Source organism: Bubalus kerabau, chromosome 14, assembly GCF_029407905.1.
Source record: "Bubalus kerabau isolate K-KA32 ecotype Philippines breed swamp buffalo chromosome 14, PCC_UOA_SB_1v2, whole genome shotgun sequence".
Classification (NCBI taxonomy): Eukaryota; Metazoa; Chordata; class Mammalia; order Artiodactyla; family Bovidae; genus Bubalus; species Bubalus kerabau.
Window position 1 is genome coordinate 3,200,464 of NC_073637.1, and position 268,662 is coordinate 3,469,125.

At 59.0% G+C, this 268,662-nt stretch overlaps 16 protein-coding genes and 1 non-coding gene across 42 annotated transcripts; 11 read left to right on the forward strand and 6 right to left on the reverse strand.

The window, feature by feature from the left end:
- The first annotated feature begins 9,908 nt into the window (after nucleotides 1-9,908).
- Nucleotides 9,909-11,889, forward strand: CCDC166 (coiled-coil domain containing 166). Its single transcript, XM_055545592.1, has 2 exons — nucleotides 9,909-10,568; nucleotides 10,662-11,889. The coding sequence occupies exons 1-2, from the start codon at nucleotides 10,128-10,130 to the stop codon at nucleotides 11,562-11,564; spliced, it is 1,344 nt and encodes a 447-aa protein (XP_055401567.1). The 5' UTR covers nucleotides 9,909-10,127; the 3' UTR covers nucleotides 11,565-11,889.
- An 8,714-nt stretch (nucleotides 11,890-20,603) lies between these two features.
- ZNF623 (zinc finger protein 623) lies at nucleotides 20,604-31,087 on the reverse strand. The gene is made up of 2 exons (XM_055545609.1): nucleotides 30,797-31,087; nucleotides 20,604-24,466 (listed from the first exon to the last, which is right to left on the reverse strand). The coding sequence occupies exon 2, from the start codon at nucleotides 24,376-24,378 to the stop codon at nucleotides 22,894-22,896; it is 1,485 nt and encodes a 494-aa protein (XP_055401584.1). The 5' UTR covers nucleotides 24,379-24,466; nucleotides 30,797-31,087; the 3' UTR covers nucleotides 20,604-22,893.
- A 6,221-nt stretch (nucleotides 31,088-37,308) lies between these two features.
- On the forward strand, nucleotides 37,309-41,591 carry LOC129626511 (zinc finger protein 485-like). 2 transcript variants are annotated; one of them, XM_055545615.1, is made up of 4 exons: nucleotides 37,309-37,860; nucleotides 38,030-38,156; nucleotides 38,560-38,673; nucleotides 40,116-41,591. In XM_055545615.1, the coding sequence occupies exons 1-4, from the start codon at nucleotides 37,627-37,629 to the stop codon at nucleotides 40,853-40,855; spliced, it is 1,215 nt and encodes a 404-aa protein (XP_055401590.1). In that variant the 5' UTR covers nucleotides 37,309-37,626; the 3' UTR covers nucleotides 40,856-41,591. The 2 variants fall into 2 exon arrangements, with proteins under 2 accessions (XP_055401590.1, XP_055401591.1); XM_055545616.1 differs by having other exon boundaries at nucleotides 37,309-37,659.
- Nucleotides 41,592-44,844: 3,253 nt separating this feature from the next.
- Nucleotides 44,845-49,747, forward strand: GFUS (GDP-L-fucose synthase). 4 transcript variants are annotated; one of them, XM_055545623.1, is made up of 11 exons: nucleotides 44,845-44,963; nucleotides 45,886-46,042; nucleotides 46,380-46,494; nucleotides 47,542-47,670; nucleotides 47,749-47,822; nucleotides 48,011-48,144; nucleotides 48,247-48,311; nucleotides 48,611-48,677; nucleotides 48,818-48,897; nucleotides 49,107-49,206; nucleotides 49,420-49,747. In XM_055545623.1, exons 2-11 carry the CDS (start codon nucleotides 45,897-45,899, stop codon nucleotides 49,473-49,475), a joined length of 966 nt encoding a protein of 321 aa, XP_055401598.1. In that variant the 5' UTR covers nucleotides 44,845-44,963; nucleotides 45,886-45,896; the 3' UTR covers nucleotides 49,476-49,747. The 4 variants fall into 4 exon arrangements, with proteins under 4 accessions (XP_055401598.1, XP_055401600.1, XP_055401601.1 ...); XM_055545624.1 differs by having other exon boundaries at nucleotides 44,871-44,962; nucleotides 45,877-46,042; XM_055545625.1 differs by lacking the exon at nucleotides 47,542-47,670.
- A 2,447-nt stretch (nucleotides 49,748-52,194) lies between these two features.
- PYCR3 (pyrroline-5-carboxylate reductase 3) lies at nucleotides 52,195-59,359 on the forward strand. Of its 2 annotated transcripts, none has more exons than XM_055545628.1 (6): nucleotides 52,195-52,315; nucleotides 57,039-57,103; nucleotides 57,490-57,669; nucleotides 57,875-58,087; nucleotides 58,381-58,473; nucleotides 58,633-59,359. In XM_055545628.1, the coding sequence occupies exons 1-6, from the start codon at nucleotides 52,219-52,221 to the stop codon at nucleotides 58,918-58,920; spliced, it is 936 nt and encodes a 311-aa protein (XP_055401603.1). In that variant the 5' UTR covers nucleotides 52,195-52,218; the 3' UTR covers nucleotides 58,921-59,359. The 2 variants fall into 2 exon arrangements, with proteins under 2 accessions (XP_055401603.1, XP_055401602.1); XM_055545627.1 differs by lacking the exon at nucleotides 52,195-52,315 and adding an exon at nucleotides 56,684-56,822.
- A 306-nt stretch (nucleotides 59,360-59,665) lies between these two features.
- TIGD5 (tigger transposable element derived 5) lies at nucleotides 59,666-64,060 on the reverse strand. Its single transcript, XM_055545598.1, has one exon. The coding sequence runs from the start codon at nucleotides 63,960-63,962 to the stop codon at nucleotides 62,034-62,036; it is 1,929 nt and encodes a 642-aa protein (XP_055401573.1). The 5' UTR covers nucleotides 63,963-64,060; the 3' UTR covers nucleotides 59,666-62,033.
- A 230-nt stretch (nucleotides 64,061-64,290) lies between these two features.
- On the forward strand, nucleotides 64,291-76,883 carry EEF1D (eukaryotic translation elongation factor 1 delta). 3 transcript variants are annotated; one of them, XM_055545597.1, is made up of 8 exons: nucleotides 64,291-64,480; nucleotides 72,602-72,722; nucleotides 72,828-72,899; nucleotides 75,716-75,815; nucleotides 75,892-75,992; nucleotides 76,146-76,364; nucleotides 76,480-76,674; nucleotides 76,789-76,883. In XM_055545597.1, exons 2-8 carry the CDS (start codon nucleotides 72,606-72,608, stop codon nucleotides 76,825-76,827), a joined length of 843 nt encoding a protein of 280 aa, XP_055401572.1. In that variant the 5' UTR covers nucleotides 64,291-64,480; nucleotides 72,602-72,605; the 3' UTR covers nucleotides 76,828-76,883. The 3 variants fall into 3 exon arrangements, with proteins under 3 accessions (XP_055401572.1, XP_055401571.1, XP_055401570.1); XM_055545596.1 differs by lacking the exon at nucleotides 64,291-64,480 and adding an exon at nucleotides 65,312-65,330; XM_055545595.1 differs by lacking the exon at nucleotides 64,291-64,480 and adding an exon at nucleotides 69,766-70,847.
- A 1,119-nt stretch (nucleotides 76,884-78,002) lies between these two features.
- On the forward strand, nucleotides 78,003-82,549 carry NAPRT (nicotinate phosphoribosyltransferase). 8 transcript variants are annotated; one of them, XM_055545603.1, is made up of 13 exons: nucleotides 78,003-78,247; nucleotides 78,322-78,449; nucleotides 78,529-78,611; nucleotides 78,822-78,952; nucleotides 79,044-79,159; nucleotides 79,409-79,605; nucleotides 79,688-79,828; nucleotides 80,083-80,167; nucleotides 80,260-80,340; nucleotides 80,423-80,525; nucleotides 80,630-80,769; nucleotides 80,911-81,021; nucleotides 81,103-82,547. In XM_055545603.1, the coding sequence occupies exons 1-13, from the start codon at nucleotides 78,022-78,024 to the stop codon at nucleotides 81,163-81,165; spliced, it is 1,605 nt and encodes a 534-aa protein (XP_055401578.1). In that variant the 5' UTR covers nucleotides 78,003-78,021; the 3' UTR covers nucleotides 81,166-82,547. The 8 variants fall into 8 exon arrangements, with proteins under 8 accessions (XP_055401578.1, XP_055401576.1, XP_055401579.1 ...); XM_055545601.1 differs by having other exon boundaries at nucleotides 80,615-80,769; nucleotides 81,103-82,546; XM_055545604.1 differs by having other exon boundaries at nucleotides 80,914-81,021; nucleotides 81,103-82,545.
- A 178-nt stretch (nucleotides 82,550-82,727) lies between these two features.
- Nucleotides 82,728-87,610, forward strand: MROH6 (maestro heat like repeat family member 6). The gene is made up of 14 exons (XM_055545599.1): nucleotides 82,728-83,231; nucleotides 83,367-83,519; nucleotides 83,629-83,783; nucleotides 84,310-84,427; nucleotides 84,622-84,806; nucleotides 84,892-85,029; nucleotides 85,131-85,245; nucleotides 85,354-85,497; nucleotides 85,572-85,745; nucleotides 85,919-86,086; nucleotides 86,294-86,413; nucleotides 86,615-86,717; nucleotides 86,830-86,895; nucleotides 87,076-87,610. Exons 1-14 carry the CDS (start codon nucleotides 82,983-82,985, stop codon nucleotides 87,321-87,323), a joined length of 2,136 nt encoding a protein of 711 aa, XP_055401574.1. The 5' UTR covers nucleotides 82,728-82,982; the 3' UTR covers nucleotides 87,324-87,610.
- A 3,713-nt stretch (nucleotides 87,611-91,323) lies between these two features.
- Nucleotides 91,324-96,444, reverse strand: GSDMD (gasdermin D). 5 transcript variants are annotated; one of them, XM_055545613.1, is made up of 11 exons: nucleotides 96,309-96,444; nucleotides 95,111-95,366; nucleotides 94,746-94,938; nucleotides 94,018-94,186; nucleotides 93,775-93,877; nucleotides 93,463-93,516; nucleotides 92,918-93,013; nucleotides 92,736-92,794; nucleotides 91,978-92,119; nucleotides 91,812-91,885; nucleotides 91,324-91,691 (listed from the first exon to the last, which is right to left on the reverse strand). In XM_055545613.1, the coding sequence occupies exons 2-11, from the start codon at nucleotides 95,322-95,324 to the stop codon at nucleotides 91,452-91,454; spliced, it is 1,344 nt and encodes a 447-aa protein (XP_055401588.1). In that variant the 5' UTR covers nucleotides 95,325-95,366; nucleotides 96,309-96,444; the 3' UTR covers nucleotides 91,324-91,451. The 5 variants fall into 5 exon arrangements, with proteins under 5 accessions (XP_055401588.1, XP_055401585.1, XP_055401586.1 ...); XM_055545610.1 differs by having other exon boundaries at nucleotides 92,619-92,794; XM_055545611.1 differs by having other exon boundaries at nucleotides 92,619-92,794; nucleotides 95,111-95,328; nucleotides 96,309-96,432.
- A 7,847-nt stretch (nucleotides 96,445-104,291) lies between these two features.
- ZC3H3 (zinc finger CCCH-type containing 3) lies at nucleotides 104,292-167,567 on the forward strand. The gene is made up of 12 exons (XM_055545593.1): nucleotides 104,292-104,483; nucleotides 106,273-107,605; nucleotides 108,641-108,837; nucleotides 129,868-130,021; nucleotides 151,270-151,454; nucleotides 155,568-155,610; nucleotides 155,685-155,846; nucleotides 155,937-156,006; nucleotides 157,738-157,869; nucleotides 164,758-164,942; nucleotides 165,467-165,816; nucleotides 167,176-167,567. The coding sequence occupies exons 1-12, from the start codon at nucleotides 104,396-104,398 to the stop codon at nucleotides 167,205-167,207; spliced, it is 2,931 nt and encodes a 976-aa protein (XP_055401568.1). The 5' UTR covers nucleotides 104,292-104,395; the 3' UTR covers nucleotides 167,208-167,567.
- Nucleotides 167,568-174,999: 7,432 nt separating this feature from the next.
- MAFA (MAF bZIP transcription factor A) lies at nucleotides 175,000-178,018 on the forward strand. Its single transcript, XM_055545620.1, has one exon. The coding sequence runs from the start codon at nucleotides 175,405-175,407 to the stop codon at nucleotides 176,461-176,463; it is 1,059 nt and encodes a 352-aa protein (XP_055401595.1). The 5' UTR covers nucleotides 175,000-175,404; the 3' UTR covers nucleotides 176,464-178,018.
- A 32,524-nt stretch (nucleotides 178,019-210,542) lies between these two features.
- RHPN1 (rhophilin Rho GTPase binding protein 1) lies at nucleotides 210,543-219,727 on the reverse strand. The gene is given in 16 exon segments (XM_055545594.1): nucleotides 210,543-210,764; nucleotides 210,766-210,906; nucleotides 211,241-211,402; nucleotides 211,487-211,633; nucleotides 211,839-211,915; nucleotides 212,210-212,404; nucleotides 212,631-212,735; nucleotides 212,816-212,972; nucleotides 213,324-213,517; nucleotides 213,703-213,869; nucleotides 213,961-214,085; nucleotides 214,371-214,448; nucleotides 214,997-215,072; nucleotides 215,470-215,598; nucleotides 216,617-216,732; nucleotides 219,558-219,727. Coding segments are annotated over 16 exon segments (2,106 nt in total). The 5' UTR covers nucleotides 219,639-219,727; the 3' UTR covers nucleotides 210,543-210,608.
- A 17,488-nt stretch (nucleotides 219,728-237,215) lies between these two features.
- LOC129626519 (uncharacterized) lies at nucleotides 237,216-243,858 on the forward strand. 8 transcript variants are annotated; one of them, XR_008701985.1, is made up of 3 exons: nucleotides 237,216-237,351; nucleotides 242,162-242,273; nucleotides 242,926-243,262. XR_008701985.1 is itself a non-coding variant. In XM_055545629.1 (3 exons), exons 1-3 carry the CDS (start codon nucleotides 240,569-240,571, stop codon nucleotides 242,933-242,935), a joined length of 609 nt encoding a protein of 202 aa, XP_055401604.1. In that variant the 5' UTR covers nucleotides 238,143-240,568; the 3' UTR covers nucleotides 242,936-243,858. The 8 variants fall into 8 exon arrangements, 2 of the variants coding, with proteins under 2 accessions (XP_055401604.1, XP_055401605.1); XR_008701987.1 differs by lacking the exon at nucleotides 237,216-237,351 and adding an exon at nucleotides 237,445-237,482; XM_055545629.1 differs by lacking the exon at nucleotides 237,216-237,351 and adding an exon at nucleotides 238,143-240,999 and having other exon boundaries at nucleotides 242,162-242,329; nucleotides 242,926-243,858.
- On the reverse strand, nucleotides 237,874-237,945 carry TRNAC-ACA (transfer RNA cysteine (anticodon ACA)). Its single transcript has one exon. It is a non-coding gene; the product is annotated as a tRNA-Cys (tRNA).
- Nucleotides 243,859-245,342: 1,484 nt separating the features above from the next.
- LOC129626516 (DNA topoisomerase I, mitochondrial-like) lies at nucleotides 245,343-254,806 on the forward strand. Its single transcript, XM_055545621.1, is given in 15 exon segments — nucleotides 245,343-245,486; nucleotides 246,272-246,410; nucleotides 247,588-247,617; nucleotides 247,620-247,755; nucleotides 248,661-248,807; nucleotides 249,075-249,148; nucleotides 249,151-249,215; nucleotides 249,417-249,593; nucleotides 251,283-251,316; nucleotides 251,319-251,350; nucleotides 251,569-251,734; nucleotides 252,147-252,274; nucleotides 252,698-252,792; nucleotides 254,175-254,324; nucleotides 254,707-254,806. Coding segments are annotated over 15 exon segments (1,602 nt in total). The 5' UTR covers nucleotides 245,343-245,357.
- A 4,544-nt stretch (nucleotides 254,807-259,350) lies between these two features.
- On the reverse strand, nucleotides 259,351-268,030 carry ZNF696 (zinc finger protein 696). The gene is made up of 4 exons (XM_055545617.1): nucleotides 267,515-268,030; nucleotides 265,883-265,986; nucleotides 264,844-264,950; nucleotides 259,351-263,381 (listed from the first exon to the last, which is right to left on the reverse strand). The coding sequence occupies exons 2-4, from the start codon at nucleotides 265,888-265,890 to the stop codon at nucleotides 262,330-262,332; spliced, it is 1,167 nt and encodes a 388-aa protein (XP_055401592.1). The 5' UTR covers nucleotides 265,891-265,986; nucleotides 267,515-268,030; the 3' UTR covers nucleotides 259,351-262,329.
- Between the last annotated feature and the right edge of the window lie 632 nt (nucleotides 268,031-268,662).

Below are 268,662 nucleotides of genomic sequence, written 5' to 3' on the forward strand. Positions count from 1 at the left end.
CAAGCACAAAACAAGAGGGGTGGGGGGTGGGGGTGGTAAGCTGAACAGTCCAGATTTCATATAGGCAGAGGACACCTTTAATGCTGAGCAGCCAGGGTGGACATCAGAACATTCAGGAGAAACCCCAGACGGGTCATGGCCTCAGTGAAGCGACTGAACTAGCTCTCGACTAAAGGCTGTTCCTCACCCATCATGACTGTGGAGAGCAAGCCTCAAAGGGAACAAGATGACACAGGCTGTTTAGTTTAACAGGCTGCCAAGGATGTCAATACTCTTTAAAGGGAAACAGGAACAAAACAATACTCAGTAGCATAAAATTCACAATATCCAGCACCCAATAAATAGTTATTAGACTTACCCAATTAAAATTATGGATAGGGGCTTCCCTGGTGGCTTGGTGGTAAAGAATCTCCCTGCAAATGCAGGAGACATGGGTTTGATCCCTGGTCTGGGAAGATCCCACATGCCTTGGAGCAACCAAGTCTGCGTGCTACAACTAGTGAGCCTGAGCTCAGGGAGCCCAGGAACCGCAACTGCTGAAGTGCTCCACAACAGAAGAAGCCACTGCAGCGAGAAGCCAGTACACTGCAGCTAGAGAGTAGCCCCCGCTGTCTGCAACTAGAGAAAGCCCTCATGCAGCAATGAAGACCCAGCACAGTCAAAGACAGATAAATAAAACTGAAACCAAACCAAACCAGAAAACTATGGACAAAGACTTGAATAGACCCATCTTCAAAGAAAATGTACCAATGGCCAGCACCGCAGGAAAAGACACTCAACGTCATTAACTATCAGGGAAACACAGTCATGACACGTGGGGTCACACTTGCCCACTAGGATGACTGCAAAATGAAACAAAAGAAGTCTTGGCAAGGATGGAGAAAAATCAGAACTCTCATAAGGTGCTGGTGGGATGTAAAACAGTGCAGTTCCTGTGGAAAACTGTTTGGCAATTCCTCAATAAGTTAAAGATAGAATTCCCATAGGATCCAGCAGCTCCACTTCTGGGTATAAGTGTGCACGTGCGTGCTCAGTTGCTCAGTCGTGTCCAATTCTTAGCTTGCCAGGCTCCTCTATCCGTGGAATTTTCCAGGCAAGAACACCAGAGTGGGTTGCCATTTCCTACCGCAGGGGATCTTCCTGACCCAGGGATTGAACCAACATCTCTTGCATCTCCTGCATTGGCAGGCAGATTCTTTACCATTGCACCACCTGAGAAACCTCTGAGTATATATCCAAAATAATTGAAGACAGATATTCAAACAAATACTTGTACATGAGTTTTTGCAACAGCCTAGTCACAAAAGCCAAAAGGTAGAAACAACCCAAATATCCATCAACTGATGAATGGATAAAGAAAAGTATATCTATACAGACAATGGAATATAATTCATCCATAAAAAGGATTTAAGTAATGGTATATGGTATAATGTGGAAACAGTGCTAAGTGAAATAAGTCAGATACAAAAGGCCACATATTTAATGATTTTCACTTGAAGGAAATACTCAGAATATGTAACTCGATAAACACAAAAGGGCTTCCCTGATGGCTCAGTTGGTAAAGAACCTGCCTGTAATGCAGGAGATCTGGGTTCGATCCCTGGGTTGGGAAGATCCCCTGGAAAAAGGAATGGCAACCCACTCCAGTATTCTTGCTTGGAGAATTCCATGGACAGAAGAGTCTGTCAGGCTACAGTCCATGGGGTCAGAAAAGAGTTGGACATGACTGAGTATGGATGCATTTTAAAAAGCTATTATAAATATGCTCCTGGATATATAGAAAACATGCATAAGTAGAAAAAAAAAATGATCAGTGAATTCAAAGTCCCAGCTACCCAAACTGAAACCACAGAGGGAAAAAAAAAGAGTAATGACTTGTGGGATAGTGTCAACCAAAAGGGGCGTGCAATACGTATGTTTGAGAACGTAATGGCTGAAATTTTTGCAAATTTAAAGAAAAAATGATATATTCACAGATTCAGGAAATTAAATGAAACCCAACTAGGAAAAACACAAAGAAGTCATAACTAAATTGCTGAAAAGCAGTGATAAAGAAACAATTTTTAAAATAACCAAAGAAATTTATGTGCAGAGGAACAAAAAAATAAGCATGACTTCAGAGTTTTTATCAGAAAAAAAATTCAAGCCAGAAGAAAAAGCAATGACGTTATTAATATACTCAAAGGGGAAAAAAGCCAATCTAGAGTCCTTGAACCAATCCCTAAAAGTCCAGCATATAGAAAGCATGGGTTTCCCTGGAGGCTCAAATGGTAAAGAATCTGCCTGCAGTGCAGGAGACTCAGGTTTGATTCCTGGGTCAGGAAGATCCCCTGGAGAAGAAAATGGCAACCCACTCCAGTATCCTTGCCTGGAGAATCCCATGGGCAGAGGAGAAGAGCCTGGCAGGCTACAGTCTCTTGGGTCACAGAGTTGGACACGACTGATGGAATAACACACAGAAAGCATATACAATAGGTTACGAATGAGAAGCTGGCTATAGTTAAAGCAGAACTCAGTGCTAAAAAATTAGAAGAGTAAGTTCAGGGCTGCCACACAGACATGGTAACTCTTCAGGCTGGAAATGAGCTGAATCTGGTAGGAAACATGGTCTCAGGAAGCCACAGGGGCCTCCTGTGGAAAAGCCCCCGCCAATGGAGATGGCCGACATAAATCATTAAATGACTTGGGCATTGATGGGAAATGTATGCAATTAAATGTTCTATTATATTTAAAATGGTTTCATATTATTGACATCTTATAATCAAGAAAACTGATACAGACCATAGAAAATAAAGATGCAATTCAAGAACTAAAAGAGGAATTACTAGTATCAGGAGTGAAAGACTATACTCCTACCAAACCCTTCAAGCATTGACCAGAAAATAAGGGTTTATTGTCAACAACCTCCCACCAAGATACTTGATAACTTAGATGAAATTAAAAATTCACTGAATGAGTGGGAATATTCCCCAGATATAACCAGTAATAAAGCGAAAAGCTCTATGCCTACAAGGACAGAGAAGAGCAGGAAAAGAAGGACTGACAACCACTTGGATAGGCTGAAAGGGATGAGAGCTGGACTCACTGCGGAGGGGTTGAGGTGGGGAGTGAGGCCGTGAGCCGGGCAGGAGGCACAGCCAGGCGCTCCCCAGCGGTGGGCAGCAGGAGCAGCAAGTGGACGCAGGAGCCTAGTGAACTCACCAACAAGGCAGGACCAGGGGTGGGGTGTGGAGCAGCCCCACACAGCTGCGGAGGGCAGTGGGCACCGCTGGCCCCTGGCCAGCAGCCCAGCCCCTCTTCTCCCTGCCTCCTCCCCGGAACCCGCACCAAAGGCAGTCTCAGCCCTGCCGTTCTGCCAGAAAGAACACGGCCATTAAGCAGAAGCAGCCCCAAATCAGTGAATTTCAGCAAAAAAGAATTCTGCAGCATGAACTTCATTACATTCACTTAATTATTAAATCAGTTTTTCAGTGGTCATTTGACTCATCCACTTGCTCTTTTTAAATCTGCTATTACGTGTTTTCTCTTGGAGCTGTTATTTCCACCCAGTCCATTTTCCCCTTGTTTAAATATCCTTGCAGATATAAATTTTGTCAAGAAGTTTTTATTTTCTCATCAAGTGTCAGTTGACAGTTTTATTGCATGCAGTTGTAGCTTCAGGTTTGTTCTGAGTGCATTATTGATTTAGGGTATTTATTATGCATTCAAGAAAAAGTGGACTGTGCATTGAACTTTTAGCTGACCCATGGGGGAAATCACGTGAAGTTTGAAGGGCCTTATCCAGGAAACCCACACTTGGGGGGAGTGAGCACGTGGCAGGTCAAACCCCCAGGTTGAGATGATTTGGCCTGAAGTTCCTGCTTCATGGTCACCAGCCTCACCTTCTGGAGACCAGACTCACGGGGAGCCCTTCCCGCGGCACAGTGTCACAGTCCATGTGGGCCCCACCCTTCCCTGTGAGTCACAGTCCAGGTTCGGGGCCCCACCCTTCCTGCCCATCAGTGTCCAAGTCTGAGTAGATATCAGCTGCGTCCCCATCCACATTATGGTGGAGCCCACTGCCCATCCTGTCCCCAGAGCAGCCCTGAGCCTGCAGCAAGAGGACCTGCTGTGCTCCCCAGCACCTGGGGCTCCAAACTGGGCTCTCCTCTCCCACTCCCAGCGAGGGCTATGGACGCAGGTACCCCAGGTCACCCCAGGCAGCTGCCTGGGCCTCTCCTAGGAGGGCGCCTTTGGGTTGTAGATGGACTTGTTTCTAGATCATGTGTCCAGACTCAAACAGGGGACGCCCCTCCTGACTGTCTTTCAGGGGTGTCTCTGACCCAGCCTGTGGAGGTGGGTGCTGGCACCGCCAGCGGAGCCTGCGCGGGGCTCTGGACTCTGGGCATCCTTCTGTTTGTCATTCTCTTCCTCACAAACAGAGGTAGGTGAGCACCCCTGGGGGGGCACGCAGACCAACCTGGATCATACCCCGAGCTCCCTGGCCTGGCCACTCAGGGAGGACCAAGGACCAAGCCACAGGCCCTGGGCTCCAACGAGGCCTCTTCCCAAAGCTGTGACCCACTGACCCTGAGCAGGCCAGGGCCCTGGGTCACCACAGCAGCACTGCCACAGGGCCCTGACCCACCCTCGCATGCTCCGTATGCACATGTGCGCAGCCAGGGCTCCTGCCGGCTCCCGCCCGTGTGGCTCCTGGGAATTGGGTGACGTGCAGCATTGTCCCTCACAGCTGTGTGTCCCTCACGGCCTGTATGTCTGGGGAGGGCTCTTCCTTCACGGGCGGCCGCGGCTGTGGGAGCTGACCCACATCGTGGCCTGGATCTTGTCCTTCCAGCTGAGGCTGACCATGAGCCTGGTGTGGGTCTGGCACCGGTTCCAAGGTACTTGGCTGTCGGGGAAGGCCGCTTGAGGAAGGTGGCCAGCCCAGGGCCAGCTCAGGTTGAGGGTGGGGCAGGGCAGGGCGGCAGGCAGCCCCAAACGGGGATCTAGGGAAGATGACAGACTTGGGGGCCTGCCCAGGATGAGAGAACAGCCAGGTCCGGGGTCTCCAGGGCTTGACCTCAGCCAGAGGACGCACTGGATAGACAGGCTCTCCTGGACCTCTCTCACTGAGGTCCTGCCCATCCTCCCCTTCACCATGGTGATCGCCATCCGTGCTGTGCTTCTGATCAAGGGACAAGGTACCAGGGTGGGGCTGGGGCATCCCTCCTGCCAGGCCCCCTTCATCTGACCTCTGCCAGAGAGGTAGTGCACACAGTGGGAAGAGCCCACTAAGGCCCCAGTCACAGACCCAGTGCTTTCAGGAGTCCTCACTCTGTGCCTGTTTTTCCATCTGTGAAATGGGAGCAGGAAGTGCTTACCCGCGGGTCAGACACACAGCCCAAGCCCGTTGGTACTCCAGAGAAGGGGCGCTCACCCCAAGTCTCCAGAGCCAGGAGGGAGGGCTCCAAGGCAGAAGGAACAGCAAGCCAGGGCAGGAAGGTGTGCCCTCTGGTGGCTTGGCCGGGTAGGGGCAGGGGCTCAGCGAAAAGAGCGGTATCCTAGGAACAAGCCGGATGGGACACTGTGCTGCGGCCTACAGGGTCCAGGGCGGGCTCGAGCCCGCCGGGACGGAGGTAGGGGGGCGGCCTTGGGAGAAGTTGAGCAGACTGCCAGCGCCCCTTCCTTCCAGTGTCTTTCCAGCTCAGGGTCCCGGTTAAGAGGTGAGTGACCCCTCCAGACGCTCCCCAGCCTGGGTCTTGGCCCCTGGAAGGACAGAGACCCCATGCCACCACGAAGGGAGGGTGGAAGACCCCAAGGGTGGGGAGATGGATCAGGAGTAACACTTGGCTTTGAATCTGGGCCCTTGGAGGTGAGTTCCGTTTCCAGTGGGCGGCGGGGGGGGACCTGGACACTAGTCACCCCTTTCTCAGCACAATTAGAGAAAACCCCCTGAGGTCTGCAGTGGGGGCGTCTCAGCCCGCCTCCAGGCCCGGCACGCCCCTCTTCCCCGGGAGAGGGGCCGCTCCCGGGAACACCCACAGGCCCCGTGGCCTTCGGCGCGGAGCGAGCCCGAGGAAGCCAAGGAGACAATTCCGACCCTAATTGCCGCGGGTCAGAGTCGAGGTCCAGGCCGGGCGGCCGGCTCCGCTGCGAGCGCCGAGTCGGACGCTTCCGGCTGGGAGGGGGCGGGCCGGGCGGGTGGGGCGGAGCCGGGAGGGAGCCGATCCCGGATTGGGCGGGCTCTGCCCGTGATCGCCGCAGGACCCGGTCAGGGGCCGGAGTCGGGCCATGGGGGCGGGGGGCGGGGCGGACTTCCCTGGGGCTCCGCCTTCGAGGCCCTCGGGATTGCGTCATCCGGAATTGCAGCGCCTGGGAGAAGTCTCCAGGAACCCAGAGAACCAGCAAGAGGAAACGCTCGCCACCCATCTTCGGGAAAGAGGCGTTTATGAGCTTTAACGCGAGGACAAATCGCCGAGAAACCTGCGAGGCCCGGACGACTTTAAAAACCTCTGCTCATCGGGTGCCTCACTTCGAAACAGAAATTAAAAGGCCAAGGTCTACCTAGACACTCCCGCGCAGATGTGTGCGGGGCAGGAGCCCGGGAGGGGGGACGGTGCGGTGTGGCCTGGGAGGGCAAGGGATCTGAGACCGCGGAGGACCGGCCCAGCCCGGTCTTCAGAGCAGGTCCCTACCTCGCAGTTTGGTTCAGTTCAGTTCAGTTCACTTGCTCAGTCGTGTCCGACTCTTGGTGACCCCATGGACTGCAGCACGCCAGGCTTCCTTGTCCATTACCAACTCCCGGAGCTTACTCAAACTCATGTCCATCGAGTTGGTGATGCCATCCAACCATCCATCCTCTGTTATCCCCTTCTCCTCCTGCCTTCAATCTTTCCCAGTATCAGGGTCTTTTCCAATGAGTCAGTTCTTCGCATCAGATGGCCAGGGTACTGGAGTTTCAGCTTCAGCATCAGTCCTTCCAATGAATATTCAGGACTGATCTCCTTTAGGATGGACTGGTTGGATCTCCTTGCAGTCCAAGGGGCTCTCAAGAGTCTTCTCCAACACCACAGTTTAAAAGCATCAATTCTTTGCATTCAGCTTTCTTTATTTATTCAACTTTTTTTTCTTTATTTATTCAACACTCACATCCATACATAACTGGAAAAACCATACCTTTGACTATACAGGCCTTTGTCGGCAAAGTGGTGTCCCTGCTTTTTAATATGCTGTCTAGGTTGGTCATAGCTTTTCTTCTAAGGAGTAAGCGTCTTTTAATTTCATGGCTGCAGTCATCATCTGCAGTGATTTTGGAGCCCCAAAGATAAAGTCTGTCACTGTTTCCATTGTTTCCCCATTTATTTGCCATGAAGTGATGGGGCTGGATGCCATGATCGTAGTTTTCTGAATGTTGAGTTTTAAGCCAGCTTTTTCACTCTCCTCTTTCACTTTCACCAAGAGGTTCTTTAGTTCTTCCTCGCTTTCTGCCATAAGGGTGGTGTTATCTGCATATCTGAGGTTATTGATATTTCTCCCACCAATCTTGATTCCAGCTTGTGCTTCATCCAGCCCGGAATTTTGCATGATGCACTCTGCATAGAAGTTAAATAAGCCGGGTGACAATATACAGCCCTGACGTACTCCTTCACCTATTTGGAACCAGTCTGTTGTTCCATGTCCAGTTCTAACTGCTGCTTCTTGACCTGCATACAGATTTCTCAGGAGGCAGGTAAGGTGGTCTGGTATTCCCATCTCTTGAAGAATTTTCCAGAGTTTGTTGTGATCCACACAGTCAAGGGCTTTGGCTTAGTCAATAAAGCAGAAGCAGATGTTTTTCTGGAACCCTTTTGCTTTTTCAATGATCCAACAGACGTTGGCAATTTGATCTCTGTTTCCTCTGCCTTTTCTAAATCCAGCTTGAACATGTGGAAGGTCTCTTTTCACGTACTGCTGAAGCCTGGCTTGGAGAATTCTGAGCATTACTTTGCTAGCATGTGAGATGACTGCAAGTGTGTGGTAGTTTGAAAATTCTTTGGCATTGCCTTTCTTTGGGATTGGAATGAAAACTGACCTTTTCCAGTCCTGTGGCCACTGCTGAGTTTTCCAAATTTTCTGGCATATTGAGTGCAGCACTTTCACAGCATCATCTCTGCATATTTGAAATAGCTCAACTGGCATTCCATCACCTCCACTAGCTTTGTTCAGGGCGATGCTTCCTAAGGCCCACTTGACTTTGAATTCCAGGATGTCTGGCTCTAGGTCAGTGATCACACACATCCACAACTGGGTATTGTTTTCTTTTTGGCTCCGTCTCTTCTTTCTGGAGTTATTTCTCCACTCTTCTCCAGTAGCATACCTACGACCCTAGGGAGTTCATTTTTCAGTGTTTTATCATTTTGCCTTTTCATTACTGTTCATGGGGTTCTCAAGGCAAGAATACTGAAGTCGTTTGCCATTCCCTTCTCCAGTGGACCATGTTTTGTCAGAACTCTCCACCATGACCTGTCTGTCTTGGGTGGCCCTACACAGCATGGCTCACAGCTTCATTGAGTTAGACAAGGTTTGGTCCATGTGATCAGGAATCTGTTTTGCCATCAGTCAAATGGTGACAGTGGCCCCAGGCAGGCCCCAGGGTGATGCGGTGGAGAGCGTTGTTGGCTGCCTCTGGAGGCAGAGAGACCCTGGTCAGGATTGCCAGGCTTGGAGAAGGGGTACCAAATGGGCCTGGTGAAGCCCCCACTGCAGGGTCATGGCTGATTCTTGCCCTGTTCTACTTAGGCTTTCCCCAGTTTTCTGTAAGAAGCCCAGATCATTTAAGGCCAACACTCAGATGCTGTTTTAGGAGTTTACAAGTCAGTATTTCTTTAAATTTTTTTTAACATGAAGATAATGGAAATTCCGCATTGTTAAAAGTTTGTCACTTTAACTTATAAACTACATTTTCATAAGGAGGACAATGCTTCAAGTGTGTTCCTAATTTTAAGAAGTTCTGCCCCACCTTTGGTGCACGTGTAACTAACTAGAGCAAGTCCAGCCATTGGAGCAAAGTGCTGGGTTCTGAAGTCAATCTCCTAAGGTTTGTTGGAGGCAAGCCTTCCTACACATGTGGTTTCCTAAACTGTGCTCCTCACAACATTACAAGTCATCAGTTCTTGAACCTGTCCCTGTGGCAGCCTATGTGGACACACCAGGACAGAAACCCAACGATGTGAAGGCAGGGCAGAATGGGTAGAGATTTAAGTTACTTGTCAAAAGCATCAGACAGGATGGGAGGCCTGTCCAGCCACTCCAGCTGGCTGGGAAGACCAAGCGCAGGTCGGTGGGTTGAGCTGAACAGATGCCGCATGGGCCTGCTGAGGAGAGGAAATCCCAGAGAAAAGCTCTCCTGACCAGGGGATGGCATCCGTATGGGGTTGGCCTTCCCAGCAGTCCTAACTCCTAGAGGGCTCCAGAGAGGAAGAAGGAATCACGAAGTGCTTCGAGGAAAACTGGGTCTCGGAGTGATGAAAAGTTGTGAAGAAGCGTCCTGTACTGACAAGATATACGGAGATTTCGTGTGTGGCAGGGTGTGGTGGGGGAGGCCAAGAAATTGGCGAAACCTCTCCTCATATGGCGGCCATTGGCACAGGGGCAAAAGGGTCGTCTGGACGTGGAGAGTGGGGTCTACTTCGGCTGCTGCTGGGTCTGCTAGATTCAGAAGCAAGCCCAGTGTGGTCCTCTGGGGAAAGCCGAAGTCCTGCCAGTCTGGACTCCGATCTCTGCAGGGCAGACACACGGGCCATCACACACCGACTTCGAGTGAGGGAGTTGGGGGGAATGGAGAAAGCGGGGAGGTGGCGGGGGAGGGGGCGCTGCGCAAGCAACAGGACTGGAGTTGGGGAGGGCGACTAAGTTCTGTTTCCATGGAGACCGTTCCGGCTGAGCGACAACACTACTAAAGGTGGACGAACCCCGACTGTCAGCCAAGGTCCGGAAGGAGCCCACTAGTAAAGGTTGGCGACAATACCCTGACCCCTGGTTGACCCCAAACTCCTGACTCTGCCTCCCGCAGCTTCGTGACGCTGAGACGCGTCCAACCTCGCCAGAACATTCGGGCTTGGGGTAGGGGCAAGAGCTGAGTTAGAGGAGCGGGCTGGGGGCCCTGACCCATGGCGCCCAAGAAGAAGCGCGGGCCGGGCGCCGGGCGCCGGGGGGGCGCGGCGGGAGAGGGCGCCGAGCCACCGCTGTCGGAGCGCGCTCAGTACCTGCAGCGCGAGCACAAGTTACTCTCTGAGGAACTGGAGGCCTGTAAGCAGCGCGTCGACCAAGTGCTGCGGGAGAATGACTTCCTGGACAGCGAGGCGCCGCGCCTGCGCGAGGAGAACCGGATCTACGCGAGCTACGCCAGCACGCGCGCGCAGCGCTACGCCAACGCCATCGTTAGGTTGGAAGAGCAGAACCGCGAGAGCCTGTCGCAGATCCACTGGCAGCGCGCAGAGCTGGCGTCAATCTACCGCGGGCGTGAGGACGGGGTGCGCGCGCAGCTGCTGGAGATGGAGGCGCGCGCGGCGCACATGACGCAGCAGGTGCAGGAGCTGCAGCCCTACAAGGCCAGTGCACGCGCGCCCGCGGGCGGGCTGGGCGGGTGCCGGGCGAGGTGGGTGCGCGCCGCGGACCGGCGCTGACCCGCGCCCCGGCCGCAGGAGCTGCAGCTGGAGCAGCTGGCCCGGATCCGGGCGCTGGAGCGCGAGCTGCTGCATATGCGTGTGGAGCACACGCAGCTGCTCCACCGCGTGAAGCGGCGCTTCCTGGAGGACAAGGCAGCGTTTGAGCGCGAGGCGCGCCAGAGCGTGCAGTCGCTGGCGCGGCACGCGGAGCGGGAGGCGGCGCGCGCGCTCTTGGCGCACACCCAGGCCATCAGAGTGGACAATGGTCGCCTGCGGCAGGAGCTGCTGCGGCTGCTCCGCCGGGCCCAGGTGCTGCAGGACACGCGGCGCCAGTTGCTGGAGCAGCGCGAGCAGCTGCGGCGCGAGCATGAGGACACGCGGGACCTGGCGTGCGTGCACGGCTGGCTGCGCCGAGGCCCTGAGGGCCCGCCGCTTTGGGAACCATCGCCAGCCGCTTCTGATCCCGAGTCTTTTCCCTCCAAAACCCCGTCGAACGCGACCTTCCGGGTCCCATCAGTCCCAGCCTCCCACAACCCGTCTCAGGTCTTATGCCGCGCGGATTCTTGGACCCCGTCCCTGCCCTCAAAGGTCTCAGTTCCCAGGGTCCCGTCACTGGTCCCATCGCGTGTTGGCTCCAGGGTCCTTTCTCTGGCCCCTTCGAAGGCCAGTTTACGAGTCCCATCCCACGTGGGCTCCAGGGTCCAGTCCTTGTCGCGCCCAGGCTCCCGAATCCCATCCCTGACCCCATCTGGCCCGGGCTCCGGGGTCGCGTCCTTGACAAGGGACTCTCAATTCTCTTCGCGGTCCTCACTGCGTGCCGCCTCACAGAACACCATCCTCTCTGGGAAGCTCGTCCCCAGGTCGAACTCTTATCCTCTCCCAGTCGAAGGAGACGGCGACCGTGATGCTGCAGATGAAGCCGCCTCCGGGAGAGCCTGACCCTACCTCAAGGAAGGCTAGTGAGGCCAGAAGGTGGCGGGGAAAGGGGCTGTCCAGGAGGCGGGTTTGGTGAATGGATTATGAATAAAGGCGTGACTCCCTCCACCACTCTCCGCTCTGGCACCGCCTGCTTCGCTGTCCAGCGTTTCCGGCCAGTGCAGCGGCCACTCATTATGGCTTCCAGTTTCCAACCTGCAAGGCTGGTCGTTCTCTGCCTTGTGTGTCTGCCGGGACTCCACAGCTGGTTGCATTGGCAGGGGCAGAGGGAGATGACCACGCCACCGTCTTGCCCACAGGTCTGATAGTCTGGTGGCAGACATGGACATCGGGGGCGTGGACAGGTAGTATGAGAGCATGGAGGGAGTCTGGCAGGCCGGGGAGGCGCTGGTGGAGGGTCTCAGGCCCTCAGGAGCCATCGAAAGGGCTGGGCTTTGTTCCGGTGCCAAAGGGAGTCACGGGAGTTTTTATGTTTAACCTACTGAGTTTTGTGTTTCTTGTCCTGCTGGGCGGCTTTTGGAATCTCAGTTTTCTGACCAGGGATTGAATATTGAACCTGGGCTCCGGCAGCACCCAGTCCTAATCACTGGGGAATTCCAGGGATAATTTTTAATTTTGATTTCTCTGTTGGACCCAGTGCGTGGAGGCCAGTTAGTACGGTGTCCATCACGTGTGGTTTGCGTTCCTCAAGGCTGTATCCGGGAGGTAAGTGTGGGGGAGACCAGGCCCCACGCACCCTCAGCGCTAGCCGAAGGGGTAGGGGTTTCACGCCAAGCGCAGAGCAAGGTTTCACGGGGTCGGAAGAACGGACCGGCGAGGTGGCCACAGCGAGAGCGGCCAAAGGGCTCCTGGGCGTGGAGACCCCGAGGGTCTCCCGGGTCTCCACAGGTGGACGTGTCACCGTTACCAGCGGACCTGGGCCCTTTGGAGAAAGTTCAGACCGCAGCTTTCAATCTGGGCCCCACCCCCACACCCCGACGTCGCCGTTGGAAATTTAGTTAAATATTCTGGTTCTAGGTTGAAAATCCTCAGAGGCGCCTGGCAGCAGCAAACACAAATTCTCTGGGAAAAGTTTGTTTGAAATCCAGGACAGCCAAGTTCTCAGAACTGATTTCAATTTTAAAGGGGCTCTTTATAGATTTGGGAAAGGAAGTAAAACAAATTGAGTCCATGGCAACAAAGTTGCTCCCAGAGAGAGACCTGTCAGAAGGTCGGAGTAGCAAAGTGAAGGGTTCTGATTGGCAAAAACGCAACAATTTCAGCATCAAAAAGGAGGTACTGAATCGAAACACATCAAATACATAAAATACATGAACTTAAAATGCAATAATCTAGCATTCTAAAAATTGCTAAATTGCAAATTCCCTGATGGTCCAGTGGTTAGGACTCTGCTATCACTGCAGGGAACCTGGGTTCAATCCCTGGACTGGGGACTAGGATCCCACAAGCTGTGTGGAGGGGCCAAGTGAATAAATAATAAATTTGGTAAACAAAGAATCACATATCCAGTCTGCCTTTCCCATATGACCTGAATGTCAGGATAAACAAATTGTTGGTGAAGGAAAAGTACATACAGCACTCCACTTAATATAGGTGTAGAAAAAATACTCAATCAGGATGGTTGCTAAAGTCTATGGGTGGAATTTGATGAGGATAAGTGAGTCTAGCTGATCCCTGAATCCATGAGTGACCCTGACTTTACTAAGAGTGAGATATGAAGTTCTGGTGTGAAACAGTAGCATCCACACCAAGCAACCTATACAGCGTTAGAAATGACATTCATATAATCCAGCTTCTAGTTGTAACTACCAGGATACAAAATACAGGGGCCAGAGGAATGTGTTAAAAGGCAAAGTAGGGATGCAGTCATTCAAATCCTCTATAGGACTTTTTTTTTTTTTTTTTTTTCAAAAATGACTCTGCTTTTTTGCCAAAAATGAATAGCAAAGAATTTTTTAAAAGTATAGAGGGGAAATTGTTAACAAGTAACAGAGACTCAGGGCTTCTCTGGTGGCTCAGTGGTAAAGAACCTGCTTGCCAATGCAAGAGATGAAGGAGACACAGGTTAAATTCCTGGGTTGGAAGATCCCCTGAAGAAGGAAATGCAACCCACTCCAGTATTCTTGCCTGGGAAATCCCATGGACAGAGGAGCCTGGCGGGTTACAGTCCATAGGGTAGCAAAGAGTCAGGCACAACTTTGTGACTAAACAACAACAGAGACTTAAGACACATTTGCATTAAATGGGACTTGTGGACCTTGCTCAAGCCTTTGCTTTAATTTGTGGTGTTAAATCAATAGTGTTTTGGTAACCAGGAAGCTAACGGACAGCAGCGTAGTCCACAGTCCTCTTCCCAGCACTGACACTTCACGACCCTCCTGCCTGGACACCTCGGGTCCTCAGGACCTCTAGCCCGCTGGTTTCCGTGAAGCAGCTCCCTGAGAGACGGCTCTGAGTAGGCACTTGTCTACTTCTTTGTAGTTCTGCTTTGTTATTTTATGTGTGTTGAAGCAATTATGAGTTGCATATGCATGTAGAACTACTGGCTGTTCTCTGTGTGTTGACTCTGTCATCAGTCTGCAGTGTTCACTGCTGCCCACAGCCTGACAGTAATATGGGGGCTCCAGCTTTTGGGGGGGAGTTGTCTTGCACCCCCTTTCTACCAGCATCAGTTTTATATTTTAGATGTGTCCCTAGAATCAGTATATATGGTTCTTGTATCTTATTATTTTTAATATTTACTTATTTATCTGTTTCTGACTGCATCAGGCCTTAGTTGTGGTGCATGGGCTCAGTTGCTCCTCAGCATGTAGGATCTCAACTTCCCAACCAGGGATTGAACCCGCATCCCTCTTATTCTTGTATTTTAAAATACAGTCTGACAGTCTCAGTCTTTTAAGTTCAGTAAACCAATGTAAAAATATTGGTTTTACATTGGTTTACTTGCAGTGTTAATAGAAGTATTCTTTTTTATCAGTTAATTTTATACTTTCTGTATTTCTCCCTTTGTGTTTCAGCTGCACCCTCCTCACTCTGATTTCATTTGTTTCTCTGCTTGTGTGACAGTCACACTCTTCTCATTTAGTGGTCACCTGAGAAGTGTTAATGCACATTTAAACTCATAATTCATGGAGATATCTTGACTGTCCTCCCAACCCTTGGAATGCTTTAGATATCCATCACACCCTTGTGACTTAGAACCTGCTGATAACAGGATTTTAGTTCTCCCTCCCCAGTGACTCATGCCTGCTCCACAATGGAAGGGAATTTAGGAGTGGGGTGGGTGCCAGCATCATTAAGGAAACCACTGGGTGTCCTGTGTCCCCTCTGCCATACAAAAGACTCAGACGTTCCAGAGAGCAAGCCACAGGCTACCACCAAATGGTGGCCAAGACCATCCATTTATGGCTGAAAGCCAACAGCTTAGCCAGATACCTGACTGGATGATTGGGGATCAGACCCCACCCTGATGCCTCCCCAGGAGATGGGACCAGGACAGACAGCCCACACCCCCACAGCACTGCACACATGGATATTCTTGGGTATTTCCCCCCAAAGCAGATTCTTCCATCAGGGCTTCATTATCCTTCACCAAGTCTTGAGAATAAGCCACAAGCTCCCCCAAACCATGCAGACCTGATCTGCTCAGATCCAACTTCTGCCCTCAGATCTGTTCAGAATTACCCTCCTCAGGATCCCAAAGTCTCTGGCCACAGTGAGTCCTTGTGTCTTTCCCAGATGAAGCAGGGAGACCTGCTTCAGATATTCATCAAGCTCTTCCTGATGATGCAGGAAAGGACAGTTTCCAAGACACCTTAAGAAAAAGGCCAGCAGGAGGAAGATGCCTAGTTCCCCACGCATGGGATGAAAGAATGAGGTCACACTACAGATCCTACAGATGTGAAGAGTAGTGTTACTTCTGCTCTGACTAACTCTGTGCAAACAAGTTCAGCAACTCAGATGAAATGAACAAATTCCCTTATAAACATAATTTTATGAACCGACAAAAGAAGAAACCTTGTCACAGAAAAAATACCAGACTGAGCTGATTCACTAATGAACTCTACCAAACCCTCAAGGAAGAATATACCAGTCTTAGAATCCTGTAGGAGAATAAGGGAAAGCAAACCCTTTCCAGCTTGTGTTATGAAGCCAGCAAAGCCTTGACCTGATAAAGACATCACAAGAAACATACAAAAATACTTTTTCATAAGCAGACACAGAAGTCCTTAACAAAACATTAGGAAGCCCAGTACAGCCATTTACTAAAAGAACTCTGTATCACGTCCAAGTGGAGTTTATCCCAAGAACACAAGGTTGGTTTTATCTCCAGTCCCTGGAGTGAGGGACTCCAGCGCTGGAAGGGTTCAAGAAATTCCAGGCTGATGAACACCTGGTGATTCAGGAGAGTAGAGTGTTTGGAGAGACCATGGAATGTCTGGGCTGTTTCCCCATACTTTCCCTATGTGTCTTCCATCGGGCTACTCTGATCCTTATCCTTTGATCATAAACCATGATCCAGTGAGTTAAATGTTTCTCTGAGTTCTGTGAACCATTCTAGCAAACTAATCAAACCCACAGCCTTTGCTGTGGTAACCTCCAGATCTATAGCCAGTCAGAAGCACAAGTGACAACCTGGACTTAAGTTTGGTATCTCAAGTGTGGGGAGAGAGGCAGCCTTCTGGGACTGAACCCTCAACTTGTGGTATCTGACATCATCTCCAGATAGAGTGTGTCACAATTCAGTTAGTTGCTTGGTGGTTTGGGAAAAAAACACACATTCGACATAGGAATATATTTAACAAATCATCTACTCCCAAAACTACAAACTTTAAGATGGAAACAAATGGAACGATGTCCCCTGCTTATGGGTATTATAAATTCTCCCTAAACTGATCTAGAAATTCAACACCACTCCAAGTGAAACCACAGCAGGGTTTTTTTGGTTTTGTTTTGCAGAAATCAACAGGTTGGTAATAAAATTTACATGGAAAAGCAAACGACATCGAATAACCCATCTTGAAGAACAAAGTTGGAAGACTTACACTCCCCTTGATTCTAAGACTAACTACAGTAATTAAGACAGTGTACTACTGGCACAGACATAAATATATAGATCAATGCAACAGCAGAGAGTGCAGAAATAGACTCACCCATACAATTAGGTGGGTTGGTTCGTTTGTTTTTGGTAGTGCCAGGTCGCTTGCGGGATCTTAGTTCTCTGACCAAGGAATGAACCCGGATCTTCAGCAGTGAAACAGTGGAAGCTTAACCACCTGACTGCCAGGGAATCCCCCAGTTAAGTGTGTTTTATGACAAGGGCATCAATGTAATTCATACCATACCCCAAAATAATTCAAGATCGATGTTGGACCAAAATGTGAAAGATGAAACTATAATGCTTCTAGAAGAAAAAAAGCTGAAGAATCTTTTCCTAACCTTCAGAAAGATCCCATGGTTTTACAGAAAGACAGGGCCTTTTGTGATGACTACACCTCAGAAAGGTGCTCCCTGCGGTGAGCAGATCGCACGGCAGCAGGGCAGCGCGGGGCAAGGGGAGACAAGGAGACGGCCACTGGCCACTGAGGTGGTCGAGTGGAGGGATGAACGGGGGCCCGGGCGGAGACATGGAGGGTGGAAACGGAGAGGGCAAAACTCAAGGCGATTCCTGAGTTACAGCGCCAGTCATCTCGGCCGATGGACTAGGCAGGAGCACGCGGCTCCCACCTGCGAAGGTGTCCTGAGCGAGGGTATTTTTTGGTACTAAGCAGGCAGCGGGGCACAGCAGCTCCCACCGGAGCGGTCCAGGTTGAATTCACAGAAGTGGAAGCTGCCCAAAACACGGACGCGGCCGCCCAGGGAGCGGGCAGCCGGAAGCGGAAACAGGCTCGGGCCTGATAAGGGTCGGGGCCAGCGCCCGGAGGAGCGTCAGCCCGGCGGCCGCACCTTAACCGACCGGCGAGTACCCGCAGGTAAACCCACCTGGGACCTCCACAAGGTAGGCCAGACGGGAGCGGCCATGACGCACACGACCCAGCGGAAGTGCTTGTCCCGCCGCCGGAAGCGGCGCTTCCGCTCCTCTAGGAGTTTGTCTTGGTGGCGGTGTTGTCCGGAGCCAACCGGATCCTGTCCAACGTCCAGGGCTGCGAGAAGAATGGAAACACGGCACGTCAAAATCTGCGGAATGCAGCTAGAGCGATGTTTAGAGGGATGTTACTGGGTTTAAATATTTACATCAGAAAAGAAGAAAGGTCTAAAACTAATTACCTAACATTCCACCTTTTGTGAGTGTGTGTGTGTGTTTATTTTTGGCTGTAGTGAGTCTTCCTTGCTGGGAGGCTTTCTGTATTTGAGGAGAGTTGGGGGCTACCCTCTAGCTGTGAGCGGGCTTCTCATTGCCATGGCTTCTCCAGTTGCAAAGCACAGGCTCTAGGGTACAGCTGGCTTCTGTAGTTATGGGCTCCAGAGCCAGGCTCAGCTGCCTCATAGCATGTGGGATCTTAGACCAAGGATTGACTCCATGTCCCTTGCATTGGCAGATGAATTCTCAACCACTGGGCCACCAGAGGAGCCCCCAAAATCCTTCACTTCAGTTGCTCGGTCGTGTCCGACTCTGCGACCCCATGGATGCCAGGCTTCCCTGTCCGTCACCAACTCCCAGAACTTGCTCAAACTCATGTCCATCAAGTCAGTGATGCCATCCAACCATCTCATCCTCTGTCGTCCCCTTCTCCTGCCTTCAATCTTTCCCAGCATCAGGGTCTTTTCTAATGGTTAATTCCTCGCATTTGGTGGCCAAAGTATTGGAGCTTCAGCATCAGTCCTTCCAATGAATATTCAGGACTGATTTCCTTTACCATTGACTGGTTGGATCTCCTTGCTGACCAAGGGACTCTCAAGAGTCTTCTCCAACACCACAATTCAGAAGCATCAATTTTTTGTGCTCGGCTTTTTTTATGGTCCAACTCTCACATCCATACACGACTACTGGAAAACTCACAGCTTTGACTAGGTGCACCTTTGTCAGCAAAAGTAATGGTTCTGCTTTTCAGGTTGGCCATAGCTTTTCTTCCAAGGAGCAAGCGTCTTTTAATTTTGTGGCTGCAGTCACCATCTGCAGTGATTTTGGAGCCCCCCCGCCCCCGCCCCAAAACAAAGTCTGTCATTGTTTCCATTGTTTCCCATCTATTTGCCATGAAGTGATGGGACCAGATGCCGTGATCTTAGTTTCCTGAATCTTGAGTTTTAAGCCAACTTTTCCACTCTCTTCTTTCACTTTCACCAAGAGGCTTTTCAGTTCCTCTTCACTTTCTACCACAAGGGTAGTGTCATCTGCATATCCGAGGTTATTAATATTCCTCCTGGCAATCTTCATCCCAGCTTGTGCTTCATCCAGCCCAGCATTTTGGGTGATGTACTCTGCATAGAAGTTAAATAAGCAGGGTGACAAGATACAGCCTGGGTGTACTCCTTCCCCAGTTTGGAACCAGTCCATTGTTCCATGTCTGGTTCTAACTGCTGCTTCTTGACCTGCATACAGATTTCTCAGAAGGCAGGTAAGGTGGTTACCTTACCTGCCTTCTGAGAAATCTGTATGCAGATATTCCCATCTCTTGAAGAATTTCCCACAGTTTGTTGTGATCCACACAGTCAAAGGCTTTAGTGTAGTAAATAAAGCAGATGTTTTTCTGGAACTCTCTTGCCTTTTCGATGATCCAACGATGATGGCAATTTGATCTGTTTCCTCTTCCTTTTCTAAATCCAGCTTGAACATGTGGAAGGTCTCTTTTCATATACTGTTGAAGCCTGGGTTGGAGAATTTTGAGCATTACTTTGCTAGTGTGTGAGATGAGTGCAGTTGTGCAGTAGTTTGAACATTCTTTGACACTGCCTTTCTTTGGGATTGGAATGAAAACTGACCTTTTCCAGTCCTGTGGCCACTGCTGCATTTTCCAAATTTGCTGGCATATTGAGCACAGCACTTTCACAGCATCATCTTTTAGGATATGAAATAGTTCAGCTGGAATTCCATCACCTCCACTAGCTTTTTTCATAGTGATGCTTCCTAAGGCCCACTTGACTTTGCATTCCAGGATGTCTGGCTCTAGGTGAGTGATCACACCATCATGGTTATCTGGTCTTTTCTTTAAGGTCTTTTTTTGGTATAGTTCTGTGTATTCTTGCCACCTCTTCTTAGTATGTTCTGCTTCTGTTATGTCCATACCAGTTGTCCTGTATTGTGTCCATCTTTGCATGAAACATTCCCTTGGAATCTAATTTTCCTGAAGAGACCTCTATTTTCTCCCAGTCTATTGTTTTCCTCTATTTGTTTGCATTGATCACAAAGGAAGACTTATATCCTTTTGCTGTTCTTTGGAACTCTGCATTCAGATGGATATATCTTTCCTTTTCTCCTTTGCCTTTCACTTCTCTTCCTTTATTATTTGTAAGGCCTCCTCAACCATTTTAACTTTTTTTTATTTTTTGCCAAAATCCTTTTAAGTAGATAAAACAAACCACCCAGTTTTAAAATGGGCAAAAGATGACATGGATTCTCCATATGATCATTCAGTGTGCACGTGCGTGCTCAGTCGTGTTACTCTTTGCAACCCCATGGACTGTAGCTTGCTTGACTCTTCTGTCCATGGGATTCTCCCAGCAAGAGTAATGGAGTGGGTTGCCATTTCCTCCTCCAGGGATCCCAGGGATTGAACCCAGGGATGTACCCAGTGGCTCCTGCACTGGCAAGCAGATTCACTACTGCTGAGCCACCGGTGGAGTCCCATCCTTCAGTAGGCAAATACAAATTAGAAGCATAGAGAGACCCATATGTCACTGGAGTGGATTAGATTTTAGAAGTGTCACCATACTACATGTTGACAAGGATGTGGACCAGCTGAACCCTGACAGTGGCAAGAGAGGCCATAACCATGATGAACTTTTTGGCAATTTCTTATAAAATTAAAACTCATGTATCTTATAATCCAGCAATTAAGTTCCTAGACATTTACCCAAGTGAAATAAAGAGGCAAGTCCAAATACTTTTACACAAATGCTGATAACTGTTTTATTCATAACAGCCAAAACTGGAAACCCAAATTTCTACCAACAGATGAATAATAAATGATGTTCACCTTCACCCATACAATGGAACACTACTGACAAACAGCTCTAGAAACACAGAGCTACTTGGTTTAGTCTTTAAAACATGGCAAAGTGGAAGAAGTCAGACACACAGGATTACATGCCATATGAATCCATTTATGTGAAGTCCTGCAACAGGCAGAATGAATACATACTAACAAAGTGTTTACTTGGGCCTGAAGTGGGACCTGGGGAAGGGCAAAATGGAACATTTTTTGGGTGACAGAAGTGTTGTTTTTCTTGTGATGATGGTTACACATGTATATGGATTTGCCAAAATTCTGTACACTTAAAATGGGTGTGTTACTATATGGCAACTAGACCTCAACCAAAGTTGGTTTAAATGGTCTGGTAATATGTTTCTATACCATTTGAAACATCTGTTACGGGTGAGTTTTCCAACAATGGAGTACTATATGCTCTTTACCCACTCAAGGCTTCTAGAGTTGCTGGAATTTAAGAACTCAAGATACGCCCTCATGGGCAGTACATTCTGACAGCATTTCAAAACCGGTTCATGTTCAGATAAAAGAAATCCAGATGCAACAACTAACAGTTCTGCTAGACAATTATCCACTGTGATATAACTCACCTGCTTTAGATCAGAGAGGGATCCTCCAGGCCTCCTGTTTCTCCAGAGTCCCTCCCAGACCACCCTCTTCTCTAGGTGACAAGTGTCTACTTGTCCAGTTCACTGTCACCTCCTCCTTGAAGCCGCCTTACATCTCCACACCAAACTAGCTGCCTCCTGACCTACACCCCTGCACAATTGGAAACATACTTCAATCCCAACACTGAACTCAGCCTGCCATGACCTTTTTGCCTGCCCCATCAGACTATGGATCACTTCAGGACAGATGGTATCTAATTCACCTTGGTTTCCAAGTATTTAGCACTGGTCCTTTGATCAATACATTTTCAAATCAGTGACAAAGTGAGCTGGAGAACAGGGAGAGGGGGAAGAAGTTGGGCTCAATCATGGAATTATTAGGACAGAAGAAAGTCATGAAGTGTATCAGGACTGTGTGCCCTCTGAGTGAATTAGAGATACACAGAATACTAGGTGAAGATGAGCGCCTCCCCACCCCCACCCCCGCAGCCCCCCAAGCGAGTGGACAGTCATTCACAGACAAACTCTGAAGGCAAAACATACAAGAGGCCAGTCTCACTCTGGCTACTGCCTGCAAGTGTCGAAGGCATTATGAACAGAGACGTCAGCAGGGCCAAGAGGAGGTATTTCCAGTAGACCAGCAGACTACACTGTCACAAAACAAAAAAGCAATGACAAAAAAAAAAAAAAAAATTTTTTTTAATGTTTTAAGTAACAGTGTAGAGAGGACAAAGCAAGAGAAGTGCCAAGTGCACACTTGGCTGTGCTTTTTATTGCCCTGCTCCAGATACTAGGGACACACAAATCAGTGAGATACACTCACGGTCCTTAACAACGAGAGAGCACACACAACAATCAGAGCAAGCACACTAATAAGAGGCAAATGGCCACTGAGGATCAGAAGCAGCAGAGGGGTAGCGGGCTGAGCCCAACACACAGCTTGGGCTGGGTCTTGATTCATGATGGGTCATGAGCCAGATGAGAGGGAGCACTTGGGCCTCGGCTGGGAGGCAGGAGCACCCGGATGAGGGGGCATGTCTAGCAGTTGGTGCTACCTCTGTGACCTGGAGTCAACTGGGGGCAGATGAGCCTCCAGGAAGCCTTTGGATGCAGGGCGGGGAGTTCGGAATTTCTCCTAAGGACCACAGAGAACCAAGTTGTGGTTTTAGGTAAGAAAGTATCTTTCTCTAGCTTGCCTTTCTGACAGATCAAAAATGGCTGAGGAACACTCTTTTAAAGTTATAAAATTAGATACATAACTCTGCTTTAAAAGGGATTTAACTCAAGGGTGAATTGTTATTGTGCAGTGGAATAGAATCTTCCTCTCCTGAGGCCAAGCTCCTCCCTCCCACGCCCACAGCTCTCCCATAACTGGTCCAGCTCCATGTCAGCTGTCCAATTGTGTGGCTCTTCTGCAAGCATGTTCTCCCAGTGGAGGACAGCAGGCCCCACTGCGGCCAAGTGAGAGGTGGCAGCCCTGCCCATCCATGACCCTGGAAAATGCTGACTCCTCCAAAGCCTCATGAGTCAGGGCCCCTGCCACTTGTTTCCAGCATCACTAAGTGAGCCAGAGGATAATTAGAAGTCTGTGTGCCCCCCCAGGCCTCCACACGTCTCCCCCAAGTGTACGGCTGTCTGACTCAAGGGAAGGCCCTCCTGGGGAGCCTCCTGACTGCTTTTAAAGTCTGGGGGTGGGGTGAACTCTTTCCCATACTGACTACACTCGTAGAGTTTCTCCTCAGTGTGGATCTTCTGGTGCTGAAGGAAGTTTGACCTCTGAATGAAGCCTTTCCCACAATAACTGCACACGTAGGGTTTCTCTCCAGTGTGAATAATCTGGTGCAGGAGGAGCTTGGAGCTCTGAATAAAGGCTTTCCCGCAGTCCTTGCACTCGAAGGGCCTGTCCCCAGAGTGGATCTTCTGGTGCTCAGTGAGGTGTGCTTTCTGGAGAAAGGCTTTCCCACACTCCTTGCACTCGTACACCCTCTCCCCGGTGTGGATCTTCTGGTGTCGAATAAGGTAGGAACTCAGGAAGAAGGCCTTCCCACACTCGTTGCACTCATAGAGCTTCTCCCCGGTGTGGATCCTCTGGTGCTGCGTGAAGTTGGACGTCTGGCTGAAGCGCTTCCCACACTCGTTACAGACGTATGGCCGCTCCCCGGTGTGAATGCGCTGGTGCTGGATGAGCTTCGAGCTCCGGATGAAGGCCTTGCCGCACTCGTTGCATTCAAAGGGCCGCTCCCCGGTGTGGATCCTCTGGTGCTCGATGAGGTCTGAGCGGTGGCGGAAGGCCTTGCCACAGTCCTGGCACTCGTACTGCCTCACCTCCGTGTGGACCTGGAAGTGCCGGATGAGGCTGGAGCTCCGGATGAAGGCCTTGCCGCACTCATTGCACTCATAAGGCCGCTCCCCTGTGTGGATCCTCTGGTGCCGGATGAGCAATGAGCTCTGGCTGAAGCCCTTCCCGCACTCCTTGCACTCAAAGGGCCTCTCGCGGGTGTGGACCCGCTGGTGGCGGATCAGGTCTGAGCTGTGACAGAATGCTTTCCCACACTGAGTGCACTTGAAGGGCCTTTCTCCCGTGTGTACTTTCTGATGCTCCAGGAGATCCGTGTAGAGAACGAAGTCCTTGCCACACGCATTACACACGTACAGCCTCTCCCCACCATGAGCATGCCGATGCTCCACCAGGTGGGAGCTCTGGCTGAAGCCTTTCCCGCACTCGTCACACCTGTGAGCTTTCTCCCCAGCATTAGAAGCTTGATGTCTGACCAGGCCCGGGTTGAACGGGAAGCTGCCACAGGCCTCGTGCTGGGGGGCCTCCCCCTCGATCAACTCTCTCTGAAGCAGGAGGAGGTCTGGGCTCAGGAGAGGGCTCCCCTCAGACTTACTCCCTGCCTGTGCTGCCTCTGCCGTTTGGATCTTCCAGTGGGTGACTGTCACCTGCTGGAAAACCCCTTCCTGTGAGGTGCAGCTCCGCAGGCTCTGTGCATCCAGGTTTCCTAAAAGCCTCCCGAGTCTGGGGTCAGGGCCCCTCGCAGACGTGGGGGCGGTGAGCTCCATCACTGGGAGGGCTTCAGACACTGCCTTCTGCAGATTCCCACACCCAGAAACCCAGGTTCCGAGTCCCCTTCTGGTCACCAGTCAGCATCTGAAATAAAGCAGAGTAAGATCATCTTTCCCCTTCATTACGAGATGGGAATCTGCTGGAGCAGATGGGGTGAACTGTGCACCTGGAGCAGCAGAGAGATGTGCCCCCTGCCCATAGCCCCACTCAGCACAGCGCTTGGCTCAGCCTGCTGGCCTCTCCACTGGTGTAGGGGGCTCCACCACCAACACCAGTTTCAGGGGACAGATGAGCTGATGGGCAGGGATGGGTCTGGACTCCACTCAAAGTCAAGACATGTTTCCTAAGAAACACAGAAAGACTGCTCCAACCCCCACTCAGCCGCCTTCTGCCCAGCTGAGACGCTGGATGGGTGAGACTCACACGAGCTCTGGCCTGTTAACCCCACTCCCCTGCCCTTTCCTTCCTCCACCACGTGTGCCCTCTAGCCCTCCCCTCGGGGCAAAGCTCCACCTGCTTCCTGATGGGTGTCCCAGAACATCCATCAGCAGAAGAGAGGGCCAACTGAGGTGTCCTCCAGCAAGGAGGGCAACCCTGCACCAGAGCACAGGTGGACCTCCTGGGGTGACACTGAGCTCAAGAGCTCAGTGTGTGATCCTACTTCCGCAGAGTTCAGACCCGGACAAAGCTGGCCATGGTGGGAAATTCGAGTCACGGATGGTCTTTAGGAAGAAGATGGTGATTGCGAGTGCAGGGGGGCCACGCTGCTCAGGTGTGTCTGCCATGGAAAAAAGCCTGTGCTTAGGGAACCTCAAACCATTTCTGGGACGTGCCTTCAGCTCTGGAATTCTTGCCCCAGCAGAAAATTTCTCCTTCAGCAGGAATTTGCCGAGGGGATGCCCTCTCTACTGCCAGCTTTCCACCGCTACAACCCATCTGCCATCTCACAGGGCAGCAGGTCGGAGACCATCCTGGCCTGAGTGAGCCCCTGCAAAGGGTTGCACACAGTGTCAGCCAGGCTCAGGAAAGCTCTAGAAGCTTGGGAAAACTTTGTCTCCACCTCACTCAGGTTGTTCGCAGAACATGGTTCCCTGTGGTCATGGAACGGCCCCTTGGAAGCACGCGCACCTTCCAGGCAGGAGCAGCTCAGACGCCCTCTCCTTCTCTTCTGCAACCAGCTGCACAAACCCTGCTTTCCAAGGGTTCCTGATGAGCCCCACCTTTTGTCAAATGACCGAAAGAGTCCTCCCTTGTGTCAGGAGGAGCGCAGAACCCTGCCTGCCACACCCCAGCAAGGGCCTGGCCTATGACAGAGCCCAGAGTGCCCTGGTCTCCATGTGGGGCAACTCTGAAGGGTCGTCCAGCTCCCTGCTACCCCATCCCACCTTGCTCACAGGTGCTTCCCCAAGTGCTCCCTCCTCAGCTGACCCCAGTTCCTGGGAGCTCTGCCCAAGATGACCCCACAGGACCACTTCTCTCCCCATATCTGCACCACTGGGAAGCTGTCCAACTGCTGTGCAGCCCCAGAGATGCCCCCAAATCCCCAAGGGCAAGGATGTGCCCCTGAGGACAGAGCTAGGTGGTGGGGAGCTGCTGGGGGCAGGAGGGCTCCCCAGGTTCCTCCCAACAGGCTGCTTTCCTTCTCAAGCCAACAGCTCGCATCTAGTGCACAGTCTCCCTGGACTCCTCTGCTCGCCTTTCTAACCATACCATTCCCATCACCCGGAGGCCCCCCTCTAAGGGGAACTGTCTCTTATTATAATTCTGCAGTTTTCAATTTCACTTCAATGGAATCATATGGTTGTTTTGTGTCTGCTGTTTATTCAATAGGCACCCACTTTTTATAGAGCTAGAATTCACACATCATAAAATCCACCATTTTAAAGCACACAATTCAGTGCTTCTTAGCATATTTCTAAGGTTGTAGAACCTTCCACACTAATTTGAGCATCGCCAAGACCCCCCCCCCAGATGTCTGCTGACGCTGAGCACCACGCCAGGGAGGCCGCCTGTGTTGCATGGACCTCAGCTCAGGCAGCCTTCACCACATGAACAGAACGCCGTGTCCTTTCCACGATTCTGCCCTCCACCCCAAGGGGCTGGCAGCTCAGGGCTGGGCACGGTCCTGTGCTTGTCTTCTGGCCGACAGAGGTCCTCATTCCCGCTGAGCCCTGGGACTCCTTCGTTTCAGTGGCTACAGCTCAGGCCACCCTTGGAGACTCCCGGGAACTGCTGATGCTGTGGACCAGTGACTGCCTGCATTCAGGGCTCCTCCCCTTCCTGAATGGACACATTCACGTGGTCATCTGCTCTTGCTGGGAGAGGAGGCAGCATCTGGGGAGGCCGGAACCTGTCAAGTTTAGACTGTGGCCGTGTGGACACGCACTGGTGCCGACAGAAGGCCACAGGCCAGGGATCCTGGCTCCATCTGGAGGCAGCAACTGAGCACAGCCTAGCATGGGGGCCAGAGGGCCAGCTGGTCAGCTACGGCAGACATGAGGCTGCCCAGTGTCCCTGCTTCGAGTGACAGAAATCCCTCTAGAAATTTCAGTGGACACAGAGCCAGCAGCAAACTACCACATTCCCTGAAGTCCCCTGATGTCGGGGGTGACCTGTGACTGATTCCAGCACGCCACCCTCTCGCCCAGCCAGCGGGACATGTATGAGGCCACACTGCAGGCTCCTGGGGGGCAGGACCCTCCCTATGCCTCTGAGATGGGATACCAGAAACCAAGTTTCCTGTCGGGAACACTAGTTTTGAATCTCCGTTACAGCAAGAGGAACCCACGCTTAAATAATGCTGTTAGACAACCTGACTATTCAGATGCAATACTCCCTGTGATGATGAAGACACTGAACCAACAGCGGACAGTAAGAGTGAAAAGCTGCACGTCTACTCGAGGCGTTTCTCTCCATGTGAGGTTTGCAACACAGCTTCCTGGAGCAGTGGCCCTCTTGGGCGCCCTGTGACACAGCATTTCTGACCACTGCCCGGTGACATTCACTGACACTGTTCTTCTGAGTTAAAGACCCACTAACTTGATTTAAATCTTTCTCCTGCTTACAGAAATTATTTTAGTTATTTTTTCAAGGCATAAGGGTAAACTATGCTAGTTGAGAAAAACTTTGACTAAAAATAAAATTATTCTTAATCCCAGTACTCAGATTACACATTGATGTTTTCCTCTAGTGTTTTTTCCTACACCAATGTATTATGAAATGAGGACCACACTCCTCAGTCTCATATCCTATTTTACTTCACTTTTATACTGTCCATTCTGAGCAATTACAGACATAAGACCCACACTGTAAGAACACTTCAAGTGGTAAACAAAAACAAGGATAATCCCCAACAATTCCAGAGACCACTGCAAGCTGTTCAGTTTATACACATTCATCCAGGCTTCTGCTTAAACAAAAAACGACACATTTACTTCCATGCACGCCATCTGTAGGTATAAACACAGGTTCGCATATACCTGTCCATCTGTACACCCTCCCCCGACTTCTAACACATCCCCGTATCCTTCAAGTTCATTCACACGGGGACCTGGCACTCCGAGGCCCCACTACGCTTCAGATGTCGGAGGTGCCTCTGGTGTCATGAAGAACGACATTCCCTGAAGTACTCAGCCCACCTCCCTTCCCCAGACTGGGGGAAGGAGTTAGCCAAATAAAAGGTCTGGGAGAATAACTAGGCACATAGCACCCAGCCTCTTCCACCGGGGCGCAGGTCCTGCTGCTCTGGGCCAGAAGTGCAGTGCTGTGGAGAGGCTGAGGTGATCCAGCGCCTCCTGTGGGCAGGCAGGACACAGCCTAACCGGCACTTGGCCTAGAGGTCCAGCATCACTCCAACCAAGGCTTGCACAAGTAGCGAGCTGAACTTTCGCTCTTCATGGGCCTCACTGGTGAAGATTTGGGAGGACAGGAGGGGTTCTATTGATGAGCGACCCTCAACCCCAACCAGGCACTGCTGAACCGGCCTGCACAGTCTCAGGCACAGCTCCAAACCTTGTGCGGCAGCCATGACCTTGATTATTTACTCTATTTTACAGAGGCTGAGAAAGTAAATTACCCTAGGCTGCTAAGCCAGTCAGTGGCAGAGCTTAGGTTCAGAGTCAGGCCTGTCTGCCTCCAGAGTCCATTCTCAAAGATGTTTTTCCCTCCCCAAGTGTGATGTTGCTGTTACAGGGTATTTTGCTTAGAGCAGCTGGGATTGGTATTCTAAAAGTAAGCTTATATGTTAAATCTTGGTTTTTTTTTAATCCAAAAAAAGGGACTATATTCGGTTTTTTGTTTTGGAGGTGATATTTCCTGATTTTTTGTTGTTGTTTAAAAGGACTGTTATACCACCTGAAAACAGGCTTGCGTCTATTTATAAGAATATAGCTTTAAAATGTGTGCCTTTTCGTGATTTTCATAACTTTAACTTTTCAGGAAGTTTTTAAAATTAAATATACCTTGCTTTGAATAAACATTTATCTGAATATCAGCAATCTTTCAGTTTCTCCTTAACGCCTTTTTTCCCCTATGAATTCAAATAAAGTTAAATTGATACTTTTTCATTTAAAGAAACCTGAATGAAATAAGCAAACGAAGTAAAAATATATCAGACTGCTGGTTCCATAATGTCTGGGGCTAACATGGCCCTCCCTTCTGTTAGAACTTGCTGGACAAAATATAACACAACATTGTTGATGTTGAGATGGGGCGAGCCTCAGAGCTGGGAGTGAAGCCTATGTGGCTCTGAGACGGGAGTGGGCAGTGCCCACTGCAGGGGCGGGAAGCTGTTTGCACATGCGCACTAGTAAAGGGGTGTTATAAGCCTTGGGCTTGCAAGTTACCAGCGTGGCTGTCTGCCGCTTACAGTCTAAACAAAGGAAGCAGGTAGGTGTGCAGAGCTCCACCCTTGGGAGCAGCAGGAAAAGGATAGTAAAAGGGCACCCAAGGAAGACACAGACTGGAGCTGCAGGGGAATCTGCACCCCTGCGCGGCCCAAGTGTCACCACCCTGCATTCCTGCCACCACAGCCACGGCGGGGACCGAGTGCCCGGCACGTGCTTTTCTTATTTCCTGTGTTCACCACACAATCATCCATGAGGTTCGGGGAGGTGACTGGCTTACAGCTGAGCCAGCTGCTAGCTGCGGTCTCCTCCCCCCACCACCCCACAGCCATCTGAGTTTTGCTCCCAGGGCTCTGCCCAGATGGCAATGGTCTTCTCCTTTCCTGAGCAGTTCAGTGTCCTTTCACCGGTCATATTCCACAACCCAAGGCAGCACTGGACGTGCCTGACAGCTCCCTGAACTGCTTCAAGGCCCTGCCCTGTTCTGGGTCAGCTGCTTCTCTGAGCACCTCTTCCATTACCAGCTTGTGAACGCGGTCTGGGCTTTCTCAGCTCCGCCGTGCAAGCCTTACCATTCCTAAGGCCTTTGCAGGAAAAACCCATCCCCATCTCTCCAGGAGACACTGGAGCTAGGAAGTCAGGCTTGTGAAAAGACATAGCAACCTCGCCCCGCTCCGCCCCATTTCTCTGGTATCTTCCACATGAGTGATGCTGTAGCTATTGCCATTATTAAGATACCGTTATTGTTACATCTAACGAAAGTCCCACCTCCGTGGACAGGACCAAGTCCTGTCATTCCCTGGGACTGGAGCTCAGGGGAAAGACGTGCTCCAGAGAGGGCACTGCGGCCTGATTAAGAGCATGAGCTCTACAGACAAACTGCCCGAGTTCAAACGGGGCCTCCAGCTAACACTCCCGGGAACACAGAGAGGCATGCTACTCAGGCCCGGAGGCTCACATGACTACGATGCAGCCACTGCATGAGGGGTAAGACGTCCAAGGCACCAGCAGAGACGGCCTCCAGGACTGATACGACTCGAGAAAAGAACGGCGCCGCCCATCATCTGGAGGGGATTCTCTTCTTCACCTCTACCCGACCAGGGCAGCGGTGCCGGCTCTGCACCTCCTCCAGCACAGGCAGGTTCGAGGCGCCGGTCACTCTCCCAGCATCCTCTGTAGAGCTCCCTCGGGCTCCAGGCAGAGGCCGGCTGGCTTGCAACAAAAGAGCGGCACTACCCGCACCGTGCCCCTCACCTACCCCCAGGCCACCCCAGAACCACGACACAGACGCCGAAGCTGGGGGCTCTACGCCTGGGATGTGTGGCCCCTGGAGCCAGGGAAAGGAACCAAGAGAGTGGAATTTACCCGCACGACGTTCCCTGGGGAGAGAAGCTGCGGTCCCCGGGCCGGACCGCAGTCCTGCGGGGGCGGCCGTGACGGCTGCTGGGAGCCGGGCTCACCGAACCCGAGGCTCCGGGACCCCAGTGCGGGGCCGGCCGCGCTGAGCCCTCCCGTCCACCCGACCAAAGGACCCTGCCGCCCCGCTCGGGTCCCGGAACGCGCCACTCACCCGGCGCCCAACGGCGAGAGGACTCCGGCACCCCGCACGCGGACTGCCAGGCGTCCGCCCCGCAGACCGGCCGACAAAGCCTGCACAGGAGCCCTCACGCCTCGGCCGGAAACCGGCCCGAGGGCCCGCCCGGAGAGCTTCCGGTGCCGCTCTAGGCGCTCCAGGGCCGGCCTGCCTCTCTGTGGTGCGCACTTCCGGCCGGGTGCCGCAGGCAGGGACCCAAGTCGAGGGCCAGGCGAGACTTCACCTCCCACGTCCCCGCAGCCCTGAGCGCTGCCTACCCCCAAGAGTTAATTGGCTTCCAGTTAGCTGTAAATCCCGACGTTAAAAATGTCGGCAGGCGGAGCTCCCTGCGCCCATCGCCGCGGAGCCCCAGAGCGTGCGCCCGCCCTCCACCTTCGGGCTTGGTCAGAGCGCCGCTCCTCTGAGAGTCGAGGTCTGGCGTGGCGCGGCCGCCGACGGCTTTCTCCTGCTTCCCGCAGCGGGCAGCGATTCCCGAGACTTCCCGCGTCTTCCCTTCCCTCTTCAGCCACGAGAAGTGCCCTCTGACTTAGTCCTTTTACAGCCCAGGGACTAAAGCTGTAGAAGCCAGGTCACTTGAGGTCACACAGCTAGTGAGTGGCTAGGCCGATCGCCTCTAGGGCCACGTTCCTGCCCCCGCTATGCTGTTGGTCCTGTGGGCGCAAGGGTGGCCTCTGGGGACAGTCGTGGGAAATGCCATCTATCCCACTCCCCCACCCCACCTCCCGGGTGGAACAGCAGGCATCCAATTAACCGTCAACTGGAGTTTGGGAACAGCAGCATTCTCAAGCGGAATAAGATGCCAGGAGCAAGCAAGGGAGTCATTGTAACAATAAGCCGTGCCAAAGAGGGGCACTGGGCCCTGAGGAACTGCTCCTGACCAGTCCCCGCCCCCCCGCCCCAACACACCGCTCCCTCCACACACACCCCTCTGCACAACAGGGAAAGCTTCTTGGAGGAGGGAGGGGGGTCTTTTATGGAGGCGTGAGAGGATTGTCTCTTAACAAAACATGGACAAGATCTGTATGCTGCAAATTAAAAGATGCTGGTGAAAGAGATCAAAGAATTAAATAAATATGTTCATGGATTGGAAGACTCAACATAGTAGAAATGTTAATTTTCCATAAGTTAATCTAAAGGTCTAATGCAATTCCTATCAAAATTCCAGAAAGATTTTTAGTAGACATAGATAAGCTTATTCTAAAGTGTATATGTACAGGCTATGCCCTAGAATAGCTTAAAGCATTCTTGAAGAATAAAATGGGAGGACTACCACCTAATATTAAGATCTATAATACTGCTTAATCATGACAGTGTGGCATTGGTGAGGGAACAGATACCTAGGTCTCTGGAGCAGAATAAAGAACCAGGCACAGATCCACACCAATATATCCAGCGGACTTTTAGCAAAAGTGCAAAAGCAACTCGATGGAGATTTCAGTTAATAATATATCCGTGTTGGCTCATCAATTGTTAAAAAATGTAAAACAGTTAACCTTGGAATTTTTTTTGTTAAACTTTTGTCAATATTAATAAACAACAGTCCCGCTCAAACACCTGTTAGTGGTGCAAAGTTCAGACAGATTTCATTTTCTCCTTAGGACCAAGATTTGCTCTCTATTTGAGAATCATGCTCTGTTTTGCTTAACTCTTCTGATTCTTCCTGGAAGCTCAGACGGTAAAGCGTCTGCCTACAATGTGGGAGACCTGGGTTCAATCCCTGTGTCAGGAAGATCCCCTGGAGAAGTAAATGGCAATCCACTCCAGTATTCTTGCCTGGAAAATCCCATGGACTGAGGATCCTGGTAGGCTACATTCCATGGGGTCACAAAGAGTTGGACATGACTGAGCGACTTCACTTTCACTTTCTGATTCTTCTAGAATCTAACCTAATCTACTTTCTTTAAAGTGCTTAGCATCCCCATCACAAGTCCAAGGGCAGCTACAAGGTCAAATGTGATAAGTTTTCCCAAGATGTTTCATCTTTGGGTAGATCCAGAAAGTCTTGCATATGATCTTTTAATTGTACCAGAGAATGTCTTCGTGATCACAATTGAGGTCAGGTCTCCCGGTTATGTGATACAAAACACAAAAAATGCTTCTAAATTTTTGGCCAAAATTCTGGCTCCTACACAACTTTAACTTCTCTAATCATGTCAGTGCCAGTAGTATCTACTTGCCCTTGGTAATTTTTAAAATCAATGCCTAAAATGGTAAGGTTGTTTTTTTTCCCCAGTCATTTCCTTAAGTCAAATGAATGTTTCATCTAGACTTACATCCATACAAATTCAAGAGAAGTATGAATCAATACTACAAAATGTTCCTCAGCTACTATTGCAAGTACTGCACTGGTTCCTGAGTATTCCTGGAGTTATAGATTGGAACAGGAAGAAAAGCAAGAAAATTTTGACCCATTAGTTACTTTACCTTTTTTCATACCTGAGTGCCTCCACTGCTCAATTTGCCCTGCAACCCACAGATCTTGTGGTCTTCAAAAAATTCTGTTAAAGGGATGAAATGACAAGCTGCGGACTGGGAGGAAATATTTGCAAATCACATATCTGACAAAGAATTTGTATCTGGAATATATGAGGAATTCACTAAACCATAAGAAAATGAAAATTTTAATTAGAACATGGATAAAAGATTTAAACAGAAACATCATCAAAAAACAATATACAGATAACCAAAAAAAGCACATGAAAAGATATTCAACATCTTTAGTGATAAGGGAAAATGCAAATTAAATTCCTAATGGGATAACTATCAGAATGCATCTCTCAGAATGGCTAAAATTAAATAAAAATAGTGACAACACTAAATTCGGGTAAAGGAGTGCATCACTCCTGCCATGCTGGTGGGAATATAAAGAAGAACTCTGGAAAAGAATTAGGTAGTTTCTTGCAAAGTTAAACATAAACTTGTCACATGATCCAGCAATTGCATTACTGAGTATCTATCCTACAAAAAAAAAAAAGTATGTTCACAGTAAGGTCTGCATATAAATATAGCAGCTTTATTCACAACTGCCAAATGTCCTTCAACAGTTGAATGAACAAACAAACCCAGGTCCAGCCTCATGGGGGGATAAAAGTCTGCAACCAAAAGGAACTCAATTCTAGTGCCACATGGGCAAATTACAGGGCATTATCCTGAATGGTAAAGTCGATCTTAAAATGTGATGACACCATAGTAATAGAGACCCAGGGTGATCTCCAGGAGTTACAGTCCTAGGGTGATGTGACTATACAGAAGTAGCACAAAGGCATTTCTTTGTCACCATGGAGCAATGTTGTGTCCTGATTGTGATGGTGGTTACAAGACTCCACAGGTGTTACAAAAAATATACCCCTACTCCCAAGATTGCTGGGAGAAATATCAATAACCTCAGATACACAAATGACACCATCCTTATGGCAGAAACCAAAAAAGAACTAGAGTCTCTTGATCAAAGTGAAAGAGGAGAGTGAAAAAGTTGGCTTAAAGTTCAACATTCGGAAAACTAAGATCATGGCATCTGGTCCCATCAATTCATGGCAAATAGATGGGGAAACAGTGATAACAGTTTATTTTGGGAGGCTCCAAAATCACTGCAGATGGTGACTGCAGCCATGAAATTAAAAGATGCTTACTCCTTGGAAGAAAAGTTATGACCAACCTAGACAGCATATTAAAAAGCAGAGACATTACTTTGCCAACAAATGTTTGTCTAGTCAAGGCTATGGTTTTTCCAGTAGTCGTGTATGGATATGAGAGTTGGACTATAAAGAAAGCTGAGTGCCAAATAATTGGTGCTTTTGAACTGTGGTGTTGGAGAAGACTCTTGAGAGTCCCTTGGACTGCAAGGAGATCCAACCAGTCCATCCTAAAGGGAATCAGTCCTGAATATTCATTGGAAGGACTGATGCTGAAGCTGAAACTCCAATACTTTGGCCACCTGACGAGAAGAACTGACTCATTTGAAAAGACCCTGATGCTGGGAAAGATTGAAGGTGGGAGAAGGGGACGACAAAGGATGAGATGGTTGGATGGTATCACCAACTCAATGGACATGAGTTTGAGTGAACTCCAGGAGTTGGTGATAGACAGGGAGGCCTGCTGTGCTGCAGTCCATGGGGTTGCAAAGAGTGGGACATGACTGAGCGACTGAACTAACTCCCAAAATAAAGAGTGCATGCAAGACTGATGAAATCAGGTAAGGTCTGTACATGAATTAATACCATCATCCATTTCCTGGTTTTGATAATGTAAGATGTTTTATTGGGAAACACTGAGTGAAGAGAACATGGGACCTCTCTGTAGTATTTTGCAACTTCCTGTGAATTTAAAGTTATTTCAAAATATAAAGCTGAAGTTAAAAAACCAAAACATTAGTTATAGTTAATGAGTATAAAGTTGTAAAATAAAACTTGATAAATGAAAAATGCCAATATCATGACTATTTTTAAAAATACATTTGAAAAAAAATTGTACCGCGAGCCTTCATATACACAGTATTTAGTTTCTACTATTACTGTTTTGTTATATTTCTTTATCATGTGTTTATTCCCTGAATATTCATTAGAAGAACTGATGTTGAAGCTGAAGCTCCAATATGTTGGCCACCTGATGCTAAGAGTTGAGTCACTGGAAAACACCCTGATGCTGGGAAAGATTGAAGGCAGGAGGAGAAGGGGGTGACAGAGGATGAGGTGGTTGGATGGCATCAACGACTCAGTGGACATGAGTTCGAGCAAACTCCAGGAGATAGTGAAGGACAGAAAAGCCTGGCGTGCTGCAGTCCATGGGGTCAAGAGTTAGATGTGATTTAGCGACTGAACAACAACAACAAATTACTGTTTTGCTATCTTTCTTGATCATGTATTTATTCAGCTGCCTATCTATTCTGTCTACTCATTCATCTTATTTTTTTGGTGCATTTCAAAGTAAGTTGCAGATATTAGTGCAGTCCACTCCTAATTCAGCATGCAAATCACCAACTAGACTTTAAAATGTTTACAGGAGACATATTTTAGGTAAAACTTAGTGAAATACATGTCTTACATGTCCCTTGTATGAATTTTGACTTTGACATATGCAGACACTTGTGTTACTCAAACCTGTATATAGAGAAGGACTGTCATCATCACCCCAGACAAATTTCAAGGCTCTGCGTAGCCAGTGCCTCCCCCCTGCCCCCGGACTCTTAGAGACACAACACTTCTCTCAGTATTTTTACCATAGATTGGTTTTCTCTGCTCTTGAATTTTAAAGCTGAAATGCTGAAATTTAACTCTTTGAAAATACAATTGTCATTAAATATGCTTATAAAAATAAAATATTTGCAGTTCGAGGTTCAATGTCCATCTAATTGCCATGATAAAAAAATCAGTACAGGCAACCAATGTCTAGATTGATAAATATACACGGTTGAAAGGAACGTGAATCACTTGATAGTGCAAAGTGTGCAAACACTGTGAATGCTATGGGGTGTGTGAGGAGCTCTGAAGCCACAGCCTGCAGCAGGAAGATGTGACAGTCTGCACTCCTTTCAGTGTTGAGGCTTTTAAGCCTCACCTCTCACTCTTCCCTTTGCCCCACATCTGGATAAGCGGATGAGAAGGCCCAGGTGCTCCCTCCAAGTCCCTGCCTGCAGGTGGGAATACCCTGGCTTACCTTCTGACCACCATCAAACCCCAATCCTGTCTCCTTTGCCTGCTTTTTCAAGCCATTTTCAGCGGGCTGCCTTGCCGCCCCCAGAAAAGCCTCCTCATGTAAGTAGTAAATGTTTTGCTACATTCTTGGTGTGTGTATGGCACCATAAGTCCACATTGCAATCAAATCTGGGGTGGGATCTATCCCGTCCTGCAGCGTGATTGCCATAGAAGAATCAAGAGTAACGATCGTCCTCGCTACTACTAGCTGCGCTTCCTTATGCTGGACCAACTGCCTGCGAAGGATATAGTCAGTCATCTGTCTCCTCTCACCTGAGCAGCACGTCCGCTGCTCCAAACCTCCTTATACCTGGAAGCAGGACTTTTCCAACACCGGCTGGTCACAACCACAAACCTTCCTGGTATCTGGACCAGGTGCCTCTTTCTTTTACTTTTTCTTTCTTTTCTTTTCCTCCCTCCCTCCCTTCTTTCCTGACAGAGTTGTGCCAGCGCCAAGCCCAGATCCTGGGAGGCAGACGTGCGCGTGTGACAAGCAGGCCCTCTGGCATCGGCCAGGCAGTGGAGAAGGTGCGGACCGTCCTAGGAACGGGAGGGTGCTAAAGTCTGCTCTCCATAGAGTCTCCAGGAAAGCTTACTCAAGTTGACTCCGAAGTACATTCAGACCCACGGAACTAGAACTTCAGCTGCAACAGCCCGTGATCTCTGCGTTCAGCAAGCGTCGCAGGTGTCCCAGGGCCGGAGCCCGAGGAGGCGGGGCGTGGGGCGGGGCCGAGGGCCGCAGTGGGCGGAGCCTGTGGAGACAAAGCGGGGCGGGACCGAGCGGGGAGCTTCGGGGAGCGGAGCGGACCCGGAGCTACAGCCTCGCCGCAGGCGGGCGGGATAGGGTGTGAGCCGGATTCTCCCGTCTGCCTGTGCGACGCCCACCCAGCTACCCTGCTCTATTATGGTTGACCAGCGCGCCCGGGTGCTCACCTTAACGCAGAGCCTCTGCGTCCTCGCGAGGCCTCTGTCCCGGCCGGCTTGCGAGCTGGAGCCGCTGCAGGGCTGGGGCTGGGTCCGGAGCCCCAGGCCCGCCGCCGTCCCCAGCCTTCACTCCTGTCTGCAGGCTGCCCTGCCTCCGCCGCTGCCCTCGCCGCGGGGGAACGGGGAGCCGGCATGGCGGGCAGCCCCCCTGCCGCCTGGCCCCAGGTGAGCGCGCCTGACCCCGGGACCTGGGCTCCTCGCCTCCCAGAAGATCTTTCCTCGGAGCCCGCTTCACCTGGGACCCTGAGTCCCAGGTCCTCTCCAGGACGGGGCCTCACAGGGGCTTCCCTTGCCCCTCCGCGTTGTTCCCCAGGGCGTTCCGGAGGCTGCGGAAGGACACTCATCAGGAAAGGCGGTACTGAGCAGGTTGGGGTATGGATAGGTTGGGTTGACGGTTGTCATTACGGGTTCCCTGGCAAGCAGGGCACCTTGAGATGGAGTCCAGGGGTCCCACATGCCTGCTGGTGAGCCATCTGCTTCCTCTGCCTTGAATCCTGATGTGCTGACTCCATGGGCAGAACCAGTGTTGTTTCAGGGCCTCCTGACTTTTGGGGACGTGGCTGTGCACTTCACCCAGGAAGAAGGGGCGCGTCTGGACGCTGGGCAGAGGACCCTGTATAGAGACGTGATGCTGGAGACTTACAGGAACCTGGTCTCTCTGGGTGAGGTGATTCAGCCGCAGCCCTTCACTCCTCCCCACCCCCAGCCCTACTCAGAGCTAAGGTGGGATCCCGGAGGGGCCAGGCTGGTTGTGACTCTGGGACCAGAGGTGGGACATTCTGCTCCCAGGTGACAGGTGGGGTTTCTGGACCCATCCCGGGGGCAGGGCCTCTGCCAGCACTTTGCTGCCTGGAGACTAGAGGTGTCCAGGTCTCTCACAGAGGCAGGCCTCTGTTGAGTTCTCATCCCTGCCCTGCTCCCCACCCAACTCAACCTCCTGGGGAGACTCCATGTTTCAGAGCCTGCATCGTAGGGCCAGCTAACCCCCAAGTCCCAGACTGCCTCTGGAGTGGGAAGCCAAGCGTGCCCTAGCACTTCACCCGTTTCCTCTCTCCTCTGGGGCAGGAGTTCCAGGATCCAAGCCAGATCTGATCTCCCAACTGGAGCAAGGAAGGGAGCCCTGGGGCTCAGACCTGCTGGGGGCCCAGGAAGCAGAGACTGCGGGAAATGCCATCATGGGTGAGTGAGGGGAGCCACAGGCCTCCGGTTGTTCAGTATTTGCACTCACCATACACAGCCAGTGTTGTGAACAGCCGGATAGAAAGACAGTCACACAGTCATAAAGTGCACTTTTGTTGGCTTGTCCCTTGGTGTCCTTACCCAGGCACATGGACACCCATCAGTTGAAAACAGGCAGCCAGTTAGCGGTGAAGGGGTAAAGACTGTGATTGTTGCCCTTCCCCTTCATTGAAGATTGAGGACAATTTTCTGGGAGTCCAGCACCGTGCCAGATGCTTAACAAATTGTGCCTCACTTTCTCCCCCAACAGCCCCATGGGATGAGTTATCAGTTAGAACCCTCAGTTACAAGGAACTGAAAACCCAACCAAACCAGCCAGAGCTGGGGGGAGGCTCTTGGCTCAAGTTGTGAAAATTGGGGCTGGTTCTCAGCATCGTGGGTCTCAGGTTCCAAATAACGCCCTTGGCATAAGTTTGAGATCCAGAACACTTAACATCAGTCAAGCCAGACATCCCACCTCCCAGAACTGCTGCTGGCCACGGGTAGCAGTGGCCCCTGGTGACCTTGGCACGATCTGGAAGTGTCTGCCCACCTACCCTTAAACAGGAACATCTGTTCTCACAGCATCACTTCTGACACCAAATATAGGGAGCTCCTCATACCACCCAGTTCTTCACCTCTCTGCACACCCACTGGGTGTCCTGCAGTCCAGCTCTGACACCTCATCCCTGCACTGGACGCCTGTGGACGTCTGAGCAGCAAGGGCATCATCCCAGAAACCCTTCCTGAGGGTCAGTTCCAGTCCTTTGGGTTTCCTGAGTGTAGAGCCTTAGAGTTTCAGGTATAGATGGGTATTTGGAAGGCAGTAATTTTTGGAAGCAGGCAAGAGAAAGCAGGAAGAGAGAGAGGAGAGAAAAGTCAGTAGAGAGCTGCCACTGCCAGCGTGTAGAGCACCACAGCTCCAGGACCATGACCACTGAGAGGTTGCAGGAGGCATCTGGGATTGTCCATGAGAGTGAGGGAGGGGGACACTTGTCCTTGGTCCCTGCCCCCGGGGCGGTACCTGTCTGCAGCCTGGGCTGGAAGTGCAGACCTCGGCTAAGACAGAGGCATGCGTGTCCCAGAGGATGCTGGCAGGCGGAGCTCTCAGAGCTGTCTGCTGCAGCAGGGCCAGAATCCCAGGGAGGCGGGGGCTTGGTGTACGGTGCTTGTAGCGTCAGCTACAGACTTCAACTAGAAAAAGGTGGCAAGAAAAAGTTGGGACATGTGAGGGGAAGGTCCATGAAAGAGGTGGGCACATGCGCACAGCCAGTGAGCCTGGACTCACCCTTGAGACACCTCGTGGAGAGGGCCAGCAGGTGGTTGATACTTGCAGGCACAGAGTGGGGGCCCAGGTGGACCTTCTCAAACAGGGTAACACGTGGGCCCTTTCTCTGTTTCAGATTCCACCCAGGGGTCTTTGTGTAAACATGTGACTGCAAGGGTGAAAATGACTCTAGCTGCAGAGCCTCCAGGAGGAGCATCTGGAAGCTTCTTCGGGGGTGAGCCTCCAAAAGCAGTCTGCAAAGAAGCTGCTCTGCAGGAGGGCAGGCTAGGGAGCCTGGAGAACTTCCTTATCAAGGAGAGACCATCACATGGAACCTTCTGGACCATCTCCAAAGGAGAAGGGGCCCAGAAAGGCGGTAAATGGGGACCCGAGCTTTTCTGTAGCCGCGAGACAAACGCTAAAGGGCAGGCAGCCCACACGTGTGAAACGTGCGCCAAGACCTTCCGATACCTCTCGCGTCTGGTGAGACACCGGGCCACGCACAGCGGCGAGAAGCCGCACGCGTGCGGGGAGTGCGGCCGCGCGTTCAGCCAGCGCTCGCACCTGGTGCAGCACCGCAGCGCGCACGCTGGCCAGAAGCCGCACACCTGCGGGCAGTGCGGCCGCGCCTTCACACGTCTCTCCACGCTGCACCGCCACCAGCGCGTCCACAGTGGCGAGAAGCCTTTCGGGTGCCAGTGGTGCGGGAAGCCCTTCAGTTACAGCACTCTCCTCGCCCAGCACCAGCGGATCCACACCCGAGAGAGGCCGTTCCGGTGCTCAAAGTGCGGGAAGAGCTTCATCTGGAAGTCCAGCTTTCGGACTCATCAGAAATCGCACCTGTGCAGCCAGGCGGCGTGGATCTCTGTAAGTTAAGTAGACGCTGGCAGGGGGAGCTTAGGGCTGGCTGCTGCTGCAAGGAGGGCCCCAGAAGGATGTCCTCAGCACGTGGCGCCGCGCAGAGCGAGACCAGCACGAGGGACTGGATTGTTTCTGCACCGGAGATCGACGTGTGCATTTCAGGTCCTTCCCACAACAAGGGGTAGCCCAGGCCTGCCTGCCCCAGCCACCACGACCTGGTAGCCTGCTGGATTCAGTGTAGCTGTGAGACGTCTGTGGACAAATTGATGCTTTGAAAGTTACTATTTTCAGGTGCATCCAGATTTTATTTCTGAAATTTAAAATGTAGGTCTTCGGTTTATTTGCATCATAGGTGGGTTCTAAATGCCTTTGAAATCCAGATGGGCTACCGAACTTTTGGATAATCAATCTTCCATCACACAGCAGCCCTGAGCACCAGGAGAAGATCATGTAACTCTGGTCATTGTTTGGTCCTGGCTGGTTGTTTTCAGATGCTGATTTGTTGAGCAGGATGTGAGTGTTCCATTTTGGGCAGCTCAGCCCTTGCTGTTGGCCCTGTGGATTTGCTTGCTCAGCTTCACCCTGCTGCATGCCAGCTCTGCTTGAGTCAGGCCATATGAAACATTAAGAGCGTGCATGTCACTTGGACTGTTCTTTTTTCTAGCCAGTTCTTCCATAGAGAATATGTTTGCATAGTATGAATGTTTTCTATACAATAATAACATTAAAAATTTAAAACACATGGTGGAAATAGAGAAAACAGATATAAAAGAAGCCAGTGGTCACGAAACACAGGATATCTATAGGAAGGTTAGTTGGCAAACACTGCCCAAGCATCAGGGGGCGGGCAGGGGAAGGCTGTGCCTTTGTGACCATCCACTGAACTCTTGGCATTCCTTTCACTGTTTAGAGGCTGAGTGTCACATGTCTAGTGAAACTAAACGTGCTCAGCCATTTTCCTGTAGGCAGATTAACTTAATTACAGAAGCAATACATGATCATTTGAGGAAATGTATAGATATATAAACATAAAGTAAAACATGGGACTTCCTTGACAGTCCAGTGGTTAAGACTGCAGGCTTCCATTGTAGGGGGTATGGGTTTGATCCCTGGTCAGGGAACTAAGATCCCACATTATGTGCAGTGCAGCCAAAATAAAATAGAGAAAAATATAACCGGAAGTTTTATTTTGACTCAAAGGAACCTGGTAAACTGACAATGAAAAAGGGGGATTTGGGTGTTACCCACAGCGTTTCACCCAGACCATCTAGATTCAAAGCTGTAGCAGAAGAAAACCTTCCTGAACGAAAGGAGTGCCTGGTCTTGACACTGAAAGACCTGATCGTGAGCGAAAGAAAAAACAGAACATGAAGTTTCATGAAATGACTGGACCACAAACGCCCAGGAAAAAGAAGCTCACCAACAGGAAAAAAATAAGCTTGCCCCAGACTTTAATTAACAAAGACTGCAGCTCTTTCCATATTTATTTCCTTTATGTGGCACCATATTTTATTTATTTGACTGTGCCTTGGAGAGTGTAGGATCTTAGTTCCCTGAGCCCCCTGTAGTGGAAGTCCAGAGTCTTAACCACTGGGCTGCCAGGGAAGTCCTAGAGTCAAATTTTAAAGCTTATTTTCTTTCTTTTCCCTTTACCTCTTTCTTCCTAGGGTGTGATAGCAATAGTTAAATTCAAATTAAGTTCATTAGATGCAAAAAATATGATGGAGTCTTGTCAGAGATCAAGAAGACATGGCTCAGAAACGCTGGATGAAACAGGACACATTAATGAAGAGGCTCTGATGATGTTCCTTTGGGGGGGAGGAGGGACCAGCTTCAGAGCTATATAATAATTACATGTTGGAATGTATGGACGGAAGCTTTGAAACTGCTTTTTGAGAAAATGTACTGATGTGGATATTGAGTCGTCAATGGGTGGATTGTAATGAACATATCTTGTTTCAGCCCATCCTGAGTCCATCCCTTTCTTTCTGTAAAAGTGCCTCCCCTTCTGTTTGCAGCACTTCCCAGGATCCATTGTAGGAAGTCACAGTGGTGCTGCCAGTCTGGGTGCCTTGTTTTTCTTTTTCTTGCCCAGTCACTCAGGCCAGAACTTCCAGTACAATTTTGAGCAGAAGTGGCAAAAGTGAACATTCTTGTTTAATTTCTTACCTTTTAAGGGGAAAGCTTTTAGTTTTCATTCATTGAGTATGACATAGTTCTTCAGTCGTTCAGTTGTGTCCAACTCTTTGCGACCCCATGGACTGCAGCACATCAGGCTTCCCTGTACTTCACCATCTTCCAGAGCTTGCTCAAACTTATGTCCATCGAGTCGGTGATGCCATCCAACCATCTCATCCTCTGTCGTCCCCTTCTCCTCCTGACTTCAGTGTTTCCCAGCATCAGGGTCTTTTCCAATGAGTCGGTTCTTTGCATCAGGTGGCCAGGGTATTGGAGTTTCAGCATCAGTCCTTCCAATGAATATTCAGGAATGATTTCTTTTGGGATGTTAAAGGAGTGTGATGTTAGCTGTGGATTTTTCATAAATGCCCTTGATTAAGTTGAGGAAGTTCTCTTCTGTTCCTGGTTTGTTGAGTGTTCTTATCATGAAAGGGTGTTAGACTTTATCAAATGCTTTATCTGCCTCAGCTGAGATCATTTTTTTCTTTGTTCTATGAATGTGGTGTATTTGATTCTTTTTTTTTAATTGAACCATCCCTTGCATTGCAGAAATAAATCCCACTTAGTCATGTGTATAATCCTTTTACTATGCTGCTGGATTTAGTTTACAGTTGCTTTTATTCCAGCTCTTTACTTCCATTGATGAAAACTCTATTCACCATACTTACAGTGCCCTAGACAGAAACGCAAACTATGTATATAACAAATACATATATGTATATATAGATAGGTAGATATAGATGTATTTTGAAGGACTGACTTACATGACTGTGGGGCTGGCAAGTCTTAAGTCTGTAGGACAGGCTGGCAGGCTAGAACTCTTAGGCAGGAACTCTCCAGTCTTGAAGTAGAATGTCTTCTCCTTCAGTGAAACTTCAATTTTGCTCTTAAGGCTTCTCAACTGAATGGATGTGCTCACTCAGTTGTGTCCGGCTTTTTGCGACCCCCCAGACTGTAGCCTACCAGGCTCCTCTGTCCGTGAGATTTCCTATGCAAGAATACTGGAGTGGGTTGCCATTTCCTACTCTAGGGGATCTTCCCGACTCAGGAATCAAAACTGTGCCTCCTAAATTGGCAGGTGGATTCTTTACCACTATGCCACCTGGGAAGCCTCCTGAATGAATGAGACCCACATTATCAAGGAAAGTCTAGTTTTCTTCAAGTCACCTGATCTAAGATGCTACTGTCTATGAAGTATCTTCACTGGCAGCATCTAGATTTGTGTGTGAATCACTGCGTGCTACAGCCTCGCCAAGTTGACACATAACCAGTTGACACCAACCATCACCAGGCCTTGTACCTAACTTCCTCCCTTAGCTTGCCTAGCCAATGAAGCAGGAATCCTCTTAATTCTTCCAACTTGATGTTGCTTCAGTCAGTAAACTTCTGAGTCCTTATTACCTGAACTACAGCAGTGGCCCCCAAGCGATCTCCTGCTATTAATAATCTCGTGAAATGTGTTTGTCATTTTAATGTATTTATTAAAGTATATTTTTATATAGTGTCCCGAATGCAGTAACTGTTGCAGTTGCTTCTCACAAATGCAGTTTTTACCCTAGGAAAGCACCGAGCAGCTGCAGCTCCTCCGTTTTCAGAATATTCTTTGGCCCTGCCGCTACTCCTCCGTCCAGAGCTTGCGGGGGCTTTCGGAGATACGCAGCCTCGCGTCCTCTCCCACCGCCCCAACGCCGGCACCATCTGGGTTAGAGGCTAGCAGTGATCGGCCTAGGGGAGGCGGAGCCGACGGGAACTACATTTCCCAGGCTACTGCGCGGCCCTGGACTTCATGTCCCAGCAGCGCCCGGGGCGGCCCTCGAGGACTCCACTTCCCAGAGTGCCCCGGGAGGGCCGACCTGGTCCTGCCCACTCCACCTGGCCCCGGCGCGCGGCTGGGCACTCAGCCGGCGCCGGAAGCGACTCTGCGGGCAGGTGGGGTAAGGCGCAGGTAAGAAGGCGAGGGGCGCTGAGGGGACCTGGGGGGGGGGTGGGGCGTGGCATGGCGATCTGGGGTCTGGACCTTGGGTGCCCCGTGACAATCAGAAATGCCTGCAGGGTGCCGGGAACTGGGGGCGTGGGAGGGACCAGGAAGCACGGAAGGGGGCCCAACTGCACTGTGCGAGTGGGCTCAGAGGTGGGTCCAGGGGTGGAGGGCTTGGGAAGCGCCTGGGGAAACGTAGGAGGGGCCCGGCCGCGGTAGCGTCTACCCCAGGGCCTGCTGCTACACTGCCCGTGCCATCAGGAGCAGCAGAATGTCCGGGAAGGGCCCCCTCTGGTCCGGGCTGCCCGCCGGGCTCTGCATCGGGGAGTTCAAAGTCCTCCGGTAGCTGCCCGAGCAGATTTCCAGCCCCCAGGATAGGTTCCTACGAGGTGGTGGCGCCCTGAGGCCTGTCCATTTCTCCAGGTAGCCAGAAGCTCTGCCTGCCCAGAAGGAACCAAGCTTTCCAAGGCTAGCTGGAGTGGGCACTGGGCTGCAAACACAGGCGCCGCCCCTTCCCGCAGTCAGTAGCATATGGACTTTGGCCAGAAAGCCCCAGACCCAAGGTTGGCTGCCTCCTTTCTTGTGAGCCAGAGAGGAGCCAAATGTTCTCTTTCTTGGCCCAGTGGGGGTCAGGGTTGGGCCCGCAGGGCAGAGCCTGGTTCTCTGGGCTGAGTGGTAGGCACAGGGCTCCCTGGGGAACAGAGCTGAGAGGAGCGGATGGCTCAGGCTAGCTGGGTCTGCCTGGTCCCCAGCAGGCAGTCTCCCTGGCCTGGTGACCTCATACTGTGCCCCAGTGCTGGGGCAGTGACTCTGGGCTGGGGCAGCTCAGGGGAGTGGGGTCCTGTGGGATGGGACCAATGGCTCAGCCTCACACCATTCGGCCCTACAGGTGTAGCCACCATGGATGATCCTCGGGGGACCAGGCGGATCCTAGTGACTGGGGGCTCAGGGCTGGTGGGCAGAGCCATCCAGAAGGTGGTAGAAGATGGGGCCAAGCTGCCCGGAGAGGACTGGGTGTTTGTCTCCTCCAAGGATGCCGATCTCACGTGAGTCCGCCCATCCCTGGAGCACCCCCTACTGTGCCCTCTCCAGACTGAGTGCTCCGGGCCAGCCCTGTCCCTGGCGGGGCCTTGCATCCGGACCCTCCCTGCCAGGTGGCTGGCCTGGCCAGGGTGTGCACAGCTTTGCTCCTGGGCAAACTTCCTCCTTTCTCTTCCTGGAAGCCCACACTCTCCTACCAGCCAGGGCCTGGCCTGGCCACTTTCCCTTTTGGCAGCCCCTCCCGCCTTTGGCCCTGCCTGGCTCCTGCCCCCAGTGCCTTGAGCCAAGGCGCTCATTCCCTTGGGCTTCCAAGCAGCCCCTGATGGCCTGGCTTCTCCACAGGGATGCTGCACAGACCCGAGCGCTGTTTCAACAGGTCCAGCCCACACACGTCATCCATCTTGCTGCAATGGTGGGGGGCCTGTTCCGGAATATCAAATACAATTTGGACTTCTGGGTAAGGGAGAGCCCCAGTGAGCACTGGGAGCCAGGATCCTGGATTTTGGGGTCTTTTTGGCCAGCTTCCCAACTTCTTGTTCTGGCCTCACGAAGCTCCTGAGGGTCAGGGCTTGGCCCAGCAAGGGGGGCAGCCCCGAGGGCCCCCAGTGCCCTACACTTGGGCTGTGGGCAGAGGGGCACACAGGTAGGCTGGGGGACATTTGGCCCAATAGGGAAAGCCCAAGAGGTAAATGGGGTTTGGGTGAGCTGAGAGAAGCCAGCATTTGCCGTGTGACCCTGCCCCACCTGCTTCTTGCCTCCTGGGCCTCCAGATGCCCCTGCTCCCAGGAGGTCCAGCTGCACTGAGCCTGGGGTGCACCCTGGGTTGTTGAGGTGTAAGCTGGGCTCTCCCAGGGCCCTGCCCCTGCCAGGCTTTGCCCCTGAGGGCTGTCCCTGTCTCTGCCACTGGCCTTGGTGTGGTTCAGCCCTGCTTTGGGCCTGGGATGGTGGAAGCTTAGACCAGATTCTGCACGGGGCGTCTGTCCTCCTCGTCTCAGTGACAGCCTTCCCAGGAGGCTGCCTGACCACCACCTCTCCCCTCTCCCCAGACCACCCAAATGCCCCGGCCAGCTCATGTCCTCGGAGAGGGAAGTGAGGCCCGAGGAGGGATGTGGCTGGCCAAGGCTTCACTGCTACTGAGCAGTAGAGCCAGGGGTGAGCTCCTGGGTTAGGGGTGTGGAAGGGCCCCATCTTCCCTTCCTGCCTCAGGGCCAGATTGGGCCCCCTGGGCTCCTGCACCACCTCAGCAGCCCCAGAGGGTGGGGCTCAGCCCTGAGTTTGGGGTGTAGCCCTCTCCTCCGAGGTCCTCCCGCAGCCTCAGGGGAGGCAGGCCTAGATCCTCCTGCAGTCCTGGGGGTGGGCCCTAGGAGTAGTTGGAACTCAGGCTCAGATGCGGCCTCCAGGGTGCTTCCCACTTCAGTCCCTGGAGGAGCAGGTGAGGCTTTGGACCGTGCCTGGAGGGGTCTGATCCCTGCTTCCCACCGCCCCCACCCCCTCCGCCCCGCAGAGGAAAAACGTACACATCAATGATAATGTGCTACACTCGGCCTTCGAGGTGGGCGTGCACAAGGTGGTCTCCTGCCTGTCCACTTGCATCTTCCCAGACAAGACCACCTACCCTATCGATGAGACCATGGTGAGGGGAGGAGCCTGGGCAGGGTGGGGCCTGGCCTGGGGGCGGGGTTGAGAAGCAGCGGGTCCTCTGCTCCCCCAGATTCACAACGGGCCGCCGCACAGCAGCAATTTTGGCTACTCTTACGCCAAGAGGATGATCGACGTGCAGAACAGGTCCTCCTCCTGCGCCCCCTGGGCGGAGACCAGTCAAGGCTGGGGAAGGGGGCCCGGGTGCCCCGCGGTGGGTGGGCCCAGGGGGCAGCCCGGCAGGGCTCCCAGACCTCGGCTGGGGTGTGGGACTCGGGGTGGGGCGGGCCAGTGGCCCCAGGGTGAGGGCCAGAGGGGACGCTGTGCTGCCGCAGGGCCTACTTCCAGCAGCATGGCTGCACCTTCACCGCTGTCATCCCCACCAACGTCTTCGGGCCCCACGACAACTTCAGTATCGAGGATGGCCACGTACTGCCTGGCCTCATCCACAAGGTGCACCTGGCCAAGAGTGAGTGCCCGCTGCCCACGGGGGCCCCTGGGGCGCAGCCCGGGGAGAGGGGACGGCTGATGCTGCCACAGCCCCTCTGACACCTGCCCTCCTGACCCACAGGCAGCGGCTCAGCCTTGACGGTGTGGGGCACGGGGAGGCCCCGGAGGCAGTTCATCTACTCACTGGTCGGTGCCGCAGAGGGGCACGGCTGTCCCCTAGAACGTCTCCTGGGGCCGCTGAGCTGGCTGTGGGCAGGCGGGAGGGAGCCTGGGAAAGGGTGGGGGTCCAGGCTGCCCCCATCCTCGCTGGGGCCCTGTAGGTTCCTGTCCCTGAGAGAGTCGCTGGGGTAGCTCTGAGCTCATCTGGAGGGAGTTGGGGCACAGCTGGCCGGCCACTGCCCAAAGGGAGGGACCTGGGCTGGAGAGGGGACGTGCGCCTGTGGGCTGTCACTGGTGGCCTCTGACCCCAGATGTCTGACCGGCAGGACCTGGCCCGGCTCTTTATCTGGGCCCTGCGGGAGTACGATGAGGTGGAGCCCATCATCCTGTCAGGTGGGCGCCCAGCAGCTCCACCCCATCCCCACCAGCCGGGCGGGACCCTGTCTGTCCCCGGAGCCGCCGAGCAGGGAGGGGGCTTCTGGGGGCCGGGCAGCGGGGGCCTGACCTGGCCTTTGGCCCCTGGCTCCCCACAGTGGGCGAGGAGGACGAGGTGTCTGTCCAGGAGGCAGCTGAGGCCGTGGTGGAGGCCATGGACTTCCACGGGGAGGTCACCGTATCTTTTGGTTGGAGGCTGGGGTGCCTCGGGCCTCCCTGCAGAAGACTGTGCCCTGGTGCCCCCATGGCACTCACCCTGGCGGCCAGGGGGTGGGGGCACTGCTGCTCTGCCCTGGAGGCTCTTCCTGGGAAAGCTGGGCCAGGCTCAAGGGCAGGTGGGTGGCAGCGGGGCTTCCCCTCGTGCTGAGGCCTTGACCAGGTGCCCAGTTTGATACAACCAAGTCAGATGGGCAGTTTAAGAAGACGGCCAGTAATGCCAAGCTGCGGGCCTACCTGCCTGACTTCCGGTTCACGCCCTTCAAGCAGGGTGAGCCTCCCACCCTGTTCCTCAGGGCCTTCTGGCCTCTCCTGGGGGCCACCACTGCCCCTGCCCAGGCCTCAGCTTCCCCATGCCAGTTGGGGGGAACGCTCCACGGGTTTGGCCTCCGTGCCCTCACTGAAGAGGCAGGACTCCCTGGGTCCCCATCCTCCTTCCGGGGAGGTCAGGACCGCCCTGGCCCTCACCTGCCCGCTTCTGCAGCTGTGAAGGAGACCTGTGCCTGGTTCACCGACAACTACGAGCAGGCCCGGAAGTGAAGCCTGTGGCCGGAGCTGGTCCACCTTCTCCCCAGTGCCCAGCCCGCAGCGCCCAGCAGCAGCCACTCTCAGAACCTGCCAGGAGCCGGGGGCACCACCTGCCCTCCTGATGCTGGCCTCTGCTCCACTCCGTCTGCCGAGGCAGGCCTCAGTGACTGTCTGGTGGGGCCTCTGTCCACATCAGGGAAGCCAAGCCCAGCACTCTGCTCCCCAACTCCATCCCTGAGTGTCCGCTTCCAATCCCTGGGAGCCAATAAAGAGCATTTTCACAGGCCTGTGCGCCAGCCACCCCCATCCCCACCCCAGCACTGCCTCCTGAGCCCGGCCAGCCCCCAAGAGCTGCTGGGCCATGGTGACCAACTGTCCCTGGGGCAGAAGGGTGGCAGTGGGCGGAGTCACAGAGAAGTGGTGAGTGGGCAGGTGGCTGTCAGCTGGTGGGGACAAAGTGCCAGGCACCTGCAGTGGTCCCAGTGTGGTGGCCAGAGCCAGCCTCTCCACACGGCCACATGCGGGCCTGGGTAACCACACTCCCCAGGGTTCCCCTGCTTCCTCCCAGGACTTTGGGGAAAGAGGCCGGGTCTGGGTTTGGATAGGCCAGGCAGGCACAGAGGGATCTGAGAAGAGTGTCAGTCTGCTGGTTCAGGCTCCCCTGGGGCCCCAGCAGAGAGGAGCCCTACCTGGCCCTTCAGCTCCCTAGCCCTCATGTGGCAGCTTGGGTGCTGGGGCCCAGCCTGTCCTTCTCCCAAGGACAGTGACAGGTTTCATGCAGGAGTGGGCCTGGCAGGCAGGGAGGTGAGTGGCACCTTCCTCAACAGGAAGATCTAGATGGGTTGACCCACTGGCACCCTGGCCATTCAGGCAGTGCTGCGGGTGCCCAGCCTCCAGGCTGGAGCGGGACTGCCTCCCTCAGCACCCAGGCACCTTCCCTGGCTCTGGGATCCCCCTCTTCTCAGATCCCCTCTTCATGAGTGTGGAGCAGTGACTGTTGTGCCCACACAGTCATGACATCTTTTGTTTATGCTAGGCACAGTCCCGACCTCTGCGCCCCATCCGGCTGAGCACACCCTGCGTTTGTCACCACCCCATTACTCTCCCTGCTAGTGTCAGTGCCTCCCTATCTTCTCGGTCTCTGTCCAGATGGTTATTCCTCTCTGAGGCCCACCCCACCAGCCTGCTTCTCCAGAAGTTCCTCCCCTCCCTCACCCACAGGACTCAGAGCTCCAGGACCAGGTCCGCCTTCATGGTGTATCCCCTGGGTGCCAACCATTTGTTAATGAAGGGTCTGCTGGTTAAGGGAGATGGGCACCTGAGATGGCTCTTGGATCAGCCCAGTGAGAAAGGGGGCAAGAGCAGAAAGGCCCGGACGTGCCTGGGAGGACACCAACAGTGGTTGTGTGTCCTGAGCTGTCCCTTCCGGGGTGTGTGTATCATAGAGGGGCAGGTCTGCAGGTAGGGCTTTGGCTGTCCATTCTGCTGCTGTGAGGGCTTCATTCCCAGCACCAGAGCAGGGGCTTCTCACTGAAGGGACAGTGTTGAGTGAGTGAGGGACTCTCACCGTTGAAGAACTTTTTAGTTGCTAAGTCATGTCTCACTCTTTTTGTGACCCCATGGAGCCCGCGAGGCTCCTCTATCCATGGGATTTCCCAGGCAAGAATACTGGAGTGGGTTGCCATTTCCTCCTCCAGGGTATCTTGCCAACCCTGAGATTGAACCTGCATCTCCTGTGTTGCAGGAAGATTCTTTCCACTGAGCCACCTGGTAAGCCCACTGAAGAATTTAGAACGTGCTAAAGCAGAGTTTAAAGAAAATAACAAAACGTTTTTAAAATGCAATCTTAAAAACTGCAGTCTTAGCTTATTTTTCCTAGGTCAATCAAATTACAAGCACACCCCACACCCACCCTCCCCCTCTCAGTCTCAAATGTGCTTCCTGTCCCTAGCCACACACACTCTTCCTTAGGACCAACTAGAGAGGCCAGGTCTCTCCTGGGGGCCTAAACCTCAGGAAGGTCTCCCCTGCCTCCCTACATAGCTCCCTGAGAGGCTCTCAGAAACCAAAACCCAGGCTGGCCTGAGGAGCTTCTTTAACAGCAAAGCCGCAGACCGCTGCTCCCACGTTTCACTGGCTGCGTCAATTTTATGCTGTCACTCGGACCCACTACAACTTGGGGGAAAGCTGACCACAAGCCCGGAATAGGCAGCCCTGTCCTCCACACCCGACTGGTCACAGGCTCCAAACAGAACCAGCGCGAGCTGTTCCCACCCAGAAACCGGCCCGAGGCCGGCCGAGTCCCACTCGATAGCTCCTGATCTGTGCCAGTGCTAAGCGGGAGTCCGGATTCTGGCTGCCAGGAGTTTCATCAGAATCTGCTCAGCCGCCCCTTCCTGGAAGCTCAGCTGGCCGGTGTGTCCATCAGTGCTTTCCCATTGGCCCCGCGAGGGACCCCATCTCACAGCAGCCTCCACCCTTTCCGACCCTTCGCTTGTAAATGGACCCTCTCAAGTTGCTACTTGCGAAATTCACACACCAGTGGAGCACCCAGGTACAGCAGCCGGCCTGTGTATCAGAGGCTTTGCGCGGCGTCCCGCCCCGCCCCTCGCACCGCCCCGCCCCCCGCACGGAAACCCCGGGCGAGGGCGGAGCGTGAGGTCTCCGCAGCCAGTGGACGAGCTCAGTGAGGCCCTCGCAGCCCATTGGCGCAGCTGAGTGCGGGGGGTGGGGCGGGGCGCGGCGCGGCGGCGTGATGGCGGCGGCGGTGGAGGAGTCCGGCTGCAGGCGAGTGGGCTTCGTGGGCGCGGGCCGCATGGCGGAGGCCATCGCGCAGGGCCTCATCCAAGCAGGTGGGACGCCACGGGCGTAGGGCGCTTGGGGACCCCGGGCTCGGGGCCAGCGGGCGTCCGAGACCGGCCTGAGGTGGGAGGGGAGGGCTTACCTGTCCCGTGCCTACCTGCCCCGCGGATCCCAGAGCAGCGCGGCGCCCTAGACACAGGGGCCCCAGGGTGGAGCTCGCCAGCGGGCGTGGGCCGGGACGGCTCGCGGACTCTGCCTTTCCGGACTCTCTTTCCTCTGGGAGCGCGGCTGGAGGGGATATAGTGGAGAGGCTCAGAGCCAGCCGTCCGCACGGTAACCGCGAGGAGGTCGGAATTGGGATGCGCTGTTAGAAAGCATCACTACGAACAAAGCTAGTGGAGGTGATGGAATTCCAGTTGAGCTATTTCAAATCCTGAAAGATGACTCTGTGAAAGTGCTGCACTCAATATGCCAGCAAATTTGGAAAACTCAGCAGTGGCCACAGGACTGGAAAAGGTCAGTTGTCATTCCAATCCCCAAAAAAGGCAATGCCAAAGAATGCTCAAACTACCGCACAATTGCACTCATCTCACACGCTAGTGAAGTAACGCTCAAAATTCTCCAAGCCAGGCTTCAGCAGTATGTGAACCGTGAACTTCCAGATGTTCAAGCTGGTTTTAGAAAAGGCAGAGGAACCAGAGATCAAATTGCCAACATCCGCTGGATCATGGAAAAAGCAAGAGAGTTCCAGAAAAACATCTATTTCTGCTTTATTGACTATGCCAAAGGCTTTGACTGTGTGGATCACAATAAACTGTGGAAAATTCTTAGAGATGGGAATACCAGACCACCTTACCTGCCTCTTGAGAAATCTATATGAAAGAGTTAGAACTGGACATGGAACAACAGACTGGTTCCGAATAGGAAAAGGAGTACATCAGGGTTGTATATTGTCACCCTGCTTATTTAATTTATATGCAGAGTACATCATGAGAAACGCTGGGCTGGAAGAAGCACAAGCTGGAATCAAGATTGCCGGGAGAAATATCAATAACCTCAGATATGCAGATGACACCACCCTTATGGCAGAAAGTGAAGAGGAACTAAAAAGCCTCTTGATGAAAGTGAAAGAGGAGAGTGAAAAAGTTGGCTTAAAGCTCAGCATTCAGAAAACTAAGATCATGGCATCTGGCCCCATCACTTCATGGGAAATAGATGGAGAAACAATGGAAACAGTGACAGACTTTATTTTTTGGGGCTCCAGAATCACTGCAGATGGTGATTGCAGCCAGGAAATTAGAAGACACTCCTTGGAAGGAACGTAACCTAGATAGCATATTAAAAAGCAGAGATATTACTTTGCCAACAAAGGTCCATCTAGTCAAGGCTATGGTTTTTCCAGTGGTCATTTATGGATGTGAGAGTTGAACTGTGAAGAAAGCTGAGCGCCGAAGAATTGATGCTTTTGAACTGTGGTGCTGGAGAAAACTCTTGAGATTCCCTTGGACTGCAAGGAGATCCAACCAGTCCATCCTAAAGGAGACCAGTCCTGGGTGTTCATTGGAAGGACTGATGCTGAGGCTGAAACTCCAATACTTTGGCCACCTCATATGAAGAGTTGACTCATTGGAAAAGACCCTTATGCTGGGAGGGATTGGGGGCAGGAGGAGAAGGGGACGACAGAGATGGCTGGATGGCATCACCGAATCGATGCACGTGAGTTTGGGTGAACTCCGGGAGTTGGTGATGGACAGGGAGGCCTGGTGTGCTGCGATTCATGGGGTCACAAAGAGTCGGACACGACTGAGCTACTGAACTGAACTGAACTGAACTGTGAGTGCATCAGTTCAGTTGTGTCTGACTCTTTGCAACCCCGTGGACTGCAGCACACCAGGCTTCCCTGTCTATCACCAACTCCCGGAGCTTTCTCAAACTCATGTCCATCGAGTCGGTGATGCCATCCAACCATCTCACCCTCTGTCGTCCCCTTCTCCCACCTTCAATCTTTCCCAGCGTCAGGGTCTTTCCCATTGAGTCAGTTCTTCGTTATCAGGTGGCCAAAATATTGGAGTTTCAGCCTCAGCATCAGTCCTTCCAATGAATATTCAGGACTGATTTCCTTTAGGATGGACTGGTTTAATCTCCTTGCAGTCCAGGGGACTCTCAAGAGTCTTCTCCAACACCACAGTTCGAAAACATCACTTTTTGGGCACTCAGCTTTCTTTTTAGCCCGACCCTCACATCCATACATGACTACTGGAAAAACCATAGCTTTGACTAGATGGACCTTTGTTGGGAAAGTAATGTCTCTGCGTTTTAATATGCTGTCTAGGTTGGTCATAGCTTTTCTTTCAGACAACAAATGTCTTTTAATTTTATGGCTGCAGTCACCATATGCAGTGATTTTGGAGCCCAAGAAAATAAAGTCTGTCACTGTTTCCATTGTTTCTCCATCTATTTGCCATGAAGTGATGGGACCAGATGCCATGATCTTCATTTTCTGAATGTTGAGTTTTAAGCCAACTTTTTCACTCTCCTCTTTCACTTTCATCAAGAGGCTTTTTAGTTCTTCTTTGCTTTTTGCTCTAAAGGTGGTGTCATCTGCATATCTGAGGTTATTGGTATTTCTCCCGGCAATCTTGATTCCAGTTTGTGCTTCTTCCAGCCCAGTGTTTCTCATGATGTACTCTGCATATAAGTTAAATAAGCAGGGTGACAATATACAGCCTTGACGTACTCCTTTTCCTATTTGGAACCAGTCTGTTGTTCCATGTCCAGTTTTAACTGTTGCTTCTTCACCTGCATACAGATTTCTCAGGAGGCAGGTCAGGTGTTCTGGTATTGCACTATGAGTGCATAAAGTAACATATACGCCAAGTTTGGAAGATTCAGCACACAAACAGAAAGTAATGTATCTTAGTAATTTTTAATATTGATTACCTGTTGGAAGGATACATTTTGGCTACCTTAGGTTAAATTAAATGTATTATAATTAAACTTGTTATTTCCTGATTGTTTAATATGACTACTAGAAGTTGTAAAGTGACATATATGGGTTGAGCGATGTTTCTCTTGGACGTCCTAGCTTAGAGTGAGATCTTGTGCCTCTGTCAAGTTGTGCCCGCTCTGAGCCTACAACTCTTTTGATTTGTTTGCCAGCGGCACTCTTGGCGTCCGGCACTGCACATCTGGAGCCAGATCATCTTCTATCCTTCATATTGTAGGGTGTTTAGCTCCCTTCCGTGGCTTCTTCCCATGAGAGGTCAGTAACATCCCCAGATGTGAGAGCCAAAACGTCCCCAGACCCTGCCAGTGTTGGGGGCAGGCAAAATCATTGGTTGAGAAGATCATGGCATCTGGTCCCATCACTTCATGGCAAAAGGATGGGGAAACAATGGAAACAATGACAGACTTTATTTTTGGGGGCTCCAGAATCACAGCAGATGGTGACTGCAGCCATGAAATTAAAAGACGCTTACTCCTTGGGAGAAAAGTTATGACCAACCTAGACAGCATATTAAAACACAGAGACACTACTTTCCCAACAAAGGTCGATGTAGTCAAAGCTATGGTTTTTCCAGTAGTCGTATATGGATGTGAGAGTTGGACTATAAAGAGAGTTGAGCACCAAAGAATGGATGCTTTTGAACTGTGGTTTTGGAGAAGACTCTTCAGAGTCCCTTGGACTGCAAGGAGATCTAACCTGTCCATCCTAAAGGAAATTAGTCCTGAATATTCATTGGAAGGACTGATGCTAAAGCTGAAACTGCAATACTTTGGCCACCTGATGTGAAGAACCTCCTTGGAAAAGACCCTGATGCTGGGAAAGATTGAAGGCAGGAGGAGAAGGGGATGACAGAAGATGAGATGGTTGGATGGCATCACCGACTCGATGGACATGAGTTTGAGCAAGGCCCAGGAGTTGGTGATGGACAGGGAAGCCTGGCCTGCTGCAGTCCATGGGGTTGCAGAGTCGGACGTGACTAAGCTACTGAGATGAACTACAGCAGGAATGGTGGTGCTGTCCTGATCGTGCTCCACAGTATTTAGGGTCTTTATGTGGTGATTATGGACTAGCTTTTTGCCTTTAGCGGTATGTCAAGGTCTAGAGAGATGAAAATCATCAGAAAGCAGTTTATTGCAGGCCTCAGTTGTTTACTTGTGAAACTTGGAGTGTTACCTGCTACCCCCAGCTCCATAGAGTTCGTGTTGACACAGTGCAGGCAACGCACGGTGGCTGCCACCATCTGTCCAGGTTGTGGGGTGCATTTCTGCCTTCTTGTTAGACCTTGTAGAAATCTGACCTGTAGAGTATTCTGCCAACCAGGCATTCTCTGCTTGGATGTCCCAGCACAGACACACCCATAAACACACCCTCTTCCCAGGGTTCACCCTCACCCCACACCCTCCCTTCCTGGGCCTCCGTACCCACCATGCCCCCTCCCCAGCCTTCCCATTCCCAGAGGCAGCAGTCCCTGGGATCCGTGTCCTCACAAGACAAGGCGAACTCCTGGTCCCTGTGTCCAGCAACGCGTCTGGACTCGGCGGCAGCAGCAGGTAGGTGGCGATGACTGCCGGGTAGAATCAAGTGAGGCTGGTGGTCTGGTCTGGTCCCGGCCGAGTGGAGCTGCCCCGCTGAGCTCCTGGCTTCCTCAAGAGGCTCAGGATGGCCCAGGTGTAGCTGAGCCTCAGAGACTTGCAGACCTGGCTGGCTCACTCCACCACCCCGCCTTCCTCACTGACACCCCGGCTCTTCTTTGCCTTTCCCTCCAGGAAAAGTGGAAGCTGAGCACGTGCTGGCCAGCGCGCCCTCCGACAGGAACCTCTGCCGTTTCCGGGTGAGCCGGGCAGCTCCCAGGTGGCTCTTGGCTCTTGTCCCTCAGACACTCCTTGGGGCCAGGGAAGTGCTGATTACTTGGTTAAAGTTTTGAGATGGCCTGGGCTGGGGAAGGGGAGGTCAAAGGCCAGAAGGAATGTCAAGGTCATGGAGCACCAGGGTGGGGTAAAGGGGTGTGCATGCTGGGTGGGCAGGAACGTCATGGGCACTCACGGGCTCAGAGGGCTTGAGGCTGTGCTGCCGTGAGGGCCCACCTGAGGTCGGGTCCTGAGCAGGGACAGGTGGTTTGGCCCCTGGGAGTAGAGCCGTCCACAGCGGGGGCCGGTGGCGGGGCTGCAGTCTGGAGAATGCCCACTGACAGTCCTGGCCCTGGCATCCCTGCTGCAGGCCATGGGCTGCCAGACCACCCACTCCAACCTGGAGGTGCTGCATAGCTGCTCCCTCGTCTTCTTTGCCACCAAGCCCCACATCCTGCCGGCCGTGCTGGTGGAGGTTGCTCCTGCCGTCACTGCTGAGCACATCTTGGTGTCTGTGGCCGCCGGGGTGTCCCTAAGCACCCTGGAGAAGGTGAGCGGCCCTTGAAGGTGCGGTGGGGCTGAGATGCTGATCCCAAGCTGGGCTCTGCTGACCAGACTCGACTTCCCACCCCAGCCATCCCAGACCGGCTGTAGCCAAGGCCTGGCCCTTCCGGAAGCCAGCATGGGTGGGTTGGGGAGCAGAGTCTCTCCGCCGGCTGGCAGAGGCCTCACTGACCGCAGCCTCTCTCTGGCAGCTGCTGCCCCCGATGGCTCGGGTGCTCAGGGTCTCACCCAACCTGCCCTGCATCGTCCAGGAGGGTGCCATGGTGATGGCGCGGGGCTGCTGCGCTGGGAGCTATGAGGCCCAGCTCCTGCGGTCCCTGCTGGAGGCCTGTGGGCAGTGCGAGGAGGTGCCCGAGGCCCAGGTGGACGTCCATACCGGCCTCAGCGGCAGCGGCGTAGCCTTTGTGAGTGTGGTGGGCAGCCCTCCCTCCACAAAGTGGGGCTTTTCCAAGCCCCAGCAATAGCCCCTGCCCCCAGGGATCCGCCTGTGGTCCTCAGCTGCCCCTGTGTGCCCACCCCCTGTCAGTGCCTTCCTGGGCATTTGAGGCCGGCCCCTTGGCAGACCACTGGGCTCTGGCCTTGGCTCTGGTGGCTGGTGCCCTGGGCCTTGTTCTAAAGGTGCCCAGCCTTCTTTAGGCTGGGTGCCGAGTCCCAGGGAGGGCTAGCTTTGACTCCCGTCCCACCCCCACTGCTACAGGTGTGTGCCTTCTCCGAGGCCTTGGCCGAAGGTGCCATCAAAATGGGCATGCCCAGTGGCCTGGCCCACCGCATTGCTGCCCAGACCCTGCTGGTGAGACCCTGCTGCATGGCCCGGGGAGTGTGTGGAAGGGGAGGGTCAGCATGGGGAGGCAGCCAGCCAGCCTGTGCTGAGACGGGGTGCTGGGGGGGTGAGCTGCAGACGGGCTGCCAGCACCGCCCCTTCCCCCTTAACCCCAATGCCTCTACCCAGGGGACGGCCAAGGTGCTTCTACAGAAGGGGCAGCACCCAGCTCAGCTGCGGACTGACGTGTGCACGCCGGGCGGCACCACCATCTACGGGCTCCATGTGCTGGAGCAAGGCGGGCTGCGGGCCACGGCCATGAGCGCCGTGGAGGCTGCCACCTGCCGGGCCAGGGAGCTCAGCAGGAACCCCTCCCCCGTGGTGGCTCAGGTCCCCTCTGTCCTGCAAGCCCTGCAGGGAGAAGGGGCCCTGGCCCACAGGGAACACAGCAGAGTGTGGCCCGTTCCTAGACCCTAAGCTCCTGGCAAGGGCAGGGAAAGCTGGCCCTGATGACCCTTCCCTGGGTCAGGAGCCCTGGAGGGTCCTGTGGCCTGGCCTCTGCAGGATTTGGTTCTGAACATGTCCGTGAAGGGACCAACAGGCCAGGAAAGCCAGAAACGTGGAGCCTTTGTTGGGGGACTGCCCCATCCCATGCAGGCCCAAGTGCTGGAGCCCCTTCCTGCCACCTGCCAGCTGCGGGGCATCTGTGAACAGGGCTGATGCACCACCGGCCGCCTGCACTCTGCCGCCTGGCCTCAAGCCCCTCCCTAAGTTCCAGCCTCAGTGTCCCACTGGCCCTCAGCCAGGCACTGCTTGTCTGACCCCAGCCCTTGTACTAGTTAGAAGAGTCAGCCAGAGTCCATTTCTTCACCTTTTTTTTTAAACCTTTAAAATGGAAATAAAGATGTGTCCTATAGCATGGAGTGATCAATGTTTCACTGGAGGTGGATAAAATGAAATCCCTGTGCCTGGAAGGCCATCAGCAAGGCCCTGGGCTCAGACTTGAGCAGGTGGTGCAGACGGGGCTCCCCTCCGTTTCCCATCACCCCCCCTCAGCAATGTGTCTGCCAACAAAGTCCCTGGGCCCAGGCTGGAGCCCTGCCCTGAGGTGGTCAGTCTGCATGAGGCGCCTGTGGGCCCACTGCTGTTCCTCCCTGCTTCTCAGATGGTGTTCTGGAGCCACGTGCTGGATGCAGTTACAAAAGTAAGACTGGGACAGAGCTTGTGTGAAGTGGGCATATTCAGCCTTTATTATAAAGTGAGGCTGGCTGTGAAAAGACCCCTTGACAGAGCAAGCACCCCATAGCCCACTCCAGCCTTCCTGCCCCCGAGATCCTGACCTGCTCTCAGGCCCACAGGCTCGGGGCCAACCCCACACTGGCAAGGCCCCTTCCTCACCGCAGGCTCCAGGGCTCCATCCGTGGTACGGCTGTCACCTGGGGGCTTGTTACCCGGTGTGTGGCCCCTCAGGCAAGGCTGGCCTCACATGTGTGGGTTCGCTCTCCCGACCCCCTTGGTGGGCTGGTATCAGCAGAAGCCACGGGCAGCGCTTTCTGCCCACCGCCGAGCCTGCCAGGCCAGCCCTGAGGCTGCTGGCTTGAAAGTTGTGACCCTCGCAGCCTTAAGGTTTCAGCAGATGATGGTGAACAGGAGCAGAGAGCCTGGCGGCTGAGATGCCATGGGCCCAGCGGTAACCACAGCAAGGCACTTTGGCCGTTCTCCCCACAGTTCAGAGCTGAGCCCCGGGAGCTGGGCCTGCACTCTAGGGAGGAGGACTTCAGAGACCCTTGCGTGAGGTGTCCCCAGCCCCACCCTCGACAGGGCCCTGGCTCTTCAAGGCCCAGACCAGCCTGCGCTGTGCCTCGTTCCTGCGCTGCCATCTGGGGCCAGGCACTGGCCAGAGCTGCCTTCTGGGGTGCAGCCTCAGTGCCCCAGAGGGGATGAGGCAGGAGGCTCTGTCCCGACACCCAGTTCTCAACATCAACCGCAGCCCCCCCTGCCCAGACCCTGGGGACAGAGGATCAGAGGTGAGACTGGGAACCTGGCGAGAGGGGTGGCACCGAGGACACCACCAGAGACCACCTGGCCCGGCACCCACCCGGGCTCCAGGTCCGCCCCTTGCAGGGCCCTGCAGGGCAGAGGTCCCGCAGGCGGGCCATGGTGAAACGGCACGCTCACCTGGGCCCCTGGCGGTGTGACACGCAAGACATCCTGAGGCCAGAGGCGCGGGCCGGGTGCAGGCCTGCTGCAGCTGCTAGTGGAGCAAGGGCAGCAGGTGAGGTGGAGGCTTTGGCCAGGGCTGGTGTCCACGCCTCCCTTCTCGCCTGGAATCCTCCGCACCATCCATCAGCTTTCAGGTCTGACACATACACGTACACGTGTGGGTGTTTTGACTAGAGGTGGTTCCAAGGAAGAGCTGACGTCCTCGCTCCGGGGGCACCCTCGTGGCCCTGCCACCATGCACGGTCCTTCCCTCCCATGAACACATCACCTGGGTATAGCTTCCACAGCCCAGGGCCACCAGGAGGCAGGGGCAGGTGAAGAGGAGTGCAGAGCACCGAGGCAGGCAGCAGCACCTCAAATCCAGCCCTCCCTGGGGCTCTGGGCATCTCTGCCGGGCAGCTCCTGGGAGACCTGGGTGTCTCAGTCTCAGGTCCCCAACAGGGTCCTGAATCTAGAGCTGAGTGGAGCAGCAGAACAGTGTGGGAGCTGGAGGGTCACACGGAGCCCTCGCCACCTCCTTTCAAGCTGTGCCACCCAGAAGCCTAATTCACGGCCTGTGGGAAGCAGCTCCTCGGCTACGCCCCTGGCAGTGCCAGGAGTGGGGCAGCCTCGGAGGGGAGCTAAGGCACTGAGGGTTGTCCTGGAAGTGGCTGGCGGTGCCACAGGGCTGCTCTGAGAAGACGGCATGGCTCTGCGTCATGAGGCTGGTGGGGTGCGGGGCAGGGGCCCAGGTCTAGTGCTCGTCAACCCCACGGAATAAGAGAGCTGTTTAGCATTTCCTTAAGAAAGATAAAAAACACATGGACAGAAACCTACAACCCTGGCTGCACCCAGAACCTCAAAGCCCCATCCTTCTTTCCCAGCCCCCCGAGCATCTGCCCTGGGTGCCTGAAGAGTACCTGGAAAAAAGTTAATGCGCCAAACCAAAGATGAGTGGTGTGCTTCCCACTGGGACGACCACAGGGCTGTGGTTCATGGGGACCGGCCGCCGGGCCCTTGTCCAGGGCAAGTGCTCGGCCACGGGCGCTGGGGGGACAGGAACGTGGCTGGGGGCAGCCCCATGGGGGCCAGAGAGAGAACACGCTCTGCTAAGCGCTGTGGCGTGTGCCAGGTCTGTGTGGGAGGTAGCCTGGCTGAGGAGGAGGGGCAGCTGCGGCCTCTCCTCCAGCTACCCCCGCACCAAACAGGGTGCCATGAGGGGCCAGCCCTTTACCAACAGGGCTCCCTCGGGCCAGGCCGGGATCCCTGTCAACCTCTGAGCCTTGGAGGTGGGCCACCCCAGGGGAGGCAAGGCAAGACGGGGTCTCTGTCCCCCACTCCAAGTGCCTCAGGAGGAAGGCCACCGGGGGCTGCAGGGGCGGGCTTGCTCACAGCCCATCATCGGGAACCGTGGGTGAGGGCCCGATGCCCCCCAGCCTCCGGGCTGTGCTGATGAGCGAGCGCAGCTGCACCAGCTTCAGCGGCCCCACCTCCCGGGGGTCCTGGGTCTCCAGCCACCGCAGCGCTGTCTCCAGACCCCGAACGGCCTCCCCAGCAGTGGGGATGGCCTCCTCCTCCTCCTCTGCTCCTCCTGCCACTGCTGAGGGTAGGCTGGCAGGGAGCAGGGGGCCCCCAGGGACCAGCACGGGAGGCCGGCTGGGGCCCCAGTCCTCTCTGCCACCGTCCGGCAGCCCCCCATCATCGTCCAGGTGCAGCCACTCGGCCACCTCCTCAGGAGCCAGGCGCTTGTAGGCCAGGGCTGCCAGGTGCGTGAGGTCGCTGAGCACCCTGCTGTGCTCCGCGGCCTCCTCGGCCTGGCCAGCAGGCTGCCCGGCGCGCTCCTCCACCGGCCGGGGCTCGAAGGCAGCCCGCAAGCCCAGCAGCCAGCAGCGCTCAATGCTGCCCGCCTGCACCAGGTCCCAGGAGAGGCCGGCCAGGTACAGCATGTCCTTGAGCATGAAGCTGCGCATGAAGTCCAGCGGGGACCCCCCGGCGCAGGACACGGCTAGCCGCAGCAGCTCCCGCTTGTACAGCTGCTTAAACGCGGCCACCACCCCCTGCTCCAGGGGGGCGGGTATGTGCGCCCGGCCGCTGCCCCTGCACAGGAACAGCACCCGCACAGCCCCGTCGGGGGTCTGCAGCTCCTCCGGGGGACCGGTGGGCTCGGGCCGGCACCTCCTGCGGGTCTCCTCGCTCTCCTCCAGGGCAAGCATCCTGGCCTCAGAGCTGGGGCAGGGCGGGTGGGCCACCAGCAGCACGGCCTTCTGCTGCAGGCAGCTGCGGCGCAGGTAGCGCCTAACACCGGGGACGAACTCCTCGAAGAACCAGCCGCGCAGCAGCGGCCGGCTGAGCCAGGCGTCGGGGCTGTAGCGGTAGGAGGCAGGGAACTTATCCTGGTTGTGGTGGCGCAGGCTTGGTGGGTCTGGCAGCTGCCCGATGACCAGCGGCTTCAGCTTGTGGCTGCCGGTCAGGTTAGCGGCCAGCAGGACCGTCACCCTGTCGCCCCGCCAGCGGCGGCCGCAGCCCCCCGCACCCACAGGCGCAGCCTGCTCTGGGAGCAGCTTCCAGTAGAGGCCCGTGACGTTGGCGTTGTAGATCTGCTCGTCGCCGTAGCCGCCCTCGGCGGGGGCCGGGGTACTCGCGGCGCGGTCGGGCAGGGGCCCGGCGCGGGTGGGCTGCGCGGGCTCCTGTTTGACGGGCGGGCCAGGCGCGGGGCCGGCGGCCACGGGCTCGGCCTCGCCGTAGATGCGCTGGCTGGAGATGCCGTGGCGCTTCTGCCAGCGCCAGAACCAGCCGTGGCTGGCCTTGAAGGTGCATTCGGGCCCGTAGATCTGGCGCGCGAAGGCCTCGGCCTGCGCCTGGATAAGCGGCCCCGACAGCGGCACGCCGTGCTGGCGCAGCGCCAGGAACCACGAGTAGACGGCGCGGTCGATCTCCTCCTCGTTGGCCAGCCGCATCTTCTTGCGCTGCGTGCCCACCTCGCCGCCCAGCTGCTCCAGGAACCAGCGCAGCTTGGGCTCGTCCTTGAGCCAGCCGCGCAGCGTGCCGCCGGGCACGCCGAAGTCGCGGCAGACGCTGGCCTGCCTCTCGCCGCCCTTGACGCGCTCGATGGCCTGCAGCTTATCCTTGATGGAGTAGGCCTTGCGGAAGGCCATCTTCACGGCGACGCGGGGCCGCGGCCCGGGCGCGGGGGGCGGCGGCCGCGCGGCGGGGACCGGGGCGGGGGCGGGAGGCCGCGGCGGTTGCATGGGGCGTCCAGGCGGGGGTCGGCGACAGCGGCGCGGGGCCGGGACGGCCGGGGGTCCCGCAGAGTACATGGCTGCTGCGGCGACCGCGACGACAGCGGGGGCGCGGGAGCCGGAGCCATACGCCCGCCGGGCCGGCCGCGCTGGGCGGGCGCCGGGGGCGGGGCCGGCCGGGCCCTCCCCTTTGTCTCGCCCGCGGGGCGCGCGCAAGCGCGCTAGGCCCCCGTCCCCGCCCCGCCCCGCGCGTCACTGGCCCCCGCCCGCCGAGTCCACCCGAGCTGCAGCGGAGGGGGACGGGGGTGGGGGGGCGGGGCCGGCGCCGTGCCCAGTGGTTTGCTCCAGCTCCTCCCGGAAAGGGCGAGCTCCGCGGGGGTCTCCCACTCGCTTCCGCCCTCGCTCCCACGGGGAGCGTCGCGCGGAGGGCCTGGGCCGCGCGGCAGGGTGTGCGCGCGGGCCGCGTCCCCTGCGTCCCGGCGCGTGGTAGAGCCTGCCGCTTCACTTCCCGTGCGCGGACCGCGTGGCCCTCCCTTTCCTCTGCCGTCGCACGCCGCTGATCCTTCCTCGTTGGTCGCCGCGTCCTTGGCTGGCGTGTGAGTACCGCGGCTCGTGCCGCATGGCCCCCGGGCCCAGGGGAGGGGCGGCCCGCGCTGCGCTGGCGGGGGCCAGGCCGCAGTGCCGCGGAGTCCGCGGCGCGGGGCCTGCTGCGGGCTGGTGGCCGCGCGGAGGGGCGGGGCGCGCGGGCCACGTGCCCGCCGGACCCCTGCGGCTGCCCCGGCGGGAGGGCGGCGGCGGGGATGCCGGGGCCGCTCTGCCCCCCGCCTCGGTGGGTGACATGGATGTTTGCCCAGCTGTGGCCCGGGCCTGTAGCTTCCAGTTTGTCCGGGTTTGTTGAGCAGCTGACTGATGCACGCTGGCTCTGGGCCTGGGAACCAGGCGCGGGCCCAAGCTCCGTCAAGCTGTCTCAGAGCGTGGACAGTACACGGACGCGGGGAAGCGTAAGGACGTGATTGCTGGGTGACTGAAACACCGCGTTCCCTGAGAGGGATGAAGGGGCTAGGTTGGTCCAGGTAGTGGGCAGTGTCGCTGGAACGAAGAAGGGAGAGGCTTGTACTGGAGCCAAGTAGGATGGGGACCCGTTGGAGGCGTCCTCAGGTTTGCAGAGCAAAGTGCCTCCGAGAGCCAGAAAGCCGTTTGTGTGGGTGGTCCTAGTTCGTCAGGAGAGCAAGTTGACTCTGGAGAGTGAAGGAGTGGGCCGGGCCTGGGGCCGGGGAGGCCCCGGGTCTTGTTTCAGAAGCAGCTCTGACACTCCCAGCTCCTCTGAGAGGCCTCAGCCAGTAAGTGGGCTGAGCTCGCGGTGACTGCGTCCTTCATGAGACCACTCTCCCCAGCTCCAGACGCAGACTACAAGGAGCAGGTGCCCTGGGCCAGCGCCTCAGGAAGGTCAGTCCTGGGCCAGCGCCGGGGGTCCCCTCCAGCTCCTCACCTTGGAGCGCGGCCGCTGTGGGCTTCACTGGAGCCTGGGTGGGTTGGCGCTATCCCCTGGCAGAGCCCCTTGAAGGGCTTGACCCTGGTCTCTGTCCTGGGGAGCTGGGTGAGGCCGCAGGGCTCAGCACAGCTTATCTCCAGTGTGCCTTGGTGTCAGGTTTCCAGGGGCTGCAGGCAAGAAGTGAGCTCTGGCCCTGTGCCCATGTTTTAAGATGACATGTGTGATTTCAAGGTGGACAGCAGTGTGACATTTGTGTGAAGGACTGGTGTCAAAGTGAGACGTGGAGTCCCAGGCCCTCACCTACTAACCCGGGACGTGTCTCCCCCCTCCAGCTCCCCAGCTGTGTGAGGGGTCACAGGTGCCTGGTGCATGCTGCTGGAGCCGCCCCGGGGGAGGGGCGCAGGACCCGGCGGCCCGGGTAGATTGACGGGGCACCAGAGACAGGGCAGAAATAGCACCATGGCTGTGGCATTGCAGTGTAGACAGGGTGCTGGCCAGGGAGGGGTGCCGTGGACAGCCATAGCGTGGGGCCTGAGTCTTGGGGTGCAGGCATCCCCCCCTGGACTGTCCAGGAGTCAGGTGGGAAAGCATCTGAGGAGGGACTTGGGGCTGTGGCAGTCACCCCTAGGGAAGGGCAGGGGGCATCATGGCCCTGCAGTTGCCCCGGGGCATAGCTGCCCTCACTCTCCCTCCTGGACCCTGTACAGAGGGTGCTCTGTCCGGCAGCTCTCCGTCAGGCCATACCAGCCAAGGGCCCTGTTTGCACACACCTCACCCCGATTCCCACTTCCTGCGGAACGTGGGCGGAGCGCTTTGACCCCCGGGTGGATGACCTGGGAGCCCCTCTGTGTGTGGCTGCGATGGGGCCCTGTGAGCCCTGGGTTATCTGGAAACCTCCTTTCACCCAGGGGCTTGTGGGCCCCCCACCATGGTGTCCTCACCTTCAGGACCCTGCAGCCAGAGTGTTCTGGGCGGGGCCGCTGCGGGGTCCCTCTGGCACTGCAGGACCGCCCTCCCGCTGGGCGGAGCCCCAGCTTGGCCCTGCTTTGGAGACGGTCCGCTGGGCAGAGCCGGGGGTACTCATTCCCCGGGCCTGGGCTTGGGGGCAGGGGTGAGCTGCTTCACTGCCTTGACCCCAGGGCCTGGCAGCCCTCGCAGCCCCTCTCGTGCAGGAGGTCTCGACCGGCCTCAGTGGCCAGCAGCCTGCCCTTGGCCCTGCAGGCGAGTCAGCGGTCCAGCTGTCATGAGATACCCTGGCGCCCCACCCTCCAGCGTCCCTGTCCAGACACCGGCTTGACCAGCTGGCCTGCACCGTGTGGTCGGCCTTGCCGGGGTGGCTGGCCTGTGTGGTCCTCCTCCTCCCAGAGCCTTGTGGCACGCCCCCTGAGGTTCCTGGTGTACCCCACGTGCTGCTGACCTCATGCTGGCGCTCTAGTGCTGGCCACAGCATGGCATGAACTGCGGGGGATGGCAGGGGCCTGGGGGCAGGGCTGGCAGGGGCCTGGGGGCAGGGCTGGCCGGGTCCTTGGCTCCTGGGCTGCCGCCCCTTGCCGGCTCAGGGCCGGGCGCCCCATCCATCCTTTTGTCCCCAAGAGGCCTGCGGGGACAGTGGCACCCTGCCCACATGGGCTTTTGCCCCTGCCCCAACAGTGGCCCCGAGGGAGAGGCCTTGTCCAGCATGGGCACTGGGCCTGGGTGCCCATGTAGGGCCCTCCAGTGGGGTCCTTGTCACCTTGCACTTGGTCCAGAGGCCTGGACCCTATGGAGTGGGGGATCCCCACCCCGCTCCCCATGGACAGTGGGGTACTGGAGGTGCTGGCTCATGCCCAGGCGGGCTCAGGGCAGAGCCCAGCTGGGGCCTTGGTGCTGTGGGGGCTCCGGCCCCAGGAACCCCAGGACCAGCCCATTTTGAGTGACGATGGAGCAGCACTGCCCCCAAGCATGGACTTGGCCACCCCTGGGATTTGGGCGGGTTGGAAGCGGGAAGAGAAGGGAACGACAGAGGATGAGATGGCTGGATGGCATCACTGACTCAACGGACATGAGTTTGGGTAAACTCCGGGAGTTGGTGATGGACAGGAAGGCCTGGCGCGCTGCGGTCCATGAGGTCGCAGAGAGTTGGACACGACTGAGTGACTGAACTGAACTGAACAGGGATTTGGGGGTGAGCTCTGGCTGTCTTTCTCCTCCAAACTTGCCTCCACGCCGCCTCACCAAGCAGCTTCAGCAAAGGCCCCCAGCCTGCTCAGGCCACCCTGTCAGACCACCTCTAACCTTGCTGCTTTCTCTTCATGCTGTCCTAGGAGACCAAAGGGAAAGTAAGTACCCTCCTGCCCCAGGCGTCTGGGCACTGCAGCCCAGCCCCCATGCCTGCTGCATCCTGACACCTCTGGGGCCCCTGACCTCATCTGGAGTGGAGGCTGGGCCTGGGGGTTAGCCTCTGCTCTGTCCCAGGCCGAGCCAGCCCCAGCCCTGGCAGTGGGGGGTACCCGAGGAGGGATCAGCCTGCGTTCCTCCACCTGTGGGAAGGCAGGGCGCCACCACCAACCTGGCCAGCCTGGCTCTCAGGCATGTTCATAAACGGCTCCCTTGCCCGGAGCAGTGGCTCAGAGGGCTCCAGGTGGAGCCTGACCTGGTGTGAGGAGCTATGTGTCTAGGCCGCTAGGTTCAGGCAGGGCTTCAGCCTGGTGGGCAAGGCTGCTGTGTGAGGGTCTGTAGGGGAGGGCAGACAGGCCCAGCCTGGTAGGCCTGCAGCCCCTGGGGACAGTGGGTGATGTCACAATGCCCCTGCCCCCTGGGCACCCGGCTCTGCCCCCCAGCACTGCCTCTGCCGTCATCCTGGCCTCGGTAAGTGCCACTGCCGCCTGGGGGAGGCTCAAGGGGGCAGCCAGGGACCCTTTTAAGCCTGGGGCCCCCCACCCCTCAGAGTACAGGGGTCTCCCTGATGTCCTGGGCAGGTCGGGACTTAGCCTGTGCATTGCAGGGTAATTGGAATCGGGTTTTGGTTGCGGGGGGTGGTGTTAGGAAAGGGCTGTAGATGCTGCAGGGAGCGGCAGGGAGGGTGTGCCATCAGGGCGACAGTCTGCCTCCCCCTGGGGCCTCATCCTAGGTGAGGGCTCCACAGACCACACGGTGGCGGCAGGGGACATGGGACATTCTGGGGGACAGCTGCCCAGCCCCTGGCCCAGTTGGCCTGGTGCCTCTGCTTCCAGCACAGGGTTCAGAGTAGGATCTGAGGGGCATGGAGACCTTGACCAGTCCAGCCCCACTCGAGAACTGGCCGGTCTGGTATGGGCTTGGGGCCCCTGGTACAGCCCAAGAGCAGGCTGGCTTCCTGGGCGGGGTGCTTCTGGTGGTGGGGGGTGCTGTAGCATTTTGGGCTGCCTGGGCGGGGTCCAGTCTTTGTGGAACCTGATGCCCCAGAGCAGAACGGGGGACCCCACGCCAGCAGCAGGATCGGGCTGCAGCAGCAGCTTGTGCAGAGGCCATGGCGGGAGGTGCGGAGCCCCGAGTCCACCTCCCAGTGTTCTGGTGACAGAGCCCCTTAACCAAAAGGTGCTGAAGCGCAGGGACAGGACTCAGGTTCCCGCGCGGCCCGTCGAGGTGCACCCATGGTGGGGCTGATTGCCCATTGCTCTGGAGACGGGGTGGCCAGGTTCTGCCTGGGCCACTGGGGACCTTCCCTTTTAGATAGTGATTCCCTGCTGTGTCCCCGGATTTGGCCTCCACGGGGGTGAGCTCGCACCCTCTGCTCCTGGCTGCCCTTTGTCCCCGACCTTCCAGTTCCCCTTTGGAACAGGGCCTGCTCAGGATGGCAGTGTGGCCATGCGGGTGGGGGACTCAGGTCAGGCGGGGTGTGCCGTGTGGGGTCAACCTCTGAGACCACCAAGTCATTTCCGTAGAACGGAAGCCCTGGTGCCTTAGGGGGTTTGGCCAGGCCTAGTGAAAGCACAGGATGTCCAGTTAAAATTTCAGATGAACAGCAACTCACTTTTCAGTGGGAGTCTCAACAGTTTCATGGGACAGACTTATTCTCAAGATCATTTGCTGTCGACGTCAAAGTCAGATTAGCTGAGTGTGTCCTGTGTTTTACCTGGTGGCCATTTTGGGGGTTCACAGGAAAGGTTTCCATTACCAAAGAGGTTTGGAAAGTGTTCTCTGGACCTCTTGGAGAGAGCCTGGGTACTTGTTGGATGAGACAAGTTTTGCAGTTAGGATGATACACACGCACACGTGCCCCTCCGCCCCCGCCACGGCCCCGCACATGCGTGTTGAATGCCTTCCGAGCTCCTTGTGCATGCTGCCCCAGGGCACCCCATTTGGGAGGCCGAGCGGGGAGGGCCAACTGGGAGGGGCTGTGTTGCAACTGCCCTCTTGTGCTTGCTTTTTAACGCTGCACGCAAGATGAGGAGCTTGAAGTCCTCCTGCGCCCTGGAGACCGTCTGGGAGGACAAGCAGAAGTATGGGGAAGCCGAGCGGAGGTTCTATGAGCACGAGGCCACGAGAGCCGCCGCCCAGCAGCTCCTGGCCGAGACGCTGGCTGTGAATGGGCCAGGTCAGGAGGACGAGGCGGACAGCGGCGGCAGGAACGAGACCGGGAACAACCTCGACGGGAAGAAACCGCTGCAGAAAAAGAGGAAGCGCTCCCCAAAGGGCTGGCTCGGCCAGGCGGACCTGGCCCTCGTGGGCCTCTCGGCCGACCATGTCTGGCTGGACAAGCCGCTTTTCGACCAGGCGGAGAGCTTGTACCGCCAGAGGCTAGCTGACGCGGCCGCCCAGGCAGCTCAGCATCCCGCCCTGGCACCTGGGGCCCCCTGCACCCACGGGAGCCAGGTGGCCTGCCACCATGTGACCTGGGGCATCTGGGTCAACAAGTCGTCCTTCGACCAGGCTGAGCGGGCATTTGTGGAGTGGTCTCAGGCCCTGCTGCTGGCCACAGAGGGGAGTGGTGCACCGGGGGCTCCCGACACGGGCCAGCGGGCGGCCGCCCTCGATCTGCACCTTGTCCGCCAGCCTGGTCCACCAGCCAATGGCCAGCCGCCACTGGGTAGCCTGCAGGCGCTGGTGCGGGAGGTGTGGCTGGAGAAACCCCGCTACGATGCAGCCGAGAGGGGCTTCTATGAGGCCCTGTTTGACGGCCATCCCCCCGGGAAGGTGCGCCTGCAGGAGCGAGCCAGCCAGGCGGAGGGTGCCCGGCGGGGCCGCAGAGACCGGAGGGGCCGTAACGCTGCGGGAAGCAAGCGGCTTGGGCCGCGGCGGGCCAACGGGGAGGCCCCCTGTGCCCTGCCCTACTGGTACTTCCTACACAAGGACGCCGAGGCCCCCTGGCTCAGCAAGCCCAGCTACGACAGCGCGGAGTGCCGCCACCACGCGGCCGAGGCCCTGCGCATGGCCTGGCGTCTCGAAGCTGCGTCCCTGGCTCACCGACCCTGTGCCCGGCCGGGCCCATCCATGTCCAGCCTGAGACCCAAGTAGGAGAAGCGTGCCAGCTGGGCGCCTGGGCTTCCCAGGCCAGCATGCAACCCCTCCCTGCTCCCACCCTGGCAGGGCTCATCCCAAGACTACCGGCCCGGCCAAGCGGGCTACCCAAGCGGCTCTCCAGGGAGAGGGCTCTGCCCTGGGCACTGCCGCCTCTGGGCTCCACCTGGGGGGCACTGCATCCTGGTCACCCCCACGGGGTCGGGGTGGGCCCAAATGTGGCCTGTGCGGTGTTTCCCCTCTGGCCGGGCAGCTTGGAGAGTCCTCCCTGACGGTCACAGGTGGGGGCGGGGGCGTGCAATGGTGGGTCCTCGTCTCTGAGCCCCACTGGGCTCAGCCCCCCACCCATTCTGCCGTCTCCCCGCCTCCCTCATCTGAAGCCACCTGAGATGAGGTGGGCGTCTCCGGTGCTCCGCCTGAGTCTGAAAGACACCCACTGGACAAGGCCGACTTGCCTCCTGCCTGTGGATCCAGGGGTCTGGCCCCAGAGTGATTTTGTGCAGTACCAGCTGATCTCTGGGGGCCAGGGCCTGGCCGAGGAAGGGGTCTGCTAGCCTGCGGGGCTTAGGCACATAGGCAGAGACGGGTGGACCCCAGGCAGCCTGGAGGCGCAACAGTAGGGAGAGGGCCTGGGGTGCAGAGGGCCAGCAGGTATGTGGAGAGAGCTCCCTGGATCCCAGACTCTGGCAGGAGCCCCTCTGCCTCTCAGAGGGCGTGGACATGCTGGTTTGATAGGGTCTTGGCCTTGGTGTGGGGTCTGTTGTGGTCAGATGTTCCCCAGAAGGCTGGAGGCAAGGTGTGGGTCTAAAACAGTCTTCACGGTGCCTCTCGGGGAGGGTTGGGGGGGGTCTCAGGGTCCCGCCCCTCTCGTCACCGAGGTCTGGTGGTGGGCCAGGGATCTGCAGCAAAGAGTGTTGGCAGGATCGGGTCCTGTTCTGTTGCACTGGCTGAGGGACGGGCAGCCCTGAGCAGTGGACTTTGCTTATGGAGTCTGGGCCGTGGCCCAGGTCTGGCGGCTCCCCTGCCTTGTGGAGTGGTGGAGAAGCTGCTGGCTGCAGCCTTGAACGCGGCTGGATCCGGCTCACAGGCCCACCTGGAGCAGCCGGACTCACACTTATGGGTCTCGGGGTGTTAGAGAGTGTTTGTTTTCTCTCTTGGTTGTCCCACTGTAGTAGTTAAATGCATTACTTACTAGTGGACAGATAAGAATCTTGTTACACATCACTGACACTTATGTGAGAAACAGTTTTTCTATAACAAATATTCAGTGAAGTAGGTTGGCCTTATTTTGTATTTTTGCAAATCTTGTGTGTGGCTTAATAGGAGACAGCTGGATTCCTAAACCTGCTGTGCATTCAGTGTGTGGGTGTGTATTGTCTGACCAATCCAGCCTTGAACAGATACATGGTGGGCAAAGGGAGGACCTTGGTGACCCCCAGAGGTCCCTGGCCATGCTTTGAGAGTCGCTGGTCTTAGGGACTGGCATGGAGACCACTGGCCTTAGCCCTGAAAGGAGTCCATAAAGCAGGCTTGGGGTTAGAGGGGTCCCAGGCTTGTTGTGGCCCACACTGAGAACCTCTGGTGCCCTGTTCTGGGACCTGGAGCCCTTGCCACCCAGGACTGGACAGCTTGCCCTGCTCCCTTGGGGTCCAGGCCGTCGGAAGGGCACGCGTGCGGGCAGGTCCTGGGGCCTTGGCGTGGGCAGCCTCTCCTCCCGGTGGGTCTTAGTCTCTCTTCTCTTCAACAGAAAAATGGCCACAAACTTCCTCGTGCATGAGAAGATCTGGTTTGACAAGTTCAAATACGATGATGCAGAAAGAAAGTTCTACGAGCAGATGAACGGGCCCGTAGCTGGCTCCTCACGCCAGGTAGGGGCTGCTGCACTTGGGCCTTGGGGTAGCTGAGGTTTGCTTATTTGTAGAAAAAATTTTAATTGAAAAACGACAGACAGGTTCTCTCTGCACTGTCTGCAGGAGAATGGTGCCAGTGTGATCCTCCGTGACATCGCGAGAGCCAGAGAAAACATCCAGAAGTCTCTGGCTGGAGTGAGTACTGCCCTCACACCAGGTGGCCTTTCTGGCATTTCCCCCAGCACGGCCTTCAGGGCACCTTGGGGTGAGGCATGCAGGGCTGCCCACCGCACCGCCCACGGCCTCGCGGAGCTGGCGGTCACCCGGCGCTGCCTGCCTTGTGGTGGCTGCTCCTGCCGCCCCAGGCCTGCAGCTGCCTGCGTCCTGGCTCCTGCCCTGCTTCCTCCTGCCTGTCAGCTGTGGCTGTCCCCGGAGGGGTGGGTCACGGTGTCGTCATGGTCGTTCAGGCAGTCAGTTGTGTCTGGCTCTTTGCGACCCTGTGGACTTCAGCATGCCAGGCCTCCCTGTCCTTCACCATTTCCCGGAGCTTGCTCGAGCTCATGTCCATTGAGTCAGTGATGCCATCCAACCATCTCATCCTCTGTTGTCCCCTTCTCCCGCCTTCAGTCTTTCCCAGCGTGAAGCTTTCACAGGGTGTGAAGCTACCATCTTGATTGGAGGCCCAGAGAGGGGCCTGCAGCCCAGCGTGGCCTCCCGGCCCACTTGAGGTCAGGAATGGGGCACGGCCCCATCCAGCTCTGTCCCTAGCCTGGCTGGGGCATGGCCCTCGGGGATGGCAATCCTGCTGCTCACCCGCTCAGGGCCGCAGGGTAGTGTCCGGCCTCGGCCTCACTGTCCACAGAGCTGTGTTGCTCCTGGAGACTCCAGGAGAGAACCCACCTTCCTGCCTTTTCCAGCATTGAGAAGCTGCCCACATGCCTTGGCCTGTGGCTTCCAGCCAGCGGTGTCGGGACTCTGACCCCCGTTTCCATCTCGTTTCTCTCCATCTCTCCTGCCTTTCCCTGATGGGGCCCTTTGTGACGACACCGGGCCGTCCCGCTCCTCAGACCCTCTGCCCTGGGGTCACTCTTCCACAGGGTCAGGGGACTTCAAGCTGGCTCTGTAATGACAAAGCATCATGCACCAGGTGACCGAAACAACACAAACTTGTTTTGACGGTCTGGAGGGTCAGTCGGAGCGGAAGGTGTGGATGGGGTGGGTTCCTTCTGAGGCTCTCAGGAGAGGCCTCAGCGTGTTGGTGGCTGTCTTCTTGTGTCTTTCCATCTTCTTTCTGTGAACAAATCTCTGCTGGCAAGGACACCAGTCACTGGGTTGGGACCCCTCTCATGACCCCGTTGCAACTGATCACCCCTGTGAGGACCCCACTGTTGACAGTGTCCCCCACCCTGAAACCCTGTGGTGGGGCCTCCAGCCGCCCGGAAAGGGTGCCGGCCCAGCGCTGGGCTTGGGTTGGGGCAGACAGGCCCAGCACACACCAGGGCTCCAGAGGTTCCTGGGGGCTGGTGCCAGCCAGGCTGCAGGCAGGGACACGGACTTCCGGGTGCAGAATCTCGGGTGGCACTGCCCGCACCCCGCCGTCGTGGAATGGCCGCCTCACTGAGCCCATGGCTTCCTCCTCGGTCAGGGTGGGAGGCTAGGCCCGGGCCTGGAGGCCGTAGGGCGGCCTGTTGCTCGCCCTGCGCTGAGCGGCGGTGTGCTTGTGGCCCGGGGCCCGCGCCCTGGGGCCTGTCAGTGCTGTCGCCAGGGCTGTGCTGGGAGGCTCTCAGGCCCAGGCGGCAGGCACAGCAGGGCCTCGAGGCTCCAGGACCTGTGTGATCTGCTTTGTGGCACGGATCCTCCAGGAGGCAGGGCCTGGCCTGGGCGTGGAGCCCTGGAGGGAGGTGGGCTTCCGAGGAGCAGGTGGTTCTGGATCACGTCCCCAAGCCAGGGGGCCTGTGGACCCTCCTCGTGGGAATGGCCGAGCGAGCTGAGCTGCGAGCCGGAGGCGGAGATGTGCCGAGGGTGGTCAGCCATGGGGGCCGGGGCGGCCAGCCACTGACTCGAGTAGGAAGGTGGGGGTGGTTGGGGTAGATTCCTGGGCTGACATGAGGGGAGGGGGCGTCCGGGGGCTGGTCGCGGCCCCTTCCCGTCACCAGGCTCCACTGGCCAGCTCTGCTGGTGGTTCTCTGTGTGGTGGGAGTGATGGCCTGTGGGACATGGCGTCAACCCAACACTGCCCGCTGGCCCTGGAACAGGGGGCCAGCGTCTGTCAGCCTCTGGGGGTGTGCAGGGCATGGAGGAGCCATGTGGCTTCCGAATGGTGCTTGGTGGCAGGCCCAATGCCTCAGGTTTCTCGTGACTGGATGCTGGAGGCAGGCAGCAGCCATCTGAAAACAGCCAGGCGCCTGTCCTGGGAGCCGTTCCTTTGGGGTGCAGGGTGCACGTGACCGCATGCTGGCTCCTGGTGTTTAGCTCTGGCTCGAGCCAAGGCGCCCTGTGGGTGAGCTCCCTGGGCAGTGCCACCTGGGGTAGATGACAGGGGCTCCCCTTCAGGGAGGAGCACAGCAGGCCGGCAGCTGGGCTGGGTCGCTGCATCACTGGAGCTTTGCAAGGCGGGCAGCCGTGTGGCCTGGGGAGGCAGGGCCGGGCTGCTGCTCCTGCACTGCCTGCTCGTCCTCCCACCCACAGCGGGCCCTCCCCTGCTGTCCCCTGCTCAAGGCTGTGCTGCCTGGTCGCCCTGCCCTGGGTCTGGCCGCCCCTGGAGCTGTGAGTCTTTGGCCTCCTCCCTCCACCCCCACAGGCAGCTGAGGCTCTTCGCTGCTTCCGTGTTGGGGCTGCCCGAGCCCCTGGCTTCCTGGGCTGAGTTCCCACTTGGCTATGGTGCCACCTTGGCCTGGAGCTCGCATGGCTTCCCCCTAGGCTGAACTCGGGGCTCTGCTTCAGCACAGCTGTGAACGGGGGACCCCAAGGGGCAGGCAAAGCTGTGAGCCCCACCTCCTTCTGCCTTGCAGAGCTCAGGCCCCGGGGCCTCCAGCGGGCCCAGTGGAGACCACAGTGAGCTGGTCACCCGGATTGCCAGCCTGGAAGTGGAGAACCAGAGCCTGCGAGGGGGTGAGGCCCTGGGCTGATGGGGTGGGGGTCCCTCCCTGGGCCTCACCGTTCAACCAGCATCCCTGTACCCCCACAGTGGTTCAGGATCTGCAGCAGGCTGTCTCCAAGCTGGAGGCACGGCTGAGCGCCCTGGAGAAGAGCTCGCCTGCCCACCGGGCCACCACTCCACAGACCCAGGTGAGGGCCCACCCGCACCAGGGACCCCCGGCCTGGCGCTGAGGAGCAGGGGGGCCCTCTGCGGGCCGACCCAGGCACAGAGTGAGGGGCAGGGGCCTGGGGTCCTGCCTTCGTGGGTCTCAGCCTCCACACCCGCTCCCCCCACCACGGCAGCACGTGTCTCCCATGCGCCAAGTGGAGCCACCCAGCAGGAAGGCGGCCACTGCCACGGAGGACGATGAGGATGACGACATTGACCTGTTCGGTAGCGACGAGGAGGAGGACAAAGAGGCTACCCGGCTGCGGGAGGAGAGGCTGCGGCAGTACGCAGAGAAGAAGGCCAAGAAGCCTGCCCTGGTGGCCAAGTCCTCCATCCTCCTGGATGTGAAGCCTGTGAGTGGCTCACCTCTGACCTTCCCCTACCCTCCCCATGCCTGGGGCCCTGGAGGGGTCAGCGACGGGCAGGGCAAGTGTAAACTCGGCCTGTGCTCCTTCCCTCTCGCCTCAGTGGGATGACGAGACGGACATGGCCCAACTGGAGGCCTGTGTGCGCTCCGTCCAGCTGGACGGGTTGGTCTGGGGGAGCTCCAAGCTGGTGCCTGTGGGCTACGGCATCCGCAAACTGCAGATCCAGTGTGTGGTGGAGGATGACAAGGTGGGGACAGACCAGCTGGAAGAGGAGATCACCAAGTTCGAGGAGCACGTGAGTGAGGGGGCACACTCGGGGGTGCAGGGGTGTCCCACATGAACCCCTCGCCAGGTATGTGGGACTTTGGGAAAGAAGGCCCTGTGTGACCACCAGCCTCCCTCCCTGCAGGTGCAGAGCGTCGACATTGCTGCTTTCAACAAGATCTGAGCCCTGGCCTGAGCCTGTGTGGCCTTGCAGCCAATAAAGACAGATTCCAGCTCTCTGGCTCTTGTCTGTCCTGGTCTGGGCCCTGTGGGTGGGTGCATTCAGGGAGCGTGCTGGGCCTGTGTCCCTGGTGTGGCCATGTGGGCCCACCCCTCTACCTGCCCCTCCCATCCCCTTCTCACTTAGCTCTCAGTTGCAAGTGCCATGCCCAGGTCGAGCCCTAACACATGCATTGTCTCCTCCACTGAGGGGGGGATACCTGGTCCCCCATCATCTCCACTCTGCTTCCTCTTTTTGAGTTATCCCCATGGGTATGAAAGTGCCAGCCTGGAACCATCCAGGGAAGAGGTCCCAGTGGCCGTCCTGGCCCTGCTCTTGTGACCTTGTGCTCTTGTTTCACCTGTGGGAAACGCTGCGCGCATCTGTCCATGTCTAGGAAGGAGGTGGGCTTTCTTCCCTTAACCCTGTCCCTCTCCCTCCAGCTCTGGAAGGGCATCCGCCACACACACACTTACTGGAGAGAGACCTGGGCCCCTGACAGGCCCCAGGACACACTACCCCATGGAGCTGTGCCCCCGCCCACCTGTGGCCCCCTGGCCCACCTGTGGCCCCCTTCACTCTCTGGTCTGGGCAGGATTGTGTCACTAGTGGTCCCTCCCTGGATCCGGTGTGACTGGTGAGGAAGAGTGAGTTGTTGAGGCCTCCAAGGCCCCTTAGGATTCCTGTGGGGCTTAGAGTGCAGGACCGGAGAGCCTTCTGTGCCAGCTGGTAGACAAGCAGCCCCTTACTTGGGTTGGCACCACGTTCCTCCCAGGACAGTGTGGGTTTGCTGCGGTGTGGTGGTGGCCCTGAGCTGCCCTACCCACGCCCGCAGTGGCTCTGCGGGAGGGGATGTGGAGTTTGCATTGCCCTCTTTTACCGTCGGTACGCTGCATGGAACCGCGGGCGGCAGGGGACAAGACAGACCGTGCCCCACGGGGCCGACCAGGGCGAGCAGACGCCCAGCTCGAGCCGCGTCCAGCTGAAAGAACGGCTCCCCAGCGTCTGAAGGCCGGCGGCTCGCCCCGTGGGTTCTGGTTGCCAGGAGAGGCACTCGCGCCCCGGTGTCCCAACTTCCCAGCTCCAACCCGCTGGCGGGGCGGGCCCTGGCGAGCGCCGACGTCAAACGGGCAGGCGGGGCGGCCAGAGTCCGGGGCGATGGCGGCGGAGCAGGACCCCGAGGGGCGCGCGGCGGCGCGGCCGCTGCTCACCGACCTGTACCAAGCCACCATGGCGCTGGGCTACTGGCGCGCAGGCCGCGCGCAGGACCAGGCCGAGTTCGAGCTCTTCTTCCGCCAGTGCCCGTTCGGCGGAGCCTTCGCCTTGGCCGCGGGGCTGCGCGACTGCGTGCGTTTCCTGCGTGCCTTCCGCCTGCGGGACGCAGGTAGGCCTTGGCCCGGCGAGCCCCCACCCGCGCGCCCCCGAGCCCCTGCCCGCCACGGCCTCTGTCGCCCCCAGATGTGCAGTTCCTGGCTTCGGCGCTGCCCCCAGACACAGACCCCGCGTTCTTTGAGCACCTTCGTGCCCTCGACTGCTCTGGTGTGACGGTGCGGGCCCTGCCCGAGGGCTCCCTCGCCTTCCCCGGCGTGAGTGCGGAGGGTGGGACGCGGTGGCTGGGGGCGGCGAACGGGACAGGGCGGCACCGAGTGACAGCCCGCCTCGCAGGTGCCGCTACTGCAGGTGTCCGGGCCGCTCCTGGTGGTGCAGCTGCTGGAGACGCCGCTCCTCTGCCTGGTCAGCTACGCCAGGTGGGGCCCGGGGTGGGGCCCGAGGCCGAAGGCCGGATCCTGCGAGTGGGAGGGGCCTTCCCGGCAGGCCTGTGGGGCGTGGCCCAGCGGGGGCGGGGTGGGGGTGGAGCGCTGGCCCGCACCCGCTCCCTCTTCGCAGGGTCTCGAGAGAGGCCGGGCAGAGTAGCTTCCTGGCCGTCACTCCGGTACCCTACTCCCCTGCTCCCACAGCCTCATCGCCACAAATGCCGCGCGCCTTCGCCTGATCGCAGGGCCCGACAAGCGGCTGCTGGAGATGGGGCTTCGGCGTGCTCAGGGCCCCGACGGGGGTCTTACTGCTTCTACCTACAGCTACCTGGGCGGTGAGGGCCAGGAGACGGAAGGGAGGAGGAGTCTAGCCCCGAGACCTCCCCCCTTCAATGTCTGAAGTACCCCAACTTTACCCTGATCTAGGCTTCGATGCCAGCAGCAACGTTCTCGCAGGACAGCTGCGGGGCGTGCCGGTGGCTGGGACCCTGGCGCACTCCTTTGTCACTTCCTTTTCAGGCAGTGAGGTGCCCCCTGACCCGGTCAGTACCCCTGTCCCCCTAGCTGCATTCCAGAGGGCAGACCCCCAGGGCGATCCCTTCCCCAGAAGGAGGGGACGCCAGCCCCTGCTCAGCCCTCAGGCAGGTACCACGCCTGGCCCATCCAAGCCACCCTGGGCTGGTGTCAGTGTGGTGCTGGCAGACGGGTGCTTAGACTGTCTACTGGTGCTAGCCAGCCGCCCCCCACCACCACCACACTCTGGGTCTTCCGTCCTTTACCCCTCTCCATAGATGTTGGCTCCAGCGGCTGGTCAGGGCTCCCAGGTGGATCTGGCTGCCAGTGTGGAGATGTGGCTGGAGCGTGTGTGTGGCCACCTGGGGCTGGGTGTGCAAGAGCCGCATCGGGGAGAGCGGGCAGCCTTTGTGGCCTATGCCCTGGCCTTTCCCCGGGGCTTCCAGGGCCTGCTGGACACCTACAGTGTGCGGAGGTGAGGCCCAGCCATCCCCCGGGATAGTCTCAGCAGAGAAGCTGCAGGCCCCCCATGCTGACCCTCCTGTCCCCGTCCCCAGGAGCGGGCTCCCCAACTTCCTGGCTGTAGCCCTGGCCCTGCAGGAGCTGGGCTACCAGGCAGTGGGCGTGAGGCTGGACAGTGGCGATCTGCTTCAGCAGGCTCGGGAGATCCGCGGGGTCTTCCAGACAGCTGCAGCCCAGTGAGTCCCTGGGAGGGGCTTTGTCTGCTGAGAGACCCCCTCCAGCTCAGGGGTATTGAGAGGGGAAGCAGGAGGGAGGCTCTCTGATGCTACCCAAGTCGCAATGCTGCAGTGGGCGAGGAGGCTGTGCTGGGCTCACTCAGGGGCCTGTAGGCACGAAGGCTTGAGCCAGACCAGCAGATGTTAGAGGGCGGCTGGACAGGTGAGGGGGAGCCACGGGAGTCAGGAACATCCGAAGGGCTGCCCCACTACAGGTTCGGGGTGCCCTGGCTGCAGTCAGTCCCCATCGCTGTCAGCAACAACATTGACGAGGAGGAGCTGGCCCGGCTGGCCCAGAAGGTGGGTGGGGCAGGGGCAGGCCAGAGGGTGGCGTGGGGGCCCTGGGCCTGCACGTGCTGGCCGAGCTCAGTGCCCACCCACTCACCTTCCAGGGCAGTGAGGTGAACGTCATTGGCATCGGCACTAGTGTGGTCACCTGCCCTCGCCAGCCTTCCCTGGGCTGTGTCTACAAGGTGGGGCACAGTGCAAGTGGGCTGGGGGTGGACCAGGGGTCTGGGAAGAAGGTCCAGCTAGCCCAGCACCCTGTCCCCGCAGCTGGTGTCTGTGGGAGGCCAGCCGCGGATGAAGCTGACCGAGGACCCCGAGAAGCAGACATTGCCTGGGAGCAAGGCTGCCTTCCGGCTCCTGGGCTCTGATGGTGAGGCCCCCTTCACCCTCCTCGGTTCGGTTCCGAGCCCCAGGCCCCTCACGTTATTCTTGGCGCCCCTCACGTGCACACACACACAGGATCTCTGCTGTTAGATGTGCTGCAGTTGGCAGAGGAGCCACCTCCCCAGGCTGGCCAGGAGCTGAGAGTGTGGCCTCGAGGGGCCCGGGAGTTCCGTACTGTGAGGCCGGCCCACGTGGAGCCGCTGCTGCGACTCTGGGTCCAGCAGGGACAGGTGACCACCCCTACCTACCCCCCAAATCTGCACCTTCAACCCAGACCAAGGGCCCCGACGGGGGTCTTACTGCTTCTACCTACAGCTACCTGTAGGTAGATACCTCTGATATCTGTCCTTGAGCCCCTTCCCGCCTCCCAGCAGCTGTGTGAGCCACTGCCATCCCTGGCTGAATCCAGAGCCTTTGCCCAGCAGTCCCTGCACCGTCTGAGCCCCGCCCACAGGCGGCTGGAGCAGCCGGCACTGTACCAGGTGCGCGCGGGGCCCCGCCCTCAACCTGGCCTGTGCTGTCTGCCCCCATGGCCCCATCACCCCCGTGTCTCCCTGCTGCAGGTCGCGCTGTCTGAGAAGCTCCAGGCCCTGGTGGACAGACTGAGTGCCAGAGGAGCCCTCTGACAACCTGTGCTGGGAGCTGCCTGAAATTAACATGAGTCATTCACTGTCCCCACTTGTCATGTGTCATTTCTTCATCTAGTCTGCCACTCGCTGGACCCTCAGGGCTTCCTGGGGTGGACTGGAGTCAGGAATTAGTGAGAGGGTTTATGCTCCCAGGGGAGACCCCAGGCTGGCCAGGGTTCTGGAGGTAGCCCCATGCTGAGGTCTGAGGTCAGCTAAGGCTTGTGGGAGGGTGTCCGAGGCTTGAGGAGCTGGACTCTAGGGGCAGATGGGGGCAGGGCAGGGCTATAGGGAAAGGGGGGCGGTCCTTGTGCTCAGCTAAGAGCTGGGGGAGTGGCTGGGAGACCTCTCCATGAAGCTGGAGGCGGGAGCCACAGGGTGGGGTTGAAGCGCCAACTGGAGGGGCTCTGGGATTCCCCCTGGGAAGGCTCTCTGGGATACCTCCACCTCCCCAAGGGGAGGCCTGGGTGTCCCCTAACGCTGCTGCTGCCAGGCTCCATGGGCCCCTGTGCCCCTGGGCTCCGCCCATCTGGCTCCCTCTTGGCTCTGGCGTGTCACAGTGTGGACCAAGCCTCGGTCGTGGGGACCCAGCTGCTGCCCCCAAAGTGCCAGGAAAGGCTTGGAGCCGTGGGGCCTGCCTGACTAGAGCCAAGGAGGAAGTTAGGGAGCAGGGGCCCGCCCTGGGAACCCGGCAAGTCCTGGCCGCCCAGCCTCTGTGCAGCAGGCTTGTCAGGTCTCCACCCACTTCCGCTCCAGGAGAGAGGGTCGAGGCTCTCCGGGACACGGGGGCCAAGGCCTCGGCCTCTTGTCCAGGTGGTGGGCAGCTTGAGGAACCAGCAAGGGCGCGGGGAAACGCTGACTGTCCAGGGGACGGCCCCGGGGCTCTCCCGCCTGCTCAGGTGTTTGGCAGGACCAGCTCTTCTGGCTCCCCCAGCCCGGGCTGGGCAGTGGCCACTGTGTTGCTGGGTGAGGGTGACAGTGGGGATTTGGGACAAAGGCTCGGTCAGGCCTCCCGGGGAGAGGGGGGCTTGGAGAGAGATACACACACCCCTGCCAGCACACACACAACAGAACACGCCCAGGTCCAAGGCACCCTCATGTCACCACTTCTGAGCTTTGCACTCTGGTGCCAGGACCCAGCCCCTCCCCCAGTGACCCATCCAGTGACGTTAGTCACCTGTGAGGGCACCAGAGGCACCAGGCAGCTCCTCTTCTGCTGGCCCACCCCCAGGGCTGCTCTGAGTTCAGAGGGGGCGGCAACTCTCCGACCGTCCCCTTCCCGGAGGTCCGGTCGGGTGGGAACACAGAGAGGACAGCCCAGCCCCAGCCCCAGGCCCAGCGTGGGACTCGACTGCCTTTCAGGGCTAAGTCAGGCGAGGTCTTGGCTCAGGGCTGGGCCAGACCCTCAGAGCTGTGCACACTTGCCAGGATTCCCTGCCCAGTGGGGTTGGAGGTCAGGTCAAGGGCTCGCCTCCCTGCCACCACCCCCTTATACTCCCTGCCCTGGCAGATCCTCTGACCCCCAGGGACCTTGCTTGGCCCTTTCCTAGGGCCTGGTGGGCAGAACCGGACCCCAGACACTCAGGCTGCAGGCAGCCTGGGCAGGAGGGCCCTCCCAAAGCCCCTGGCGGGTACCACACCTGGAGACACCTCTGTATGGCTCACCACCTCCAACCCCCCCACACACACACACACGAGCGCGCCACCACGCCTGTCCCTGGTCCCGCCTGCCTGGGCCCTGCTTCTAGGTCAGGCCTGGGCACGACTTCCTGGGAGGACCAGTGACAGGTGCTACAAGCTCGGCGTGTGCCGCGGCCATGGCTGGGGGCGTGTGGGGCCCGGCCCGCGGGGCCCCTATGGGGGCCCTGACCCTGACAGCCCTGGCCGAAGCTATCCGGGCCAGCCGGGGGCAGCCCATGGGACCCCCTGCCCCAGGCCCTCAGCCCCAGCCTGAGCTTGAACCTGCAGTGGAGGAGCCTGGGAGGGCAGCCACCACCCCCACAGCTGGCGGTGAGCCCCCTTCCCCGCCCCCTCCCCAGGAGCCAGCCCCTGAGGGGCCCCAGCAGGTAAGCAGGAAGGCTGCATGGGGGGCAGGGGAGGTAACGAGGGAGGGGGCTGGGAGATGACAGAAAGGCTCTGTGGAGGGAGGAAGAGCGTGAGAGAGGTAGGGGGGCTCCACATGCTCCCCGTCCCACTCCCAGACTCCCCGGAGCTCCTGGGAGGAGGGGGCCCTAGCAGACCTGGCCGTGTACACCGCCACCTGCCTGGAAGAGGCTGGCTTTGTGGGAACCCAGGCGACAGCGCTCACCCTGTCCTCAGCCCTGGAGGCGCAGGGGCGCAGGCTGGAGGACCAGGTGAGCCCATGCCCCTCCCCACGGGCCCCTCCAAGGCTGAGGGTGGTGAGCTACGCCTGCTTGGCGGGGGCAGGGCTCACAGAGACCTGACTGCCGCCCCCCACGCCAGGTGCATGGGCTCGTGCGGGGGCTGCTGGCTCAGGTGCCCCATCTGGCGGAGGGGCGGCCCCGGCGGGCGGCGCTGCGGGTGCTGAGCTCCCTGGCTCTGGAGCACTCCCGGGACGTGGTGTTCGCACTGTTGCGCTGCTCACCGGCCCCGGACCGGTAACCTGCCTCGCCCCTCCAGGCCCGCATCGCGTCAGGGGCCCCACGGCTTCCTTCCCCCTTCCGGCTTGGCTGTGGAGTCTGGCCCAGGGCGGGCCGAGGAAGGAGCCTTCCCCCTCCCCTCCTCCCTCTCTTCCTCCCGCTGCCCCTCCCACCTCCGGTCCTCTGCTGGTTCCTGGCTGCAGCCTGGCTTTCTCTCTCCCCGTCTGGGGTTGCCCACCTGAGCAAGCCAGGTGGCTTCTGCACCCCCAATGCCCCTGGCTCTGGTTAGTCTGCCCCCAGGGGACGTTATCTCTGGTTTTATTCCCCATGGTGACTGTTCATGATGCCAGTTTGTTGCTGGCCCGTTGGGGTCCCATGTGATCTGCACAGATGCCACTCATCTTGTTCCTCAGGGATTGCCAGGGTGGGGTGGGGGGCAGTTAACCCTCCCTCCTCCTGCTGGAGTCCTAGTGGCTGCCTCCCCGACTTGGGGGCTCTCCTCACCCCAGTCCCGAACCCTGTCTCACACGCCCCGTGCCCCCAGGGTGGCCGCTGAGCTCTGGCGCAGCCTGAGCCGGAACCAGCGTGTGAACGGACAGGTGCTGGTGCAGCTGCTCTGGGCGCTAAAGGGCTCAGCCGGATCCCAGCTGGAGGCGCTGGCGGTAGGTGGCTCTGTCCAGCTTGCCAGGGGACACCCCAGCCCTGGCCCAAGAGGCCAGGAGAGTCTGGTTACAGGGGCTCGGGGGCAGCAGGCGCTCACCGTAGTCACACCCATCCATAACGTCCTTCAAGCGTGGAGGTCTTGTCCTCTCCCTGTCTGCCGTGTCTGAGCCTGAATGAGCTCCTGGTTCCACAGGCCACTCTCGCGCTTGGGGAGATGCTGTCTGTGTCCGGCTGCGTGGGTGCCACCCGAGGCTTCTACCCGCACCTTCTCCTGGTGCTGGTCACTCAGCTCCACGAGCTGGCACGGAACACACACTCCCCTGACACACCCAAGGTGTGGGTCCCATCTCACCGAGGGCCACCGCACAGTCATGCCAGGTGAGGGGGTGCGCACCCGGGTGTGTGGGCTGGCCCAGTGCCCTCCTGGCCCTCACTGCCCACTCGCCACTGCACCCGCCTCCAGCTGCACCGTGGAGGCCTTGAAGGCTCTGCTCACTGGGGACGGAGGCCGCATGGTGGTAACGTGCATGGAGCAGGCTGGAGGCTGGAGGAGACTGGTGGGAGCTGGCACCCACCTGGAGGGTGTCCTGCTGCTGGCCAGGTGTGCGGCGGGGGTGTGAGAGAAGCAGGAGCATGGGGGTGGTCGGCGGGGGCGGGGCGGGCGGCTTCTTGAGGGAGAGCTTCCGTTTGACCCCGTCCCAGTGCCCTGGTGGCCCATGCCGACCACCACCTACGAGGCCTGTTCGCTGACTTGCTGCCGCGGCTGCGCAGCACAGACGACGCACAGCGCCTGACGGCCATGGCCTTCTTCACCGGGGTGAGCCCGCTTCCAGGACGGGTGGGGAGGGGTGACAGTGAGCTTGGCCCCTAAGCGGCCCTGGCCTGCGCGGTAAGCCAGCGCGCTGACGCTGTGTCCCCCGCCCAGCTGTTGCAGAGCCGGCCCACCGCGCGGCTCCTGCGGGAGGAGGTGATCCTGGAGCGGCTCCGCGCCTGGCAGGGCGACCCTGAGCCCACCGTGCGTTGGCTGGGCCTGCTGGGCCTCGGCCACCTGGCGCTGAACCGCGGGAAGGTGAGGGAGGGGCGGGGCGGGGCGGGGTGGGCTGGGCGAGGGGCCTCCCACGAGTCCCTGTCCCCCCCTCGCAGGTGCGCCACGCGACCACGCTGCTGCCCGCGCTCCTGGGCGCGCTGGGCGAGGGTGACCCGCGGCTCGTGGACGCCGCGCTGGGGTCGCTGCGGAGGGTCCTGTTGCAGCCGCGGGCACCGGTGCGGCTCCTGAGCGCGGAGCTGCGGCCACGCCTCCCACCACTCCTGGACGACGTGAGCCCCGCCCGCTCCCTTCGGCTGTCTTTCCCATGGCCCAGCCCGCCCCCTCACCCCTCCCCTCCACGTTACCCGACCAGGCCCCGCTGGGCTCCCCAGGGCACTCCCACAGACTGCAGCCCTCCGGACGCCCTCTCCCTGCCGGGTCCTGATCGCGCCCTCCTGTGCAGACCCGGGACTCGGTCCGCGCCTCCGCAGTCGGGCTGCTCGGGATGCTGGTGCGGCGCGGCCGGGGCGGGCTCCGGGTGGGGCTCCGCCGCCCCCTGCGGAAGCTGGTGCTGCAGAGTCTCGTTCCGCTGCTGTTGCGCCTGCACGACCCCAGCCCAGACACCGCTGAGGTCAGCCCCGACACTGTCCTGACCACTCCACCCTTCCCCACCACAGCCGCCTCTCCAGAGAGCGCAGGTCAGGGACGTCCCTGAAGACCGCAGGAGGCTTGGGCAAGCAGAACTCCTCCGCCCCTCACCCTGGCCACCTCCTGCCTCCCAGGTCCTTTCTTGCCACTTTCCTTTTGGACCTCTAACCTTGCTCCCTCCCCGTTCCAGAGCTCAGAATGGACCCTGGCCCGCTGTGACCAGGCCCTGCACTGGGGCCTGCTGGAGGAGATGGTCACGGTGGCCCACTACGACAGCCCTGAGGCCCTAAGCCGCATCTGCCACCGCCTGGTCAGTTGGGGGGACGGTGAGAATGATGGGGTGTGGTCGGCTGCCCACTTGGTCCAGTATACACCGGGGCCACTCCCCCCCAGACTGAGACTCCTCACCCTTCCAGTCAAGGTGGTAGCACGGTGAAGCCTGGCCTCACCTCTGAGGCCTCCACTCCACGCAGAGCTGGCCCTCCTGCCCCACGAGCCCTTCTGTCCCCAGGTCCAGTGGTACCCGAGTCACGTGCCCAGCTTTCTGAGCCAGACCCAGGGCTACCTGCGGAGCCCTCAGGGCCCCCTGCGCCGGGCGGCCACCCTGCTCACAGGTGAGGCAGGCCTGGTGTCACGCTGCTCCCTGCACCCAGGGCTCTGGGTGCTGGGCCAGCCCCTCACTGCTGTGGGCACGGGGCCAGCACTCAGGGCTTCGCTTTGGTCCAGGCTTCCTGGTTCATCACTCCAGCCCCAGCCACGTCAACCAGGACCTGCTGGACTCTCTGTTCCAGGGTGAGAGCCCAACTCACCCTCGTGGGGTTCCGCAGGGTTCCAGAGAGGTGGTGGCTGCCAGGGCAGAGTGGATGGGTGAGGGACTGGGATGGATGGGGGACAGCCCGCGAGCCCCGCCCCCCCACCCCACCCCCCACCCCCCCCTCACCATCCGCCGCATGAACCGCCCTGTCCCCGCAGACTTGGGGCGGCCGCAGAGCGACCCTGAGCCCGCTGTGGCGGCGGCAGCACGCGTGTCTGGCCAGCAGGTGGCGCTGCTGGCCCACGCCCAGCCCCAGCCCTGCGGCTGGAGCCTCCGGGACCTCCGGCACCTCCCCTGCCCCGGCCGGCCCCGCCCCACGCCGATCCGGCCCCCACCCGTCTACGCCGACAGCCCGTTCCAGCACCGCAGCCACCGCGGCCGCTGGGGCTGCTCAGGTCCCGGCTGAGCTGACCGGCCGGCCCTCCAATGGGGGCCACGGTGCTGACTCGGGCTCCCTGCTCTGTGGCCTGTCTTGGCTGGGAGGCAGATCTGCAGAAGAGGTCCGCCTTGAGGGGCACCCTAGGCGTAGTGCTGGGCACCAGTGCCTGTCCCCTACCCCAGCGGGGCTCTGCAAGGTCTGCTGCACACAAAGACCCCCCCACCCCGAGAGCCCTGTGACTAGATGGACCACGAGTTTCTGACGCAGCACCTTCTCCCTCAGCTTCATGCCTCGTCCACCTGTCGATGCGTCTGTCCCCCAGCAGGCCTGTGCCTCTCCCAGCCCCCTGGCATGTGCCCTGCCTGGATGGCGCCTGGCCTTTTGGGCCCAGGCCGGGTGGGGACACGGAAGTGGGTGCTGCCCTGGGAGCCATCCCCGTGAAAGGCTGCCTCTGCTGGCCACTTGCTGGCTGGGAGGTTCTGAGGTTTCTGGCCACACCCTCACTGCTCAAGAAGCATCCGTCTGTCCGCCTGTCCACACTCACTGCCCAGCAGCCTGGCCCCGTTCCTGCCCCTCCCCTCTAGCTCACCGTCTCAGACCCCTGGGGTCTTCTCTGGAGGCGGCCCCCGACTTCCCACTGGACACCACAGGTCTGAGATGATACCTGCGGGCTCAGGTGTGGGGTGCCAGCATCTGCCCCTCACCAGGCTGAGCTGTTGCACCCGCATCCCAGCACCTGCTCAGGGCCGGGTGAGGGAACAGGTCCCTCAGGACTGCTCCAAAGCAGTGACCCAGGCTCTCCAGATCCGGGACGAGTGGCTTCTGCCACCTGGAATGCCCACCTTGAGGTGTCCTCTTGCCCTTTCTGGGCCCCCAAAGCTGCCTTCTCAGAGAAGGAGACCTCCACTCACACAGCCTCTTGGAGGCTGGGGTCCTGCCCACCCCAATGGAAAGCATTTGAAATAAAGATAGCCGGACAGCCCTGGTGGTCCAGCAGTTAAGCCTCTGCACTCCCAATGCAGGGAGCACAGGTTTGATCCCTGGTTAGGGAACTAAGATTCCACATGCCGCACCACGCAGCCAAAATAAAAACACAGATCCTAGGGGTTTGGTGTCTGTCTGGGCCAAGGCTGGGCTTTGATGAGCTGCGCCTGGTCCAAGATCAGGCTTGGGCTAAGATGACAGGGAAGGCAGCGTGTAGCTGCCAACAAAGGTCCGTCTAGCCAAGGCTATGGTTTTTCCAGTGGTCATGTATGGATGTGAGAGTTGGACTATAAAGAAAACTGAATGCCAAAGAATTGATGCTTTTGAACTGTGGTGTTGGAGAAGACTCTTGAGAGTCCCTTGGGTTGCAAGGAAGTCCAACCAGTCCATCCTAAAGGAAATCAGTCCTGAATTCATTGGAAGGACTGATGTTGAAGCTGAAACCCCAATACTTTGGCCACCTGATGCAAAAAGACCCTGATGCTGGGAAAGCTTGAAGGCAGGAGGAGAGGGAGATGACAGGATGAGATGGTTAGATGGCATCACCAACTCAATGGACATGAGTTTGAGTAAGCTCTGGGAGTTGGTGATGGACAGGGAGGCCTGGCGTGCTGCAGTCCATGGAGTTGCAAAGTGTCAGACACAACTGAGTGACTGAACTGAACTGAACTGAGTGTGTGGCTGGGGGTTGGGCCAGCCCTGGGTGGAGTCAGGCACGCTTTGCCCTGACTGAGAAGCTGTGCTGCCCACACAGTCCCTGAGCAGAGTCAGAGCTCAGCAGGGAGGGGCCGGGGTCTCCTCATTGGTCACTCTGAGGGCGGGGGAGGCCCCGGCCAAGGGCACTCGTCCATGAGAAGCCAGGGGCATAGTTTGGAGTATTAGTTCACGATTCTCCAAGGGGAATGCCAAAATTGGATTAAACTACGAGAAACATCTGGGGACGCACTGGGGAGGCCAGGAAGCCATCAGAGCCCAGTAGGCAGAAGGAAGGGAGGCTGGTGAGAATGTCCTCGGGGGTCTCCAGCCCAATCCCATCAGAGAGGCGCCAGGTCCCAGTCCTGCGGCCCCTCCACTGCTGCCGGCAGGGTGGCGGGAGGACACCCCCCCAATTGCCTGATGGTCAGGCGCCTCAGGATCTTGCAGCCTGGAGCCAGAAGCTGGGGGAACGTCTGAGGCCCACTGTCCCCACCAGGCACGAGCCTGTCCAACCACAGGGTGCGGCTGCACAGGCGAGGGGCAAAGCCCCCAGCGAGGCTTGCTGGGAAGCGGGGCCCAGCCTCATGGGGGGCTCGGCAGGCATCTCCCCGTCTCTTCCATGCCTCCCCGCATGGCCTGGGCCTCTCTGGCCTGGGAGCCCACTCCCCTCCACTCCGCAGGCCATCTGGAGTGAACCTACCCCCCACCCCCACCCCGTGAGGGCACCCCTTGCCCTGTAGCTGGGGCCCCACCAGACACCCTGCTTGCTGCTTTGTCCTGGGAGTGGGATGCTTCTCAGGGATTTCTCTGCTGCAGTCCCCAGGGAGGCTCCAGTCGGGGCGGCGAAACCGTAGCCCTGCTTCCGGGTGAGCCCCGCTCCTGGGTGAGTGCTGTTGGTTGGTGGGTGTCTAGGTGACCAGGCCCAGCAGAGCCGCTCACAGAGTGCTCACCTCCCCCCAGGGTCTAGGGTCAGGGTGCGCTGCTTTACACAGAGCAGCCCCCCCACCCCACGCCTTGATCTTGATGCTTAGACGCTCTCAAATGAGCTGTCACTGGAGAGCTCCGGGCACTGGCGACCGTGGAGCCTGAGGGCCAACAGTGAGACCCTCCAAAGGGCGCCTCGGTGGGGCTCAGCAGACCCAGTTCACCACCTGATCTTGCGGGGAGCGTCTCGGGGCCCCAGAAGCAGCGCCGGTGGCCTGCTCACTTGCTGCTTTCTAAGACCTGCACCGCTCCAGTCCTGTCCGCCTTGGTGGTGCCTTTCAGTGCCCTAGCAAGGTTCCCAAAGGAGGAGCTTGGGCTCCGGGGAACACAAACAGGCCTGAGAGGTGTCCAACTTCTCCCTTGCCCTGGGTGAGGGAACAATTGCTAGGCATTTCTGTACTGGGATCTGGGATGTTTAGGGAGCACTCTTTTAATATTAATTTTACTGTCAACCTCGATCCTCAGTTTTCTCAGGGGTTAATGTCCCAACCACAGCTGGGCCGACCGCCTCTTCTCTTTATTTTAATTTTTTTGGGCCATGTTGCTTGTGGGATCTTCGTTCTCCAACCAGGAATCAATCCCGGGCCCCAGCGGTGGAAGTGCAGAGTCCTTAACCACCAGACCACCAGGGATTCTCCATTCCTTATGTTTAGCCAGTCCTGGGGCTGCAGGGCAGTGGCGAGCCGGACAGGAAGGGAACATGGCTTTCCTCACCTTCCACCAAGTGGAGGAGAGCAGACTGGCTCCCGTAGGGAGAGGCAAGTTTCTCCTGGCTGTGACAACTCCGCGGTGAGAGTAACTGCCTGGCTGAGCCAGTCACCCCCTCTCTGTGCCTGGCGAGGCCCAGGGACCACGGCTCAGGACAGGGAGGTCTCCTCTCCTCTCGACAGACTCCTACCTTTGAGTGAATGAATTTGGATGAGACACACCCCAAAGCCCAGTTTCTCTGGTTCGGGTCATTTCCCCCTGGCCCCCATGCAGCCCCAGGAGTGCAGAGCTCTCTGTCTGTTAGCGCCCTTTTCTTGCCCCCCTGCAGCTCTGCAGAGGGAGGGCGGCCCGCTGCCTGCATCAGAACGTCAGAATGCTCTCAGGCTCCCTGAGGTGGACAGAGAACAGTCCTGGGGGTTGGCATTGCCATGCCCTCTTCTTTCCAGGCCAGCCTGCTGTTGCGGGGGCAGGGGCAGGGAGAAGCCTGGCCACGTGGCCGGTCACTCCAGAGTGGCTGGGTCCAGCACAGGGAAGGCCCCTGGGCCTGCCTGCTCCTGGCCCCGAGGTCCCTCCCCGTCCTGTGTGGGCATCCCCCACTGGGCCCCTGACCCCTGATAGAGGGCTCCTCAAAAGCTCATGCGTCATTTTCCCTGTGTTTGTCATCTGTCACATTTATTGGCTGTCCCCACCCCCCCAGGTCTTGTGGAGAGCCGCCCACACAGCTGGGTGTGGCTCCTGGCAGCCGGTGGGTGCGAGCTGTGCCTGCGGCGGGCGGGCCACAGACTAGCAGAGCTGGCTCAGCCTGAGCAGCAGCGCCAGGCAGGCATAAAGTGCGCATGCACAGCCGCGGGCCCCAGGCTCCCAGCACACTTGGGGGGTGCCCACCTGGGGCTCCAAGCCGCATGCCTCCAGCAGAGCCCAGGCGGGCGCCTCTGAGCCCCAGCTGTTGCCCAGGCGCTCGGGTGGCAGGGACACAGCCCGGTGCTCCTGCCACGGGCTGCTCTGCTCCACAAGGCTCTCCACCTGGAAGACAGGGTGGAAGCGGTCAGAGGACCCGGCATTGGGCACCCTCCCATGCCACCCCATCGCGGGGCACCGGGCCCCACACCGGCCCACCCCTCCTCTACACCCAGGGCTTCTCACCAGCCAAAATGTCCCTGACAGGGTCCCTGTCTCCAGCACCTCAGCCAGCAGCACGTGCTGGGCTTCACTCAGCACTGCGGAGAGATCTCGGGTGAAAGGGCTTCCAGGGGCTAGCCAGAGGAGCTCGCGTCCTTGCCTTTTCCCTGCCCCGCCCCGAGCCCCTTACCTGCTAGTGCTTGCAGCAGATAGAAGACGGGGCCCGCGAGCTCCGTTTCCAGCTGTCCAGAGGGCAGCACCAGGGACTCAAGGATGGCGCCCACCGGGCCGTCCCGAGGCTCCACCTGCCCGCCGCACAGGCCTTGCTCCAGCTGGAGGCACCCCAGGGGAGTGGGGGTGAGCAGGGTGGGACAGGCCCTGCTCCAGGTGGGGGTGCCCGGGGGACTGGGAGTGAGCAGGGCGGGCAGGCCCTGCTCCAGGTGGGGGCGCCTGGGGGAGCAGGGGTGAGCAGGGCGGGACAGGCACCTGCTCCAGGTGGGGGCGTCTGGGGGAGCAGGGGTGAGCAGGGCGGGCAGGCCCTGCTCCAGGTGGGGGCGTCTGGGGGAGTGGGGGTGAGCAGGGCGGGACAGGCACCTGCTCCAGGTGGGGGCGTCTGGGGGAGCAGGGGTGAGCAGGGCGGGCAGGCCCTGCTCCAGGTGGGGGCGTCTGGGGGAGTGGGGGTGAGCAGGACGGGACAGGCACCTGCTCCAGGTGGGGGCGTCTGGGGGAGTGGGGGTGAACAGGGCGGGCAGGCACCTGCTCCACCACCCTACTCAGCTCTCATGCTATCCCACCCCCTAACACCCCGCGTGCACAGCCCAGCTCACTCACCGAGTCCTCCAGGGCTTGCAGAGCCGGCTCGTCCTGCAGCACCTGCCCCAGGCCACCCAGCAGCCGCCCACATAGCCCCTTGGACAAGCCCTCCAGGCCCATGGCCCAGGCCTTCACCTCTGCCTGCAGGCCCTGGTAGTCGTCAGTGGTTGCCAGCCAGTGCTCCGTGGACCCATCTGTGGGGACAGGTCTGCAATTGCCCAGGTGCCCACGTGGCCCCATGGAGCCCTGGTAAGGGAGCGCAGATGCTGGGGCCAAAGGGGGAGCAGGGGCCCCAGGGTGGCTCAGAAGGTACTGACCCGGCCGGAACTGGAAGTAGTCAGAGAGGGCCCTTATGGAGGCTAAGCTGAAGCACGAATGTGGATGGCTGTCTGCAGTGCTGGAGGGCCTGCGGCCTGGGCAAGGCGGGGCTGGTCAGTGCTGGGAGCGGGGGCCCAAGCCAGAGAGGGCTGAGGCCTCCCCTGGGCCCTCACAGCTTGTCATCCCAGTCCTGGCAGCCTGGGGCAAGGAGCAAGGTCAAACCCGCCTGGTGCCAGCCTGTCGCCATGCTACCCGTGTGTGTGTGTGCATTTTCACGAGTGTGTGCGTGTGTTGCTCATGTGTATGTGCACAAGAGTGCGTGTGTGCACGTGTATTACATGTGTGAGTGTGCGCATTTGTATACACGTGTGTGTGTTGCATGTGTGTATATGCGTAAGTGTGCATGTATTTACATGGGTGTGTGTGTGCATTGCATCAGTGTGTGCACGTGTGCGTGCACATGTGTGTGTGTGTGTGTCTCCCAGATGTGCTGTTCTGGGCTCTCCTTATCAGCCTGTCCCACCCACAGGTGCATGGGCCTCACCTGCCTGCAGCGACAGGAAGGTCCTTTGCTTCTTGTCTGGGAAGAGGAGGATGTCTGGAAGCCAGGAGGAGCAGAGATGAGGGAGGCAGGTTGGCAGAACACCTGGAATCTCCCTGGCCCACTGGGCTCCCTGTGCAGCCCCGCTTTGTGCCCCGACCTCCCACCTGCCTGAACAAGGGGCTCTAGGCCACCCCAGCCCACAGTCATGTCACCAGATGTCCCCAGCACCTCCAGGCAGCCGGTGACTCTTCCAGGCCTCCCCGCCTCTGCGATGGAGCCTGGGCCCCAGAAGTCACCCGGACCCCGGCTCACCCCAGTCAGAGCCAATAACCAGCTGGGCCGCCCGAAATGCAAGGGTGCTGCCCGAGGGGATGGTGACCGTCTTCTTCTGGCTCAGGTGGCCCTCGCCTTTGCCCTGAGGGACGGATGTGGGCTCAGGACTGGGTTCCGGGTGGTGGGGCCGGGGGCAGCTAGGTGCTGGTGGTGGGGGTCTGCGTGGGGACACTGCCCTCCTGCCTCCCCCGCTGTGCCCACTGCAGGGCCCTCACCGCCCACCTGTAAGCAGAAGGCTCCCGGAAGTGCAAACTGGCCTGAGCCCTCCTGCTTGTGCGTTCGGGTGACCTCCACCTCCTTCTGTGTCTGCAGCACCTCGGTCACTACAAACACGTCATCCCCCCGACTCCGCAGCTGCTGCAGGGTTTTGGGTTCAGGCTGCCGCAGGCGCCTGCAGTGAGTGGGCCAGTGGGAAGCTTGCAGGGTGCGCCTTGCCCTCCCCTCTCCCTGCCCCGGGATGGCCTTCCCTTCCCTGGACCTCAGTGTCCGCGGCCATGGATGGGGTGATGTGGATGCCCCGGCACGGGACCCCTATCGCCCCATCCCCTGGGTGCTGCAGTGCCTGTGGGCAGACGGGGGGCAGGAAGAAGGGATGGGAAAGCCTGCGGGCCTCTGGAGGGGCCCACCCTGCCGCTGGCTGCTCACCTGTCTGCTGTCTCTTTCCACTCCCTGGGTTCAAATCTCACGTCTGTGTGCTGAGCTAACCGTCCTTCTCACCAGGGTCCCTGTGTGTGTTCCACCCCAGCCTCTTTGCAGCAGGGCTCAGTCTGACCCCTGGCCCCCCGACCTGCAGGATGCAGGCCCCCAGGACCTCGGCAGCCTCCTTCCCAGCCGCTGGTCTCTGCACGGCCCTGACTCTGGGACGTCCCTCGGCCTGCACAGACACCCTGTGGCTGCTGTGGCCCCGAGGGCCTGACCAGGGTCAGTGGGCCCGCGGGCCTGGGGCTCACCTCTCGTGGTGCATGGCTTCCCAGGTGTTGGGGGCCACTCTCAGAGTGCACAGGTCCATCGAGGCGCTGGAGCTGCCGGACACTGCGGCCCCGCCTGTGAGCCTGCCCTGTCCTGGGGCTGCCAGCTTCACGCTGCCCTGCAGCTGCCCGTCCATCGCATCATGGAACTGGAAGGTGCGGCCACACTCCAGCGCTGGAGCGAGAGCGCAGCTGAGGCCCTGCCTGCCAGCTGCTGCCTGTCCCGCCTGGTGGAGGGGCCTCTGGAAAGCGCCTGCCCTCTGGAGACAGAGCCCAGGGGCCCGAGCGGGAACCGGCTGGCCCACCCCCTGCCCACCCATGACTTGGACTCAGTACCAGTCGGGTACCTGGCTCCGGCGCATCGGGTTCCAGGATGTCCCTGATGGATAAGTTGACACACTTGTAGCGTGGTCTCCAGAATCGTGAACTCAAGGGCTTCCTGCTCAAAAGGCTGTAGGGCTGGAAGCTGGCGGAGCTCCAAAGGCTGTCCACAGGGGTGAGGTCCTTGTGGTCCAGCTCCCGGACCACGCTCCTGACCACCTTCTCAAAGGCCGAGGCCATGCTCCTGAGGAGGGCAGCTGGTCAGGCCTTCCACCCTCAGGCCTGGAAGAGGGCAGGGGAGGGGAAGAGTGGAGAGGTAGCCGCTCAGGTGTCTCCGAGGCAGTCCTGCCTGGCCAGGCCTGGGATGCTGGCCTCCAAGTGCGTCCTGTCACCCACTGTCCATCTCTGCAAGGGGCCCCAAGCACCTCCAGGCTGGATGTCACTCGCAGCCCTCCGTGGGACTCAGGCCAGCCATGCACACCATCTGTCCTGTGACCAGAGTGTCCACAGGAAGCCCAAGAAAGCCCTGGGACTCAGCACTTGTTGGGGAGGAGGCAGCCCTGGCCGCCCACCAAGCCCTCCATCACTTTGCTACTTCAACAAGGCTTCAGGCTGCTCATGAAAAGTAGCCACCGAGAAAGGGCAGGGTGAGGCTGGGGCTCTGTTTGCCTTAGCAGCTGCCTCCCTGGCTGAGGTGTTCAGAGAGCAGGGAGCAGGCAGAAGCCATCACCTCCTGGGCAGTTGGTGCGAAGGCCCAGGCAAGGCCCGGCCCAAGCATCCCCAGCCCCGAGGCCTGTCCTCCAGGGCTTCCTCAGTGCCCAGAGCTCTGTGAGTCACTCGTCTGTCTTCAGGGGTCAGGAGCCATTGTGGGCCTGACTCAGGACCCAGGACGTCTGGCTGCGGGAAGCCCATAAGCCTTGGCACTGGCCTGAGATCCCAGAGTGGGCCCAGGGGCACCTGGAGGTGCCTGCCTGGAGCTAAGCCCAAACCAGTCAGACTTCGGAGGGAGCCCCTTTCCCAGAGGCCTGGGGCTTCCCCAGCTGGTCTGGGATGCGGGGAGTCCTGGGGGGCTTGGGGAAGCCCAAGGAAGGTGACAGGACCTGGTCTCCACCCAGAGGTGCTGGCCTCCCCCCAGCCAGAAGAAGCAAGGGCCCCACCCGAGAGCCAGGGCAGGCAGCCCCCTGTGAGGCGCAGGGGCGCAGGGCGTGGGTGGGAGCAGCTCACCAGTAACCGTGACTGTCGTGTGCCTGTGTCCACGAAGCCGAAGCCAGGCTGCCCCGCGGGCCAGAATTGGAAGCCTCTGCCCCGGAGTTGCCCAGCGCGCACACAGCCTGAAGTTTCCCAGACCCAAAAGTGAAACCTCTGCGGGGCAGCCGGAGGCGCTGAGAGGAGCCGGAAACGCCCCTGGTGAACCCGCCCCGCGGCCTGGCTGGGAGTAGGGGTGCAGGGGCGGGGACTCTCACCCCACCCCCCATAGCCTCCAACCACACAGAGCTTCTTTGATCCTTCTCTCCTAAAACCCCAGGCCAGGGCAAAGGGTCTGAAAAAACATTTCTTCAGGGAAAGTGTACAAATGGCCAGTGAGCTCGGAAGAAGAGGCTCAGGTCATTAGTGTCAGGGAAATGCGAATCAAAGCAAGGTTAGAGGCTGCCTCACACGCATAGGTTAACTGTAATATAAAAGGGGGAGTAACAAGTGTGGGAGAAGACCTGGGGGAATCTGGCAGCACACAGCGCTGGGCGTGTAAAAGGGTGCAGGCGCCCATGGAAAACAGTCTGGCAGTTCCTCAAAAAGTTAAACAGAGAACTACCATAGGCTCGTCCATTCCATGGCTAGGAGTGCATTCAAGAGAAATGAAAACGTGTTCATGCAGAAACCTGCACGTGAATGCTCTCAGAACGTTATTCTTAACAGCCAAAACGCACTGCAAATGTCCATCTGTGGAAAACGTCCACCTACAGAAGCACGAACAAACAAAACGTGGTCAACACACACAATGGAGCCGTCGGTGTTCGGCCACGCAGAGGAAGTTCTGACACACAGCACAGCGTGGATGGACCTCATAGCGCTATGCCAAGACAAGAAGTCAGGCCCGCAGGAGACAGCGCTCAGGATCTAGGCATATGAAAGGAGAACAGGCAGGTCTGCAGGGACAGAAAGCAGAGGTAGAGCTGCCAGGGGCGGGGGGTGTGACACAGTGTCTTTGGGGTGACGGGAATGTTCTCAGATTGGGGTTGCCCGAATCTGGATATGCTAAACCCCCAGAGTTTTACACTTTTAATGGGTGAATTGTATGGTTTGTGAATTGTATCTCACATACCACAGTAACATTCAAAGCTGTTACTGTGAAAACCTGAAGTCAAGTGACGACATCCAGGCCCTGTGCAGGCTCTCAATGTTCTTCTTTCCTGGGCCGTGTGTGGATTGTGTCCAGGGCAAGGCGCCCAGGAGCCCCACACCCTGCTTCTCCACTGCTCTACCACCACATCCTGCCTCTAGGTCTCCTGACCCTCTGGAGCTCACACCAGGGCCCCTGCTGGCTGGCTGTCCCGAGACTCAGCCCACGGGCTCTGCTGTGCACACTCACTCGCGGGGTGGCTGCGTGTCAGCACCCAGCACTGCGTGCTCCTGCAGATGAGGGATCTGAAGTGGACTGGACAAGGGCCCTGCCAGGTAGAGCTGCTGGCATCAGCCCCGATGCCAGTGCAGGGGTTGTCTGTTTTGGAACGTTGCAGCTGCAAGTAAGTGGAAATGCTGATTCAAACAGAAGGGAAGCAATCTTGTGAAAGCAGAAGTTTGGAGCCGCTGTGAACTCTGGGTAGACACAGGCAGGCACCGTCCATCGGAGGGGGTGGGGTGGGGAGCAGGGTGGCTTCAGTACCTCACTGGGGTCTCTGAGGCCGTTTCTCTCTCCACATCAGGGGACTAGAGTGCAGGCCAGCGAACTCTGCTGGCTGAGGGCTCTGGGGCCATGGGTCCCCACCCAGCACAGTGTGGGGCTCCCACATCCGACCCAGTCGCTGGAGCCCGTTTGCCAATACGAGCAGGGCATCCTGCTGGTGGTGGCAGGATGCTCCAGGAGGCTGAGCGCATGTCCGTGTTCCCGTGTGTATGTAATGTAAGCACATGCACATGTATGCACATGTCCACAAGTACGGGTATCCGTGCATGATGTAGGTCTGTGCACGAATGCGTGCGTATTCGTACGGCTGTGTTTTGCGTGTTACGTGCTTGTACCTGGGTCTGTGTGTGTGTGCTCCTATGTGCAGTCCTGTATTCTGTATGGTGTGTGCTGGGCCCATCAGGCATTCTCCTGCTTCTCCCTGTTCCCACAGCAAAGCTTCTGGAAAGCTGTGTAGCCTCCTAGTGGCCCCTAACTTCCACCTCTCCAGTTGGTCAGGTTCCAGGCCAAGGGTGGGGGTAGCAGCCTCTTCAGTATGGGGTGAAGCTACTGTGGGCTTCTCGCTGAGGCATGACTGGCCCCGGGTTTATTTTTCTAGAAGGCCTTGCTGCCACGTGGGTGGACCGGTGGAGGCAGGTGCCGTCCACACGGAGGAGCAGTGCGGTGGCTGCAGTGGCCATGGTAACGGGGGGTGTCGTGCTACACTGTGCCCCCCTGCCTTAAGCAGTGACCTGGAGCTGAATGAACCATGGAAGGGTGTTGTTGCTGCATGTTCACGGGGGAATCTTAGTTCCCTGACCTGGTTAGGGATCATGGAACCAGTGCCCCTGCAGTGGAAGAGAGCAATCTTAACTGCTGGAGGGCCAGGGAAGTCCGGGGTTCAGTTCTTTAGCAACAGCCCACACAAGAGGCACTGTGCTGGTGAGTGGTGGTGTCACTAGGCTCCTGAAGGCAGAGGTCAGCCTGAAAGGGCAGGAAGTGAATCCACTGGAGAAGCAGCAGAAGGAAGGTGGGAGGGGCTGGCCCTGCACCCCCACCCCCATCGCGGGCCTAGGGAGCCCCAGGAAGTCTGGGGTAACATCAGGCGACATTGGGGTGTGGAGGCCTCCCTGGGCAAGCTCCGGGCAGGCCCTGGGGTCCAGAGCCAGGGAGGACACGGTGCCTGATGGAGTACTGTGACCAGGGCCGGGAGGGCTCTGGGCTGCGTGCAGGGGGGCTGTGGCACCTCCGAAAGAGCTGGAAGGAAGCAGCTCACTGCAGCTGCAGGCCTCCACCACCCAGAGTGGGGCGGGCACCCGGCCAGACCCTGCAAGGAGCTGGGCAGTGGGGGCCAGTCCCTGTCCTGGAAATGGCCAGCCCCTGGGAGGAACAGAGCAGGTCCTAAGACCGGGAGATAACCAGGACCTGCGTAGGATGCAGCCGCTGGGACCCCCTCAGAAGAGATGGGGGAGCGGGCTGAGGGAGGGTGGTGTCCAGGCTGCGACAGCAGGGACCGGACCGAGAGACAGACGGGCGGGCTACGGCGTGGGGTGAGGGGAGGAGCAGTGGTCCCAAGGAACCCACCCGCGCTTCCGCCCCACCGGGCCCACCCAGCCCTGGACCATCCGGCTTCAGGGCACCCCGGGTCAGGGTTGCGGGGCCTCAGCGCGGGACGGGGTAGGGGCGTGGGGCGGCAGGCAGCGGCTCCACCCTGGGCCCTCCACCCAGTGACACGGGGTTCCCGGGGCGCCGCGATGTCGGCTGCTGCCCCACGCCTCCGGCTCTGGAACCCGCGCGGTTAAGCAGCGGCCCGGAGGGAACGAGCGCGGCGCTGCGGGGCCGAGGGGTGCGGAGCGCACCGAAGTCCAGGAGTCCTTTCCCTCCGGGGACTCCGGGGTCGAGTCCCCGCGGGGCCTCCTCCCGCTCGCCGCCCCTGCCCCCCCTTGCTGGCCCGGGCCCTCAGCGGTGGCTCGGACCGCCGGGCAGCAGCGCCTGTCCAGCAGGCCCGCGGTCCACGCTCAGCGGATCGCTGTGCGACGGGCGGCCTCGGGCCCAGGGGAGCTCCGGAGTCAGGAGGGGCGGAGGCCGCAGGAAGGCCGGGCAGAATCGGGAAAGGGTGCGGCAGGATGTGAGCGGAGGCTCACAGCCGGTCTCCGGCCGAGGTGGGTGACGAGCGGTTCCCGTCGCCCTGCCCGGCTCCCGCACGGCCCTGATGCCTGCCTGGCTCCCTGGATTTTCTGCCGGGAGGGGCTGGGGAAGCGGCACAGAGCCCCGCCCAGCCCCGAGAGATCCTGCAGGGGACGGGGCTCTACTGCTCTGAGCCTCACTTCACTCTGCCCTAGCAGGAGGAGCCTCTGACCGCTGGCCTCCAGGCATCGCTTGGCTGGGGCGGGGTGTCTTTTGCACCTGGCAAGGTCCCTGTTCGGGCTTGTCCAGGACTAGGGCATGTGGGACACTGTGGTGATGTCCAACCATCCATCCTCCGTGGCCCCTGAGAGCCTCATGGAAATGCTGCCATCTAGGAAACAGCAACTGGTCAACTTTTCTTCCCAAAGGATCTGGCTCTGAGGATCATGCTTTGCAGCGAGGGTGGAGGGTGGAGTGGGGGTTAGTGGCTGGGATGGGGGAACCCACAGAGTTCTCAATGGTTGGTCTCTTGTACAGTCACTTCCTGCTCCTCCCTACTTGGACGGAGGGCAAGGGGGCATCCATGGGGTAGTGGTCCCAGCCAGTCAACACCTGTTCCTATGAGGGTCTGCGGTTAGTCACTCAGTCGTGTCCAACAGTGATTCCAAGGACTGTAACCTGCCAGGCTCCTCTGTGCGTGGTTCTCCAGGCAAGGATACTGCAGTGGGTTGCCATTTCCTTCTCCAGGGGATCTTCCTGACCCAGCGACTGAACCCAGGTCTCCTGCATTGCAGGTGGATTCTTTACCACCTGAGTCGCCAGAGAAGCCTTTTTTTAATTTTTGTCCCATGTAAGGAGCTCAGCACTTAATTTTTAAACTTTTAAAGTATAGTTGATTTACAATGTTATGTTAGTTTCTGGTGTATAGCAAAGTGATTCATATACATATACATTTTCATACTCTTTTCCATTATGGTTTATTATAAGAAATTGAATATAGTTTCTTATTGAATATAAGAAATTGAACATACAAACTAATCTATATTAGTTTGTATCTGCTAATCTCAAACTCCTAATTTATCCCTCCCCCAGCACCTGATATTTTTGTTTGGAAGGCCTTGCATGTGTTTCCTTATTTCCTTTGGGAGGACTCCGAAAAGTGAAATTCCTTAAAAGGTATTCAGTCTTGGCACATATTGCAAACTGCCCTTCAGAAAGGCTATGCGAACATCCTAAAAAAACTGAATGGTGAAGTCTCTTCCCTTTCACCCCTAAACACTGAGGGCAGAATGGTTTTTTTTTCAAGACTAATCTTTGCCAGCTTGATGGGCATCAAAGTGTTTTAAGTTTAGCCAGATAATGTGACAGCACTTACATCCTATTTACAGTCTCACAACCAGGAGACAAATCCACAAACCTCGCCTCCTCTTGGCAAGGGGCTGGGTTCTCCCCTCTGCTACTCTTGGACTGAAGTCCGGGAGCAGAGAGCTTGTTGGGCACAGAAGACAATAGGTTCAATGAATCCATCACTTTGTACTAATAAATCACCCCAGAACTTAGTGAGGTAAACATCCACTGGTTTGGTCAAAATTATGTGAAAGTTGATGTCATGTCTGAGTCTTTGCCACCCATGGACTACATACAGACTATGGAACTCTCCAGGCCAGAATACTGGAGTGGGTAGCCTTTCCCTTCTTCAGGGGATCTTCCCAACCCAGGGATAGAACCCAGGTCTCCTGCATTGCAGGCAGATTCCTTTTACCAGCTGAGCTACCAGGGAAGCCCAAAATTATGAGGTGCCCTAATCATGACATTTAGGCTTATCTCTGCTCCACGTGGCATCACCTGGGTTTATCAAGTTTGTGGCTAGCTAGCAACTGATGGCAGACAGCAGGCTGTCATGAGGGTCAGTGGTGTTAAGAGGGCATGTGCTGCTCGTCCCCCCGCAGGCCGGTCCTGGCACATTCAGGAGGTGATGGCTGCAGGATTCTCAAGAGCCAAGACAGCACCAGCCCAAAGAAGTGCTTTTCAGATCCCTGGTGGGAAATCCCATTTCATTCTCTGGGAACTCTCATAGCCTGCTCTGTTTTGCCAAGGCCTAAGGGTCTCACACAGTGTTCAGCGTGACCCGTGGCTCACCCTGTCCCACAGCCTGAGTGCAGGGGCCATTCTATTGCCTGGTATTCCCAGCCTGGAGCCGCCACCGCTAAGAAAACTCCAGGGTGCTCACTGCTGCGAGTTAAGCAGAGTAACACTAACACCTGGGGCGGGCTCAGGTGCTGGCCTAGGAGGCAGGCCGGGGGTTGCATCCTCATCTGCAGGGGACACAGTGCGTGTGGCCCCTGCATCACTGTTGGCATGGTTTACCTCCACCTATGTTACAAACACACAACATGCTTTTATTATTTTTGCTGTAACTATCTTTTGGAGAAAATAAAAAATTTTTAAAAAGTTATTAATACTGTTTCCTGTTCTCTTTCTACATAAAGATCTGTTTCCATATTGTATCATTCCCCCTCACTTAGAAGAATTTCCTTTAACATTTCCTATTGTTCAGGTCTGCTGCAGACACACTGTGTCCGCTTTTTATTATTGTGGTAAAATATATGCTAACAGCAGCAGCAATTGACGCTTTTGAATTGTGGTGTTGAAGACTCTTCAGAGTTCCTTGCAGTGCAAGGATATCAAATCAGTCAACCCTAAAGGAAATCAACCTTGAATATTCACTGGAAGGACGGATGCTGAAGCCAATACTTTAGCCACCTGATGCGAAGAGCTCTCATTGGAAAAGACCCTGATGCTGGGAAAGACTGAAGGCAGGAGGAGAAGAGGGCCGCAGAGGATGGGATGGTTGGATGGCATCACCAATTCAACAGACATGAACCTGAGCCAACTCTGGGAGATACTGAAGGATGGGAAGCCTGGCGTGATGCAGCCCATGGGGTCCTAGTGTTGGAGACAACTTGGCGATTGAACAACAAAATATATATGGTATATAAGTTGTCATATAATTATTTTAAATTTTATTTGGCTGCACCAGGTCTTGGTTGTGGCATGTGGGATCTTTAGTTGTGGCATACAGGATCTAGTGCCCTGACCGGAGACCGCAGCTGGGCACCCTGCATCGGAAGCTCGGAGTCTCAGGCACTGGCCCATCAGGGGAGTCCTCATATAATCATTTTGAAGTGTCCAATTCGGTGGATTAAGTAGATTCATAAGGTTGTGCAACCATCACCACTGTATGTTTCCAACACTTTCTCATCACTGCAAACATAAACTCTCTAGCCAAAAAGCATTAATTCCCTGTCTCTCCTCCCCTCAACCCTCCCTAACTTCTGATGCACTTTGTTTCTACAAATGTGCCTATTCAAGATGTCATGCAAGTGAGATCTTACCATATTTGTCCTTTTGTGGCTGGCTTATTTAATGTTTTTGAGAATCGTTTACGCTGTTATCACGGACCAGTCCTACATTCATTTTCAGGACTAAATCCTATTCCATCGTCCAGATACACACCGCTTACCAATTCACCCTCATGGGCACTTGGGCTATTTCTACATTTTGTTATGGCAAATAATGCTTCGCCCAACGTTGGCGCAAGAGTATGTTCGAGTCCCTGTTCTCACTACTTCAGGGTATATACCCCGAACTATTTGACTGCTGGCTCAAAGCGTCTATTTTTAACTTTCTGAGGAAACAGTAGTTTACCACGGCGGCCATATCATTTTACACCCCCTAGCTGTATACAGGGACGTACACACCTGTTTTCATACTTGTTTCTACCGAAACGGCACAGTCTTTCACGCTTTCAGAGATTTAACGCGTCCCTGCAGTGCCTCTCCGATCCCGGACTTCCCTTCCCCTGTACCAGGCCGCCCAACAACAGAGCCGCACGGGCCCTCGCCGCGCCGGCTCACTCCCGCAGAACCCCCTCTAGCTCGACGCGGAAGGACCCGCGCCGTGGATAGCGTGGAGTCCCCGGCTCTGCCCCTCGTCCCGGGCCCACAGGAAACGAACGCTCTCGGCGAAGAACCCGACCAAAACTCCTCAGGGCGCGGACTTTACGCCGCAGGGTCGCCTCCGCAGGCGCCGAGAGGGTACTTCCCGGCGCTCCATAGTGACGTGGCCTCCGCCCCCAGCATTGCGCGTGCGTGACCTCGCCCCTCCAGGCGCAGCCAGGGCTGGGGCGCACGACTCCCGAGGCCCCACTTCCGGCCGGCCGTTGCCCGGGGCCCAGCCGCAGTGCGCAGTCGCGGTGCCTCCCAGCGCTCCGCCCCGCCCGCAGTAAAACGGTCGCCCGGCGATGACGTCGCGGAGGCCTGGCCGGGCATCGCGGACTCCGGAGATGGAGGAAAAGGAGCAATTACGGCGGCAGATCCGCCTCCTGCAGGGTGGGTCGCTCCGGGCCCGGGTCGCGCGTCCCCTTCCTCCCCCTCGCTTCACAGCGGTCCCCTGCCCGCCTCCCCGAAGGGGGCCGCTCCCGCCCACGGGTCGGAGGCGGGGGTCCGGTCGGTGGGGAGGTGGGTGGGGTCGGGCCGGGTCCTGGGGACCCTGAAGGGGCGTTCCCAGCCGGCCCAGCTCAGCCCAGCTCGGGTTTCCGCGGCGGGTGCCGGCGTTACCGGTGCTGCGGCAGCTGGCGGCGGGGCGGGTCGCTTAGTAACCGGCGGGAAGCGACCCTCCCCGCCGCCGCGGGCGTGCGCGGCCTCGGCCCCCCCGGCGCGCTCCCTTGCTCGGGAGCCAGGGGTGTGTATTTCTTCCCCGGACGCCCGGTTCTGACTCCTTTGTCCCTCCTTACAGTCACATTCTCCTTGATATTCCTGGCCCAGAATCCCCGGTCTTCAGGTTTTTCCAAACTTTTCCATTTTTAGACCTCAGACGGCATGTTGTTGTTCAGTCGTTAAGTCGTGTCTGACTCTTTTGCGACCTCAGTGACCATAGCCCGGGGCTGACCCATCCCTCTTGCGGTGAAAAACCCGCCTGCGGTGCAGGAGGCACAGGAGACGCGGGTTCGATCCCTGAATAAGGAAGATCCCTTGGAGGAGGGCATGGCAACCCACTCCAGTATTCTTGCCTGGAGAGCCCCATGGACAGAGGAGCTTGGCGGGCTATGGTCAGTGAGGCGACTGAGCACATGTGGACTGCAGTCTGCCAGGGCTTTGAAGGAAATGGGCTGCCGTTTCCTTCTCCAGGGGGTCTTCTGGACCCAAGGATTGAACCTGCATCTCTTGTGTCTCCTGCATTGGCAGATGGATTCTTTACTACTGAGTCATGAGAGATGGCGTGCTGTATTTCTTTTTTTTTTTTTTTTTTTGGATCATTTTAAAGGTTATTCCCACAAAGAGAAGACTTAAGAACTTGGGAAGTGTGTATTATTGGGAAGAGTTCAGTTGGGCTGAGCCCGTCTACCAGCCACTTCCTGGCCCTCCATCATACCTGCCCTGAGGTGTCACCAGGTCTGGACGTGACTCTCTTTGGGCCTGGAGGTGGGACATATGGTGGGGGAGTGCTGTAACTGGAGGGCTTGTTGGTTGAGTTGTGACAGCTTGGGTGGTTCCAGCTGAGGCCTGTGTCTGCCTGCACAGCCACGCTGTCCAGGGGCTCCACCTGGTGGTCCCCTGCACTGAAACTCCAAATGTTAGGCCTCTTCTCTTCTTGTGGGAGGATGATGTGACATTCTTGTCACGTGTGGAGTACCCGGGGCGTCAGTTATCTTACACTCGCTGTTGTGTGTGCCAGGCGGGGAGGTCCTGAAGGTGCAGCCCTGCCCCTTTGTGTCTGTGGGCTAGCCGGAGGCCTTCCGTGTGTCTCTTGAGGTGCTGCAGCATGGGCCCTGCTGGTCTCTTCGTGCTGGGTGACACTTCGCCTCAGAGGATTGGGGACCCAGCATAATATCCCTGCTGAACAGGGGATATTATGCCACAGGAGTGCATTTTAAGGATAAGCAGCCAGAAATAGGATTGAAGTAGGATTGATGGGAAGAGGCTCATGGGAAAGATTGGCCTAGGGGATTTAGGCTGACTGTCAGTGGTTCTCAGGCCCTGGGGCTGCCCCTCCTGTACTGGGACTTGGCAGGATCCAGTGGGGTCTACAGGGTGTCCGGTCAGCTGATGCTCCTCCAGGGGTTTCTCCCTGATTTTCCTCACCCTCCGGTTGACAGAGTCTGTGCTCCTGCCTCCTCAGGTCTGATTGATGACTACAAAAGCCTCCACGGCGGTACCTCTGCCCCAGGTACCTCCGCCGCCCTGGGCACCTCCACCACTTCCCAGTGGCAGCCGCCCACTTACAACAGCAGCAGGACCTTCAGTGCTCGCTACCCTCGTCCGAGCCGGAGGGGCTTCTCCCTGAACCATGGGCCTGCGTGGCGCAAGAAATACTCCCTCGTGAATCGGCCCTTGGGCTCCTCGGACCCGCCCGGTGATGGTGCCGCGCAGCCGCCGCTCAGGGCTGGGAGCAGCCAGGGTCCTGAACCGCAGCAGTACATCCTGGAGAGGCAGGTGCAGCTCAGTCCAGACCAGAACATGGTCATCAAGATTAAACCACCATCCAAGCTGGGCTCAGCCAGCACTGCGGGGGTCCTGCGGACCTCGGAAGAATACGAGGACCCCGCCTGGAATGACCACAGGCCTCAGGAAGGTGAGAGTGAGTCCTCTGGTGCGCAGCGGCAGCCCTCGAGGCAAGGAAGAGCCAAGGGGGGCTGCAGTGCGGAGGACCCCCTTCTGGTCTGCCAGAAGGAGCCTGGCAAGCCCCGGGTGGTGAAGTCAGTGAGCAGCGTGAGTGAGAACCCCTTGGAGCCCCGGCGGACGGTCAGTGAGAGTGCAGTTGCGGTCAGGGCCCGCTTCCTGCCCTCCAGCCTGCCCCAGCGAGGCGGCATGGCCCTAGGCCGGAAGGCGGGCTCACACTCTGTGGCCAGCTGTGTTACACAGCTCCATGGGGACGGGAGCGCGAACACCGGCCTCTCAGGCCCATCCGCTGCCTCTGGCCATGTGGTAGGCCCAGCTAGACCTGCTGTTGGACCCAGGCAGACCAGGGAGCCCTCGATGCTGGTGTCCTGTCGAACCAACAAGTTTCGGAAAAACAACTACAAGTGGGTGGCTGCCTCGGCAAAGAGTCCTCGGGCCTCTCGGCGGGCCCTCAGTCCCAGGGCAGCGGCGGAGAACGTGTGCAAGGCCCCCTTTGCTGCAGCGGAACGAACAGAGAAGCCTCAGCTCAAAGCCGACCCAGACGCCAAGCCCAGGAGGTCTGCCGTGTCCTCCGTGCCTGGGGCCTCCCCCAGCAAGTACAAGTGGAAGGCCTCCAGCCCCTCGGCCTCCTCGGCCTCCTCCTTCCGTTGGCAGTCAGAGGTTGGCAGCAAGGACCGTGCCTCCCAGCTCTCCCCCGTCCCTTCTAGGTCCCCCCCGGCGGACAGACGAGCAGTGGAACCCAGCAGCTTGCAGCCTGTCTTCAGTGAGACTCCGCTCTCGGCTTACAAAGTGAAGAGCCGCACCAAGATCATCCGGAGGCGGGGCAGTGCCAGGTGCGGGCCCCTGCCCCTCCCTGGGTCTTGTCTGGGCAGGGGTGTGGGAGGCAGGGAGGAAGCATCGCCCCTGATGGGGCCTGAGGACGGAGCTTTGCCTGTGGTGCGTCAGCGTGTCCGGCAGGAATGAGGCCGCAGTTACTGCTGTCCTTTCAGTTAATGGGGAGGGGACGGGCGGAGGTGGCACCAGCAAGCCCTCCCTTTCCCTTGTTGGTGAGAGACCAGAGGCTGCAAGGGTGGCTTCCATTCTGGGCCTGCGGGATGGTGGATGGACAACTTTGTGCCCAGGCCAGGGGCAGGGTCTCTGCAGGAGAAAGGTAGCCAGGTGACAGTGACTTCCTCCCTCGCTGAGGGCATGTCAGCTTCCCTGCCCTCTACCCACTTGGGTCCAGAGGAGACTGGAAGATGGCACTGTGGCCCAGGGCTTCAGGGTCAGGGACTTAATTGTGGAAGCTGCCAGATGCCTCTGCCATCAGGCGTGGCGACACATGCCATCTTTCAGGGAGTCCCACTCAGGCCCTTCCCGCCGCTGACCTTGCCCTGGGGCCCTGCTGCCCAGACAGGCGCCGTGTGGGCCGCTGGGCTCCGTGCTCTCCTCCTTGCCTTTTCTCTCTAGCGGCCTCTGTGTCAGCGAGTTTGGGGAGGGGAGCCATGGGGCTGGTGGCGGGCCCTCCTTGGGACGACGCCTGCCTCCTCTGCTCTCCCCCAGTTCCACGTGGGGGCTCATCTCATCTGGCTGGGGAGGTGCAGGAGATGGTCGTGGAAATACATGGTGGGGGTCAAGGGCTGTGCTCCTCCGCCCTCCACCTGCCCTGGCTCTGGGGTCCTCCAGGGCTGCGGCTGGGAGCTGGGTGGGGTAGGGTGGGGGGATGGTTGGGCAGGGAGCCGCTGAGGTGGATCAGGTGGGAAAGCGAAGTGGGGGGGCCAGACCCCACTGGGGCTTGGCTGCCTGCCAGGGCTGATCTCTTGGTTCTGGGATCTGGGTGGGCGAGGTGGGGAGGGTACCTGCTAGAGCTACCTGCTCTGTCTCTGCAGCCTTCCTGCAGATAAGAAGAGCAGCCCCCCACCTGCTGCCATGGCTAAGAGTCAGTTCAGCCTGCGGCGGAAGCAGGCCCTCCGGGGGAAGAGCAGCCCCGTTACGAAGAAGACACCCAACAAGGGGCTGATGCCGGTCACCAAGCCCCGGCCGTGCTGCCTGCCTCCTGGCCGTGCCTACGTCCCCTCCAAGGAAGGTACGCTGGGAAGAGGGGTTCCCTGGGCCTGCGCTGGCTCTGTTCCCCGCTGGGACCCATGGTCCCCGTCCACCTTGTACCGTCAGGCCCTGGCCCAAGAGCTGTTCGGCCTGGCGGGCAGTGGGCAGCCCGGGCTGCGGTGCTGTGCGCTGCACTCAGGGCCATGGAGAGGCTGCCAGACAGGCACGTGCGGCCTCTTCAGGACATCCCTCCATGCCTGCACGGCCACGTCGTCTTGGCAGAGGTGGGAAGGGGATGAGAGGGCGGCAGGCAGACAGCCCTGAAGGGGGTGGTGGCCTGGCTGGTGCTGTCCAGGGCCCCTCCCTCCTGTCCTCGCTGCCCTCCCTGCGGGCTGCTGCCTCCTCTCAAGGCCTGAGCGGGCCTGGGAGGGGTCACTCTGCCCCCTCAGTGAGTCCCTGGCGCCCCCGCTGTGGCGATAGCAGTGCTCCGGGGCCTGGTCCTGGGTGTCTCCTCGAAGCAGCCGTGGCTTCCGCACGGACACAGCAGGGATCTGGTCCCGGGCACTGCTGCCGGGGCTTGTGTTCCAGGGACTGTGCTGCCTTAGTGCTCAGGGCCCAGCTGGGGTCCGGGACGGCATGCAGCACCTGCACAGAGCCAGCCAGAGAGCGTGGGCCCTGGGGGCCCAGGCGGAGGCCCGCGCGGGGTGGACAGGGCTCCAGCCTCCCTCCCACCCAGTCTCCTTTGGCTGCATGTCCCTGGGTCCCGGCAAGCGTGGATTTCACCCTGGTGGCAGCAGAGGGAACCTGTCAGCGGCCCCTGGGGTTGGGGGTTGGGCCTTGGCTGCGGGACTGACTGGAGAGAACAAGTGGAGAAGCCTCGTGTTTTAAGAGGCTGGCAGGGGCTGGGGAGCCCACCGGGAGCCTGAGGCCAGCTGGGGGCTCTTGGGGCAGCCGGGAGAGGGGCCGGGGTGCTCTCTGGAGGCTGGGCATCTGCGGGGCCGCGCGGCCCCTATCCGGGTGCTCTCGGTCACAGTGCTCTCTGTCGGCAGAGAAGTTGCAGGCAGAGCTGTCCCCACAGGTGAGGTGCTGCAAGGTGGTGGTGCTCAGGGCCGGGAGTGGGAGGCGGGCTGCCCTGGAGCTGGGGGTCCCGGAACCCTGAGGCAGGGGTGTTCCCTCCTACCCTTCCAGGGCCTGCATGCGAGCTGCCCAGGTGCTGAGGCGTTTCCATAGTAACCGGCTACCAGCAGGGAGTGGGGTGTCCAGGAGGGGTCCCGCATGGAGATGGTGTTTCAGAGGGTCTTGAATGATGGACATGGTAGGAGGGGGTTGGGGAGGGGTGTCCCAGCAGGGGCGCTGTGCTCCTGCCAGCAGAGCCCTTGGGGGAGCTGGTGGGTGTCTGCCGGGTGCTGGGCTCCCGTGGAAGCCAGTGTGTGTGTGGAGCGGCTGCTGGGCAGGCGTTGAGGGTGGCATGGTCGCGGCAGACAGGGCCCTGGGCCTCTTGGCAGCCTTTCTGCTGCCCAGAGTGCTGGGTCCTGATGCAAGGACCGACGCTGGCCTCGACTGTGTCCCTGCCAGCCCTGTGCCGCCCCTGCCCCATGGAGCCTGGGCTGTGAGCCGACGGGCCCAAGGCAAACAGTTGCCATCCTGTGTCCCGGGCCCCTGTGGAAGGAGCACCATGCAGTCGAAGAGGTCATCCTGTGCCGTGGGCTGGGAGCGCTCTCCAGATGGCGGGGAGGTTAGCACTGTGGACTGTCCATGTAGAGTCCTGGGGGCCCGCTCTCCCTGCTCCAAGCTGGAGGGCTCTGGTGGCTTGGGGGTCGGGGTGAGGACTGCCCCAGGCCTGGGAACAGCCTGGCTGCGGCCGTGCTATAGCCGCCATGGGCCAAGGGGCTGCCGGGGAGCTAGAGAGCGGGACAGGGGCCCGTGGGCAGTGTCCCAGGGCTGTGGGCTGGAGACGCTCTAGGATGCTCACCCTGTTGCAGGGTGAACAGGCTGAGGGGTTGACAGGGCCACGGATCTGGTGCCAGGCCACAAGGGGGAGGTGGCCTGTGTCTTCCCTGGAGTTGCACTTGCACTTGGGAACTGCGTGGTCCCGTTTTAGGCCTCAGGCAGAGTGGGGTGCAGGCTGGGGACAGTGGAGGCTGTTCCTGCTGGCAGGGTGCTCTGCTGCTCCGAGGGAGGGGGGAGCAAGGCCGTGGGCACCACGGGGTGTGGGGTGCAGACCCCTGCGCCTTGCACTGTCCCCTCTCAGAGGCGGACAGATCAGCTTGTAGACAAGCGGTGACTGCGCTCTGCAGGGGACATGGAGGGGGAGCTGGGAAGAGGCTCCTCTTGGGGGGCTTGGAGAAGGCTTCTGGCTCGGCCACTCTTCCTCCCCCCACGTGTCCTCCACCCCTCAGCCTTCCATGTACTGCACCTCTGTGCTGGGCTGTGCGCTGGCTCCTGTGGTCCGCACGTGCCAAGGCCGGGGTGTGTTGGTGGATGGTGGATGCAGAAAGCTCCTTGGGTGCTTGTAAATAGGTCGAAAAACTGCCTTCAGGTGGCAGAAGTGCTCTGCAGAAACGGAAATCGGAGGTGGTGTCTCAAGAGCTACAGGGGGTGGGGGGCAGCTTTAGCCAGGCAGGCAGTCTGGGGCGTCTCTGAGGAGCTCCCTCTGAGCCCTGAACCTACCTGTGTGAGGAGAGGCGAGAGGGAGGGGACACACCCGTGCAGGCGAGGTTGCGAGGGGCTGAGCTCCGCAAGTCTGGGAGTGGAGACCTGTCCTGCGCACAGCGTCCAGGAGGGCGGGAGAGGCTCAGGCCAGAGGCAGGTGGGCCTGGAGGGTGGGAAGGGGCGCCGTGCCACAGTAAGGAAAGGGGGTCCTGTTGGGAAGCCGCTGAGGGACGGTCGAGGCTCAGGGGTCCTATGGGAGCATGCTCGGGGACGGGGACACAAGGCAGCCGTGTCCAGGCCCGAGGAGTGACCGGGGCCGGAGGGGCAGGAGCTAGGGTGGGCCTGTGGGTGAGGATTGACCTCCAGGCCTAGGGCAGGGGTCCTTACCCCAAGACTTGATGGCAGGGAGCTCATGGGAGAGGCTTGTGTAGAGACTGGGCAGGGTGAAGGTAGGGGTGGGGGCAGGGGTGGGGGCAGGGCTGAGGCCTGGGGTGGGGGCAGGGCTGAGGGGCAGCATTTCCCCGGCTCCCTGCCCCTCCCGGCTCCCTCCCTTGCAGCTCTGTGTGGGACTTGGGCTTTTATCTAACGTTGTGGGTGCTTGGGGTGCGCAGGTGAGCCCCTCCCGGCCCCCTTGGCGGGCCTGAGCAGCTGTGTGTGTCCATGTGTCCATATCGCCGCAGGGGCGGCCCCTTCATCTGCTTGTTTGCGGCTTCCCTGCTCTGTTTCCCCACACAGACCTTAGTGCCGTGTACAGCCCTCCTCTCTAAGCCTGTGCCTGGCCGGCTGCCGGCTGAAGAGGGGGAGGGAGAGCCATGGGGTCCCCTCCAGGCCTGCTGTGCAGCCCGGCGGCCAGAAGAGGGCACTCTCGCCCTTTTCATTCCTCGTCCACCTTTTTCTGGTAATTGATTGCCTAATTTTCTCTTTATGTGAAAGAAAGCAGATATCAAGTAATTTGCAGCAATAACCTGCTAATGCTGGGCCAGTATCGAAACTCCCCTGTTCATTTCAAGTGGCAGATAAAACACTAATACATAATTATCCTTGCAAATTGGATTGTTTTAAATAACCAAAAGGCTGCGGCCAGAAGAAAGCGATCCCATCTCCCTTGAGTTACTATTGCAGTGTAATTGCCGCGTTCAATCAATTTCCCTGGCATTAGAAATTCCATCACAATCAACATTAAGCTTTATTCATTGTGATGGCTAAGAGCCGGGCCATTTCTCCTCTTTTTCTTAACTGGCAAAATTAATCAGGGGAAAGATTTTAAACATTTACCCGTGCGAAAGAGGTCAGCTCTGCCACTATATTGCTCAGCAGATAAGAGGGCTAATAAAAAGAAAATTGAATTACTAATGATCACCAGGAACAGAGTATATAAAACCTGGCAATCGCCGGCTCAGGAAAAGGGAGAATCAATTTTCTTGGGACAAGGTGCGCTCATTTTTTATTTTGGCGCATATTATCAGCAATTTAATTTGAGAGCGCATAAACAGGAGGAAACAGTTAGGGAATAATGAGCCCGGAGGTGTAAAGTGCCGCAGGATGTATGCTGTACACAATTTATTTGGCACAACAGATAATCGCTTTAATTGAATTCAAAACTGCATTGTTCAGCAGGCGCGTGGACACTGCGCCTGGGGACTGAGCTGGAGGTTCAACCTGACTCCGCCTCTTACTTTCTTTCCCTTCCCTGCCTCTCCCCTGCTTTCCTGGCTCCTGGCCAAGCCCTCCGACCCTCCCCCTGACCCTCCCCCTAGTCCCTGGGCCTAGAGTCCAACTCTGGCTGGGGGAGGGGCAGGTGGTCCCTGGGGGGTCACCACGTGACACCCCCCCCATGCTCCCTGGGGAGTACCTGCGCCTTGGTTGCCAGAGACCTCAGTTGATTTGCCTCAGGGCAGACAGACCCCAGAGAAGGCTGCAGAGAAGAGAACCTTTAGTAGAGAGCTTCTAGGGAGTGTGTTGAGGCCGGGCGCTCTCCAGCACCTGGGGCTTCAGGGCCTGCTCTGGGGTTCCCCTCCCCACCACACTGGGCCCAGCACTGTGACTCGGGTGCCCTGAGGTGACAGGCTCCACATGTTCCGCGGACCCTGACTCCCCGTGTGCAGAGAGGGTGCAGTGGGCCCCACAGGAGCCTGCACTGCGCTTGCCACTTGGCTCCAGGCTGGCTTCCTGCCCCTGTCCTGCAAGGGGGCTTCCTGGGAGCAGCAAGTGTTTGCTTCTTGGGCCAAGGAAAAGCCGCAGGCGACTGCATGGGCAGTGGCGTCCTCATCTCCTGGGGCTTGCTGTGGCGGGGCCTCCTCCGCCTCACCTGCCCAGGACGGGACACACGGCCATAGCCCCCACCGCTCGCCCACCTGTCCAGAGCCCTGCCGCCGGAGCCCCGGATGTGGCGGAGCTGTGCACGCAGGCCATGTTTGACAGGAAGGGCCCGGGTTTCCTGAGGGGAGCCAGGTGTGGGTCTGAGGGCCGCGGGGCCTTCCCTCAGGCCTGTGACCTCACGCAGCGCCTGCCTCTGGCCGAGAGCTTGCCAGGCTCGTGGCGGGTGCTCCCCACACATCCCTCAGTCTGCTGTGCCAGCCACACGGTCTGGAAGGTCTGCCGTCACCTGTTTGTGGGTGCAGTGGGGCGGGCACGCATCCTCGGTCACCAGCAGAGAAGGCAGGGTGGGGGGGCCTTGCCCAGTCTTCACCTTGCAGCCCCGATCCCTGTGTCCGAGTTTGTCCAGGAAGCTGTCAGGGAGTCTCTCCCGTGTAAGCCCCCCATGGGCCCCTGCCCCGGCTGCCCTTCCCTGCTGGTGCCTGGGCTCCTCACCAAGGCCCCGGTGACTGTTCTGCCCTCCCCCAGCCCAGAACAGGGGCCTGTGCAGACCAGGGGTCCCTGAGGCGCACAGCCCCCTGGTGGACCCTCTGCGGGCAGACTGAGGGGACATCCTGGGGCTGCCTCCCCTGCTGCTCCGTCATTTGGGCTTGAAGGGCCCACCTTGGGGCTGTTCCCAGGTCCCTGGGGTGCCCTCCTGTGCCAGGGGAGGTCAGAGCAGGCCCTCAGCTGCCTGGGTGCCAAAACCAGCCCTTGGGGCTCAGTTTGTTGAGGGCCCTCTGCAGGGCTCTCCTCGAGCAGCACCAGCTCTGGGACTTGGGGTGGACACCTACAGGGAGCCCTCCGCCTGCCCGCTGTGTGCTCAAAGCCATCCTCACTTAACCTCCTCCGTGGCCCCAAAGTTCTAGGTGCGCAGCAGCCCTGCTCTGACCACTCTGCGTGCGCTGCTCCCTCCACACCCTCCCTGCCCCCTCCCGTCTCACCAGGCCCGCGCCCCACCCCCACCCACTGCCTCTGACCAGGTGTTCCCAGCGGGCAGGGGCAGGCAGTGAGCCAGGTAGTGGCCCCGCAGCATGGCTCTCGGAGGCAGCCTGGAACCCGCTGCTTGGCGCCGGGCAGCCCCGTGCCTGGCCTCGCTGGCCTCCGGGCCGCGGTCAGTGGTCAGAGGGGCAGAGCGAAGCCTGCCCTGGGCCTTCACGCTCGTCAGTAGCGTTTTCATCACTAGTGCCCTCTGGCGGTGCTTTGGGAGGGCTAGGAGGCAGGCTTGCCGTGACACAGAGGGCACACGGGCCTGGGGGCCTCCTGAGGTGTCCCCGTGCTGGCCTGCGCTCCGGTCCTGGGGCCTCCTCGAGGCGTGGAAAGGCCCGGCCCTGAGCCTCCAGGCTGGGGCTTACCGGGCCTTGCTCTGTCCCCGCGTCCTGGGCATTTCTGTGCCGGTTGAGGGGATGGGGCCGTCAGGTGCTGAGGGCAGGTTTGGTGGACGCTAGACTGGCTGGCTGCTGGATTTTCCCACCTTAGAGTAATCTGCGATCCAGCCTCTCCCACTGGGGTGCAGACGGGTTGTCAGTTTTACTGCCGCAGACACTGCAAAGGGCGCGAGAGCAGTTCCATCCAGAGCTCTGCTTCCCTAAGGGAAAAGGAAAACGCTGAAGCAGGCCCTGTGGAAGGCAGTCGCAGCAATCCTGAGCCTTGCATAAATTATCAGGCGTGTTGGAGGCTTCCGGTTTACGTCTGCCATGGCGGTGCTAATTAATTATTCAGGCAAAGCTGGCGTGGGAGCGTGTGCACGTGCACGCAGTGCTGTGGTGCTCGGCAGGCGTGGGCCTCCCGGGGTGCTGTGAGCTCCAGGAGCTGGGGCACAGCCATGACTCCAGCTGAAGGCCTGGGACCCGCTCCTGCCTGGGAAGGAGGGGCGGTGTTCCCTTGCGGCTGCAGCCCTGGCGGCTTGTGGGCAGAGTCCCCAGGCGTCTTGACGAATGTGGATGGTGTGCTGGGGTGGCCCCGCCTGGCCATGGCTCGGGGACCCAGTCAGGGATTGGTGCTGGGAGCTGCCTGGGAGGCAGGGCCGCGTCAGCCTGAGCCCTCTGGGCAGATTTCTTTCCTGCCAGGGCCAGCCGTGAAGGGGAGGGAGACCCCCCCAGGCCATGGTGGGGGTGTCCCCAGGGTGGACCTTGTGGAGCCGGCCTCGGGAAAGGGATAGTCACTGAGCTTGGAGTAGTCCTGCCCTGAGTCCAGCTTTAGTGGGAGGAGCAGGAGAGACCACCATGGCTCCCAGTCCAGGAGCCTGCCCCGGACTCCTCCACACAACACTCCCAGACCCCCCTGCACACCCTGGCCGGGCCCTGTGCAGCACGGGCAGTGATGCAATGGACCCTCCCTCTGAGACTCAGAGCCAGGCTCTGGGCTGGAGCTGCTCTCCTGCCCCTCTCGATGTGGAGCTGGGGGCAGTGGGCTGGGGAGCTGAGCTTGGGCCCAGATGGTGTCTCAGATAGACCTTGGCAGACGCCTCTCCTGGGGAGTGCTCTGTTCCTGACTCTCGTGACCCCGTGTGTTTTCACGGGGAAGGGTGCCAGGAGGGGTGGGGCCTGGTTGAATCTGGCCCAGGCTGCTGCCTCCACGCTGTGCTGCGAAGGCAGGGAGCAGGTGCCGGGCCACGAGGCCACGCTGCCTCTCTTGCTGCCTTGACGGAAGGCCTGGCTGGAGGTGCCCCTGGCCGGCTCTGACAGTGCCAGCAGTGGGGGCAGAAGCCTGGGCGGGGGCTGCTGTCAGAGCTACCCGGACGGGCCGGTGCGCTGAGCTTGGACGCAGCACACCAGGGTCAGATGGCTGGACATTTGCCTTCAGCCTGTCTTTTCTGAAATATGCAGATGTAAGGTTATAAACTTCCTCCTGAGCATAGCCTTAGGGTCTGCAAGTTAACTATTTTTGTGTTCCTCTAAAACTTTTTCTAATTTTTGTTGTAATTTTTCTATGATCCAGGGTTATTCAGAAGGGATTGCTTCATTTCTAAATCTCTGAGGCTTTTGAGGTTCTTTGTAAAATGACCACTCCCCACCTTCACTGAGGGGGTTTAGGGTCCACTTTGGTAAAGCTCTTGTGTGTGCTTAGAAAGAATGATTCCACTTGGTGAGTTCGGGGCTGTAAGGAGAGTTGTATTCATGGTGTTGTTCAAACCTGTGGTAAACTTCCCGACTTTGAGGGGCAGGGAAGACTCGTGTTTTTCCAGTGTCCGAGAGAGTGTGGAGTTTGCACTGTGCCTGTGAGTGTGCTCATGTCCCCGGTTGTCGCTTTTGCGTTAGTGTTTATTTTAAGGTTATTTTACTGTGTGCAAAGCACTTAGAATTGTTACATCTCCCTGCTGGAATGAATCTTTACTGTTATGAAATATTTTTTTTTTTCTTTAATCTCCAGCTTTTTGCTTTAAAGTCTACTTTCTCTAAAGTAGGTATATGTAGGCCGGTTTTCTTTTAGTTAATGTTGCAAAACGTGTACGTATGCACTAGTGTACATACATACACGGAGCAGGAAATGGCAACCCACTCCAGAACTCTTGCCTGGAAAACTCCATGAATGGAGGAGCCTGGTAGACTACAGTCCGTGGGGTCTCAAAGAGTTGGACACGACTGAGCGACTTCACTTTCTTTCTTTCTATAGTTCCTTTTGGAGAGGGAAATGGCAACCCACTCCAGTGTTCTTCCCTGGAGAATCCCATGGATGGAGGGGCCTGGTGGGCTACAGTCTATGGGGTTGCAGAGTCAGACACGACTAAGCAACTAACACACACACATACATACATACTCTGCAAATGTTGGTGCGTGACGTATGCAAACATGTTTACTTTTGTAAGTAAACAACACAAAGCATTGTAAACAATCCAAAAAAAGCTGTTTTGTATTATGGTTAGATTTTTTTGTGTGTGTCCAGCAAATAGTTCCTTTTAAAAAAGTGCAACCTGAAATTGTCTTGTAAGAAGAAATTTCGTCTGTTCACAATAAACCGCAGTTTGGGTGTATTTGGGTTTAAATCCAGTCTCTTACTTTGTGCTTTTTCTTTGTTGTACCTATTCTGTATTTCCTTTCCTTTTTTTTCTTCTTTTGGATGTATATGTTTAAATTCCATTTTTTTCTCCATTAGCTTATTATATCTCCTTTTATTTTTCTTTCAGTTACATTGTACGTTTTTGAGTCTGTTACCGGGTCTTGGAAATTGCCGTCTGACCCTTCCCTGGACAGCATAAGAAGCTTAGAGCACTTTCCCCCTTTTTTCTTCTCTTCCATCAGACATGCTGGAACTACCGTGATTTTAATTCTCCATGTGTTTTAGACCCTAGAAAACGTTGTATATGGTCAGCCTTGACCCGGACTCAGCTACGTATTTATCCTCCCATTTCTTTTCACTCCTTCCTTGCCTTCCGCGGAGAAGCACCTCTTAAGAGTCCCTGTGATGCTGCAGCTGTGCTGGGGGCCGTCGCTCTCCGTGGATGGTTATCTGGAGTCTTCCTCTCTGGAGAGCGACTTTGCGTGGGAGCCTGTGGGCTCCGGGGGAGACCTGGCCACTGCCGGCCGGCCCTGCTCTCCTGCGGGGTCTGCTGTCGCCCTCTGGCTGCGGAGCTTTCTCCACCTCTGGTTTTCAGCAGGTTATGACGGTGTGCTTTCCCTGCGTTTTATTTATCATGCTTAGATGAATCGCCACTTGATGGTTTGCATCAGTTTTGGTCTGGCTGAGAGCTGAGCGCCTCAGCACACACTCCTCTGGGCCGTCCAAGTGTGGCGAGGCCTCTGCTGGCCCTTACCGGGGGAGGGTGGGGGTCTCCGCTCCACAGGGCCTGGGGGCTGGGCCAGTGGGGCTCAGGCTTCTGGGCAGCTCGCTCCTGCAGCTCATGTGGGGAGGAGCAGGACCTGGTGCCACGCGGCCCTCAGCTCTGTGTGCCCGAGGCCCTGTCTCTTCCCGTGGGGTGGCGGAAAGGGCCCTGGGCAGGAGGCACTGGCACCCCAGAGCTGGCGGGCGGCGGGCGCTGGTGTGCTTGCTTGGAGCCCCCGGGACTGTGCTGCTGCCACCCACCCCAGCCCTGTGCCCTCATGGGGCCGTATTAGCACGAATGGAGCCCGCTCAGGACAGGCCCCAGGCGCAGGCCTCCCCCGGGTCTGAGCTGAGACCCTCTGCTTCCCATGCTCTGGCGTCCCACGGGTTACTCTCCCGCTGGAGGGACACGGGCTGAGGCCTCAGCTGTCCTGGGAAGGCGGGGCCCGGTATTCCTCTGCAGGGGGACCGTGCCTTTTCTGCTTTCGGAGCATCTGCGCAGACCACGTGACCCTGGGTGGGCGCCAGTGTCCTCGGGGCCCTCCGGTGCCACTTGAGCATCACCTGTGTGGCCCAGGGCCTTCAGTGTTCCCGGGAATCCTTCCGGTTCGTAGGTTTGGTCCTAATGCATAGAATTGATGGGATTTGCAAAGAAAGTCTATAATTGGGCACAACGACTGCAAATCCATCAGCTTCTGACCATGAGATGTGCAGGTGCTTGTTGCTCTGCCTCCGTGTCTTCTCCCAGGCCTGGCCCCCTGGCATCTCGCGCCCGGCAGTCCTCAGGAGTCTGCAGTCCCGCCACTGGCAGTCCGGGCGGCGTCAGGACAGGGTCCAGCTCTGGGCGGTGGCAGGGCCCTCCTGTGGGGTTGCATGCGTGGGAGTGAGCCGCTGTCCTCCCACCTCCTGTGCCCCCTGGCAGCTGACCCTCGGGTACTGTGCTCGGACAGGCCCCGGGGGTTTTGGGCCAGAGTCTCTGGGGGCCTGTCCGCACCTGCTGCAGCTGTACGGGGCCCCCCAGGTGCGCTGAGGGAGCCAGCGTGCTCCCGGGCGTCCACAGGGTGGGGCTGGGCCAGGCTCTGGTTCGTGGTGTGCTCACTCCCTCCCGATGCGTAGGTTTTGGGTGGCGGGGGCCTGGGGGCGTGGTGCTCCTCCTGGTGCTCCTGCCCGCCCGGCTGAGGAGAGTCTGAGAGTCTGGGGGGCCCAGGGCCTGGGCCATCAGCCTGGCCCCAACCGCTCTGCCCTGGAGAGGCGCACGTCCAGCAGGGCCTCTGGAGGTCCAGACAGAGCCTCTGGGTGCCGTGGGCCTGGGGCAGGGCCCAGCCCCCCGCACTTGCGGGTTGCTTGCTGTCCTCCGGAGCGCGGCACTTTCTGAGCCAGTTCGGAACTGTTTTCTCCTCACGGTGTGCCCCAGGCTGTGCAGACCCCCGGGCTCGGCCGCTGTCCTCCTGACTGCCTTTGCGCATCGGCGGCGGCCTGTGCGGAGCATGCTCTCCATGGCGCTGGGTGTGACAGTGGCCACTGCTCCAAGTGCTGGGCGAGGGTGGGCCCTGGTGGCTGGCAGCAAATGGCCTCGCCACCCAGCAGGGGGCGTCCTGCGAGGCAGTGCGTGCTCGGGGCAGTGCGGCTGAGCCCGTCTGTCCGGCCGTCCCGCGGTGCAGGATCCGGTGCCTTCAGAGCCACTTGCTCTCCACACACCGGCAGCGGCTCAGCCACCTGGTCCTGATCGTTGCTGGCGGCGGAGGTCTGTGGGGTGGGCAGTAGGGCCTGCAGTGTCGGGGGAGAGACGGCGTACCTCACTGTGTGCAGGAAACGGAAGGCAGACCCTGGCCCTGCAAGCAGACCCAAACTCCCAGCCCCGGCGCTGCCTCTGGGGAGGACGGCGGGAGGGTGGGGAGGAGCAGGCCGGGCCCATGGCTCCCAGCATGTCTGGGGTGAGCCTTGCTGAAGCCACACTGTGCAGCGAGTCACCAGCATCACGTGTTCCTGTCTCTGCTCATCTGCACCCATGTGGAGTCTGGAATGTTCGAATGGGGGCAGGCTTGCCCTCAGGACCTGCCCTCCTGAACTCGGGCACCCCGAGTGCCCCTGCAGAGTGTGGTGCTGGCGGGTGCTGTGACCTGGGTGTCAGCAGTGAGGGGCAGCCTTCCCTCCCTCCCGGCACCTTTGCCTCCTCTCTTCATCTGCCGAGTTTCTCTGGGCTCCAGACAGCAGGGCTGAGCCTCACGTCAGGTGGCGCCCTATTCTGGAGAGCCCACCAGCCTCAGGCAGACTGGCCTGCGGCGCCCACCACTCTGAGATTGGGAGGCCTCTGCTCTGGGCCTCTGCCTGCCCGGCCCCCTCCCACCCCTCCTCCCCCCTTGCCAGCCACAGAGGCCCAAGGCCCTGTCTTCAGAGGTGTGTGGAGCTACAGCCGCCCCCAGCCTTACCCTGGCCCCAGCAGCCTGCTTTCTGCAGGTGGGAGCTGTCCCTGAGCAGGGCTGCTGGACCGGAGGACCCTGTAGGGGCCCAGGCCCAGGCTCCTCCCTGAGGGCTGAGAGCTGAGTGTGGGGGGCCCCTGGTCCCCTTCTTGGCCAGCCTGTGCTGCCCTCCCGCCGCCTCCACGGTTGGCAGGGCAGCACATGGCGGCGGGCCTCCTCTGGCCCGTGAGCCCCAGCGGCTCTGCTGCCTTCCCGCCTCCGCCACGGCGCCCCGTCTCTGGCCCGTCTCTGACCGGGCAGGCTGGCTCCAGGGCTGAGTGAGGCCAGATCTGCTCTGAACCCAGGTGCCCTCAGGCCTGCTCGCTGCCCCTGGGCTGCAGCTCTGCCCCTCTGGCCACTGCATAGGACAGGTGAGTGGCCAGGAGAATCCGGGTAGCCTGGCACTTGTGAGGGCACATGTGGTTTTCTCTCCGTGGTCACTGCTTTTTATAGCGAGGTTATTTCCAGGCTCTCTCAGAAGTGTCTGTCTCTGGCCCCAACTCTGAGGAAGCTGGGCTGGGCGCCCGAGGGGCCAGGCTGTGGCCAGGAGGAGCGCTGTCCTTGCGCGGGCCACCGGCTCTGGGTCATGTAGTGGGACTGGGGTTCCTGGGGACGACTGAAGCCTGGTGTCTGTCACATATCTAGGGGCACACCCTGTGTCTGCTGGGCACCCCCCCGCCACCGCCGTGGGTGAGGATGGGGTCCCTGAGGGTGAGGAGGGTGGAGGCGGACATGTTGATTGGCGCCTGTCCCGTGGCGCTGCGGTTAGTGTCTGGGCCAGCCCTGTGGGGAGGGCAGGCGTGTTCTGCACCGCTTCCCCCATCGCTCACGCTTGGAATGTGGGCCTCTGTCCACCTGGGACTGGTGGGCACTTTCCTGCCGCCAGAAACCTCAGCAGAAACTGCCAAGGTAGGGTGGGCCGTCACCTCCCAGGATCGGCTTTGTCCCCTCAGCTGACCTGGCTTGCTGGGGGCCCTGGTGCTGTCAGTGGGGTGTGGACAAGGCCCCTCCACTCCTTTGGTGGACCTGGGAGCCCCTGTTGCTCCCTAGGGCTCTGGCCTTCTGGGGTCTCAGCCTGGTGGGGGGCGGATTCCCCCCTAGGCCATCTCCCTGTCCTCCTGGCTTGCCTGGGCCAGGCTCCCAAATGGATGGACACAGGCGTGAGAAAGGACCACCGTCCTGTGAGGACGGAGACCATGTGCCCACAGACCCAGTGTGGGGCTAGGTGTTGGCCAGCCCCTGGTCCCCTGGGCAGTCAGGCCTTGGATCTCCGCACGCAGGCGTGTCAGCCCAGCACAGCCTGGTTCAGCCCGGGCGGGGGCCACCTGGTCTCTGCTGGGGGGAGCCCAGCCATGTCTGAACCCTGCCCTCCGCCCGCTTGGGCCTGGCCCTGTCTCTGGGGGAGTGGAGGGAGGGTGGGCTGTCTGCCTGGCCTGGATCCTGCCTTCCCTGCCTTTGCTTGGGGTGCCTGGCTTTGGGGCGTGGCCATCTCTTGCACCTGTGGGCCCTGCTCCCTGAGTTTGCCCTGCCCCGGATCCCCAGCCACACGCCGTGCTGTCTCTTCCGCCTTCTGGGGCATGCCTCCCTGGGATGTGCTCGGGCTCCCTGTCCCCTGTGCCCAGGGCCTGCAGGTGGGGCGGGGGCTAGGAGGTGCTCCCTTCCCCTCCTCCATCCTTTAGAGTGACGCCTAAAGGGGTGGGAGACCCACCCCCCGTAATCTACAGCGACTGTCAGGGAGCAAACTACCCCCATTTCACACAGACGGGGCAATGTCGTCGTGCGATCGATGGCTCGTGCACGATAATTACAGGAACCGGCGGCTTGTGTTGCTTGAGTGAGTTTGAGAAGAGTAGGGTCTCAATCTTCCCTCTAATAGGGCCCTGACAGTCCTGGCACTGTGCGTCTCTGGCTGACGGTGTCGTCATTAAACACCAGGTAGCGTGGGACAGCGGCGCGCAGGGCCGGGCAGCGACAGGGCTGTCTGTCACCTCCCCGCTGCCCACGCTCCTCTGGTGCCGACAGCCGCCAGGTGATGTGCGGCCCGGTCGGGCTATCGCTGTGACTTGGTGATGGTAGTTGTTCGCCAAAGCTGGTCCCTGGAGCAGGAGACAGGAAGCCTCTCAGGGCAAGACCCAGGCCCGCCTCTCCCCTCTTACGGACAGGCGTCCCTCCCCCTTGCTGACGTGTGCCCGCGGCCTGCGTGTGAGTGAGCGCGTGTGTGAGCAAGCACCTGTCCACGCGTCCACCCCTCTCCCCAGGGCCTCCTGTGCCTGCGTGTGAGCAAGCGCGTGTGTGAGCGAGCACCTGTCCACGCGTCCACCCCTCTCCCCAGGGCCCCCTGTGCAGTCTCTGGCCTGGAAGGCAGGGGTGGGTCCTCTGCGTGTCAGAGTCTGGCAGAGCCTCTCCGCAGGCTGCCCGAGCCGTTCCTGGGGGCCTGCAGGAGGGCTGGCCCTCGGGGCAGAGCTGGGTGCCGTGGGAGCCAGGAGGGGCCTCGGCGGCCCTGTCCCCACCCCCCGCCCCACCCCGGTGTGGCCGCCTGTGGGGACGCGGCCAAGCCACTGACTGTGGCAGGGCTTGTCCGTTTGAAGTGCCGGCAGCCATCAGGCACAGGAAAAGTGGAGTGATTTATTAGACTCATAAAAATTCATACTTTGCGATCCCCGTCATCCCCCGTTTGAAGCTTGTTACAGCGCGGGGGGCTGCGGTCCCTGGCAGCTCCCACTGAGCGAGCGCAGGGGCGGGACGTCTGCCTCCTCCAGGAGAAGGCCCTTGCCGGCGCGGTTTGTCCTCAGGCTTTGCCTGTCCTGTGGTGGGAGCGGGAGGGCCAGGCCCGGTCACCACACACACCCTGCCCCTACAGGTTCTGGGCTGGGACCGGCTGCGGCCGCTGGCTGCCAGGGCACCGAGTGCAGTGGGCCCAGGGTGGCGCCACGTGAGCGCTGTCCTGGTGAGGAGTGACACACAGGTCTGGGGGCTCAGGGAGCCTGCAGGGCGAGGTGCAGATGTGGGGTGCCGGGGGAGGTGTGGGTGCAGGGGCAGGTCGCAGTGTGTTTCTGGCTGTCTTTATGGGTTGGAGCCGTGTGTCTTTTAGGTTGATGTCAGAGAGTTGAGCCCCTCGTTTGTCCTTCCTGAGAGCTCCTACGCAGAGGCCCCTGGGCCTGCTGCCAGACTGGCCCAGCCTGGGTCCCTTCCTGCGGGGCAAGGTGGGCAGGTCATTTTCCTTCCCTCGTCCTTAGGGCTGACGTGCCTGGCGGCTCTGCTGCACGGTGGGCACTGTGGATCCTCTGTGGAGGGGGTGGAGGGAAGAGGGTCCGCACTTCTCTTGACAAGGCACCCCCTGAGCTGGCCAGAGCCAGCCCTCCCTGGGTCTTCCCCTGAGAACTGTGGTCTGGGCGGGGTGAGGGGCCCAGCCTCCTGCCATGACGCCTGCTTCCATCTGCCTCTGCAGGCAGCATCTCGCCACCTCTGCTTTAGGTCCCAGCCCTTCCGCAGGGTGCATGGGGCCAGTGTGGGAGCTGCCCTGCCCCTGGCGTCTGCTGGGAGCACCCCTCTGGGAGCACTTCTGGGCATGCAGCCATCCCCCTGCTTCTTGCAGGCGGTAGAGCTTCTCCTGGTGGCCCTTGGGGACTGTGCGCCCCTCCTCAGTCCTCCTGATGCTGTTGTGGTTTCACCGTCTCCAGGACCATAGGCGTCACCAACAGAACAGCTCAGACAGGCTGATGTTCAGAAAAGGTGATGTCCAGAGACGACAGCCCCGTCATTGGCAGTCTGGTGGGCTCTTTTCTGCTGACTAGGTGTGAGCCTTCCACCAGCCTCGAGGCAGCACAGGGCGGGCCCAACTCTCCGCCTGCCCGCGGCCCTCCCTGCGTCCCACTGTCCCAGGGGCTGTGGCCATGCCATCCCCTCTGTCTAGAGCCCCCTGGCCAGCGGTGTCATTGTGGGCTCGCTCCCTGAGCTCCCTGCCTTGTGATTCCTAAGCAGGCAGTTAGCTGGAGGGGCCTATTCTCGTGGAGGCTGGGGGTGGTCTGGGGGGCACCCTAGGAAGAGGCGTCATGGGGGATCCCTCTTGGGAACTGTGGGCTTGAAAGCTCTTTCTTTCAGACCTCGGAACCCAGGAGGAGCGGATTTGGGTGCTCGGAAGCTGCTTCGGTTGTTGCTGCCCGCGGCCCCAGTCAGGTGGAGGAGTCCCCCGACGTGGGGGCCTTGAGCAGCCTTGGGGAGCGGGATGCAGTGCAGGCTGCTGGTGAGGTGACCGGCCAGTGGGACCCGCATTACTGGTAGTGGAGGGCAGCTCCCGGGGCTCCTGAAAGCCTGAGCTGTGACGTGGCCTCTCGTCTGTCTTAACCCGGAGTTGGGGGTGTGAGGAAGTGTCAGGGCAGCTGCTGAGGAAGAGCAGGTTCGGTGACGGGGGGGCTTTGAGTCACAGGACTTGGCACAGGACACCCAGGCTGGCAGGAGGCACACCCCACAGCCCGCCCGCTCGCTTCCCGGCGGCCACGCTGCAAGACCCTGGGAGGCCAGGTGCTCGACTGACCCCGCCCACTCTGTTCACTGGTGGGGCCTGGGGCCCCCTTCAGGAGCAGAGCTTGGTTTCTGGGGTGCCTGACAGGCGGGTGGGGTTCTTGGTCCTCAGGCTGTGCCCTGCCCAGGCGCCTCGTGCGTCTGGTTCTGGCGAATCCCCCGGCTGGACGCCAGGCGGTGGCTGTGGCCCAGCTGTCCTGTTCTGCACCCCGCCGGGCGGGAGGGCTGGAGGCGGCCGTGCTCTCGGGCTCGGCCTTCTCCGGTGGCGCTGAGCTGTCTCCTCGCTCTGCTGGCCCTCAGGTGCGGGGGTGGCACCCTTGGACCGCATGGGAAGCCCAGCCGTGATTGTCTGCTGTCTCGGGTCTCCTCCATGGCCTGTTGCTCAGTCTGCCCATTCCAGAGGCCCCAGTGCCTGTGTGGACCTGGAAGCTTGTGCACGATGGGCTGCGGGGTCCGCAGCCCAGTTAGGGCGAGTCTGGGGACAGGCCTCTGGTCCACGCTCCTCAAGGTCCCAGATCAGCCTTGCCGCCCCCGCCCCACCTTTCCTGACGGCACCCACCCTGCCTTGTCGGGATGTCCGGAGCTGACTGGCCAGTGGGCTGTCGGGGGCTCCTCCCGTCGCCTCCTGCTCCCGTCAGCAGCCCCAGGCAGCCTCCGCTCAGAGGAGCTCCGGTTCCAGCTCCTCTTCACTCGTTAAACAGTCGTGAAATCAGCTCGTTTCCTCCTAGTTCTCGCCCTTTGAAGTTCCATAAAAACCTGAACTCCCTCTCAACCCCAGTCCACAGCGACAGAGCGAGGGCCTGCCCTCCGTCCAGTGGCTCTGCTGTCTGTGGTGCTCGTTGAGGTGGGGTGGGGGCCGGGGTCAGCCAGAGGCCGGGCTGCTGCAGACGGTGCTGCCGGATGGCCACCCCGAGGCCTGGTGCTCCCCCGTTCCCAGACGGCCGGGCCCCGCGGCTGGCCTCCCTGGCAGCAACCCCCCGCCACCCCAGCTGCGAGCTCGGCGCGCAGGGCCAGAGCCCAGCTGATGGATGGGCTCATACCTATTCAGATATGATGCCAGCAGTTTTTTTGTAGTTTGTCTTCCACTGCGGTAGTAAAGTTTTTAATTAGGGAAGCTAATGAGATCGATTAGTCATTAGAAGTGACCTCTGCACAGCGGGGCGGAGAGGGCTGTGTGTGTGGGCCTGATAACGCGGCGCCCGGGCGTCGTTGGCAATAAAGGCGCGAAGGGTTTGATTTGAGTGAAATGTGCCACGGGGAATACATCATGCGGAGAAAAAAATTACAGCCCTGGGAGTCTGTAATGAAGGGAATTAAACCAACATCGTATCTAAATAACATGATTATCTACACAGACCTCAGCCAGCCAGGAGGAAGGGGAGAGCCTGCTGCCTGGCAGGGCTGTGCTGGGCTGGGCTCAGGTGGCCCTGCCCGCATGAGGAGCGTGCTGCCTCCTGGAGACCACACCCGCCGCTCCGCCTGCACACAGGCTTCGGGGCTACCGGGCCTCCCACCCCAGCTTCTGATCCCCGTGTGCCATGTGTGGTCTTAGGAGCCCCCAGTCCTACCACCCCTAGGACGAGGGTGGCACGCTACCTGTCTGTCCACCTTGCTGAGCTCGTGCCCTGGACAGGGGCGCCCTGGACGGTCCTCTCTGGGATGCGTCCACCCCTAGGCCCATGCTGCCCGTGAGAGAGTGGGAGGATCTGCAGGGCCAGGCAGGGGCCGCAGCACACTTGGGGGTCCTGTGCTGCCCATGGAAGAGCTGGGGGATCTGCAGGGCCAGGCAGGGGCCGCAGCACTCTGTGGGGGCGGGGCATGCTGCCCATGGGAGAGCGGGGGGATCTTCATGGCCAGGCCATGCTCTGTGCTCACTCTCCCCCTGCCTCTTAGATCTGGAGGGCGGAGGTGTGACAGGGGAGATGTCTGGAGAGTGACAATGAGTCTAAGAGGGAGGGTCTACTTTATTAGTTTGTGTATTTTTGAAAGTGGTAACAGGGCACCAATAAGGAAAATGCAGTAAGTTGATGATGAAGTTGCTCTCACAGTAGGGCTGCATTGCAAAGAGATGTGAATATCAGTGCTCTTTGCAGGGGGCAGTTAGGGCCAGGCCCAGAGGCTGTGTCTCAAGAGGCACTTTGCAGAATGTGGAGTCCAGTCCCTTGGGCGTTGGAGACTGGGGGCTTCCTGAAGGAGGTGGCACCTGGTGGAGCAGGGAGGGGATGGGAGAAGGGGGCGTGCATCTGGGTGAGGGGGCGGAGCGTGGGATGGAAGCAGCCAGGCTGGGGCGGGGGCCTGCTCACTGCCAGTGCCCCTTCCCACCCCGCACAGCCGTGCCCCGGGCCACGGAGCGGGGCAGCCCTGGGCTCTGCGGTGCGTGTCACAGCCCCTGCTGCTGGGTGGTGGCTGCTGTGGGCATCAGAATGGGGCAGAGAGTGGGCGGCCTTGCTGGAGGGGATAGGCAGGGGTCTGTCCAGGTGCAGAGTCTCTGTGAGCAGGGAGCTGGGGTGGGTTTGGAGGCTATGAGGTCAGCGTGGGGCTTGGTGATAACTTAGAGGAATTCTCATGTTCCTGAGCTCATAGTTGGAACAAGTTATTATTGATTTTCGTTGGTCTCTCCTTGCTTGTAAGACCTTGAAAATTCAATTCAACAAACATTTATTTATTGATGCCCAGGATATGCTGGGCTGTGTGTGGTGTGGGGCTGCCCGAGGCTGCAGACCCGCCTGCTCGGTCACTATCCAGGACTGGGCACCCAGGTGAGCCTGTACTTTTGCTGAGCTCCCCTCGTTCTCTTGTGACCCCTCCTGAGCTTCCACCCTTGCGAGGAGACAGACAGATGGAGACAGGTGGGGCAGGGTGCTGGCCCGGCCTTGCCCCCACTTCTGTGGACCCCCTTGGTGGGCAGTGGTTGTGGGTCCCTGCCATCAGTCCGGGGAGCAGAGGCATCCCCCGCTCTCAGTATTCCCTGGGCCTTGCGGCCCACACCTAACCTGACCCGGCTGGGTGCTTGGAGCCTGCACTCTCCTCTGTTGTGGAGGCTGCTAGGAGGGCCTGGAATCCGTCCGAGCCGCGTCCTGGCCGTCTCACGTGGGAAGGCGGGGCCCTTCCAGCATCTGGACTGGGAGGCACAGTGCCCGTTCCAGTGGCCACGCAGGTGCGGTCACTTTGCTGGATGGGCTGGTCCTGACTGCCCCCGGGCAGGCCCTCACCCCACCGCCTGCCAGGCCGGGTGGGCCTGGAGAGGAGGTCCAGGCCGAGGCGCTGATTGCTGACAGGGGAGGGCCTGGCTGTGGCTTGGTGGGCTGTTGTGTTCCCAGTTCTGGGAGATGGTTTTTAGGTAGTGTTACCGTCACCATTTTCAGAGCAGTAACTGCTTCCTGTGGGGTTTGCAGGTGCTGGGAAGATGTGTCCTTGGCCCAGGGGAACAGGTTCGGGTCAGGACGCACTGGTTTGTGCCGCTGGACAGTGGGGTGGCTGGGCACCGCAGGGACTGGCGTAAAGCAGTGAGGCACGTGGGGCCCTGTGGAGCCGCCCCCTCTCCTGGGCCATGCCGGGCCCAGGCAGCCTTCAGCTAAGGGGTAGCTGATCCTTGCCCTTCCTTGTGCCGGATTTCTGGTGGTGAGACCAGTGCATTTTCCTGGCACCCCCCGTGTGTCCATCCCTCCCAGCTGTGCGTGCTGCCCAGAAGCCGCCCGCTGCAGGGGTGGTGGTTGTGGCCCCCTTCCAGGCAGAGCCCTGGGCTGCGGGCAGGCATGTGGAAGTGGGCCCCAGGAGAGGCGCCCTTGGGAGCCTGGGCCTGAGCAGCCTGGCCTGAGAGCCTGGGTGCTAGCTGGGCCACAGGGGGCGGGAGCGCTGTGTTAGCTTTAATTATCTGGGCAGTTAGAGCTATGCGTTACGAAAGGCGGGCAATTAGATGCGTTCCTTGAAGCCATGGAGAAATTGCTGGCTATCAAGTTGAGGGAACTGGGGCAAAACAGATCCCTGTTAATTGCATGAAACCTTCAGCAAGGAGGAAAGCCATGGTGTATATCACTCTGTAAAATGTTATGGAAACGGAAGTGATTAAGGACATAAATCTGCGTGGATGCAGGGGGCGGGTGAGGGTGGCCAGAGAGGGAGGTGAGCGCCTTGTACCCCAGCCTCCGCGGCCCACCTGCGGCGCCCTCCTCACTGCCCATGGGAGTTGGGCCTGCCCTGCCGCTGGCTCTGGCTGCAGGAGCTGCTGGGCTCCCCAGAGCGGGGTGGATGTGGGCAGGGCTGATCGAGCAGTGGGCAGCTCCCCTGCCTCCCCTGACCACTGTGTCTGGGTCTCCCTGCAGCCTCCAGCCTGCATGGCCAGCGGCCCCCTCCCACCAGCAAAGTGATCAAGACGCGCTACCGCATCGTCAAGAAGACCCCGACCTCACCTCTTAGCACCGCCCCCGGCCCCCCAGCCCTGCCCTCCTGGCGGGCGCGGCGGCTCTCCCTGTCCAGGTAAGAGGCCTGCGCCTGGTGGGCTCCAGAGGGTGGGGCGGGCCAGAGGGCCTCAGGGCCTGAGCGCACCGCAGCAAGTGCTTGGTCTGTAGTTGTTGACAGGGGAATGTGCTAATTTTTTTACCCAGCAATTTCTGCACAAGTCGTGTGGCCAACCCGTGTGTGCCACACACTTGTGCAGACTCACGCTCCCTGTCATCAGCAAGCCGCTGGAGCTGGTCTGGGAGCAGCTACGGCCCGGACTGTTGAGGCCACACCACACTGGGTGTCCCTCAGGGAGAAGCTTCTGGTGAGAGAGGCTGGGCCAGGTCTCTGTCCTACGGCGATCGTCAGGGGCGGGAGGCGAGGCTGCAGCCCGCTCCACCTGCCAGCCCCAGGGGCCTCCTGCTCTCGAGGGCTATGGCCTGGCTCCGGGCGGCCTCTGGCTGAGGGCGTGTGCAAGCTGGGCGGCCGTGGGAGAGGAGCTGGGGACCTGCTGGCCCGCGGTAGGTGTGCCAGGAGGTCAGCCTGCCCAGGCAGTCAGCAGTGCCCACCACCCTCCTCCCTCCCGCTAGGCCACACGAAACTTGGCCCTGCTGCCGACTTTTCTGGAGGCGATAGCTGGAAGTATATTTTAAATTAATTTTACTGCACTTTTTGTAATATTTTTGTTTTAAATAGATTTATAAGCATCTTGGGGGCTATTTCTACAAATTTATGAAGATAATTTTCACTCTCTCGATAAGGTTAAATTTACACCTGCTATTTCCATATTAATTCACAGTGCTAAGTGGGTCTAATTTTCTTCCGTTCTCCTATCTGGTGAGCATGGCCTTTCCTAATGCAATTTCCCCCTCACTAAATCACTGTGATCGGGAGTCATGATCGAGCTAAATTAACTTAAATTAATTTACTTAATAAGAGCCCCAGATCATCGTGAATGAGGTTCAGATTTATTGATTCCTGCTCCTGCCTCCCCCTCCTGCAGTCGGCGTCCGGCTGCCTCGGCAGCCCAGGCCTGGCCCAGCCTCTGCTGGGGCTGCGTGACCTTTGTCAGGAGGCGCCAAAGGGCCCCTCCTCCTGGCTCCTGGGGCCACGGGAGCCCAGGTGTGGATCCAGCTGGGCCAGTATTGAGTGCTGAGTGTGCCAGGCTGTGTTGGGGTCACTGATCAGAAATGAGCGCCAGGCCTAAGGGGCAGAGGTCCTGAGGGGGGAGGTGGCTGGGCGCGCCCCCGAGGCAGCTGCCGCCTTGGTTTCAGCTAAGTGTCCAGCCCCTCAGGCGGAGGACGGCCCGGTCAGCAGCAGGGCCTGGGCTGTGCCTCCCCTTCAGCTCGGGACTGGCGGGGCTGCTGCGTGGGCAGGTGGTGGCGTCCACACTTGGGTCGGGTGCACAGCAGGGCTGCTAGGACAGGCCCGCCCAGCCTGGCCGCCAGCCCCTCTCGGCCGCTGCCTGCCTCGAGCTCCGTGTCCCTGTGACAGTGGACCTGGCCCAGTGGGGAGGCTGGGGGCCTGGTGTGGAGGCTGGGTCGCCGCCCAGGAGCCCTGCCAGGTGCCTGGGTTGCCAGCCCCGCAGCCCTGCCCGTGCTCGGTGGCTGCAGTCGCTCTAGCTCTCAGCAGCCCGGTGCGGAGGTGCGGCCAAGACACGTGTTAGCTGAGGGCGGGTGTGGGGCCTGCTCAGGGGCTGCCTCCCTGAAGGCCTGGACCCTCGCCAGGCGCCCGGGAGGCCCCCGAATGTGGTCTGGGGGTGGGGGAGCTGAGTGGCTGGGAGGCCCGGGAAGTGTGGCTGCCAGTGAGTGGGTTCCTGTGCCCAAGGTCACCTGTGCCCTGGCGGGGCCTCCTCCTCGGCAGAGTTGCTGCCCGCTGCTGCCCGGCCCGCCGTCAGCTGCTCGCGCCCGGCTCAGCTTGTCAAGGCAGCAGGATGGGCCTGTCCCCGGAGCCGGCAGCCACCTTGATGCCTGCCCACTCTGCTCCTTCTGTCCCTCAGCGTTGGGGCTGCCTGTGTGTGGCCGGCAGGCGGTGGAGAGGCCCCAGGGCCCGCTGACCTTGACCCTGACCTCTGTCCCGCAGCGGCAGCTTCCCCAGCTCTCCCTGGCAGAAGGAAGAGTTGTGCTGGTGACTGGGCCGAGGCCAGGATGGGCTCCTGGCTGCTGAGTGACCACAAAGCAGGGCTGTCCACCAGGCGCCAGGCTGAGCCCAGGGACCAAGGGCTCTTCTTGGGCTCCTGATTGGTGCCCCAGGGAGAGAGGACACCAGTGGCGGGCTGGCTGGCAGGCCCTGCCGTCCTGAGGTCTCAGGAGGGCACATGGCCTCCAAACGCTGCAGCCTGCTCTCACCCCACCCGCTCATCCTTGGGGGGCAGCAGCCCCTCTGCCCGACCCCTGCCCTGCGGGAGCCAGCGGGATGGGTGTCCCCAGGCCTGGCTTCTGGTGTCCGGGAAGTGACAGAGATGGCAGGGTCCTTGGCTTCTGCCCCCCAGAGGCCCGTGAGCCTCACTGTGGCCTGACCCACGTGCCGGCCTGGCCACCGCTGTTGGCGCTGTCCCGTGTGCCAGGGCACACGTCTGCCTCACGAGGTGGCTTTGTATTTTGCCCCCTGATTTAGACGGAAACCTACCTACTCTGAGCCCCCGGTCAGTTTTGGCCTCACGTGTTGGGGGCTGAGGCCCACTTGGTAGCCCACATTCACAGCAGGAGGCTGGGGTCCCCGCCCAGCCCCGTTGTCTGCTCTGGAGGTGGAGGAGGTTCTGGTGCTGCTGTGGTGAGGCTCTGACTCCAGAAACACCCGAGAGGAAAATCCGCTGGAAGTAGGGCCGTTAGCCCATCAGGTCTGTCTACCGGTCAGCCCTCATCCCATTGGGGCAGATGGAAGGTGGGAAGCCCCTGGACACACTCTCCCCCGACCCGGACACCGCCCACCAGGCTCCCTAGACATGTGTCCGTCGTCCCATCGAAAGCTCCTGGCTGCCCTGGTCAGGAGAGTGTGCAGAGGCCCGAGCAGGCGGGACACAGTGGCGTCTGCCCCTCCTGGGAGCGACGCCGGCCCAAGTTACCCTCGGCGCTGTTCCATGCTGCTGTCCAGGCTGGCAGACGCCCCACTTGGGGGCCACCTGGCTGTGGGGGCCATGGCGACAGGCCCTGCGGGCCCAGGCTGGTGCTCGCTCCCGAGGGGCTCATGGAGTGCGCCCTGGAGCTGAGGCTCACGCTGAGAGAGGGCTTAATTTTTTTATTCTAAGATTTGTGGATTTGCCATGCCCTCGCTGGCTTCCAGCAAGTTCATGAGTCTGAACTGAAGCTCGGATGTGACTTATGTCCCCAAACGGCCTGTCACTTGTTTTCTCTCTGAATTCATCTGATGGGAAAGTGCGGAATAAACAGAAGCCGCTGTGCTTAAGCAGCCGCGTCTGCAGGCCGCGCTGGCCTGACTACAAATGGTGCTGTCACCGGGCCTGCCGCCCGCCGTGCTGCCCTCTTTTATTTTACTTTTGTGTCTGTGCCATAAATCTTAAGTAATCTCAGATGGTTGACAAGGTTTGGGCTGTGACTTTGAAGGCTCTAACGCGCTTCTCCAAAGTGACACTCGTCATCGTGAAGATGGGGAGCTGCGGTCCCCTCACCCGCCCTTCTTGGGGGCAGGCGGCCCCCTCGCCCCACCCAGCCTCCCCCGACCTGCCTTACCAGGGTGCTGGGTGGCCCGGGCTGCTGCGAGCAGACGCTGCACGCAGGGCGGCTCACACAGGTGTTTACTGCTCGGTCTGGAGCTGGACATCTGAGGTCAGGGAGCCAGCCAGAGCCACCGCTCCTCCTGTGGCACACGGCCGCCTGCCTGCTGTGTCCTCACCTGTGAGGGAGACAGGAACTCAGGTCTCACGAGGACACTAATCCTGTCACGGGCCTGCCCTGATGACCTCGCCTCACTCTCGTGCGTGCGTGTGTGCTAGGTCGCCTTAGTCATGGCTGGCTGCGACCCCATGGCTGTAGAGATGCTCCGGGCAAGAACACTGGAGTGGGTTGCTGCGCCCTCCTCCAGGGGATCTTCCCGACCCAGGGATCGACCCAGGTCTCCTGCATTGCAGGCTTTACTGTCTGAGCCACCAGGGAAGCCCCATCTCACCCTCATCACCCCCCAAACGCCCCGTCTCCAAACAGTGTCACACTGGGGCTAGGGCTTCAACATGGGAGTTTGTGGGGGACACAGCCTTGAGTCAGGGCAGGGGTGTCTTCTGAGGGCAGTGGGACTAGGGTCCACACAGCCCCCGACCCTGCCCTGAAGGGTATGTGGCACTTGGAGGAGGTCAGGGGGCACCCCTGGGGGAGCAGTGCCCCCCCCCGAGCCCTACCCTGACTCCGGGGGGCCATCCTGGGGGTGCGCAGAGGCCCTCCCAGCTCAGAACAGGTGGGGTTCGCAGGGTGCCTTGGGCTGGGCAGCAGGGACCCCCCCACCGAGGGTACCCACAGGCAGCCGTCCTGTGCCAGGCAAGTTCTCTGGTCAGAAGTCAGCAGAGAGTGAAGCGGACGCTGCCGTGGGGCGAGTGCCAGGAAGCACTGCGACTCATCCAGGCTGATGGAGGTCATGGGCCCAGAGAAGGCTTCTCTGGGCAGGGGCTGTGGGGTCGGTGAGGGCCACGTGGCGGGGGCTCTTTCCAGGGCAGGGATGTAGCCCCGGGTGTCTGCTCAGAGGGCAGTGGCCGCGGGAGGTGCTGGGGGTGGGATCGGCCTGCTGCTGCACCTGCGGGAGCTGCAGCTTTCCTCCAGGCGGCCCCTCCCCAGGAGACTGTGTGCAGCCCTGGGTCACACACAGGGTGCCTTGTGCTGTGGTCCTGGGGGCGCCCGCCTGCCCTGGGGCAGAGCCTGGCTCCACCCAGCTGTGCCTCTGGCTGCCCTGCCGATGGTGAGTGGCCTGTCAGACAGCGGAGGAGGGCCCTGGGCCAAGCACCACTCAGGCAGCTCCCGTAGGGGCTCTGAAGGGGCCATGAGAGTGGAATGCAGTTTTGAACTGGTCCTGCTACAAAGGCACGTGTCCGTTTCAAGCAGGGAGAATGATGGGGACGGGGGCTGGGGCTGGTGGCTCCGTGGGCAGCGGGCCGTCGAGGCGGTCCTGGTTCCGTGTCAGAGGCAGGCTCTGCCCCCTCACTTGGTGTGTGAGATGCCAGGTGAGAGCACTTCCTCGGGGCGTTTGAGTGGGACAGGAGGGGCCCCCACACTCTGCAGGGCCTGCTGCGGCCCCCCACGGGCTGCTCTCTCTAGAGACAGGCCTTCCACTTGGGCCAGAGATCGCGGGTGTTTGCATGTGACCCTTGGCTGAGCGTTTTCTCCTGGATCGTCAGTGCCGCAGCTCAGGCCTGGCCAAGCAGAGCAGGCACAGGGTCCGGTCCCCAGGCAGGTGGCTCTGGTGACACCTTGCTGCCCCTGGGTCTCTGGAAGAGGAGCCAATCCGTGCCTTTCTCTCGTCCACTTAGTCCCCAGGTGCTCGTGGAGGCCTGCCCTGTGTCAGGCCCCTGCTTGTCTGGAAGCTGTGGCCCAGTGGCGGACAGACTGTGTTGGGCCCCCCCCAGGCGTGACTGCCACCGAGGTCTCTGCCAGGCCTGGCTCTGCTGAGTGGAGGGGGCCAGGCACAGCTCTGAGACTCACTGTCAGGCTGCAGCCCTGCTCTGTGGCTCATGCTCTGAGTGGCCGCTTTATGTCAGCATGTTGGGGACAGTGCCCTGTTGTGGCTGACTCTCTGTCCACCCCAGGGGAGCTGTGAGCCAGGGGCTGCCGGGGAGAGGTGTGTGTCAGGAGGCAGGGAGGGGCTGTGCCAGTGGGCAGGGCAGGGCGGCGGCAGTCGCTGTGGGCTCCTGGTCTCACTCTTGGTCCCTTTCCTAGTCGGTTTCTAGCATGTGGTGTTCTGGATAACTTTATTCTCACCTACACAGAGGCACAGAAGAGTTGCAATAACGGTGCGTGGAACCACAGTGTGTTCTTTGCCTGGGCACCCCGATTCTGTGCACCCCGCTCCATCTGCTGCGCTGTCCCCTCTGCTCCGTCCCCTCTTTGGGGACGTGAGCCTGGGCGCCCTTGACCAGGGCTCCAGAGACAACCCCCTGCACGAGGAGACGCAGCTCGCTCTTCGGCAGGAGCCCTGTAGGTCCCTCGGGGTGTTGGTTGTGCCCGGCCGTGTGAGCGGCCTGTCCCTGCTGGGCCTCCTGCTCCGGGGGTGCGGTGTCCTGCAGGGAGCTGCCACCCCTCCTGCCCACCGCCCTGTATGTCCTCCTCGCGTGTGCGCACGGTCCTCACTTGACAGGCTGTGAGCTGTGACCATGTGCTCCGTTCTAACCGTCCATTTGCTGGCGCACTGGTCTGTGGAGGCCCCTCAGGGCTGCCCTGCTCCCTCCCCGGGCGCCGCCCCTCACTGAGCCTACTTCACACACACAGCAGAAGCTTCCAGGCTCACCTGGGACTTTCTCTCCGCAGGCCCGACTCCTGGGAGCCCAGTAGCTCCTGGCAGTTCTCAGCCGTGGGGGGTCTCTCAACAGTGCTGACGGGTGATGGGAGCGTGTTGAGGGGTCTGGGCAGGGGTGTGCTTCCTTCTCGCAGGCCTTCCTGGGTTCCCATCACGGTGTGCTCTCAATGTGTGTGGCTTTCTGGTGCTTTAACCTGCAGTCTCCTGGTCACCAGGGGCATTGGACACTTAGGCACAGATGCTGGAGGCTCTTCCTGTCCCCTGTGTCTTTCGTGCTCACTGCCCGTGTCCATTTTTAATGGCTGGTTTGTCTTCTGCTCCTGAGCCACGGGACCCATCCACTTATGTAGGGCTCTGGGTCAGCTTTTCCCGCCTTGGAGCCTGGGGTGGGTCCACCAGGGCTCTCGGCCCGCTGGGGGCTTGTGTCACCAGCCTTGGCCCCCGTTCAGCGTGAGGTCGCAGAGCACTCCCCGGGGGCTCTTGCCTGGCCTGGCGGCGCTCTGCAGCATCGCCTGCTTCTCTCAGCGCCTTTGTACTGGAGCCTGGCCTCCGCCCTCGCCACAGATGCCTGTGTGCTCTGAGAACAGACTCTCCTGCACCCGCGGGAGCTGCCGAGAGCACGCCAGGTGGGATTTGAAAAGAGAGGAAAGAAATCAGAGCAGGAAGTTCAGCCTGCAGGTGACGGCAGGGGCGCAGAGGGATTGCGAGACCAGAGCTCTTGGTGCTGAGCTTTGGAGGGGTTGGGGTGCCTCCTCTGGGCCTTCTTGGGGACTTGGTGGGACTGGCAGGGGTCAGGGCGGGCCCTGGGGTGACCCCATCCCCTCCTCTCCTGCCTCCCACCCGCCTGCCTCCCTGCATGATGCTGAAGCAGGTCTCCTCTGGCAGGTTTTTTAGGGTTTTATTTTATGAGAACAGGCGGTTACGGCTCCCCGAGTGCTGTAAAAGTTAATGTGATGGCCTCCCCGTGCCTGTGCTCATTTTTATAATTTTTTATTTTATGAAACAGGACAGAGAGCTTAGTGACTTATTACTATTCATTTCGTTTCAATGCAGTAAATATTGATTCAGTTGGGGGTTTTCAATTTAAACCGCTTGGCGATTATATAAAATATTACTGGCCTCTGAAATTATGCTTACCGATCCCTTCGGCTGCTCATTAAGGAAGGAGTGCAGTTGTGGGTCCCTTTGCCTCCATCATTCTAATAGATGGTCTGAGGTGCGTTTCTGCATGGGAGGTGCCACGGAAACTGCTGGTGGGGGCCTGACAGCAAGGATGCAACTCTTAATTTGGAAGTCGCTTCAGAGCGAGCCTAGGTGGTTTATTCATTTCTCTGAGTCTAGCAGGCCTTTTGGCTGTCAGCAGCCCTGAGGCCTGAAGCCTGCCTGCCTCCTTGGTGGGATTTGGGAGGGCCTGGGGCCTTGGCTCCTCGCCCCCTTGGTAGTTTCGGGGAGGTGAGGGAGGCCAGCCTTGCCAGGCCACAGCTGCCCCTGTGTGCACAGGGGCTGGGGCACCTTGGGGTGCCCGCTCTCCCTCCAGAACCTGGTCCAGAGGGGCCTTGCTTGGCCTCGGTAGAGCCCAGTCTCTGGCTGGCAGGCCAGGCCTGGGACACAGGACCCTGAGGGGCCCAGGACGGCCGCCATCTTCCCTCTTCTGTCCGCGCTCTGTCCGCGTGCCGCCCTGGGTGGGCTGGCACGTGGAGCCCCCGCCCAGGGCTGCCCTGGCTTCAGACCAGCTGGTCATCTGGGCCCAGTCTGTCTCCATCCTCCCCAGCATAGGCAGCTCCAGGGTGGGCTGTGTGAGGTCGGGGGCAACGGCCAGCGCTGCCGGGGCCCAGCACCGAGGAGAGGATGTGCTCGGCGGGGCCGCCAGTGCCACGCGGCCCCTGGGAAGGGGCGAGGCTGGGCCGTCCTCCTTGGCCAGCTCTGGGCAGACACTGACGGGCGTGCAGGCGCCTGTGTGGGGCTCCGTCCAAGCCTCTGGTCCACCCTCCTCGGTGTCCACACAGCGCCGTGACAGTCATCCCTGAGGCAGCTCTGTGCCCCCCTTCCTCCTTGGCTGTGGGGCTGCTGGTGTGGGCCCGGGTCACGGGCATTGTCGCCCCAGTGTTTGTGGCTAAACTTCATGACAGATGGCACCTGGGTTCCATCTGTGGACAGTGTGGAAAGTGGCACACACCGGACTCCCTTTTTCTGCATCTCAGACTAGAGCTGCCAGCACACGGCTCTGGGCCCTTCCCTCTCCAGGCCCACCGCGAGCTGGCCCGGAGCCCGTGGGCCAGGGCGTCTCCCTGGGCCAGTGTCCCTGAGGCCATGCCGGTTGGCAGGAGCTGCCGTGGAGGGCTGGTCGGGCCTGGCAGTCCCTGGGGTGGCCCGTGTTCTGCCCCCCACCCAGGCTCTGCCACAAGCCCCTGTGGGACGGTCTCTGCCGTCTGCAGCCCCCCGGTTGCCCGCCTGCCCTGCTGGTCTCTCGTCTGTGTGTGACTCACGGGCCTTCTAGTCTTTGGCCTTCTTTCTTCAGTCTCTCTGTCCTGCTTTTCTGTCGCTGCCTCCTCATGTCGGTGGCTTTCTCGCTTTCTGTCCCTTTTCTCCATGCACAGACATGTGCACCCCTCCCTCTGTCCTGCCCCCTGGCACCTTGGCTGCATGCGGGTGCCTGGAGCAGGGAGGTGAGGAGGCCGCCCGCGTCCCTGGCCCCTCTGGCGGTGACCCTCAAGCCTCCCTTACACAGCCTGGTGGGGCAGCGCTGCCCCAGGCCACCCTCGTTCTTGCCGCACACGAACCCCCGCCTGGCCCCCACCCCGCGTGGACCCAGGCCATCCACAGCGCACTGCGTCTCGATCGTGGATGTGCAGCTGGCGTCTCTGCTTTTCGGGAGCTGGCTCAAGTGTCCAGGGCCTGCCCGGCAGCCTTCAGACCAGCATTAGAAAAGAGTCAGGCAGGTGGCGCATCGCCCAGGCCAGCCCTGCAGGGCCCCGTGTGACTGGCCACTGTGTGGCCGCCCCACGTGCTTGGCGACACGCCTCACGGAGACACTGGTGCACAGGCCGGAGTGCTTCAGAGTAAACCTAGAGGGAGCCCCTGCGTCCGCCCGAGGGAAGCTTTGCTCTGTAGGCAGCGGGACTGTCAGGACGCCGGCAGGGTCCTCAAGGCCCTCCCCGTGGAGCCCCGCGGGCTTCCCTAGCTGTGCCCAGGCCCCAGCCACACCTTGCACCAGGCCCTTGTGGGTCTGTGTCGGTGCCCCCAGGGGCACCTGGGGGTGCCCCCTGGGGATGAGGAACAGGGAAGCTGAAAATACTGCTCCTGACAGGAAGAAATAAAATGTCCTTGTCACCCAGCGGTTCCTGGGTGCCTTACACAATCAAACATCGTTTTAAACACCACTTTTATCTTGGTTTTAGAGGTGGTAGTAAAGCAGCGTTCAGATAATCAATACCACATTTAACTCTTTGCATATATCAACCTCTAGCTTGCTCGTACCCCAAAACACAGTTCACCTCTCAGGGCCAGGCCAGGGCCTCTGGAGATGGGTGAGGGAAGGCGCTGTTCTAGGGGTTCCCCTGAACAGGAAAACGGGCTTCCTGCGTTGGCTGTGGGGTGTGGGGGCTCACCGTGCTGCGGACCATGCCCTAAAGGCCCTGCTGGGCCCCAGGCCGCCTGGCTCCTACCTGTCCCCAAGGCCCCACGTGCGGCTCTCAGGCGCTCTGGGCAGGCAGCTCCCAGTGGGCACGGGCACCCTCGGGTGGGCTGCGCACGTGCTCCCCCTGCCAGACCTCCAGTTAACCTCCCTCTCCCCTCCTGTGCTTGCCCACCCCCACCACCATGTGCCCTGCGGGTCCTCAGAGGGGGGCCTTCGGTAACCCCTCAGCCACCCCTTGCCATTTAGGGCTCCACCCAGCATCTGCTGAGCCAGACACCCATCAGCGTTTGCTCCAGGTGGGAGGGGCTGAGGGTGCAGAGTCTCGTGTGTTGGGACAGGTCCAGCGACTGCTGCCCTCCCCTGCCCACCCGTGCTCCCTTCAGGAAGGGACCCTGACCCCGGCTGCTGCGAGCCTGATGGGCAGCCTGCCTCCTAGAGTCAGGGCAGCCGGCGAGCGAGCCGGTTTATTTTTCTCTGACTTTCCTCGAAGTCAGCAAGGTTTCTGTGGCTGCCCCGCCCACTCCCCAGAGTAAGGAGCCCCGGTTTAATTTGCGGTTAGATGTCTGTTAAGATTGCGTCCACTTCCCAAGTCAGCACTTAATTGGCAAGGCGCTTGATTTAACAGCGTGGGAGCCTCCACCGGAAAAATGGCTTGAATAAATCACCGCCTGACGCCAGAAAATAGATATAATCTCAGCATTAACTACATTAATAGTAGCAGGAGCCGAATTAAGAAAGCCATAAAGCATAGGCGGGGGAGCATAAATTATGGCCTGGGCTCTGTCCCTCGGGCCCTCGGCGGCGGAGCTCTTCTGGGGGCGGGGTGGGGCGGGGCGGGGGGTGTGGCTGCTCCCGGCCCTGCCCGCCTGCCTGTTGGGGGCCCGGTGGGCGTGTCCGGGGCGGGGTTTGCTTTGGGGCGCGGCCTGCCGGCTGCAGCACCCCACCTTGCTGGGCTCGGGTCCTGGAAGGGTGGGCTTCGCCCCCTGCCCTCCAGGGCTCCCCACAACCCGCCCGTCGCCCTAGTGGGGGTCGTGGGGGCCGAGTGCTTTGCACCTGGACGGTCGTCCGCCGGTAGGTGCCCCAGGTGCTGGCAAGGACTCTGCCGTGTGAGACCCTGCGCGGACTGCACTGCCGCCACCTCCCGCTCCCGCAGAAGGCTTCGCCCAGGGTTCTCCCTCCCCGGGAAGCCTTCCGGAGGCCTCCCGGGGCTGGGGCTGGCGGTGGTGGTGGATGCGGCCTGAACCGCAGCCTCCTCGGGTGATGGAGACTGGACTGGAGCCGCGAGGCCGGTCTCCCCGGCGGCTGCCCTAGTCTGCACTTGTGCCGCAGCAGGGGGCTGCCCTGCTTGGCGGCGGCCTTCTGTCCGCCTCTCTGAGGTTGGTCCGTCCAGGTCGGGCCTCGGCCCCTGGGCTGTAGGGAGAGTCGGGTGCGCACCTTCTGCCGCGCTGGTGTGCGTCTTCTGTCCTTCCAGGTGTTAGCTGCCCCTGCCAGAAACTTTGCCTGTGCTCTAGAAGAGATTGCGATCCAGTGTTCATTCAGACTTTGGTGGTTTTCGTTGCTTCCACGCCACGTGGCCTGTGGGATCACAGTTCCCCCAGCAGTAACACCTGCCATGGCGGTGAGCCAGACCGCTAGATCCACCAGGGAACTCCTTTAATGTCAGTTGTGTTCATGCTCTTTGTTAAGTTAAGCGTTTTTTTTGTGCACTGTTCATTTGCCTGTAGCCTGTTTCTTACGGGTTTTCAGGAATCTAAATATTTGGGGGGGGCACCCTTTTGGCAGACTATACATTTTTCCTCAATTTCTGTTTTGCCTTTTGTTTTGTTTGTGAGAATTTTTAATGGAACTTTTACATTTTCTGTGTTCTTAGATCTGTCGGTCTCTTAAGACTTGGTATAACACACTGATTTGCTTAGAACCACTCTCCTTGTCCCGTGATTCATGAGCTCGGTTATTCTCTTCTAGTGCTGCACTTTCTAGTTTTACAGTTAAAACTGTAATCTACCTGGAATTTATTTGGAGACTTGGTGTGAGATTAAATGTCAAATTTAATTTTGTTTAACGCTTATCTGGTTGTCTTTGGAACACTTATTAAACATTCAGGCTTTTTCCCATTCTTTAAAAATGTCACCTTTATTATATAAAATCTTGTTCCTGAACTTGGCCTTCTGAACAGACCTTCGAATTCCGTAGGCAAAACGTGTGGTTTGTTTGTGTTTTCAGTGGTCAGTTCTGTGGATTTTTATCTTGTGTACCTACCACAGGGTGTGCCCATTACCTGCCCCCTGACATTACCTACCCCCTGCAGGGTGCTCCCCCCATGCGTCCCCACCTACCCTGTGGTCCCTCTCCTATGTCTGGAAAAGCTCTGTCTCAAAACTCTTGAACTTCATATAAGTAGGTTTGTGTAATAGGTGCTGTTTTGTGTAATTCCTTTTGCTTACCATTTGTTATCCAAACAGACTCATAGACTGAAGTCTGAATCCCAGTGTGGCTTTTTGGAGGTGAGAGGTGATTAAGGCTGAATGAGGTCATTAGGGTGGGGCCCTCATCTGATAGAATTGGTGTTTTTATATGAGGAGGAAGAGATGACAGGGCCTGCTCTCCAGTCACCCTGGGGAGAGGCCCGGGGAGAGGCCCTGTGAGTGCCTGGAGACCCTCTGCAGGCGCCTTGATCCAGGCTGCCGGCCTCCAGGACTGTGGGGAGACGGGGTGATCTACAGCAGCCTGAGCCAGCTTGTCCTGCTCCTCTGCAGGCGCCTTGATCCGGGCTGCCGGCCTCCAGGACTGTGGGGAGACGGAGTGATCTACAGCAGCCTGAGCCAGCTTGTCCTGCTCCTCTGCAGGCGCCTTGATCCGGGCTGCCGGCCTCCGGGACTGTGGGGAGACAGGGTGATCTACAGCAGCCTGAGCCAGCTTGTCCTGCTCCTCTGTAGGTGCCTTGAAATGGGCTGCCGGCCTCTGGGACTGTGGGGAGACGGAGTGATCTACAGCAGCCTGAGCCAGCTTGTCCTGCTCCTCCCCAGGTGTGCCCTCGCTGCTCTTGCTGTGCCCTTGGTGGACGTCCGGGGGCTACGTCTCCGCTGCTCTGTCCTGTGGGGCATGCTGCCGAGTGATGAGGGGCGCCCCCTCCCCCCACCGTGGAGCTGGAGCCTTGGTGGGCAGGCGGATGCCGGGCGGCGGGTAGCTGGGGAGGAGGCTGAACACACGAGGCAGTGTGCAGTGCCCTGTGCAGTCTTTCACCCACGTTTGTGTTAGTGGGTCTTTTATTGATTTGCTAGCACTCTTTACATATTACGGCTACATTCCTGTGTCAGCGGTCTTCTCACAGTGTGGCGCTTGTCTTCAGCGCTGTCTTCATCAGTCTTCTTTTATGAGTGTCCTGTTTGAGAAATATTTGCCAAGGTCACATTTTCTTCTAGAAGCTTGGCTATTTCAGTGTTATATGTTAAGTCTGCGATCCCTTATGAGTTAACTTTTACTTGTAGTCTGAGGTGGGGGTCAAGATTCCTTGGTCTCCTTACAGCAGAACGTTTATTGAGTCTACCCCCACCCCACCCCCAGAAGTGCAGAGCCAGAGTCTGTGCTCTTGCTGGGCTGTGCGTCCTTACCACTCCTGCCTGTCTGGCTTCTGTATTCCTCAGGTCAGCCATAGGAACACTGGCTCAGTTTCAGCCTTTCGCAGTGGACACCTGCCACAGCATCGCCTGCGGTGCTTGTTCAGCTTTTCCTGGTGGTCTAGCTGGTCCCACTGCTGGCCTGGCGGCTTCGATGGGCGTGCTTCACTTGTAGTTGGCTCCCTGCTCACCCTCTGACCCGCAGGAGCTTTTACGCTGAGCTCAGGGGCCTGTCCCTGGGGTCTGCACGCCCACCACGGCTTCTCCTGGGAGCTGTGCTGTGCTCACACGATTCTGAGAGGAGCCCTCCTGCTGGGGCCTGTGGGGCGGGTCACCTGCCTCCCCCATCTCCCCTCTTCCCGAGTATCTTTAGGTAGCCATGACACGAGGGTCCCTGATGGCCGGGGCTTGTGGCGTCTGGGGGTGTTGTGATGTTTCCACTATGTCACGTGTCCCTGGCTTGGGCCGCCCTCCAGTGTCTCTCAGCTCGGCCATGTCCAGGTACTGGGGCCCCTTCATGACGTGCATGCAAGCGTGAGTGTCCTAGGGCTCCCCAGAGGGGCACGGGCAACTGGTGTGAGATCCAGAGGTGAAGAGGGGCTGCAGCTGCAGGGACAGGGAGGCTCGAGCGAGGCGGACAGTGGCCCTAGGTCCTAGGGCCGGTGACAGGCCTGCATGGCGGCAGGGGGAGCTGGAGAGACAGCATGGGGTCCAGGGCCAGCGCCCTCCCACCCTGCGTGGGGCTCAGCGAGGGACAGGCTATGAGCGGAGTCCTGGGAAGGGCCGGCTCTAGTGTGCAGAGAGCCGAATGCCGGCCAGCAGCGCTTCCAAGGAGGGTGAGGGCAGAGACCCCAAGCGAGATCACCAGGTGGGATGTGATGGGAGGTCTTGCGAAGGCGTGCAGCCCTCTGCTGCCAGAGGCCAGGCAGCCAGGCTTTTGATCGGGGCCTCAGTAAGACCTGTTCTGCCGAGAGGACAGCAACTGGCGGCAGCTGCCGGGCTCTTGGGGGTGTGGTAGTGGGGTGCACTCTGGGCTGGCCCCCACGCCCCTGGTGATGGGGTTTGAGCCACAGACACCAGGGCACAGAGGAGGGGTTGCGGTGAGGGGGCTGTGTGGGCAGCGGGGCTGACGGGCAGGCCCAGAGTGGAGGAGGGAGCCCCAGGAGGTGCCCCCTGGGGTGTTCTCCAGGAGCCAGTGAGCTAGGTGGGGCCTCAACTTGCTGAGTTCCTCCCAGAGGACTCGGGGCGCAGGTTCTGCTACCCCAGCTTCCTTCCCTCCCCTCTTGCCCATGTGGGGAGAGGACAGGGATGGGCGGACTGGACTTCACATGCACAGTGGGCTGAGGCTGGGGTGTTGGTGTGCCAGAGAGAGAGAAGGACGCCCAGAGCGAGGGGTGGCGGTGGAGGGGCGGCTGCGGTGGGGCCAGGCCCTCCCCGCCCTCCCCAGTGTCAGGCCCAGGGCCTGAGCGATAGCCCAGCCTGTAGGATGACACCGGGGAGCAAGGATCGGGGCAGCTGAGCTGGCCGACCCTGGACCCCGGGCCTGTCCCCGGCACGCTGAGCTCTGCACTCGGAGGGGGCCACTAAGGCCCAGTAATACCTGCTTTTTGTAGCTAACACGCAAAACACCAATATCTTCAGCTAAAATGGATTTTTAAAAGTGTCATTTTATGGAGAATTTTACTTTCTATCTTGTTGTTTATTAGGCTCTTAAAGGGAAAGCTTGTAATGCATCCATTGATCGCAGCACCGATTGAATAGATGAGAGCTCATAAAACAGCCCCGCTCCTTAGGCAGCTGCCGTGCTCACGCTGGGGGCAGTTAGTGCCCCCCACCTCCAGTGCCGCTGGCCAGGGCACCCCCGAGTCACTTCTGCTCGGGGCTGGGGAGAGACGGGGCAGCGGTCCCTGGGGAAGGAGCAGGGCCCTCAGGTGTGTCCCGCACCCCCACCCCCAGTTTCCCCCCCCAGCGCTCAGCCTGTGCCCTGGCCCACCAGCCCTCTGGGGTCCGTCCTTGTTGTGACCCACCAGGGTCCTCAGGCCTCGGCTCCCACCCAGGCCGCAGCCCCCAGCCACTGTGACCAGGTGTGTCCTGGGAAGCCCAGCCATCGCCTCGGCCCTGCCGCAAGGTGGCCGGAGCTCGGCAGGCAGGTGGGCACACTCGGGAGGAGGGTCTTAGGAGGCCAGATGGCCCCAGTCACCCTGAGATCCGCACCGTCCATCCGTCCGTCCGCTGAGTTCCTGGCCCTCCTGCCCCGCCACCCCACCTGGGCCCTTGTCCCCAGCATGTTCCGTCAGCACCTGTGGGACTGGCTGCCTGTGTGCCGGCCGACCCGGCCTGTGGGGCGCCGGGCGTCAGCGTTTCCGCGGAAAGCCCGCTTAAGCAGTTTGCAGCCGTCACGGTGGCGGCGCCAAACCTGACCTACTTGGGATTCGCTGCGCGGCTGCCCGGCGCCCTTCTGCTGACGGCGCACTCCTCGCTTGCTCAAGCTGCGTGGAACCCGCTCCACGTCCTGAAAACTGCTTCCCCGCTTGTTTTCTCTGCTCCCGGCAGGCTGCCCACCTCCTGGCCCACCACGCTGAACCAAAGGCCTCTCCTGGTGTGGGTGCCCACGCATCCCAGCTCCCACCCACCGAGGCCGCCCCACATTTCTCTTACTGGCCCCCTGGCAGACCCCAGGGTGGGAGACTCTGGTGGTCCCCAAGCCTCCCTCCTGGTGTGCGCTCACCCTGCACGAGTCCCTGGAGCCCCCACTCGCCAGCACAGCCCCTGTCCCAGATGCTTGCTCCCAGGTGTGACTGGGCCCTGTACAGGGTCAGGGGAGGCTTCCCAAGGCCCCAACATCCGAGCTTGGGCTCAGGGCAGAACTCAGGTGATGGCAGAGGCCCAGCATATGCACAGGCCCTGTGCAAGGATGATCAGCAGGTGGTGGGAGCAGTGGTGGGCCCCGCAGCAGAGCAGGGAGTGCTGCCGGCGGGGGGTGACGGGAGATGAACTGACGGGACAGGGTGCGGCGGGGACCCCGCCAGGGAGCGTCAGTGAAGGCAGGGCCCCAGACTGCCTCTGGGGCAAGAGAGGAGGCTGGCTCAGGGAGGTAGGGTCCTCTGTGACTGGGGTCTGGGCCTGTGGTCCCCAGAGAGATGAGGGTCTCCAGGAGGCAGGCGACGCAGACTGTGGGTACTGGGAAGAACGTGCCAGCAAGACCCCTCTGTGCTGAGAGGCCTTCCTGTGGGAAAGCAGCCCTTAGTTCCACCAGCAGCTCCCTGTCCAGGTGTGGGCCCCTTGGCCTGGCCCTGGCCCTGTCCCCAGGGGCTCCCCACCCTCTCTGGGTGCACAGGACCTGCCCTTGCCAGGCTGCCTTAGGACTGGGTGCTGAGAGGCCATGGCACCCTCAGCACTGGGTTTGCTGGAGCCGGGCCCCTTCAGCTCCCGTGTGCTCCTGCGGTCCTGGCCGGGCAGCGGCAGCCAAGGCAGTGTCTGTGTCAAGGCCGGAGGTAGGCACAGCTCCAGGATGGAGCTTATCCTGCCCCGGGCATCCTGGAGGCTGGGGCTGCTTCCAGAGTCTCTAGGGCCAGGCCGGCTTTCTGCCCCTCGCCTCCCTGCACGCTCAGGGGGAGCCACTCTGCGGCCTTCAGGCGACACAGCCCCACAGGCTGCCTGTCGCCGGCCCGGGGCCTGGGGTGCACTCACTGTGCATCAGGTCCTGTCAGTGGGTGGGCGAGCTACGTGTGCACACGTTTTTGGGAGCCCGTCTGCCTGCGGTTCTTTGGGTGCACACCTGTGCCCCAGGCTGCCAGGCCACTGGCGAGGATGCCTGGGTGGGCCCATCTCAGCCGTGCAGCTCGAGAAGTAGACTGCGGCAGGTGCCCTGCATGCATTACTGGACCTGCACCAACCTGCTTGGGCAGTGGCCAGGGAGCGTGCAGGGAGCCCAGGGGGACTCTGGCAGGGTGGGCTCGGCGCTGCTGGGGGTGTTGCCCTGCAGGGTGGGCTCGGCGCTGCTGGGGGTGTTGCCCTGCAGGGTGGGCTCGGCGCTCCTGGGGGGGTTGCCCTGCAGGGTGGGCTCGGCGCTGCTGGGGGTGTTGCCCTGCAGGGTGGGCTCGGCGCTGCTGGGGGGGTTGCCCTGCAGGGTGGGCTCGGCACTGCTGGAGGGGGTTGCCCTGCAGGGTGGGCTCGGCACTGCTTGGTGGGGGGGCCTGCAGACCCAGCAGAGGACATACCACAGTCGTCCCGGCTCTTGGGAGAGCCTTCCTGTCCTGCCCAGACTGATGTCCTGGCTCTCAGGGTCCTGCTTCCCTGGGACTGTCCTCTTGCTTCCTGGGCACAGCAGCTGAGGGGGCCTTGGAGGGCAGAGCCCCTGGGAGCTCCTGGACAGCCTCGGGCCCGGAACGTTTCAGCTGCTCCCTGGGCAGTGGACATGTGGATCGCTTTTCTTTTTAAACCTACTTTTGCGGTGTGTGTGTCTTTCTCCCCATTACCAGCTCTTTTCATTTAAAATGTTATCTCCCCCCCACCCTGTCCTTTGTGGCCCCCCGGGGGGGCGCCCAGGAGAAGCCCAGCCCTCACCCCAGTGTAGTCAAGGTTATGGTGATAAATCCTGGGGCATTGTCACTTCTATTCGGAGTAAATTGGCTGGCCGCTTTCGGGCTGAAGGAAAGATAATTTGCTGTAGTATTTCAAATGGATTAGAAATGGATTTGAAGGGAAAGTTCATGCCTCCCATTACAAAGGCGAGAAAGAGGACTATCTTAAGGCACGGTTCCCTCCCTGGCCTTCATTATCCACGCTTAATACCTTTCCTATTTTCCAGCGTTAATGAAATTTCCTGGCGGCGTGGGCCTGCCGGACGGATGGGAGAAGGCTTTAGGTCTGAGGCTCCTGTAGTAGAAAAGGAATTACAGGCCCTTGCCGCGAGGGCAGGAGCGCTCCCCGGGTCCTTGGCCCTGCTATTATCTCATTAATTTTATCCCCTCTTCTCAATACAGCTCGTTTCCAAAGGCTGTCCTCTCCATTAGGGTAACAATTTACTGGAGTGCCGTGACACCCACAGCAGTGAAAGGCTACGAGCGTTTGGGGTGAGCACCCCCAGCCCCGTGTTCCAGCCCCCGCCTGCCCCGGTGTCTGCTGGCCGCAGGCCCAGAGTCAGCGGGCCCAGTGGGTGAGGGCAGGCAGAGGGGGCCGCGCGGCTGCCAGCTGGGCCGGGGCCCATGGGTGCAGGGCCCTCCCCAAGTTCTTGGGGGCGCCCACCTCCCCCCGGTGGCCCCAGGGTGCCATCTGGGGACGCGGCTCCTTCCAGCCTGGCTCCCAGGCTCCAGCCCTGCCGCAGCCCTGCACCCGGGCACGTGGGTCCTCGGGCCCGGGTGTGCACGTGGGCCGTGAACACGGAGAGGAGGCCTGCTGCACCCCCGCTCTGCCCCGAGGCCCACGGCAGAGCCCAGGAGCAGGTCTTCTCTCTAGAAAAAGGGGCCAGGTTGGTTGGTCATGCTCATCCATAAGAATAGTCATTCCCAGGCCCTCCAGCCTCCACCTGCTGGGCCTGCCAGGGCTGGGCCGCCGTGTGCTGCTGGGATCCATAGCTTCGCCTGCGTGGCTGCCTCTGGGGGTGGTATCCTGTCCAGCCTTAGCCCGGAGCGTGTGTCCAAGTAGGGGGCGCTTCCTCACCCCCTGGAGGGCTGGTCTCAGGGCTCCGTGGCTCTGCTTCCTCCCCCCACTGTCTCAGGGGCATTGTGCAGCCTGTGTCTCTCATTTCATGGGGGCCAGCGCCGTGGACGGAGGGAAGGTGGGGGAGGGGTGCCCCAGCGAGGCAAGGACGGCTGAGAGGGCTGTGTTCCGGCAAGTGCGTCCTGGCATCTGGGAGCACAGCCTGTTGGGGGGGCGCTGGGGGTGGTGCCCTGATGGTGACCCCCCATGCTGCCCCCTGCCCAGGGCACGTTGATGGAAGGGCAGCTGCCTTGTGGACAGGAGGCCCCTGAGGGCTCCGGGCAGTGCAGGGCTGGGGCTGCGGGCACCTCTCGGCCTTGAGCTGGGGGCTGTGGTGACCGCTGGCTGGGCTCCACTCACCGTGGGGGTCGGGACTCAGGCCAGGCTGAGCCTTTGAGCAGTGTCCAGGATGCCTACAGGGGCTCCAGAGCTCCTAAGGCTGATGGGCTTCTTCAGTGAGGGTGGGACCCCCAGCCCCACCCCTCCTCAGCCCCTCCCCGCCTTGGAGGAGCCCAGGAGACACGTCAGGCGCCCACTGGGCACGCAGATGCCCCGAGCCCAAGGTGCGAGACCTGGGTCCCAGGGTCTGGGGAGGGCCTGGGATCTGGGGAGGGCCTGGGGTCTGGCTATCTCCCCAGCACTCGGCTGGGCCAGGGAGTGGGCAGCGGGAGTCCCTCTGGCGCAGCCAGGGTGGGCAGGGCTGCCAAGGACCCTTGGTGGGGGTCACTCCCTCCAAGATTGGTGTTTGTGAACTTGAATTTTAATTAAGGGAAACTGGGTCAAGTGCTTTCTGGAGGCCTGCTCAGCGCTTCCCGCCTGATGCTGCAGCTTCAGGTCCCGGCGCTGCCGGCTGCTCAGAGCAGCCCGCAGCCTGCAGGTGGGGAGTCAGGCCAGCGGTGGGCCACCTGTGGGGCCTGCTCTGCACTCCAGACCCAGGTCGGGACCTCCCCGCCGTGTGGTCCCTGGTTTGCCAGAAGAGCGTGTTCTGCCACCCCAGTGGAGCTGGGGTTCGTAGGCTCCTGGGGAAGGGGCTTCAGGGCATGGGAGCCTCAGCAGGAGGTGCTGGGGAGCCCAGGACTCTTGGACGGCCCGGAGCTGCGGCTGGTGGCCCTGCCTGCCAGTGGCTGCCCTCCTCACACCCCACCCCGCTGCGGCAGAGGTGACGCTCTCAGACGGGCGCTCCCCTGCCCAGCTTTGCCAGCAGCCCAGATGTGCCCTGAGCTAAGAGAGAACTGAGCTCAATTTGCATAAGTAGGTTTCTTCTAAGACACGTGGAAGGTGAAGGCCAAGTTGCTCTGGAGTCCTGAGCCCCTCCTTTGGCAGCTCAAGGAGCAGCCCACCAGGGCAGCTGCAGGCCCACTTCTGTGGGACCTGAGTTGAGGGGTGTGGCCCCTGTCTGCTGTGGCCAGGGGGTCTGTAGGGGACTTCTGACCCGTCTGCCCTTGGGTTGGCCTGGGCCTGCACTCAGGTGACCCCACAGGCGGCCCAGGCCTTTACCAGCCCTTGACTTTGAGGGGACTCCAGTTTTGCCCCCAGATAGCTTCCCTGGGTTGGGGGTCCGTGAGGCTGTCCCTTCCTGGTCGCGACGCCAGGCGCTCCTTGCAGAGGAGCGGAGGGCGGGCAGAGGCCCTTGCTGACCGCACAGCACGGCCGTCCCAGAGCCAGGGCTCACCACTGGGTGGCGTCCAGGAGGCGTCCCGGATACCGGTGACCCTCAGGGCCGCCTTAGTGCTGGCACTGAGGGCTTTCCCCCGACCAAGGCGCCCCAGCCTCAGAGGTGGGGTTAAGGGTGCCATCTCCTGGGCCTGCGGATGGTGGGGGACAGAGATCTTCTGACCACCCCAGGGCTGAGCTGACAGTCCTTCCTGTCTCTGCAGGTCCCTGGCGCTGAACACCCTGCGTCCCGCCGTGGGTGGGAGAGCCCAGACCGGCTCCCCTCGGTGGCGGAGCAAAGGCTACCGCTGCATCGGGGGCGTCCTCTACAAGGTGTCGGCCAACAAGCTCTCCAAGACCTGCAGCCGGCCCGGCGGGGACGGGGGCGGCAGGCCCCTGCTGCGCACAGGTGAGGCCCCTGCTCTTGCGAGGGCGCCCCGGCGTCCTGAAACTGCCCCCGCCGAGGCTGCAGCGGCAGGGAGGCCCCCAGGGCACGCTGGCTGCACCCGCCTCGCGCTTGGCTGAGCCTCCTCCGATTTTCCATATTTTGCTCCTGGACAAAGGAGATGAGCCAGGTATGGTAAACACGGCCCAGCGAGTGAACACCTGGGGCCATGGTGCCTGATCGCATTGGTGACGCCTCCCAACTGTGTCCCGAGGCGCCGCCAGCCCCACAGGCACCCCCGGGGCCCGGGGAGACAGGCCGCGGAGAAGGAAATGCTTCGGATTCGCTTATTGTACAAATTAACTAGAAAAGTATTTTGGTTTCAGTCCAATTTTACTCCTTTCCTTTTCTGTCAAAAAAAAAGGTGGGGTTTGCAGGGACTGTGGGGATTGCACAGGCCCAGCTACCCCCAGTCCTTAGCCTGACCACCCCAGAAGGGCAGAAGGGAGAAGAGCCCAGCTCAAGAAGTAGGTGGGGTGCAGGGCCAACTGGCGCAAGAGACAGTGGAGGACTCCCCGGAACTTCCTCTCTGCCAGGACAGGCGCAGGGGGTCGGGGCCCAGGGCTCTGCCCCCGCGCACCCTGCCCCGCCCTCTGCCCGGTGCAGCCGCAGGTGCAGGCCCGCCTCTGACGCCCTCGCTGGCGCATGTGGTCTGTGAGCCCCACATACAGCTCTGGATGTCTCAGAAGCCCCCTCTGTCCTCCCCGAACCTGGGGCCTGCACAGGGCTCAGCCAGGCAGTGTGCCCGGGGCCCTCCCACACGACCCCACAAGGGCCGTGGAGCATCCAGGCCTCTCTGTGGGCCTTGCTCTCTGCCCCCTCGGGCTGGGCGCTGGGGGCTGTCCTGACTCTTGACAGAATCCCAGGCTGCACGCAAGGCTGATCCTGAATGGACTGGTGGGCTGTGGGGGGCACCCGTGACCTGGGCTGCTCCACGCCCAGGGCGCCCGCCGGCGGGAGGAAGACGCGGGTTTGCCCCCTCATAGTCCAGCAGTCCTGTCAGGGCCTTTCGCCGGGTGCGGGGCCTGAGTCTGAGGCTGCTGCCGCCTTGGGATGTGGTCAGGGCAGGCGGGGGGCTGCCTTCGGGGGGTGGGGGTACATCCCCCCTCCCCTGGGGGCCCCTCCGCCTGGGCTGGCAGCAGCTGGAGGAGTGGCCACACTTCTTTCTGGGGGTCTCCACGCTGAGTGCTGAGCTCCGCACAGCCTGCCTCCCCTGCAGAGCTGCGGAGGGATCCTGGCCTTCTCCACCCTTCTTCCCTGGCCCCCCAGCCACTGGGCCTATGGTGAGAACAGAGGCCGCCTCCCTCCCCACCTGCCCCTGCGGGCCTCCGCTGACCACGCCCTGCTGACCAGTTGGCTGGGGCAGCCCCCCACCTCTGCGCGGGGGCAGGGAGGTGGGGTTTGGTGCACAGACCACAGGGCACCCTGTCCCGGGGACACAAGGCCGGCCAGACAGCACCAGCCACCTGGACCCCCGCCCGGTGGCCAGCTCCTGGCTGTAAGGAGAGTAGATTGCTCCCAGCTGTGGGAATGCCCATAGACTAGCAGCTCACTTAGATGAGTAATAATTAAAGAAATAAATTTTCTCCTCTGGTGTCAACAGAATTGTGACTTCAGCAAGAAAGTGCAGCCCTCCTTGGGGGGCGCAGGGGCTCCACCCCACCTCCTGGCTGCAGGCCTCTCAGCACAGCCTCAGCCCCGTCGGGGTGCCCACCGTCCCAGGCTTTGTGGGGAAGAGCCGTGCCTTGCCCGTCTCAGCTCCAGGGGCAGGGCCTTCTAGTAGGCACACCTCACTTCCCCAGGACCGAAACCAAGCACTTCCTCCTGGTCTAAGTCTGCCTGCCTGCAGGACCCAGCCCTGGGCCCCTTCCCCATAGGCTTCAGCCGGATGGGTCAGCCCTAAGAGCCTGCAAGGCCCTGCAGTAGAGCAGATCCTGAGTCTCCCTGCCCCAGCCCCCTTACTCAGCCTGCGCTGCAGGACTGGCTCCCAGGCTTGTTCTGAGCCCCAGGCCCCAGGCGTAGGCTGTGGGGAGCAGTTTCTCTGCTGCCAGCCTGCCACTGCGGGCCCTGGGCAAGCGGGGGGGGGTCTCTGCACCTCACCTGTAACCTGTGACCTGTCGCCTCCTCCCTGGGTGCTGCAGGGTCACGCAGAGCTGCATATGAGAGAGGGTCCCCCCGGGTGGTCAGTCTACCCCTGTGCATCCAAGGCCCTGCCCCATGGCCTCTGCCACTCCTGGACACCTCTTCCCCAGGGTGGCACGTTCCAGGGCGGGGGCTGTGGGAGCTGGCGGTGCTTGCCCCTCTGTGCCCTCAGACCCCAGGGCCCTCAATTGGGGGGGGTGAGCCCCTGCCTGGGCGGGAGGGGGTGGGGCAGCCTTGCTGCTCTATTTTGGGAAAACCCCTAGGAAGTGCGAGTTCTCCAGAAGGCTCAGCCCTCCTGCTTCAAGGTTGCCAGGGTTTTCAGCTGAACTTTTTAGCGCCTCTCAAGCCAGCTATTTTATGTGCATTTTTTAACACTGCAAAGCATTTGAAAAGGTGCCTCCTCCTGTTCCTGTAAAAATTCCTACCAAAGCCTACACTGGCATTTTTTTAAGAGCCACAGTGGAAAGAGGACTAAACCTAAGCACCCCCCAGAGGCCAGACCTGGGGCTGTTCTGACGGTGGACTCTGACAACAGCGTCCCTGGGGGGCAGGTGCTGGGCGGCCTGGCCGACAGCCGGGAAGCCGCACTCACTGACCGCTATCAGATTCACTGTCACCCTCAGGCTAGCAGGTGGGGGCCGCCACCTGCCGTCTGGACTGACATCCGCTGCCACTGGACGATGGGTGTCCCCTGCCTGGAAATCAGATTCCAGTACGGCCTGGAGCTGCCCCAAGACCCCTCCCCGCCAGCCTCCCAGCTCTGGGCCCCCGTCTCCTTTCCGTGTCGTGCCCCCCCATTCAACCCTGTAACTCGGTCCCCCAGCCTGGACCCCTGCAGGAGCAGCCTCCCTCCCAGGGGTTCCGCCGGAGGAGACTGGGGCTCGGAGGAGCGCCCCAGGGCGGCAATGCAGGCGCTGCCCAGAGAGCTCGGCCAGCACATGCCTGGGGTGGCGCTGGGCGCCCTGCAGCAAGCCAGGGGCAGGGCCCTCCAGGTGGCGAGGGGGCCGCCTGCCCCACGGCCGCCTCCAGGCCAGGCATCTTGGGGACGTCCCTTTTTAAACCAGGAATGCTTTGTCATCGCCTCAGGTCCCTAGAATTTCTGAGTGATGTCACTTGTGCCTCCTGCCGCGACTCCATTCCAACAGCCGTCTGTGGGAAACTTGATCTGGTCTGGGGAGGGTCACGTGTGTGTTGAGGAGCTGTGGCTGTCCCCAGCGGCTCTCACCCTGCCTGCCCGCCTCGGTCCTGGGGACTGCCCGGGTATGTAAATGGCAGGCGGGAGCTGCGTGTCAGGCTGGACGCCCCCTCTGCAGGCGAGCCTGGCTGTGTGTCCACCTGCCTTCCTGTCACCATGGACTCCCTTTTGGGCCACAGTCAGTGACCTCAGAGAGGCCCTGATTGGTCTGCGTACTTGGGGTTTTGAGGAGTGTCTTACGGGATACCTCCACAGTTTTAGGAGCTGGGTGCCTGCCAGGGCCTCGGAGCCGCGTGAGGCAGGCCAGCCCGCAGCCTGCTCCTCAGGCCATCTGGGAGTCTGGTTTCCAGGCAGGGGACACCCATCTTCTGGTGGGTTTCAGCATTTGTGGAGGATTTCAGCATTTGTGGCCATACACTTCTCAGCTTCTGTTTTACAGTGCTTTAAACAAGCCGTTCTTAGCTGCTGCAAAACCGAGTGGCATTCCCAGACCCTACTCAGGTCCCATGTCCCTGGGCTCTGCTCCAAGCAGAGGGAGGTGGCAGGGAGGCCCCGCCACCCCCTGTTCCTGTGCCCACCCGCTTTGAGGCAGGACCACTGGCCAGACACCAGGGTGGCCTCTGCCGGCTCCCCTTGGCTTCCGCCCTGCCCTGGCCGGGGTGGCCTGGCTGGTGAGCAGGGGGAGGGCAGAGCCCCGGGCGGGCAGTGGGCCTGGCGTGACCTGGCCCCTCCTCCCACAGGCCGCTTGGACCCTGCCGGCAGCTGCAGCCGCTCCCTGGCCAGGTATGTGCCTTGGGGTTGGGGGGCTCCCCGGCCTCCCTGCCTGCAGGGGCTCATGGCTCTCTCCCTGCCCCCAGCCGGGCCGTGCAGCGCAGCCTGGCCATCGTGCGGCAGGCGCGGCAGCGGCGGAGGCGGCGGAAGGAGGAGTACTGCATGTACTACAACCGCTTCGGCCGGTGCAACCGTGGCGAGCGCTGCCCCTACGTCCACGACCCCGAGAAGGTGGCCGTGTGCACCAGGTGCGTCCCCCACCCCCAGGCGGGCGCGGGGCGGCGGGGGGCCACAGCTGCCCTGGGCTCCCGCCCCTCAGACCCGCCCTGTGTACGCAGGTTTGTCCGGGGAACCTGCAAGAAGACAGACGGGACCTGCCCCTTCTCCCACCACGTCTCCAAGGAGAAGGTGAGCTTCCCACTCGTCTGCTGGCCGTAGCAGCCCCAAGGCTCCGCCCCTCCACCCTGCTAGGCCCACCTGGGCCCCTCGCCCATCCCCCACACGCCCAGTGCCCCTCCCAGGTGCACCAGTGGGGGGCCGGCGGTGGGAGAGGGAGGCACACAGCTGGGCTTCCCCCAGCGCGGGCAGCTGGGCAGCTGAGGTCAGGGGTCCATGCTGGCTGCAGGTGTCCTGCCGGCCCCAAGGGGGGTCGCTGCGGGCCTGAGGAGGCGCTGCTGCTGCTACAGCTTTTCCCCTTGAGGAACTTGGGAAGAATCAGCATTTTTCTCCCTAATAGAGCTTCGAAACTCTGTTGTGAGCAATTTGGAAATTCACGTCGAGTTTCGGGTTCATTAGCTCTGGCTTTGGAGCCAGCACAGGCTCTGAGCTGTCTGAGGCGGACGCCCCGCACCAGCGCCCTGAATTAATGTTATTGTTATTTGTGTGGACGTGCTGGGTGCAAACAAGGTTAATTGAAATGAGAATGCAGTTTCCTCTTGATAGCGGCGCTGACAGCTAGGAGGAGTTTCCGTTTGGTGCAAGAGTTGGCTTTATTATCCCTTTTTATTAGCGCTAATTTGGGCCCTGTATCAAAACGCACATTAAGGGAATTGTCTGCAGCCGCAGCTCCGCCAGCCCCAGGCCGGCCGCTCCCCTCTGCGCTGCAGTTAAAAGACAATTAAAAATAAACTCTCCTCGCTAAATCACCCTTTGTTTCTCTGCTTCCTCCCTCCTCGGCTACAGTCATACCCGCCACCCCCCAACCCCCCCACACACCCCCCCACCTCCTGCCAGAAAAGTGAAGCCCCTGTGTGTTCTCTGGAGGCAGGAGAGTGCTCGGTGGGTGCAGTGGGCACCACATGGACAGGGCAGGCAGGGCTGACAGCTCAGGGAGAGCCTGGGATAGGCAGGCGGCGTGAGACCCGCAGGGCCACAGCTGTATGAGCTCCTGGCAGGGTTCCCCGCTAGGAGGCTGGCCTGCAGGGGGCAGGGCTCACCCCAAGGGCCCCAAGTGCAGAGGTTGGTGTGGGCAAGAGACACAACCTCCCCTCTCCGCCTCCACTGGCCCTCAGGCCTCGCTTTCCCACTGCCCACCTGCGTCCCCCACCAGGTCTCCCCGGGCCGGCCTGCCCTCTGCCAGGCGCCTACGGTGCCCACCCACAGTCAGTGCCAGCAGAGCCCCTGCAAGGGCTGCTCCGAGTCAGGTCTCCAGCTCACGGACGCTGCCGGTGCCCATGCACCGGGCAGCTGGAAAGCCTGCTGGGTGTCAGGCCCTGTAGGCCGTCACCCCGCTGGGGCACCCACACGCTGCCCCCCTTCTCCCCTGCCCCACTTTTCTAGGTGCTGGCGCCTCCAGGCCGCGCGCCACCCCCCTCTCCCCCCAGCCCCAGCCCCTCAAGTCCCGAAGCCCAGACCAGGCAGGCTCTGGACAGGTGGCGGACTTGGGGGCAGCACATCTGGGCCTGAGCTGTCCTGCTGGCTGAGTCCCCATTTCTGTCCTCACGTGATCACAGGCCCGGGCGGCGTTGCCCCCGGGGAGGCTGGGGGTCTCACTTTGGGGTGGGCCAGTCTCTCTGTGGCTCACGCCTGGTGATGGAGCCCTGGGTGGGCCCCTCAGGTCCTGGTGCCCCTGCCTGTGAGGTGGGGCAAGGAGGAAGGCTGGGGGAGCTGCCCTGGACCTCACTGCCTCCCACCCTGCAGATGCCTGTCTGCTCCTACTTCCTGAAGGGCATTTGCAGCAACAGCAGCTGCCCCTACAGCCACGTGTACGTGTCCCGCAAGGCGGAGGTCTGCACCGACTTCCTGAAAGGCTACTGCCCTCTGGGCGCCAAGGTAAGGGGCATGGGGTGGAGGGGCACTGGGGGTGAGGAGCTGGCCCGGGGCCAGGCCCACCCTGCTTTGCGGGCCTGTCCTCCCCACCTGCCCATCGACAGCTGACAGCTGAAACCCCTGTGGGCCTGGGTGGGGCCCCTGGGCAGCGGGTCCTGGTGCCCTAGAGGGAGCCTCCTCACCAGCCCAGGGGCCTCAGCAAAGCCCGCTGCCTCCTCTGCAGATGCTCGTGAGTGACCACCCTGCCTCGGGGCTTGTGGGCTACCCTGGGGGAGCAGGGCTGGCCCTGAGCCCGGGGAGCGCGTGTCTCTGCAGGCCAGCTCCCTATTCCGGGCTGGGCTTCACCCTGTGGGGAGCACGGTGGGAGCACAGCCGCTCCCCTGCTGGCCTGTGCACAGCACTCGGGGCCCCCGGCCCCTCCTGCAGAGGTGGGGCCCGTCTGGTGACTCCAGAGCAGCCCAGGTGGGGTGAGGTGGGGGCGCAGGACCCCCACGGAGGCTGTGGGTGATTATTGTAAAAGATTCCAATGTAAATGAAAATATCAAGGCGATATTTAAGTTCTGCTTCTATTAGTGGAAGTGCTTACTGCGTGCGTTTCAGCGTGTGGGCGCTGCGTGGCTGCCACATGATGGATAGCGGCTTGTAATTATAGATGGGAAAAGCGCTGAGCAGGCCGGATCCAGCGGGGGTGGAGGCAGCAGCCTGGGCCGGCAAGGGTTAATTTTATTCTCTAAATAATATAAAAAGTGCTGAGTCGTCACCTTGCTTCTGAAGTGGAAGTCCTCAGATGGGCCCCAGAGAGTTTATAATATTCCACTGAATCAAGTGGAATTGTTAACCTTGCTTCATAAAGCGCTGGCTTGTTAAAGACACATGTCCCCTTTTCTTGTGAATAATTTAAGCTGGAGTAGATCCATGTCCTTCACCTTTTCAGGGCCACGTGCTGCTCCTGGGTCTGGGGCTCACTGGTCAGCCTCTCTCATCTCCTCAGTTTGTCCCTCCGGACTCTCAGGATGCTTGGGGACACGGCCAGCCTCCACGAGCCGCCAGATGTCACAGCGACCGCCTCACGCTTGCCCCGCCACTCCTGGTGCTGGTGGTGGGCTCCCCTGATGGCTTGCTGTTGAATCCACATGTGTGTCGGGGAGACACCGAGGGCGGGTGTTCCAGCGCTGCCCTCTGCCCTGGCCAGCCTGCTCGGGTGTCTATGGTGCTGTCGCCTGGCACGCCCACCAGACTCGTGCTGCTCACACATCCCCAGGGTGCTTTCTGGCCGGAGGTCCAGCCCTGTCTGGGCCTGGAGCACCGCGCCTCCAGCCCCTCCGGGCACAGAGCAGACCCGAGCGTGGGTATCATCTGCAGCCACCTCTGTAGCGACAGCGACTCCCCCGCCCTTATGGTGCCTGACCTGCTCTCCACGACTTCCTTATCTCTCTGTCCTCCACCATGTCAGCGGCCCACCCCCGCCGCCTCCTGACGTGCAGAAACTCCTTGTCCTCTGGACGTCTTTCTTGGAAATCACAGACAGTGTCTCTGTATCAGTTCAGTTCAGTCGCTGAATCGTGTCTGACTCTTTGCGACCCCGTGCAATGCAGCATGCCAGGCTTCCCTGTCCATCACCAACTCCCGGAGCTTACTCAAACTCATGTCCATCGAGTCGGTGATGCCATCCAACCATCTCATCCTCTGTCGTCATCCCCTTCTCCCCCTGCCTTCAGTTTTTCCCAGCATCAGAGTCTTTTCTAATCTTCACAGCTTTACTGAGATAGAACTCATATCCCATACAAATCACCCATTTAAGTGCACAGTACTATGGGTTTTGGTGCATTACATTTTTAATTTTTAAATTTAGCAGAATTTGCCATTTTTAAGTGTATAATTCAGTGGTATTAATTACATTGACAATATTATACAACCACCACTATCTGTTTCCAAAACTTTTTCATTGCCCCAAACAATCTCTAAACAGTTGGCAATGACTCCCTGTTCCCCTCCTCACCACCTCCTGGCAGCCACAAATCAACATTTTGTCTCCATGAATGTGCCTATTCTAGGTATTTAACATAGGTGGAATCTTATAGCTATTTGCCCAAATCTTTTTTGTATCAGTTGAGATAATCATGTGGGTTTTTTCCCCTTCATTCTATTAAGCTAGTCAATCAGACATACTGACCACATTGATCAATCACGAATATATTGATTGATTTTTGGATGTTGAACCATCTTTGCATTCTGAGAATAAATCCCACTGGATCATAGTCTATAATCTTTTTAATATGCCACTAGTCCAGTTTTATAGTATTTTGTTGAGGATTTTGACATCTGTATCCATAATAATATTGATCTGTAATTTCCTTTTCTTCTAGTATCTCTGTATGCTTTTGGAACCAAGGTAAGGCTAGCCTTGTAGATTGTTTTGGCTGTTGTGTGTTAGGAAGTATTCTCTCATCTTCTGTGTTTTTGGAGGAATTTGAAAAGAATAGGTGTTAATTCTTTACATGTTTAGTAGGATTCACCTGTTGAAACCATCTCGTCTCGGGCTTTTCTTGATTGGGAGGTTTTATGATCACCTAATTCAATCTCTGTACTATACAGCTGACCCTTGAATACCACCCCACCCCCAACACAGTAAAAACTCTGCGTGTAACTTTACAGTCAGCCCACCACACAGCCTGTTCGCATCCAGCAGCTCCTGGTGCAGTCAGTGCCGGCTGCAGCCTGGGTCCTCGGCTGTTACACTAGTCCAGGTCTTACTTACCAGTCCCGGGTTGTTGTTGTTCAGTAGCTCAGTCGTGTCTGACTCTTCGTGACCCATGGACTACAGCACGCCAGGCTTCCCTGTCCATCACTATCTCCTGGAGCTTGTTCAAACTGATGTGCGTTGAGTCAGTGATGCCATCCAACAAACTCACCCTCTGTCACCGCCTTCTCCTCCTGCCTTCAGTCTTTCCCAGCATCAGGGCCTTTTCCAATGAGTTGGCTCTTGGCATCAGGTGGCCTAAGTACTGGAGCTTCAGTTTCAACATGAGTCCTTCCAGTGAATATTCAGGCTTGATTTTATTATTGATTGGTTTGATTGCCCTGCAGCCCAAGGGACTCTCAAGAGTCTTTTCCAGCACCACAGTTCAAAAGCATCAGTTATTCAGTACTCAGCCTCGTGGTCCAACTCGCACATCCATACATGACTCCTGGAAAAACCACAGCTTTGACTACAGGGACCTTTGCCAGTTATTTGAGCTTTGGGATAAGTCATAACAAGGAAGCAGATTTCTTCACTTTTTTCTTCCTTGTGGTTATTTTAGCTGTTCTTGTCCCTTTATCCTTCCAGAAATGTATTTTAAATTCCAGGTAAGGTTTTTAGAGTTGGAATTTGGATTCGGGTTGACTTGAATCTGTGCCTTAGTTTGGTGAGAACTGGTCTCACCGGTCTCACTAAGTGAATCTCCTGTGTATGATCAATGCGCTGTTTCTAGTGACACAGACTCTCCTTTGATGTCATTTGATAAAATTCTTGCTTGTCTTATCTCTGTTAAGTTTCTCTCACATTTATTATTATTATTATAAATTTTTATAATTTTATTATTTATATTATTATATATTTATATATATAATATATTTATATATATTATTATTTATTTATAATTTTATTATTATAAAAAGCTTGTTTTTAAATGTTATTTTCTTACTGTTCATTGGTAACAGACATACGATTTTTAATACTGATTTTGTTTCCAGCAGTCTTGCTAAATTATATTAGTAATTGTAATAATTCATCCATGGGACTTAGCCTTTTGGGTTTTTCTACATAAACAATCATATCTTTTGCAAATAACGACCGTATTTTCTTCCTTTGAGTTTCTTTTTCTGCTCTGCCTATAAGCCCAGTGAGATAGTAACTCATAGCTGTGGGCTTCCAGCTGCACCCCTTGGTGAGTGATGATGATGGTTTCTTGAAGGTTCTATATTAAGCTAAGGAAGCTCCCTTCTATTGCTAATCTGCTAAACTTTGTGTTGATTCTGACTTCCATGACGCTCTTCTTTCTTGCTTCTCAAGGTGATCACGTGGTTCCTTTCTCTTAGGTTGCTAACGTGCTGATTTCTGTTCCCTGATTTTCTAACGTTAAACTAACCTTGCATTCCTGAGATAAACTCAGCTTGGTTCCAACATGGTCTTTTTACACATTTCAGGGCTCATTTTTTACACATTTCAGTTTATTTATGATTTGTGTAGAACGTGAGTCGTTGTTCCTGCAGTTGGCCTAAAGGCTGTTTGATCATCTCGCTGCGGTCAGGTTCCAGGTTTAGGCCCCTCTGGCTGCGTAGGCTGAGCTGAGTGCTGTCCGCTGTCCCCTTCTGTGGGCTGGCTCATGGGAGGTTGGGTAGTGCTTTCTTGAATAGCTGGTAGAACCACCGTGAAACCCTGGGCTGGCGCTTGCCTTATTTAACTACTGATTCAGATTCCTTTATGGTCTATTTTCATTCAGATTTAATGTCAGATTTTGGCAGTTTTTCTAGAATTTGTAGATTTTGTCTGTGTTTTCAAATTTATTGGCATAAAATTTGTCCATTGTGTCCCCTTCTGCAGCACCAGCAGTTAACGGCACTTTTGTCATTCCTAATATTGTTTATATGTTCCTTTTCTCTCTGTCCTCCTCTCTGCTTTCTTTGTTTTTCTGTTTTCCTCTGACTCTGAGGTGTTTCGTCTTTGCTAGTGTAAGACTCCGGGGCTGAGGGCTTTGCTCCAGGCACGCCCTTAGCTCCAGTCTGTCAGCTTTGATGAGCTGTTTTAGTGTTGTCATTTGGTTTTAAATATCACCTGGTTTCTGTTGCTTCTTGACTGACTGACGCATTATTTAGCGCTGACTTTCTTTATTTCCAGGCTTCCCTAGTAGCTCAGATGGTAAAGCATCTGCCTGTAATGCAGGAGACCCGGATTCGATCCCTGTGTCGGGAAGATACACTGGCAAGAAGGAAATGGCAATCCACTCCAGTATTCTTGCCTGGGGAATTCCATGAACAGAGGAGCCTGGCAGTCTATAATCCCAGGAATTTCCTTTACTTCCAGCTCTGCGGGGCACGTGGGGCAGGGGCAGGGGTGTTGGGTTTGCTTTTTCCTCAGCAACCTTGCACTAAGGATGGCAGGGGGCCCTGAGGTCTGAGACCAGCCCTGCGCCCAGTAGATTTTCCTCCATCATTTCACCTGCTCAGTAGTTCTTGGATGATTTCAGAAGGTTCTTTACGTTTGAGCCTAGATTTGGGTTGTTCTGGGAGGACGGTCAGTTCAGACCAGCCATCTCTAGTCCCACAGTCAACCGGATGTGAGCTGCATGTGGGATTTCACACTTTCTAGTGCCGCCGTAAGAAAGTGAGACAGAAACAGCTGGAATGAGTGTACGTGACCCAGTGGCTCACAGATGTCAGCGTGCAGTCCCGGAGGAAGCCAAGGTGCTGCCTTTTACTGGGTCCCTCTGTGCCAGGTCCCGCCTCCCGTGTGTTGCTCCTGTTGAGCCACCTGGGCTCAGAGCAGCGGCGGGGCTCATGGCCACCGTGGGACGGCACAGAGACAGCACCCCCCGGCCACCTCTCTGCACCCAGCCCAGGGTGGGCTCTCCACACAGAGGGCCTGCCCATCCCTCTGCTGCCCAGGAGAGCCCGCTGCAGCATGTACCACCAAGGGGACCACTGGGATTCAGGGCACAGGGCCCTTGACTCTGGGGCTGGGGGAACAGGCGTTGGGGGACAGGGCTGGGTCTCCCCAGCACAGGGAGGGGTAGCCGTCCAGGTGCAGGGGTGCTACATGCCTGTCTTCACACCAGCCCCGGGCACCAGTGTGAAGGGCCTCTCGTTCCTAGGTGGCAGGCGAGGGTCAGGTGTGGGGACAAGAATGGGGTCAGTGCCCAGATCCTGCTCACAGAATGGGCACAGCTCCGTGGGGTCCTCGGCCAGCCTTGTCCTGGGTGCTGGGAGCCAGGCCGACATCCGGGGCTCTGAGGACACGTGCCCAGTGGGGGTGACGGGTCCAGAAGGAAGTGGTCTCCAGGCTGTTGCCGTGACACCTCCGGTGGCCGTGCCGGGGGCGCCCTCAAGCTGCTCAGGCACCAGGGCTGGTTTTAAACTTGACTCGGGGTGTTCTTGCCTGGAGATCCCATGGACAGAGGAGCCTGGCGGGCTACAGTCCATGGGCTCGCACAGAGTCAGACATGATGGAGCTGACTGAGTGCACACGGGGTGGTTTTAGGTGGTTTTGGGGCTCTGCTTGCAGGGGTTTCCATCTGGGTCTCTTTCCAGCATGTCACCTGTCACCTGGTCAGCATGAGGGTGGCTTCCTCCTCCTGGGTGGTGCCCACTGAGCCAGCTCTTGGGGGTGGGAGAATAGGCCCCCTCCTCTAGGAGGACCAGGCAAGAAGCAGGCACACAGCAGGGCTATAGTTCCTGCCTGGGGGCAGGAGGGCCATGGAGAGGTGGGCCTTGGGTCCAGGCTCTGTGCTCCCTGTGGGCCTGGTGGGCAGAGCTGAGGCCATCTGTTGCCCCGACCTATCTGACAGTGCACTCTCCGTGGGGTGCCCCCCACCCTGGTCCTCTGCCAGGACAGGTGGGCTGCAGTCAGGAGGAGGAGATAGCTCCCTGGGAATCCCCACCCCAGCCTCAGTCCAGGCCCAGGGCCAGGCTGGGTGGTGCTGGTACAACCAGGGAAGTGCCCTTGACCCTCAGATTGACCCTTCCCATCTTTGAAATGGGTAGGGGTGAGTGCCCTGGGGCCTCTCTGGCCTGAGGACCTCAGACCCTCAACAGGAACCCTTCCACGTGAGCCCCACTGGGCAAAGCAGGCGGGCCCCCCGCTTGGTGCTGCGGGTCTCCACCGGCTCACCCAGCCGTGCCCTTCTCCCGCAGTGCAAGAAGAAGCACACGCTGCTGTGCCCCGACTTCTCCCGCCGGGGCATGTGCCCCCGCGGTGCCCAGTGCCAGCTGCTCCACCGCAACCCGAAGCGCCTGGGCCGGCGAGCAGCCACCCCCACGGCCCCGGAGCCCGGCAACACGCCGCCCAGGAGCAGGGCTTCCACCAGCCGCGGGCCCAGGTGACGGGGACTGTGCGTGCGGCATGTGTAAGCTTGGGGTGGGGGCAGGAGGGAGCCCTGCATCCCCGCCCAGCTCTGGGGGCTTCACACCCCCCAAAAAACCTCTGTCCAAAGTTGGTGAAGTGACCTCCAGAGGTGCCCCACCCCTGGTCCTCAGGCTGGACGAACGGAGAGCATCCCTGACCCACCCCAATCTCCAGGGGCAGGGGAGGTCCTAAACGACGCTCATGGCTGGGCCCCCCGGTGTGCTCCCCTGCCTGCACGTGTGGGAACCCGTGTGGACGGGGAAGGCTCCAGGAGGTGAGGACAGCATCAGCGTGCAGCTGCTGGAGGCCCTGAAGTGTTACCAGCCTGTCCTTGGGCCCATAGGCCCGCCTTGAACCTGCGTGGCAGTGCCTGATAGCTGCTGGGCAGGGATGGGTGGGGGGTGGACGGATGGTGTACAGATGGTGGGCCAGCACCCTCTGGACCCCAACTGCCCCACGCCGCCTGCCTCACACCCCGCTCCCCTCCCATTCCTGCAGGAAGCCCTCGGCCGCCCTGCGCCCCGCCAGACGGACGTCCAGCCCCCCCAGCTCCATGGCTGCTGGCTCGACCTCGCCCCCCTCCTCCCCACGGGTGTTAGCTGCGGCCTCCCCCTCCCCCTCCTCCCCCTCCTCCTCCTCTTCCCCCTCCCCCTCCTCTCCCTGCCCCGCCTCCGCCTCCCCGTCCTTGGAGCCAGAGGAGCTGTGTCTGCAGGCGGCTGCGGCCTCAGCGGGAGCTGGCTCCAGCGGCCTCTCCAAGCTGCCCTCCTTCATCGCCCTGCAGTCCTCGCCCAGCCCTGGAGGCCAGCCCGGGGCCCAGGCCCCCAGGAGCGCCTCCTCCAAGGACTCAGGTAGGCAGCCCAGCTCTGGCGGCACGCACCTCAGGCCCATGGGTCAGCCTGGGGGGCCTGCTGGTCCCAGGGAGCCGGCGGCGTGGTCTCTGGCATGGCAGGTGCGCGCCTGCAGGCCCACAGGGCGGGCGTGAGGTGCGGGCGCAGAGCACCGCTCACAGACCGCCCAGCCGAGGGCTGATTTAATTAGAAAGCACCCATTTCTGTTAATTTGTTCTGGAAGATCACCGCACACTCCTGGAGAGAACAGATGTTTCCTCTCCCCCGATGAACATTTGGGGCTTGGTAAATGGCTCCACTCAGCCTTGTTTAGGAGAGAAAAGAGGATTTTATGGCTGCAAACGACCCTTTCTGTAAACATTTTACAGCTCTCTGCGCGTTTGAGTGACGATAAACCCCACGCAGCTCGGCGGGCTGCAAATTTGCGACCATACGGCTATCATTTTATTGTCATATTTCACGGTCGTAACGTTAATGGGAGATGCTTGCTGCAGCCTCTTCTCCCAGCTCTGCTGAGCGAGCTCGCACGCTGCCTGCTCAGCCCCCGAGCCAGGGGCGCCAAGCTGTGGCCAGGCCCTCCGTGGGCAGGACGCCCTGAGGGCGGGAGGAAGGAGCAGATAGCCCCAAGCCACCAGTGTTTTAATTTTTGTTTTTTAATTACGATGAGAAATCCTGTAACCAGCCCTAGAATCCGAGGAAGCAGGGGCGGGGGAGGGGTGACTGTCGACCTCCACAGACGGAGCCCAGCAACCGTCCTTCCCTGCTCAGGCCTTGCCGGCTTCCTGGGGGCCTGAGGGGCCCGGGGCTCTGGCTGGCTGAGCAGGTGACTGGGGTCCTCGGCCCTGCAGTGGGGTCCCAGGAGGAGTTGCGAGCTTGCAGGGGGCACGTGGACAGTGCTGGCCTGTGGGCAGCTGGTTTGCTGGCCTGTGAGGCCACCAGGAGTGTCCTTGGTGAGGAGAGGCACCGGGGTGCCAAGTGGGGGTGGGGCCCAGGGCGGCAGCCTCTCCCACCCCAGCCCAGCAGCCCTGGCTGGTCCCCGGGGCCTCGGGGCCCCCAGCAGCTGCTCGCACACACCCTGGCTTTCCGTGTGGAAGGCGCCGTCTGGCAGCGCCAGACACCTGTCCCCATGTGAGCCTGAGTGGTGTGTGCGAGCCGCTGGCACCCGGTGCTCAGGGCTCAGCTGCAGGCTGTGGGGCTCCTGCGGGGCAGCCCACTGCCTAGGGCCAGGCCTGGATCTGCTCCACGCGGGACCCCGGGCCGTTGGGTGGTGTCCCAGCCCCCTCCCAGTTTTGAGCAACCCCTGACCCAGAGGCCTTGAGGGAGCCCTCCTGTGCCTGACCTTTGGCCTTCTTGGAACAGGGAAGTCGCTGCACATCAAGCCGCGTCTGTGAGGGTCCAGGGGGCCAGCCCGCGCCTACCTCAGCCCCATCCCGAGAGGAAGGAGGCTCCGCCCGCCACCGCCCCGGACGAGGGGCCGCCTGCCACGGAGCGCCCCCAGGGGTGGCAGGGCTCTCCCCCTGCCCGCCTGGCTCTCAGCCCTGTGTGACCAGTGCCCACGCCTGGCCCCCCTCAGGCTGGGCTCCACCACTTCCCCACCCCTGGGCCTTCAGCCTTGCCCTGAGGGGTGCCTGGCAGGGCTCCCCCGTGCGATGTCTGCCCTGTCCTCCCGCAGGCCTCCTGCTGCAGGAGAGACTGCCAGGCGGGCCTTCCTGGCGGGTACTTTGTGTTCAGCAATAAAGGTTCTGTCCTGTGTCTGCTTGGCTGTCCCGACCGTCGCTGCTGCTGCCTGGCCTGCTGAGCACAGCGCAGGTGGACGCACAGGGCCCAGGAGTCCCAGAGCCTCCCCCGGGATGCGACTCCGGGGGGACCTGGAGGCCTGAGGTTGAGGGGAAGGTGAGGGGTACACCTCAGAGCCTCCTCCAGGGTCCCCCCAACCTGCCCACCTGGCCCGGCCTCTGGGTAGGGATGTGGGCCCCCTCCCTGCCGCCCCAGGGTGGCTCAGGGCTGAGGCCACCTGTCCCCCATGGCCAGGCCAGTGTGCTTTATGGTTGGGAGAGGCCCGGGTAGGCCCTGGGGACTGGAGGCAACAGGCTGGGGCCAGAGGGCCTCCCCCAAGCAGATCTCTCCTCCAGAGCCCCTTCCCCAGGCCTCTCAGGAGAGCAGCTGGGCCAGAGTAGGGCCGGGGACGGGCCAGGGCTGCCGGACAGAGGGGACAACTCATTGCCCCCTGAGCTGTCTCCAGTCCCCGGGCACCTGGGCAAGCTGGCTGAGAGTGATGACCTCAGCCCGGGGCCCTGACAGGATGCAGCCCTGGCTGGTAGCCCCCCACTGCCAAGGCCTGGAGCGGAGCTGGGTGCTCAGGGTATCTGCCCCTCACCCCCAGGCAAGTGAGGTGTGCTCCCCTCGAGCACCTGCCCGCAGCCACACTCCTAACCTGCCCCTGCCCCCACTGCCTCCATCCCTGCCTGCCTCCATCCCCGCCAGTCGGCTGCAGCAGGGACCTGTACCACAAACCACCCTGTAGGCGGGGCGCCCTCGGGCTCCCCTGCCCGCAGCCCCACACGACTCCTGCAGTTGACCACAGGTGAGTCGGCTGTGTGGCCGCTTGTCGTCCCGCTGCTGATTCTGGCCCCGGTGGGAAGAGCACTGTCCAGCTCTGGCTGACAGGGGCAGCCCGGGCCTCTGCACACACTGCCTCCTTGAGGGTTCCTCTGACTGAAGAAGGCCCCTTGGCCCTCCCTGGCTCCAGACGAGGCGAGATCCCACAGATGACGAGAGCCAGGCGGGGCCGTGGAGAGGGGCCCGCCCGGCCTCAGCGTGCGGGGGCCCGCTGTCCAGCACAGCAGGGCTCCCACCATCCTGTGCCAATCGCTGGCACCTCTGCCCGGGGCCGTGAGCCCTGTCTCTGGGGCCTGATCTGTGCTAGTTCAGCAGGCTGCTGGACACCGGACTCAGACCTGACTGCGAAGAATGGGCCCACAGCCCAGCAGGGAGCTGAGTGCTGACAGTGAGGAACCTGCAGAGCAGGGGCAGCAGCCTGCCTGGCCGGGTGCCCTGGGCCAGGGCTGAGCCCCCTGCCCAGCTCCTCCTCCTGGCCTAGGCTGGCAGGAGGAGCAGGCACCGGGGTGCAGCCTGGGGGCCACCGAGGCCTCCCCCACCTCCTGCCTAGGCTGTCCTTGATGCCCACGGTCGGCTCCACCACAGAGGGGCAGAGGGACCTCTGACGACAGGAGGACCGAGGTTCGAGTCTCCCTCCCCCGCCTGGAGAGACGGGAGACCGAGGGAGACTCGGGTGTTTGTTTCTCCCATCCGATTGACCTCCCTGCTCTTCCCTCCATAGTAAAGGAGGGGACCCCAGACTGTGAGGCAGACACCAGCTGGACAGGAGGTGGGCAGGTGTATCCATTACGCGAGGCGCTCCCAACAGACCAGTGGGTGCTGGGCCCCTCCTGTTGGCCACCCACCACCTGGCCGGGACCAACGCTGTGCTCCAGGGCCTCCCCGGCCGCTCCGCCTCCTCAGGTGTACTTCCTGTACCCGGGCCCACCGTGCATGGCACAGCCCACAACCCTGAAGCAGCCGGCCTGACAGCTGCGGGCCCGCAGGGAAGGCTTAGGAAGGGCTGGGCGCCCCAGAGCATGGGGGTAGCCCTGCCAACAGCTGCCTGTGCTCCTGGGCCCCTGCCCTGCGGGCCCACACCCCGTGACCCCCTGAGGACCGGTCAGCCTCCGGCTCAGCCTGGTCAGACTCCCTGCTCCCAGCAGGGGAGGGGGTCGCCGTCACTGTGGGCTCCCTGTGCTAAGGGCAGATCAGCGGGGCCCCTGGGAGGAAGGGCCCGTCGTCCCCACTAGCCCCAACTGCGTGAGGACCGTGGAGTCCAGGCAGGCCCTGCATCTTTGTCCCCTTCACAGGGGCCTGCTGCCGCCCCAGGCCTGTGCCCCCGTAGACTGCCCTTCGCCCTGGTGCAGCCTCTCAGGTGATGGCCCCAAGGACACGGAGCCTCCTGTGAGGGCTGCGGGGTGCGCACAGTGACCGTGAAGCGCCCCTCCTGCGGGCAGGGCGGGCCCTCAGGTGAGCCCCGAGGTCGTGTGGCCAGCAGGGCCTCGGGATCTGGGCTCAGGGGAGGCATCTGATGTGGGGGCCCGAAAGTGCCCCCGTTTGGGGTCTTGGGGAGGGGCCTGCCTCTCCCGGCTCCTCTGCAACCTTACTGACCGTGGTGGGTGGGGAAGGCACCCACCCCTCACTGTCTGAGCCCAGGAAGGAGCCCCTGGCGGGACAGTGGGGCTGCCGGGTCTAGAGCTGGGCCCGAGCTTGTGTAGCGCCTCTAAGCCCCGCCTGGAGAGCGGGGGCCTCCGTTCCCAACAGGGACTACTGTGGCCTCGTCTTGTGACTCCCATGAGGCTGGGCGGCTGGGTGACCGCTGGGCCTGGGCAGACCCTGCAGCGCAGCGCTGTGATGGCGTGTGCACCCTGCAGCTGAACTTGCCGAGAGCCTAGGGCACTGAGCTGGGACCTTGGCACCGTGCTGCCCGAGGGTGGTCCCAGGGTCCCCAGAGGGGCCGCCCCCCAGAATCTAATCCCCACCCCACATCGGGCCAGGCCCCTTGGCCTTTCCCGTCTCCCATTCTGTAGGGCCCCCTCCATCTGCCTGGATTCTCTAGGGCAGTCATCAGGCGTGGGAAGCCAGGGCGGCCTCCAACCCCCTGAGCCTGGGGTCTTGGCTCCTCAGATGCCAAGAAATGGTCCCGACAATCTGAGAGAGCTTGGGAGCATCTTCCCCAGAGGAGCCTCCAGACAACAGTGCCGCCCCACCCCCCCCGCCCCACCCCCTCCACGACCTTGAGACCGTAGCCCCACAGGACTCTGGACAACAACACTGCCTGCAGGCGCTGGACTTAAGCTGATCTCCTGCACAGACGTGCTGTGTAGGTCACTTTCTATTTTATGGTTTATTTCCTGCTCGCTCACCCACTCTCGGGTAGATTGTATTTTCCAGAGATGCTGTGACTGTGTAGTTTTTCCTACATACTCCATGGGGGCTGGTGTCTGTGCCCCTTGGATATGAGCACTGCCACCCCTCACGAAAATGCCAGGCATATCTGCCTGACTCCCTTGGACGTTCACGCTGAGAACCAGCCGCCACGCTGTGAGGAAGCCCAATCAGTCAGCCACCGTGTGCGGATACTGGTCCAGCCACGGCCCCATCATCTGCCGGCCACCAGTCCCTCAGCCTTCAAGTCCTCCCAGCCGCCACGGTCCAGCTGCACCCAGGACAGCCTGTCCACTGCAGAGCGCACGAGCGCCTGTTTCCTACCAGGGACCCCTGGGCCACCTCCCTGGTTGAAGGTGCGGGAAACTGCCCCTGGACAGGCTGCCTGGCACACACAACTGCTCAGTAAAGACATGTGCGTGTATTTACTGAGGAGCCTCCACACAGTCCCTGTGGCTCCCTGGCTCCAAGCGCTGGTTGTTTGCTGGGCGGGCAGGGAAGTCCCCCGAGGGCGAGGAAGAAAGGGAGCCTTTTCTGGGCCACATGGAATCGGCGCATCCTCTGCCGGCTCCACTGCTGGCCGAGGGAGCTGCGAGGGAGCCACAGCTTGGCCTGCAGCACTCCTGAGTGCCGTCTCTGGGGCCTGTGAGCCTTTCATGGCAGAGAGCAGGTGGCTCTGGGCTCTCATGGCCTCTGCCTCTCAGACCCAGCTGAGAGCCCCTCCTTGAACTTGCCGGGTCCCAGGCCAGCAAGTGGCGAAGAGGAGGTTTCTGAAGAGAAAGGAGTGAGCCTGAAGCCCACAACCCAAGTCAAGAAGGGGCAGACTTTCCCTGGGCTGGGAAGAGCCCGTCTCGCCTGTAGTGTGGGGCGCCGGGGGGTTGGGGTCTGTGTACAGGGGCGCTCAGCCCCTTTCCCAGCCCCCTGGCAGTGACTCAGGACAGAGGAGGGCTCAGCTGCCACCACGAGAAGCCAGGGAGCAGACTCAGGGCCCCTCCACCCTCCAGGGCTCCTGCTCCCGAGAGCTTAGCCCAGGCCTGCAGGCCCAGACACCTTCTGGGAAGCCAGTCTGACCTGAGGTCAAGCCCAGGACTGGAGAACTTACCGAGGGCCCGAGGCAGTTGGGGACATGGGTGCCTTGCTTGGTTCCAGGCTGCCCGAAGGCCCCTGTGTCTGTTCCCAGTTCTGAGTGCAGTCTCTGCAGCCGGCCCTGCACTGGGTTCCTCTCCCCTGGGGACAGACAATGAAGGCCTGTGAGTGTGACTGGACAAGGGGCTGGCTGGCTCTGGCCCAGCACCCTTGAGCACCACATTTTGGGGCCAGATGTGGGCAGCTGTCCCTGACTTAGTGTGGCTGAGCACAGGTCTCGAGGAGGTTTGGGGTAGGGAGGGTCTGTTCTGCAAGGCCTCCCTGGCTTTAGCAGCCTTACTGCACCTCTCAGGACAAGGCGTGGTGACTGGGTGGGACTGGGGATGCCGCAGAGCTTGGCAATGGCTGCAGTCGGTGGCCCTTGGCCTGGGGCCAGGAGCTGTGAGGAGGACCCCCACCTGCACCAGCCTGGCTCCACCCAGCACTTTCCCGAGCTTGGAACCACACTCTTGCCTGGTCCAGTGGCCTGGCTGAAGCCACGCCATGAGGAGCAGAGGCCAGGTGGCCAATGCAAGGGCTCACTCCATCTCAGATGGGCATATGGACCACCAGCTTGCCATGCAGTGTCTCCCCTCTGAGCTGTGGCTTTCCTCTGAACGCCAAGTGCTTTCAGTTCAGTTCAGTTCAGTTGCTCAGTCGTGTCCGACTCTGCGACCCCATGAACTGCAGCACGCCAGGCCTCCCTGTCCATCACCAACTCTCGGAGTCCACCCAAATCCATGTCCATTGAGTCGGTGATGCCATCCAACCATCTCATCCTCTGTCATCCCCTTCTCCTACCCTCAATCTTTCCCAGCATCAGAGTCTTTTCAAATGAGTCAGCTCTTCACATCAGGTGGCCAAAGTATTGGAGTTTCAGCTTCAACATCAGTCCTTCCAATGAACACCCAGGACTGATCTTTAGGATGGACTGGATCTCCTTGCAGTCCAAGGACCTCTCAAGAGTCTTCTCCAACACCACAGTTCAAAAGCATCAATTCTTCGGCGCTCAGCTTTCTTTATAATCCAACTCTCACATCCATACACAACACTGGAAAAACCATAGCTTTGACTAGACGGACCTTTTTTGACAAAGTAATGTCTCTGCTTTTTAATATGCTGTCTAGGTTGGTTATAACTTTCCTTCCAAGGAGCAAGCATCTTTTAATTTCATGGCTGCAATCACCATCCACAGTGATTTTGGAGCCCAGAAAAATAAAGTCAGCCACTGTTTCCAATGTTTCCCCATCTATTTGCCATGATGTGATGGGACTGGATGCCATGATCTTCGTTTTCTGAATGTTGAGCTTTAAGTCAACCTTTTCACTTTCCACTTTCACTTTCATCAGGAGGCTCTTTAGTTCCTCTTCACTTTCTGCCATAAGGGTGGTGTCATCTGCATATCTGAGGTTATTGATATTTCTCCCGGCAATCTTGATTCCAGCTTGTGCTTCATCTTCCCAGTGTTTCTCATGATTGTACTCTGCATATAAGTTAAATCAGCAGGGTGACAATATACAGCCTTGACGTACTCCTTTTCCTATTTGGAACCAGTCTGTTGTTCCCTGTCCAGTTCTAACTGTTGCTTCCTGACCTGCATACAGGTTTCTGAAGAGGCAGGTCAGGTGGTCTGGTATTCCCATCTCTTTCAAGAGGGCTTTAAAGAGAGCCCCAAACCTGGCAACACATGTCCCTGAGCACCCAGGCTGGGTTCATCCCTGTGGGAGGGGAGAGGAGAGAGGAGCGGGGCCACCTCCATGTACATTAAAAAGTGAGATTTCACTTGCCATTGCGACAGTTTTCTTCTTATAAAATACTAGACACTTGTGAGGAACCAGGTAGAAGCCCTGATAGATAAATGCCCCCAGCACATGGCTAGGCTGCCCCTGGTGACGTCCTGCCTGTAGTCTCTCCAGACTTTTCCTTCTGTGCACAGATGGTTGGTTGCATTTAAGAATGAATTAAACTGTAGAAGTCATATAATAGTATAGAGAATGAGGGGAGGGCTCTCTGGGTTATGGCCCCATCTCAGTTGACCCTAGAGGTCCCCTGCTCTGGGCACACCCGCGGCTCCACAGATTACTACCCAGTCACCAAGCCCTGGGTAACCGGCCACCTCTGGTCCCCTAGTCCGGCTCTCAAGGCTTCTCGCGTTGGAGGCTTCCCACCTGCGCCCGACCCCCATCCCTGCCCCCACCTAGCTCTGAGCCCCATTCTCCGTCAGGAGGCCAGATCTAGGCGGATGGGCAGCTGGGGGCCGATTCCTAACGTGGTGTAGGCCTGGCAGCCCTCCGGCCTTGGGACAGCCCCCGCGCCCCGCCCGTGCCGGGTCGGTCCAGCCCCTGAGCCTCAAGTCCCACCAGCCGCGCAGGCTCCGGCCCCCACGCTTGGGTCCCTGACCCCACCTTCGCTGCTCCGCGCGCGACTCCCTCTGCACCTGCACCGCATAGCGGGGGCACCGGGCGCCCGGCGGTGAATCCCGCCGCACCGAGGTGCCAACAACTTTGTTGACTAAATTCCTGAACCCGCCTGAACCGCGAAGCTAAAAATAACCAGCGCTCCCGCGCAGCGCCCGGCCAGGCCGCGCAGCGTCACCCGTGTCGAGAGGCCGGAATGTCCCCCCGCCACTACGCTAGCAGGCTGAACGCGGGCTCCCCGATGGACCGACGGAAAAAATCTTGGGAAGGGGCTGCGGGGTCACGGCCAGCCGGCGGCGGGGGGACGAGGTAAACAAGGAGCACCCCTCGCCCCGATCCCCGAAGCTCTGGCCACTCCGTGGAGGACGCGAGGCATCGGAGGCCGCAGGCCTGGCCCCGCGCCCCCCGCGCGCCCCCGGCTCCCCAGGCCCTGCCCGTGCAGCCCCCCGAGGCGGCCACCAGAGGGCCCTGCCCCTCCTCTCCCGGGCAGCGGGTCACCACCCCTTCCCACAGCTGTTCCCTGCAGGAGACTGACAGCTGGGCCCCTGGTTGCCATGGGGATATGCAAATTAGGTGGCGGGTCGGGGGCTCTTATTGGTCCGGAGGCGCGTACTCCTCCCAGAGAGGCGGGCCCAGGCGCCCGGCCCTATAAAGGGGAGCGCGCGGCGCGGAGCTTGGCGGTAGAGGCGGGGCTGGCCGTTCGCGGGCGGAGCGCGGGGAACCCAAGTAGCCTGAGGCGGTGGCTGCACCGCCGCCCGCCCGGCCATCGCCGGGCCGCTGGCGGGGGCGTACAGGGGACCGCGGCCGGCCTGCATCCGCTGGGGAGCGACCCAGGATTGCGCGAGAGGCCCTACCGGCGGCGTCCCCATTGGCCACCCCAGAGTTGGCCGAGTGAAACTTTTCCCTTCGCGCTTCGGCTCGGAGTCCGCGCCTCTCGCTTCCCGGACCCACCGCCCGTGGGAAGCGAAGGGGGGGGACAGGCCCTCGGCTCGCCCCCCCCCCCGGCCCCGCCTCCCGTCGGGGCTCAGCCGGGCGAGGCGGCGGGGCCCCCCAGGCGATGGCCACGGAGCTGGCGATGGGCGCCGAGCTGCCCAGCAGCCCGCTGGCCATCGAGTACGTGAACGATTTCGACCTGATGAAGTTCGAGGTGAAGAAGGAGCCGCCCGAGGCCGAGCGCTTTTGCCATCGACTGCCACCTGGCTCGCTGTCCTCGACGCCGCTCAGCACGCCGTGTTCCTCCGTGCCCTCTTCACCCAGCTTCTGCGCGCCCAGCCCCGGCACCAGCGGCGGCGCGGGGGGCGGCGGCGGCGGCGCGGCGCAGGCCGGGGCCACCCCGGGGCAGGCGAGTGGGGGCCCCGGCGCCGTCGGGGGCGCCTCGGGGAAGCCGGCGCTGGAGGATCTGTACTGGATGAGTGGCTATCAGCACCACCTTAACCCCGAGGCCCTCAACCTGACGCCCGAGGACGCGGTGGAGGCGCTCATCGGAAGCAGCCACCACGCTGGGCACCACGGCGCGCACCACCCAGCGGCCGCTGCGGCCTACGAGGCCTTCCGGGGCCAGGGCTTCGCGGGCGGCGGCGGCGCGGACGACATGGGCGCCGGCCACCACCACGGCACCCACCACGCCGCCCACCACCACCACCACGCGCCCCACCACCATCACCACCACCACCACGGCGGCGCGGGCCACGGCGGCGGCGGCACGACCCACCACGTGCGCTTGGAGGAGCGCTTCTCCGACGACCAGCTGGTGTCCATGTCCGTGCGCGAGCTGAACAGGCAGCTCCGCGGCTTCAGCAAGGAGGAGGTCATCCGGCTGAAGCAGAAGCGGCGCACGCTTAAGAACCGCGGCTACGCGCAGTCGTGCCGCTTCAAGCGGGTGCAGCAGCGGCACATTCTGGAGAGCGAGAAGTGCCAGCTCCAGAGCCAGGTGGAGCAGCTGAAGCTGGAGGTGGGGCGCCTGGCCAAGGAGCGGGACCTGTACAAGGAGAAATACGAGAAGCTGGCCGGCCGGGGCGGCCCCGGGGGCGCGGGCGGGGCCGGCTTCCCGCGGGAGTCCTCGCCGCCGCAGGCCGGGCCCGGCGGGGCCAAGGGCGCGCCCGACTTCTTCCTGTGAGCGCGGGGCCCAGAGCCAGCGCCACCGCCGAGTAGAGGCTCGCGCGGGCGGCCGGGGGCCTGGACTTGGACTCCGCAGCTCAGGGCGAGGACGCATGGCCGCGCCGAGCCTCCCCAGCGCGCCGGCCCCCGCGTGAGTGCCACCGCCTCCGGCCGGGCCGGCCCCGCGCGCCTTGTCTGCAGGCGCCGGACAGAGGCCCGTCCCTCGGCGCGGTCTCCTCTCTCCCGGCCTGCGCACCTTCCCGGGTCGCCATCCCGACGCTGTTCCAACTCCTCTGCTCGGAGCACGGCGACTCCCAGGAAGCTGGACCGGGTCGAAGTCCTTCCTGGCGTCCGCTTGTACATACGTGGAGCGCGGTTGTGCGTCCGACCTCACCCGGACCGCCGCGGGCAGCCGGCGCCGCCCTGCACCCTTGGTCTCCTTTCTTTTGGCCTCCCTACCCAGGCCTTTTGTACTCCTTTTCGAAGCGGTACTTATTTTCGAAGTATTTATATTTATTTTGCTCGGTGATCAGAAAAGGAAACCCCGGAGAAGCTCCCTTCTTCCCGCCGGGGTTGCCCTCGGATGTCCGTGTGTCCTAGCATGTGTCGCTCGCTCGGAGGGTCCTGGCCCCTGCCTGCCCGCTTGCCCGCCTGCCCCCCACCCTGCCACTGGCGTCCCCTAGAGATTGACATGGAGGAGCATTATCTATGCTGTGTTCAGTCCTGCTGCCCTACTGTACTCCGGGGTGGGGGGAGGGGGGTGGGAGCTGGCCGGGACTTCCGTGCTGCTATTTCTCTATGCACCAGATTGTATTTATGGCTCCTGGGGAAATATATCTTATTTTAACCCTCAAGAGAAGTGAAAAAAAAAAAAAAGTAATGCACAGTATTTCTAGCAGAAAAAAAAATTTTTTTTGAGAGGAGGTTTCGCCTGAATCTCCTGGCATGGAGTCCGGTGGAGAAAGTGTATAATTTTATTTTAATTTAAAATGTGTTTCGTTTTGTTTGTGGATTCTTTTTTAAACGACCTGATCACTTTTGGAGTGGCCAGAAGAGGGAGGGGAGGCCGAGCTCTGGCCCCTTTAAGCCCCCAGCCCCTGACGGCACCCTGCACCCCGGCCTGGGCTCCTTCCACGCCTGCTCGAGATACCAACTGCAGGAGATACCAACTCCTTGCAAGTTTTGTTGTGCTGTGGGGTTTCGTTGGGTTCTTTTTTCATTTGCTACGAAACTGAGGAAAGAAAAAAACACACAAAATAAATTCATTTAGATCCAAAAGTTATTGGAGCCTGGCTGTTTTTTCTGTGGTTTTCGTTTCTGCTGTATTTCTTCCTGAATAGAAAGAAAAGGAGTTTCCCAAACTAAGCCCTGCCTTAGCTCCAGGTGACCCACCCCCGTTGAAGGGGGGAGTGGCCGGAGTTGTTTAAAAAGGCTGCTGCCAGGGCCCGACTGGTAGGAACCTGCCCCCGAGCTGCCCCGTGGGGAGGAGGCCGCACAGTGAGGCCCCGACCCCCACAACAGCCCAACGCAACCCCGGGCTCAAGGCCACCCTTGGTAGCACGATGTGTCCTGGGCAGGGCAAGCGCTGTCCTCAGCTCTCCTGAGCCTGCGGTCTCCCACCTGCAGGACCAAGGCCTGGACTGCGGGAGCAACGGGCAGGGCAGCACCCTGGAAACTTTGCCCTGGGGGGCTGGAGTCAGCGCAGGGGCCTGGGGTCAGCGCAGGATGCTTGGCCAGTACCTCGGTTCACACTGCGATTGGGGCAGGGTCTGGTGAACCCTGTGGTTTGCACGTTTGGAGCCCGCCGGCCTCGGCAGAGCACCCCACTATTCTGTCTGGGGGGCACCAGCTCCTCCTCTGGGCTGGGAGAGCTGCGGTTCCCGAGAGGACATCACCTGAGTTGGTCTCAGAGTCTCAATCCAAGAGGCAGAGCAAAACCGAAGGCCGCCCCCTCCCTCTTTGCTTTAGAATGAAACTTAGAACCAGGAAGCTGGGTCTCCGGGAGGAATGGAGCAAAATCCCCAAACACAGGTTGAGCAACCTAACCACCCGGGAGGGAGCAGGCTTCTCTCGGTGGGCAAAACTGCTGCTGCAGAGAGAAGTAGGAATGCAGGGATGGGGATGAATTAAGGGTAGCTGGGGAGGCTGCAGCATGGCCAGGGGGCGCCAGGAGGGTCCCTGCCAGCCTGGCCAAGGAGGAGCCCAGAGTCTGCGTGCTTGGGAGGGCCGGCCACTGGCTGGTGTGGGTGAGGGCACCTTAGTTTTCACCGCTGTCGCCTAAGGAACCACTGGGGAGTCCTCCTGGCAGAGAAAGCAGGTTGAGGGCTGCGGGCCTGACAGTATTCTTTAGGGGGAGGGAGCCAGGCTCCCTCCAGTACCCCAGGCCTCCCAGAGCCCAGTTCTCGGGGCCTGGATCCAGCGTGGGGGCTGGGGAGGCCTGGGAAAGGGGCCACCCCCACCGCAAAGCGAGCGCAGCTTGGGCTCCTGCTCGGGTTCGTCTGCTGGCCGCCGAGCCGGGCTGGTTTCACTTTCCTCTTCTGTTTCCTTTTCCTCCCTCCTTCCCTTTCCTTCCTCCCCACCCCCTTCTTTCCTCCAGTTTTCCCTCTAAGATAAAATGGAGAAGACAAATGAACCTACAAGACCTGGAAATTATTCAGGGAGACAGGAGGAGCGCTCATGTGTGAGTTTAGAGACAAATCTTTTCCCGAAAGCTTTTGAGGGGATGCAGACAATGGCAACCTACTCCAGTGTTCTTGCCTGGAGAATCCCAGGGATGGGGGAGCCTGGTGGGCTGCCGTCTATGGGGTCACACAGAGTTGGACGCGACTGAAGTGACTTAGCAGCAGCAGACCTCCTACAGGAAATTAGGCAGCCTGTGGAGAGTAGAGCAGAGGCCCCCACGTGCTCCCTCAGGGCGCCCCCTTCTAGCGGGGTGCCGCCCCCATAGGTGCTGGGAGCTGAAACTCTGCCCTCCCCGGAAGGATCGCTGCAGCCCGTGGGGGCCCAGGAGGGAGGTGCCTAGTGGAGGGCCACTGCCTCACCACACCTGGGGATCTCGGGCGCGCTCAGTGCTCGGGGTGTCTGTGCCCACGTGTGTGCCTGTGATGCAACTCGTGTCCTGTAGGTGTGAGGGGCAGTGACTGCACCGAGACCCTGGAGCCACCTGGACCAGGCTGAGAGGGACCTGGCGGGGCAGCGAGGGTCCCAGCCTGGGGTGGAGGGCGCTGCCCGTCCAGGCTGCACTGCACGCCCAGGTCTCTGGGCTTTCGTGCCCACTGGATGTTCAGGGGCCGTGGTGGCCCCTCGCTTCCCAGCTCAGCCTAACCCAGCGCCTTGGGCGGGCAGCGATGCCAGCTCACACCGCCACCCTTTACACTCTGGGAGGAGGCTCTCTGAACCATCCTGCAGACAGAAGCTGCACCTCGAAGCCTTGGGCCCACCCCCGACCCCCCACCCTGCCCCCGCCTCTGGGGGGAATCGTTTTTTCATTCAGTGTGAGTCCCAACTCGCCTCAGCCACTGGAGACTGGAGGCCAGACCAAGATGACAGCCCTGCCCTGAGCGGGGAGAGATGGCTGAGCGCCTGGAGGAAAGGAGGGGGCGGCAATTCCGGGGGGCCTGGGATGTTAGAGCAGATCTGGGACAGCCTGGAGGGCGGCGTGCAGGCAGTGTTCCCAGGGGCCAGAGTCGCTCTCCTGAGGCCTGGGGGCCAAGAGTGCGACCCTGGAGAGGACAGGGAGGCACACTCACACAAACACGCTGGACACTTCACGTGTCAACTCACTACACACGTGACACATACGATCCACACGTAGACAGCTGCACACCTGTGGCCCGCACACAGCTCCCCTAGGCTGCCCCACCTCAGGGAGTCCCTCCCTGCCCGCTGGGATCCCCAGGGCTTCCTGCCGCGACAGCCCCAGCTCCCAGCCCAGGGAGGCTGCCTGAGCTGAGAACTGGTCACCTGTACCCCACCCCAGCCTGCCCCAGCCTCTGGGGGCGGCAGCATTTCAGGCCCCGCCCCATGGGCAGAGCACCCGGCTGGGCCTCCCCCTCCACTGGTGCAGGGGTCCCTACACCCCAAACACACATTCACACACGCCACAGCTGCCTGCCCTCTGCAGCTGGTTAAGGGCTCCAGCAAAAACCCTGAGCTGGGATTTCAAGAGAGAGGCTCTGGCCCCCTTCCCCAGCTGCTGGCCCTACAGAGGGGGCTCTATACTGGGGGCACCCCAATTCCATTTGTAGCCTCCCCACCCCTCTCCATTTCCACAGCAGCCCTGCCCTCTGGAGGGGACTGTCTGCAGGCCCCTTCCTGGCCTCCTATTTATAGCTGCTTGGGGTGGGGTCAGCCAAGGCCAAGGTGTCCTCCTCCCTGGCCTCCCCATCCCCAGGATGGGCGCACATTCAGCCACATGGGCCTGGGTCTCCTCACCTCTAGCTGCTCCAGGGAGCAGACAAGCGGGAGGTTTGAGCTGGCCACAGTGATGACAGGCTGTGTCGTCCCCAGCACTTGGAGGGGACAGTTGAGGGACAGAGAAGGGCCACCAGTCAGTCCTGAGGGAGTCTAAAGCTGTCCCCTTGCTGAGCACCTCACCCTGCCTGCGGCTCTGAGCACAGGACCAGCCCACTCACCTCCCTGGGCCCTCCCTGGGTCAGCAGTTCCCCAGGCCAGAGTCACCCCCACCCGCTTGCTGGGGAGGCCCTGTTAGGGTGCTGGGAACTCGGCTTTGGCCCTGCCCGCCCACCCAGATACAAGCCCAGCCCACCTCGCCACCAGGGGACACTGGCCCCAGTGGAGAAGAGCCAGTCTGGAAAAGAAGGCCTCCTTTTCTCCAGGGGAGGGGGCTCATTCATTCACTCGGAACTATCCACTAGGCACTACTGCCTGCCAGGCCTGTTCTTGGAGGTGAGGTCAGACCTGGGAGCAGGGAGCCCACCGCCTCCAGCCCGGGGCAGTGGTGCAGACCAGCTGTAGGGGCTGGCGCCGGGCGGGGGCAGGCAGCAGAGACCCACCGCTGACACCTGGGGCCCCAAGACCTGGGATAGAACTTTCCTGGCAGGGATCTGGGGGAGGAGAATGTAGCCGGGAGGGGTGGGGTGAGGCGTGCAGGCAAGAGGAGCTCTTTGAGGGTGGGGCTGCCTGAGAGGACCTCCGGGAGGGGCGCTGCGTAGGGAGTGGAGGGTGATGGTCCCTCGGGTAGGGGGTGGGGAGCCGGGCCCGGGCTGCAGCGTCCCCATGGGGCAGAGTTTAGGGCCGGAGCCCCCACCCCCAGAGGGCCCAGAGGACACTTCGCTGGAGGCCAGCCAGGGAGGGCCGGGGAGCCAGGGCCTGAACTCGGCAAGTGCGGGGCGGAGAAGCGCGGAGGCCGCCGGCGCTGGCTCCTGGACGCCGGCGGAGGAACGCCGGCCCGGGAGGCGGAGGCGCGCTCCCATCCCTAAGGGCCAAGTTCCGAAGGAGCAGATCAGTGGAGATGGGCGAGGACCGGCGGTGGGGGCCAGGCTGCGGTGGGCGCCGGCAAGGCTGGGGGCGGCAGAAAGGCTGGGGCTGCCGTGCTGGAAGGGGTGGGCTGCGGGGACGGCCGGGAACAGGGGGCCGCGGGGCGCGCCCCCCGACACCCTCACTGGGACCGAGCCCACGGCACACGTGCCCCGGGCTGTTCACGAGGCTGTCGCCGCCGGCGCCGCAGCGACGAGTAATTTGCGGTTGGCGGGCTCAGCGCCTGCTAATGCGCAGTGACACCGCTCAGCTGCGGAGGGCTCGAGCTGTCACAGCCGATTACCCGCGACCCGGCAGGAAAGGAGGCTGGGGGCGGGGGCGGGGGACAGGATGAGGCGGCGACCGCCGGCGCGGGGCCAGCCAGGGGCCGGCCAGGGGCACCGGGCGGGGGCGGGGCCTCCCCGGCTCCTCTTCATCCCTGGCCCCCTCCTTAAGAAAGCTTCCAGGTGGACCTTGCTTCCTCCCCGAGGGAGGAGAACCGGGTCGGAACATTCTCACGACTCGGCTAGAGCCCTGCTAAAATGCAGGTGCCTGACTTGCATTTCTAGGGCGCTCAGACTGAAGTCACAGAGCAGGCGGCAGAGACCAGGTTTTCTTTGGGGCCCGAGTTGGTCGCAGGAGGAGGCAAGTGTTGGGGGTAGAGAGTCCTGCAGGGAGACCCCCCAAAAGTCAGGGGGTGGTGCTGAAAGAAGCAGGCGGTGGGTGTGGGATGTCAGCCCAGTGCTGGCAGGAGCCAAGGGGGAGGGGTGCTCCAGCTGCCCGCGGCAGCAGCCCTCCGCCTGTCTCTCTTGGCCCTGCTCTCCCATGAGCCTCACCACGCCCTCCACGCTGGCCTCCCTGACTCTGGAGTCCTTGCTGGCTGACACCCCATGGAGGGGGCTGAGGCCAGCTACAATCAGCCATGCCAGGCTCAAAGGCCCCCGCCTTCCCAGACCACTGCCCTCAGCCCCATCCCATCCCACTCCATCTCCTTTCCTCTCACCCTGCCCCTTGGGCCTCTCCACCTGGACACTTGCATCGCTCTAGTCTGGTCCCAGCCCTCCAGGGGACCGGCCTCCCTTCTTTCCCACGGCCCTCCTCTGATGGCCCTCTGTCCCGCCCTGTCCTTAGAGAGAGCCCAGGAATGTCGTGGAGTGTCCAGCATGCACCAGACTCCAGATCTCCTGATGGCCTCCTGGGAATGGTCCTGGGGTGGCAATGGCTCGTTCTGCAGATGAGGGGCTGGGTGTGGAGGCTGGGCATGGGGGAGGAGGCTCAGCGGGGCCCCAGAGACCAGCTGATGATGCCCAGGTGCCCAGTTGCTCTGCTAAGGATGGTCCCGCTGCCCCTTCTTCCTCAGTGACAGACCTGGGGGAGCAGTGGGGACCCCTCATGGCTCCCTCTCTGTAGGGCACAGTTGCCCCAGGGAGCGCTGAGGACACAGCAGGAGCAGGATGCCCTCTGCTCCCCTGAGACAGCAGGGGTTTGAAACAACCGGCGGAGGTTAGGGCCCACCCAGAGCCTGACCCCAGCTTCTCCCTCCTGCTTCTGGTCTCTCCTCTTCAGCTCCAGGCAGGAGCTGCCTGTGGCTCCCCAGTGCCCTCACCCCCAGCTCCTGAGGGTCTGACCACAGCTCTGGGGCCTTAGGGCTCTCTGATTCCTCTCCCAGGCGGCTCTTCCTTCTTGTCGCCTCAGCTGACTCTGACCCTTTCCTAGTATCCCCTTTGCTGAACCCTATGTAGGTCCCCTGCTCATCCACCCCAGACACAGGCGGTAGACAGAGGGCTTTTCGCCCCACCATGAGCAGTGAAGGTCCCGCCATGTGGCCAGCAGATCAGCCCAGTTCCACTGCCCTTGGCTGGGGCCGCAACACAACTGACCCCTCCCCATTCCAGGGCACCCCCAGAGTGTGGAGCTGGGGAAGGAGCCAGAGGGGCCCTGGTGGGTGGTGGGGGATGGTCCCTGACCCGCATCCCTGGGCCGGAGGAGGCTTTCCTCCAGCGCTGACTGCGGAGGTGAGGAGGGCCGCCGTTCCTTCCCAGGCTGGGACACGTGACTGCGGGTGTGAGTGGCAGAGGGTGTCGAGGTGGCACTTCCAGATGTGTGTCTCAGTGTGTGAGACGTTCTGACTGGGTCGCCGCGGGACACGCGTGGAAGCACCGCGCTGGGACCTGTTACTCCGGGGCGGTCGGGTGTGAGCGCAGCTTGGACACGGCGGGGGCCGCGCTGGTGCGCTGGAGGGGCTGCGCTGGGGGTTGGGGGCGGGCTCTGCTCGATTAGGAAGAAGCCCGTCAGCAAGTTAAGTAAATGATAGAGTAAGTCAGAGTGAGGTGAGCACCGCGGACTGTAAAATGGGCGGGGCAGCGGCAGGGAGAAGGTGTGCGGAGGGGTGTGGAGGGTGTGGGGGTGGGGTGGGGTGTGGAAGGTGGGGGAGGGGTGGGGTGGGATGGTGGGGGAGGGGTCGGGAGGGGAGAGGCGAAGAGCCACCAGGGGCAGGGGTGCCCAGCCAGGCATGAGCCAGAGGTGGGGCCCACCCCATGGGGCTATAGTGGAGGAGGGGCTGCGGTGAGGGTAACTCTGGCCCCAGAGCCTCCACCCCAACAGTGGTCAGAGCCGGTCCCTCCATCCCACCAGCCCCCCAGGAGAGCCAGGGTCGGAGTCTGGTCTGGGTGCCCCCGAAGGGCAGCCCCTCAGGCACTTTGTGGGTGCTGGCAAACACACCACCAGCACCCTGACACCTCACGAGTCCAGGAAGCACAGGGTGGTGTGCAGGGTTCCACCTGGAGCCAGGCAAGGCCCCTTCCCTGGAGCAGAGTGGGGCTGCCCGTGCCTGGGCACTGGGTCATGGGAGTCTGGGTCGGCAGAGGCCAAGCCTAGGGGCCGGGTCTGGTTGGGGAGACACCTCTGCTGGCTCCCCAGGCACCCGGAACCCAATCACCACCCCACCCACACCAAGGCCAGTGTCAGACCTGATTCTGTTCCCAGTCTGCTCCTCACCAGCTGAAAGTAGGAGGAGTGATTTCTGTGGGCTCAATCACCTCGTTGGTGAAAAGGACACTGAGCTCCCCTTGTCCACACCCGTGTCCACCAGGGTCCTTTTGAGGGATAAAGGAGAAAAGGCAAGTCCTCTGTCAGTCTGGGAAGGCTTCCTGGAAGAGGAGGCTCTGTACAGAGGGGAGCAGGACATGTCTCTCCAGGTGCACTGGGGCAGGGTTTGCAAAAGGGGTTGCAAACCATGACCACATTTGTGGAAGCCACCACCTTCAGGAGCCTCATGCCAGGCTCCTGGCCCCAGTGGGAGGCGGGCAGGGAAGGAAGAAGTGCAGGAGGGGCACACAGCTGCCCAGCCCCCCACTCCTCAGAGTTCCTCCACCTCCAGTCTGGGGCTGTGCCTGCATTGCCTTTGCCCAGACTTGTGCACCAGGGGTTATTCTTGGGGGCTAGTCCCGTCCCCGTCACTCAGCAAATACTACTGAGTTTGGGAAGCTGAATTAAGCTGAATTCAGAAATTCTGAGGCGTGGACAGGGCATTTAGGGTCATGTCGAGATTATGATCCAGGAAAGCATGACTTACAACCCCAGGCAACTGGCCCCCAATCCAGGGGCCAGATCCAGACCCCAAGACTCCTACTCCCACAGTCCAGACCACTAATGGGGTAGCAGCTGCAACCTGGGCAGGACTGGCCGTGTGGAGTGAAGAGACACTTGATACATATGAGCTGGCTGGCTACCTGGGTGGATGGATGGACAGACAGAAAACTGGATGGGTGACTAGGAAGATGGAGGGCTAGGACAGGTGGGAAGACAGGAGGATGGTGGCTGGATAGAAGGATGGATGGATGGTTGATAGATGGATGGAGGTATTTGGATGGGTGGGTGGATGATGGGTGGGTGGGTAAGTGGGTGGGTGGACAGGTAAGTGGATGCTGCAAAAAGCCATGGGGCAACTCCAAAACTATTATTCTCCTATCAGAACCTGCTCACCTCTGTCCCCTTCTCCCCTCTTTTCAGAAACCTCCTCAATCTTGCACTTGCAGATTCTAGAAGCCTGTGTCACCACTGGGGCCCCCGTTGCTCCCCACTCCTCAGCCAGCCTTGCTTCTCTCTCGGCTATTATCACTTCTAATACACCTTACTTGGTCACTCACTTGTCTCCCCTCACCACAATGTCAGCTCCAGGAGGGCAGCCTCTGCGTGACATCACCGTTGGTTTCCTAGAGCTTATGACAGTGCCTGGCACAGACTACACGCTTAAAAAATAGTTGTTGGAAGGGGAAAACAGGAAAAGGGGTGGAGAGATGGGCTGACCCTGTGAGGGCTCCCGTCCGCTGGCTCGCCGCTTCCTAGAGCGCTCACCTTTCCCGTGCATGGTTGCCCCCCTAGCCGGTCTCTGGCTCCCGCTCCACTCCAGCTCACCTGGGTTGCTTAAGAAGTACTGAGGCCCTTGTCTCCATCTGCACCCTCAGCTGAGCAGGGAGGGCTCCCTGAGACCCCCACCCGTGGTGCCGTCTCCTCAAGGCTGAAGTTTGGGCTCCACCTGCTACCACCAGAGACAGTCCAGATGGGGGCCTGGCACACAGGTGGGGCAAGGGGCACAGGGCAGGGTCAGGCAACCCCCTGGCTCTCTGCTCTGTCCTACTTCGGGGTCCTTCGTCCTGAAAGTACCTTCTGGGTACAGGTAGCCTCCTGGCCATCAGTCACCAAGACAGGTCCCCGAGTGCTCTGGGGACAGAGAGCCGCTTTGGCCACATGCCCCCCCCTCCCCGATCCCGCGCTCGGCCAGCTTCCTCCGAGGCAGACCTCCACCGCGGGACAGGCTCTGCCAGCAGACCCTCCGCCTGCCCGCAGGGTCCTCCTGCGCCCTCAGCGGGGCGTCCTTTCTCCAGCTCTTGGTCCCACCGACCATCTCTTGGTCCCACTGACCATCTCTCTCTCTGCTTCTCTGTCACGCTGGCCGTTATTTTGGAGACTCCAGGAAGTGATACCTGTACCCCCGCCGCCACGTCTAACAGAAGTCTGGGCTCCTGGGACTTGAGGGGTGTTCCCACGCTGAGCCAGGATGGGCAGAGCTCACACCCCTCCTATCGCTGGGCTCTTCCCAAGAGTCTGGGGTGGGAGGCCCCAACCAGACAGCTGGGTGGCCAGTGGAGGCCAGCCTGAGTCGGCCGGGGCCCCCGGAGCTGGGTTTGCGAGGGGCAGGGTGGAGGGCTGCGCCAGTCCAGGCCGTGGCCCCTGGGCCTGCAGGCCCTTCCCCTGAAGGCGGTGAGGAGAGGGTCAGGTCAGTGAGCAGGGTGGCACTGCCTCTCCAGCCCGTGTCCCCATTAAGGGGACAATGGGAGAATAAGCACTTTTCTTTCTTCATTTCCCCGCTGTCTGCTAATATCATATTGATGGTAATTTCTCTTTAATGGGCTATTTGCAGTAATTATGATGCACGGAGTGAGTAATTGTATCTGACTCCCAGCGCCCACCAGGGCCGCGGGGGTGGGGGGTACCAGTCCTTGGCCCTCTCAGCTGGGTCAGCTCCACCCTGTCCCTGGGACCGACCTCCAGTCCGTGGCCCCTGGGACAGGGGTCCTCTTTGGCCTTGCCTTCTGGGGAAGGCTAGGCTCTCAGCTTCCCAGAGCTGATGGGAGTCCGTCCCAGGCCAGCGCAGGGGCCCAGGGCACCCCCACCAGAGCCAGGACAGGGCCGCATGCCTCTCTCCCTCCCCAGGAAGCTTCAGGCTCCCTCTGGGTCTGGCCTGGACTCCTTGCTCCTGCCATGTCTCTGCTGAGACACCACTTCCGGCAGGGACTGCCTGGGGGCGCAGGCACACAGTGGGGGAGTCTCAGTCACTGCAGGTCAGTGCTGGGAAGACCCCTGTGGACTCTGGCCTCGCCTCCCACGTTAGGGAGCTGCCTCCAGCTGCTCAGCCCCACTTCAGAGGCCCTGGGCCCCACCCCGCCCCAGTCTCTCTTCTTTCATGCTTGTCCCTCTGGGTCCCCGTCACCTCCGAGGCCCAGCTGGGCAGAGGGCACTGGGGTCCTCAATAGTGTGGCCTTACTGTGTGCCTGGGACAGGCCGTCTGGGACAGAGGTTAAAGGTCAAGTGGAGGTCTACTCTTGGTTTCCCCACATGGACAGTGAGGTCAGGAGCCAGAAGCAGCCCAGAGCCCACCAAACATCCGCCCAGGTCCCTGGGGCCCACACCCTGCGCTTTTTCCTACACAAGGGCACCTTCCTTCAGCCTTGCCAGGCTGTGTCACTCAAGCCTATAAGAAGCATCCCAAGGCAGGGCCCCTCACCTCGCCACCACCTCTACCATGACCATCACCGCCATCACCACTGCGTCAGGTACAGGTGTCTACTGTGGGCCTTGCTAGATTCGTGATCATCTAGTTGGGAGAGAAGACACAACCTCTTGTCATTTCGGAGAAAAACTAACGCCAAATTGACTGTTGTTGCTCACAGAACAGTAGTCTCTAGGCTGGGCTTGTCTGGGAGGACCATGAGCCTTGCCACTGTGGTTGGTGGTCCATCATAAATTGAACAGCTTGGCAGATGGATTGGGGGTGAGCATGCCAGGTGACCTGGCTGGCATGGGCACACACCTGCTCCAGGCCCCAAGAGAAGAGGGCTGGGCATGGGTGTGGCCTCCACTCTGGGAACTCCAGGCCACACATCCACCCTGCCTGAGACGACATCAGGTAGAAACTCAGGGACTAGAGGTGTGGAAAGGGTCACCCAGGGACCTGGGTGGGAACTGGGCTAAGGACATGGGGCTGCCCCCCACACACAGGGCTGAGGGGCTCCTGCCTGCCTCCCCTACCCCTCCACTCACCCGGCAACCCCCTGCTGCCAGGGTCTCCTCATATGTCTTTTCTGGTCAATAAACCTCGGCTCCTGGGGGGCCCAGGCTGATAACGCTGCCCCACCCCCGCCGGGCACTCTGTCATAATTAAGCACGCACAGCCTAATTAATTGAGTGGTCAGGATGCTAATTAGCAGCTTGATTGAGCCTGGAGGAGGGTGAAGGGCAACCTTGGCAGTGGGCGCTCCTCCCCCCTGGGCCGCTGTCTTGCTCTCCCAGGCCGGCCCCACCCTCAGGTCAGCCCTAGTCTTCAGGTCCTGTCCTTAGCGCTCTGCTCCCTGCGTCTCCTGGGTCTGGCCCTGGCCCTGGGCCTCTCTTGTCCCTCTCCAACCACCATGGACAGATCGGCCCCCCTGCCACTCTCCACCTCAGCACCCCTGCCCAAAGGACTTGAGCTCGCCCAGTGGCAGGGAGTCCCTCTCTCTGGAGACAGCTCTCCCAGGGAGCACGTGTCCTCAGGCTCCTGGCTACAGCCCTGACCATAGCTCTTGGCCGCGAGGGCAGCATGCCCACACCGCATGGCAGGGCCCTTGCCCTCTCTAGGGTCCTGACCCATCTGTGACCCCTGGGCCCCTCTGCCCTCCAGCTCTCCCCTCACTCCAAGCAGCCACAAACCCACAGGGATTGGGACCCAGTGGCCTAACAGGCAGGTGACTTTGGCCAGACCCCCACACCTTTGCAGCCCATCTCCTCTGAGTGGCCACTTCCCCACAAGGTCATCGGGTTGAATGGACCCGGGGTGGGGAGTGGGAAGACTGATGAAATCAGAAGAGGGACTTCCCAGTGGTCCAGAGATAAGACTCTGAGCTCCCAATGCAGGGGCCCTAGGTTTGATCCCTGATTGGGGAACTGGAGCCCACATGCTGCAACTAAGAGGTCACATGCTGCAGTGACGATCAAAGACCCTGCAGCCGGCAACTAAGGCCTGGCACAACCAAATAAGATTAAAAAAAAAAAGAAAGAAACGGGGAGGGGGCAGGGAGAGGGGAGAAGAAAGGCTGGAGGTGGGGGGCGGAGCTCAAGGATCGGGTCTCTTTGAGAGATCTCTTGGGGCCCTCCTCCAGCCCACAGTGCCTGCCCTGCACTGTCAGGCCTGGGGGGCTGCCCGTCCCACTGCCCCTAGGCAGGAGGACCATACCCGCCCTCTCCCTGAAGGAGCCAATGGGCAGGTGCAGAGGGTGGGACGGCCAGAGGATGGCCACACCCCCTCGAAGCCTCTGCGGCCTCATCTGTAAATACAGTGGAGGGTGATGGGGAGCCTCCCTCTAGGGATAGTGGGGCCGGCCCCCCTCGTGGCTTTTTGCTGCTCAGCCCGGTTCCAAAGCGAGGAGAGGCGGCATGGCCCCGGGGGCCAGGGGAACCCCGCTAGCGGTCCTGAGTAGGGGCCACGCAGAGTGAACCAGCGGCGAAGTCCCCCCAGGCTCCTCGCGGCTCCCGGGCTGCGGAGGTCGGAGGTCGCTTACTAGAGGTGAAGGGCACTCAGGGTCCAACCCGAGGAGCCTGGAGGGAGCGCTTGGAGAGCTGGAGCCGGCAGCACGCGGGCTTGGGGGCCTTGCAGGACCCGGGGCACACTGAGGGCTACAGCAGTCAGGCGTGCTTGAACCCGAGGAGGCCCCAGAGCGGAGTCCTGGGAAGGAGGGTCCCAGGGGCTCCTCTTTCGGCTCCGCAGAGGTTCGGGCACCGCAGCTCCTACACCCTCCCTGCCCTGCTTCGCCCCAGCCTCAGGGGCGTCACCCGGGACGAGCCGGGGGGCCGGGGACGACTGGCCGTGGGGAACGGCCGGAGCGCCCTCCCGGCCCTGGCCCCTGGCCTAGCTCGGCTCCACCGCAGACAGATGGCGGCGCGCAGGGTGGGGCGGATGGATGGAGGGGGCGTCAGATGGCGCTGCTCCGGGCGGACTCCCTCCTCCGTCGAGGACGCCCCGGGCCCCGCGCATCTGGAGGGCCCGCGTGCCCGCTGCGCCGCGCGGGTGGCAAGGGAGGTGACACGCCGAGCTGCCACCGCCGGTGCCCGCGGCTGTCCCGACGCGCCCGGGCGCGGCGAGGTGGGAACGCGCGGGAGGGCGCAGCTGTCAAGTCGCAGCTGCGCAACACCCGGCCGGGCCGCCAGTGCGCACGCGCGGCCGGGGCTCCCAGGGCGGCCGGGGACCATTCCGCGGGACCCCTCCCTCGAGCCCTCCCTGTCCCTCGCCTTCTCCAGCAGGCTCTCCCTGCTCCTCGCATCCCCCCACGGGCTCTGCCTGCCTCTGCGTCATGGCACCTGCCCCGGGCTGCCCCTGCGGCCCAGGTGAGCTGTTCGCTCCGCACCCCTGCTCTGGGTGGCAGGGCGTGGGACCCGATGATGATTTGAGGTGATGTACACTACATCCCTGGTGGCTCAGACGGTAAAGAATCTGCCCGCAATGCGGGAGACCTGGGTTCGATCCCTGGGTCGGAAAGACCCCCTGGAGAAGGAAAAGGCAACGCACTCCAGTGTTCTTGCCTGGAGAATCCCATGGACAGAGGAGCCTCGTGGGCCACAGTCCATGGGGTCGCCAGGAGTCAGACAGGACTCACACACACAGGACATCCAAAGATTAGGTAGAAAACAGAGGTTTAAAGACAGAAGAAGAAGTACAGCAACAAAGAGTTCTCTGAGGCCCAGCTGAACTGTCACCCCCAGCACCCTTGTCTCCTTGTTAGAAGGTGAAAAACACCCCTGTTTTCCTGGGGGCTGTCCCGTGGGGACCCCTACACCAAGGATCCAGCTAAAAGGGCACCCACCCTCAGGGCATGGATGGTGGGCCATCTTAGCTGCTTCCAGGCTGGCTGCCCCCAGATGCGGATGGGGGGTATGGGGCGGCGGGGGTGGGCACACAGCCTCAAAACACAGGACAGGGCGGGGGTCCTAGGGCACTGGCCTTGCCCCTATGGGCTGTCTCTAAGGGTCCAGGGGAGGCAGGTCCCCTGACTCTTGCGGCCAGCTGAGCACTTGTCTTGAGCACAGTCTGAGCACAGACTTGTAGTCTGTAAGCCCCTGTGAGGCCCCCAGTTGGGTTGGAAGGGGGGCGCTGGAGACCAAAGAGGAGGTCATGGCTCCTGGGGGCAGGCAGCAGGCAGGGCAGAGCAAGGGCTGGAGCCCTGGAGCCTAGGTCTGCTCTGAGCGGCTTCACCTCCTGCCCTCTCCCCTGGGGATGAGGGGTGGGCGGTGGGCTGGGAAGGCTTTCTGGAAGGAGGTGGTGGTCCCTGGAACTGGCTGGCTTGTGGATAATTGAAGCCGCCCTGGGATGGAAGCAGGAGGTGTGTGAGGGGCTGCTGGGAGAGGCTGCCCAGGCCAGCTGACTGGGTCCCTGCTCCGAAGGGGGCTCCCTGGCCTCCTGGCTGCCCTGGGTGGGCTGAGTGCTGAGTGTGGTGGGCCAGGCTCAGGGATGGGGGTGGCCACACACCAGGGGTGGGCGGTGGGAGGAGATCCACAGAGGGCCAGGTGCTCTGAGCACTGGAGGAGACCATGCTGTGGTCCTCGGGGAGAATGGGACAGGCAGGGTGGAGACTGAAGGACAGGCGTGGGCGTGCTGCAGCCCAGAGACCGCCGTGCACAGTGGGCGAGGTCCCTGGGCTCAGACTATGGAAGGTTCTGGAGGGTATGAGAGTGGCGGTAGGGGGTGGGATGCCTGCCCTGGAGGCAGATGGCTGCTGTGGGGACCTGGGAGGGGCTGTAGGGTGTGGCCTTCTTTTAAAAACCACTAGGCCTGATGCACTTTTATTAAAATAAATAGAATTTCTTTCTGGCCTGCATTTGCTTTATTTTCTCAAAGCAATGAAATTCAGCTCAGTGTTTTCCTAATTAGATCTATTGACCAAAGTGAAGTATGTAATATTTATCACAATGTGTTGGTGGGAGGGAGGCGCTGAAAGGCTGAGAAGGGCCACAGGCTCCTGTCCCCCAGAAGCTTTGTTCTGTAGGGGCCCCAGACCCTGAGTGGTTAAGTGGCCACAGTGCCCACCCAGCACTAGGAGTCTTGGGGACCCCAAGGAGCCAAGAACCTGCCCAGAATTTGCCTTCAGGGTTTGGGGCCGAACTCACAGGGGCCAGGTTCACATGGCTGGATCACAGGGGCTGTGGATGGTAGAGCGACAGTGTCAGAGAGGGCTTCCTGGGGAGGTGACATGGAGGTGACCTGTAGCCAGGGCAGAGAGGCCAGGGAATGGGGAGGACAGGGCCTGGGCACGTTCTTGTGGGCAGTACCCACAGCCACCCCTGCCCTCACCCTTGCTCTGGCCAGTGATGGTGCCCCTCAGTGGGCCAGTCCTCCTGGCCCTCCTGCCAGGCCCTGGGCTCCGCAGAGGGAACTGGAGCCGTGGGCTTGGGTTTCAGGTCACTCTGCCGCGACATGAATAATGCAGCTGGCTGAGATTGGAAGGTGACCTCAGCCCGGGGGTGGGGGCATCTCCTCAGCCTCCAGCCTGCCCTAGCCTCCCCCTTGCCAAGCAGGACATTGGGTTCCCAGCCCCTGCCCTGCCTGGGCATCCGGTTGGCTGCCCACCTATTCCTCGGTCTCCCTCGGCCCGCTCTGGGTGGCCGAGGTGGTGGGGGCAGGCGGGGGGCACGGCTGCATGGGGAGGGGGCACCCTCTTCTGTCCTGAGAGGTGGGATCTTTGCAGGGGTCCCGTGCTGCCCGTCAGGGCTTGGGGGTGATGAGACATCTCACTCCTGGACCATGACATCCGGTGGAAAGAGGCCAAACATCAGTCTGAAACTCCCCAACCCTAGGACAAAGAGAACATCCGAAGAGACCAGGGCAGGGGTGGCCCAGGTCACAGGCAACGAAGGAAATCGGAAGGGGAGGAGCCAGAAGACAGAGTGTCCCCCAGAGCTGGCTTCCAGCCAGAGTGTGGGCTGGCTGCACAGTGGGGTGTAGAATCAGGACAGTTTAAGGTGTGCCAAGTCCCTGGAGGTTTGCCTTCAGGGTACTTCCTGCGGAAGTGAGCAGACAGCAGCTGTGAGAGAAAACCAGTGAGGAGGAAGACTGGGTCCCCAGAGAAGGGAATCTGGCACAGGAGAGAGGCCCGGGGGCAGCCACAGGAGCGGCAAGGTCATCCCGGGACGAGGGACGCCCTGCAGACAGAAGGTCCAGGATTGGCCTGCAGGAGGCCGTGGGAGCGTCACACTGCTGAGAGTCGCCGCGGGCACGGAGCCCTGGTTGGGGGAACTGGCTCCAGGAAGCTGGGGGACTCACAGTGTCACCTGTGGACAGGTCTACACTGCTGCAGTAAGGACCCGCCAGAGAGCGCTGTAACCACACCTGGCACTGTTGAGGACGTGGGCAGAGCAGGATAAGGGCCTGGAGACCCCCCGTTCTGAGGAGGAAGGCTGTCCAGGAGGACTAACGCTGGAAAATCAAGAGAGCCACGTTCACGGATTATTTGGAAATAAAGAGGAAACCCGACCATGGGTACCCGTGTGGAGCAATGGCGCCCCCCCATCCATTGCTGGGGGTGATGCAGAGTGGTGCAACCGCTTTAGAAGCAGCTTCGTGGTGTCTCACAAAATTAATATACCCTTACCACAGCATCCAGGCATCCTGCTCCTTGGTCTTTACCCAAAATGAGCTGGAAACTTGCATCTGCACAGAACCTGCACCTTCATAACTACCAAAACTTGAAAGTAATCAAGCAGTCCTCTAGCAGGTGAGCGGGGAAGCTGTGGTCCGTTCAGGCAATGGAGTATTAATGGAAAAAGAAATGAGTAGGGATAAATTAGGAGGTTGAGATTAACATACACACACTGCTGTATATAAAATAGATAACCAGCAAGGACCTACTGTATAGCACAGCGAACTGTGCTCGGTATTTTGTACTTCATTTCCTATAAGGGAAATGCATCTGAAAAAGTATATATATATAAAACAATCACTTTGCTTACACGTACCTAAAACTAACCTGCTATTGTAAATCAACTACACTTCGATTTAAAAAAGACAGAGAGATTTCTTCAAGGCTACAAGAAAGGAAGAAAGAAAGAAAAGAACTGTCAGCCATGAAAAGACATGGAGGGACCCTAAACGCGTGTCCCTAAAGGAGAGAGCTGATCTAATTACATACTGTGTGATTCAGTCTCTATGACTGTTTTGGAAAAGGCAAAACTATGGAGATAGTGAAAGGATCCGTGTGTGCCAGGGGTGTGGTGGGGAGGGATGAGGGGGTACACGGAAACTCTACTTCCTGCTCATTTTTCCATAAATATAAAAATGCTCAAAGCGACTTCCCTGGTGGTCCAGTGGTTAAGAATCTGCCTTGCATGCAGAGGGCACGGGCTTGATCCCTGGTGGAAGAACTAGGGTCCTACATGCTGTGCGATGCAGCCAAAAAAAAAAAAAAAAAAAAAAGAGCTCAAAAGCAGTCTATTAATTCTGTGTGTGTGAGAGCTTAGTTTCCTATCCAGGGGTTGAATACAGACCACAGCAGGGAAAGCACCTAACTCCTAACCACTGAATTCCCTCCAAACTCTATTAATTTTATTTCTATATTTACACCTGTCTAGCTAGCTAGCTCGGAGAAGGCAATGGCATTCCACTCCAGTACTCTTGCCTGGAGAATCCCATGGACGGAGGAGCCTGGTAGGCTACAGTCCATGGGGTCGCTAAGAGTCGGACTCGACTGAGCGACTTCACTTTCACTTTTCACTTTCGTGCATTGGAGAAGGAAATGGCAACCCACTCCAGTGTTCTTGCCTGGAGAATCCCAGGGATGGGGGACCCTGGTGGGCTGCCGTCTATGGGGCCGCACAGAGTTGGACACGACTGACGCGACTTAGCAGCAGCAGCAGCAGCAGCAACTAGCTAGCTATCAAAGGAGAAAGCAAAATGATGTGGGGCCTGGAGTGAAGGCATGGAGGGCTGGGGTCTCTGAGGGGCTGGGGCCCACCTGCCCCAAGGGGACCCATACATCCTCCCAGCCCCTGTCTCTCCCCACCTCTAGGCCCTGCTCCCCGGATGAGCTGATCATCCCTGTACCCCCGGAGGCTGTAACTCAGGGAGGCATCTTGGTCAGCACCGCGCTGTCCTGGACCCACCGACCACCTGCCACCCACAAGTGAGCCCTTGGTATCACAGCGCAGGGCTGGGGGAGGGGGGACCTGGGAGGGGCTCAGGGCGGGGTGGGCCTCCAGCAGAAGCAGCTCCCCAACAACTCTGCTCCCCACCAGCCACCAGACCCCTCCTCTCTCACGCCTTCCTTAAGAAGACACCGGAACCGCCTGCCACTCAGCCCACCCCTGCTGACCCTGACCTGGGCAGCCTCCTCCGCTGGCCCCTGGCCCCAGCCTGTTGCCCACTCCTGCTCAGGACCCTGGCGCTGGCAGCTTCCCCGACTGGAAGACTCCAGTCTAGCAGCACAGGACCCTACAGACAGGAGGACAAGCGCCCACCCTGACCCCTGGGACCGGGGCAAGCCTGGAATATGGGGAAGTTTAGGGGCCCTGGGGGCATGGTCTCCCCTTCAGCTGGCAGTGGGCATGGCCTGCACATGCCCCAGTCTGCACAGGACCTCCGTGCTGACGCAGGGGTCCTCATCAGTCGTCTACACAACCCAGCCGTCTACATGACCCTGTAACTAGGGTGTCGGGGGTGTCAGGGCGGGGCCAGTTCTCAGGCACCCCTGGCGTCTCTGCTTCCTCCCTGCCCTGGCCGCCCCACCCCGCCGCACAGGCTCCGCCTTGAGCCACCACGCGTGACTGTGCACTGAGGCCTTCAGCTGTCTCCTGCCCACCTCCTCATCACCCGGCAGGTGCCCAGTGGGCTTGTCCCCCATCTCCTTGAGCTTCTGACCTCCCCCGCCTGGGTCCCAGCCGTGGCCTGTTGGCAGTTCCACCACCGCCCAGGAGGGAAGGTTTGACTGCTGAAGGGGCCACAACGACGGTCGGGTCTGGGGGTGCTCTCCTCTGGTTCTGCAGCCTCTCCCAGGAGACCCTAAGCCCCCAGCAGAGATGGGCAGGCCCAAGGTCAGCCATCTGCATATCGACAGCGTCTCTCCACCCAGGGCTGGGGGAGGGGCGTACATGGCTCAATAAGGCCCATCTTGTGAGACAATAAATTTGGCTATTGACCTAGCAAGCAGACGTCGATAAATGAACGGTTAATATAAACATTATCCTTCCCAAATTAATCCAGGCACTGTGCGGGGGGTGGGCACAGGGCAGATGGGAGGCTGAAATGTGAGGAGGAGGCAGGCAGGGCAGGTCTGGCCCGGCAGCCCTGGGGCCCTTCTTCGGCCCTTCTGCAGGGTGGGGCTGCTTCTCCCCTCAGGGTGTCTGGGCAGCTGCCATCCAGTGTTTGGAGGGCAGCCAGATTCAGCAAATAAAATCCCAAGAGGCCTGGCCATAGTCAGATTTCAGATCAACAACTTCATTTGAGTATAAGTATATCCCTTCCTGATTTGGGAAATACTTATACCAAAGAGTATTCATAACCTCTGTAAAGTATGTATGCAGGTGTGGTCCTGTGCTTTACCCGAAGACCCTGGAGGGAAGGGGAGCCCCTGGACAGGCAGGAGGGAAGTCTTGTGACCGCAGGGCCCGGCAGGGTCCAGGCTGCCCCACCCGCAGGCCCACTCATCCCCACCAGCCTCCTGCAGTCATGACCAGGAGGGCACCCAGCAGCTGCCAGCGGTCAGGGCGTGGTGCTCCGGAAACGCGGCGCTGGAGAGCTGGTGTCATCGTCGTGGCCCAGCACCCCTCGGCGACCCTCACCCTGTGGCCCCTGCTTCCCCACCCACTCGAAGACCGCTTCCCGGTGGGGGATGGACATCGGCCAGCTTTGTGGTGGGCCCTCTACAGCTGGGCCTTGAGGAACTTGGGGCTCAGGGCCTTGCAGCCGCCTGGAGCTCCCAGTCCATGGCTGGGCACCGCCCAGGGGGAGCCCTATAAATAAATAAACCTCGTCATATAAATAAACCACAGCCTGCTGGGCAGGCCCGAACTGGAGGCAGCTGCTGGGCCGGCCAGGCCATCACCTGCACCCAGGCCCGCACCCAGACTCCACAGGAGGAGCCAGCGGCCAGACGTTTCTGGTGGCTCTTTGCTCCCGCGGCGTCCACGCCGGCCTGTCAGCCCAACAGGACCCGCGGCTGCACCCTCCTGGGCTCTGACTGGCTCCCATGCACCCTCTAGCCCAGGTGATGGGCAAAAACAGGCCTGGAGACCCAGCAGGGTCAGCCTCGGGCCCCCTCTGGAGGGTGGGCCATGAGGGGTGGGGTTGCGGCCAGCCTGACCCTGGCTCCCCAAGGGCGGGGCATGTGCTCTGTCCACCAGCCAGCACAGGGCTGAGGGGCGGGGGCAGCGATTGATGCTGCCCCTCCCGGCTTGGGAGCTGCCGCCTCTGCACAAGCTGCCCTGTGCTTCCCGGACGATCAGTCCTATTGAGGGCCCTCGGCCCAGGGCAAGGCAGTGGGGGCTGCAGACCCCAGGGTCAGTGATTGATGGGGGTCTGGGGGCCGCGGCCCCGCCCCAAGACGGGCAGCCGGGGAAGCGGCTGTCAGCAGCTAATGGGCCCCTTGACAAATACGATCGAGGAGGCTGGGGGAGCTTCCGATCTGGCCCTGCCCCCCGCAGGGCCCCCAAGGGACGGGCAGTTCCGGCCTGGCAGGCAGAGCTGGGAACTGGTGTCTGAAGACCCACAGGACAGGCCTCGCAGTCTCCGACAGCTCTTCCGGTGGCCCTGGGGGGAAGGAGGGAGTGGGAGCTGAGTGCTGAGGCCCCTCCCAGCCTCACACGGGGATGCTGAGCTCAGGGCTGCGGCCGACCGGCAACCGAGGGCTTCAGGGACGGTAAAAACCCTCTGGGCCTCCGGCTGCCTGGAGACACCAGTTTGCTGCAGGTCTGTAGTTACCGTGCCACCTCCCCTCCCCCGTGCTGCCTCCACTGAAGCCTCCACCCAAGGGGTTCCCCTGGCTTTCCCCACCTTCCCAGGGTGAGGCCTGCCCCTCGCTGGGCGGCATTCTGGCCCTGCGTGGCCTCTTAGGCCGGGAGAGTCTCGGTTTGGGAAGGTGAGAAAGTTCTGGAGCCGGATGGTGGTACAGATTGTACAACAAGGTAGATGTGCTTAATGCCACTGAACTGTGCTCGGAAAAATGGCTCAGATGGAGACATTTATGTGAAATATATTTTAATGCGATTTGAAAAAATCTAAGTGCACCATGTCCCATGCCCTCAACACCCACACCCAGCACCTGGCCTCGGAGTCCGTACTAAGAGGTCTGTGTGCCTCACCTCTTCCTTCTATTCCTGGGCCCAGCAGGCCCTCCTCTGAGGATGTCCTGGGTGGGGCGGCAGTGGCCGAGGGAGCCTGGGGGATACGAGTGGGGTGGGGGAGGGGGACGGGTGATGTTCCCGGCCAGGCTGGGAGTGCAGCACCCCCAGGACAGGCCCGGGCTCAGGAGACTACCTGCTGCCCCCGTGAGACCCACGCTGGGGCTGCAGGAAGCAGGGCTGGGGGTGGGGGCAGAGGAGGGTCTGCTGGGGGACGGGCGTTTTCTTGTTGACACTGCACTCATGATAAAAAGGCCATCCAAAAGGCCAACTTCTAGATGGTCGTTGGTGACGGACTTGGGGTGCTGCAGTCCATGCGGTCGCAAAGAGTCGGACACGACTGAGCAACTGAACTGAACTGGAGTTTTTCAACTCTGCAGTTAACCCACCCTCTTCTGGGCAGGGCAGGCGGGCAGCTCTCCCAGGCATGAGACCACCTGGATCCCTGGTGGGGACTGGGCAGGCCCAACCCCCGAGGTGCTCCTCACTGGATCCCCGTGTCACCTGCAGGCTTGTGTCCACAGGGCAGGTGGGGGTCCTCAGGCCGGGGGAGGGGGGGCACTTGAGACTGGCCATCTCAGGGGTCACGGCTGTTGCCCTGTCGAGCGAGCAGCGGGAGGCGGGGGCTGCTGACCTGGCAGTGCAGGGGTCCCACAGGGAGGGGGCCAGCTGCCTGCGAGGCCGCCAGCCCAGAGAGGATTTAGATGGTGCTCGCTCAGCGATCGATCCACCCCGGCGTCTCTTCCGAGGTGTAGAAAACTGCATGTTCTCCCAGTAGAGAAATGGCCACGTTCCGAGGATAATTGATGGACCTTCCGCTTCAGGAATATCCATAAACTCTGGCTCCAAGAACAGGTAAACCCAAGTCCCTATGCCAAGTCAGCCACGGGGGGCTGTTGGGTGCAGCCTACCTCCAGGGCAGAGAGCGAAGGGGCCTTGCCCTCCCTCCTCCCGCTTCCACTCTGCACTGAGGTGGGGGTTGCCCACGGCAGGGGGGTGTGGTGGTAGACAGAAGGTGCGCCTGCCCTTTGGGGCTCCCAGTCAGACCCTAACCAGCTGCCTGAACAGGCCCAGAGGTGAGTGTCTAGGTCCACTGACTGCCCAAATGCTGTGTGACGCTGGACAGGTCTCGGAACCTCTCTGGGCACTAAAACAGAAGCTCAGGCTCAGCCCCATGAACCTGAACACCTGTGTCAGGGTCCAGGGCTTGGAGGGCCAGCGCTGCAGTGAAAAGGTCACTAGGCCACCCGGGGAACTGTGGATCAAAGGGCTGAAGGCGGTGGTCCTGCTGGTTGAGGGGCCCCGGACTGCTGTCTGAGTTTGCCGACCCCACACAGCCTCTGACCGACCACCCCACGGCCCCTGCCGCGACCCAGTCCTCACCGGCTGGCAGCCCCTTGATGGTCCAGGCTTGACCCCAGGCTGGCTAATTTCCTCCTGGAGTCCCTGTTCTAAGGGCAGGAAGCTCCGCCTGACGGGTGAGCTGCTCACGGAAGTGCAGGACGAGGTGTGCGAGCCGTGTGGGGAGCTCAGGGCTGTCCTCGGGGACAGAGGAGGCAGCCGTCTGAGCAGGCAGGGCCCCAGCTGTCTGCCAGGGGCTGCTCACTGGCCCTGTTGTGAGCAGCTCGGTGACGGGGATTCGTCCTTCTACGGTCCCCACCCCTGAGACAGCTGTGTCTCCTAGGAGCTCCTCTAGGACTTCCCTGGTGGTCCAGTGGTTGAGACGCCACTCTTCCAATGCAGGGGGCGTGAGTTGGATCTTCGGTCCCACATGCCACGTGGTCCGGCTAAAAATAAGAAAGCTCTTTAAACTGAGTGGTCTGGCCCAGGAATTCCTCCCAGTGCCCTGGTGGGAGTTTAAGTTCTTGTCAGGCTCTTCTCCCCACAAGGCAATGCCTCAGAGGTGGGAGGTCAGCCCTGCAGGAGGCCTGGGGGCAAGGCCTGGCAGAGAACCCCAGGTGGCTTGAGGGGGCCACCCTGTAGGGCCCTGGAGGCCACCAGGGAGATGGGTGGGGTGGAGAGGCCCAGGAGCCTGCAGCTGACAGCCCACCCAACCACCTGGCTCCCAGGACCTGCCCGCTGTGGCTGTAGTCCCGGCTGGCATCCTGCTGAGGGTCTCTGAGGGCCAAGGGTCCCTGGGGTGCTGAGAGCAGCACAGCACAGGATGTTCTGCTATCGACTGATTGGACAGGACGGGGCCGGCCGGCCTGGGTCAGCAGATCCAGCCCCTGCTTGGGATGTCAGGTCCTGCCTGGCCATTGATCAGAGGATGCTGGCTGGGCCGGGCCCTGGGGAGGTGTGACTGGGTGCAGGGTTATGGGGGGCATGCAGGTGCAGACTCACCGCCTGCCTCGTGCCCACCACACTCTGCTGGGTCCACCCTGAGGCCGGGGTATCCTTGAGGCCGGGGCATCCTTGAGGCTACCTTGGCATCATACCAATGGGCAGAGCTGAGACCTGGCCAGTGGGCTGACCCTGGCGGGGGTACCAGACACTCCTGATACTGGGCCAAGTGGAAACTCGGCTGTGACTTCTGAACCCTAGCAGGCACACTGCCAGCCTGTTCCGCGGGGCTCTGTGACCTGGGGGGCCTGGCCCCATCCTGCATTGGCTGGTTCTGGGCCCCCAGACCTGCCCAGGTATGAGAAGGTACAGGCCCGAGAACTGATGGTGCCCCACTGGCGAGGGAGGGGTGTGATCGCAAGAACCAGAGCAGGAGGTGGCACCCGAGGGACCGGAGGTGGGGGAGGGGGCGAAAAAGGGAGCAGAGCCCCCCCGACCAGGGCGCCCTAGACAGAGAGGGAACCGCAGGACAGAGCACCCGGGCCTCGCCGCCCCGCGCGCCCCACAGAGGCCAGGCCAGGCTCGAGTCACCTTGGGCCTCCCGCGGTCTGAGGGATTCATGTTGGCAAGCGCCACCCCCGATTGATTATTGGGAGCAGGCTCGCTTGATGGGGTCTGGAAGCCTCTGGAGCCAGGCGGCCAGGCCACCTGGAAAACCGCAGACGTGGTCTCGGCCCCCTGCCCACACCAGCCCTCCCGCCCAGACCTGCACCGCTAATGAATTGGGATTTGATCCACGAGACCACAGCCCGCCACTGCCCGTCTGACTGTCTGGCTCCAGCTGGTGGGTGAGGGGCTGGGGCGCCGCGGGGCTGGGGGACTGGTGCTGCCCGCCGCCCCTCTGCTCGGATCCCTGGGCGGTCACCCCCCTGGGCTGGGGCTCCCCATGGTGGGAGGACCCCTGAGTGTGACCCATTCCAGTAGCGAGCCCCAGGGGCAGGGGGGTGGGTGCAGGGCCCGAGGGGTTTCTCCAGCTGCCCCCACCCTGGGCTCCCCCTGCCTGGCTGACCACGCGCCGTTCTCCTCCATACCCACTGTGAGGCCCCAGCCAGCACCACTTCTGCCCCAGACCCTCCTGGTGGCCAGACCCCTCTGTCCCCCCGTAGCTTGGCCTCCTGCCCCACCCCATGGGCCCTCTGCTCACCTGCCTGGCTTCCCCACTCACATCTTGGGGGCAGGGACCAGGCCTGAGCCGCGTCTGGGCAGCGGGGACTGGCAGGGCGAGCCCCCAGGATGGTCAAGAGCATGCGAATGAATGGATGATGAACAAGTGAGGTGAGCAGAGCCCCAGGAGGATGCAGGAAGGTGACAGCTCAGAGTTGAGGCTCCAGCAAAGACTGTAAGACACGATCTGGGTGGGGCGGGGGCAGAGTCGGGGCGCACAGGGCAGGGGGGTGTGGCCGTCACTAGAACACTTGGGCGGGGGCCCCGAGGAAAAGGACCAGGGGAGGGGGTTGCCCTCTGGGCCCTGGGCTTTCCCGGGGGTCCTGCCCGACTGAGGTCAGGCCTGAGGGCGCCCCTCCAGGGACACAGTGAAAGGAGGGTGCTGTCTGCGCCTCCTGGGAGGGTCAGAGGGAACCGGGCTGCTGACGGATGCAGCTGTCAGACCAGCGGCGTTTCAAGGCAGGGTTCCAGGAGAGAGGGAAGAAATCGAGAGAGATTTGCCAATTTAATGGAAAGTCAATCAATCTGGCCTCCTGGCCCAGTGCAGGCCCCTGGTGGGCATGGCGGACCTCCCGCCACTGGCCACCTTCTCTTGCTGGGGAAGGAGGCCCCTTGGTCACATCTGGGTCTGGGGTCAGCCAGAAGCCTCCTGCTGCCCCCAAGCCCTGGGCCCTGTGGCCTCCATGCAGTGACAGAGCCCACTGAGGGAGGAGGTCCAGGCATGCCACCTGCCTCCGTAGGAGGCAGCTCCCAGGAGCGGGCCCACCCTGTCCTCCTGGGCCCAGCATGCCCACCCCAGGGCTCAACAGTTCGCGCAGCGCCTGGGCTGGCGGGGCCTCCTCATCCGCACAGCACCAGCCCGTCTCAGCAGCTGCAACAGCGTCGCGGGTGACACTGACCCTCACAGCCACACGCGCTGAGCCCTGGCCACCACAGCCTGCCTTCTGCCCGTGCGGCCAGTTGTGTGGACACTGACGTCACCCACACCCTCAGCCAGCCTCCCCCATCCCATCTGTCCCCTCTTCACCATACTGCCACCTCGCTCAGTCCCCGGGGAGCCCTGGGTCTTGTTGGGGGACCCCCTAGGCCTGCCCAGTTGGACAGTGGTCCAGGGTGCAGGCCTCCGAGGGTCTCTGGGTGGGAGCTGTGGACTGGCTGAGGCTGGACGCCTGGGGGGCGGGGCGGCAGGTGTCATTCTCAGAAGTAAGCACCGAGGGGCGATGAGTGGGGGAGGGGGCTGCAGTATTTAACGGCTGCTATCGGATTGTGCGGCTCCGCCTGTAACCGGCGCATTATGAAGGCTAATGGATTTTTGAGGCCAGATTGATTTTTCATTAATTTGGTAAAAATCTTTTTCCTCTCCCCTATAATTCTGTCTTAAAACGCTCCCACTGACAGCTCGATAAGTCACTCTTGTCTTAATGCACGTCTGGCTCACCCGTCCAGGGGCCGAGGGGGAAGGGAGCATGGAGCCTGGGGGCGGTTAATACTGCATTAGGCCTGGGCCCAGGGAGGCACCCTGCGGGGCCCCTACCTGGGTGGGCGTCGGCCTCAGGCACCGCCTGCCAACCCGCAGGCCCCAGGCTGGGGAGGAGAGAGCAGAGGCGGTGTGTGAGAGACAGGGGGCAGCAAGGCAGGAGGCCTACTCCCAGAAGGGAGGCCCGCAGAGGCCTTCCTCCTGGTCAAGACAAGGCTAGACCTCTGACCCCCAGGGGCTGATGTCGAGTGCGGCCTGCCCAGGCCTCTGTCCATTCTCTTCCTACCCCGGCCTGGGAAGGGCTGCCCCCCAGCCTGGTCTGTGCCGCTGACCAGCAGGGCCCTGCCCTTCCTGGACTCATCCCAGTTCCATTCTCCAGAGACCTCAGGGTCCGCAAGGCCTGCAGATGCAGCCACCCAGTCTGAGCAGGGCTGGTCTGGGGGCGGGGAAGAGCTGACCCCTCTCTTCCTCCCAGGCTCAGCCGCTCCTCTCTCTGCTCCCTGACAGTGCTCCGGGCTCCCCTCCCTCCTTCTCCTTGAGATTCTCCCCCTCGCATCTTCTTGTGGGGTCTCCAAGCTGTCCCGCACCCCTCCCGCCCAACCACCCTCTGCCAGGCTTCAGGTAGCCCTCCCGGGCCTACCCACAGCCCTCCCCTCCAGCCCCAGACCATGCCCAGCCTCCAGGGACACGCCCCTCATTCCCCTGACAGCCCAAGCCCAGTGGGTCTCCTTGAGCCGACCTACCCCGACCTGCTTGCCTCCTGGAGTCCCACCCCACCACACCCAGCTCCGAAGGCCTCACAGATGTCCTCCCGGAATTGCGAATCCTAGTCCTCAGGGTCCGGGCCTCCAGGGGCCTTCTGGGAGCAGGGTGCAGCCCCGAGGTCGTGCCCTCCCCCAGTGGGGGCATGAGGCCATGGAGGTGACGGTGCTGCTGGCCGGGGGTGCTGACGGAGGCCATGTGGGGGGTGCTGACGTGGATGCTGGTGACAGTGGGGGTGAGGTGCTGGTGGCCATGGGGACGGGTGGGGAGGCGGCGCTGCGCTGGCCAGCGGAGCCCTTGGTGCTGGTGAGACAGAGGTGGAGCTGCTGCTGGTCTGAGCGCTGGCCCCAGCCGCGGGGCAAGCGGGGCAGGTGGCGGTGGTGAAGGCGGGTCCTGGCAGGAGTGGAGGGGAGCGGCGGCAAGTGGCAGAGGCCTGTGAGAGCCCAGGAGCCTGGAGGGGGTCCCTGGAGTGAGGTGGGCCCTCCTGCATTTCTGGGGTGACCATGCCCTCCAGGCCTGGTGCGTCCTCCTGCGCTCCCTGTGGGCCTGGACCCAGCCTGGGGTCCTCAGGGCCTGGCAGGGGGTGGCTGTGTGTGTGAGCACGTGCTGGCAAGGCTGACACAATCGACGTCCTGAGCAGAGGGGTCCCAGTGGGCGTGTCCCCTCCAGGACCGAGGCCGGCCCCCGGCCCCCTGCAGCAGGGCTCTGAGCTCACAGGTAGGGAAGTGGAGGCCCAGCGACACTCTGCAGGCGGGGGCGCACTGCCCGGGGAAGCCCTCACCCCCTGGGGCTGGGAGACGGAGGCTCGTGGGGGTGAGTGGGGGAGTGTTCCCGCTAGAGCCACATGGACCCTGGGCCTGGTCTGCACTCCGACTCCTCGGACGTCCCCAGTGAGGACTCCCAAGTTCACCTGCAGTGACCGCACCTGGGTGCACCGTCCCCACAGGAGCTCGGTGAGGTGAACCCGCCCACAGGACCCCTGAATGCACAGACCCTGGTGCGGGGCAGAGCTTGCTAGGCTGCCTGGCCAGGGTGTGTGTGTGGGGTGGGGCTTCTGGCCAAGCCTGGGAGCCCCCCAGGCCTCAGTCCCCCAACACACACAGCCAGGGGCTCGGCCACTGCTCCACACAGGCTCTGAGCCACCCCACGGTCCTGGGGCCTCAGCTCGCTGGCCACAGCTAGAACAGCCTCCCCTCTGCCTGGGGCTGAGCCCACAGCCCATCTGAGAGATAGTGAGACACCCCGAAGGCACAGAGCCCCTGGGGGCCAGCACAGAAGGCTCCGCACCCCCAGGACGCCGAGGCCCGGGGAGAGGGGCAGGGTCGGGGGTGTCTGTGGCTGCCTTATTGAGTTGGTCAGTCTCTGGCTGGAAGTCTGGAAATGCACGTGTTCAGGCTGTTGTGGCTGAGTGCTCCAGCCACACGCTTCAGAATCTGGGGGTGAGACGGGCTTTCCCGAACAGGGTGGGGGTTGTTTCTCATGAACGATGGAGCTGAGCCCACCACTCTAAACCAGCGCCTGAGCCCTGTAGGGTCACGTCTGCTACGGAAGGATAAACTGAGGTCCAGAAACTCGGGGTCTTGAGGAAGGTTGGCTTATTGTATTTCCATGAACTTGGAGGCTTAAAGTGCTAGAAACTTGTTCTCTCCCAGGTCTGGAGGCCAAAAGTCTGAGACTGAAGGGTTGGCAGAGCAGCAGGGCTGTGCTTGCTCGGAGGCCAGAGAGGACCATTCGTGGTCCCTTTCGCCTTCTGGTGTCTCCAGGTGTCCTTGGGTAGCAGCCTCACCACTCCAGTCACTGGCCCGTCCTCACATGACCTCGCCCCTTCTGTCTCTTACTGCGAAACGCGTTGGTGGATTTAGGACCCATCCCAGTAGTCAGGATGGTCTTATCCCATGACCGTTAGGTGGTCACACCAGCAAAGGTCCTTTTCCTAAACCGGGCCCATTCACAGTTCTGGGTGGCTGCATGTCTGGGGCCACCACTGAGCCCCCTGCAGCCGGGCAGCAAGTTCAGCCTCTCCAGCAAAGGCTCCGGCTTGGGGTGCTGGCAACACACTGTGCCCCCCGCGTCCTGGGCTCGGGATGCCCCAGCGCTCTAGCCCTACCTCCCGGCCTCCACGACCAGCAGACCTGTAACCCCCAGCCTCCTCCACAGGGCCTTGGGGGCTGAGCTCAGGGTCGGAAGTGCTGCTTCTCCCACTTTGCGCCTCCCACACCCCACTTCCGGATCCGCGGGGCCCTGGCCCGTCCTGCCCGCCCCCGCCGGTGACCGTGAGCTTGGGTGACAGCACCTCGCAGACTGGCCCTGGATCCCTGAGTGCTGCCTCCTGTGGCTCAGCCCAGGGGCCAGTGTCCAGTGGGGTGAAGGGCACAAGCCCCCAGGTGGCCACGGTTAGCAGGGTTCTGGCTGGCGTGTAGCACTGATCTGGGCCCTGTTTTGGAGGCTCCTGGGTCAACCCTGCCTCTAGGGGGATCAGGGGCAGGTGGAAGCTGAGGCAGGAGCCCAGGGAGAGTGAACCTGGCGGGGAGAGGGAAGCCAGGAAGGGCCCCAAGCCGTTGGCCCTGCTGTGGTCCGCCGGGCCCCGCCTCTGATCCCTCCCCCTCCCCCGTTGCTGCCTCCGCCTTGGGCTCCCTTCCGTCCGCCTGCCTCTCCGCGCATTAATCTGTGCTGGCTCACTGCTGACCCAAGCGAAACGGAGTTTGCCTTTTCCCCTCTCGGCGGTTTTCTGTTGGCAAAGCAAAATGATCGCAGCGCACGCTCACCTCGACCTCCCTGCGCAGGGGAGGACCGCCCTGGAAAGTGAGACGTCCCTGCCGGGCGGGCCGAGGAGGGGGCACGGTCGCGGGCACAGCACACGCGGGAGACATCCGTCTGCTCACTGCCCAGCCCCTCCCCCAGCCCCCAGCTCTCCATGTCCTCCGTGGGCCCTCTCTGCGCTGGGCACGGGGACAGGGCAGTGTCCTGCTGCCGCTGGTGTGGAGGAGTGGTCGTGGTGCCCATCCGTGGCCCACGGCCCATCTGGGGCACAGCAACAACCGTGATGTGGCTGGACCAGAGAGTGGGGGCTAACGCTGGGCCCTGAGACGTGGCCGTGTCTGAGGAAGGCTGAGTACATCCCAGCCCAGAATCGAGGAGGCAGAGAGAACAGGTCAAATGCAGAGTGAGGCTGGTGGGGGCAGGTGGATAGGAAGAGACCGCACCCTGGACATGTCAGAGTAGAGTGGACAGTCAGGCAGGTACACGCCTCCTCACACACACACCCGCTCGTGTGTGGACCCCACAAGCCAGCCCATCAGGGTAGAGGACCCGGGGGCTCTCGGGGCACAGCCTGCACAGCCTGGACAGCCCCCAGCACACTCGGAGAAGCCAAGGGCTTCTCTCCTGGGCCGGGCCAGGCCATGCATTGACATGACCACAGGCTGCTGTCTGAGAGGCAGGCATGTGGTGATGCTCACCCTTGGGTGCCAGGCTAGTCTTTTGTTCTGAGTCCTGGCCCCAAGGGGGTGCAGTATTGCCCTTTGGGTGGGGGTCGGCCCACAGCTGACCACTGGGGGCTTTGCCAGGCCCAGAGTTGTGTCCATGACCTCATCCCTGAGGCCTCCTGGAGCCAGCCCAGGACTCCACCAGCTGCTGGTTCAGCCGTCTGGGGACACCAGGGAGGTGCCAGGGAGACCAGATGGGCCGGGCCACCCCGGGGTGCTGGGTGAAGGTGGACACAGGATGTTGGAAGGGCGCGGGCGGAGCCCCCACCTTCCTTGGGGGCATTGTCCGGTTTGTTCCCCTCGCTCAACGCCTACTTTCCCATCTGGAAAGAGACTTCCTTGCTTCCTGGAGAGGTCGATGCCCAGCCACCCCTGACCCAGGGGAGCAAAGGCCCTGGCTTGCCCGAGGGCCCGGAGCCAGGCTGCCTGGGAAGCCTGGGAGGGTGTGGGCCTTGGGACGGGCCCTCCCCACCAGCCTGGGGGAGAAGCAGGTGGTAGCTGTCTCCCGGCCCCAGCCCCTCCTGGGTCCAGGTCGGCTGCTGGAAGCGGGGACGCTGCTGAGTTCTGGACAGGACCTGCCAGTCCTGTCGTCCCTGATTAGCGTGTAATGGCTTCCTTGATGCACAGTTTTATTAATCAAATTAATACGAGCTGAGGTGACCTTGGCAGGTTCTGCTGAGAGGGGCATTCTCCTGGGAGGGGCAGGTGGTCAAGGAGGGACGCACCTGGATGTCCTGTCCGCTGGCTCGGGCAGCTGGGGGGAGCCCTGCCCTCCCACTCTGAACACTGTGCACCCTCACCCACCCTCACCCACCCTCACACACTCACCCCCGCCAATGGCCCCCACTCCCCCCCAGCCCCAGTAACGCTGATGAAGGTGGGAGAGAGCAGGGGCCAGGTCCCTAAGGGCTGCTCCTGCTTGGGGACCCCACGGAAGAGACAGGCCTGATGTGCTGAGAGGGGCTGGACCTTGGTCAGCAGGGGAGCTTCCTTCTCTCCGGGGTCTGCTGCCCGCCCTTCCCTAACCCTGCATGGCCCAGAGACCCCGCCTCCTGTAGTCTCGTGAGCGGGCTGTGGCTGCCCCCTGGTGGCCACAGGACCACCCACCCACCCCCCCCATCCCTGCGAGAACTGCAGACGGCAACCTCTCCCACCTTCCACCCCTTCCTTTGGGGCCAGGCCCTGAGCCACACCACCGTGGGGCCTGGGGCAGTGTGGCCGTCATGGTCTCTGGGGCTGTTCCCAGTATGCGTGGCTGGGGAGGCGGGGTGGTCCCTGAAGGTTACGGTCCGAGAAGCCCAGTTTGGTGCCAAAGGGGCTGGGGAGAAGTACAAAGGAGCAAGGGTGGGCTGAGGGTACCCCTCTGTGCTGGGCCTGGGAGCAAGGAGGCTGAGACGGCCCCATAGACACCCCTCAAGCCGGAGCAGCGGCCTCGGACACTCAGGCTCGACTGTGGGGCCGGGGCAGGGGGAGGAGAGCCTGGAGGGGTGGGGTGGGGGCGGAGACAAGGCAGGGCCGTAAGGAGCTTGGCTGGAGGGGACATGGGGGTAGGGCCTGGTCTGCAGTGAGGCAGGCAGCTCCGGAAAGGACTGGACTGCAGGAACCTGGCTGGGGTCAGAGGCCCTCGATGCACACGGGGTCGGAAGAGGGGACAGGAGGTACGGAAGCAGGGAGGGAGTCCCACTCTTTGCACGGAGGGACAGCAGAAGGCATGCAGTAGTTGGCCTCTGCTGGGACACCATTCGGGTGAGAGGCCATGCTGTGGACACCTGGGCTGCTTGTGGAGGGAGGGGCAGGGCAGGAGGGAAGCTGGTCCTTCTCCAGCCTATGGGGCGCCAGGTGGACCAGTGGGGGGTGCTCAGCAGGGGTCACTGCGGGCCAAAGAGAAGCTGGGCTTGGGGCCGTGGTCCTGAGGGAGGGTGTGGACAGGGGGTGGCATGCTGGGAAGAAGGGGACGGGAGAGCTCAGCCAGGGGCCTCAGGAGCCCAGCACAGGGGCAGCGGGCATCTGAGCTGGAGGGGCCGCTGCCACACATCTCCCTTCTCCCGTAACAGCTCCTTCCCCGTCCGAGAGGAGTCCATGGACACCTCCACCCAGGCAGCTGCCCTCTAGTGGGCAGTCGGGACACAGGAGGACAGGGCAGCTCACAGACAGTCTCCTGGCACGTGGGACTCAGTGCTGAGTAACTGTGGCGCTTCTCGTGCGGGCGCTGCACCTGGCCCCCGGCACTGGCTCAGACACATCTCATCGGACATCGTCTTTAATAGGCAGCTCTGGGCACTGGGTGGGGCAGCTAATTGGCTGAAGCTCCTGGGTCCTGGATCAGGAAGGTCTGCACGGGGTCCTCGCTCCCAGCCAGCTGGAGCCTGTGCTGGGGCCCTTGTGTGGGGGGAGCCGGCCCCTCACCACCACCCTGGGCAACCCAGAGGATAAGGGGGCAGCAAGCAGCTCAGGGCTGTGGGGCTGGGGACAGCCTCCTTCCAGCCTTGCCCCTGTTGGCCTTGCGGTTCCAGCCGAGGAGGGGCCTGGGCCTCGGGCTGCCTCGTGAGGGCACTGGCGTCTCCTGGCCACACTCCTTCTGGCTCCTCAGAAGCCCCCCAAGGGCTGGCCGGCGGTCCCCCTGTGTTCACCATGGAAATGGATGTGGGTCAGCTCCCCTGGCCTGGCCTGCTTGTGGCCAGCTGGTGAGTGCCAAGGGAAGAAATGGTGGGGATTCAGGGGGTGGGGGGTCCATGTGAGAATGGCCACGGAGCAGGGCCCCCATGGGTTTGCCCTGCTGGGGGGCAGCGCTCCAGAGGCAGCTTCTGCCCGGAGCAGCTGAGGGGCGGGCTGGGCCTCGTGGAGGACCGTCCCAGCACCGTCGTAGCATCCGTGGGTATTTGGGGCCTGGCCAAAGGCCAAGGCCGGGGCAGGACAAGGAGTTAGGGACACCCTCCCAAGGCCCTGGGACTCACCGAGACGGGCAGCTCGGCAGCAGGCAGCAGCGTGACCACCTGCAGGCTCACGCCCTCGTCACCCACGCCCTTCAGCTGGGCCACCACCTCCGCGTGCTTCCACCACCTGCACGGCTGCCCGTTCACCGACACGATGTAGTCACCCTCCTTCAGGCCGGCCTCCTGCAGCAGACGGGGAGAGTCCTGCAGCACCCCTCCACCTCTGGGTGGTTCCACCTTCCCTGCCCTCCGGTGAGGGGGCCTTACCGCAGCCCGGCCCCCCGGAACGACGGCAGCAATGAGAACAGGCGAGTCTCCCCGCAGCGTGAAGCCGAAGCCTCCCTCTCCTCGAGACAGGTGAACGGGCCCCACCAGCCGCCAGTGGTTCTTGGCTGAGAACACGGACAGGGGCCCCTGGGGGGGTCAGAGGTCAGAGGCCGGGCTGGGCTGCTGCACTTGGAGGAGCCCCCCGGCCTGGAGCACCCTTGCCCTCATCTCTCCATTCGGTGACAGAGACTGGTGGGTCAGCAGTGGGGCTGGGCAGGGTGGGGCCCCCCTCGAGGACCTGCCTGAGTGCCAGGAAAGAGCTGAGGAGGGGGAGGCCTGGGAGGGTGCTCACCAGCCGGTGGAAGATATCAGCTACCTTTACCCGGGAGAAGCTGGGTGTCCTGCCCTCTGGCCTCTGCTGCGTCTTAGCTGAAAGGATGAAGGTGAAGGGAGGCAGGGCTGAGTCCAAAGCTCAGGGTCCCAGGGTGGTGGCCCGAAGTGCAGCCGTGCACTCGGGCCCCTCTGGGCACCACCAGCAGGAGGAGCCTGGTGGTTCTGGCGTCTGACGCCCCTGGGGGGACGGGGCAGGCACGGAGCAGCGAGGGGCTGTCACAGCGGCTCGCTCTGAGGGCGCTCTGTGGCACATGGACCTCGCTCGCAGGGGCCTCTGCCTGGCGCCCGCGCTGGGGCCAAGACACACCCACCCCGGGGCCCGGTGCTCACGCTGGACGTCAGGGGCCTCGGTGGCCTCGTGGAAGTCGTCCTCCAGGTCGAGCTCCGAGTACTTGGCCAGAGAGCGCCGCAGTGCCCGGGCCAGCACGGCCTGCAGCAGGTCCTCCCGGCGCAGGGCCCGGCACACGGCGTGCAGCTGCAGCGCTGCCTCCTGCCCCAGGAGGGCCCGCCTCAGGTGGGCCTTGCCTGTGGGACCGAGCTGTCTCATGCTGCTGGGGCCCTCCAGGCCCCCACCCCACATGCAGCTGGAGGAGGGCAGGTCAGGGCTTCCGGGTTCATCCTGGGTCCCCCGGGAAAGAGCTGCCTCCCACGGGTGCCTGCCCTGCCCAGGAAGCCCCCCGCACTGTTGGCGCCCCATGGGGAGTGACGGCTGGAGTGGGGCGCTCATGCCGGCAGGGGCCTAGGGCCTCACCCAGCTTGCTGCGTTCCTCGCGCTCCTGGGGCAGCGCCGGGCCCCGGGCCTCAGCCGAGGCCAGGAACACCTTCTCGAGGACAGGGAGCTCCGACTCGGCCACCGCTGGAGGTCAGAGAGGGCAGTGAGCTGCCGCACAGGCACCTGGCGGCAGGGCACGCGGGCACGCGGGGCGGGGCACTCACGGGCGCCGTCACACAGGCCCAGGGCCGCGTGGTAGTGGGCCAGGGCGTGGAAGTGCTCCGCCTTCACATGCACCAGGGTGGTCCAGGGGAAGGGCACGTAGTCCCGGACGGGAGGCTGGGCCATGGTCCGATGCACCAGCCGGTACTCGGCCGCCACCTGCTGGCACACAGGAGGACAGAGGGGGCTGCCGCGAGCCCGGTGGCCTGGGCCCTGGCCTCTGCCCACCCTGGGGCCCCTCCTCCACCAAACTCCCAGTGGCCCTGCCCCACGTCGAGACGAGGTCAGGGGTCGGGGCCCCCAGTCCCTGCCCTGATTGGCATCGCCCCAGACGTGGGGACTCAGGGCCCCGGGACCCTGAACAGTGCCCCCCGCCGGGGCCCACGAGGACAGCTGGCTTCCAGAGACGCCGCAGCCGCTCCTCCTGGCCCCGGCCCGCCCCTCAGCTCAGCGGGCACCTGAGAGCCGCAGCCTGGCCAGTCCCCCGGGACAGCTGCCCCCCACCCTCACCTGGGCTGCCTCCTGGGCGAGGCGCAGCTGGGCCAGGCAGTCGTGGGCGGCCCCGGGGGCCTGCAGCAAGAGGCCCTCGAAGACACACTCCTGGGCCTGGGCGCGCATCAGCTGCTCCAGCATGGAGAGCGAGGCGGGGCTCATGTCCGGGCTGGGCGCATGCGAGAAGTTCTCCCTCAGGAGGCTGAAGGCCCCTGCGGGGGAGACGGGGCTCAGGGGGGCTGCCCAGCCTTCGCCCTAAGCCCCTCACAGAGGGCCTGTGTGTGCCGAGCCCCTCAGGCTAGGGGGCCACCACGCCCGTCCCCCCTACCCCAAATCTGGCCCTCGAGCCTGAAAGTAAGGACTGCAAAGGCACAGCTGTGAGGTCTGGCGGCCTCACCGGCAGCCCTCTGAAAGGCCTCCACGGCACGGCTGATGCCCTCGGGGCAAGAGCGGTTCTGGCGAGCCCCGATCTGGGTGTGCAGAGCGCCGATGTTGAACAGCACGCTTCCCTTCTCGAAGGCCAGGGCCCGCTGCTGGGCTGGAAGCCCTGTCAGTGAGTCGTACCTGCAGGGTTGGGTCAGGCTGGGAGGAGTTCCCACAAGAAGCTGGGGGTCTCAGGAACGACCCCGGGGCTCCTGCCCACCCCAGCCCCTACCAGTGGAAGAGCAGCCCGAGGCTCCGGGCAGGGCTGACAAAGCGTGCCTCCAGGAAGCAGAGCTGCTTGTAATAGGCCGTGAGCAGCTCCAGGCCGGCCTTGCTCCGGCCGGGGGTCCGCGTGGCCTGCCAGATGGAAGTCAGCTGGGTCCTACCGCCCCCGCCCGCCCCAGGGCACACGCGGCAGCCCCGGGATGTCACAGCTCCAGGGGGTGCCCCAGGGTCTGGGGGTGAACATAGTCACACGTGCCCTCCCGGGAGTTGCTGGGGACCACACGTGCCACTCCAGGGGCCTGCAGGGCGCTGGGGCGGGAGGCTGGGCAGGGTCCCCGGGGTGGGCACGGGCACAGAGCAGCCATTCCCAAAGGCCAGCAGTCTTCTCACGTGGGGGCTGGGGGTGCTGACACCCACCTGCCGCAGGTCCTCCAGCTCCCTGATCTCAGCCTCGTAGGAAGCTCCATCCTCCCCAAAGTGCCTGCAGATCAGCTCCTGAGGTGGCGGGGGGGAGGGTGGGCGCGGGACTTCCCTGGAGCCTCCCAGCCCGACATGGCTGAAGCCCCATAGTGAGGGGACCCCCGCCACAGATGCGGGGCCCAGGGACTCGGGGATGTCTCTACTGGAACCCCTTACCCTTATTAACTCCCACGAGCCAAGTGCTACCTGCCACCTGCCAGCGGGCTCCCGAGGCAGAGGATGAGGCACCTTCCCGCTGGCCTGGCTGCAGGGGCTTGGGAGCCCCCACAAGGTCCCCCAGAACCTGAGGGTTTTCTCAGCACAGGCTCTGACTAGAGGGGGCAGCCCCCAGCTAGCAGAACCCTCAGAGCAGGAGTCAGGGACCCGGCAGCCGTCCTGGGACCTCCAGTTTTGCCGACATCCGTCCCAGGGTGCGTTCTTCTGCAAAGCCCACCCGATCAAAATCCCCTCTGGCTGTGGAGGCCAGGTGGCTCCGGGTCAGACCCTTCTTCCCTTTGAGTCCTCACCTCAGTGAGACTGCTGACCAGGAAGCCCCTGAGAGCCAAGCCCAGGCCGCCACTTACCTTCAGGGGGGCCGCCCAGTCCAGGGGCTTGGTCTCCTTCAGCCCCAGGGGGATCATGGGGGCAGTGACGCCTTCACTAGAACCAGAAGCAACGAGTCCAGGCCCTAGGACTGGACTCCGCTGTCCTCGGTGGCCCTGGGGTCACCCACTACCACGCCTGCTACACTGGACGCACTCCCCCCGATTCTGGAATGCCATGCCACATCCCTCAGGCCCTGCCTGGATGCCGGCCCTGCACACACAGGCGCGGTGGTGGTGGTCTCCCTCACGCTGACATGCACACGCGCCTCTGGGGCCAGTCCGTGTGCCCACACACACTCACATGCACACATGCCTTTGGGGCCAGTCCGTGTCCCCCCACACGTACTCACATGCACACGCGCCTCTGGAGCCAGTCCATGTCCCCACACACACTTGCAGGCACATGCGCCTCTGGGGCCAGTCCACGTCCTTGCACACACTCACACACACACCTCTCAGGCTGGCCCGTGTCCCCGCTGCTGTCGAGCCCCGCCAGCTCCTCCTTCAGCAGCTGCAGGCTGGAGTTGACGTCGCTCAGTTCCAGGGCCACAGTCTCCCTGACGCGGGCGTTGCTGGTGGCTCTAGAGGAGGAGGCTGAGGTGAAGCCCTAGCGCTGCCAGGGGACCCATGCTCCAGGCCTTCATCGCAGCCCAAGCTCCGGAGCCCATTCCACAGTGATGTGCCAAGGGGCCCAGCCACCCTGGGGGGCAGTGGTGGGGTCCAGGGCCCACCAGATGACCCCCTCTTCTCTGAAGCTCCCTGTGGGCCATGCAGTTTCCTGTCCGTACATGTGTCATGACTCTGGCCCGAGTACATGTGCTCGGACCCAGAACTTCCAGGGTGTGAGTCCCCCCACCACCTCTCACTCCCCCAGGACATGGCTCATGCCTGTCCTCTGGAGACTGGAAGGCAACTTCCCTGGAGAGATGGGGTTGGACTCCCTCTGTGCCTGCCAGAGGAACCGGCGGGTGCCCAGGAAGGCATGGGGTGGACAGGGAGGCAGGGCTGCTAAGGAAAAGGAGGGCCTGGCGGAGCCCCGGCCTGCAGCTGGCTTTGTGCTCACTGGTGGTGGCTCGGCCAAGCAGGGCCCCCTCCCCGGGCCTCAGATCAGCACCCGGAGAACAGGTGGGTGTGAAGGTGTGAGCACACAGGCTCCAAGGTAGAGATGAATTCCTGTCTCAAGGACTCATTCTCAGGTCCTCAACCTTGGGACACCTGTCACTTGCCACAGCTCAGCCTAAAAAGTGCAGCTGCTATGTCCATCTGGGTGGGGATATCCTCTCCAGCCTAGCACAGAACCCGGCTGGCCCTGAGCTGACCCTGCCAGTGAGGGCCACTGAGGTGGGGGCCTGAGTCACCTGTGAGCGTCCCAGCTGGGCACCATGGCTACCCCAGATTCTGGTGCGAAGTCCAGCCCTGCCTCTAGGGAGCCTGAACAGGAGGCCTGGTCATGGACTCACACGTGGACCAAAAGACCAGGCACCCACCATGGCACTGCCCTGCCCTGGGTGAGCCTGCCTCACGGGGGACTCTGGGAACATGGCCCTGCTTTCCTGTGGGTCCAGCCCTGGGTGGGTGTCCTGGGCAGCTAGCGCCCACCTGTACAGGTTCTCGGCGCCTGTCCGCATCCTCAGCTCCCTGTCGATCTGCTGGTGGATCCGGGCCCTGCGGCTCTGCAGGTGGCCATGCAGCGAATCTGTCGAGAGGTCACAGCCCTGCAGAGAGGCCACAGGTCACTGGGGCCAGGCCAGTAAGGACATGGCGGGCAGGGACAGGGCTGGACTGCCCTGGGAAGACGCTGGGCCCATAGGGTGCCTCTCTGGGGCTCAGCAGCCCGGCTGGAGCCCCACCGGGAGATGGCCAATTGCTCTCAGCATCCTCCTGCACTTCTGAATTCCTTCTGTAACCCCCACGACCCGTCCCGCCCACACAAACGCCAGACTGCGCACGTTTAGGTGGAGGGGATGCCCAGCCAGCTCCTGCCAGGGCACTGATGGAGAGCAGCCTGCCTGCAGGGTGCTGGGTCTCCTCTGGGCCACACTCGCTGTGGCCGGGCTCCATCCCAGTTGGCCACTTATTGCGGCAAATGCCCAAACCACAGGCCCCAAGGTTCACTCCGCTCACAGGCAGCAGGCCAGGCCTTCTGACAGCCCCATCTGAGGTGTCTCAGTGCGGTTCTGCCCTGCACACGGGCCCCAGGCAGAAAGCCCTGTGGCAGGTTCAAAGGGTGAGAGGTTTCCTCTGTCAGGGGAGGGGCTTTCAGGGCCCCAGTGGGACTGGTGCAGCTGCGGCCATTTAGGGACCTCCCAGCCTGGTCGGTCACCAGCCTGAGAGTTGGGAAGGACTTCTCAGAATGTTCTTCCCTGGACCATGTCCTCAGGCTCAAGTGGTCTCCTGGCCCTGGAACAGAACAGGGAAGAAGACACAGTGCCTCCCAGGACCCCACCCTGAAGGCACAGACGTGCAGGGCTAATGCAGCCTCTCTGCAGTGGCCCCTGTCTTGCACAAATCTGAGGAAGTATGTCCGCACTGCCACAGAAAGAGCAGTCCCCGCCTTCTGGGGGCTATAGCTTATCCCAGCTTAGGCAGGAGGCACCCTAAAGAAGGCCTTACTCTCTTGCACAAACAAGACTCATGGCACATGGCCACCTTGGATTACGGCCCAACATTTCCTCCACATTCCAGTGTTCTCAGGAGAGATCAATCAGGGAAGACTTCCTGCAGGAGGAAGCATTCTTCTGGGACTTCCAAGTGGTCCTGAGGTAACTGGGGAGAGGGGACTTGTCCCCATTGAACAATGGGAGAGAGAGAGCAACCACCTTGGATGACTGCCTGCTGGGGGACTCTGGGCAAGTCCTCATCTGTAGACGGAAAGGGGGCTGGTGTCAAGGTGGCATCAGGCAGGAAGAAGACAAAACACGGCTCTCCTCTCTCCGCTCTGCTGGTTGAGTGTCTTCCCACTGGCCTTCACCTCTTCCCCATGGTACCTCCCATACCCACTTGGTGCAGAAGGGAATGAGAAGAGGACACGGGCAGTCTCCCTTCCAGGAGGCCTGAGAATCCGGAGCAGGGGGCATGCCACAGCCAAAGCTCTACTCCTCTCCCTCTGAAGGTCCAACTGCACAGCTCCAGCCTAAGGTTCTGAGTGAGCAGCAAGGCTGTCTGCCTGGGGAGGGGCGCTCCATGTACTGGGGAGAGGCTGCCAGCCCCGCGGGACTGTCTGTCAACACAGCTCATCGGGTGTCCAATGTCAAGTGCCCCCGGAGAGATGTGCTTGAAGGCAGGAGACCACAGTCCCCTTTGAGGCCTGCAGCCAGCAACCCTCATGGCCTCGTGACCCCAGCGTGCCCTCCAGGACGCAGGCTGGCTGCATGACTTGGTGGGAAGCGCGACTGTGGCCGAATGTGCAGTGCTGGGTGGTGCTCACCCCCATTTCCACACCGGGTGGTGAAGGGGTCTGCCAGCTCGCGCATGTGTGGAAGAACCCCCACCTGATGGAGAAGAGCAGCGAGCCTCTCCCACACCCTCCCTGCTGCAGCCCTGGCAGCACCGGTCTAATGGAGCCCCCAGAAGCCCAGGAGGAAATGGCAGGGGCAGTGGCCAGAACTGGCTAAGTGTGCAGGCAACTAGGCCAGAGCAGGTCTGGTAACAGACTGGAAGATGGTTGGTGGGGCCAGGCCTCACACCCTCCCTGGTGCAGGTGCAGCTATGCTTGGTGGTACCGGACTGAAAACTCTTGTGTATGTGGATGCCCAAGTCCTGGCATAAACACTGGGAAGCCTTTCAGTGACTCCCAGGGAATGACCAGGCTCCCAGGCTGCAAGGTGAGGCAGCCAGAGCACGTCTCCTCCTCAGACACAGACTCAAATGTCTCCACCCTCCTCCCTTGTACAGCTTTTCAGTCCTCCTGGAAATAGTCCACAGTCCACAGCCCCCGCAGGATCAGGGGTTTCAGGAGGGGGCAGAGGTGCGGGGAAGTGAGGAGGGACAAACCACCCTGCTGGGAAATCCTCCAGCCATTTCCTGTACCCGGGTGCATCAGCCACCTGTTGCTAAAAGTTCCATCAAACACAGAGCTGGGTGGCCAGGGCACAGCTGAACAGCCCTAGGAGAGAGAGAACAGCTAAGAAAGGAGGAATGACGGATGCCAGGAACAAACACGAAGGCCACGGGCTGTCACTGACCAGAGCCAGCACCTGCCAGAGAAGGGGGTCCTGGAGTGTTAGAGAAAACCACGAGCTGCACTTGCGCTCCGACCTCTTTCGGTCGACGCAGGAGGGGTCCCCCAAACGCACTAGACAGGAGCCCAGAGGCCGGGCTCTGGCTCCGCACGGGTCCCCAGTTCCTCAGCGTTAAGCCCACCTTGCCTCTGAGGGGCGTGCGATACGCGACGTTTCGCCCCGGAGTCCAGCGGCGCGCTCGGACGGGAGAAACCAGCGCCGATCCCGCAGCCCAGCGCTCGCCGGCGGCAGCGGGCAACAGGAGCGGCCGGGTCTGGGAACCCAACTCCCGGCGCCCCCCGGCCGTCGGGCACTCCCACCTTGCGGACGGTGCCGGCCGCTTGCAGCCGGGCGCTCTCCTCGCCGGCTCCCGGGCCGTCCGATCTGTCCTCGGGGACCATCGCCGCCCGCTGCTCGGGCCGCGCCCGCCTGGAGGCCGTCGCCGGCGCAGGGACCCCGGGTGCTCGGACCCGGCACTGCCCTCGCCTGGGGGTGGTGGCCCCGCCGGCAGGAGGGGCGGGGCGCAGGCCGCCGAGCGTGCGAAACTTCCCGCTGCCCAATCGGCGGCCGCGGCGACTCCGACGGACAGCAGCGCTGGTCAACCAGAGCGTGAGGGAGGTGGTTCTCGAAGCCAGGCCCTGCCCACTCGCGCCCGCGGAGCCCCCGGGGAATGCGGTCGCCCCTGGCAACCGCCGGCCGGCGGAAAAGGGAAAAACAAGGCGCAGCGCAGGGCCCAGGGGCAGCCGGGGTTCCACCCGCCGGGCGGCGGGGCCTCCTCAGGGCTAATCCGAAAACACCCGCAATGGCTTGTTAACGGTTTTCCTGGCACGAGCGCCCGTGCATCCTTTAAGGTCCGCTTTTCTGTCTCCACTCGGGGACCCAGGCTCTGGCTTGGTGGCCCCAGTGCGGTGCCGTCCATTGTCACACTTCCAGAACCCGCTTCCAGAACCTTCCTCGGGAACCCTTCTCTGGAGCCCACACTCCAGAACCCCCCTTGGCAACCTGCTTCCAGAATCATCTTACTTGCACCACTTACATCTAGAACTGACTTACTTCCTGGGACCGGCCTGCCTCCAGAACCAAACTCTCCCTAACCTGCTCTCCTTGCAGGGTTACCCCAGGCCCTTCATAATTTCTCTGGTTATGGCAGGGAGAAGGTGATGGCACCCTACTCCAGTACTCTTGCCTGGAAAATCCCGTGGATGGAGGAGCCTGGTGGGCTGCAGTCTATGGGGTTGTGAAGAGTCGGACACGACTGAGCGACTTCACTTTAACTTTTCACTTCTATGCATTGGAGAAGGAAATGGCAACCCACTCCAGTGTTCTTGCCTGGAGATTCCCAGGGACGGGGGAGCCTGGTGGGCTGCCGTCTCTGGGGTCGCACAGAGTCGGACACGACTGAAGCGACTTAGCAGCAGCAGTTATGGCAACTTTGGAACGCACTCAGATTTCATGTGGGGCTCACCTCACCGAAGAGCAGGGGCAGGAACACCAGAGCATAAGCAGTAGCCATAGCAAATCTTCATCAGGTTCTGATAAAGTTCCAGCCTTGTCCATTGTAACCATCTCCCCATGGTCCCTGCCATGCCTCGGTGCAGAGCCCTGGGCCCCTCCCCAGATGGCCCCGCCAGATGCTGTCTTTCCCCAGAGCTAAATCCGGTAAGCTAAGCTTCTTGGCCAACCCTGGCCATCTGAAACAGTAGTAACAACAAAATAAGGTAATTGTTAACTCTGAGGAAAATAAAATGTAACACGGGATATGACCTGACTTAGCTGTGTATTTCAGGTTGTCCTGGCAACTTGACCATAGGACCACCATAAGGAGTTTCTGTTAGGAGGAGGGGAGAGGGGAAGGGTGAAGAAGTGGGTGAGAGAAGCTGAAGCTTCATCCTGCTGAGGGGGAAGTCAGTAGATAAGGCCTCAGTTAGAAAGCAGAGTTCCAGATGCAGAAGCATGTGGTCCGGGACTTCCCTGGTGGTGCAGTGGATGGGAACCCGTCTGCCTATGCGGAGGACACAGGTTTGATCCCTGTTCCAGGAAGATTGCACATACCATGAAGCAACTAAGCACCACAACTACTGAAGCCCACGTGATCCAGAGCCTGTGTTCCATTACAAGAAAAGTCACTTCGAGGAGAAACACGTGTACGGCAAGGAAGAATAACCCCCACTAGCACAACATTCAGAAAACAAAGATCATGGCATCCGGTCCCATCACTTCATGGGAAATAGATGGGGAAACAGTGGAAACAGTGTCAGACTTAATTTTTTTTGGCTCCAAAATCACTGCAGATGGTGACTGCAGCCATGAAATTAAAAGACGCTTACTCCTTGGAAGGAAAGTTATGACCAACCTAGATAGCATATTCAAAAGCAGAGACATTACTTTGCCAACAAAGGTCCGTCTAGTCAAGGCTATGGTTTTTCCTGTGGTCATGTATGGATGTGAGAGTTGGACTGTGAAGAAGGCTGAGCGCCAAAGAATTGATGCTTTTGAACTGTGGTGTTGGAGAAGACTCTTGAGAGTCCCTTGGACTGCAAGGAGATCCAACCAGTCCATTCTGAAGGAGATCAGCCCTGGGATTTCTTTGGAAGGAATGATGCTAAAGCTGAAACTCCAGTACTTTGGTCACTTCATGCGAAGAGTTGACTCATTGGAAAAGACTCTGATGCTGGGAGGGATTGGGGGCAGGAGGAGAAGGGGACGACAGAGGATGAGATGGCTGGATGGCATCACTGACTCGATGGACGTGAGTCTGAGTGAACTCCGGGAGTTGGTGATGGACAGGGAGGCCTGGGGTGCTGCGATTCATGGGGTCGCAAGAGTCGGACACGACTGAGCAACTGAACTGAACTGAGCACAACTAGAGAAAGCCTGGACAAAGCAATGGAGACCCAGCATAGCCAAAAATAAATAAATAGATAAATAAAGAAATAAAAACCTCTAGTTGCAGATGCATGTTCTTCGGAACTGTGGGATTCAACACCAAATCTGCAGCTCAGAGTTACAAGCAGTCACCCCTGGGGAGGCAGTGGGGCGCCGGAGGAGGTTCCTTCTTGGTTCAGCAGGTCTTAGAGACCTGAGGCTGGTAAAACTCCAAACCTTCTATAACAAAGTAACCCCAAAACTTGTGTTTTGAAGAATGGATGTCTAGTAATTGACAACAAAAACCATCCAAAATAAAAGGAAACTATTGGAAATGAAGAGATACTTCTAAATAAGGCATGAATTAGAAGAAAGAACACAAACTGCATGTTACCTAAAAAATAACTAGAAAGTGAATAACATTATATAAAATTTATAGAACAAAAGGAAATTCTGTAACTTTACGTGACTTTATTACTATATAGGTATCATATATATGTGAAATAAGTTAACCAAATTAAAAAAATGGAGGAGGAAATAGCAAAACATTTAAAGCTGACATCAGTTACATAGCAAAGAAACTGAGTGTTTGAGGGAAAAAAGTTGATTAATCCCCAAAGGGCCCAATGGTGGGGGGGTAGATTTTTATCGGCTAGGCTCTGCCTCTGACTGCATAAGATTGGGTGCATTGCTTAGCCCTGGGGAGTGAGATGTTTATTATTTTTCCCCAGGTCACCATTCACAGGTGGGTGGTGGCAGAAGGTGCATCTGCAGGGGTGTCCACCACAGACCATGAGCCTCGCAGTGGAGGTGAGGTTACTTCCTCTGGGCTCATTTCCGGTTTCCAGGGAGGAAGAAGCATCAGGAGGAAAACAAGATGTCCCCCCAGTTCCCCCAGAATGTTGTCACATGGCCTCGTGTGGGAGGCTGCGATGCACTGTCCTTGTGTGCTGTCCCAAAATAACTGGGGTTCTGTCTGTCAGTACAACCAGGATGGGTTTGCTGCTGCTAAGTCGCTTCAGTCGTGTCCGACTCTGTGCGACCCCAGAGACGGCAGCCCACCAGGCTCCCCCGTCCCTGGGATTCTCCAGGCAAGAACACTGGAGTGGGTTGCCATTTCCTTCTCCAATGCATGAAAGTGAAAAGGGAAAGTGAAGTCGTTCAGTTGTGTCCGACTCTTCACGACCCCATGGACTGCAGCCTACCAGGCTCCTCCGTCCATGGGATTCTCCAGGCAAGAGTACTGGAGTGGGGTGCCACTGCCTTCTCCAAGGATGGGTTTGGATCCCCACAAAAGCACAAATACACCACATCAAGAAAGGAAAAGAGACCAATTACCAATGCACAGGGAGATATTACAAACCGTGAGAAAGCATTATGACGGTAAACTGGTCTGGAGAAGATGGATGATTCTGTTCCCAAATGTGAACAATCGAAGTTGACCCCAGAAAAGGGGGAAAACAAGGATAGACCAATGTTCAGTTCAGTCGCTGAGTCATGTACGACTCTTTGCGACCCCATGAATCGCAGCACGCCAGGGCTCCCTGTCCATCACCAACTCCCAGAGTCCACCCAAACCCATGTCTATCGAGTCGGTGATGCCATCCAACCATCTCATCGTCTGTCATCCCCTTCTCCTCCTGCCCTCAATCCTTCCCAGCATCAGGGTCTTTTCAAATGAGTCAGCTCTTTGCATCAGGTGGCCAAAGTATTGGAGTTTCAGCTTCAACATCAGTCCTTCCAATGAACACCCAGGACTAAGGACTGGTTGGATCTATCTCCTTGCAGTCCAAGGGACTCTCAAGAGTCTTCTCCAACACCACAGTTCAAAAGCATCAATTCTTCAGTGCTCAGCTTTCTTTGTAGTCCAACTCTCATGTCCATACGTGACCACTGGAAAAACCATAGCTTTGACTAGATGGACCTTTGTTGACAATGTAATGTCTCTGCTTTTAAATATGCTATCTAGGTTGGTCATAACTTTCCTTCCAAGGAGCAAGTGTCTTTTAATTTCATGGCTGCAGTCACCATCTGCAGTGATTTTGGAGCCCCCAAAATAAAGTCAGCCACTGTTTCCCCATCTATTTGCCATGAAGGGATGGGATCAGATGCCATGATCTTAGTTTTCTGAATGTTGAGCTTTAACTCAAATTTTTCACTCTCCACGTTCACTTTCATCAAGAGGCTTTTTAGTTCCTCTTCACTTTCTGTCATAAGGGTGGTGTCATCTGCATATCTGAGGTGATTGATATTTCTCCCGGCAATCTTGATTCCAGCTTGTGCTTCTTCCAGCCCAGCGTTTCTCATGATGTACTCTGCATATAAGTTAAATAAGCAGGGTGACAATATACAGCCTTGATGTACTCCTTTTCCTATTTGGAACTAGTCTGTTGTTCCATGTCCAGTTCTAACTGTTGCTTCCTGACCTGTATATAGGTTTCTCAAAAGGCAGGTCAGGTGGTCTGGTATGCCCATCTCTTTCAGAATGCTTCTGTTAAGTCCCTACCATTTCTGTCCTTTATTGAGCCCATCTTTGCATGAAATGTTCCCTTGGTATCTCTAATTTTCTTGAAGAGATCTCTAGTCCTTCCCATTCTGTTGTTTTCCTCTATGTCTTTGCATTGATCACTGAGGAAGGCTTTCTTATCTCTCCTTGCTATTCTTTGGAACTCTGCATTCAAATGGGTATATCTTTCCTTTTCCTTTGCTTTTTGCTTCTCTTCTTTTCACAGCTATTTGTAAGTCCTCCCCAGACAGCCATTTTGCTTTTTTGCATTTCTTTTTCTTGGGGATGGTCTTGATCCCTGTCTCCTGTACAATGTCATGAACCTCCGCCCATAGTTCATCAGGCACTCTTTCTATCAGATCTAGTCTCTTAAATCTATTTCTCACTTCCACTGTATAGTCATAAGGGATTTGATTTAGGTCATACCTGAATGGTCTAGTGGTTTTCTCCACTTTCTTCAATTTCAGTCTGAATTTGGCAATAAGGAGTTCACGATCTGAGCCATACTCAGCTCCTGGTCTTTTTGCTGACTCTATAGAGCTTCTCCTTCTTTGGCTGCAAAGAATATAATCAATCTGATTTCAGTGTCGACCATCTGGTGATGTCCATGTATAGAGTCTTCTCTTGTGTTGTTGGAAGAGGGTGTTTGCTATGACCAGTGCATTTTCTTGGCAAAACTCTATTAGCCTTTGCCCTGCTTCATTCTGTACTCCAAGGCCAAATTTGCCTGTTACTCCAGGTGTTTCTTGACTTCCTACTTTTGCATTCCAGTCCCCTATAATGAAAAGGACATCTCTTTTGGGTGTTAGTTCTAGAAGGTCTTGTAGGTCTTCATAGAACTGTTTAACTTCAGCTTCTTCAGCATTACTGGTTGGGGCATAGGCTTGAATTACTGTGATATTGAATGGTTTGCCTTGGAAACAAACAGAGATCATTCTGTCATTTTTGAGATTGCATCCAAGTACTGTATTTCGGACTCTTTTGTTGACCATGATGGCTACTCCATTTCTTCTGAGGGATTCCTGCCCGCAGTAGTAGATATAATGGTCATCTGAGTTAAATTCACCCATTCCAGTCCATTTTAGTTCGCTGATTCCTAGAATGTCGACATTCACTCTTGCCATCTCCTGTTTGACCACTGCCAATTTGCCTTGATTCATGGACCTGACATTCCAGGTTCCTATGCAATATTGTTCTTTACAGCATCGGACCTTGTTTGTATCACCAGTCCCATCCACAACTGGGTGTTGTTTTTGCTTTGGCTCCATCCCTTCATTCTTTCTGGAGTTATTTCTCCACTGATCTCCAGTGGCATAATGGGCACCAACCGACCTGGGGAGTTTATCTTTCAGTGTCCTATCTTTTTGCCTTTTCATACTGTTCAAGGGGTTCTTAAGGCAAGGATACTGAAGTGGTTTGCCATTCCCTTCTCCAGTGGACCACATTCTGTCTAGAACAAACTGCTAGAAGGGGCATTAGACTCGACAGTCCTGCAGCAAACCCATCTGAGAGCAGACCCCCCCCCCTCCGGCCCACCCCCTACTCCTCCCTTCCCGCTCCTCAGAGGATCCCGGCCTGTGGAAAACGGAGAGACATGGAACGGCTTACAAAGGTCAGAGGCTCACAGCTACCGAGAAGAGGGCAGGAAGCCCTTCATGGCTCTACCCACACAGCTGAGTGTCAGAACCTGCTGTTTTCTGCCTGCCCTGCCCCTGTTGTTACAGAATCCACCTGGGAGGGGCGGCCGGTCAGCCCCAGAAGGTGGAAACCTCCGTGCAAGAAATTTAACCAAAAAAAACCTCTATTAGGACTAATTAGATAATTTGGTAAGGTAGCTAATGTTAAGCTAACTATGTTATGGGCTGAATTTTACCCCCTTTCCAAAGTCCTGTGTTGAAGCCGTAATCCTAGAGTGATAGGATTTGGAGGTGGGGCCTGTGGGAGTGATTAGCGTTAGATGTACATCAAAGCTGTATGTCGTCACCCTGCTTATTTAACTTATATGCAGAGTACATCATGAGAAATGCTGGGCTGGATGAAGTACAAGCTGGAATCAAGATTGCCAGGAGAAATATCAGTAACCTCAGATATGCAGATGACACCACCCTTATGGTAGAAAGTGAAGAACTAAAGAGCCTCTTGATGAAAGTGAAAGAGGAGAGTGAAAAAGTTGGCTTGAGGCTCAACATTCAGAAAACTAAGATCATGGCATCTGGTCCCATCACTTCATGGCAAATAGATGGGTAAACAATGGAAACAGTGTCACTTTATTTTTTTGGGCTCCAAAATCACTGCAGATGGTGACTGCAGCCATGAAATTTTTAAAAGACACTTGGTCCTTGGAAGAAAAGCTATGACCAACCCAGACAGTATATTAAAAAGCAGAGACATTACTTTGCCAACAAAGGTTATCTAGTCAAAGCTATGGTTTTTCCAGGAGTCATGTATGGATGTGAGAGTTGGACCATAAAGAAAGCTGAGTGCCAAAGAATTGATGCTTTTGACCTGTGGTGTTGGAGAAGACTCTTGAGAGTCCCTTGGACTGCAAGGAGGTCCAACCAGTCCATCCTAAAGGAGATCAGCCCTGGGTGTTCATTGGAAGGACTAATGTTGAAGCTGAAACTCCAATACTTTGGCCACCTGATGCAATGAACTGACATTGGAAAAGACCCTGATGCTGGGAAAGATTGAAGGCAGGAGGACAAGGGGGGCGACCGTGGATGAGATGTTTGGATGGCATCACTGACTTGATGACCATGAGTTTGAGCAAGCTCCTGGAGTTGGTGATGGACAGGGAAGCCTGGTGTGCTACAGTCTACGGTGTTTCAAAGAGTCGGACGTGACTGAGCAACTGAACTGAACTGACCTGAGGGTGGGGACCCCACAATGGGATTAGTGTGTTTATAAAAAGAGAGATACCAGGGGGTTCCCTGGCGGGCCCATAGTTAGGACTCTCCACTTTTCACTGCCAAGGGCCCAGGTTTGGTTCCTGGTTGGGGAACTAAGATTCCACAAGCTGTATGGTGGGACCAAAGAAAATAAAAAGAGAGAGAGACCAGAGTTTGCTTTCTCAGCCACATGAGGACACAGTGAGAAGGTGGCCATCTGCAAACCAGGAAGAGAGTCAGTCTTTACAGGAGCTGAATTGGCTGGCTCCTCGATCTTGGACTTTGCCTCCAGAACTGTGAGAAAATGAATTTTTCTCCATGGCAGTACAAGTCCTGATGGGCTCTGGCTCACAATTTTACATGGATCGGTACTTTGCACATGCAAACCAGATGGGCTCTCAATGTGAACCATCTTTGAATTGGAAGAAAGCTGGGCTCTGTTCTGAGAGCCCATCTGGAGAGTCACCGGCTGGCCCAAGACCCAGCGGCCATGCAGCTGGAGGAGCCAGGACCCTCATGGCATCCAGCACCTTCTCCATACACATCCTGCTCCATGGGGAATGCCCAAGGGAGCCAAAAATGTACTAGGAGGAGGAGGTGGGACAGAGAAACCCAGAGAGAACAGCTGATTCTAGAAAATTCCCGTCCGGTCTGGATCGGGTTACTTTGATGAGGCACTGCAGAATTTGGGTCTGGGAGCTTTCAGTTTGTTGCTAAATGTCAGATGACTTGGTGAAAAGTTGTGGCACTTTCATTGACTTTCTCCCTGGTCCCAAGTCTCAATTAGGACGGTGCTGACACTGTTTATTTACATTTGCATTTTTTTCAGAATGAGGGGCAGAGGAGTCAGGCTCTGGAGGCCCAGGATTGGCAAAGAATTCCATTACTCACATACTTGCTCACTGTTGTGGCATGCTAAGATTTTGGAGTTTTGGTGTGTGCCTCTACTTAGAGGGAACGCAACATAAATTGAAGAATAAATAACCGTAAAGCCCGAAGGGAGCATGATATACTGCTGTGTGCAAGCCACTTGTCTGTGACAAATGGCATACCAGGCACCGCAGGACCACAGGAAGCCTTAATCAATGGTGGTAATAGCCACCGATGCATCACTGTGAGGGCGTCACCGAGGGACTGACGCTGGAGAAGAATCAACGGGATGTGAAAAAGGAATTGTTTGTAAATACAATCAACAATTTTGTGTTCCTGAGAAAGCCATTCATCATTGGGAAACCACCTTTAGTAAAAGATGCACCCGGCTTCCCAGTGAGGCGGGGCCATCAATCCTTCCCAAGTCCCGGGGCCAGCTCAGGGCTGTCAAAGGCTCAGGGAACAGACACACGTATTTATTCTTATTTGAAGGCAAATTGAGAGTCATTTTTTGGGGGGAAGTGAGCAGAGGGCACCTATAAAAGCCTCTTGGGAGCAGAGAGAGCTCCTGAAAAGTCTTCTTCTTTGGGGCACCTGGCCCGGGTCCCCGAGTGCCCAGCATGCTCTCCTTGGCCACGTCTGCGCTCTCTCCCTCCAGGACACGTGGTGCATGTGGGGTGGTAAGGAGAGGTCTCTTTGAGCAAGGAAGGTGCTTCTGGGGGAATAGTTCTTTACGCGGATGAGGTCTAAGGAAGGTCCTTGTAGTCTGGAACTGTGGCCTGGCTCCACAGACATTTTCCTGGCGCCTCTGGGGAACTGGTTTCATCCTTACAACAGTGCAAGGTGAGGGCTCCAGAGCACTGCGGTTCCTGGTCTGATCCCGGGCAGACGGCTGGAGGCGCCTGCAGGTCTTTCCCCACTGAGGCCTCCCCACAGTCCTCTTGGTGGATCCTGTGGCCGAAGGACCACCTTGTGCTCTGGAGGAGTGGAGGCCAGGTTGGGGCAGGCTGCAGGCAGGGCCGCCTGTGCTGGGACAGTCATGGACAGGTGGCACGGCCATTCATGGCAGCGCCAGGGAGAGGAGGAGCGGCTGGGGCAGCAGGGCTGGGCCACAAGCCAGCCAGAGGGACGGGGCGGGAGGGGTGGGCTCCAAGGAGCGCCCATGAGCGTGGCCTTGTCCCACGCTGCCGACGGCCCACGGGACACGGCCAGGAAAGGTGGTGGAGGGCGTTGGAGACCTTGCCAGGACCTGTCAGCAGGGTGTGGGGGCAAAAAGCTGCTCCGAGAGAATCAAAAGTGAGCCAGAGGACAGGAAGTGAGCACATGTGGGGAGTTCTGCTCTGAGGGCACAGAGAACTGGTGGGACACGTGGCTGTGGGGTCCGGGGAGAGCTGAGGGGCTGGCTGGCCTTTAATGGAGGGAGCTGCAGGTATAGGAGGAAGTACAGGAGGTACAGCCGCAGGTACAGGAGGAGGCAGAGCCCGGGTCACAGGCAGGGCGCACGTGGGTGGGGGACGCAGATGCTCCCTGCCGGCTGCTGCTGCGTGTTGGTGACATAGGAAGCAAGGTCCTCGCTGAGAGGTGGGCCGGGGAGGGGTGCTGGAGGTCACAGCAGGGGAGGAGGGGGACAGCTAAGGACAGGGAGTGGGGATTCCTGGCAGGGGGGCCCCCGCTAGCGTGTGGCTGCCCGGAGGCCTGGGTTTAGCCAGGGTTTAAATGGGTGAGGGGGCAGCCAAGTGTGCTTTGCAGATGGACTGTGCCTCTGATAGACTGTGGCACCTAGGAGAAGGAAAACACCCTTCATTCCAAAGACTCATTCCTTTGCGACCTGATCCAGAAAGACTCAGTTTCTGGGTGGAGGTAACTCTGACGTCACAACTGAACACCCTGTTGTCAGGCTGTCTGGGATGCAATTTATGAAATGTGTTTGCCACCTCCCACTCAGTCAACTGACAACAAGGCTCTTATGCCAAATCCTGGACCACCTAGACGTAGCTTCCCTCGAAAATATATATCATCAGAAAATATGCATCATTTATTTACCAAGCAAAAAAGGGGCATAATTCAGTGGAACCAAAGCTTCCTTCTCCCTGAAAACCTGTTTCTATTTTCCACGTATGACTAATTTTTAATCTCAGTGACTGAGCGGTAATGCCATTGTCACTGATGCTGACAATGGGGTTTTTAAGAAGCATATGATAGATGTCGCCTTCATGGTATCCTTTTTTGGTTATCGCTCCTGTGGCGTTCAGAATAAAATGAGTTCAGCCTCCGTGAGGCTCTAGCAAATCCAGGCGCAATTGTAGATTAGATGCCATCTTTATGCAAAACTTGCACCGCACACACTTGGCTGGCAGCGAGAGGTCATAGAGACGACGGAAGACTTCCGTCTGGCCATTATTCACCAAAGCAGGAAAACAGCTATTTACCTAACACCCATTTGTTAAGAGAGTAGGAAAATGGAATCTTTAATAATATCAAACAAAGGCACCAGGAGTTATAAAACAACAACCAAATTGTAAAATAAGGAGCATGTTTGTAACGGCCTCCTCTGTTTTCACCTAAGGTATGTTTTTAGGTGGTTTACCTGTGATGGGGTTTTAGGGTCACAGGACACCCCACCCATGCAGACATGAAACCTGGAGCCCTGAGTGCCATCCTCAACTCCTCTCGTCCCCAGCTCCATCACCCTGAGCTGGCCGACCTCACCGCTGTCTCCCAAGGGACCAGGCACAGTGTTGCCCACAGGAGTCCCTGCCCCGCAAGCTGTCTTGCCCACTGAGGTCCATTCAACGCTCTAAATGCAATGGGAGGGGGTGGTTATCTTCCCTAACCTGACAGCACCTCGCCAACCCGGTGTCTGCACCATCACATCCACGCCCACCAGCCCTTCCCCAAACCCAGCCTGCAGGTGCATACGCACGTTCACACACATGTGTTCACACTCACACACACTTGGGCAAAGACCTCCTATGAGGCCTTGGCCCTGGGCTGCTCCTTGTTGCCCCCACTGTCCTGGTCCAGCGAGCGCGTGGCGAGTGGGGCCTGGAGGGGGACTTTCCTTCTGGTCCCCCTTCTGTGCACGAGCCTGCAGGGCCCTGAGCCCGAGAGGCTGCGCTGGGAATGGGCCTGGGCCGCTGCTCGGGGCACATCCTCTGGGGCAGGGGAGCGCCCTGGACCTGAGTCTCCGCCTTCGCCCCTGGGTCGTCCAGGTCGTGGAGCCACCCGCAGCATTCCTGAGTTCTCAGCTGCCTTCTTTCTCTTTGTTGCCTACTGACATTCATCTTGTAACAAACACCCCGAGTTAACAGCATTTTTTTCCTTTTCCTTTTGGCCAGTGCCTCTAAGGCCGTAAGTACTCACTCAGAATTGGCAAACGGTCTATTTCCAGTGGAGTTATGCTTGCCTTCAAGATGGTCAATTGTGATGTTTAAAAATATAAAGATTATGACACGTAAAACACAGGGAAATGCTCAGGACTTGTTAACTGAAACTCTGCCTAGAGACCGTTTCCCTGGTAATGGCGTCAGGACACCGAGAACCTGCTGGCGCGCCTGTCAGTCCCGGGGGAGATTCAGAGAGGCGTCCTGAGCAGTGGGCCTTGCTGTTCTCTTGGCTGTGGGTGGACGTGATTTAGCTCTTGCTGTGTTTTAGAGGTAGACGCGGCCAGTGGGACCACCGGCCACAGGTATGACGGACAATAGGCTGCCCCTGCATGTGGGCCCAGGCTCACCTCCTCACCGACTGACCTGCTGCCCACCTGGGCTCCTCTGTGAGGCATCTCAACTTTGTTTTCTAACAGTTGGAGACAGACAATTACAGATAAAGAAGCCATGATGGGAGATGGTCCAGTATCCGGTTTGAAGCCTTTCTTGGTGAAGGATAAGGTTGCCCTCAGGAGGTCGCTAAGAGTCAGACACGACTGAACGACTTCACTTTCACTTTTCACTTTCATGCACTGGAGAAGGAAATGGCAACGCACTCCAGTGTTCTTGCCTGGAGAATCCCAGGGATGGGGGAGCCTGGTGGGCTGCCATCTATGGGGTCGCACAGAGTCGGACACGACTGAAGCGACTTAGCAGCAGCAGGAGGTAACTGAATGCTTCTGGGCAGAAGTGGCCTTTGCTCAGTGAATTGTGATTTTTGTTAATGAGCTGGCTCAGCTCTTGAAACAGCCTAGTCTAACTGACCCGATCCCTGGACTAACGGAAAATAGGATGGGAGCAGCCTGTGCACACACACGAGGCCCAGGTGGTACCAAGCAAGGAGACTGTCGGGCTGGGGAGGGAGACGGAGGGGCAAGCCTGTCACTCTCCTGTGAAGTTTGTGTTTCTTCCAGCCGGAGTCATCATTTCAGTGTTGGCTTTGCATTTCCTCCCTTGGGATTCACGTTACATTTTTTTTTTTTTCATTAAAAGAAGAGGGAGAATACTGACCAGATGAACCTAGAAAACCCAAAGAAACAGAAAGTGAAGGAGCCAAGTCAAAAAATCAGGAGATGTGGGAAAGACCAGTTTTGAATCGTTCATTTGCTGTTATATGTTCCATTTTTAAGCTTACAGTCTTCAGTAAGTTATATTCTTTTTTTTTTTAAACCCACAAGCCTTTCTTCATTTCCATGTCATCTTGATAGGTTTTAAAATATGCACTTCGTGTTCTTGTGAAGTACCTTGATTTCTAATTTCAGAAGGCTGCCTTCTGCGTTGTGCCTGGCCCTTGGGATCGGGCCTGGTGGGGGGTTGTCGGTTATTCCTCCTGAGAGCCCTTTGGCGTGGCTGCCACCTGCTTACTGAGTTCTAAGGAAGTCGCTGGCCAGGGGTGTCTCAGTGGCCTGGATCTGACTCGCTCACTTCCTGAGGATCATGTTTGGTCTTTCCAGGGGCCACCTGTAGGACACACTGGCGGTGGTCGCTTCTCCTGAAAGAAGAAAATACCCTCTCCATTTCCAAAGACACTGGGTAAGCTTTGTTCTGTGTCCCTTTCCTCCGTGCAGGAGGTGAGGATATGGTGGGAGGGGCAGTAACGTCACCTCTGTCCTGAGCCTGGCCTTGGCAGTGGACTTGGGGCCTGCCCTCCCTGCTTTTAATCCAGTCTTCGCTTTCACTTGGCGGAGGCTGAGAATGCAGTAGAACCACAGAGTGACCGGTAACGAGCTGCCGCAGGGAAGCAGTCTCCTGCTTGTTCTGTGAGAGCCCACACGTCAGGCCACCGACCTGAAGACCGGCCCTCTCAGTTGCCCTTGATCCTCCTTTTCATGGTTTTCCTTTTAAATAAAGAATCTTGTCAGAAATAATTGTAAACAAGCTAACAATCAATGTTACCCAATTCTGTTTCAAAGAACAGAACCAAAAACAGTTAAAAAGGCATGAGGCATACAGTTGCCACTGACCTTTCTTTACATCCTATTTTCTGCCACTTTCTTGTCTCAGACGCGAGTGTAAATAGCTCCCTTTGTCTAGTAAAACCAAGAAAAAAACCTGATGGAAAAAACCAGGGTAGGTTTTGCTTTTGGAAACTTTGGTGCTGGAAACAATTGCGTGGCTTGATGACAGGATTTGTGTTTCAGTTCATGGTGAAAGGAGTCTAAGCTTTGAAATCAGGCAGTTCGAGCTCTGTTGTTCTAATCGTATTTCCAGTTTGGAATGAAGCGCCTGGCCTCCAAGTACAGAAGTAGTTGGCTTGAATCCTGTCATGTCTGCTGGGCTGGGGTGGGGGTGGGCTGCTCCCTCTCTGGCTGCTGTTGCTGCCTCGCGCCCCCTGCCCTCTTTCCCTCCCTCTGTTCCTGGCTCTCCGGCTCACTGGGAGCCCTGGGCGCACTCTGAGCAGGCTCTGCAGCCCACGCACCTCCACGTTGTGGTATGGCATCACAAGTGGCCACCTGCTGCTGAAGTTTTAGGGACCTGCTTGTCTGGGCAGACATAAAGGCACAGCCCCGTGCTGTGGGCAGAGGCAGGGTTTCTTCCGTGCCTGGTGTTCTCTTCCAGCTTTCCTTTTTCTCTCCTGGAAAATGTCAGAAAATTTCAGAAACTTTCCTTTTGTGTTTGTTTTTATCGTGATAACACTCATTTAATGTAAAATTCATTTTAACCATTTCAGAGTGTAAAATCCAGCGGCACTAGGTACATTCACAGTCTTGGGCAACCATCAGCACTAACTCCAGAATTTTTTCATCACTTCAAAGGGAAACCCCACACTGCTCTTTTCCCTCTTCGCCCAGCCCTGGACAACCTCTAATCGGCCTTTTGTTTCTATGGACTTCCTTATTCCGAGTATTTTGTACAAGTGGGCCATACTGTATTTGTCCTTTTGTGTCTGGCTTTTTTCACTTAATGTATTTTCGAGATTTATCCACAGTGTAGCCTGTGTATCAGTACTTCATTTTTATGGCTGAAAATATTTTTCTGTTTGAACATACTGCCTTTTGAGTATCCAGTCATCTGCTGGTGGGTGTTTTGGGTTGTTCCCACCTCTGAGCTGTTGTAAATGCTGCTGTGACCACACATGCAGTGCTTTGAACGCCTCAAGCACAGTTGCTGGGTCTCGTGGGAGTTGTTTGCCTGGCTCAGGAGCTGCCATGCTGTTTCCCAGGTGACCGCACAGTTTAACATCCCACCAGCAACATACGAGGAGCTTGAGTTCTCCATATCCCTGCCAATGATCGTTATTTTCCATCTTTTTTGTGGTAGCCATTCTTTTTGTTGTTCTTCAGTCACTAAATCGTGTCCGACTCTGTGCAGCCTCATGGACTGCCGCATGCCAGGCTTCCCTGTCCTTCACCGTCTCCTGGAGTAGCCATCCTTGTGGGTGTGGGCTGTTTTGGGTGGTCAGTCAGCTGGTAGTGGGATGGCTGTACCTCCCAGCCTCGTCCCTGGTCCCCGCAGGGCCTGCTCTGTGGGGGTGTTTGCATGGCGGCTGAGGGGGTGCCCTGCCTCTGCCCATTATATCTGATCACTCTGTTTAGTTTGGGTTTTGTTCCTGAAGGTGCCGCCTAGAGGTTACTCTTGAAGGATCGCTCTTCTAAGCTTACGATTCCCCGGCAGTCAGTATTGACCAGGCAGAGGTGGGCCCGGTGAGGGGCAAGGCTGGCCCCACCAGCTGCTCCTTCTGCAGCCCCAGCAGGTCTCCTGTTGGCATGCCAGGGGTGTTCGCAGCTTCCAGAGGCTTGTCCGTGTCAGACTGCCATTGTGCTCATTCAGCCCCCCACCCGCAGGTGTGAATATGCTCGTAGTTCCAAGCACATTGTGAAAAACAGAGAAAAGTCCACTGAAAAGACTGGAGACTCTGTACTCCCTGTTATTTTGAATCTTTCCTCTGTTTTCAAAGTGGTGGGCTTTCTAAGTGAGCAGTGAATCTATGTGTTTATGTCTAGTTTTGTATTCTGGATCTGCAGAGATCAGCAAGCCAGTGAAGAAAAATATCGTGAAAAGCTGTCCAGGAAAAAAGGCCAGGTGACATCTTCAGGTGTTACATCATGATCAGCTTTCTAAGTAATCATGCTTGGGTGTTCAGTCTTGCAAGTATAGGAAGACAGCGGGGACTTCGCTGAAGGTCCAGTGGTTAGGACTCTGTGGTTCCACTTCAGGGGGGCACAGCTTCCGTCTGTGGTGTGTGGTCTTCTGCAGTGTGGCCAGAAAGTAGAAGACAGTGAGTGACCTCACTGTCTGACTTGCCCGCCTTGCTAATAGGAATGTCTATGAGATGAGTCTGTGGAGCCTGGGTGCCCTCTGCTCTCGTGGTTGGTGGACGGGGTGGTGCGCCGCCCTGAGCCCACTCCTGATGAGGAACACCAGGGCTGAGACACACGCCATCTGCTGAGCTTGCTTCAAGGGCAGCGGGGACACGGCCTGGGTGGGGTGCCCTCTGCTGGCAGCCCTATGGGGAAGGGCAGGCATCAGCGGGCAGCGCGGCCCACTCTGTGGGCTCTCTCCTGCGCAAGGTTCTGAGGCGATGACAAAGCCCTGGGAGCTAGAGGAAGATGGCCCTTGGTACTCTCCGGGTGTCCTCTGAAGACGGGGCTCTGCAGAGCACGGCCAGCGGCCAGGATGAGAAGGTCCTGCGGCCTCGCTCCCTGGGAGAAGAAGATGAGGAGCGAGTGGACACAAGCAGGGAAAGGATGGGGCGAAAGTGGAAAGCAAATGGAAGGAAAATAAAAGGAGAAAATCGGAAGAGAAAAGGCGGAAAGGGCTTGAGGAACGAGGAGCCGGGGCTGGCAGCAGCGGGGAGAGAAGGCGCGCGGGTGGCCTCAGCAGGGGGTCGGGGGCGCGGGCGGGTGACGGGGACACGGGCGCCAGGCGCTGCTGGGCAGACGCGCGGACGGGGGCCAGAGGACTGTCCCCTGCGGGGACGCTGGCCGATACCGACAGTGGGGTAGAGTTGGTGGGGAGCAAGCGGCTGCTGGGTGAGATCAAGCCGGGGAAAGACGGGGGCTGGAGAGGTTAAAGAAGAGGATGAAACGATGGGGTGCTGGCAGCGAGGCCGCATCAGAGAGTGTAGTTTCCAGAAAAGACAGAAGAAGGAAAGAGAACACAGGTGGGGCAGGGGCCCCGGAAGGAGAGGAAGGGAGATGCGGGGGTGCAGAGCTGGGGGGCTCCTCTGAGCGCGGACGCCGCCCGCCGGGGGAGGACACGCAGGAGCAGAAGCGACAGAAGCGTCGGCGTGGCCTGGAGAGAGGCAGCGAGGAGAAGCCAGTCGGGGCGACGTGCGGAGGCAGCAGCAAGAACAGGCCCAGGGAGGCCACCGCAGGGCGGGGACAGGAGGAGCAGGCAGGTGGAGATGGTACCCCCGCCCCGCGCCCCGCCCCCTGACCCGCCCCGCCCCGCCGCGCCGCGCCCCGCCCCGCCCCGCCGTCGGTCACCGCCCCCAACCTGTCACGACGCGGGAGCCCCAGTGCCCCCAGCGCCTCCAGGCCTCTTTCAGGCTCTTGAGAGCCGGAAGGAAGAGGTCACGCTGTCAGTGCTGGCCTTTTCTGCCAGCTGTACGCCTGTGGTGGGTACCCCAGAATGCTGTAGTGGGGGCCGGAGAGCTTTGACGTGTAGGTCTCACGTGATGCTGGTGAGAACCGGCCCCCATGAAGCGTTTGTTCTGTGTCTGCATTGCTTTTATCCAGTCCTGATGAGGTCGGTACTATCTCCACTTTTCAGATGAGGACACCAAGGTACAGAGAGGTTAAGTAACTTGTTCGTGGTCACGCAGCCACTGAGCAGAGGAGCAGACGTAGGACTGTCAACCATTACCTGAGCTGTCCCACCTGTGGCCGCCCGCCGCAAGTGGCTGTGAGCATCCGTGATGTAGCTGGCCCCAGCGGAGACTTGGTGATTTCAATAGTAGGAAGAAGAATGTGAACTCACTATTTTTTTATGTTTATTATACGTTATGTGTGTGTGAAGTCGCTCAGTCGTGTCTGACTCTTTGCAACCCCATGGACTGTAGCCTACCAGGCTCCTCCGTCCATGGGATTTTCCAGGCAAGAGTACTGGAGTGGGTTGCAATTTCCTTCGCCAGAGGATCTTCCCCACCCAGGGATCGAACCCGGGTCTCCTGCATTGTAGGCAGATGCTTTACCGTCTGAGCCACCAGGGAAGTCATTATACGTTATAGTGACAATACTTAAGATATTTTGGTTGAAATTAACTATATTATAAAAAATCAAATCGGTTTCTAAACGATTTAAAATCCGTGTGTGGCTTGTGTCACATTTCTACTGGGCAGTTTCATGCCTTGTGAAGTGGGGCTGCTGGTCTTGGGGTGAGTATCTGCTGCATCCAACGGAGTGATTCTGGGAAGTTAAGATTTTCTGAGTCTTGTTTCCCTTGTGTTGGAAACAGGGTTACTGTTTGTGGAATTGCTACTGTGAAGGGACAGGTGAAGGCTTATGACGTGGGTGGGTGTTTGCTTTGCATTTCCCTGGTGGGTAGGGATGTTGAGCATCTCGCATGCTTATTGACCATTTGTGTCTCTTTGGAGAAGTATCTGGTTGTTTTTGCCTCTGATTTTAGCTGGGCTGTTTATCTTTTTCTGGTTGAGATGTAAGAGTTTTTTTTATATATTCTGAACACTAATCAGTGACATGATTTGCAAACTTTTTCTCCCTTTCTGTGGATTCTCTTCTTATTTTATTGATGGTGTCCTTTGAAGCACAGAAGTTTTTAAATTTTGAGTTCACTTTAGCTGTCTTATCTTTGTTTGCTTTTAAACATTTAAAAACCATTAACTAATCCAGGGTTATGAAGGTTCACAACCTGTTCCCCCCCCCCCTTAGGGTTTTATAGTTTTAGCTCTAGGTCTTTAATCCATTTTAACTTGCAAGGATTGTGTCTTCCTTCAGTAGCACTTGTTGAAAAGACTGTTCTTTTCCTATTGGATGGTCTTGGGACTCTGTAGAAAATCAACTGGCCACAGGCGTATGGGTTTATTTTTGATTCTCAGTTCTACTGCATTGATCTGTATGTTTATTTTTATGCCAGCACCATGCTGCCTTAATTACTGATGCTTTATTGTAAATTTTTAAATTGGAATGTAAGTCCTCTAACTTTGTTCTTCTCTTTCAAGTTTGTTTTGGCTATTCTGGTTAGCTTGTATTTCTACATGAATTTCAGGATTGGTTGCCAATTTCTGCAAAGAAGTCAATCTTTTGATGGGGGATTAGGTTTTATCTGTGGATCACTTTGGGGAATATTAACATCTTAGCAAAATGAAGTCTTCCGGTCCACAAATATGATGGGTTTACTTACATCTTCTTTAATTTCTTTCGGTATGTTTTATAGTTTAAAATGTACAAATCTTTTACCTATTTGGTTAAATTTACTTCTGGGCATTTTCCTTTTTTTGTGTTACTGTAAATAAAGTTGTTTAGTAATTTTCTTCTTAAGTTATTCACTACAGGTATAAAGAAAGAAAATTGATTTTCATGTATTGATCTTGTACCTCATAACTTTGTTGAATTAACTTACTAGCTCTAATAGCTTTTTTTTGTAGAATCTTATTGGTTTTCTATACACAAGATCCTGCCACCTGCAAATAAAGACAGTTTACTTATTCCTCTCAAACTTTGATATATTTTAGTCACTTTCCTGCGTGTGTGCTCTGGCCAGAGCCTCCAGGACTGTGTTGAATAGCAGGTCTGGTTCTGATCTTGGGGCCGAGGCACCTTGGAGTGTCACATAGCTGTGGGGCATTTGGCTGCTCTCAGGTGGAGGTTCCCTCCGACCTAGTTTCTTGAATTTTTTTTTTTTTTAACTTTTATCATGAAAAGGTGATGGACTTTTTGTCAGATGTTTTTTCTGCTTCCTTTTAGATTTCTTACAGTTCTTGTCTTGCCACATTTCCATTTACAGAATTGCAGTCTGGATTTGAAAACACAGTGGCTTCAGGATTCTGAAGGTGCAACATGTACTTGATTTTAGAAAGATTGTAAGAGAAATATGCAAGGCCTCTAAGCACACCTGGCAGAAGGTGGCCTTAAGGAGCACCAGCTGCTGCTGTCCTAGTGTGTGTTCAGTCATCGGTGCGTGGCTCATTCCAAAATTGGGGTGACCCCCACCATGGCCACCTGGGTGCTGAGAACCAGCCCTTGCAGCTGTGCAGCTCTGCACCAGTGTCCGTGGGGACTGAGGGACTGGTGGCAGGGGTGGGGTTACTAGGGATGTGGGGGTAGGCTTGTCTCTGTGGAAGCCTGGCTGCCCCTTGGGCAGGGGCACTGGCAGGCGTGCCTGAGCCTGCTGCGTGTGTTCTGGGTGCATGCTGACAACTGTGCGTGTCCACCTCCCACAGTCCCTAAGCCCCGTCTTACAGATGCAGGAGGTTGACATGGTTGACAAGTGGTGGATCTCTGCCCTGTACTGGCAGCTCTCTGGACCGGGCGGCCCCAGAGGGCTTGTCGCTGGACCGTCCTGCCCAGGGCGGGAGCGGGGGTCAAATCCAGGGACAGTGGTGCAGGAGGGCGGGCTCAGGAGCACGGGGTGACAGCGAGGGGCTGGTCCGCAGTGTGGGGCCGCGCGGGGCCGCCTGGGAGGTGGCGCTGGTGTTTGCACGGTGCCCTGACCCAGCTTCACCTGTAGGGCCCTCCGACAGCATGGAGGTGCCCCTCCTCCATGTCTGGCCAGGTGTGCAGGCGAGCGTGTGATTACGAAGGACCTACCAGGTGCCCTCGGGAGCTGAGGGGCACGGGCTGAAGCCCTGCCCCTGGGTGTTCCTGCGGCCCCTAATGAGTGCGGCCCCTTGCTGCTCCCAGGCCGCCGTGGGGAGGAGCTGCGCGCGGGCCGCGGGGCCGCGTGCGCATTCTGCGGCTGTCAGCCACGGTCTGGGGACGGAGGGGTCGGCGGGACGGCTTGAATCCAGGGCCTGTCCGCAGCGTCGGGAGGCTGTCCAGAGAGCTCAGGGCGGAGGAGCAAGGCGGGGACAAGGGATCGCGTGGGGGCCGCATTTCCCTGCCTGGGCCCTCCGTGGGGCCCGGGAAGACGCCCCGCGGAGGAAGAACGCCTCCCAGGGCCAGGCCGCCCTGTGCTCGGCCGGCGCGGCTTCCGCCGCGGGGGCGGGCCGGGGCTTTTGCACGCGGGCCCTGAAGAGCAGGGTGCGTCCCGAAGTCCCCCAAGGGCTTCAGCCCTGGCAGAGAGGGTCGGCCGCCGAGCCGGTGAGGTGAGCGAAAACCACGGGCAAAGGCGCAGGGAGGCCAAGTCGCGGCTCCTCCCAGACCCCGGACCTCTGCTGCTGGGCGGGGCTGGAGCGCAGCGGAGGGCGCGCGTGGTCCTGGGTTCCCCGGAAGGTGACCTTACGCTGCAGGTGCAGCGCGTGATGTTTCCGGACGTGCCTGGTGGGGGTGCAGCCCCCACTTCTCACCCCTGCTCCCCAGGGGCCCCCATTTGGCGGTTTCTTCCTCCGTTCGGCTTTGGTAAGATCTGTTGCTCATATAGCTGTGCGTGGCCTCAGCACCGTAGTGTGGTTTTGAACCTGATGGGTGTGCTCTGACACGGGCCTCTCGTCGCACCGGACTCCCAGTTTCTTGGTTTCCAGGAGCTTCAGTCCATTCATTCTGATCGTGGGCACATAAGGTGCGATCAGTCCCCCTAGTGGCCGTTGTGCTCGGGGCTGAGGCTTCCTTCTGCCCGCGGTGCTCCCGGGCTTTTTCCTGGGGGATGTGGGCAGAGGCCCTGTGGTCACACGTGGGGGTGAGTTGTGAGGGGGTGTGGAGTAGAGGGAGGGCGGTGGGCTTCTCCTCTGCTTGAAATGCCACCTTTCCAGAGAGCAGGGTGGGTTCACACCTGCATGGCGCTGCGCTCAGGAGCTCCTGTTGGAGCTCTGTTAGCCTAGTGCTTCCGGGGCAGTGTCTCACTGAGTGTGATCCACGTGGCCCTGCTCTGCCTCAAGTGCTGTCAGCACATTCCCACCGCAGCCAGTAAAGAGTCTGCCTCTGGGCGCTCGGGCCCTGCTGGGGGTGGGGAGGGAGCGTCCGGGGAACAGAGGGGTGAGGCCCGAGTGTGAAGCTTGGCAGGGTTGTAGTGGTCCTTTCGCTGGAGCACCCTCAGTAGATGCATTCCAAGAAAAAGCTTCGAATTGCGGTTGTCAACTTTGCGCAAGTGGGTTGGACTAGCCCCCGGGACTCCTCCCTCTGGGCCTGGGAGATGCGGTGGGTTGTTTAACGAGGGGAGTGGCCTGAGGCCGGGCAGGGTCCATCCCGGCGCCCCGCCCCCAGCAGGGAGACCTGGCCCCTCGCCTGATTCAGTCGGGGGTGGAGTCTACGGGGCTGCGAGGAGGGCCTGTGCGCAGTGTGAGTGTGCGAACGTTCTCGCGTGTCCTCCAGGCGGGAAGAGGAGAAGAGCCCGGGCGGCGTGAAGTGGACACAGCTGGAGCACAGAGGCCCGTGGTTCGCGGCCCCCTACGAGCCCCTTCCTGAGGGAGGTCCTTCTACGACGGTGAGGACCGCCCCGGCGGCTCAAGTGGCCGTGGGTAGGGCCGCCTTCAGCATCCGGTAACTGGCCACCTAGGCCTGCTCTGTAGGTGGCTCTCCCACCTGGATCCGAGCTGACCCGTGCACCTGGAGCCAGGCCAGGCCACTGCCAAGTCTGTGGTTCACACTTGGTCGCCGGCAGGCTGTCCCTGCTCCTGCAAGGCGCCGCCCCGGGGAGGCCTCTGCTCTTTCGCTGGGGATCTTGCAACACTTGCCTGCTTGGGGGCCTGGTGACCCCGTGGTGACCCCTGGGTTCCTGCTGGGTTGCAGGAACCTGTCCCTGGGGGGATGCTCAGCCAGCACACACACACAGCCACATCTTTTCCTTGACCCCTGCAACGCCGTTGATGTAGGTTTCGGTTTAGAATCTGTTTTCCCGAGCTAGACTAGGTTCCATGGCTGTCAGAACCAGCTCTGCCCCTTAAGGGCACCTGGGCAGCCCAGCCGTGGGGAGGGGGATGCTAGCAGGGCAGTAACTGAGCCCCTTGGGCCTTGGCAGCTCATCTGGTTCTGTCTTCTTCACCTTTTCCTCAGAAGCTAGTTTGGGGAAGAACTGTGTTCTTTTATCCTGACCACCTTCTTCTTACTATCAAACTAATGTGTATTTATTTTTCCAGTGTTCTGTGATAAAGGTTCTCAAATGTACAACAGCGGAGAGAACTCCGTAGTGAAGGCCCTCCCCGCACTGGCCTTCACGCTCCTGAGCTGGACCCTCTTCTCCACCGAGCTGTTCCTAGTGCCGGCGCTTGGAGTAAAATGTTGGAAGTCACTGGGCAAATGGGAAGGTGTTTAAAGGTTGCAGCTGCTACAGTTAATCACACATCTGTTCTGAAGCCTTAACTTTAGTTTTGCTTCTGTTAAGTGGTGATGTGCATCCTCACACTGCAGGTGTTGTTGATCTGGAAATTTCGGCGTGAACGTAGCAGCAAAGTAAATCATTCAGTTCAGTTCAGTTGCTCAGTCGTGTCCGACTCTTTGCGACACCATGAATCAAAGCACGCCAGGCCTCCCTGTCCATCACCAACTCCCGGAGTTCACCCAGACTCACGTCCATCGAGTCAGTGATGCCATCCAGCCATCTCATCCTCTGTCGTCCCCTTCTCCTCCTGCCCTCAATCCCTCCCAGCATCAGGGTCTTTTCTAGTAAGTCAACTCTTCGCATGAGGTGGCCAAAGGACTGGAGTTTCAGCTTTAGCATCATTCCTTCCAAAGAACACCCAGGGCTGATCTCCTTTAGGATTGACTGGTTGGACCTCCTTGCAGTCCAAGGGACTCTCAAGAGTCTTCTCCAACACCACAGTTCAAAAGCATCAAGTCTTCGGCGCTCAGCTTTCTTCACAGTCTAATTCTCACATCCATACATGACCACTGGAAAAACCATAGCCTTGACTAGACAGACCTTTGGTGGCAAAGTAATGTCTCTGCTTTTGAATATGCTGTCTAGGTTGGTCATAACTTTCCTTCCAAGGAGTAAGCATCTTTTAATTTCATGGCTGCAATCACCATCTGCAGTGATTTTGGAGCCCCCAAAAATAAAGTCTGACACTGTTTCCACTGTTTCCCCATCTATTTCCCATGAAGGGATGGGACCAGATGCCATGATCTTAGTTTTCTGAATGTTGAGCTTTAACTCAACTTTTTCACTCTCCATGTTCACTTTCATCAAGAGGCTTTTGAGTTCCTCTTCACTTTCTGCCATAGGGGTGGTGTCATCTGCATATCTGAGGTTATTGATATTTCTCCCAGCAATCTTGATTCTAGCTTGTGCTTCTTCCAGCCCAGCGTTTCTCATGATGTACTCTGCATATAAGTTAAATAAGCAGGGTGACAATATACAGCCTTGATGTACTCCTTTTCCTATTTGGAACCAGTCTGTTCCATGTCCAGTTCTAACTTGTGCTTCCTGACCTGTATACAGGTTTCTCAAGAGGCAGGTCAGGTGGTCTGGTATTCCCATCTTTTTCAGAATTTTCCACAGTTTATTGTCAGCCACACAGTCAAAGGCTTTGGCATCGTCAATAAAGCAGAAATAGATGTTTTTCTGGAACTCTCTTGCTTTTTCCATGATCCAGCGGATGTTGGAAATTTGATCTCTGGTTCCTCTGCCTTTTCTAAAACCAGCTTGAACATCTGGAAGTTCACAGTTCACGTATTGCTGAAGCCTGGCTTGGAGAATTTTGAGCATTACTTTACTAGCGTGTGAGATGAGTGCAATTGTGTGGTAGTTTGAGCATTCTTTGGCATTGCCTTTCTTTGGGATTGGAATGAAAACCGACCTTTTCCAGTCTTGTGGCCACTGCTGAGTTTTCCAAATTTGCTGGCATATTGAGTGCAGCCCTTTCACAGCATCATCTTTCAGGATTTGAAATAGCTCAACTGGAATTCCATCACCTCCACTAGTTTTGTTCATAGTGATGCTTTCTAAGGCCCACTTGACTTCACATTCCAGGATGTCTGGCTCTAGGTGAGTGATCACACCATCATGATTATCTGGGTTGTGAAGCTCTTTTTTGTACAGTTCTCCTGTGTATTCTTGCCACCTCTTCTTAATATCTTCTGCTTCTGTTAGGTCCATGCCATTTCTGTCCTTTATCGAGCCCATCTTTGCATGAAATGTTCCCTGGGTATCTCTAATTTTCTTGAAGAGATCGCTAGTCTTTCCCATTCTGTTGTTTTCCTCTATTTCTTTGCATTGATCGCTGAGGAAGGCTTTCTCATCTCTCCTTGCTATTCTTTGGAACTCTGCATTCAGATGCTTATATCTTTCCTTTTCTCCTCTGCTTTTCGCTTCTCAGTGAATCATTAAAGCAGGACAAATGTAGCACCTGTGGCTGCCTTCTGCCGGGGCCCGGCACATGCTCCAGGATGCTCAGGTGTGGTCATCTTCTTAAATTGAGCGTGTGCTTCGGAATTTAAAAAATCAGAGCTCCTTGGTCTTGGCGAGTTTATAACCTGATACGGCACAATGTGTGTAACAAAGAGTGATTTAAAGCGTAGGACGTTGTGCGCAGCAGGGTGAGGGCCAGCCCCCTGCATCTACGTATCTTCCATGTCTGCAGGGAAGCCCTTAATGCTGAGCTTAGCAGCAGAGGAGGTTGCTACGTTTTATGGGAAAATGTTGGATCATGAGTATACAAAAAAAGTCTTCCAAAACAACTTCTTCAGTGACTGGCGGAAGGTACGCCTCGGGCTGTCAGACGCTGGCCCGCCTTCCCCTCTCTGCTGCCCCTTCAGGAGCAGGCAGAGCCAGGCTTGGGAAGGGGAGGTTGTGGGGGGGCCGGAGGGGCATTTTCTGCCCCCTGGGAAACTCTTTGAAGGCGAGGTGCTGGGTGGGTGTGTGCACACCTGCACCCGCCCTGGCTTTGCCTGTGGACTGTGCGCCCAGGCCCTTCTGGCTGCTCCAGGCCAGGCCCTAGGGCCACTTGTGTGCCTTTTCTGGCTGCTGGGCACCTGGGTGCTTCACAGGGCGCTCTGGGGCCGTGCATCCCCTTCTCCACAGGTACCTAGGGGATGGCTGGGCCATGGGCTGTGTGTGTGTGTGTGTGTGTGTGTGTGTGTGGCTGAATTAGGGGCTGCCAAGCACGTGCGTGTTCCCACCACTTGTGGGGTGGCAGGCCGCCTACATTCATAGTGAGTGAAGAGCCCATTAGTGCCGTGCAGTCCACACGGTAGCTGGTGGGGACCATTCTTTGGATGCAGCCACATGGCCCAACTCAGGGCCACTGGGAGGAAGCTCTGGCACCTCAGCTCACTGCCTACACGCCTGGGCAGCTACCTGAAGGGGCTCTCTTGGGGGACAGTTGCAGAGGCTGCTGGTCAGGGTGGCCTTGGTGTCTGTTCCTCCTGCTTCTGGGACATCACCATTCCCTGTGGAGTGGGACCCCCGCCGCAGAGGAGGAGGGTCCCCGCCGCCTGTGTGACCCTTGCCTGCGTTAGATGATGGGAGTGTATGGTTTCATGTAGGAAATGACAGCAGAAGAGAGGAAGGTCATCAAGCACCTGGACAGGTGTGACTTCACGGAGATCCACAGACACTCTGTGGACAAGGCTGCTTCCCAGAAGGCCCTGTCCAGGGAGGAGAAGCAGGTCAGGCTGCCCCAGGGCTCAGTCTGGCTTGGGCTTCTGGGGTCTCGTGTGGGAGGCAGCTGGTGGTGCAGAAAACGACCCCATTTCTCACAAAAACTGCTCCTGAGGGATTTTTCTAGATGAGCCCCAAGAGAGAGTGGTGAAGGGGACTTGGATTCTGCTCTGTTATTCTCAGCTGATTTTGAGTTATGTGCCCCTAACCTGGACGTATTTAAGAAGTGCTGTGTCTACCTGGAGCACGTGGAGCAGCGACCTTGCCATAAGGACCAGTGGGCCCATACTTCCCGCTCGTGGTGACAGTGGACCGCCGTGGCCGCGCCCTGTGCTGGGCCTGCTGCCTCGCTGGGCTGCCCAGGCTGCTGCAGCAGTGAAGGGGCTCTGACCAGTCCTGCTCACGTGGCAAGCGTCCTGTCTCTTCACCACTAAAGCCGACATGGTGTTTTATTAATGCAGAAGCTCAAAGAAGAGGAGGAAACTAGTACAGCCACTATGGAGAACAGTGTGGAGATTCCTTAAAAAACTGGAAATAGAACTGCCTTATGATCCAGCAATCCCACTGCTGGGCATACACACTGAGGAAACCAGAATTGAAAGAGACATGTGTACCCCAATGTTCATCGCAGCACTGTTTATAATAGCCAGGACATGGAAGCAACCTAGATGTCCATCAGCAGATGAATGGATAAGAAAGCTGTGGTACATATACACAATGGAGTATTACTCAGCCATTAAAAAGAATACATTTGAATCAGTTCTAATGAGGTGGATGAAACTGGAGCCTATTATACAGAGTGAAGTAAGCCAGAAAGAAAAACACCAATACAGTATACTAATGCATATATATGGAATTTAGAAAGATGGTAACAATAACCCTGTGCACGAGACAGCAAAAGAGACACTGATGTATAGAACAGTCTTATGGACTCTGTGGGAGAGGGAGAGGGTGGGAAGATTTGGGAGAATGGCATTGAAACATGTAAAATATCATGTATGAAACGAGTTGCCAGTCCAGGTTCGATGCATGATACTGGATGCTTGGGGCTAGTACACTGGGACAACCCAGAGGGATGGTGTGGGGAGGGAGGAGGGAGGAGGGTTCAGGATGGGGAACACATGTATACCTGTGGCGGATTCATTTTCATATTTGGCAAAACTAATACAATTTTGTAAAGTTTAAAAATAAAAAAAAAAAGAGGAGGAAAAACTTCAGCAAGAGTTTGGCTACTCTTAGATGGGCACCGCGAAAACACTGGCAGTTTCAAGACTGAGCCATGGTCAGTCCGAGGCTGGGGCGACCACCTCAAGATGAAGAGGCTGAAGAGGAGGGTCCTGCCGGAGGATGTGGTCATCAACTGCAGCAGGTGCCCGTGGCCCCACCCCTCACCTGGGAGGGGGCTTCCCTGTGGCTCAGCGGGTAAAGAATCCTCCTGCAATGCAGGAGCCCCCGCTTTGATTCCTGGGTTGGGAAGATCCTGTGGAGAAGGGATAGGCTACCCACTCCAGGATTCTTGGGCTTCCCTGGTGGCTCAGATAGTAAAGAATCCGCCTGCAAAGCAGGAGACCTGGGTTCAGTCCCTGGGTTGGGAAGATCCCCTGGAGAACAGAAAGGCTACCCACTTCAGTATCCTGGCCTGGAGAATTCCAGGGACTGAATAGTCCATGGGGTCACAAAGAGTCAGACAGGACTGAGCAACTCTCACTTTCTCACCTGGGAGGGGGCCCGACGCAGGGTGTCCCACCGTCACTCCAGGCTCTGTGGGGTGGACTGGAGGGCGCCTTCCCTGCAGAGGAACGTGTCCACAGCAGCCTGGGTGCTGTTTGCTGAACCAGCCCTCGTCACCCTGCCCCACGCTTGAGATTTTGCCCCACTGGGAGCACACGTCTATGTACTTTGAACGGTTTTCCATGGTTCAAGTGGTGACAGGCGTGCAGGAGCTCCTGTCCTTCCGCTGTGGGGGTCACAGCCGAGCTGGGCCGGCAGGTGCACACTGGGAGCCCAGGCCTGTCGGGAGTGCAGGGCCACCTGTGACCCTTGCAGCTGCCATGGCTCGCAACACATGGGGTTCACCCCTGGGGCAGCTCTGAAGGAGCCTGTCATGGGCAGGAGCTGAGGGCCAGGGGTGGTGGCACAAGGGAGCGGCTTGGGCGACGAGATGGCTCTGAGACAGACTTAGCACTGGCGGTACCCATGGCTGTTGGAGAAGAGGGCGTCTGGCTGGTGTGTCGGGGTCCTGATCGTTGGATTTGGGTCGCTCTCCTTCTGCAGGGACTCCACAGTACCTGAGCCCCCAGCCAGCCCCCAGTGGAAGGAGGTCGGGTGCGACTGCACAGTCATGTGGCTGGCAGCATGGACGGAGAACGTGCAGAACTTCATCAAGTATGTCACGCTGAACCCTGGCTCCAAGCTGAAGGTGTGCTGGGTGTGACCTTGCTTTCCCTGGCCTAGCCGGGCCACTTAGGCAGGGAGTCCCTGAGATCGTAGGCGTTAACTGGCCAGTTTTGGAATCACAGTGTGTCCAGTGGCCATTGGTCTTAAAAAATAAGAAATTTAAGTTTACGCCGTCTTTAACTGAGTTTGGAGTCTGCTTGCCTGCCCTGAGTGGAGCAGGTTAAGAGGGGGCCCAGGAGGAGAGTCAGCAGTTCCCTGTTTGAAGGGGGCTCCTTGCTCTTTTTTTGGGAGGGAGAGAGACTGGGGGAAGTACGAGGTGGCTTGGCGCTTGAAAGGGGCTGTGGGCAAGATCTGTTCCCAGTACCAACCACCTGGACGTCTCCAGAGATGAGGACAGGACAGCGCGCTGTGGTCCTTTACTTCATCGACAGGGTGCGGGTGGTCCCGAGCCTCCCCCGGGCTCCTCATGGTGCTCTGGTCGGTGGCAAAGGCTGGGTTAGATGGACGGGGGTGGACAGTGGGCCTTCTGTGTTCTGAGCCGGTGCCCTGGGCCGGGGGAGGGGCAGGCGTGTGCCCGTCTGTGCGTGTGTCCCCAAGGGCACATGCGCCATGCCCTGACGGGGGTCCGCCCAGCTGGCGCTGCAGGCCAGGAATGGGGAGGAGGGCAGCGGACTTGGTGGCTGCTGCTCCCTCCATGTGGAGCACTTCCAGCTGTACCCAGAGGTCAGCGGCTCCCTGGACGTCATGGAGTTTGACTTCCTGGGGAAGGATTCGATCCGCTCCCACAACAGAGTGCTGGTGGAGAAGCTGGTGAGTGCCTGGTGAGGGTGGTGGGCAGTGTGCTGGGGTGAGCTCGCTGCTCCGTCTGGGTGCTCTCCTCCAGCGGCCGCTAGCCTGGCCGGTCAGGCTTGGCGGCAGGGTCTGCCTTGCAGGCCAGCCCCGGCTGAGCCAGCGGAGCCTCTAGAGTCACAGAAGGCCCGCGGCCTGGATTGGGCCCCTTGCTGCTGCCGTCCTAGGGGCGAGGGCGGTGTGTGAGAGGCCGGGTCAAGCGTAGGCTGCTGGCGGGGCCGTGTGCCCTCTGCAGCTCTGCGCAGGGTCCTTCCCAGCTCCCCTGATGTCTGGAGGCGCCCGTCCACCTGGACTCGAGGCTGCGTCACCGCAGCATCTGCTCCGGCATCACCACGTCTGTCTCCTTACGTGAGGACAGGGCCCTGGGGGTTTAGGGCCCACCCCACCCCACCCCACTGTGACTTTGTCTTAACTAAGTGCACCTGCAGAGACCCTGTTTCCCAAAACCTCACATTCTGGGGTTCTGAGAAGCACGTGAATTTTGAGGGGACATTGCTCAGTCCGACACACACACTTTTCCCAGCACATCTGGGAAACGTCTTGCGGTTGTTGGGCATGTGGCTGGGTGTGGTCACTGGCAGTGTCTCCGGGGTCCCCTCTGTGAACGACAGGGTTCAGGGGTTGAGCCTGTGGGCTCAGCGCCATGCCCCTGCTGATGGAGAGATGGGTCAAGCTGGGGGTGGTAAGTTGCTGGTGTACACACGTGTCTGAAGGGAAGTCAGAATTCCCACCCCTTCTGAAGTGGCAAGCCGTACGGCATCAACCTCCGTCTGGGTGGGCCCACATCTCAGCAAGAGCAGACCTGGCACTGACCACGCGCGCCTCACTTGTACCTTGCACGCGCCTCACGTGCAGAGGGGCAGCCCGAGCACAGAGCAGGGAATCTGGGGAGACTCTCGAGGCGACAGAGGAACGCCCCCTCAGGAGTGGGTGCCGGGCATCTGAAGTCAGCTCGGGCGTGCACCAGTGGGAAGAAAGGGAGTGCTGTCCGGGGACTGGGGCCTCGGTGACAGAAGCCGTTGCTGCTGTCGTGTCTCCACGGAGCTGCTCTGGTGAAACCGCCTTGTAAACCGGTCTGGAGGCTGGAGTCGGGCTGTGAGCGGTGAGGCCCTTCCTGGTGGCGAGGCCCTTCCCGGCGGCCATACCTTCATGCATATACAAGGGGCAGAGGGCGAGGGCTGGGCCCTCTGCTCAGGCACTGACCGGGTCGGGGGACATGGGCCGTCCTGGTCACTCGGGAGCTTGCTGCTGGGTGTCCAGCTCCGTGGGACACACGCAGTGCGGGGCTGGCTGGAGACACAGGAGGAGGGTGTTCACACTCGCTCAGAAGGATGGGGAGGGAAACGGGGGTGCAGGGGATGGGGCCATGGGGCCGTGGACGTCCCTGGGCGCCCTGCGTCGTCAGATGAGTGTGACTGTGGATGTGGGGCCGCCTGTGGACGTGCGGGGACAGGGGTGGCGCCAGCCTGGCTAGGGCAGCCGTGACACACGGCACGTGACCCCACATGGCTCTGCCTGCTCCGGGAGAAGCTGGGACCCGTCACGCAGACGTCCATCTGGGGCCCTCGTTTGACTCTGCTCATCCTCAGGAAGCTCCTTCCTGCCTGGGGACGAGGGCGCCTCCGTAACGGTGTCTTTCCTCCGCTGCAGGTGTACAGGAACCTGCAGCTGTTCATGGACAACAAAGGCCCCGGGACAAGCTCTTTGACAGGCTGACTGTAAGTGGTGCCGATGGGGTGACCCAACGGCTGGTCTGACAAGGGGGGTGAGCGTGAGAACTGGCCGGCACCTTCTCTTGCACACAAAGGCCGAGAGCCCTCCATGTCACTGGCGGCTCCATCCCACCCGGGAGCCGGGGGCAGGGCCTGGGAGGAGCGCTGTGAGACTGTCCCCAAGGAAGCCACGTGCTGAGCCCCACCCTCCCTGCCACCTTCAGACTGCCAGCCTGAACAGGCACCTGCAGGACCCGATGGATGGCCTGACGGCCAGGGTGTTTTGGACCTACAACGCCAGCATCATGCGCAAGCGCTGCCCCGAGGAGAGCGGCTGTCTGTGTGGGGACAGGGTGCCTGCTCGTGCGCTGGTGCCTGGCTGCTGGGCTGGTATGAGAGCCATGTGGTCAGTGGCCGGGGTGGAGTGTAGCTCGCTTAGCCCGAGGGAATGGGTCAGGGGCCCCAGATGGAGCCCCCCTAGGCCCCCTGCCTGGTCTCCTGTCCGCTGCCCTGGCGAGTCGGGCTTGAGGCACCCCCCAGCTCCGCATGGCCCCCTGGGGTGTGGGAACCCTCTTCCTGCTGCCTCCGCCCCTGCTGCCCCACCGTCCAAGTGCTCTGGCATCTCTGGGCCCCTCATCCCAACTCTCGTGGAGGTGGGGTCTGTCGAGGCCCCTGCCGTGAGGCCTTGGGCCCAGGTCCTTCTCCTGAGTCCCGCCTGCAAGGCCCTCGCGGGGGGTGGGCTTCCTGGGCACACGCATACTTGGGCGGTCCTGGCTGCTACTTCCTGACCCCCGTTTTCCAGCTGAAGACAGCATAGCTGCCAAACTTCTGTCTTACAACCGAGCAAACCGGGCTGTTGCCTTTCTCTGCAACCATCAGTGCACAACGCCCAAGACCTTTGAGAAGTCAATGCAGATGCTTCAGTCCCAGGTGCGCGGGGGGCACCGTGGAGGGCCTCTGAGGGTGGCCGTGTAGTCCCCCATCTTCCCTGGGGCTGTATGGCCCTAGGAGGTGCTCAGGACACTCAGGGCTGCCAGTAGGGGAGAGCTGGCTCGGGGTGGGGGGAGCCAGACGCTGCCTGTGTGGCCTAGTGGTGTGGAAGGGCCTCTGGTCCAGGAAGGAGGTCAGTGGAGCAGGGGCCGGGTCTGGGGGAGCAGGCTGTGTGTCTGGGGCACCTTGGCCTCACCCTGTCCCCTGGCCACAGAGTGACTGATCAGGGCCAGTGCTCTGGCACCCTGACTGGACAGATGGGCACCCTTTCAGGGCGTGGGGCCGACAGGCTATGGACGCTGGTCTCTGGGGTGGACCAGGTGGGGCAAGAGTGGCCCCGACCGGGCCCCTGTTCCCCTGCAGATAGAGGCGAAGGAGCAGCAGGTGGCCGAGGCCAAGACAGAGCTGCAGGAGGCGCGGGCTGACCACACATCCTGAGGGGATGGCAGGTCCCAGAGGTGAGTGTCTGGAGGGCCCAGCCCACCTGAGTCGGGCTGAACCTTCTTTTCCCTTCCCAGTTCTGTGGTTGTCTTTTCTGGTCATACTTGGTGATTTAGCACACACTACACTTGTGCCCAGAGGTAGAGCAGCCCAGAAGTGCAGGGGAGAAGCACCAGGCTGCGTGGTCCTGTCCTTCAGAGGCTCGTTCACAGGGTTCTGAGGTGCAGCCACCTCAGACAGCCCCCAGCCCTTGGCCCAGTGTTGGGGAGACACCAGTCTTGGAGGGGTTTGGGAAGTTGTCCCTTCTCTGCTGTCTGTTCGTCTGTGACCGTTTGTGAAGAGTTGCTGGAGTTAATTCTTCTTTAGCTACTCGGTAGAGTTCACCAGTGAAGGCCTCTGGGCTCGGGCCGTTCATTGTGGGCAGTTTTAAATCACTGGGTGGTGGCTTTGCCTGTGTCCCTGTTGGGTCGGTGCTTGGTATCCCCCAGGAGCCGGCCCACTCTGCTGGGCCCTGCCGCCCGTGGTTCCCGTCTGCGCCCCTGTTTCTGGTGGCGCCCCTTTTTCCCTGCCGCCGTGGTTGCTTTATAGCACGAAGGTGTCCTCAGGTGTGCACGGGCGCTTGCAGTCACAGGTTGCAAGTGAGAACGCCAGCCGTTGGGTCAGAGGGTGTTCTGTTCAGTGGAAAGCAAGGCTCTTCGGGCAGCCGCTGGCGGACTGCGTGTCTTCCATGACACTCATGTACCCGGCGCCCCTAGCCCCTCCTGCCAGTCCTCTCGGTGGCATCAGCAGCTGCCTGTTGGCCTCTGGCAGCCGCCACATAGCGTGTCTGGGCCTGCAGCCCACCCCGTCCACAGCCTGGGACAGGCGCCGTCTTGGGTCCCATGGCAGCATCTGATGGGGCTGCCTGGGCCTTGGTGGGGGTGTTCCCCATGCGCGGTCCTTCCGCTCGGGTCTGGGTGGATTGGGCCTGAGTCCCTGAGACAAGGCCTGGGGCTGAAGTGCGTGTGGGTATTGGGTGTCTGCCCCACACCATCTGCGGGGCGCCGCATGGACGGCTCAGGACGGGCCTGTGGGGCGGAGAGCTGCGTCCTGCTTCGATGCATCAGTCTTTCTCTAAGGTGCTGGGAGTAAGCGCTGAGCCTCACAGACGTTTGATCCTGTCCTCTGCCCCCTTTTCCGTGTGCTTCGTACTTCACTTCCTATGCTGTCAGGCCTGGATGGAGGGTCCCCACTCCATCCCGAGGGTGGGCGTCCCTGAGTCCCGATCCCGTGGAGCTCACCCTGGAGACGGTGGAGGGCCGTGGGGGACAGCAGGCCCTCCCCCAACACTGGGCTCACCGGGCCCTGAGCAGAGCGGGGCGCTGCCAGCGTGGGGGCCGGCCCTTCCTGCTTCTGCTAGCTCCCTGGAGAAGAGGGGGCGGCTGCTGGAGAAGCTGGAGGAGCAGCTGCTGAGAGTGAGCACGCAGGCCACCGACAAGGAGGGGAGTAAGCAGGTGGCCCTGGGCACCTCCGAGCTCATCTGCCTAGACCCCCGGATCAGCGTCACCTGGTGCATGACCTGGAGGAGGGACTGGACCCCCGAGTGGCCCCAGTTCAGTCCCCAGGGCCCTGGGGTCAGCACAGGTCTTTCCTGTGACTGGACCTGGCTGGCTGGTGTGTCTGATGCCAAACCTGGTCCTTGGTCCTCTCTGCCTGAGGGCTCTGGGCTGTGGAAGGACCCTGAGCTGCCCCACCCACAGGGGTGTGGCGGCTGCGTTGCCCGTGTGCCCCATGGGCGTTTCCCAGGTGCCGTACTCGGAGGCCACCTGGGCTGCCCCGGGGACACTGGCCCCTGTCCCTCAGCCCCTGATGGCCGTGCCAGAAGCAGGTCAGGTAGCCTGGCGCCCTGGCCTCTGTGCCCGGCCCCCGAGAACCCCCTCTCCTCTGGGCAGGGGTAAGAAGTCTGAGGTGCCTGTGGAGAAGGTCTACAAGACCCAGAGGGAGAAGCTCACCTGGGTGCTTGACATGGTGGGTGAAGACTTTGAGTTTTAAAGGAGTACCTCCCCTGCCTCGCTGGGACTGACTTTGTGGGTTTTTTTCACCATTAAAGCCTATTGGGGAGTTTTGTACAGTGAAGTATTTTCTGCATCGTCACACAGGAGGTGGCGGACGCCCGGCCCTTTGCTCTGAAGCGTCCCCCCTCCCGGCAGGTGCCCCTGGCCTGGCTGTCCCACGTGTGGCCTGTCCCCCCAACTCCCACACTCTGTCCCAGCACCGGGTAGGGACACCCCCCATCCCCTGCACCTCTTCACCTGAATGGACGGGAGGGTGGCCGAGTGCCGGCCCTGCCTGTCTCTTCCTGGTGGGTGGGTGGGTCCACGTGCCCCTGAGCGAGCAGCCGAGGTCCCCACAGCTGGAGGCACGGAGTCTGTGCCCTCAGGGCCTGGTCTCGGCAGAGTCGGGGGAGATCTGGGTCTGTGGGTCCCAGGGGTGCATGACCAGTGGGGCGTCCTGCTGAGACCGGTCCGCTGTCTGCCTGAGGCTCTGGGAGCTGCAGGCAGGTCGTCTTACAGTTCCAGGTGGGGCAGGTGCTTTTCATTGTAGCTCGTAGGTCTCTGTCTCAAGAGGCCCCCTCCTCTGCACCCAGGCCCGCTGAAGCTCAGAGGAGCCTGTGGCTGGGGCTCCCGGTGCTGTCGGGGGCATCCTGTGTGGGAGGAAAGCAGGGATCCTGGCTGCAGGCTGGAGGGACAACTCAGTTCCAGGTCTGGAGCTCCTCCTCATTCCTGATGCTTTCCCTGCCCTGGCCTCTGTCTGCAGTGGTTTCCATTTCCTGGGCTACCCCCACCCCCTTCCCGTCTCCTGAAAAGTGAAAGTCGCTCTGTCGTGTCTGACTTTGCAACCCTGTGGACTATATAGTCCGTGGAATTCTTCAGGCTAGAATACTGGAGTGTACAGCCTTTCCCTTCTCCAGGGGATCTTCCCAACCCAGGGATCAAACCCAGGTCTCCCACTTTGCAGGCGGATTCTTTACCAGGTGAGCCACCAGGGAAGCCCAAGAATCATGGAGTGGGTCGCCTATCCCTTCTCTGGTGATCTTCCCCGTCCAGGAATTGAACCGGGGTCTCCTGCATTGCAGGCAGATTCTTTACCAACTAAGCTCTCAGGGAAGCCCTAATAAGTTCTGTCTCCTGGACCCCCAACCCCGGACCCCTCCTCCTCCCGCTTCCCATCTCCCCTCCCCGCCCCCATGTCTGGGATCTTGTTTTTGTAGCCTCCTGCAAATAACTTCAACAACAGCAGTGAAAAAAAGGGCATGAGTCTGCCTGTTGGGAGACACTGTGGCCGCGCCCTGGACTCCCGACTATGTGTGTGGGCCTGCAGGTGGGGAAGCACCTCCGGCTGCGGCTGTCAGAGCGCTGTGCAGCTGTCCCTGGCCTCCAGGCACTGCAGAGGCTCCGTGCAGTCTGCTCACCAATGCTGTCTTCTCTCCACGCCGAACCTCGGTGTGTCTTCCTTTGCTGCTTGTGGCGGGCACTGGGAGCTGCTATAGCCTTGGTGTTTCGTGTCTCTCGGTTCTGAGGAAAAAGTTAAGATTGTTTCCCTGATAACTTCATTCCCACTGTTTTGGTTTCTCCGCCCGTCCCCATTCCTGCATGCTCAGTCACTCAGTCATGTCTGACCGTTTGCAACCCCATGGCAGACTGTAGCTTGCCAGGCTCCTCTGTCCCTGGAATTTTCCAGGCAAGAACACTGGAATGGGCTGCCATTTCCTTCTCCATGGGATCTTCCTGACCCAGGGATTGAACCCACATCTTCTGCATATGGCAGATTCTTTACCACTGGCCACCTGGGAAGCCCGGCCTCCAGGACTCCTATTAGTTATAATCTTTCTATCTTATCCAGCTCCTTGTCTTTTTATTCCTTTAAAAAGATTTTCTCAACTTTATCTCTCAATCTCTCAATCTTCTTTGTTTTTAATTTTGGTTACCACATGTAGTTTCTAAGATTTGTTTTCTTTTAAACTGTTCCTTTAAAAATACTATTCTGTTCTCTTTTGGTGGGGACTGCACTGCATGAGATGCAAGATCTTAGTTCCCTGGCCAGGAATCAAACCTGTGACCCCTGCAGGGGAGTCCTCACCACTGGACCTCCAGGGCAGCCCCATGCTGTTCTCTTTCAGTGGACACAGTTCCTTGCTTATCTCCTTAGGAGTACTGACTCCCGCTTCACTCACCTTTTCTACACTTCTTGCACTCTCTGTTTCCTTTGCATTTGCAAAAGGTCCCTTCTCTTTGCTTTGAATTTGTATGCACATTGAGAACCTCCTTGGTCACTGGTGCTGGTCGTCCACCTGTGGAGACGAGGCAGGTGTTCTGAGCACAGGGGCCTTGCGGCCTCTGGAGCAGCTGAGTGCAGTTGCCCGTGAAGTTGGTGCTGATGGCAGAACTTTGTCTTTTGTCCGAGATGGTTCCTGTTCTCCCGTGAGAACCCTGCAGACCTGCTGTCTCCAGCCCCAGAGCCCTTCCGGCATTTCACACGGCAAATGGGTGGGCATCTCGCCTCCAGAGGCCCCTCGGTGGACCCCTGCCTCTGCCTACGTTGTCTTCACAGGTGCTGCTGTTCTGGGTTACAGGCTCCTCCCACCAGCCTTCCTGTTTCAACTGGACGTTGGTCTTGTCAGGTTTACTGTGATTATGAACCTTTTTGGGTGGTTTCTGCCATCTTGCTCTGATCAATCAGTTTTATCTTCAGATCTTTATTCTATTTATTTTTCAGTTGATATAGTAAGTTTTTGTTGATTTTAAGTTGCATTTTTTCTTCGATTGGAAACATATACAGTTTATATTTAGTAATTACATTAAACTACTCTGCTGCTGCTGCTGCTGCTAAGTCACTGCAGTCGTGTCGGAGGAGTGTGTTACAGCTCTTCCCAACAGAGGAGGCTTTTAGGGCCTGAGGGTCCCTTTGGCCCCCGTGCTCTTGTGAAGGGCCCAGCGTGCGTCCTCACACAGTGTGGCTCTTCAGTCACATCAGCCATTCATCTGGTATTGAAGGCCATCATTTGGAAATCATTGTTCTTCTTTCTCTAGTAGGAACTTTAGTTAGAAGTCTTTCCAGTGAAAACTGCTTAATAATGAACTCAGAGTTTTTACTCACCTTATACATGTTTTCACCTTATCTACAAAAAGTAGTTCTGCTGGGAGCCAGTTCTAGGACAGGTGTTCTCTCAGTGCGCTGAGGACATGGCCCGCTGTCTCCTGCCTCTTCCTCTTGTCTTGAGCAGTGGGCTGATGGTGTGACTGAGTCTTTCTCCGGCTCCTCGAGGTCTTCATCTTGTTGGTCTGTGCTTTCATTGTGTTGTGTCCAGGTGTGGGTCTCTCTCTCTGTTCACTCTGCTTCATGTTGTTACACTCCCTGAGTCTGTGAACTTGTTTTAAAGTGCAGAGTCGTTGCCGGGAGCAGGAGCTCCCCCCGAGGCAAAGGTCATGAGGAAGGAGGCTCGGCATATGCAAAGGCGGGATCAAGCCTCAGGAGTCCCCCTGGAAATTCTCAAGCATCTACCCCCAAAACCAGAGTCTGCCTACTTTCTGCTTTGTGCTCTCACCTACACCTCTGATTTTACGGGGGGCTGTCCCCCACTACCTCTCTCTGAAGAAAAAAAGAGTTAACTTATAGCTCCAGTTAATAAAGTTCCTGGGTGTGATAGTGTTTCAACCTACAAACTCCTTTGGAAGTCCTCTAGCCTGCCTGAATAGGTTTTTCCGGCCACATATGATTGCTCAGAGCCTCCCACCTGTGAGAGGCAGGAGATGTTCTAAACTGTCTGAATAGATTCCTTTGAGCGGTTAAAAGATTGATTAGAAATTGTATTGGTGAAGGGTTTTTCACTTGTTGGGCCAATGTTTGCTAAGTCTCCCTATCCCTTACCTGCTGTGTCCCTGGCAGTGTATTAATATAATTGGTGTAAGTAGTAGCTTTAATGTTTGTAACGTTGGACCCTTGAGTTAATTCTTTTTCTTGTTACAGCCCACCACACCTTTGCCCTATAGGAATGCAACTTTATCTAATGCTTTTGGAAGGTGGTGCCTGATTTTAGAATAATCACCTTTAGAGAAAAATAAGTTTCTTAAAATGTTAACAGGCCTCTGGGCCAGAAGATGATGCAAATCACCTAAGCTTTTGCATATGATAAGTTTGCAGGAAGAAAGCCTGGCTTACTGCATGACTCTACCCCTTCCCCCATTATCTTCTATGCATAACTTAAGGTATAAAAACTACTTTGGAAAATAAAGTGCGGGCCTTGTTCACCAAAGCTTGGTCTCCCCATGTCGTTCTTTCTCTCACCTTCTGGCTGAATTATTCAGCCTCTTTTCTCCACTGAATTTCCTCACTGAGCTATCCTTATTTAACCACTCTTTATATCTTTAATTAACATTTAAGTAAGCTGTTGTTTTCTGATCGCCAAAGCCGTCTCCCCTTTGAATCCCCTGGATCCACCGGGGCTGGACCCCGGCAAGTCGCGTTACTGTGGTGGTTGCACGGGGCCACAGGAAGTCGTGGAAGCCCATCCAAGCGGTTGGGCCCTCCAGTGTCAGCTGCAGGCTGGCACGACATGCTGGCCATTGTCTTTGTGCTCAGCGTGCTCAGCCACTCAGTCGTGTCTGACTCTTTGCGACCCCATGGCAGACTGTAGCTCGCCTGGCTCCTCTGTCCATGGAATTCTTCAGGCAAGAATACTGGAGTGGGTTGCTATTTCCTTCTCCAGGGGATCTTCCCCACCCAGGGATTGAACCCACATCTTCTGCTGGCAGGTGGACTCTTCACCATCACGCCACCTGGCAAGCCCCTGGCTGTTGTCTACTTGGGCTTAAACATTGAAGGTGATGAGTCTGGGTCTTGAGAATGGCTGGAACTTCCAGGATATAGATAACAATTTAAACATTCTCTCCTTTAATGGAAGCTTCCTGATGGGAGAGACTGACTGAGGGGGGAAACTGGGTCTTGTTCTGGTGGGCGGGGCCATACTCAGTAAATCTTTAATCCAATTTTCTGTTGATGGGTTGGCCCTGTGCTTCCTCCCTGTTATTTGACCTGAGGCCAAACTATGGTGGGGATAAGAAAGATAATGGTGACCTCGTTCAAAAGGTCCCACGCACACACTGTTATACTCAGTGCCCCCAACCCTGAAGCAGGCCACTACCGACCCACACCTCCACTGGAGACTCCTGGACACTCATGGGCAAGTCTGAGTCAGTCTCTTTGGAGTCAGTGCTCCTTTCTCCTGGGTCCTGGTGCAGAAGGTTCTGATGGTGCCCTCTAAGAGTCTGTTTCCCCAGTCCTGTGTAAGTTCCAGCGGCTCTATGGTGGGGTTAATGGGGACCTCCTTCAACAGGGCTTATGCCATACCCAGGTATGCTGTACCCAGAGCCCCTGCCCCTGAGGCAGCCCACTGCTGACCCAGAACTCCTCAGGAGACACTTGAACACAGTTCTGGCTCAGTCTCTATGGGGTCGCTGGGTCCTGGTGTGTACAAGGTTTGTTTGAGCCTTCTGAGCGTCTCTGGCGGGTATGGGGTTTAATTCTAGACACGATTTCGCCCCTCCTACCATCTTGCTGGGGCTTCTCCTGTGCCCTTGGATGTGGGGTTTCTCCTCACAGTCGCTCCAGCTGCACAGCCACTGCTCCAGCGCCTGCCAGCGTCCTGCTGGGGCTCAAATTACCGCACAATTGCCCTCATCTCACACAATAGCAAAGTAAAGCTGAAAATTCTCCAAGCCAGGCTTCAACAGTACGTGAACACCTTTCCAGTATTTCATTGTTAGTGTAAAGAAATGCAACAGGTTTCTGTATGTTAACATTGTATCCTGTCACCCTGTTCACTTTATCAGTTCTAGTGTTTCTGTGTGGACTCTTCAGGGCTTTGCATATACAGTATCATGTCATCTGCATGTAATGGTAATTTTCCCTCTTCTCTTCCAGTTGGGATATGTTTTCTTTTTCTTGTCTGACTGCTGTGGCTAGGACTTCCAGTACTATGTAGAATAGAAATGGTGACAGTGGGCATCCTTGTCTTGTTCCAGGTTTTAGCGGGAAGAGGTCTTATTAATATTTCTTTAAACATTCACACATAACTGTTCTCATGCCTGCATTATCTGGTAGTTTCAATAATCTGAAGTTCTTTGTGGTCTGTATCTGTTCTTTGCTGGTTTTGCTAACCCTCAGTGAGATGCTGTCCTGTGTGCTTGGGGACTTCTTTAAATTCATTGCTTTGACCTCATGATCCAGGGCCACCAGAGTCTAAGCAGGGCAAGCTTTCCTCTAGAGCGCTGTTATACCTGGGAGGTAGCACAAACCCGGGTCTTGGCTCTGCATGGGAGTCCCAGGCTCGGCTTTCCATCTCACTTTGGCCCAGGAGCCGGCAGCCCAGTGCTGTGGAGCCACTGAATCCACTCTGAGAGCACCTCTGCCCCTACAGGCTCCACAGCCCTGTCACCTGAGCGGACACCATGAAACAAACATGTACCAACAGAAGCCCTCGAGTTGAGCCACTGTTTTGGAAATCCCAGCCAGCTACAGGACCCACATAATTCAGTCAGGAGTTAATCTAGAGCAGACAGTTCCCATGAAGGGAACTTCATGGGTTTGTTGAAGGGGCAACAAACCACAGCCTGGCCACTACAGATTTGGGTCTTGCAGCTGGACCCCCAGGACTTGTGGCCAGGTTACATTACAGTCAGCTTTTAGTGACATGACCTCACTCAGTTTGTTATGGCAGAGTTTTATGATACTCAGAGTGCTTTTAGTGACATGACCTCACTCAGTTTGTTATGGCAGAGTTTTATGATACTCAGAGTAGCATCCCCAACAAAGACACCTCTCCCTTCCTATCTGGCAAGTAACATTTACAGGTGTCTGTAAAGCTGCTGTATCATGACGTCCGAGGTATTAGATCATGAACAGTGACCACTTTTCAAAAGTGCTGTGAACGTAAAAAAAACAAAAACAAACCTCTGATGCATGGATAAACCTCAAAACTTGAGCACAGGGAAAAATACATAAAGAGTATAAATTATATCACTATTTATGTAACATTTCAGAACAAGCAAAACTATAGTGACAAGAACAACACTGTTGGTTGCTTTTAAGGATGAGGGGTCCGAGGAGTCTTTCTGGGTTGATGGAAATAGTCAGCATCTTGATAGTGTGGTAGTCATAAAGGTCAGAACAGGTTGTATTTGTTATATAACCAAACACTTAAGAGCTGGGCATTGCACCTCATGTAAAGTATACTCCAGGAAACCCCAGTGCTGTGAAAATGAAGTACAGCAGCTTCAGAGGCACCTGTCAGCATCAAGTCTCCTTCCCTAGCCTCTTTCCTTTCCGCTGCTCCCGGAGGCAGTGGTAGACTTCGGGTGTCCACGGGCAGCTCACAGACCACAAGACAGTGTTATCTTCCTGTGGCCCGCGGAGCACAGCGCACGAGCCTCGGGGTGCTGGCAAAGACTGAAGGGCGTGCTACCCACCCTCCAGCCGTGTTTACTCAGCTTTTACTCTACGTTCACCCCACAGCAGGTTCACTCTGTGCCATGAACTCGTTGGTGCTGGATAAGGTGAAAGCTCAGGCGGAAGGCCCTGCCACACTGCGCACAGCGGAAGGGCTTCTCCCCAGTGTGGATCCTCTGGTGCCGGAAGAAGCCTGACAGGGCCCTGAAGGAGCGGCCGCACTCGCCGCACTCATAGGGCTTCTCCCCAGTGTGGATGCGCCGGTGCTCACTGAGGAAGGAGCTGCGGCTGAAGGCGCGCCCGCACTCCTGGCAGGCATAGGGCTTCTCCCCTGTGTGGACTCGCTGGTGCTGAATGAGGTTGGAGCTCTGGCTGAAGGCTTTCCCACACTCTTTGCATTCGTAGGGGTTCTCTCTGTGGTGAATCCTTTGGTGCCGGACGACGTTTGAGCTGTGGATGAAGGTTTTCCTGCACTCGCTGCACTCGTAGAGCCGCTCCCCTGTGTGAATCCTCTGGTGCTTCATAGCGTCTGACCTCTGACTGAAGGACTTGCCGCACTCAGCACATTCATACGGCTTCTCTCCTGTGTGGATCCTCTGGTGTCTGATGAGGTTGAAGCTCTGGCTGAAGGCTTTCCCACACTCCTTACAGATGTAAGGCTTCTCCCCGTTGTGAATGCGCTGGTGCCTGACGACATGGGAGCTGTGGATGAAGGCTTTCCCGCAGTCACTGCACTCGTAGGGCTTCTCCCCAGAGTGAATGCTCTGGTGCTTCACCACGTCTGAATAGCATTTGAAGCTCCTGTCACAGGTGCTGCATCGGTAAGGCTGTCCTTTCCAGGGGCCTCTCCCATCAACTGCAGACGCTGTGTTCAGGGTGACCTCTGACCCGGACACTCTGTCCTCATGAACCTCATGTCTCCGACGGGAACCTCTGGGTTTCTCTGCAGCTTCCTCATTCCCACAAGGGTCCGGAAGCCCCAGTGTCTGGGAAGGACCCTGTAACAGTCCTGGCGTGGCCTCTTCACAGCCCCCTTCTTTCAGGGCCGCCTGCCGAGGCATCAGCTCTGCACTCTGAGCCCTGTGCTCAGCTGCTGAAGCTGCACAGAAGGAAGCCTGGAAAGCTGGAAAAGAGGGCAGAGGTACACAACTCAGAAGAGAACTCGGCTAAGGACACAGAGGTGGTGCTGGAGAGCTGTGTGCTGACAGAGCTGACAGCAAGCCTGTTATCCTGCCTGTCCTCATCTTGCCCAGTTCTCCACCTCTAACCCCTGTTGTCTCAGGATGAATGAGGGACCGGGGGAGGGTGGTCAGTGTCCTTTCCTGAGACTCCAGAAAAGCCCAAGCCTCTAATCTCAGTCTACCCGGTCTCAGGCCTGGGGACAGACCCTCAGTCAGGCTCTGGTGACTCCCTGGTTTGGCCACATGGACTGGAGCCCAGAGAGCAGTTGGCAGCAGAGCAGGAGGAAACAAAGCAGAGGTCTGGGGATGCAGGGGCAAGCAGTGCGGATGGCACATGCTGGGATCCAGCCTCTTTCTCAGATCCTGGACTCCCTGAGACAACACTGTGGCCTTGACTGCCCCCACCTCCCAACTCAAGGTTGCTGGCATCCAAAATAAAGCAAACTTTCCTTTCTGTCACCCTTGCCTCTATTGGCTTTTGAGGTGGTGAGCAGCTCGACCCCACTTTTGGTCACACTGGTACCAAGTGGGGAAAGCCAGGGAGGCTGCTCAATGCCCCAGAGCCACAGGCGACCTCCAGCAGAGAAGCCTCCATCCCAGAGCACCCATAGGGTGGTGCTGAGAAAGCTGGACAGCTGCATGTAAATCAACGAAGTTTAGAACATTCTCTAACACCATACAAGAAAATAAACTCAAAATGGCCTAAAGGCTTAGATGTAAGATGTGATACCGTAAAAGTCCTAGAGGAGACCACAGGCAAAACAGTCTGACAAACCATAGCAATGTTTCGTTACATCAGTCTCCCAAAGCAGAAGAAATGAAAGCAAAAACAAATGGGACCTAATCAAACTTACAAACTTCTGCACAGCAAAGGAAACCATAATCAAAACAAGCTACAGAAATGGGAGAAAATATTTGCAAGTGTTGTGACTGACAAGGACTTAACTTACAAAATATACAAACAGCTCATCCAACTCATTTACAAAAAACCAGCTCAATCAAAAAATGGGCCGAAGACCTAAATAGGCATTTCGCCAAAGAAGACACACAGATGCCCAACAGGCACATGAAAAGATGCTCAACACTGGTAATTATTAGAGAAATACAAACCAAAACAACAGGAGAGACCTTACACTGGTCAAAATGACCATCACTAAAAAGTTTACAAATAACATGCTGGAGAGGGGGTAGAGAAAAGGGCTCATACACTGTTGGTGGGAATGTAAACCGGTGCAGACATTATGGAAAACAGTATGGAGGTTCCTTTAGAAACCAAAAACAGAATTACCATATGATCCAGAAATCCCACTTCTGACATATATCCGGGGAAAACTCAAAAGGATACATGCAACCCAGTGTTCACAGCAGCACTGGGTTCACAATCAAGACATGCAAACAACCTACATGTCCATCGACAGATGACAGGTGTGGCGCACACAGACAATGCAACAGTGCTCAGCCACCAAGGAGGAGATGACGCCATCTGCCGCACGGGCGGACCTAGATGCTGTCTTACCGGGGAAGTAAGTCAGAGACAAATACATGATATCACTTATACGTGGAATCTAAAAAACTGATACAAATGAACTTATTTACAAAACAGACTCACAGACCAAAACCAAATTTATGATTACCAAAGGGGAAAGGGAGAAGGAGCAAAGGGGGTAGGCATAAATTAGGAGTTTGGAATTAGCAGATACAAACTACTATATATAAAATATTGGTAAAAAAAAAAAAAAATAGAGGAAGTCAATATAAACAAAAAACCCTGGGATTGGCCACGTAGTTTATTCAAGTTTTTCTGTAACATCTTACCAAAAACCCAAATTATTTGGGCAACCCAATGGATAAACAAGGTCCTCCTGTATAACACATGGAATTATATTCAATATCTTACAATAACATATAATGGAAAAAAACATGAGAAAGAATATACATATAAGTGAATCACTCTGCTGTACACTTGAAACTAACAACATTGTAAGTCAACTACAATTTGAAAAACAAAATTCTTGTTCTCAGAGGTATCCAGGTTGAGGTTCCAGAGAGACAGCGGGCTGCAGAGTGTGGCTAGGAGAAAAGACTCCACACGCCCAATGCTGGGGGCCCAGGTTCGACTCCTGGTCAGGGAACTAGCCTCTGCCTGCTGCAACTGAGAGTTCACACACAGCAGCTAAAAGAGCCCGCGTGCTACAACTAAGACCCGGTGCAGCTGAACGAGCGAATATTATGGAAAAAAAAGTGGCCTGGAAGGCAAAGGAGGTGGGGTACAGGGAGCCCAAAGGCATGAAGGTGGGGCGCTGTGAGTGTCAGAAGCTGCCAGAGTCCAGTGACATCTCCACAGCCGCCAGGCAGGTCGATGGGGAAGCTCCAACTCCTAAGCTGTCCCCACATCCCTTAGTCCAGGACAGCCCTCTGGGCTGGGCCACCCCACCCCCCTCACCTGTGCATGTGTCCATCAGGGCAGCCCTCTCCGTGGTGGTCTGGAGATCCAGGCCGGGCTCTGTTTGCTGCTTCCTGCAGAAATGCCCACAGTGGGACCCCTGCCTGGGAGAAAGAGGAAAAAGGGGAGAAAATGACAGGGGGGAAGTCAGAGCTCCTTCAGTGAAGGGAGGTTCAGAGCCTGCCCTGGAGGAGCCACCTCACTATAAACCAAGGTCCTGAATAAGCAAACACCCCAGAAACTAGTGGGAACTCTGTCTAGGCCACACTAGCTCCCCTCATCCCAGCCTCCTAGCAGATGAGGAGCCCAGACCGATGAGGCAGCACCTGTCAGCTGCCTGCTGTGGTCTCAGATCCACAAGGGACGAACCAGCACCTTTAAGCAGTCCTTGGGCTTCCCAGGTGGTGCTAATGGTAAAGAACCCATCTGCCAGGGTAGGAGACATAAGAGACGCATGTTCGATCCTTGGAGAAGTTCCCCTGGAGGAGGGCATGGCAACCCACTCCAGTATTCTTGCCTGGAGAATCCCATGGACAGAGGAGCCTGGCAGGCTATGGTCCATGGGGTCGCAAAGAGACCTAGCACACACACATGCATAAATGTCTGGAGACATTTCTTTGTATTTAAATTTTTTCTTGATAAAAGATCTGAATATAAAAACATGAAACCAAAAAAATAAAAAGTGATCTGAATGGTGTAATTTTGAATTGAGGAATGCTTTTGCTAAGCGTGACACCAAAGGTGAAGTCTAACAGACATAACTACACAGGACATTTGGAATAAAAAACATTAAAAAACAAACGGGAGAGATACCTGCAACACAGATAAGGATTCATAGCCTCAAGATATCTCATTATATATACATAAGAAAGCATGAAAAACTAATAAAAGTTACAAGCAGGTAACCAGAGAAGAAAATAAACAAGCAGCCAATATATATATTTTAAACACAGGTCCCACATTGTTCCACGTGGTAGGCAATTAAAAATGAAATTTAAAATATGTTTCAGTCTAAAAGTAGCAAAGGCTTAAAAGCAGTGGCCCCTTAGGAGCATTGAGACAATCAGGCAAACAAGCACCTTCATGCACCCTTGGGAAAGGACAAGGAGCACTGCACTGCTGGTAACGCAACAATTTACAAAAGCGTCACAGGCAGACTGATTCCACTTCAGGGAACGGACGAGGCTGTCCCGGGGCGTCACTCTGGGCGGGGGAGGCTGTCCCGGGGCGTCACCCTGGGGCACGGAGGCTGTCCCGGGGCGTCACCCTGGGCGGGGGAGGCTGTCCCGGGGCGTCACCCTGGGGCACGGAGGCGTCACCCTGGGGCACGGAGGCTGTCCCGGGGCGTCACCCTGGGGCACGGAGGCTGTCCCGGGGCGTCACCCTGGGGCATGGAGGCTGTCCCGCGGCGTCAGCCAGGGCGGGGGAGGCTCTGTCTGGCCCCGACGAGGTTAAAGCAGCCCGCCGCCTCCGCTCTCCTCCGAGACGTGAGCCTTCTCACAAGCGCAGCCGGGGACAGACAAGGGTCCCGGTGCCCGGCCCCCCGGGCCTGTCTCGGTCTCCTGCCCCTGCGCGGCCGGGCGTCCGCACCCCGCCCTCTCCCCGCCGAGCCCCAGGCTCGCCCGCACTCACCCGGAGCCCCTCCGCTCGCGGGAAGCAGCGCCCTCCCAGGCGGCGGAGGCAGTTCCGGTGACGCTCTAGGCGCCGGAGGACCGGCACTCGGCTGTCCTGGGGGACGCGGGCAGCAGCCGGAGCCGCTGGGGGCGTTGACCTGCCTGCGCGAGTCCGGGCCGGGCTCCCTAGCCTCGCGTGCACGACCCTCGGCGGTTGTCCGTACACTTTCACATTCACCGCTCCCGCCCCTGCTGGGCTTCCCTCCGCAGACCTCCGGGACGCCTCCCTGGCCCTCCCCTTCCCGCGCGAGCCCTCCCGGCCGACCCCGTGGCCTCCACCGGGTCCGGGCCCGAGGCCGGAATCGTCACTCGGGATGGTGACCTTGCTGACTGCGCAGTGGGCGAAGGCACCGACGGAGGAGGCCGGCGCTCGTGGAGAAAGCGGGGAGGGCCCGGGGGAAGAAGCAGGCAGAGCCGGAGAGAGCCCTGGGCCGCCCTCCCTACGGAGATCCGCCGAGGGCAGGACGCCCGAGCCTCACGGCGGCTGGTCCTGGCAGGTGGACCCCCTCCTCCCGCCTGCCCTGTGTCCCCGGGCTGGTCCCTCCCCGCTGGTCCGCAGCGACCACACACTTGAGGGCTTTGCTATCTCACGGTTTCCTCGGGTTGCACGAGCCGGGGCACAGCCTGGCCGGTTCGTTCCTGGCGTCTCTCCTACGCTGAGAGGAGAGGGCTGGCCAGGACTGGGGTCTCCCCTGCGGGCTCAAGAGCCTGTGGGCAGGATTCAGGTCTGGAGGGCTGGCGTTCTCTGAGCCCCATAGGCTACGCGGTGGGGCTGTGTGCAGAGTGGATCAACACAGGGTCTTGCGTTGAACCCCGGCCAAGAAACCTTTCCAGCGTCAGCCTCAGACACGGGTTTGGGCCTGGGCGGCGAATGTCCTGTGCCCAGCGCGGCACTGGGCTGTCTCTCCATGCTCCAGGCACTTTCCTTTAGATGCTCCTGTATTGCTCCTCAGCCGCCCCATCCTAACACCTTCTGGGACCCCCACAGCGCAGAGAGCCTTTGAAATGACCCTGGCCCCTGGCACTGCCCCTCTGTTCTGTTCTGGCAGCCACCCACGCTCTCAGCCCACTCAGCATACAGGCCCAGTGGGCAGCTGGCAGTAGGCC

What these genes read in the sequence shown, in the direction of transcription:
- CCDC166 (XM_055545592.1), top strand. Translation starts at nt 10,128, where the DNA reads ATGGCGCCCAAGAAGAAGCGCGGGCCGGGCGCCGGGCGCCGGGGGGGC. An exon ending in AGGAGCTGCAGCCCTACAAG is followed by an intron (nt 10,569 to 10,661) that starts GCCAGTGCACGC and finishes CCCCGGCCGCAG; the next exon opens with GAGCTGCAGCTGGAGCAGCT.
- ZNF623 (XM_055545609.1), bottom strand. Translation starts at nt 24,378, where the DNA reads ATGGAGCTCACCGCCCCCACGTCTGCGAGGGGCCCTGACCCCAGACTC.
- LOC129626511 (XM_055545615.1), top strand. Translation starts at nt 37,627, where the DNA reads ATGGCGGGCAGCCCCCCTGCCGCCTGGCCCCAGGTGAGCGCGCCTGAC. An exon ending in GGAAAGGCGGTACTGAGCAG is followed by an intron (nt 37,861 to 38,029) that starts GTTGGGGTATGG and finishes GTGTTGTTTCAG; the next exon opens with GGCCTCCTGACTTTTGGGGA. An exon ending in TGCGGGAAATGCCATCATGG is followed by an intron (nt 38,674 to 40,115) that starts GTGAGTGAGGGG and finishes TCTCTGTTTCAG; the next exon opens with ATTCCACCCAGGGGTCTTTG.
- GFUS (XM_055545623.1), top strand. Translation starts at nt 45,897, where the DNA reads ATGGATGATCCTCGGGGGACCAGGCGGATCCTAGTGACTGGGGGCTCA. An exon ending in ACCCTATCGATGAGACCATG is followed by an intron (nt 47,671 to 47,748) that starts GTGAGGGGAGGA and finishes CTGCTCCCCCAG; the next exon opens with ATTCACAACGGGCCGCCGCA. An exon ending in ATGATCGACGTGCAGAACAG is followed by an intron (nt 47,823 to 48,010) that starts GTCCTCCTCCTG and finishes GTGCTGCCGCAG; the next exon opens with GGCCTACTTCCAGCAGCATG.
- PYCR3 (XM_055545627.1), top strand. Translation starts at nt 56,699, where the DNA reads ATGCCCCCTCCCCAGCCTTCCCATTCCCAGAGGCAGCAGTCCCTGGGA. An exon ending in GGACTCGGCGGCAGCAGCAG is followed by an intron (nt 56,823 to 57,038) that starts GTAGGTGGCGAT and finishes CTTTCCCTCCAG; the next exon opens with GAAAAGTGGAAGCTGAGCAC. An exon ending in CCCTAAGCACCCTGGAGAAG is followed by an intron (nt 57,670 to 57,874) that starts GTGAGCGGCCCT and finishes TCTCTCTGGCAG; the next exon opens with CTGCTGCCCCCGATGGCTCG.
- TIGD5 (XM_055545598.1), bottom strand. Translation starts at nt 63,962, where the DNA reads ATGTACTCTGCGGGACCCCCGGCCGTCCCGGCCCCGCGCCGCTGTCGC.
- EEF1D (XM_055545595.1), top strand. Translation starts at nt 69,781, where the DNA reads ATGAGGAGCTTGAAGTCCTCCTGCGCCCTGGAGACCGTCTGGGAGGAC. An exon ending in TAGCTGGCTCCTCACGCCAG is followed by an intron (nt 72,723 to 72,827) that starts GTAGGGGCTGCT and finishes CACTGTCTGCAG; the next exon opens with GAGAATGGTGCCAGTGTGAT. An exon ending in TCCTCCTGGATGTGAAGCCT is followed by an intron (nt 76,365 to 76,479) that starts GTGAGTGGCTCA and finishes CTCTCGCCTCAG; the next exon opens with TGGGATGACGAGACGGACAT.
- NAPRT (XM_055545601.1), top strand. Translation starts at nt 78,022, where the DNA reads ATGGCGGCGGAGCAGGACCCCGAGGGGCGCGCGGCGGCGCGGCCGCTG. An exon ending in TGGCCCGGCTGGCCCAGAAG is followed by an intron (nt 80,168 to 80,259) that starts GTGGGTGGGGCA and finishes CTCACCTTCCAG; the next exon opens with GGCAGTGAGGTGAACGTCAT. An exon ending in AGCAGCCGGCACTGTACCAG is followed by an intron (nt 81,022 to 81,102) that starts GTGCGCGCGGGG and finishes TCCCTGCTGCAG; the next exon opens with GTCGCGCTGTCTGAGAAGCT.
- MROH6 (XM_055545599.1), top strand. Translation starts at nt 82,983, where the DNA reads ATGGCTGGGGGCGTGTGGGGCCCGGCCCGCGGGGCCCCTATGGGGGCC. An exon ending in CCCCTGAGGGGCCCCAGCAG is followed by an intron (nt 83,232 to 83,366) that starts GTAAGCAGGAAG and finishes TCCCACTCCCAG; the next exon opens with ACTCCCCGGAGCTCCTGGGA. An exon ending in GCTGGACTCTCTGTTCCAGG is followed by an intron (nt 86,896 to 87,075) that starts GTGAGAGCCCAA and finishes CTGTCCCCGCAG; the next exon opens with ACTTGGGGCGGCCGCAGAGC.
- GSDMD (XM_055545610.1), bottom strand. Translation starts at nt 95,324, where the DNA reads ATGGCCTCGGCCTTTGAGAAGGTGGTCAGGAGCGTGGTCCGGGAGCTG. An exon ending in CGGGAGCCTTCTGCTTACAG is followed by an intron (nt 93,878 to 94,017) that starts GTGGGCGGTGAG and finishes TCCGTCCCTCAG; the next exon opens with GGCAAAGGCGAGGGCCACCT. An exon ending in CTTCCTGTCGCTGCAGGCAG is followed by an intron (nt 93,014 to 93,462) that starts GTGAGGCCCATG and finishes CGCCTTGCCCAG; the next exon opens with GCCGCAGGCCCTCCAGCACT.
- ZC3H3 (XM_055545593.1), top strand. Translation starts at nt 104,396, where the DNA reads ATGACGTCGCGGAGGCCTGGCCGGGCATCGCGGACTCCGGAGATGGAG. An exon ending in CAGGCCCCTGCTGCGCACAG is followed by an intron (nt 151,455 to 155,567) that starts GTGAGGCCCCTG and finishes CTCCTCCCACAG; the next exon opens with GCCGCTTGGACCCTGCCGGC. An exon ending in AAGGTGGCCGTGTGCACCAG is followed by an intron (nt 155,847 to 155,936) that starts GTGCGTCCCCCA and finishes CTGTGTACGCAG; the next exon opens with GTTTGTCCGGGGAACCTGCA.
- MAFA (XM_055545620.1), top strand. Translation starts at nt 175,405, where the DNA reads ATGGCCACGGAGCTGGCGATGGGCGCCGAGCTGCCCAGCAGCCCGCTG.
- LOC129626519 (XM_055545629.1), top strand. Translation starts at nt 240,569, where the DNA reads ATGAGTGCGGCCCCTTGCTGCTCCCAGGCCGCCGTGGGGAGGAGCTGC. An exon ending in TCGGCCGCCGAGCCGGTGAG is followed by an intron (nt 241,000 to 242,161) that starts GTGAGCGAAAAC and finishes CGTGTCCTCCAG; the next exon opens with GCGGGAAGAGGAGAAGAGCC.
- ZNF696 (XM_055545617.1), bottom strand. An exon ending in TGTCATCTGTCGATGGACAT is followed by an intron (nt 263,382 to 264,843) that starts GTAGGTTGTTTG and finishes CCTCTTTTCCAG; the next exon opens with CTTTCCAGGCTTCCTTCTGT.